The sequence below is a fragment of the Lethenteron reissneri genome, chromosome 19 (genome assembly GCF_015708825.2).
Source record: "Lethenteron reissneri isolate LAM-NWPU_2019-01 chromosome 19, ASM1570882v1, whole genome shotgun sequence".
Classification (NCBI taxonomy): Eukaryota; Metazoa; Chordata; class Hyperoartia; order Petromyzontiformes; family Petromyzontidae; genus Lethenteron; species Lethenteron reissneri.
In genome coordinates this window covers 813,770-1,047,949 of record NC_083797.1, presented here as the reverse complement: position 1 = coordinate 1,047,949, position 234,180 = coordinate 813,770, and the positions used below count along the sequence as shown (strand labels likewise).

Here is a 234,180-nt window from a genome sequence, read left to right as displayed (position 1 = left end):
CCAGTGACACCACCACCACCACACCACCACCACAGTCACCCACCAACCACCACCACAGTCACCCACCACCACCACCACATCACCCCACCACCACATATCAGTCACCCCACCACCACCACACCACCACCACAGTCACCACCACAGTCACCCCACCACCACCACCAGTCACCCCACCACCACTACCACAGTCACACCACCACCAGTGACACCACCACCACCACACCACCACCACAGTCACCCCACCACCACCACCACAGTCACCCCACCACCACCACACCACCACAGTCACACCACCACCACCACAGTCACCACCACCACCACCACCACACCACCACAGTCACACCACCACCACCACCACAGTCACCCCACCACCACCACACCACCACAGTCACACCACCACCACCACAGTCACCCCACCACCACCACACCACCACAGTCACACCACCACCACCACAGTCACCACCACCACCACACCACCACCACAGTCACCCCACCACCACCACCACAGTCACCCCACCACCACCACCACAGTCACCCCACCACCACCACACCACCACAGTCACACCACCACCACCACAGTCACACCACCACCACCACACCACCACAGTCACACCACCACCACCACAGTCACCACCACCACCACAGTCACACCACCACCACCACAGTCACACCACCACCACCCCGACTCAATGACAGGCGGCGGCATCTCAAGCGGCCCCCCGGATTCCCTCGAGACGTCGTGACGCCCCCGCCCCGGAGAGGGGTCCAGGAGGCGCTGCCAGGCAGATGGTTGCCGCATTGAGGCTGTGCGGGGGGGGGCACCCTCGCAGACCCCCACAGTGGACCCCCTTCACACCCCCCTCTAAATATGGGGGGGGGGGCGCCCGAGGAGCGATGTGCAACCTTCGCGCTCGCCCCGAAACATTCCGCTTTCATTCGCCCCACCATTCATCCCCCTACTCCCCCTACCCCCTAGCAGCATCACCCCCCCCACTACCCCCTAGCCCCTACCCCTTCGCCCCCCCCCCCCCCGGGGCTTAACGGGACTTTAAAAACTCGTTGATGAAGTGGAGGCGGCGGCGGCGCGGCCTCGCGGAAGGCGCGCGGACAAAGCGGAGCGAGGGGGGAGTGGGAGGGAGACGGGAATCCATCACAGGTCTAGTCGCGACACCCCCCCCACCCACCCCACCCACCCTTAGCCCCCCACCCACCCCACCCCCACCCCTAGCCCCCCTCAACTCCTTAAATGCCCCCCCCCCCACCTCTTGACACCGACCCTCGTGCGCAGTCGTCTGTGCTGGAGCGGCTCCTGGAGTCGCACTCCAGCTCCGCGTGCGACGAGGTCCGTGCCGGGGTTTCGCTCCCTCCTTCAGCTCGCGTCCAGCTCGGCGCGCAGCTCATTAGAGATTTTAAACAGCGCCATTAAGTCCACCGCCCCTCCCCCCCATCCTCTACCCCCATCCAACTCCCGCCCACACAAAGGCAAATGTCCCCCGTATAGCCTTTAACAGGCTGTTGGGGCAAGTGCCGTTAGCGAGCGCCTATGAAATGCTGTGCGGTGTCGGCCCCGTTCGTTCCGCCAGCAGTGACGAGGGGGGGGGGGGGCACTTGCAGGGGCTGCGCCTCTAACCCCGAAGCGTCTCACCACGAATCTGGACGCGCGTCGTGAATATTAACGAGAGCCAGAGAGCCACGCCGCTGAGTCGCAGGACTCACTGCCAGGAGGGTCCTGTCGCTGCTGCTGCTGCCGCTGCCCCATTGAGGTGTTTGTGTGTAAGATGTTGTCAGACGATTCTACCGACGAGTCGTGATTATTAATCACGTGAGGAGGAGGCAACGCTCTATCCCCTCCCCCCGTACAAATGGAAACAGATGGGGGTTAGTCCGCTTGCGGTACCGCCACCTGCGTGTGGGCCACGCTGCGGGCACGTGACGTGAGCGAGTCGCCCCTTGCGAAGGTCGGCAGGGCGCACGGCGAAGTGGTTTGGCCAACACCACGCCCGGGCCGCCTTTGTCTTCCCAGTGCCGCGGCGCGCGGCACACGGCACGACAGCGTTTGTGCCAGGCTAGGTGCACCCTGAGGCTCGTCGAAGGCTCTCTTGACAGGTCGATTGACTGAGATGACAGGCAGATGCACGCGCTGTGCCCCCCGCTGTGCATACTTGCTGTGTTGCGTACACACTTGCAGAGACAAAGACCCCCGTGTAGCCTCAACAGACTGTTGGGGCAAGCGCTGTGAGCGAGTAGCAGCACCGATGAAGGTGGGCACGGCACACCCCCCGCCGCCTTTGTCTCCCCAGTGCCGACGTGTACACCCAACACCAGGGACCCATTCAAGGCAGATTCGAGCGAGTGGAGGCCCAGGACCGGTTCGCAGACTCGTCGCTGGTGTTGACCCTGAACGGGACTCGACGTCCAGGTTGCCGGGTTCGCAGCGCAGCGCGCTAACCACTTGCGCCACCGCTCTCCACACACACGCGTGCATGCGCGTGTGTGTGTATATGTGTGTGTATGTGTGTGTGTGTATATGTGTGCGTGTGTGTATGTGTGTGTGTATATGTGTGTTTGTACATCGTGAAAAAGTAGGAGGCAGCTGCCGCGGTGGCGACTCCGCACGAGAGTCGCTGTCGCCAAACAGAGGCCCTTTGATGTCGCGCGGATAATTAATTCTGTCAATTTGGCGTAATGAGACGAAAAGCGGCAATGAGGGGGGGGTAGCTGCCCCCCTGATTATCGTTTTCATTTACAGGCGCGACCGGGCGACGGTGCAGGGCGGGGAAGAGACGGGACAGCGAGATTTGGGATTGCGAGAGTTGGGACCGCGAGAGTTGGCACCGCGAGAGTTGGAACCGCGAGAGTTGGGACCGCGAGAGTTGGGACCGCGAGAGACGGGACCGCGAGAGTTGGAACCGCGAGAGTTGGGACCGCGAGAGTTGGAACCGCGAGAGTTGGGACCGCGAGAGACGGGACCGCGAGAGACGGGACCGCGAGAGACGGGACCGCGAGAGTTGGGACCGCGAGAGACGGGACCGCGAGAGACGGGACCGCGAGAGACGGGACCGTGAGAGTTGGAACCGCGAGAGTTGGGACCGCGAGAGTTGGGACCGCGAGAGACGGGACCGTGAGAGTTGGGACCGCGAGAGACGGGACCGCGAGAGACGGGACCGTGAGAGTTGGGACCGCGAGAGTTGGGACCGCGAGAGTTGGGACCGCGAGAGACGGGACCGTGAGAGTTGGGACCGCGAGAGACGGGACCGCGAGAGACGGGACCGTGAGAGTTGGGACCGCGAGAGTTGGGACCGCGAGAGACGGGACCGTGAGAGTTGGGACCGCGAGAGACGGGACCGCGAGAGACGGGACCGTGAGAGTTGGGACCGCGAGAGACGGGACCGCGAGAGACGGGACCGCGAGAGTTGGAACCGCGAGAGTTGGGACCGCGAGAGTTGGGACCGCGAGAGACGGGACCGTGAGAGTTGGGACCGCGAGAGACGGGACCGCGAGAGACGGGACCGCGAGAGTTGGGACACCGCGAGAGTTGGGACCGCGAGAGTTGGGACCGCGAGAGACGGGACCGCGAGAGACGGGACACCGTATTGGTATGCCCCATCCCACCCCCACGTATCTCCCCGCCCCCACTCCCTTCTTGGTTTTTCCCATCTCCCATCTCAGAGGATGTTCCTATGGTGCCCCCACGTGGCAGCCTCATGAACTTCAGACGCGATTTTAATTTAGGTATTTTTTGGACAAGCCGTCTTTAAATGGAAAGCTTTTCAACAAGGTCCTACATAAAATAGTATACAGTGTTAGAAAATAACACATTCCTGCGGAGGGAGCTGGTAGGAACGTTGGGTTGCTCGGTCAATGGCCTGCAGGGTCAATGGCGGCGTGGGGTATTCCGCAAATATGCCCGACTGTGAGGGCGGGCACAAGCCGGCGTGAGTAGGTTAAACGTTGAGTTTTATAAGGGCACCACGGGGTGACCAGCCCCTCCCCACCCAGCCCCACCCCTCCCACTCCCCACCCAGCCCCACCCTCCCCACCCAGCCCTTCCCCACCCTCCCCTCCCCACCCAGCCCCTCCCCACCCTACCTTCTCCACCCAGCCCCACCCCTCCTATTTTTGGATGCACGACAGACGGACGGACACAATAATCCCCGGTGGGCTAGTGTAACCAGGAGGTTCCTACCAGTAAAAGTTTCGCTGGCTGGTCGGCTGTCTGGCAGTGCGCTCGGAAGGAGGCAGCTATCGACAGACGGGCACGATTCCAGCGCCGTGTAGGGGCAGCAGTGAGGGTTGGTGGACCACACACAGATGGGCTGTGAATCTCCCTTCCTTCTCCACAGGTGGGTGTCGAGTAGGATCCCTACCCAGCCGTGCCAGAAGAGGGCGGCAGACAACATCGAAGCCATCCACAATTTACAGGTTTAAAAACGAAACTAATGTCATCATCATTCTAATACAAGCAGTTACGTTGTAGAATTACATTCATGTCGGACTTTGGCGATGTTTAATACCAGCGTCGGTTTGAACGAGGACAGAGAGATGCCAGAGCGGAGATGCCAAGAGACGAAACTTTGGTGGTTACAGACACTTTTGGGCAGCTACAAATAACCAGGCAGACAAATCATCTCAATTGTGTGCGGCAATGGAGCAACGGGCGTGGGGCAGGCATGGAATGCACCCCACCACCCCCCATTGACAACCACCATGAGATCTATTTTCAACAACTTTGTTAAAGAAACGTCAAGTAACGAAACGTCATTTGCCTGGGATATGTACTGCATGAGACGCGCGTCAATTCTCCTGCAAAGAGGTCGCCAGGGAGCTGCTGCTGCTGCGGTGGCTGCGTTGTGCGCAGACGGAGGAGCGCGCCCCTCCAGCGTGCAGTGGCCGAGACGGCGAGCGAGTGACCACGTGGGGTGATGGGGGCGAGGGGACCACGTGGGGTGATGGGGGCGAGTGGACCACGTGGGGTGATGGGGGCGAGTGACCACGTGGGGTGATGGGGGCGAGTGGACCACGTGGGGTGATGGGGGCGAGTGACCACGTGGGGTGATGGGGGCGAGGGGACCACGTGGGGTGATGGGGAGGAGGGGAGCCGCGATGTGGAAGGGCCCCGAGGGTGCGGCCGTGCCGAGAGACACATCTACCACCGGGGCACCCACCTCAACGATTGCCGCACAACCCTGAACTGATCAATAAAACACATTCCTCCTGCGGAGGGAGCTGGTAGGAACGTTGGGTTGCTCGGTCAATGGCCAGGGTCAACGGCGGCGTGGTGTATTCCACAAATATTGCCGACTGTGTTGGCGGGCACAAGACGGCGTGAGTAGGTTAGACGTTGAGTTTTATAAGGGCACCACGGGGTGACCAGCCCCTCCCCACCCAGCCCCATCCCTCCCACCCCCCACCCAGCCCCACCCTCCCCACCCTCCCCTTCCCACCCAGCCCCTCCCTGCACGACGGACACAGTAATCCCCTGTGGGCTGGTGTAACCAGGAGGTTCTTACCAGTATAATGTAGTCTCTACGCTACTGATAATGTAGTTACTACGTCACTGATTATGTAGTTACTACGCCACTGATAATGTAGATACTACACCACTGATGATGTAGTTACTACACCACTGATGATGTAGTTACTACACTGATAATGTAGTCACTACGCCACTGATAATGTAGTTACTACGTCACTGATGATGTAGTTACTACACTGATAATGTAGCTACTACACCACTGATGATGACGTAGTTACTACCCCACTGATGATGACGTAGTTATTACCTGCACTCGTGTGGACGCGTGCGCTCTGGCGTAGTCATAGTCATCGATGGACCAATGAGAGGCGATTGTTGGGCTGCGGCAGGTAAAGTGCTGGGCCTGGGAGCGGACGTTAGGGGGCAGAGCACACCAAGACGAGCGGCAGGAATTGTCCTCCCGCGGGCGGGCGGGCGAGAGGCGAGGAGGTGGCGTGCTCCGGCTTGGCCATGGACGGGCGGCACAGCCAAATGTGTGGACTCTTCTCCAGATAATTCTAGATTTGAAGCTTTCGTGACTGCAAGGATTCGTACTCTCAGTTCTTTCGGTAAAGTCACGTAGGTACATTTTTTTGAAAAAAAATGAAATTAAAATTAATAAAAAATAAAATATTATTTTCTTTTTATTCATTTTAATTTCATTTTTTTTATTAATTTTAATTTCATTTTTTATAAAAAGAAAATAATATTATTTTATTTTGATTAATTTAATTTCATTTTTTTTTCCTACGTGACTTTACCGAAATAACTGAGAGTATCTTCTCCAGCTGCTCCTCCGACTAGGACAGGTTGGGTTACTACGCACGAATGAAGCACAACACGCACACACAAACCTGTGCCATCTGTGTGGGATAGCGCGTTGCTCCCTCGTACACACGTGGGGTTTGTCTTCTTCCTGCGGGTGCTCCTGTGCGTGCTCAGTCGGCACGACGGTGACGCGCGAGCCAGAGGTTGTCGGTTCGATCCCATTACCCGGCGCAGCAGCTGAACAAATGGAGCGAGTTTCCTTGGACCCGTCCACTTATCACTCACATTACCACTCGGATCGATCATTACCGACTCCTCACCTATGTGATCAGTTAATCGATTCGTAAAACGGTTACCGGTTAATAACCCGAGTAACGCGTTCCTCAATAGCGGCAGTGTGACTGGACGTGGCCTTCAAAGGAACGCTATATAATAGGCGACGTTTCGGGCAATGGCCCTTCTGCATAGCACATTCCCACAGCAATCATCGCCCCCCCCCTACTTTACTGGCTCCATGATGAGTCACCACTGAGCTGTATGGGGACAGCTCTTGGGTTTGTCACCAGGCGAGAGGCCCGCTGAGCGACGTAGCTCTCACTCAGAAGCGACCTGGCGAGCACAAATCATAGCCCCACGAAGCGGGCTCATCGTCGCGTGCAGACGACTCTAAACGCGCGTGGCGGCGACGTTGAGTCTGGGTGGGGAGGGCACAAGCGGAGGGCTCGAATACGATTCCACGCTGCCAAGGGGGGAGAGAGACACGCACGCTCCACATGTACAGCAGCAGGCATCGGCAGGGTCGGGATCGAACCCACGACCTCCTGCATACCAGGCGATGTAGTTAAAATCTCCTAGCCACCGTGATGATGATGATGAGAGAGAGAGAGACACGCAGACTCCACATATACAGCAGCAGGCATCGTCAGGGTCGGGATCGAACACACGACCTCCTGCATACCAGGCGATGTAGTTAAAATCTCCTAGCCACCGTGATGATGATGATGAGAGAGAGAGACACGCAGACTCCACATATACAGCAGCAGGCATCGTCAGGGTCGGGATCGAGCTCACGACCTCCTGCATACCAGGCGAGGTAGTTAACATCTCCTAGCCACCATGATGATGATGATGAGAGAGAGAGAGAGACACTGCAGACTCCACATGTACAGCAGCAGGCATCGTCAGGGTCGGGATCGAACTCACGACCTCCTGCATACCAGGCGAGGTAGCTGCCGCTGGGGGTGCCCTAGGGTAGACCACAGAACAGCAATCACCCCCCTCCTCCCCTACTCACGTAATTAAAGCGCGCTCTGCAGGCCAGGCGCTAATCACATTAAGACGCATTGTCAGGAGAGACTGCGTGCTTTGTAAAGGATCGAATCTTTGAAACGGATATCTAAAACAAGTCTAATCGTGCAATCGAAATCACTCATTCACCCACGCAAAGCGCCGAAGAGTCTCGAGTGGCGTCTGCAGGAGGGTCCTGCCACTCGGCTGGGAGGCCTGCACACCGCACCACCAGAGCTCCGCACAGATGGGTTCAGCGATCCGTTGTCCGCTGCGCCGGCACCACGTGGCACTCCGCGGAGGTGGCGACGCGGCCTCGCTGCGTCGAGTCGACACAGCGAGGCCGTGTCGGGTGCCAACTGGTACCACAGGGCTCAGTGGCTGCGCTGGCGGAGTCTCGTTGATGGTTGTGGCGTCGCTCCCGGAGAGACGTCACAGGACGGGGGCAGGGGAGGGAGGGGGGGCAGGGGGGCAGGGGAGGGAGGGGGCAGCGGCGATGGGGGGGGGGCAGGAGGCGTTGCGATGTTTCCAGGGGGTCTCCGTAGGGGTGTCTTTTAGGGTGTCTTCTTTAGGGGTCAGGGGTCGGATCCCGCTCTTTAGGGGTCACGTGTTCCGCCAGGGATCGCTGGTCCGGTGCGGGTGTGCGCGCGTGTTGCGGGGATTGGGGAGCGGTGGCGCAGCGGTTAGCACTGCGCTGCACTACGAACCCGGCCAACACCGGTGATAATTCTCTAAACCGATCCCGGGCTTCCCCTAGGTCGGCTTAGCCTCAAATGAGTACCTGGTGCGGTGTGTTATCATCGCCACTAGGGAGACAAAGGCGGCCGGGCGTGGTGCTGGCCACCACCCCTTCGTGTGCCGTGCCGGCCTCCTTCACAGGTGCTACTCGCTAACAGCACTTGCCCCAAAAGTCTGTTAAGGCTATACCGGGGATCTTCGTCTTTGTACTTGGACACAGTCCCATCAGCGTGCTCCTCCGGCAGGCAAGGCTGCGTTGGCTGGGTCGTGTAGCCCGCGTATCCAGCCACCACAAGCAGCCAATGTTCGACCGGAGGGGCCTGAACGGGCGCGGCACCGGCTAGAGATGAAATGGGCTGATGTGGTACAGAAGGATGTGGAGTTGTACGTGTGTACTGTATGTTGAACTTCTTACACCCTACGTAACCGACCGTGCTAATCGGACTTTCCAATGACCGGTACCAGCGGTGTCAAGATCGGCCTCTGTGGAGGAGGTTCGTGAAGGACACTGCTGCTGCTGGGGAGTTGAAGGCAGTCGCCCTCCAGCAACAGCGGAGGGCAGAGGAGCGATGCTCACAACAACGAGCAGAGCGACGGGCGGATAAAACGCAGAGAGTTTGCACAGTAAGGGCACAGGTAGTGCATCAGCCACTGATCTCAGGCAGTTAGCGCACGGCACCTGCGGTTGTCCCGTGGCCTCCTACCAGCAGCGAGCCTTTGGCACTTTCCGTGGCCTCAAAGTGCACCTAGCCTGGCACAAGCCCCGTGATGACGTCACCGCAGCTTAGCGCTGAACGGCGGTTGTTGTTGTGCGTTGTTTTGTTTGTTGCGTGTGTGTGTGTACACGTGTGTGTGTGTAGACGTGTGTGTGTACACGCGTAAGTGTGTACACGTGTGTGTGTGTACACGCGTGTGTGTGTACACGCGTGTGTGTGTGTACACGTGTGTGTGTGTACACGCGTGTGTGTGTGTACACGTGTGTGTGTGTGTGTACACGCGTGTGTGTGTACACGCGCGTGTGTATACACGCGTGTGTGTGTACGCGTGTGTGTGTGTGTGTACACGGGTGTGTGTGTACACGCGTGTGTGTATGTACACGCGCGTGTGTGTGTGTACATGTGTGTTTGTGTGTACATGTGTGTGTGTTTGTGTACACGTGTGTGTGTGTACGTGTGTGCGCGTGATGCTCCCGATCGTAAAATCATCGCGACTCCACGTGTTCCGACGCCACCGTCTCCTCCTCCTCCTCTCTCTTTATTTCGAGTTCCGTTCCGAACAACGACCGAGTGAACCCGCTCCGCGATCAGCTGATCAGTGCGGCCCCCGCTTGCACGAACACCACACACCAAGACAAAGGTCCCCCGTATAATCTTCTACAGACTGTAGGGGCAAGTGCTGTTTGCGGGTAGCACCGATGAAGGCCGGCACGGCACACGAGGGGGTCGGTGGCCAGCACCACGCCCGGTCGCCTTTGTCTCCACAGTGGCGATGTTTACACACCGCACCAGATACTCATTTGAGGCTGAGTGGACCTAGGGGAGCCCCAGCACCGGTTCTGATAGTTGTCCCTGGTGTTGGTGACCGTGAGCGGGACTCGAACTCGGGTCGAGTTGGGTTCGTAGCGCTAACCGCTCCCCCGAAACACAATCACACAGTTTCAACGCGAACAACAATCGAACAACAATCGATAAATACAGTAACATATTTAATGATACAAATATATGGTTCAGTGCGCGATCACAAATCCATCTGTACGGCGTCAGAAGCATAATCAACAGCAGCAAAATTCGTGGTGTGACGTGTGTGGTGGTGGTTGCACGCGTGTAGTGTGTGGTGGTGGTGGTGCGTGTGTGGTGGTGGTGCGTGTGTGTGGTGGTGGTGGTCCGTGTGTGGTGGTGGTTGCATGCGTGTAGTGTGTGTTGGTGGTGGTGCGTGTGTGGTGGTGGTGCGTGTGTGTGGTGATGGTGGTGTGTGGTAGTGGTGGGCGTGTGTGGTAGTGGTGCGTGTGTGGTAGTGGTGGTGCGTGTGTGGTGGTGGTATGTGGTGGTGGTGGTGTGTGTGGTGGTGGTAGCGGTGCGTCTGGTAGTGGTGGTGCGTGTGGTGGTGGTGGTGCGTGTGGTCCATGTGGTGGTGGTGCGTGCGGTGGTGGTGGTGTGTGGTGGTGGTGAGTGTGTATGGTGGTGGTGCGTGTGTGGTGGTGGTGCGTGTGTGGTGGTGGTGGTGGTGGAGCGTGTGGTGGTGGTGCGTGTGTGGTGGTGGTGTGTGTGGTGGTGGTGCATGTGGTGCATGTGGTGGATGTGGTGGTGCGTGTGGTGGTGGTGCATGTGGTGGTGGTGGTGCGTGTGTGGTGATAGTGGGGCGTGTGGTGGTGGTGGTGCGTGTGGTGGTGGTGGTGGTGCATGTGGTGGTGGTGGTGCGTGTGTGTGGTGGTGGTGGTGCGTGTGGTGGTGGTAGTGCGTGTGGTGGTGGTGGTGCGTGTGGTGGTGATGATGGTGGTGCGTGTGGTGGTGGTGTGTGTGGTGGTTGTGGTGCATGTGGTGGTGGTGGTGGTGGTGCGTGTGGTGCATGTGGTGGTGGTTGCACGCCGCTATTGGCATTCACCGCGTGCCTTAATTGTTTGAATATTAAATCAAGGAGCGCCGTGAACACGAAGAGCAGAACGCTCGCGCGGGTGGGGCGGGGGGGCAGAGGACACAGTACAAAGACAAAGATCTCCCGTATAGCCTTCAACAAACTGCTCGGGGCAAGTGCTGCGAGCGAGGAGCACCTGAAGGCCGGTAAGGCGCGCGACGGCGGAGGTGTGGACGCCACCACGCCCGGCCGCCTTTGTCTCCCCAGTGGCGATGTTGACACCGCACCAGGTAATCATTTGAGGCTGGGTCGACCTAGGGGAGGCCGAGGACCGGTTCAGATAATCGTCACCGGTGCTGGCCGTGAGCGGGAATCGAACTCGGGTGGCCAGGTTCGTAGCGCAGTGTGCTAAGCACTGCACTACACACGCAGAGTAATCAATCACGCATACAGAGTCACACACACACGCTTGCTACCCAGAGATCCCCCGTACACCCTTCACAGACAGTGGTGGCGAGTGGCCGGCACACAGAGACACGCACACAGAGATACAGAGACACAGAGACACACACACAGAGACACAGACACAGAGACACAGACACAGAGACACGCACACAGAGACACAGAGACACGCACACAGAGACACAGAGACACGCACACAGAGACACAGACACACAGACACACGCACACAGAGACACAGGGACACGACACTCAGAGACACAGAGACACGCACACAGAGACACGCACACAGAGACACAGACACAGAGACACGCACACAGACACACGCACACAGAGACACAGGGACACAACACTCAAAGACATAGAGACACACACAGAGACACGCACACAGAGACACAGAGACACGCACACAGAGACACAGACACAGAGACACAGAGACACGAGCACAGAGACACGGACACACAGACACACGCACACAGAGACACAGGGACACAGACACACAGAGACACGCACACAGAGACACAGAGACACGCACACAGAGACGCAAAGACAGAGACACGCACACAGAGACACAGAGACACAGACACACACACAGAGACACAGAGACACACAGAGACACGCACATAGAGACACACAGAGACACAGAGACAGAGAGACACGCACACAGAGACGCAGAGACACAGAGACACGCAGACAGTGACACAGAGACACAGACACACACACACAGACACAGAGACACGCACACAGAGACACGCACACAGAGACACACACACAGAGACACAGAAACACAGAGACACACAGAGACATAGAGACACGCACACAGAGACACAGACACAGAGACACACAGAGACACAGACACACACAGAGACACAGAGACACGCACACAGAGACACAGAGACACACAGACACAGAGACACAGACACACAGAGACACAGACACACGCACACAGAGACACGCACACAGAGACACGCACACAGAGACACGCACACAGAGACACAGAGACACGCACACAGAGACACAGAGACACGCACACAGAGACACAGGGACAAGACACAGACTCACAGAGACACGGGGAGACAAAGGCGCTCACACCAAAGACGACGACTCTAACATTTTAAAAATGAAAATGCTTCCCGTATCGATGCATGACAGATTTCACCGAAATAATATCCGAGTTAAATAATTAAACGCGCATTTAATAATATTATCTATTTATATTTTAATATTATCTATTTATATTTATATATATTTCGAACAAATTGCCACCGTTAAGATGTCAAAAGAATCGCATCAACGGGAGGTGAATTGAAATAAAACGCTCCGCGCTGTCGGCCTCATGCGCAAAAAAATCCCCATCACCGCCCTCCGTCCGCCGCGTGTCCCTCCGCCGTCGCTTTGTGTGCAGGGGGACTACACCGCGGCGGAGCAGAGCGGCCCCATTCAATAACGTGGCGGGCGCGCGCACGGATACAGGCTCGCCAATGCGGCGGTGATCCGGTTAATTTCATCGCCGAGCCCGCGGAGGACGAGGGAACAAAAAAAATGTCCACACACAAAGACAAAGGTCCCCCGTGTAGCCTCCACAGACGGTCGGGGGCAAGTGCTGTTAGCGAGTAGCAGCACCTATGAAGGCCGGCACGGCTCACGGAGGGGTGGGTGTGGCCAGCACCACGCCCGACCGCCTTTGTCTCCCCTACTACACACCGCACCAGGTACTCATTTGAGGCTGAGTCGACCTAGGGGTGGCCCAGACACCGCTTCAGATAATTGTCGCTGGCGTTGGCCGTGAGCGGGAATGGAACTCGGCTCGCCTGCTGGGTTCATAGCGCAGTGCGCTAACCGCTGCGCCACCGCTCCCCACGCGTGAACACGCGCGCGTTAACACCCGGGGGCAGACATCGAATTCCCCGTCTGCGGTTGGCGCGTTCACCCGAGCGCGCTAACACATGAACATAAACTTATATCGATATATATGACTTCATTGAAATATTGATACATATCAATATATATTGATGTTGGGTTATAGTATAGGACTATTTGGTAAATATGATTCCAGTATATAGGATTAAATAGGGTGACAGTACATGTGGTCGCGGTATAGGCTCTCAATTCCACGCCGATTCCCAGGCGCGGCAGGGCGTGGGGGAGTCGCCAAGCACTTGGGAGAAGACGAGTCACGAGAGCGACAACTCCGTTACGTGCCGTCGTGAGCGGAATGGGATTGAAATTACGCAACTCCGACTCGCCCCAATCTCCCCCTCCTCCTCCCTCTCTCTCTGTCTCCCTTTTTTTTTACGAACAGAGGAAACAAGATTATGCTCGGTGTAGTCGGCACTTTGCTTCGTTCATCATTTCGGTTTTGTTTTGTTTTTTAATACTTTGCTTTAAATGAAAGATTTAACCAAAGATTTTCGCTCTGCTCTCCTTACCCCTTCCTTTTCTCTCTACCACTCTCTCTACCCCCCCCCCCCCCCCCTCTCTCTTTTTAAAATCTCTCCTCTCTCTCTCTCTGCACCATCTGCAGCAGGCTGGACATCCCTTTCGACGAGAGCGCATTGACGAGCGGCGTGCGGCCGGGCGAAGCCGGCGACCTCTAAAGGCACGAAGCGGAGGCTGCCAGGCGACAGTCGTGACTGACTGTGGGGCCCTGGCGATGCTGGAGGTCCTCGTGAGAGCACGGCTCAAGCTGCAGCACGCTCACGTCGCTCACACCGGGGGGAGGGGGGGGTCTCCTTAGAGAAATTGGAGGGACGCCCTATGCACAATTGTGAATAACGCACTTCACGACGCGTTCTAAATCCCACTCCCCCGATCTCAGAGGTGATGCCCGGCCATGCGTGATGAACAAGTCGTCGTTGTTGTTGTTGTTGACACTGACGCTTCGTACGAGTCTACTGTCACTGGTTGCTGGCATTGACGCTTCCTCGCTCTCTCCCCCCTCTCTCCCTATCTCTCTCTTCTCCCCGCTCTCTCCATCTCTCTCCCTATCTCTCTCTCTTTTTTATAACTTTGCTTTATGTAAACCCCTATCTCTCTCTCGCTCACGCTCTCGCTCACTCTCTCGCTCTCTCGTTCTGCACGCAGCCCTTCTCGCAGTCCGACGGCCTCCGACGGGTAGCTCATAACTGCATGCAGAGCTCCCCGTCATCTGCCACCGAGCACTCTCTCATTGTGCTGTGTCGCTATCTGATCGGACAAATCGAGTTCACTTTAAAATGTTGCCGCTGCCGCTGCTGCTGTTGTTGTGAAATCTGTTGGGATTTGGCGCGGATGTCATGATTACAGTCACAGTGTTCTCTCCTTTCTCTCTCACAAGCACCCACGCGCCACGGAGAAGGGCCACTAACCCGAAACGTCGCCTATTCTGTAAACAGAAACACTTTCACCCTTTCAAGACCAACAGCAACAATAACCGCCATTCGGCACGAATTGGTGGTCACGTCACCACGGCGCTTGTGCCAGGCTAGGTGCACTTGGAGGCCACGTAAATGCATGTCTTTTGTCATCCATTTAAGACCAAATATAAAGACGAAGATCCCCCGTGTAGCCCTCAACAGACTGCAGGGGCAAGTGCTGTTAGCGAGTAGCACCTGTGAAGGCCGGCACGGCACACGAGGGGTGGGTGGCCAGCAGCACGCCCGGCCGCCTTTGTCTCCCTCGTGGCGATATTTACTACACACTGCACCAGCTACTCATTTGAGGCTGAATCGACCTAGGGGAGGCCCAGGACCGGTTCAGACAATCGTTACCGGAGTTGGTGGCCGTGAGCGGGAATCAAACCCGGCTTGCCGGGTTAAGGAGCGCGGTGCAGCCCGAACCCCAGCGCCACCGCTCCCCATCATCTTCTAACACACTTGGACACACACACACACATATGTATTGTTAGAATATTGTAATGAAAATCGATTGAGTTTATAAAGCGATGGTGGTGTATAGAGGATGTGTGTGTGATGCTGTGCTCGATAACACCACTTGCCCCAACCCTGTCTGGGTGTGTGTAGGGATCGTTCCCTTTGTCCGAGTAGGTGTTTGGAGGAGTGTCAGTGTGTCCGCTATGATCCTTTGAACCGCATTCTCTCATACTAATCTCCAATCAGTACAGTTGGCTAAGTACGGCGTGAAAGAAGTTCAACGTACATACGATTACGGGCCAGATACGGGCCAGGTACGGGCCATATGAGGGCCAGATGCGAGCCAGATGCGGGCCAGATGCGAGCCAGATGCGAGCCAGATGCGGGCCAGATGCGAGCCAGATGCGGGCCAGGGGCGGGCCGAGTACGACATCAACACCACCATCACAGTCAGACATCAACACCACCATCACAGTCAGACATCAACACCACCATCACAGACAGTCATCAACACCACCATCACAGTCAGACATCAACACCACCATCACAGTCAGACATCAACACCACCATCACAGTCAGACATCAACACCACCATCACAGTCAGACATCAACACCACCATCACAGTCAGACATCAACACCACCATCACAGTCAGACATCAACACCACCATCACAGTCAGACATCAACACCACCATCACAGACAGACATCAACACCACCATCACAGACATCAACACCACCATCACAGTCAGTCATCAACACCACCATCACAGTCAAACATCAACACCACCATCACAGACAGTCATCAACACCACCATCACAGACAGACATCAACACCACCATCACAGACAGACATCAACACCACCATCACAGACATCAACACCACCATCACAGACAGTCATCAACACCACCATCACAGACAGACATCAACACCACCATCACAGTCGGACATCAACACCACCATCACAGTCAGACATCAACACCACCATCACAGTTAGACATCAACACCACCATCACAGACATCAACACCACCATCACAGTCAGACATCAACACCACCATAACAGACATCAACACCACCATCACAGTCAGTCATCAACACCACCATCACAGTCAGACATCAACACCACCATCACAGACATCAACACCACCATCACAGACATCAACACCACCATCACAGTAAGACATCAACACTACCATCACAGTCAGACATCAACACCACCATCACAGTCAGACATCAACACCACCATCACAGACATCAACACCTCCAAAACAGTCAGACATCAACACCACCATCACAGTCAGACATCAACACCACCATCACAGACATCAACACCTCCATCACAGTCAGACATCAACACCACCATCACAGTCAGACATCAACACCACCATCACAGACAGACATCAACATCACCATCACAGTCAGACATCAACACCACCATCACAGACATCAACACCACCATCACAGTCAGACATCAACACCACCATCACAGACATCAACACCTCCATCACTATGGGGACCTCATTTGCCAGTAAAAATATGATAATTGGTTCTTTACCCTTCTATCTGGCAACAAAACTGACACCTTTTTGCAAGGAGTCATGTTTGCATAGACCGCAATACCTGCAGTCATAAATACAAACAAAAGACATAACTCTGATAATGTGCACTGTCCTTGAAGTTGATTGGTCCACACCCGAGACAGCTTTCCTTCGAGCTTAGTCTCATATGGGTTGGACCAGATGACGCCAAAAGGCGCTCTCTGTCTAACACCCCTACACTGGCAACAAAACTGACACCTTTTTACAAGGAGCTTGCTCCGAGCTCTCATACTCTGATGGTGCATTGTCTTTGAGTTGTGCGCCTTTTGGCGTCATCTGGTCCAACCCATATGAGACTAAGCTCGAAGGAAAGCTGTCTCGGGTGTGGACCAATCAACTTCAAGGACAGTGCACATTATCAGAGTTATGTCTTTTGTTTGTATTTATGACTGCAGGTATTGCGGTCTATGCAAACATGACTCCTTGCAAAAAGGTGTCAGTTTTGTTGCCAGATAGAAGGGTAAACCTCCATCACAGTCAGACATCAACACCACCATCACAGACATCAACACCACCATCACAGTAAGACATCAACACCACCATCACAGACATCAACACCACCATCACAGTCAGACATCAACACCACCATCACAGACATCAACACCACCATCACAGACAGTCATCAACATCACCATCACAGACAGACATCAACACCACCATCACAGACAGACATCAACACCACCATCACAGACATCAACACCACCATCACAGACAGTCATCAACACCACCATCACAGTCATACATCAACACCACCATCACAGTCCGACATTAACACCACCATCACAGTCAGACATCAACACCACCATCACAGACATCAACACCACCATCACAGTCAGACATCAACACCACCATCACAGACATCAACACCACCATCACAGTCAGACATCAACACCACCATCACAGACATCAACACCACCATCACAGTCAGACATCAACACCACCATCACAGTCAGACATCAACACCACCATCACAGACAGACATCAACACCACCATCACAGTCAGACATCAACACCACCATCACAGACATCAACACCACCATCACAGTGAGACATCAACACCACCATCACAGTCAGACATCAACACCACCATCACAGTCAGACATCAACACCACCATCACAGTCAGACATCAACACCACCATCACAGACATCAACACCACCATCACAGTCAGTCAGACATCAACACCACCATCACAGTCGGACATCAACACCACCATCACAGTCAGACATCAACACCACCATCACAGTCAGACATCAACACCACCATCACAGTCAGACATTAACACCACCATCACAGACATCAACACCACCATCACAGTCAGACATTAACACCACCATCACAGACATGTGTAATGGAGAGCGGTGGCACGGTGGTTAGGGCGCTGCGCTACAAACCCGGCGACCTGAGTTCGCTCGCGGCTAAGAACATCGAGGATTATCCGAATTGGTAGTGGGCCTCCCCTGGGTCGAATCAGCCTTTAATGAGTACCTGGTGCGATGTGTAGTAAACATCGCCAGCACTGGGGAGTCGAAGGGCGCGTTGCTGGCCCCCGACTCCCTCGTGTGCCGTGCCGGCCTTCGTAGGTGCTACTCGCGAACCGCACTTGCCCCGAAAGCATGTTAAGGCTATACGGGGGACCTTTGTCTTTGTGTGCGCGTGTGTGTGCGCTCGTGTGTGCGCTCGTGTGTGTGTGTGTCATTGTGCGTGTGTGCGCTCGTGTGTATGTGTCAGTGTGTGTGTGTACGCTCGTGTGTATGTGTCATTGTGTGTGTGTGTACGCTCGTGTGTCATTGTGTGTGCGTGTGTGCTCGTGTGTGTGTGTCATTGTGTGTGCCATTGTGCGTGCGTGCATGTGTCGTTGTGTGTGCGTGTGTCATTGTGTGTGCGTGTGTCATTGTGTGTGTGTCATTGTGTGTGCCATTGTGCGTGTGTGTGCGTCATTGTGCGTGTGTGCTCCTCCCCGCATCTCCCCGCTGTGTGCGGCTCCCCTGCATGATCGCTCTCAGGGACTCAAATGGGGGAGACGCGGCGCCCATTGGAGGCAGCCCTGCAGATTATGTGACACGCACACACATTGACACACACACACAATGGCACGCACACACATTGACACACACACACATTGACACACACACAATGACACACACACAATGACACACACACAGTGACACACACACAATGACACACACACAGTGACACACACACAATGACACACACACAATGACACACACACAGTGACACACACACAATAACACACACACAATGACACACACACAATGGCACGCATACACAATGACACACACACAGTGACACACACACACTGACACACACACAGTGACACACACACACAATGACACACACACAATGACACACACACAATGACACACACACAATGGCACGCATACACAATGACACACACACAGTGACACACACACACAGTGACACACACACAATGACACACACACAGTGACACACACACAATGACACACACACAATGACACACACACAATGACACACACACACAATGACACACACACACACAATGACACGCACACACATTGACACATATACACATTGACGCACACACACACAATGACACGCACACACATTGACATACACACAATGACACACAATGACACACACAGTGACACACACACAAGGACACACACATACAATGACACATAATGACACACACATACAATAACACACACAAAAATGATACACACACAATAACACTCACCATGACACACAAAGACAAAGATCCCCCATATAGCCTTAACAGACTGTTGGGGCCAGTGCTGTTAGCAAGCACCTATAAAGGCCAGAACGGCACACGAGGGAGTGGGTGGCCAACACCACGCCCTGCCGCCTTTGTCTCCCTCGTGGCGATATTTATACAACGCACCAGGTACTTATGTGAGACTGAGTCGACCTAGGGGAGGCCCAGGAATGGTTCAGATAATCGTCACTGGTGTTGGTCGTGAGCGGGAATCGAACCCGTGTCGCCGGGTTCATAGCGCAGCGTAGCGCTAACCGCTACACAACCGCTCCCCACTCTCTTCACATCTTCAGACACACACACACACGCCTGCACACACACACACGCCTGCACACACACACACACACGCCTGCACTCACACACACGCACACACACGCCTGTACACACACACACGCCTGCACACACACACACGCCTGCACACACACACACGCCTGCACACACACACACGCCTGCACTCACACACACGCCTGCACACACACGCACACACACACGCCTGCACACACACACGCCTGCACTCACATACACGCACACACACGTCTGCACACACACGCACACACACGCCTGCACACACACGCACACACACACACGCCTGAACACACACACACGCCTGCACACACACACGCCTGCACACACACACACGCCTGCACTCACACACACGCAAACACACGCCGGCACACACACGCACACACACGCACACACACACACGCGGGCGCACTAACGCAAGGACGATAATCTTATTTCTATTCTCGCAATCACGGCATCCCCGCTACTAACACAGTTACTCACTCACCAAACTCACCACACTCACTCACTCACCACACTCACTCACCACACTCACTCACACTCACTATACTCACGCTCACCACACTCACTCACCACACTCACCACACTCACCGCGCTTCCTGCACGCACCGCGCTCAATCACCGCACCCATTCCCCCACACCTCCGATTAACGTGGTTTGCTACGTACGGTACGAAAGAAGTCCCTTATTCATACACTCACCGCACTGGCCGCACGCACCGCACCTTCACTCACCGCACTCACCACACCGCAGTCACTCACCACACTCACCACACCGCAGTCACTCACCACACTCACCACACCGCACTCACCACACCGCAGTCACTCACCACACTCACCACACCGCACTCACCACACCGCAGTCACTCACCACACCGCACTCACCACACCGCAGTCACTCACCACACCGCAGTCACTCACCGCACTCACCACACTGCAGTCACTCACCACACCGCAGTCACTCACCACACCGCACTCACCACACTCACCACACTGCAGTCACTCACCACACTCACCACACTGCAGTCACTCACCACACTCACCACACTCACCACACTCACCACACTGCAGTCACTCACCACACCGCACTCACCACACCGCACTCACCACACTGCAGTCACTCACCACACCGCAGTCACTCACCACACTCACCACACTGCAGTCACTCACCACACTCACCACACCGCAGTCACTCACCACACCGCACTCACCACACTCACCACACCGCAGTCACTCACCACACCGCACTCACCACACTCACCACACCGCAGTCACTCACCACACTCACCACACCGCAGTCACTCACCACACCGCAGTCACTCACCACACTCACCACACCGCAGTCACTCACCACACTCACCACACTCACCACACTCACCACACTGCAGTCACTCACCACACTCACCACACCACAGTCACTCCCCACCCGGCACGCACCGCGCGCACTCGCGGTTCGTGAGACAAAGCGGCTGCACAATGGGCGCTGTGACGCGGACGCTGCCACTGCGCCCTCGCACGCACCGAGCGCTTCCAAACCGCTCCCCCTCTCCTCTCGCTCTCCCTCCCATCTCCCCTCGCTCTCCCTCCCATCTCTCTCCCTCTGTCGCTCCGTTTTTCCCCCATTGGTTTGCTTTATGCGCTCCCCCCCCCCTATTTTTAAATGAAAGATTTTCCGTGTTTTCGCATTGTGCAACAACATCAATCTGTGCTACTTTCTTCGTAGACACACAAACATGAACACGAAGAAGCACGCTCTGCTCCTCCTCCTCCTCCTTACCCCTTCCAAATCTCTCTACCCCCCTCTCTCTCTCTATCCCCTCTCTCTCTACCTCTCTATCCCTCTCTCTACCCCCTCTCTCTACCCCTCTCTCTCTCTCTCTCTATCCCCTCTCTCTCTACCCCCTCTCTATCTCTGTACCCCCCTCTGTGTACTCTCTCTCTCTGTTCCCCCTTTTGTAAACTACGACACGTGCTGCATCTGCACCCCGCACTCCGCGCAGTCCTCTGGCCTCCGACGGCAGCTCGTCACGTGTCCACGCAGAGCTCCCGTCGTCTGCCACCGAGTACGCGGCCTCCTCCTGCAGCGCCCACTGCTCCATGCCCCCCTCTCTCGCTCCGTCTCCCTCCCTGCTTCTCTCCCTGCCTCTCTCGCTCCCTGCCTCTCTCCCTGCCTCTCTCGCTCCGTCTCCCTCCCTGCCTCTCTCCCTGCCTCTCTCACACTCGCCCCTGTCGCGCGCTCGGCCCGTCGCAACGAGATGCATCTCTGCGTTATCGTGTCTGCCGATGTCGGTGGTGTTGATAGTGGTGGTGGTGTTGATAGTGGTGGTGGTGTTGATGGCGGTGGTGGTGGTGTTGATAGTGGTGGTGGTGTTGATGGCGGTGGTGATTGTGATGATGATGTTGATGATGTTGGTGGTGGTGGTAGTGAGTGCTCCGATACCGCACGACGCGTCGCGTCTCCTTCCATCCTCGCCTCTCTCTGCGTCTCGCTCTCCGCGGCTCTCCCCTCTCCCTCCCTCTCCCCCCTCCCTCTCCCCTCTCCCCCCTCCATCACCCCCCTCTCTCCCCCCTCTCCCTCCCCCCTCTCTTCCCTCCCGTCACTGCGGCGCTCGCGCATCCCGGACAATGCGCAATCCGCACTGCGCATGCGCCACGTCCGGGATGAAAGGACGAGTGTGGAGGGGGGGTGAGTGGGGGGGTATGAGGAGGGGGTGAGTGGGGAGGGAGGGAGCGAGGGGGTGAGCGTCGAGGGGATGGTGCTGGCCGGGCTGTCGTTCCCTCCATCGGCGATTAAATCCCCGCGCTCGCCGGGATTCGAACTGTGTCCCTGTTGGCCGGACAGGTGCGCAGCCGCCGCCGCTGCTACTGCCGCTGTGCTGCCGTTGTGCTGCTGTTGTGCTGCCGCTGTGCTGCCGTTGTGCTGCTGTTGTGCTGCCGCTGTGCTGCCGTTGTGCTGCCGTTGTGCTGCTGTTGTGCTGCTGTTGTGCTGCCGCTGTGCTGCTGTTGTGCTGCTGTTGTGCTGCTGTTGTGCTGCCGCTGTGCTGCCGCTGTGCTGCTGTTGTGCTGCTGTTGTGCTGCCGTTGTGCTGCTGTTGTGCTGCGCTGTGCTGATGTTGTGCTGCCGCTGTGCTGCCGCTGTGCTGCTGTTGTGCTGCCGTTGTGCTGATGTTGTGCTGCCGCTGTGCTGCCGTTGTGCTGCTGTTGTGCTGCCGTTGTGCTGCTGTTGTGCTGCTGTTGTGCTGCCGCTGTGCTGATGTTGTGCTGCCGCTGTGCTGCCGTTGTGCTGCTGTTGTGCTGCCGCTGTGCTGCCGTTGTGCTGCTGTTGTGCTGCCGTTGTGCTGCCGCTGTGCTGCCGTTGTGCTGCTGTTGTGCTGCTGTTGTGCTGCTGTTGTGCTGCCGTTGTTGTTTCTGGGGAGCGGTGGTGTGTGCGGTGAGCGCTACGCTGCGCTACGAACCCGGCGACCCGAGTTCGATTCCCGCTCACGGCCATCACCGGTGACGATTATCGGAACCGGTCCTGGGCCTCCCCTAGGTCGACTCAGCCTCGCATGAGTACCTGGTGCGGTGTGTAAAAGCATCGCCACTGGGGAGACAAAGGCGGTCGGGCGTGGTGTTGGCCACCTTGCCGGCCTTCATAGGTGCTCGCTAACAGCACTTGCCCCAAGAGTCAGTCAAAGCTATGAGGGGGATCTTTGGCTTTGCCTGGTGCTATGTTCGTCATCGCACAAGCCGAGCTTGAGACATTGGCGACTTTGTGGTGAATTGCATCTGCAAGTAACACTCGCCCGCACCGACCAGCGTGGTGAAGTATGGTCAAACAACCCCCATGACGGACAAGATATCTTGGTGGGGAACGCCTTTATCCAGCGGTTGAATCACACGGAACGAGCACCGTTATAACGCGGAACGTGCTCCGTTATAACGCGGAACGTGCTCCGTTATGACGCGGAACGTGCTCCGTTATAACGCGGAACGTGCTCCGTTATGACGCGGAACGTGCTCCGTTATAACGCGGAACGTGCTCCGTTATGACGCGGAACGTGCTCCGTTATAACGCGGAACGTGCTCCGTTATAACGCGGAACGTGCTCCGTTATGACGCGGAACGTGCTCCGTTATGACGCGAAACGTGCTCCGTTATAACGCGGAACGTGCTCCGTTATGACGCGGAACGTGCTCCGTTATAACGCGGAACGTGCTCCGTTATGACGCGGAACGTGCTCCGTTATAACGCGGAACGTGCTCCGTTATAACGCGATTTCTGAGCGGTCGACGACGAGCGGCAGCTCCTCGGCTGCGCGGCCGAGCGGAGTGATTTGCCCCGCCGCCGTCTCTCGCGACTTCGTCTCTCGGCGGCGAAGTCGCGAGGACTTCCCGTGCAGCCCGAGAGCGCGTTGGGGGGCGAGACCGCTCCAGCCCCCCCCCCCCCCCCCCGGGACCACATCGGCAGCGTCGCCCTGCAGTGATTTACTCTGCAACAATCAACACGCGGCGCTGTCAACAACAACAACACCGCTGTGGGCGCGGGGCCTTGGAAGGGACACATGATAGGCGACGTTTCAGGCAATGTTCCCTCCACAGCCCTTCTTCGTAGCACACGTGCTCTGCAGAAGGGGCATTGTCCGAAACGGCAGTTTGAGGACGTGGGGGTTCATGGTTCATGGATTCAAGGATGATGATGGTGATGATGATGGTGATTATATCAGTGATGATGATGATAGCAGTGATGATGATGGCAGTGATGATGAAGAATGATCAAAGGCGCACAAACATCGACTCAGAATGCGCCACACTCACCCACAATCACTCAAACTCACCACGCTCACACACTCACCCACACTCACCCACACTCACCACGCTCACACACTCACCCACACTCACCCACACTCACCACGCTCACACACACTCTCACCACACTCACCACGCTCACCACACTCACCCACACTCACGCACATGCTCATCACGCTCACCCACACTCACTCAAACTCACCACGCTCACACACACGCTCACCACACTCACCCACACTCACTCAAACTCACCACGCTCACCACACTCACCCACACTCACTCAAACTCACCACGCTCACCCACACTCACTCAAACTCACCACGCTCACACACACGCTCACCACACTCACCCACACTCACTCAAACTCACCACGCTCACCACACTCACCCACAATCACGCAAACTCACCACGCTCACACACTCACCCACAATCACTCAAACTCACCACGCTCACACACTCACCCACACTCACCCACACTCACCACGCTCACACACTCACCCACACTCACCCACACTCACCACGCTCACACACACTCTCACCACACTCACCACGCTCACCACACTCACCCACACTCACGCACATGCTCATCACGCTCACCCACACTCACTCAAACTCACCACGCTCACACACACGCTCACCACACTCACCCACACTCACTCAAACTCACCACGCTCACCACACTCACCCACACTCACTCAAACTCACCACGCTCACCACGCTCACCCACACTCACTCAAACTCACCACGCTCACACACACGCTCACCACACTCACCCACACTCACTCAAACTCACCACGCTCACCACACTCACCCACAATCACTCAAACTCACCACGCTCACACACACGCTCACCACACTGACGCACACTCACTCAAACTCACAACGCTCACCCACGTGGTTGCCTCACCCCTTTAACCCCCCTACATCGGGGATGCAAGCTGGGGGTCAGGGTCTGCGTAGGGGGTGAAGGGGGGGTGCGTGTGAAGGGGACAGGAGGAGGGGGGACGTGGTGTCGTCTCGATGTCGACGCTCCGCTAATCGGGTCTATCGGATTCAAGATCCGCCAGACAATGGGGAGGCGTGGGCGGGCAGGGCCGCCCCCTCCTCTGTCGGGTTCCACGGACAGAGGCGGCCAATTGAGCCCCCGAGATGGCGAATCCCAAGGGACGGATGGTGTTAGGGGATGTGAGGGAGGGAGGGAGGGATGGGAGGGAGGGATGAATGGGTGAGAGGGAGAGAGGGAGGGATGGGAGAGATGGAGGGATGGGAGAGAGGGAGGGATGGGAGGGAGGGATGAATGGGTGAGAGGGATGAGAGGGAGGGGTGGGAGAGATGGAGGGATGGGAGAGAGGGATGGGAGAGAGGGATGAGAGGGAGGGATGGGAGGGAGGGATGGGAGAGAGGGATGAGAGGGAGGGATGGGAGAGATGGAGGGATGGGAGGGATGGAAGAGAGGGATGGGAGGGAGGGATGGGAGAGATGGAGGGATGGGAGGGAGGGATGGGAGGGAGGGATGGGAGAGATGGAGGGATGGTAGGGAGGGATGGGAGAGAGGGAGGGATGAGAGGGAGGGATGGGAGAGATGGAGGGATGGGAGGGATGGGTGAGATGGAGGGATGGGAGGGATGGATGGGAGAGAGGGATGGGAGGGAAGGATGGGAGAGATGGAGGGAGGGAGGGAGGGATGGGAGGGAGGGATGAATGGGTGAGAGGGAGAGAGGGAGGGATGGGAGAGATGGAGGGATGGAAGAGAGGGATGGGAGAGAGGGGGGGACGTCCTCCTCATCCTGCGCTCCCTGGATGGGGTCTTTTCGAATGCCTCCTCATCAAACATGAACTGGCAAATGTGCAACGTGCTCCTGGTTGGAGCGTGGGACATGACCCAGTGTCCGGAAAACGGCAAAAGCCATCAATTAGAGCACAACATCGCTGTTGCACCACCTGGGGGTGTTCCTGGGACCAGAGGAGGAACCACCGCAGAGGGACTGGGTCGAGCTGGAGGAGAAGGTGGAGGAGCTGCTGGGCACCTGGAGTCGCCCGTGCAAGTTCCTCACCTTCAGGACGAAGACGTTGGTGGTGAACCAGCCGGTGACGTCCATGCCGTGGCACCACCCCCCTTCCCCCATGCGCCTCGCCATCGCACTGCAGAAGGGGGTCCTCGAATTATTCTGGTCGGGCGGAGGACACCGGGTCGCGGCTGGGGTCCTGGCCCTGCCACTGGTCGAGGGCGGTCACGGGCTGGTGTGCGTGCGGAGTCAGCTGGCCACCTTCCGACTGCAGGCCGCACACAAGTTCCTGCACGCCACCCCTGCACCGACCTGGAGCGTCACGGCCTCCTTCCTCCTGAAACAGCTGGGGGCTCTGCAGTGCTCCAAACAAACTATTCTACATGGACCTGCAGGGCCTCCCACTGGGACAGCTGCTGCCACCTTTCAACAGGAGCGTCCTGCAGACGTGGAGCTCCCTCGCCGTCAGGAGGCTGAACCAGCGGCGATCGGCCAAGAATTTGGTCTTCGAACCGATCCTCAGGAACCCGCAGACAAAGCTGCCATCCACCACCGCCACCCCCGGCATGGAGAGGCGCCCCGCCACCACGCGGCTCACCAGGATGAGAGATCTGGTGGAGCCCGGAACACGGGGCCGGTGGCTCGAACCGGCCGAGATGATCGCAAAGACAGGGGCTGCAGTCGTTCCGGGTGGCTTCCCGGATCCTGGCCGAACCACGGGGCCTTCTCAGCGGCAGCGGGGAGAACGCCCCCATCGGCATCGGGGATGACGAGGCCCCTCTCGGTCTCCCTCCACCGGAGCTCTCCATTGCGCCACTGCGTCACCACTGCTGACAAGCGAAGGCGGATCACGACCTGTGCCGGCTGGAAGACCTACCGGAGGTGGCCTTCGCAAACGTCAAGAGGAAGGTGCTCTACTCCTACATGGTCCGGTTTCACGAACAGGACACCCTGAGGAGCCACAAGGACCATGCCTGGAGGAAAGCCCTGCCCTGCGTCTCTCCGGAGAGGCATCTCTGGAGGCAACTCTACTCCAGCCCAACGTACAACCGCATCGGCGACCTCAGCTGGAGCATCGCCCACGGCACCGTCACCACCAACGCCTCCCTGGCGCGCTTCACCGACACGTCCCCGGAGTGCCGGTTCTGCGGGAAAGTGGAGACGGTGGCGCACCAATACGTGGAGTGCAAGAGCCTGGACTCGCTGTTCAAGGTTTTTAGAAACATCCTCCTTAGGTTCAGCCTCCATTCCTCTCCGATGGTTCTCATCTTTGGACACTCGAAGGGCGATGGATCCCAACATCTTCAGGGGCCGGTCAACATGCTCGTCGGCTAGGCCAAGCTCGCCGTATACAGGGTGGGGAAGGTGCCCGTTTAAGGGAAACGTCCGGCCAGCAGCCTGGGCATCTTCTGCGCTCTGGTCGGTGCCAGGGTGTGTGGGCTGGAGTTCCGGCGTGCACAGCTGACCCACGCCGTGCCGCCCTTCAAGGAACAGTGGGCGCTGGAGGAGGCCGTGTGCTCCGTAGCAGAAGACGGAGAGCTCTGCGTGCAGATACGAGCTACCGTCGGAGGCCATAGAACTGCGAGGAGTGCTTGGTGCAGATGCAGCACTTGTTGTAGTTTAACATTTTTTTACATAGAAAGCAGGGGGTAGATAGAGAGAGAGTAGGGCGAGGGGGGTAGAGAAAGATGGGGTAGAGAAAGAGGGGGTAGAGAGAGAGGGGGTAGAGAGAGAGGGGGTAGAGGGAGGGGGTAGAGTGGAGGGGGGGGGTAGAGAGAGAGGGAAGAAATAAGTAGGAGGAGCAGAGCGTGCTTCTTCGTGTTCATGTTCGTGTGTCTACGAAGAAAGTAGCACAGATTGATGTTGTTGCACAATGCGAAAACACGCAAGATCTTTCACTTAAAAGGGAAGGAGGAGCACGTAAAGCAAAGCAATGGGAAAAAACTAAATGATGAACGAAGCAAAGGATCGGAGAGAGGGAGGGATGGGGGAGAGGGGGAATGGGAGGAAGGGAGGGATGGGAGGGAGGGAGGAGAGAAAGGCGGAAGGGAAAGAAGGAGTGGGGGATGGATCAGAATCAGAATATTAATTTATACTGGAGGAATCCGATGAGCTATAAAGCGCTTGCAGGGAGGGAGGGATGAATGAGAGGATCGGTGGATGGCAAGAAGGAGGGAGAGAGGAACGAGTGAGAGGGAGGGAGATAGGCGGGGAGATGGAAGAGCGAACAACGAGGATGGGGATGCTGATGGTGGTGGTGATGATGGGTTCACTGGGAGCCACGGGTAGCGATTTACTTGCGACACAGGTGTGGGATTGATTTGGCTTTTAGAGGGGGGACGGTGTGGGGGGCGGGTGTGTGGGGAGGGGGGTGTTGCGGGGGGGGGGAGTACCCTCCCTGATGGCACGGAGGAGAGGAGACGCGGAATGTCTCCGCGGGCCGACACGAGGGAACGCGTTGCACCGTGACGCCCACAGTGCCACAGTAACCACGGCTCCCCCCGCCTCAATCCCTCCCCCCACCTCCCTCCCCTCCCTCCCCTCCCCCCTCCCCTCCCGTGGGGTGTATCGGCACGACGTGGGTAGACGCTCCCTGCAACCCGCCCCAACCCCCACCCCCCAACCCCCACTTCCTCCAGCCCCCACCTTCCATCCCGCTGGACCACCGCGCGCTGATTGCTGCAGCTGCTCACGAGCCGTCGTCATGGAAACCTGTTCCGCTGCCATGGCAACCGCGCTGCCACGGGAGACGGGACGAGGGAGGAGTGGGAGTGGGGGAGGGTGATTTCGAGGGGGGGGGTGTAGATGGGGGGGGTGGATGGGGGGGGTGGATGGGGGGGGGGTGTGGATGGGGGGGTGTGGATGGGGGGGGTGTCAATCCGCGCGAGTTATTAATGAGCGGCGAGCAAATTAAAGAGTCGCGCGATTGGGGAGCGGCCATCTGGCTCCTAGAGCAGGAGGGGGGAGTCGCGGCACCACCACACACAGACAAAGACCGCCCGTATAGCCTCAGCAGACTTTTGGGGCAAGTGCTGTGAGCTGGCAGCACCGTTGAAGGCCGGCACGGCACACCAACGGGGTGGCAGGCACCACGCACGCCCGACCGCCTTGTCTCCCTCGTGGCGATGTGGACCACACACCGCACCGGGTGCTCATTTTAGGCTGAGTCGACCTAGGAGAGGACCCCCCAGGATCGGTTCAGATAATAGTCACAGGTATTGGTGGTGGCCGTGAGCGGGAATCAAACGTTTACAAATACTCTACATACACACACGCACTATCGACACACACATCAAAGATAAAGATCACCCGTATAGCCTTAATAGACTGTAACAGCAAGTGCTGTTACAGTCTATTAAGACACACATCACACACACGCATCACGCACACGCATCACACACATCACACGCACACATCACACACATCACACACACACCACACACACATCACACACACACATCACACACATCACACGCACACATCACACACATCACACACACACCACACACACATCACACACACACACGCATCAACATGCCGGCACACACGCACGCACGCGTGCCGGTAGGTGCCACCACGACAGATGGGAGCAGCAGCAGCAGCACCACGTGGTCGCTAGGCGCGGTGCCAGGCTGCACGCTCGCCCCGGGGTGCGCCGCAGGCGAGCCACGCGTGTTGGAGTCATTAATAAGGACTGTTGTCCGAAACAACGCCGATGAAATATGTTTTCATCTCAAAAGGTGCATGGTCAATGTGTCGGTGTGGTTCATGAACGTTTTCAATCAGTGCGGAATTTATTTAATAAAAAAATATTTAAAAAAAAAAATAAGTCACGCGAGCCTGGCAGGAGTCGAACCTACAATCTTCTGATCCGTAGTCAGACGCGTTATCCATTGCGCCACAGGCCCCACGAAACCCACAGCTCCCAGGGACGAACTTATACCTTCACCTCCCCGCCACCCCCATCATCACCATCACCACTCTCACCATTGTGATCACCACCATTATTGTCGCTATCACCACCATAATCCACATAAAAGGTATCACCACCACCATCATCACGAATGCCAACATCATCTATACCCTAATCATCATCATCATCAAAACTATCATCATCACGACGGATATCACCATCCACACCGTGACCATCATCATGGTGATGGTCGGAGTCACGGGGTGGGTGGCCGAGGTATAAGTTCGTCCCTGGGAGCTGTGTGCCACGTGGGGCCTGTGGCGCAATGGATAACGCGTCTGACTACGGATCAGAAGATTGTAGGTTCGACTCCTGCCAGGCTCGCATATTTTTTTTTATTCTCATAAAATGAATTATCAAATTATAACGTAATAGACATCGATTCGTAGTGACCAATTCACTCACATCCATACGCTGATGAGCATTATTACGTGCGAGAAAGAAGGTCCGTTGCCCGAAACGTTGCCTATTAAATATTACAGTACTCGTTTGTTATAAAGCCGCACGGTATTATTGACAAAATGTGAGGTGTTTTTTTGTTCTTGTTAAATCATACGACAGGGGACTGAGGCAGGTAGGGAGGTAAGGAGGGAGGGAAGGAAGGATGGCAAGAAGGGAGCGACGCTGATCATCTACGCAGGAAATCGTGACACCATTAAACTCGTGCACGGACGGGCAAGTGGCGCGCCCTGCCCACGCAGCAAACACCCCCCCTCGCCCCGCCCCCCTGGCCCCCCCGCCCTCGCCCCCCATCTCCATACTCCACCACCCCCAACCGCTCCCCCCCCTCCTCTCTACCCCTCCTCCCCATCCCCCGCTCATCGCCTCCCCCACCCACGCCTGGGCCCCACGGCCCCTCCCCTCACCGCCGCAATAATTGCCCCCCCCATCCCCCCTCCCCCCTTTCCCCCCTCCCCCATTCGGCCCGTGCTCTGTGATTGCCACTTTGCCCATTTGAGAGGCTGGACATTTTGCGTGGAATTCGTTTTTCTGCGGTCGGATTCGCGGTGTCGTTCTCTGGTCTGGCGCGCGAGTTACATTCTCTCTCGCACTTAAACACAAACACACAAACACGCAAATCTACCCCGGACGTCAACCGCAGAATTACCACTGCCCTCGACTCGACTCGCATACAGACCCAGAGAGTCATAGACTCACAGAGAGGCATATATTCACACAGAGAGCCAAATATTCACATAGAGAACCATAGATTCACATAGAACCAGAGATTCACACAGAGAGCCGTATAATCACACAGAGCCATAGATTCACACAGAGACCCATAGGTTCACACAGAGACCCATAGGTTCACACAGAGATCCATAGGTTCACACAGAGAGCCATAGATTCACATAGAGCCGTATAATCACACAGAGCCATAGATTTACACAGAGACCCCTATATTCACACAGAGCCATAGATTCACACAGAAAGCCATAGGTTCACACAGAGACCCATAGGTTCACACAGAGAGCCATAGGTTCACACAGAGAGCCATAGATTCACATAGAGCCGTATAATCACACAGAGCCATAGATTCACACAGAGACCCCTATATTCACACAGAGCCATAGATTCACACATAGAGCCATAGGTTCACACAGAGACCCATAGGTTCACACAGAGAGCCATAGGTTCACACAGAGAGCCATAGATTCACATAGAGCCGTATAATCACACAGAGCCATAGATTCACACAGAGACCCCTATATTCATACAGAGCCATAGATTCACACAGAGAGCCATAGGTTCACACAGAGACCCATAGGTTCACACAGAGAGCCATAGGTTCACACAGAGAGCCATAGATTCACATAGAGCCGTATAATCACACAGAGCCATAGATTTACACAGAGACCCCTATATTCACACAGAGCCATAGATTCACACAGAGAGCCATAGGTTCACACAGAGACCCATAGGTTCACACAGAGAGCCATAGGTTCACACAGAGAGCCATAGATTCACAGAGAGCCGTATAATCACACAGAGCCACATATTCCTCCTCCTCGTGGTGTATCGCCCTTGATCGGGGTCTATCATCCTCCTCGCTTCCTGCTGCTCACCTTGAGCAGGGCTGACCCTTGACCCTGTACCTATGGCCAGCAGAAGGCTCATTACGGGTTGGGGGGGCGCTCAAGACCACCTCCCTCGCCTCCCGTGATATTTTATGAAAATGTGCTCTAACTGTGTAGAAGTGACGTGTAAAAGCACTCGCTAGATAAGAACAATTTCCCTTTCACCTGGCCGCTCCACACCCCGATCCGAGCTGCCTCCATAGCGTTCTCGCCCCCCCCCTCCCCGCAGAGCTGCTGCATATGAAGGGGGTGGCCGCGTGCTAATGATGATTAATGTCCTGCGAACGATGTCTCCACGTTGAATTTGAAGACTGCAGAGGAAGTGGGGGGGTCTGGGTGAGTGGGGGAGGGAGGCGGGGGGAGGGGTGGTGAGTGGGTGGGTGGGGGAGGGAGGGGTGTGGTAGTGAGTTGGTGGGAGAAGGGGGGAAGGGGTTGTCTGGGTGGTGCTGGGAGCCGGCATCGTGGGTGCTGGGAGCAGGCATCGTGGGTACGTGACGTGGTGTTGTGGCGAGTATCGCTGAGTATCTGGGTTATCACTCTGCCTCTCAAGACAAGAATCTTTGTTTTGGCTCGAGGAATCAAAGGGCTCCAGTACATAACCAGTACATCTCCTGTACATCTCCTGTACATCTCTCCTGTACATCTCTCTTGTACATCTCTCCTGTACATCTCCAGTACATCTCTCCTGTACATCTCTCCTGTACATCTCCTGTACATCTCTCCTGTATATCTTCTGTACATCTCTCCTGTACATCTCTCCTGTACATCTCTCCTGTACATCTCCTGTACATCTCTCCAGTAGATCTCTCCCACGAATGAAGACCCCCTTATCGCTGTGAATACGCGGCCGATGCTTCTACGGCAGTGCTGTTCATGGCCTCTGCAGCTCACGGAGAGAGAATTAAAATCCGAGCGGCCGGAAGGCATGGAGGGGGGAGGGAGGGGGGGAGTGAGGGGCTGGATCATTTTTCGTCTCGCCTATCCTTGACCTCCAGACCTCGCCTCCTCTACCCCCCTCCCCCACTCTCCCCCACCACCTTCACAAAGGTAAAATGCCTCAATACTCAATACCCCTCTCACAACAACCTCCACCTCCCCTCGAGCGCGCCCCTCCCATCATCCCTCCCTCCCACCGCCCCCTGCCCCCCGCTGTTGTTAGTTTTACTGCAGCTTCATGTGGTGGCGAGTGGGCTGCGAGGGGGGGGGGGGCGCTGGTGGGGAGAGCGGGGGAATGAATGCTGATCACGGAGAGATGCCGGCGCCTCGCACGGCCCCGCACTGGCGCACACAAACGCGAGCAACGCAGAGGAGTCGGCAATGATGGCCAACACTGTGCTTATGATGATTACTAAGAAGGGTGAAACCGGTTTGCATGTATTGTATATTTATATATATATCTCATGGAACGTATTCAGCCAGCTCGAGACTCCTGTAAACCACGTGACATCCGTGAGGGTCCGAACCCTTCCCCTCTCCCCCGCCCACTGTGAAAACAGACGCTGCTCCTCCGTGCAACTCCCTGCTGCTCGCTCCTTCCTTCTCCCCCCCCCCCCCCCCCCTCATCATCATCTCCACCACCCTCTCCTCATCCTCGACATCTTGGTCTGGTCATCCCTCCTCCCTCCTCCCCCTCCTCCCCCCTCCTCCTCCTCCCCCTCCTCCCCCCTCCTCCTCCTCCCCCCCTCCTCCTCCCCCCCTCCTCCTCCTCCTCCCCCCTCCTCCTCCCCCCCCCTCCTCCTCCTCCTGTCCCCTCCTCCTCCCCCCTCCTCCTCCCTCCTCCTCCTCCTCCTCCCCCCCCTCCAACTCCTCCTGCCCCCTCCTTCTCTCCCCCTCCTCCCCCTCCTTCTTTCCCCCCTCCTCCTCCCCCCCTCCTTCTCCTCCCCCCTCCTCCTCCCCCCTCCTCCTCCCCCTCCTCCTCCCCCCCTCCTCCTCCTCCCCCTCCCCCTCCTCCTCCCCCCCTCCTCCTCCTCCCCCCCCCTCCTCCTCCTCTTCTCTGTCCGCCTTGGTGGCGACTTCGCCCCAGGTGCTCTCCCCCCTCCCGCTCCTCCCGCGTCTCCCACGCAGCCCCCCCTCCCCCCCTCGACTCTGCTCCCCTCGCTGTGCTGCGTGCCACGGGTAAAAATAAATAAAAGTATTTACAAAGATCAAAATCCCCCGTGTAGCCTCAACAGACTGTTGGGGCAAGTGCCGTTAGCGAGTAGCACCTACGACGGCCGGCACCGTGGCACACGAGGCGGTGGGTGCAGTCCCAATGTCAGGCTGAGTAGACGCGCACAGACCGGGATGCAGTCCACGCGTGTGACGAGGGTGCTTTGGGAGTGGTGGTGGTGGTGGCGGTGGTGGTGGTGGTGGCAGCGACGTGGCTAGAACTTCACTCAGCAATGGGGGTCTCCCCACCTGCCCGTGTTGGTTGACCCATCGCATCAGGTACTCGTTTACGGCTGAGTCCACCTAGGGAAAGAACCATCACTGGTACTTACTACACCACGTGTGAAGTGACGGGGGGGGGGCGGTGGGAGGAGGGGGGCACAGTCGGTGTCGTGGTGGGGATTAATTGAGTATTAATTCGCAGAGAGTTGCCGCCTGTAATCCGTAATCCTGCCGACATGCGGGCTGCTCTATACGGGCAGATCCGCATGCCTCAGTAGCCACACACAAGACAAAGCTCCCCCGTGTAGCCTCCGCGAGACTTTGTCGGGGTCAAGTGTCGATTGCCAAGCACCTCGCCTTACGAAAGGCAGCGCGGCGAACGGGGAGGGCGGTGTGGGCAGACACCACGCCCGGCCACCTTCTTGTCTCCCCAGTGGTGATGCTTGCACGTCCGCAGCAGGCGCCCCTTGCGTGTACAGGCCGAGTCGATGGACCGACTGTTGGGGCGAGTGCTGCTCGCGAGCGCCGACCAAGGCCGGCACGGCGCACGAGGGGAGGGGTGGGGTAGCCCCGAGCGCAGTGCGCTCACCACTGCGCCACCGCTCACCGCAACACAAAGACAAAGACCTCCCGTATAGCCGGAACTGACTGTTGAGGCAAGTGATGTTAGCGAGCACATATGAAGGCCGGCACGGCACACGAGGGGGTGGGTGGCCAGCACCACGCCCGGCCGCCTTTGTGTCCCCACACCGACCACATCGGGTAGAATATTCATGAAGGCTACACGGGGAATCAACAGGCCACAAAGGCTATCTGGAGGCTCTTTGTATGTGTGATTGTGCGTGTGTACTGTATGTTTTATATGTACGGGGAGTGTAGTGGTTAGCGTGATGATCATCTGAACCGATACTCATTATCTGAACCGGTCATGGGCCTCCCCTACGTTGACTCAGCCTCAAATGAGTACCTGGTGCGGTGTGTAAACATCGCCACTGGGGAGACAGCACTTGCCCCAACAGTCTGCTAAAGGCTACGCGGGGGATCTTTGTCTTTGTGTGTAGGATTTGAATCCGCGTGGTTTTTTCTCCCCTAATCCGCGATGTTCTAAACGCAACCACAACGCACGCGGGGGGCGGGGCTAGGGGCGGGGGGGCTAAGGGGGGCGGGGCTAAGGGGGGGGCGAGAGGGGTTCGCACGTTTCCATACAAAGACCCCAGCCCCCCACTGCCAAAAGCGACCACGTCAAATCCCTGCTGCTGCACCCCCTTAAAACAGAGGCCCCGGTGCCCCCCCCCGCCCACCCTGCATGAGTGAAGGTCCCTTCAATAACCACGCCGCCCCCCAAAAAAAATCCCAACCCCCCCCCTCCCATCGCACCCCTAAATTAACCAACCCCAGCCCCGCCCGCCGATTCCCCCCACCCGCATTAATCTTCTACGCAACTAAACCCCAATAGCGAACGCCTCGCTCTAATCTCCGCGCTGTGCCCCCTTCCCCTTTTAAATCCTAATCCCCCCCCACCACTGCACCCCCTACGTGCAAACCAGCCGGGATGTGTCCGGACGATCTCGAGGGGTGATCGAGGGTTGAGCCTGGACAGTGATTGGATGGGCGACCACCGGCCATGCCCTGATGCTATAGGTTCTTAGTTTATGTTTGTATCGAGAGCAGCTGAGGTCAACGACGCTCTCTCTATAACGGAAGTGTGAAAGGCGGTAACAACAATCGAGCGATTTAGATGCCAGTGGGGCAGTGCAAGAGCCGAGGAAGGCGTGGCCGTAACAGAAAGCACGTGGGGTCACGAGGGGAGGGACGGGAAGGAGTGGAGGGGCGACGGGGTGGAAGAGGAAGGGAATGGGCGATGGAGAAGAGGCGAGGCTTTGAGAGAGGAACGGAAGGAGGTTAAGGATGGTGGACTACTTAATTGTACAGGTGCAGTGTTGAGTCTATGGGCAGTGTTGAGTCTATGGGCAGTTCTGAGTCTATGGGCAGTGTTAGTCTATGGGCAGTGTTGAGTCTATGGTCAGTGTTAGTCTATGGGCAGTGTTGAGTCTATGGGCAGTGTTCGTCTATGGGCAGTGTTAGTCTATGGATATTGTTGAGTCTATTGCAGAGAGAGGCCGAGGGACAGCGAGCGAGACAGAGAGAGTGAGGGAGAGAGGGAGGTGAGTAGACATCGTAAGACAGAGGGAGGCAAAGATTGGAGGGAGGGGGCGGGTGAGCAAGAGACTCGGGTGAGCTGTTGAGGTTATCTGGGGAGTGGTGGAGGGTTGGGGAGGGGCGCGTTGCTCCGGATTAGACGCGAGGTGCATGCGTAATGAGAGACGGGGAGACGCTCACGTCAACGGATGGGTGCCGGGGAGAGCGAGCGAGCGAGCGCGCGCGCGTGAGCAGGACAGAGAAAGAGGGAGGCCGTCAGGGAGGGAGAGAGGGAGGGAGGCTTCTGCACGCAAAGATAAGCCCGCTTGCAATCCATCATGCAAGCAGCTTCAACAATGGCCCAACGCTGCGCTAGTTTAACCCGTTGCGTGCGAAACACCTTGCATCGTTCGACTATCAACACCCGCTTCCACAAAAATTAAACAATATTTTTTGTTCGTGAAACTGTGAGCATATCAGTGAGTCTGTGACAAAAAAAATCAAATCTGTGAATTTTTGACAATATCTGAGAATATTGTGAGCCTGTGGCCATATCGAATAATCTGTGACGGTGTCCGAGAACCTGTGACTATGTCCGTGTGTCTGTGGGCGGCATCTGTGAGTCTGTGAGCCTGCGGCCGTATCTGTCGCGCAAGCGTTAATGTGAAGCGCCTATCGATTGCCCCTGAATCGGTGCGCACTCTCTCAGCACTGTAACGCCCTGTCCGCGGCACTGTACGGTGTTAACGATTCCCGCTGAGCAGCGCAGCTTCTGTGACAAACAGCCGATTTGTATTCCGCCTGACGCAGCGAGAGAGAAAGACACATTTATACCCTCAAAACTCGGGTTGTCAAAACTCCAGTACTGGCGCGGATTCCCATCACCACCATCACCACCACCACGCTACTACGTTTTTCCGCTTGTGCCAATTTTACTTCCTCGCATTCAAATACAAAATATATAAAACTCGTTCCACGCTGCACGCGCCCGATGATTGATAAACACGTCCCACGTGACGCGCTCAGCAATTCGATCAAAATACACGCCGTCTGCGTTGATAGAGTCCATGTGAATTAGATTCAGATCTCAATATGCGCATACATTCGCGTGTGTACACACGTGTAATGTAAATTGAGGGACTGCGTGTTGTCTTGTTGTGGTCTAGGGCTGTGTGTTGTCTTGTTGTGGTCTAGGACTGTGTGTTGTCTTGTTGTGGTCTAGGACTGTGTGTTGTCTTGTTGTGGTCTAGGACTGTGTGTTGTCTTGTTGTGGTCTAGGACTGTGTGTTGTCTTGTTGTGGTCTAGGACTGTGTGTTGTCTTGTTGTGGTCTAGGACTGTGTGTTGTCTTGTTGTGTCTAGGACTGTGTGTTGTCTTGTTGTGGTCTAGGACTGTGTGTTGTCTTGTTGTGGTCTAGGACTGTGTGTTGTCTTGTTGTGGTCTAGGTCTGTTATTGTTCTTGTTTTGCTGCCTCGCCCCAGGTTGAATTTGGTGTTGACAGATCGACAGGAATTAATGTACCGTACTTTGTACTGCTCTTCAGAACTTTATTTGTATTTATTTTATCGACTTGCTTACCTTTTCTCGATCTTCAATTCATACTCGTCTTTTGTATCGTTTGCCGATCTAACTCGTTGACCCCCCCACCCCCGTCCCTACTGGACATCTGTCAAAAAGGGCTTTATAGCTCATCGGATTCCTCCTCAGAGCTTCATGAGCTATCAAGCTCGGTTCCACGTGAAGCGGACAACGTTAATCGCTCAGCGCGGAGCGAAGTTTGGGAAACTTTTCCCCGAGCCCAGACATCCGGAACGCGCCCAATGTGATCGGAACTCGGAATCTCGGCAGCCTTTTAAGCCTTTTGATTGGACAGCCGCATGTGGGCTTCGAGGTGGCCAGTAAACGGCAGCACAGTCGTAGATTCTTGAATCCATCTGTGCGGAGCGCGGCGCGTTTTATCCCCTCGTATGTGTGGTAAATGTTTGTTTTTTTGTTTATCTCCGGGTACGCAACACAAGGCAACAACAACAACAACAGATACAACACTCACGCGCGAACCTACATTGGCCGAACGTCCCAACGTAGCAGGAGCCTTCTTGAGAAGGAGTCCTGAGACTCAGTGAATCGTTTCCTGGGTAAAGAGAGAGAGAGAGAGGCAGGGCCATTGCTGGCGTTCTGTTAAAATCTAACGCAGCTGTCGGCAACCAAAATAACAACAAGAGCCATTTTTTTCGAATTCGGAAGAAAACAAAACTCATTATTTCAAGAGGCGCAATGCGCTGTGGTGAATGCGAGATGGCGGTCCTTGATCAATGACGTCACGAAGTAGCAGTCCTTAAAGAGCCGCATTCGGCTCCGGAGCCGCACGTTGCCGACGCCCTGGACTGACGTCCCCCCCTAGGCGGGCGGGGGGGGGGGGGAGGAGGCGGGGGGGCGAGGGGGTCTCCGTGCCACGCGGTGGGCTGGAGACGTTGTGGGTGGAGACTGGGCGAGTTTCAGCACCCGGGGAGCTGTGGACAGCTCCTTGCCCAGCGGCACGGCCCTTCCGCCCTCCCTGTTGGGGGGGGGGGGGGTCGACCGCCTCGGCGTGGTGACGTTGAACGCTCCACGAAACTTCTTCTTCTACTTCTTTATTCGGTAAACACATTAATTGGTGATGCTGCTGCTGCTGCTGGGCTGGTAACGGTGCACAAGCACAATTAACATCAACAACACAAGGAGCTGTAGTGTCTGCTTATTCATTTTGGTTACATACTAGCAGCAACCCGGACCTCCCTTCGGTCATCACTGTTCGTCCGTCCCTCTAGCCAGCCAGCCAGCCAGCAAATATTTTTTAAAAATAATATAGTATGATACACAGGAGACACACAACATATATACATCATCATCATCAGCCATGGTCAATCCACTGCTGGATGAAGGCCTGGCCAAGCCGCTGCAACCTCCCACGATCCATCCAGCCACCCTGCACATGAGATCATTGCATCGCTCCATCGCCTTGCTAGACGTGTGCGCGTTGCATACACACACACATATTGCCATTCAATATGTTCACACAACAACAACAACCGCCATTCGCCACTAAGTGGCGATGACGTCACCACGAGGCTTGTCCCAGGCCATGTGCACCTTGAGGCCACGTGAAGTGTCGAACGCCCACTGACAAGAGGTCACGGGGCAGACCCAGCAGGTGCCATGGGTTGACTGACTGAGACGACTGGCTGATGCACCACCTAAGCCCCCTATTGTGCCAACTTGCTGTGCTTTAGCCACCCGGCGCTCCGCTCGTTGTTGTGAGCGTCGCTCCTCCGCCCTCCGTTGTTGTTGGAGGGCGACTGCCTCCAACTGCCCAGTAGCGTCCTTCACACAATACACATTAACACGCATACATATAATACACACATACACCACACATACATTGATAAATAGACACTCAAAACAAAGACAAAGATCACCCATGTGGTTGTACAGACTTGTCGGGGCAAGTGTTGCTCGCACACGAGGGTGGTTGTGTCGCCAGTAACAAGTCCGGCCGCCTTTGTCTCCCCAGTGTTGATATTTTACACGCCACCCCAAACACTTGTTTAAGGTTGAGTCGACCTAGAGGAGGAAATTGCTTGCCACAGCCGTTAGGTTGGGAATTAAATTGAGGTCGCTGGGTTAGGACGCCACCGCTCACCACGGACTGGCCACGTGGTCGTGTGAACCCGTGGGCAGAAGAATGAGAAGGGAGAGGCCCCACGCGCTCCCGCCTCGTGTCTGGGGGATTAGCTCAGATGGTAGAGCGCTCGCTTAGCATGCGAGAGGTAGCGGGATCGATGCCCGCATCCTCCACGCAGACAATATTTTTTTTATTAAACCACGTTTATAAATTCGCGAGCAGAGAAACCCATTGCGCTCCGTCATCCAATGTTCATGTCGTAATGATAATCACATGTCAAGACAATATGTATTGTGATTAAATTATGTATGTCTTATCGAGGATATAAATATGAATCTCATGAAGGAATCAAATGAGTAGGAGCACAAATGTAAACATCAAATGTACCGCGTCAGTCTTCTGCATTCGCAACTCCCACTTCTTCAATGTCGCTGTATTTCTACAATCATTGTTATAAAATGTCTTCTCAACTCCTTCCCCCACCGCTTCACGGCTGGGGGATTAGCTCAGATGGTAGAGCGCTCGCTTAGCATGCGAGAGGTAGCGGGATCGATGCCCGCATCCTCCACGATGATTTTATTTATTTTATGAAATGTAAGGCGACACGTGTTTCACATTTGGCTGCTGCTGCATGCCGCCTTTGTCTTTTTAGGCGGTTCCTCCTCGGCGCTTGCTGAGAGATGCAATTTGCACGAACGACAAGACGTTATGTATAACGTGACACTCATCGCGATGTTCGTGACACTCCCACTGCTGCCGCCGCTTTGGCTGTGGCGCAGTTCGCAATAAAACACTCAGCCCCGTGCGTCAATGACACCTTGAGCACCGATGTGCTATGAAGCAGGGCCAGTGCCCGAAACGTCAACTTAAATGTTTAGTATGTAAGGCCTCGCTGCTATTGACGAATGTGTCGAGTCGTCGTTGTTGTTTGTTGTCCCTAAACCTGCGAAATGCTCGATCACTCTCCAAACCCTGACCTCAGCTCGACCCGTGACCCTGAACGATGACCTCAGCTCGACCCGTGACCCTGAACGATCACCTCAGCTCGACCCGTGACCCTGAACGATGACCTCAGCTCGACCCGTGACCCTGAACGATGGCTGTCGTCCTCACGCGAGCCGCGAGCCCACGGGGGTCTCCGCATGAGCGCTGCTGGGACCGGGACCCTCGCTCGGGGTGGTCGAGGCGGCGAAGTCGCCACCCTCTCGGCCATTTCACGATCCCGACCCAGGTCGGGCTGCAGGGGCCGGTGCTGCCCTCTGCTGGCCACTGTTAACCGGTAACCGGTATTGTAAGCTTCGGTTAAACCGGTTCAGAATACTGTTCTGTAACGGGACCGCCCCCACGTCCCTACCCCCCGCTTCCAGGTTGTTATAGAGTCGGAAGGAGGTGGGCAGTTACCCACACTTTACCCCACCGGACGAATGACTTTGGGGCCGTCCATAAATGACGTCACGCATCCTAGGGGTGGGGGGGGGGGGTCAGACACTTGTGACGATGTGTGGCGAGGGGAGGGGGTTTGAGAAATGTGACGTCACATCAAAATGCGCAACTTTAAATAAATATAGACAACATGTTCTACTTAATTAAATAGACTTTTTTATGTTTTCTCCTACAACATCAGAGTGCAGCGCCACATTAAATACGACAATCACAATAGTTTAAAGCGATTTGAAGCATGTTTTATTTTAAGTCAAGAAACACGGTTAACTTCGTTATCTTATTACGACCCTGACGATAGTGCTGTTGGTTGCTGGCCGCTTGAGCCACAGCTGTGAGAAATCTGATTGGTGGTTGGAGTAACGGGGAGGTAGCGGTATAAGTTCGTCTCTGGTAGCAGGGAGTCACGTGGGGCCTGTGGCGCAATGGATAACGCGTCTGACTACGGATCAGAAGATTGTAGGTTCGACTCCTGCCAGGCTCGAGATTTTTTTTCATTTTTTTTTGCATTTCAATGAATTCCGCGGCAATTGAAATACCTGACGAAGCACAAATATAAGTCGAGCTGTATTATTGCGTATATAATTTTTGTTTTTAATGTGAAAATGTATCGATTAATGGTTACAACTTTGACTACTCTTGTGGCAGACAGCAGAGGGCAGTGTAGAGTAAGACTTGTTAGACGGTACTATTGTTAGACGGTACTATTGTTAGACGGTACTATTGTTAGACAGTACTATTGTTAGACGGTACTATTGTTAGACAGTACTATTGTTAGACGGTACTATTGTCCCCACGTCGAGGCCGCTGCCAGCTTTCACCAGTCCACACGGCCCAGCGCTGTGGCGCGGCAGGCCTTCATCCAGCAGCGGGTTGACTGCAGGGATGTGCGCAGTTAGAACATATCCGTCACATTTCACGGTTTAAGCTTCTCCAACCAACCCCGTGATATCCCATAAATATCCATTATCTCTCGCCATTGACATATTTAAATTGACCATGCTACGGACAGTATTTATTAATGGGTCTTCATTCATCATCCACGCGGTGAGCCAGTGTCGTCAATAATTACCCACGCTCTGCGGTCTTCTACGTATGAATATTTTCAGCCAATGAGTGGTTCATGCGCGTGGCTTGGGACACCGAAGCACGCGTAGTAAAAGCGACGCGTGCGAGGGGGCAACGCGCTATCCCACACATATTGAGCTGTTGGAGACAATTCCACGTTTTGCTGCAGCGCCGTCTCCTGGCGAGCCAGGGTCTGGCTCCTGCCCGACGCCCACAGCAAGAGAGGAAGACGACATCTCGGTGTGAGCCACACAACCCACTCGTTGCTTCCTCCACTGCGCTGCATTACAGACAACCACGTGCACTGTAGTGAGCCTGGTAAAAATATATATGATTTAGTTTGTAGAATTATGATCGGGGAAAATTATTTTGTGCTAATTTGTAAATGTTTTTTGGGCTAGAAAATGAAATTTTGAGAAAAATGTATTACAACGAGCCATCATAATTACGATGCTGAGGTGCAATTTTTATTTTTTAATTCGATATTCTGGAATGTTGAAATTCCTTCCTCCCATCATCATTGTCTCTTTACCCTCCAAGCAAGCTCTGCCAGTAACAACCACAACAACTTCGCTCAATTCAAGAAACACTGTTAACTCCGTGAACTCTCGTTACGATTCTGACGATAGTGCTGTTGGTTACTAGCCGCTTGTGCCATAGCTGTGAGAAACTGATTTGTGGTTGGAGTAACGGAAAGGTAACGGTATAAGTTCGTCTCTGTGAGTCACGTGGGGCCTGTGGCGCAATGGATAACGCGTCTGACTACGGATCAGAAGATTGTAGGTTCGACTCCTGCCAGGCTCGACATTTTTTTTTTCAACAAATTCCGCGGCAATTGGAAAACCTAATGAACCACAAACATAAGTCGAGCTTTGCTATTACGTCGATATTTTTTGTTTGTTTTAAATGTCAAAATGTATCGATTCATGGTTACAACTTTGTTCACTCTTGTAGCAGACAGCAGAGGGCAGTGCAGAGTAAAGCCCATTGTAAGACTTTTGTTAGACGGTACTTTTGTTAAACGGTACTATTGTGATACGGTACTATTGTTATGCAGTACTATTGTTAGACAGTACTATTGTTAGGCAGTACTATTGTTAGACGGTACTATTGTCCCCACGTCGAGGCCGCTGCCAGCCTTCACCAGTCCACACTGCGCAGCGCTGTGGCGCGGCAGGCCTTCATCCAGCAGCGGGTTGACTGCAGGGATGTGCGCAGTTAGAACATATCCGTCACATTTCACGGTTTAAGCTTCTCCAACCAACCCCATGATAACCCATAAATATCCATTATCTCTCGTCATTGACATATTTAAATTAATCATGCTACGGAGAGTATTTATTAATGGGTCTTCATTCATCATCCACGCGGTGAGCCAGTGTCGTCAATAATTACCCACGCTCTGCGGTCCTCTACGTATGAATATTTTCAGCCAATGAGTGGTTCATGCGTGTGGCTTGGGACACCGAAGCACCCGTAGTAAAAGCGACGCGTGCGAGGGGGCAACGCGCTATCCCACACATATTGAGCCGTTGGTGACAATTCCACGTTTTGCTGCAGCGCCGTCTCCTGGCGAGCCAGGGTCTGGCTCCTGCCCGACGCCCACAGCAAGAGAGGAAGACGACATCTCGGTGTGAGCCATACACCCACTCGTTGCTTCCTCCACTGCGCTGCATTACAGACAACCACGTGCACTGTAGTGAGCCTGGTAAAAATATATATGATTTAGTTTGTAGAATTATGATCGGGGAAAATTATTTTGTGCTAATTTGTAAATATTTTTTGGGGCCAGAAAATGAAATTTTGAGAAAAATGTATTACAACGAGCCATCATAATTACGATGCTGAGGTGCAATTTTTATTTTTTAATTCGATATTCTGGAATGTTGAAATTCCTTCCTCCCATCATCATTGTCTCTTTACCCTCCAAGCAAGCTCTGACAGTAACAACCACAACAACTTCGCTCAATTCAAGAAACACTGTTAACTCCGTGAACTCTCATTACGATTCTGACGATAGTGCTGTTGGTTGCTCGCCGCTTGAGCCACAGCTGTGAGACATCTGATTGGTGGTTGGAGTAACGGGGAGGTAGCGGTATAAGTTCGTCTCTGGTAGCAGGGAGCCACGTGGGGCCTGTGGCGCAATGGATAACGCGTCTGACTACGGATCAGAAGATTGTAGGTTCGACTCCTGCCAGGCTCGATTTTTTTAAATAATATTTTTTTATTTACTGCATTCCGCAGCTGTTGAAAAACTTAACGAATCTCACAATTTTGAAACACACCCAGCTCAGCTTGCAAATTCTGAACAGTTCAATCGAACGTCAGGCAAGCGACATTGACTGTGTAAGCGTGTGCCTCATGACACAGCCGCTTGCTCCAAGGCGAATCCCAAAACCCGGTTGGATAATTGCTGATGAAGGGGGAGAGACCAGGTCGTTTCTGAAAATGAAGCGAACGGCTCAGTGGGCCTTACCTGGTGAGAAAAAACATAGTTTTGTTTTCTATTTATTTTTCTATTTTTTAATTGATTTTTTAAACTTTCATAAACCTTGCACTCCTATCGTGTTCGGAATTGTTTGTTGTTGTAACGTTCTGACCCGATGCCCCCTACTGGACATCTGTGAACAAGATCTTCATAGCTCATCGGATTCCTCCTCCAGCCTCAATCAATATTCTCCAGAAAGATTTTGATTGTGAACTGGGGAGTGTGTAACGCCACCACCAACCAGTTACAAGACCCAGACACAAACACAAATGGACAATGCATTACGGGTGCTTTAATTCTCATCTATCCACACACACAGACATACACACACATTTAAGGCGAGCGAGTTAACGTAAATAAATAATTAAACGCCATAACCTATTTGGCAAAAGGTGACGGTGTCCAAAAGCAGGTGCCGTGAACGCTGTAGCACACACAAGATCAGAGAGATGTAGCACACACACAAGGTGAGAGATGTAGCACACACAAGGTCAGAGAGATGTAGAACACACAAGGTGAGAGACGTAGCACACACACAAGGTGAGAGAGATGTCGTAGACAATGTGGGAGAGATGTAGGACACACAAGGTCAGAGAGAAGTAGGACACACAAGGTCAGAGAGAAGTAGGACACACAAGGTGAGAGACGTAGGACACACAAGGTGAGAGAGATGTCGTAGACAATGTGGGAGAGATGTAGGACACACAAGCGGAAGATTACACCGTAAGTGCGCAGGAGATGCGAAGCACAGAAGATTCCTTTCCTGAGCAGATACAACGCTTGTGCATTCTGTGCGTTTTCAGCAGCATTGGGCATTGTTACGCATTCTCATAACCTACGGCACTCGTACAGCAACAAGGTTGACCATTGTAGTTTTACACAAATGTATATTTGGATTCATATATCTAGTCCGTGGCCGCGCCTCACAAAGCCGTAGGCCCCGGGGGTTGTGCGCGTTAGAGCGAGGACACAGTGACGGACGTGACGTGAAACCTGATTCCAAGTTCACACTTTAAAAACAGAACGCGTTCCGTTGGTGGCTGGGAGGACCGTCACGCCGCACCGCCACCCCCGCACAGAGTCCGATCGGCGATCTCGTGGAGAGGAGATGGCGACGCGGAGAGACAGAGAGCGAGGGGGGGGGGCGACTCGGAGGTGCCAGGAGGAGGAGGAACCACAGACGAGGAGCAGGAAGGCAGCAGCAGCAGCAGCAGCCACGCGGTGACGAGGAGCCGGCGCTACCGATTATTGCCCCCCAAGCTTCGCGGTCCTCTGTGTATGAAGGTGGTATCGGCCAATTAATAGACGTGGGAGGAAACCCACGTTGTGCGAGCGGGACCAGCACTCTATCCCCATACATATGGAAACAGATGGATATTACTCCACACGTTTCTGTACCGCCTTCTCCTAGCGAGCCAGGGTTGGGCACCTCCTCGACTGCCCAGAGGAAGGGAGTTCCACAACATCTGTGCGTGCGGTGATCCACCAACCCTCGCTGATGCTGCCGCCACAGCGCTGCATCGCAGGCCACGCCACGTGCAGCTGCGTCGCCACCCCCACCACCACCAGTGGCACCCACCCGGCTAGATTTATGTCTGGGATTCGAATCCAGGTTCTACCGCTCTCCAGAGGCGGCCGTGGCCCCACCCTCTGCACCAAGTGGGAAGGATTCTTCGAGCCTCTTGGTGGCATGGGCGCGGAATGTCGGACGTCGCGCCGCGCGATTGACAGCACTCCGGCAACGCAGCGGGGGGTCTCGGGCGGGAAAGGAACGGCATCGTCGGTGAGCAACGCAGGGGAACCTCGTTGCACTGGACTCGACCGGACGCCTGCCTCTCCTCTCACGAGTCTCTGATTGACCAGAGCCGGCCCTCGGGTACGGCGAATTGGGGCGGTCACCCGAAGGGTGGCGGCGGCGGTGGCAGTGGTAGCGATGGTGGTGGTGGTGGCAGTGGTGGTGGTAGCGGTGGTGGCGGTGGTGGCAGTGGTAGCGGTGGTGGCGGTGGCAGTGGTAGCGGTGGTGGCGGTGGTGGTGGTGGTGGCGGTGGTGGCGGTGGCAGTGGTAGCAGTGGTGGTGGTAGCGGTGGTGGCGGTGGTGGTGGTGGCGGTGGTGGTGGTGGCAGTGGTGGTGGTAGCAGTGGTGGCTGTGGTGGTGGTAGTGGCGGTGGTAGCGGTGGTAGCCGTGGTGCCAGCGGAGAGGGCGGTTGACATTTTTATTTATATCTCGGCAAAAAATATATCACGTGACGCGCCAGGGGTCAGGCGAACGTTCGGATGCCCGCGCAGTCGGGGGGATGAACCGGGCCGTGACCTCCCACTGGAGGCCGCCGGGCGGGGCGTGCCAGCCGATAGCCGCAGCCCGTAGAGTATACTCGACGTGGTGTGCCGCCCTGGTCGAGATGGAGCCGTGTACCGCGCCGTGCTCGCGATGGCCGGGCCCCCCTCTTCCTGCACCCTGCCCACGACTCCACCGCCCGCCTGCCACCGGGGGCATCACCAGTAGAAGGACCTCGAGAAGAAGCTGACGGCGGAGCTGAGCCAGCCCCCCCCGGCCCCGTGAGACGCCCCCCCCCGCGAGACGGCCTCGCGGGGGGTCGCCTCCCCCTCCTCGTCCTCGTCTTCGGGGAGGTAGTCGGGAAAACCCGGAGCGGAGCCGCCGGCGCCGCCACCGCCCGGACCGGAGCTCAGCGGAGCGAGGATCTGGAATGCGTCAAAGACGGGCAGCAGCGGAACAGCTCAGCAGCCTCCACAGCACCCGCGTGTGTGTGCGCTGTGTGTGTGTGTGGGTGTACGCTGTGCGTGTGTGTGTATGCGTGCGGTTGTTAGAATGGGGTTTTAAGTCTTAGGGGGGCGTGGGGTGGGGAGAGGAGGGGGGCGAGTGATGAGCTGACCGATTGAAGTTCAAAGCGAGTTTGGGCGTGTGGTGAGTGGTGAGTGGGGTGTGGTGAGGATGTGTGGTGAGGATTGTGGTGAGGATGTGTGGTGAGTGGTGTGTGGTGAGTGGTGTGTGGTGAGTGGTGTGTGGTGAGGATGTGTGGTGAGGATATGTGGTGAGGATGTGTGGTGAGTGGTGTGTGGTGAGTGGTGTGTGGTGAGTGGTGTGTGGTGAGGATGTGTGGTGAGGATTGTGGTGAGGATGTGTGGTGAGTGGTGTGTGGTGAGTGGTGTGTGGTGAGTGGTGTGTGGTGAGGATGTGTGGTGAGTGGTGTATGGTGAGGATGTGTGGTGAGGATGTGTGGTGAGTGGTGTGTGGTGAAGATGTGTGGTGAGGATGTGTGGTGAGGATGTGTGGTGAGTGGTGTGTGGTGAGGATGTGTGGTGAGGATGTGTGGTGAGTGGTGTGTGGTGAAGATGTGTGGTGAGGATGTGTGGTGAGGATGTGTGGTGAGTGGTGTGTGGTGAGGATGTGTGGTGAGGATGTGTGGTGAGTGGTGTGTGGTGAAGATGTGTGGTGAGGATGTGTGGTGAGGATGTGTGGTGAGGATGTGTGGTGAGGAAGTGTGGTGAGGATGTGTGGTGAAGATGTGTGGTGAGGAAGTGTGGTGAGGATGTGTGGTGAGGATGTGTGGTGAGGATGTGTGGTGAGGAAGTGTGGTGAAGATGTGTGGTGAGGATGTGTGGTGAGGATATGTGGTGAGGATGTGTGGTGAAGATGTGTGGTGAGGATGTGTGGTGAGGATGTGTGGTGAGGAAGTGTGGTGAAGATGTGTGGTGAGGATGTGTGGTGAGGATGTGTGGTGAGGATGTGTGGTGAGGATTGTGGTGAGGATATGTGGTGAGTGGTGTGGTGAGGTAGTGTGGTGAGTGGTGTGTGGTGAGTGGTGTGTGGTGAGGATGTGTGGTGAAGATGTGTGGTGAGTGGTGTGTGGTGAGGATGTGTGGTGAGGATGTGTGGTAAGGATGTGTGGTGAGGATGTGTGGTGAGTGGTGTGGTGAGGTAGTGTGGTGAGTGGTGTGTGGTGAGGATGTGTGGTGAGGATGTGTGGTGAGGATGTGTGGTGAGGATGTGTGGTGAGTGGTGTGGTGAGGTAGTGTGGTGAGTGGTGTGTGGTGAGTGGTGTGTGGTGAGGATGTGTGGTGAGGATGTGTGGTGAGTGGTGTGTGGTGAGGATGTGTGGTGAGGATGTGTGGTGAGGATGTGTGGTGAGTGGTGTGGTGAGGTAGTGTGGTGAGTGGTGTGTGGTGAGTGGTGTGTGGTGAGGATGTGTGGTGAGGATGTGTGGTGAGGATGTGTGGTGAGTGGTGTGTGGTGAGGATGTTTGGTGAGTGGTGTGATGAGTGGTGTGGTGAGGATGTGTGGTGAGGATGTGTGGTGAGTGGTGTGTGGTGAGTGGTGTGTGGTGAGTGGTGTGTGGTGAGGATGTTTGGTGAGGATATGTGGTGAGTGGTGTGTGGTGAGTGGTGTGTGGTGAGTGGTGTGTGGTGAGGATGTGTGGTGAGGATGTGTGGTGAGGATGTGTGGTGAGTGGTGTGTGGTGAGGATGTGTGGTGAGGATGTGTGGTTAGGATGTGTGGTGAGTGGTGTGTGGTGAGGATGTGTGGTGAGGATGTGTGGTGAGGATGTGTGGTGAGTGGTGTGTGGTGAGGATGTGTGGTGAGGATGTGTGGTGAGTGGTGTGTGGTGAGGATGTGTGGTGAGGATGTGTGGTGAGTGGTGTGTGGTGAGGATGTGTGGTGAGTGGTGTGTGGTGAGGATGTGTGGTGAGGATGTGTGGTGAGTGGTGTGTGGTGAGGATGTGTGGTGAGGATGTGTGGTGAGTGGTGTGTGGTGAGGATGTGTGGTGAGTGGTGTGTGGTGAGGATGTGTGGTGAGTGGTGTGTGATGAGGATGTGTGGTGAGTGGTGTGTGGTGAGGATGTGTGGTGAGTGGTGTGTGGTGAGGATGTGTGGTGAGTGGTGTGTGGTGAGGATGTGTGGTGAGTGGTGTGTGGTGAGGATGTGTGGTGAGTGGTGTGTGGTGAGGATGTGTGGTGAGTGTGTGTGAGATGTGTGAGTGATGTGTGGTGAGATGTGTGGTGAGTGGTGTGTGAGGATGTGTGGTGAGTGGTGTGTGGTGAGGATGTGTGGTCAGTGGTGTGTGGTGAGGATGTGTGGTGAGTGGTGTGTAGTGAGGATGTGTGGTGAGTGGTGTGTGGTGAGGATGTGTGGTGAGTGGTGTGTGGTGAGGATGTGTGGTGAGTGGTGTGTGGTGAGGATGTGTGGTGAGTGGTGTGTGGTGAGGATGTGTGGTGAGGATGGTGAGTGTGACCTCACCTCCTCCCCCGCTTCGTTCTTCACCACCTGCTGCGCCGCCATGAGCTGAGTGGTGGCGATCGCAGTGGCGAGACACTGGGGGGGGGGCACGTGGGGGGCACGGGGCAGGGCCACGTGGGGGGCACGGGGGAGGGCCACGTGGGAGGCACGCGGGGGGGGGGGGCGTGGTGGTGGCACGTGGGGGGCACACAGAGGGTACGGGGCATGTGGGAGTCAAGAGGAGGGGGCGCAGGTTTCGGTATTAACGGAATGATAGGATATAAGACATTTCGGGGGGGGGGGCTGCATGGCTGTGTTGCTGGTGGTACCGTGAGGGAGGGTGGATAGGGAGGGAGGGAGGGAGGGAGGGAGGGGAGGGAAGGAGGGTGGGGAGCGATGCAGGAGGGAGAGGGGGGCCGGGGGGGGTGACCCTGACCTCGGGTTTGAGGTCGGCGCGCATGCGCACGATGCACCTCTGTGCGTGCATCTGGAAGGTGAAGCTGATGACGCCCCGCACGGTGAGGAGAGCCTCCTCGCAGCGCGCTCGGCGCTCCTTGGGGTTGGGGGGGCAGGGGAGGGGGCAGGGAAGGGAGGGGGGGCGTCACGACTCGGCGTGAGTCTCCGCGACCGTGCGAGCGACCGGGGTACGGACGCCTCGCGTGGCTGCGTCAACGACAGGAGGCAAAGTAGAAATAACCAAACAGCAATCGGCGCAAAAACAACTGTGGTGGGGGGGGGGGGGTTGGGCGGCAGAGAGTAGCTGAGGGGCGGGGGGGCGGGGCGAGGGAGTCGTGGGGGGTCCTCACGACGTCGGTGAGCCCGTCGATGTGCAGCGTCACCGTCCTGGCGCGCTTGTTGGTGCTGCCCAGGAAGGGGCGGGCGCGGCGGCGCCTCGCGGCCCCCGGCGCCGCCTCGCCGAGACCCACCGCCCCCTCGGGGGGGGGGCCCGCACCGCCGCCCCCCCCCACCGCGGCCGACGGGGGGGGCGGGCTCGTGGGGGGGGGCTCCTCCTCGGCCCCGTCCCAGCGACTCAGCAGATCGTAGATCTCCGTGGCGAGCGAGCGCGTCTCCGGTGGGAAGTCGGTCCTGTTGGGGGGGGGGGGCGGGGTTTGTGATCGACCATCTCACGTCGTCGTCCTCACCGCCAGTCACCCTCGGAGGGATCCCCTCACTCTGCCAACTCCCCGCTTAACGCGTGGCAGTGTTCACGCAGCACCTCCGATTAGCGCGGGTGGTTACGTACGGTGCAAAAGAAGTGCAACATTTATACACTACACACTAGAACGCGTTTTCGCTATGGCGCGGTTTTTCCATGGGGGGACACTTTTCGCAAAACGCGGAACGTGCAGCCCGTTATAACGCGGAACGTGCAGCCCGGTATAACGCGGAACGTGCAGCCCGTTATAACGCGGAACGTGCAGCCCGTTATAACGCGGAACGCAAGGAGGGGGGAGGCTCGACAACCCGGGATTGACCCGTTGTGTCATTGAGAGATTTCACGGTTAAATTTGGCGCGATTACTACGTGGGCTGACCCCCAGAGATTCACAGGGTGAAGGAGGGTCATAGGGTGAGGGGTCAGGGGTTATAGGATGGGAAGTGAGGGGGTGAGAGGACGGGGGTTAGGGTACGAGGGTGAAGGGGTGAGGGTGAGGGGGTGAGGAGGCGAGGGGTGACGGGGTTAGGGGGTGAGGGGTGAGGGGGCGAGGGGGTGAGGGGGTGAGGGGGTGACGGGGTGACGGGGTGACGGGGTTAGGGGGTGAGGGGGTGAGGGGGTGAGGGGGTGAGGGGGTGAGTGGGTGAGGGGGTGAGTGGGTGAGGGGGTGAGGGGGTGAGTGGGCGAGGGGGTGAGGGGGTGAGGGGGTGAGTGGGCGAGGGGGCGAGGGGGCGAGGGGGTGAGGGGGTGAGGGGGTGAGGGGGTGAGTGGGCGAGGGGGTGAGGGGGTAAGTGGGTGAGGGGGTCAGTGGGTGAGGGGGTGAGTGGGCGAGGGGGTGAGGGGGTGAGGCGGTGAGGGGGTGAGGGGGTGAGTGGGTGAGTGGGTGAGGGGGTGAGGGGGTGAGTGGGTGAGGGGGTCAGTGGGTGAGGGGGTGAGTGGGCGAGGGGGTGAGGGGGTGAGGCGGTGAGGGGGTGAGGGGGTGAGTGGGTGAGTGGGTGAGGGGGTGAGGGGGTGAGGCGGTGAGGGGGTGACGGGGTTAGGGGGTGAGGGGGTGAGGCGGTGAGGGGTGAGGGGGTGAGTGGGTGAAGGGGTGAGGGGTGAGGGGGTGAGGCGGTGAGGGGGTGAGGGGTGAGGGGGTGAGGGGTGAGGGGGTGAGGCGGTGAGGGGGTGACGGGGTTAGGGGGTGAGGGGTGAGGGGTGAGGGGGTGAGGGGGCGAGGCGGTGAAGGGTGAGGGGGTGAGGAGGTGAGGCGGTGAGGGGGTGACGGGGTTAGGGGGTGAGGGGGTGAGGCGGTGAGGGGGTGAGGGGGTGAGTGGGTGAGGGGGTGAGGGGGTGAGGCGGTGAGGGGGTGACGGGGTTAGGGGGTGAGGGGGCGAGGGGGTGAGGGGTGAGGGGGTGAGGCGGTGAGGGGGTGACGGGGTTAGGGGGTGAGGGAGTGAGGGGGTGAGGGTGAGGAGGCGAGGGTGGTGGTGAGGGGGGGTGAGGGCACCTGTCAGCGATGTGCTGCAGGCTGACCATGAGGCCCAGCTCGCTCATCATGCGGCCGCGGCTGTCCACGCACTCGGCCAGGTAGCGCAGCGCCTGCGCACCGCGACAACCACACTCAGCCACCACGGTGGTGCTGTGGTGGTGGTGGTGGTGCTGTGGTGGTGGTGGACGTGGTGGTGGTGGTGGAGGACGTGGTGGTGGTGGTGGACGTGGTGGTGGTGGACGTGGTGGTGGTGGACGTGGTGGTGGTGGTCCCTTGTGACGGTGGTTGCAGCGGTAGTGGTTATGGTTCGTGGTGGTGGGTATGCTGACAATCACGGTGGTGATTTTAGTTGTGCCGGTGGCTGTTTTTCCGGAGGAGGACGTAATAGCGGTGGAGGACGCGGTGGTGGTGGACGTGGTGGTGGTGGACGCGATGGTGGCGGTGGACGTGGTGGTGGTGGACGCGATGGTGGTGGTGGACGTGGTGGTGGACGTGGTGGTGGTGGACGCGATGGTGGCGGTGGACGTGGTGGTGGTGGACACCTGCAGCGCGGTGGTCACCACCTCCGGCCCGGGCTGGTCGAGCAGCATCACGAGGCCCGGCAGGCAGCCGCCGTGCTCGCGCGCGACGGCCGCGCGGAGCCGCGGGTCGGACGCGAGTTCGCGGAGCCGCGCGGCCACCTCGCAGGGGTCAGGGCTGTCCACCATCGTCCACCCGCCGCCTCCTCCTCACCCGCTCGCCCTCACCCGCTCGCGTAGCAAGATTCGTTGGTGTGTCGCGCTAACCGCTGCGCCACCGCTCCCGCCATCGCATGAACACACGGATACACAACAAACGCATCACCACCAATGCGGCACCGGCTAATCGTATTCGCGCTGCGTGTGTAATAGCGAATTACCGTATAAAGACAAACATCACCTGTGTAGGCTCTTGCCCTGGTGGGGCAAGTGCTGTTTAGCGAGCTCCTACGAAGGTGCTCGCATGTATGTTGAACTTCTTTCGCACCGTACGTAGCCGACGGTGCCGTGTGACTAGCACCACCTTTGTCTCCCCCGCAGCTGCCGTGTACACACAGCACAGTAGGTACCCATTTGAGGCTAAGTCGACGTAGAAGATTGCCCAGGACCGATTCAACGGATGTGTTCGCCCTAGCGGCGATTTTTTGACGTCGTAACCACGTACTCATTTGAGGCTGAGCCGACCTAGGGGACGGCCAGAATCCACAAAGGTGTACACACACAGTCCATACGCGCCACCGTGTATCCATGTGTAAGTACAGAAATCAAGGCCCATGCAGCCAGTGCTGGTTATTTAAATACACAGGGCGTGTGTGTTGTGTAATAGCCAATGCCACACACAACAAAGACAAAGATCCCCCGTATAGCCTTACCGGACGGTTTGGGCAAGTGCTGTTAGCGAGTAGCACCTATGAAGGCCGGCACGGCACAGGAGGGGGTGGGTGGACAGCACCACGCCCGGCTGCCTTTGTCTCCCTAGCGGCGATGTTCGCACACCGCAGCAGGCACTCGTGCGAGGCTGAGTCGACACACTCACACTCACTCGCCGCACACACGCGCGGTCACCCGTCTCGCTGTGGGCCGTGAGCACGCGTCGCACCTCGTGTCGCGTCGCGAGAGGCGGTCACGCGCTCTCTCCTCCGCGAACGCGGCGTCGCGAACGGAGCGCGACGCGGGGTGGGAGCGTGGGGCGAGGTTGGGAGCGTGGCCGTGGGGGAGGTCGCAGCATCACCCTCGCGTCTCTCCTCCTCCTCCAGCTCCAGCTCCCGCCTCCCGGAGCGGGACGGGAGAACGAGAAAACAAGAGCGAAAGATAAGGGACGGGGCGCTTACCGCGATGGGTGGGATGGGTGAGTGAGCGTGCGCGTGAGCAAGCGACTGGCTGGACAAATGAATGAATAAATGAATGACCGATTTAGTGAACGAATGAATGAATGACAGTGAGTCGGGTGGTAGGCGGGCAGGGCCGGGATGCCGGCCGTCAGTGCGAAGTCGAACGCGCCACCAATCGGGCGGGCGGCGTCTCTCTGATGCAGAGGTCCCTCTCCGTGCCTGCTCCGCTGAGATGGCCATCGTGTGACGTGGCCCCATTGCGGAGGGAGGAGATCTTTTGTGCTGTCCCTTTGTTATGATTGTCATTGTTATGGTAATTAGGCTCGGGCATTGAGCGCCTGATCGGGGGGGGGGGGGCTTAAAGGGAGGGGGGTGGGGGTATGACACCGGGTGAAGCTGACAAAGGCGGCGCGGCCGCTGAACCCGGAGAGTGAAACTCGGGAGGTTATTTGACCATACTTCACCACGCTGGTCAGTGCTCTCTGCTTGCCGATCGCGTCACCCCACAGCAGCCTGAGGCAACCAGCTTGTGCAGGTTGATATCGGCTGCCATACAGTAGTCGCTGGCGCTCATAGAGATCGCTTATAGGCAAGGGCTGGTTTCGACATGCAGTGTCTCATCAGTGGAGGCAAGGTTGCTTGAACCAATTGCTCATGAACTGCCAGAGAGTTAAACATCCAAGGACCGTTTGCCTCTGGTCTAACACTGGTGAGACAAGGCCACAAATTAGTATGATGTAGCTGTTGTCTACACCAATCAATGTCAAGTACCAAGCATACATTGTCAAAGCGTGTCTCTGTGCATTGTCCTGTTCACCTTCTGGCATTGCTCATATCTGGTGTAGGCCAATTACAGTAATACAAAATAATTGCACAGATTATTACACGTTTGCATATTTTACCACAATGCTTTGTGGTTAATGCAGATGCCTTGAAATAAATGTCTATTCGGTGTTTGACCATCTTCACGCCTACTGTATTCTTGGCGGAAAGGGTAAAGCCCATTGTTACTGCCAAAATGCTGGCGAAAAGGGTACCATCGATATCACTAAAATATATATATTTAAATTTTAATGGCTAATAATACATAGCTAGCAATGAGCGTACACTGAAATATACACGTACGCTCATGCATGATTAAACAGCGGGGCTCTCGCATTACTCCATACACTCCCCACGCCATCGGGGTCACAGTGGTTGTGTGTGCCCGATGTCGGTTAGCCCATGGCACCTTGCACCTCTCCTGTGACTACTACCTGTCAGCGAGCACGTGGTGACCTCAAGGTGCACCTAGCCTGGCACAAGCGCCGTAGTGATGTCGCCGAAGAAGCTAGTTACGTGGCGAATGGCGGGTTGTTGTTGGTCATACTTCACCACGCTGGTCACTGATGACAGCCGTGGATTCGAACTTGCCTCGCCGGAGTCTTAGCGGAGTGCGCTAACCACTGTGCCACTATTCTAACCCCAGTGCGGTGGGTGGTTGGGTGGGTGGGTGAGTGGGTGAGTGGTTGGGTGGGTGGGTGGTTGGGTGGGTGGTTGGGCGAGTGGTTGAGTAAGTGGGTCTGTGAGTGGTTGAGTGTGTGTAGGTGGGTGGGTGTGTGTTGAGCGGGTGAACGATTATTTGATACAAAAAATCGAATCGTGACTTTTTATCGAATCGCGTGCTTGCTGCGAAAGGGCATTCGCCAGAGGATATTTTGGCCTCCAATTCCCACGTTGGCCAGACGTCCCCGAAGAGGTGGAACGTTCCCCACACTTTACCCCACGGCACGAGATTCTTCCGATTGGCGACATGCGGCGGTGCCCATTTCTACTGCGGGGAGTGGGGTGTGGGGTCTAATGTGGGGGGCACGTGGAGCAGGTGGGGGAGGGGTACAATTTAAGGAACCTACCCCATTGGATTAACTGCCGCGCCCGGAGATCGATGTGGATAATTATTGTCCAGTGTTCTAATCATCATTGACCAACCACGTGAGTTGTCCTTGTGGGAGTGTTTGTGTCTGCACTGACTCAACGCGGCCAGTAGGAGGCAGTGAACCCCCAACAAAATTAACATCAACGCGAGAGCTCACAGACAAAGATCCCCCGTCTAGCCTTAACATAATGTTGTGGCAAGTGCTGTTAGCGAGCACCTATGAAGGCCGGTAGGGTACACGAGGGGGGTGGGTGGGCAGCGCCACCCTCCTACACATCGGACCAGCCAACCGACCCACGGGTGGTTGACACTCAACAATCAAAACCTCCACCGCCACGCACACGCACGCACCAAAACCCCACACATTCATCAAATGCGCCCTCCGCTCTCCCAACAATTGTAGTTAGAGTATAAAATAAATAGTCAACGGCAAGTAACAGTATGAGGAGAAGTTGACCACGAACAAAAAAAGATTTGACACTAAAAAATATTCGAGCCTGGCAGGAGTCGAACCTACAATCTTCTGATCCGTAGTCAGACGCGTTATCCATTGCGCCACAGGCCCCGTCCTGACGCACTAACGCTGAGCCCCATTAGTAGCGGAGAGCAGTCATCGGACTCAGGGTGGCAGATTTGATCCGTGGAGTTTGGGGCACCCAAGTTTGTATCCTGACCCCAGCTTGCGTTCAACACGAACGCGTGAATTCGACGTTGAAGATCACGACCGGTAGACAACATCAAAGCATTCCACAATTACATAACTTCTTTAAAATAAAAACTGAACAATAAAAGCGATAACGTCGTAAAATTACATTCACATTAAAACGTGGGTGATTGTAATCGCCTCCACACTTAGCGCTCTCTCTTTCATTGCTTTTAAGGCTTTATTTTGGTGATTTTCGAAAAGTATTTTGGTTTGGCCATGTTTGTTTGTTGTAGTACAGAGTTAGACTGATGGCCTTAATCTAAGTTGTCTTGTGGTTGTTGTTGTTGTTTGACTTGCATCCCACTGGGATTTTTGCACACAGTGTTGGTGTACGGTGCTTTTTCTGCAATATTGTGCTGTCTTTTCTTGGATTTTCTGTTTGCACTTAGTCACTTTAAGATGTTTTCTTGTTCATGTTTTTTGTTTGTTGCAGTTGCACCCGATTCAAGAGCCGAATGGCTCACAGGGCTACACCAAATACGTGAACTCTCTCTTAACAGACACGGAGACAACGTGGCACGAACACAACAGCCGCCATTCGCCACCGGCGCTTGCTGTGCCAGGCTAGGTGCACCCCGAGGCCGCCACGTGAAGTGTGGCAGGCTCCCTGCTGGCAGGAGGTCACGGGGACAGACCCCAGGTGCCCACGAGTCGCCTGGCTTAGGGATGATCGGCAGATGCACCACCTGTGCCCTCTCCTGCGCCAACTCGCTGCGTTTTAGCGGCCTGCCGCTTCCCGCTCGTTGTTGTGAGCGTCGCTCCTCTGCCTTGCGTTGTTGTTGGAGGGCGACTGCCTCCTCCAACTGCCCAGCAGCAGCAGCAGCGGCGGCGTCCTTCACGAGCCTCCACTGTGCGGCTTAAAAGGGAAAAGTGTGATAGGCGACGTTTCGGGCAAGAACCCTTCAGAGCACACAACAACAAAGTAGTAATCTTGACTTACAAGAACACAAAATACGACGAAATAAAGCCTCATTAATATTTATGCTTCGTTAAGTCTTTTTAATAGCTGCACAATTTATTGAATTAAAAAATAGAAAAAAATGAAAAAAATATGCGAGCCTGGCAGGAGTCGAACCTACAATCTTCTGATCCGTAGTCAGACGCGTTATCCATTGCGCCACAGGCCCCACGTGACTCTCACATCCCCGAGGGGAACTTAAACCGCGGCATGGCCGCCACTCCTCCCAGCATCGTCAGCAGGGCAGGGCTCTCAGACTCTGTGTTTTTCGGTAAAGTCACGGAGGTAGAAAATAATAACAGAAACAATAATAAAACAAGTATCAATATTTATATAAATCTTTTTTTATGGAATACTTATATAAATAATAAAGCTAACAGAAATCAACATATTATTTATTTATTTTACCTACGTGCATTTGCCGAAAGAACCTAAGAGTAATAAAAATAATATAAATAGTAATAGGGGGAAAATATTTTTATTTTTAATGTTTAAAAATAAAATAATATTTTTTTTATTACTTGACTTTACTGAATCCTTGCAGTCACGAAAGCTTCAAATCTAGAATTAGGGCTCTCATAGCCAGAGCGGCCAGCAACAAGCAGCACTATCGTCACGGTCGTAGCGGGATGATGGAGTAAGCAGTGTTTGTTGAATTGAGCGTTGCTGTTGTTGTTATCAGGGGTGCACTAGGCCTGGCACAAGCGTCATGGTGACGTCTACGCCACTGAGTTGAGAATGGTGGTTCTTGTTGGGTGAGTGATTGAGTGAGAGTTGAGTGGGTGGGTAAATGGGTGAGATTAAGAGAGAGAGGTACGGGTTCCTTTGATTATTCAAAGGGGGCACCCCGATTAAAGAAAGGCTCCGATGGGTCGGGGACCCTGGTGAGAGAATGCGCCCTGAGGGTGGCCTAGATAAGGGACTCGAGGCGGCATCTCCCACGCCGAGGGGGATTAGCTCAGATGGTAGAGCGCTCGCTTAGCATGCGAGAGGTAGCGGGATCGATGCCCGCATCCTCCACAGGCGAATTTTTTTAAATTAAAATTTTAATGTAACGCCCAGCATTATTGTTCGTGACATTTTCACATTGGTGAACCAGCTTGGAAAAACACTGACCTCTTGTCGCCCTCGATTTTGCTGTTTTTAAGTCCCTGTTAAGACGTTAGAGATGTGACGAGAAACGTTTTGCTGTTCGTGGAGGCGCCGTGACCGACTGTGGGCGATAGGCGGCGCCACCATTGTCAGGATAAAGCAACGACACCGCTGGACATCTGTGATCAAAGAGCTTTATCGCTCATCGGATTCCTCCTCCAGTGCAAAAACAAACTCAGATTGTTGAATCTTCGCTCGTCGTGGCCAGCAGCAGACGTTCACAGCGAGCTCCTGAACACGTGGCGACATTTAATAATGGAACAGGGGCGATGTCGCGTGTATGTTCTGTGACAAAGCGCCTATCACTTGTCATATTGCTGTTCAGGAGACGCGTGAGTGGCATTGACGAATGTGTTGAGTTTGTAGACACCAGGGGAGGTTTTTTTGGAAATTTTCATTCTGTAAATGTTTTCCCTACCCCCTCCCTCTCTCTGCCTCCGCCCCCCTCTGTCTATTTAAGGCCACCCCACAGAGACGATCACCTCTCTCTGTACCTGGGTTGCTCTCTCTATGTATCTTGGTGATATCTGTCTGCTTATATGTCTGTCTATAGTTTTCTGATTATATTCTATGTCGCTATTTCATTATACCTGATGATGATTGCTTGTGTTGCAATCGAAACGTCGTATGCTATTATTTAATTTATTATTTTATTTTTATACGTGACTTTACCGAAAAAACCAAAGAATGGATGATTGCTCTTTGGTTTTTTCGGTAAAGTCACGTAGAAAGAATAGAAAATTATTTAATTTAAATGAAATTATTTAATAGAAATAAAATACAATTATTGTATTTAAATTCAATTATTTAATTTTCTTTCTACGTGACTTTACCAAAAAAACAAAAAAATCCTGCAGTCACGAAAGCTTAAAATCAAGTTTGGATGATTGCTCCTTGAGATGGAACATCTCGTTTTGTAAAGTTCACCAACTCGCCACGTGTCTGTATTATTGTCCACGTGTCTGTATTATTGTCCACGTGTCTGTATTATTGTCCACGTGTCTGTATTATTGTCCACGTGTCTGTATTATTGTCCACGTGTCTGTGGCCGGGGGCTGAGCCCAGGGGTCGGCAAACCGAAACAACAACACGAGACATTTTTTGTTCGAATTCGGTACGAAAAAACCCACCTCAATACTTCAAGAGCCGCAATGCGCTGTGGTGAATGCGAGACGGTGGGTCTGGAATATCGTCACAAGGCAGTCCTGAAAGAGCCGCATGTTACTGACCTTCTTGCCTAACAATAACAACATTGGCTGCGACAACAACCCGTACCACGTGGTAAGTGGCATTCAGTGCGTGGTGAGCAGCTGCCGCAGACGACCCATCGGTAATCGATTTGACGATTGTGTTTTCGATTTGATTTGTCACTCACATTTCACAATATCTCTCGCTCTCTTGCAATGACTACTCAACCGTGTGCTTACACAGTCGTTTAAAATTTCCGCCCCTTGACAATTTGACATCCAACGATAAATTAAGTATTGTAGAACAAGCAATCATAGTTGAAACACGTGCATGCGATGAAATATCAAATACTTTAACATATATAATATATTAATGTGATAAGAAAAATAAAACTATGGAGGATGCGGGCATCGATCCCGCTACCTCTCGCATGCTAAGCGAGCGCTCTACCATCTGAGCTAATCCCCCAGACACGAGAGAGGGACGCGTGGGAGCCTCTGTCTCCTTCTTGACACGCGGTCGCTCTCAGCCAAACCTGTGGAGGGGGAGAGGATGGATGGGGGGAGAGGGATTGTGGAGGAGTTGAGGGATTGGGGAGGAGTGGATGGGGGGGGGGTGGAGGGATTGGGGGTGAGTGGATAGATGGGGGGGTAGTGGAAGGATTGGGGGGAGTGGAGGGATGGAGGAGGAGTTGATTGATGGGGCGGTGGAGGGATTGGGGAGGAGTGGAGGGATGGAGTGGGAGTGGATGGATGGGGGGGTAGTGTAGGGATTGGGGGGGAGTGGAGGGATGGAGGGGGAGTTGATTGATGGGGCGGTGGAGGGATTGTGGAGGAGTAGAGGGATGGGATGGGAGGGGGTAATGGGATTCGTAAAACAATATATATTTGTTTTACGTGAATAGGCAAACATGTGACTTCGGCGAACTGTCTGATTATATATTTATTACCGCTGTTTAACAGGTGGGCTTACAAGTACACACATTTTATTAGTAGCTGAATAAAATCAACCATTATAATACCATTACTACTACAGTATTATTAAAACAAATCTATGCCTCATCTGGTTTGATGGCTGGCTGCTGGCGGGGCTCTTGTCCACCCCGAAGATAACTCTGTTGTTAATAGTCGCTGTGGGTCATTGCCATTGAAATAATCACAATACATATTGCCTTGGCATGTTATTATTGAATAAAACATGTTTTATTACTTTAAGCGCAATGGGTTTTCTTCTCGTGAATGCAAAAACGTGGTTTCATTTTTGAAAAATATTGTCTGTTTGGAGGATGCGGGCATCGATCCCGCTACCTCTCACATGCTAAGCGAGCGCTCTACCATCTGAGCTAATCCCCCAGACATGAGGGAGCGCGTGGGGTCGCTGTCTTCTCCTGCTTCCTGCCACGCGTTCGCACTCAGACAGCCACGTGGTGATCTCGAGGCGAGATCTCAACTCGGGGTTGCAGAGCTCGAAATTCGAGGGAGGGATGCGGGTGGAGGGAAGGAAAGGTATCAGTTGGCAGGGAAGAATGAGTGGAGTTAAGAGATAGAGAAGAGAGTAAGGGATGGCGGGAAGGAGGAATGTGTGAAGGGTGTGATTAATTCATGAAGGGAGATGTGAAGTGAGCGAGGAGTTAAGGATGGAGGGAAGGATGGCAGAATGAATTATAATTAATCATAGAGGGGACGCGAGAGGAGGTTTGGAGTGACCGCGTGGCGCCCTCTGCTGGGCACGGCGCGAGCACCGCGAGGAGTCCATCACGAGCACCGCGAGGAGTCCATCACGAGCACACGGGCAGCAGGGAGCCCGCAGGAGGAATCCACGGCAGATTTCGTGATTCGTCTCCACACCCCTCTGTCTCGTGCCAATATGCTGAAGTAGTGCCGCATATTTGTGGCACCAATCTCTTACGTCGCCGTCAACCCATTCTCTGTTAGGTCTTCCTCTCTTGCTGATTACTTCCATTTTTACGAAAAAAGACCACGTTTAATTATCCTGTTGTCCATCCTACATGTGTGTCCAAATAGTGGCAAACACCTTCAGTCGGAGGCTTAGCGTGATAGTAATGACAACTTCGAACACCGCGCCACTGCACAGTCGTGGCTCGCTCTCGAAGAGAGAGAGAGAGGACGACTCCCAGTACAAGAATAAAACACAGACAAGCGGGAAGGCAGCCAGATCTTTGCAACATGAAGATGTTTTCAGCCGATGATTGTTTATAGAGGTGGGAGGAAATCGCAACACCCGGCAATAGATGGAGTTGACATTGGCTGGCGCGCCCTCTCCTGGCGAGTCAGGGTACGGTGCTTCCTTGACGCCCTCGGGAAAGAAGTTTCACAACATCTGCGTGTGGTCCACCAACCCCCGCTGCTTCCTCAACAGCACTGCGTTACAGACCACGTGTCCAGCCCGCACGGCTCTCCCGAGCGGTGGAGATGAAGGGAGGAGTGGAGGGATGGAGCGAGCGAGGGATGTAGGAGATGGCAGGAAGGAATTGTGGAATGAATGGATGGACAAGTACGGTGGGAGATTTGACCTTAGGAAGCGATGAAAATATTAAGGAAGGGATGGAGGTAAGGAGGAACGTGTGAAAGGAGGGGAGAAGTTATGGAAGGAGGGATGTGTGAAGCAAGGGATGTAGGGAGTGAGTGATGGGTGAAGGAATGGATGGAAGGATGAATGTTTGAATGGAGGAATGAATGATGGAGGGAAGGAGGGAGGCGTCAAAGCGACTCGGTCTGCAGGGACCACGGAGACGTCTCCACGCTCACAGGCGGGCTCACAATCGTGACACTCGTGAACAACAAAATAACGGTGCAATATAAGTGCTTGTCGAGCTTTCGGAACGTGCAAAGTGTGTTTATTCACATTTTGGTCAAATTAAATAAAAAAGGTTGTCTGTGTGGAGGATGCGGGCATCGATCCCGCTACCTCTCGCATGCTAAGCGAGCGCTCTACCATTTGAGCTAATCCCCCAGACACGAAAGAAGAGCTCGTGGGGGCCTCTCCCTTCTCATTCTGCTCACCACGTGTACACAGAACCACGTGTACACAGAACCACGTGTACACAGAACCACGTGTACACAGAACCACGTGTACACAGAACCACGTGTACACAGAACCACGTGTACACAGAACCACGTGTACACAGAACCACGTGTACACAGAACCACGTGTACACAGAACCACGTGGCGAGCCCGGGGCGAGATCTCAACTCGGAGTCGCAGAGCTCTCAATGGGGGGGATGGGGGTGGGGACGAGTTTGGTGGGAGAGAGGAAGGGACTGAACAACTGTGAGCAAAAAGCTGCATAGCTCATCGGATTCCACAGCTTGTGGTTCCAGTCGAAATGAAGGGAAGGGTAGATGGAAGCAGGGTTGGAGGAATTACATTTTTGAAAAAAAAAGTCATTCTAGATTTGAAGCTTTCGTGACTGCAAGGATTCATACTCTTAGGTTTTTTCAGTAAATTTACGTAGGGAAAAATAAATAATAAAAGTAAAAATAATATAACTAATAATAGAAATAAAATTATAAATCACGACGTTTCGGAGGCAACACAAGTCTCCGTCATCAGGTGGGACCGTCACAGCCAGATTTACCGTAATTTTGCGTTGCTGCTACGTATTTCTGGAATCCCCTTTCAGCTCAATTCCCTCCCTTCTCTCCCCCCGCTTGACTGCCACATTTAATCAACAACACAGAGCCTACGTGTACATGCGCCTCACCTTTTGTGGTGCATCTTGCGCTCATTTTATTTGCACTCAATGTTGATCCGCATGTTGCCTTTAAGAACGCTTAAGCACCGCATTTGTGAGCCGTGCAACTTTCTCATAGCTGTCGATCCATAGGGGTTACCCCCAGTGGCGGTTCGTGTCCACTAGGTGGGGCTGTTGTTAGTGACATCTGTGGTGTTCTAATGAAGAAAAACCTCGTCATGTTGGCCTTCCCGTGAAAGTGTAAAAGCCGACTTATCTACCAACGGTAGGCATTTATAAACACTACGAAACATAACAACAAAGCACTCAAATGCTGTCCCCGTGACCCTCAAGTCCACACGACGCAATCCCTTTGACACTGCCGAAAGCCGTGAGCTGCTGCTGCTCGATTTGCCCAGCGCCACCTCGCGTCGTGACATCGCAGACGCCGCCGCCTTGCCCACCGCCCTGAATGGGTGCCTCGCTCTCTATCTCAGAATGGGAATCTTTATTCAGACCGGAGGAATCCGATGAGCTATGAAGCTCTTTTTCACAGACGTCCAGGGCAAAGAACGAGAGGAGTTCAAAATATAGACGTGGTATTAAAGCAAGCCACTGAAAATATATGAATATAAATATAATAAAGTATGTAAGTACAAATTGCATAGGTACATACATGCCATCTTAAAATAGAAACCCAATGCAGCTGCAGGCAGGACTCCCCTGAAAAGAAGCCAGTGGCTCTCGGGGCAATCAGCAACAGCAAGGAGGTTGACCCATTGACCGGCGCGTGTGAATAGAGGGCACGGGAGGGAGGCCCCTTCACGTCTGGGGGATTAGCTCAGATGGTAGAGCGCTCGCTTAGCATGCGAGAGGTAGCGGGATCGATGCCCGCATCCTCCACACAGACAAGATTTTTCCAAAAGGAAACCACGTTTTTACATTCACGAGCAGAAAATCCATTGCGCTTAAAGTAAAAAAAAATTATGCAATGATAACATGCCAAGGCAATATGTATTGTGATTATTTCAATGGCAACGACCCGTAGCGACTACTAACAACAACAAAGTTATCCATCAGCCAGCCATCAAACCAGATGAGGTATAGATTTGTTTTAATAGTACTGTAGTAGTAATGGTATAATGGTTTATTTTATTCAGCTACTCATAAAATGTGTGTGCTTGTAAGCTCACCTGTTAAAAAGCAGGAATAAATACATAATCAGACAGTTCGCCTAATTCACATGTCTGTCCATTCACGAATCCCATTACCCCCACCCCCATCCCTCTACTCCTCCACAATCACTCCACAATCCCTCCACCGCCCCATCAATCAACCCCCCCCCCCAATCCCTCCACTCCCCCCCTCATCCCTCCACTCCCCCCCAAACCCTCCACTCCCCCCCAATCACCCCCCTCCCCCCCATTCATCCACTCCCCCTCCATCCCTCCACATCCCTCCAATCCTCCCCCCAATCCCTCCACTCCCCTCCAATCCCCCCCCCATCCACTCCCCCTCCACTACCCCCAATCCCCCCCCATCCAGCCTCTCCCCCTCCACAGGTTTGGCTGAGAGCGACCGCGTGTCAAGAAGAAGGAGACAGAGGCCCCACGCGCCCCTCTCTCGTGTCTGGGGGATTAGCTCAGATGGTAGAGCGCTCGCTTAGCATGCGAGAGGTAGCGGGATCGATGCCCGCATCCTCCACAGGCGAATTTTTTTTTACATTCAAATAGAAAACGTTACGCACAAATGGTTGTTCTCGTTACATTTTCACATTTGGTGAGTTCATTAGGCAATGCACTCACCTCTTGTCGCCCGCGTTTTTTTATTGGGATTCCTGTTTTTTTTTAAATAAGTATTTTTGATTGAAATTTGCCGCTGGAGTGGCTTGCTGTGCGTGAAAGCGCCCGGCTCTGGGCGATAGGCGGCGCTCGAGTGAACGCGAGAGGGGTGGGAGCTGAGATCTCGCCCCGAGCCTCGCCACGTGGTTCTGTGAACGAGCGGCGAGCAGAAGGAGAAGGCGCCACGCGCACATCGCTTCACGTGCGGGGGATTAGCTCAGATGGTAGAGCGCTCGCTTAGCATGCGAGAGGTAGCGGGATCGATGCCCGCATCCTCCACATTGTGTTTTTTATTCTGTACTCGATATAAAAATATAGGGACAATTTATTTTCACACATTTTGAAAGCTCGACAAATACGCGTGTTGCATTATGAGCAGAATGTAGCCTGAAAAAAAGCAATTCCGAAGTTGATTTTCCAAGTAAAGACCATTGGGGTAAGAATATTTTTTAAAAGTCTCCTGTTTAACTAATGTGTGATTTGAAGAACGTCCATTGGCCCTAAATGTCGCCTATGACGTCATTCCTTGTAAGGCCACAGCGTTATTATTGTTGACTCGGAATGTGTTGAATTGTTTAGTGATTGTCTGTGTTTATGCACCATTGTCCATGGAGGCACACTCACAGCGATTGGTATACTGGACGTTGTGTGCCGCGTGCGTGAGTGTTTCCCCCATCACCGACTCTGACAAAACTCGGCTGAAATGAGGCCGTGACCATAACCCTCGTACGGTCCATGAGAACTGTTTACAAACAACTTGATATCGACGTGAACTCCCGTCGAGACAGAGAGACAGAGAGGGGTGACGACTTGGAAGCGCCAGGAGGAACCACAGACGAGGAGTGGGAAGGCAGCAGCAGCAGCCACGCGGTGATGACACCAACAATTGTCCCCCAAGCTCTGCGATCCTCGATATACGAAGGCGTTATCGGTCAAATGATGAGAGTTTACACGTGTGGGAGGGAGCCAGAGCACCCGGAGAGAAAACCCACGTGCGCGAGCGAGGGGGCAACGCTCTATCCCCCACGTACAGATGGAACAGATGGATATTAGTCCACACTTCGCTGTGCCGCCTTCTGCTGGCGAGCCAGGGTGCGGCTCCTTCTCCTCTATGCCCACCCACGTGGTAGGAAGGGAGTTCCACAGCGACATCTGTGTGGAGGCATATTCTTAGGTTTTTTCGGTAAAGTCACGTAGGTAAAACATCAAAATTAATGAAAATAAAACAAAAAATCACGACGTTTCGGAGGCAACACAAGTCTCCGTCATCAGGTGGGACCGTCACAGCCGAATTAGCTGCATCCCACCTGATGACGGAGACTTGTGTTGCCTCCGAAACGTCGTGATTTTTTGTTTTATTTTTTCATTAATTTTGATGTTTTACCTACGTGACTTTACCGGAAAAAAACCTAAGAATATGATTCCTTGCAGTCACGAAAGCTTCAAATCTAGAATCTGTGTGGAGGCAGCCACTCGCAGCAGCAGCAGCAGCGTAGCCACCATAGAAAGCCACAGATCCCGCCTGTAGCCCGAACAGACTGCTGGGGCAAGTGCGGTTAGCGAGTAGCACCGATGAAGGCCGGAACGGCACACGAAGGGATGGATGGCCATCACCATGGGTGGTGATGGTGATGGGAGTGGCAGGGAGGAGGAGGCGGTTTAAGTTGGTCCCTGGGAGCGTTGAGAGTCACGTGGGGCCTGTGGCGCAATGGATAACGCGTCTGACTACGGATCAGAAGATTGTAGGTTCGACTCCTGCCAGGCTCGCATATTTTTTATATACATTTTTTAAATATACACTGTGTTTCATTAAAAAAAAACTTAATGAAGCACTCATTTAAATTAAGCCTGATTTTGTCCTAGTTTTTTTCCCTATCTAGATGTATGATTAACGCGTTGTTGTCATACGCTCTGAAAATGGTTCTTTCCCGAAACGTCGCCGATTATATTTTTCCATTTCAAGCCGTACAGCGTGATTGACGAATGTGTTAACTTTGTTGTACAGTACTGTCAGTACAGTAGTGTAATTTAAACGTGCGTGGTACGGCCCCGAGAGGAGACGGAGCTGAGTGGAGCTGTCTGGACCAGCGGTGTCGAGGTCGGCCTCTGTGGAGGAGGAGGCTCGTCAAGGAGGCTACAGGGCAGTGCCAGGCTAGGTTCACTGCGAGGCTACTGGGCAGTTGGAGGCAGTCGCCCTCCAACAACAACGGAGGGCGGAGGAGCGACGCTCACAACAACGAGCGGATCGCCGGTGGCTAAAGCATAGCAAGTTGGCACAGTAGGGGGCACAGGTGGTGCATCAGCCAGTCATCTCGGTCATCTCGGTCAGTCGACCCGTGGCACCTGCTGGGTCTGCCCCGTGACCTGCCAGCGGGCCATCGACACTTCACGTGGCCTCAAGGTGCACCTAGCCTGGCACAAGCGTCGTGGTGACGTCGTGGCGAATGGCGGTTGTTGCATCAGCTCAGTCGGTCCACCCATGGGCAACCTGGACCTGTTCTGTAACCTCCTGTCAACACGTCACGTCACCCCAACGCGCACCTAGCCTGGCACAAGCGCCGCGGTGACGTCACCGCCACGTGGTGGTGAACGGCGCCTGTAGTGGTGTTGTAGTTGTTGTGGTTGCTGTGTGGTTGGGGTTGTGGTAGTTGTAGTGGTTGTTGTAGTTGTGGTTGTAGTTGTTGTGGTTGCTGTGAGGTTGGGGTTGTGGTTGTTGTGGTTGTTGTTGTGGTTGTTGTGGTTGTGGCTGTGAGGTTGGGGTCGTGGTTGACGTTACAAGCGCTGGTGCGGCAGCGACTCCCGGCGCCTTCGATAGCTCAGTTGGTAGAGCGGAGGACTGTAGAGGAGACGCCGCCACCTGCAGCATGCTGCTGCTGCTGCCGCTGTGAGCGCAGCGCGCGGTCATCCTTAGGTCGCTGGTTCGACTCCGGCTCGAAGGACGATTTTTTTTTTGTTACATCGCGAAAACATATACACGTGTCGTTAAACCCGCCACCACCCGACACAGCCAATTAGTAAGGTTCGTCACGTAAACAGAACGTGGCCAGTTCGTTACTATCACATCACACAACCGCTTGTGTGTTGGAGAGCAAATCCACAAACACGACCCGTCCCGTAGCCGCACGCCACGGGTGGCGATGCCCTCTTCTGTAATGCCCCACGAAGCCCCGCAGTGTCTCAATGTAGAACAGCGCGTTGTGCTGCTACGAATGTTGTTGCCGTTGTTGCTGTTGTTATGTAACCACCACCACCGCCTGCGCCACTCGCTGACACTGGGGCCCCGTCAATGCCGGCGGCCTCTGGTTTGAGTGAAGACAGCGCCACCTCGCGGAGAGCCCCTCGCACCGCTCCGAGCGAGGCCACCGCCTCCCCACCCCCCACACCCCCCACATTCCCCCTCTCCATCCTGCACAGCCTGCCCCTCCTGCCTCTTCCTCCTCCTCCTGCTGCTGCTGCCTCTTCCCTGTGTGCTGCCTGCCTCCTGCGTGCGTTTGTAACGGCAGTCGCATCGCCATCTCCCCAACCATCAACCATTACCACAGCCATCACCACCATCATCATCATCACCATCATCGTCGTCGTCGTCGTCTCTACCAGCCGTCAGCGGTGACATCGCAGCCTTCGCTCGAAGCTTCGGGTCGGCAAGGACAAGCGACGTATCTGTGAGTACAGCGGTGTGTGTGGGGTGTGTGTGTGGGGTGTGTGTGTGGGGTGTGTGTGGGGTGTGTGTGGGGTGTGTGTGGGGTGTGTGTGGGGTGTGTGTGGGGTGTGTGTGGGGTGTGTGTGGGGTGTGTGTGGGGTGTGGGGTGTGTGTGGGGTGTGTTGTGTGTGGTGTGTGTGGTGTGTGTGGGGTGTGTGTGTGGGGTGTGTGTGGGGTGTGTGTGTGGGGTGTGTGTGGGGTGTGTTGTGTGGGGTGTGTGTGTTGTGTGTGTGATGTGTGTTGTGTGGGTGTGTGTGATGTGTGTTGTGTGGGGTGTGTGTGTTGTGTGTGATGTGTGTGTGTGGGGTGTGTGTGTGATGTGTGTGTGTTGTGTGTGTGTTGTGTGGGATGTGTGTGTTGTGTGTGATGTGGTGCACACACATGCACACGTGCGTGTGCATGTGTGTGCATGTGTGTGGCACGATGACACACACACGTGTACTGCCACACACACACGTGTGTACTGACACACACGTGTACTAACACACATACACGTGTATTGATACACACGTGTACTGACACACACACACGTGTACTGACACACACGTAGATTGCATGTGAGATGCATGCAGGGTTTTTGTGGATTGACCAGTCACTCAGCCACGCATGCACAAAGGAATACATTAGTGCTGGCGATGATTGTTGTGGCGGATTGTTGGGGATGGGTGGGGTGATGGCGACCCGCCCATCACACACGTACACACGTACACACACACGTACACACGCACACACGCACTCACATCGCATGTTACATGTTACGTGACACTGCGTGATGCATCACCCATCTCGCACCGTGCCGTCACATCGCCTGTTACCGCACGACTAACACCATCTACCACTCCACCACCACACCATCTACCACTCCACCACCACACCATCCACCACTACCACACCATACACCACACCACCACACCATACACCACACCATCCATCACACCATCCATCACACCACCACCACACCATCCACCACCACCACACCACCACATCATACACCACCACCACCACACCATCACACCACCACCACACCATCACACCACCACCACCACCACACCACCACACCATCCACCACCACACCATCCACCACACACCACTCACCACATATCACTCACCACATCCACTCACCACACACCACACATCACCAACTACATCACCAACCTCCCATCATCCACCCACGTGATGACCACTACGCCAACGCAATCCACGTCGCCTGATGCGTCTCGTCCACTCACGCGCCCCCCTTGCCCCCCCCCATCCCAAATTACTGGGGTCATTTGAGCCCCCCTCGCTCGTGAGGCATCTCCATCAGGGGCCTCACCCCCTCCCCCCTTCATCCCCTCGCCCCCCGCGCGGGTCCCCGTGTCCCTGTTTAGCGGTGTGGATCCAAATAGCCCGAGACGCGCCGCCGCCTCCTCCTCCTGCAGCAGCAGCAGTAGTAGCAGCAGCTCCATCCTGGAGATCAGATGGCGAGTGCGGGGGAGGGGATGGGGGAGGCGAAGGGGGCCTGGGAGCGTGGCCAGGGGTCTGGGTGGGACGCTGAGGGGGTTGCTGAACTGTTGGGGGGGGGGGCAGTCCCCTTTAGCTGCACTGTGTAGATGGGGTTGCGTGTGTGTGTGTCAGGGGGTCTCTGTGTGTGTCAGGGGGGTCTCTGTGTGTGTCAGGGGGGTCTCTGTGTGTGTCAGGGGGTCTCTGTGTGTGTGTGTGTCAGGGGGTGTCTGTGTGTGTGTCAGGGGGTGTCTGTGTGTGTGTCAGGGGTCTCTGTGTGTGTCAGGGGGTCTCTGTGTGTGTGTGTGTGTCAGGGGGTGTCTGTGTGTGTGTCAGGGGTCTATGTGTGTGTGTCAGGGGTGTCTCTGTGTGTGTCAAGGGTCTGTGTGTGTGTGGGAGGGGGTCTTTGTGTCTCTGTGAGAGGGGTCTCTGTGTGTGTGTCAGGGGGTGTCTCTGTGTGTGTCAGGGGGTCTCTGTGAGGGGGGTCTGTGAGGGGTCTGTGTGTGTGTGTCAGGGGGGTCTCTGTGTGTGTCAGGGGGGGTCTCTGTGTGTGCGAGGGGGTCTCTGTGTGTGTGAGGGGGTCTCTGTGAGGGGGGTCTGTAAGGGGTCTCTGTGTGTGTGTCAGGGGGGTCTCTGTGTGTGTCAGGGGGGGTCTCTGTGTGTGTGGGAGGGGGTCTCTGTGTGTGTCAGGGGTGTCTCTGTGTGTGTGAGAGGGTCTCTGTGAGAGGGGTCTGTGTGTGTGTGAGGGGTCTCTGTGTGTCAGGGGGGGTCTCTGTGTGTGTGGGAGGGGGTCTCTGTGTGTGTGTCAGCGGGTGTCTGTGTGTGTGTCAGGGGGGGTCTCTGTGTGTGCGAGGGGGTCTCTGTGAGGGGGGTCTATGAGGGGGTCTCTGTGTGTGTGTCAGGGGGTGTCTCTGTGTGTGTGTCCGGGGGTCTCTGTGAGGGGTCTCTGAGGTACAGGGGACATCATCTCGGTGCCCACAGCGTGACGTTGTTAGCGCGACAGCCCAACTCTGACCTCTGACCTCTTCATCGTCTTCCACGATGGTGGGGGTCCCATCTCACGTGATTTCACGACCATTATTATTGTTATTATTATTACTGCTACGATTGTTCCGCTTGTTTATCCAGACAAATCATCACCCATTCTCAAGACTCATCCTCAGGAGGGTCCCGCCGAGTTTTCGCAGCGACAGGGAGGGCTGGCGTGCGAGATGAGTCCCTGTCCACCATCCCCACTTGAGGTCATTCGCCGTGTAACTGTTCACGTGTGGACCCGGCACACGATGGCACTGCTCTTGCGAGTGTCGTCATGGGGATCTTCAGCGAAGGTCCCAACTGTGAGGCAGACGGAACGAGGCAGTGGTCGTGATACCTCCGTCGTGGCTGTGTTCTGCCGTGCGTGAGCAATGCCCCATTTGTCTCCCCGCGCGGTCTGCACGCACAATGCCTGCGAGTGACTCCGACTCCTCTCCTCCCTCGCCTCATGGCGTCTCTCCAGCCTCACGCCACCGTTAGTCAATCTCACCCGGGGGTGATTGATGGGACGCGTTATAAGAAAATTACTTTTAGATGTTTTCTTTTTACGTGGAGGGGCATGTGTAGGAAGGAGACGTGGTCTGATTTGTTTTCCTCTTACGTTCTGCACAGCGACATCAATGGTTATTTTGTGTTACGTTTCGTATAATTTTGCCTTGCACCAGGACCCGTAACTAACAGAGGGGGCCCTTGCATGGCAAACAGTCTGGCAGTCCCACCAGCATTGGCTCAAGCAAGCGTGCCACTGCTGATGAGTCACTGACTGTTGAAACCGTGATGAAGAACCAATGCTGCTGGCAATCATTCCACTCCCAGAAAGGAAGGCCGCGTGGCTGATGGGATGTGTGAAAAAAAAGTTTATTTTTACAACGTGGAGCGATCTACACTCATGGGAAATGCTTACAGTCAGCCCTCGTTTCACGAGGTAGAAAGTGCGGCATTAAGCGAAAACAATTAACCCCATAAATAATATAATGATAGAGCTTGGCGAGATGCGATGCACCACTACGCACGCCACTCGGTGAGATGGCGGGGCAAACCACTGAGGCTACGCCGCCGCATTACTGTATCATTCCATGTACTGTATCACTGCACTGCTCAGCCACGCAGCCCAAGAAAGTAGTTCGTCGTCGCCCGCTCAGCAACCGCGTTATGACGGTGCTCGTTCCGCGTTGTAACGGGAGAACCGCCTTATAGCGAAATGGAAGAACTGCGCTGTAGCCGAAAAAGCGTTGTAGTGTGTTACACGAGGACTTAACCACGCTTGTATATTTTACCACCAGCCGTGCACCTTGACAGCTCCCGTGGCTATAAATACGGCGGCCAGCGGAACCCAAGCGCCGCGTCACCACGGCGGCTAACTCCCACGCAGGGCCTCTCCCGTTTTAAACCCTGACCCCTGGGGGTCACGGGCCCGCAGCGTCTCCGCTGGAGCGCCGCTGCCCGGATGTTTTTGGCTAAGTGTTGAATTCGTTTGCCACAGTGGCGAGATGTTAACTGCCTCGCCAGGTATGCAGGAGATCGTAGGGTTCGATCCCAACCCTGACGCCTGCTGTGTATTTGGAGTTTGTATGTATCTCTCTCTTCCCGTGGTCGCATGGATTTTTCTCCAGGTCCTCCGGGTTTTCCATCCGCAAACACGCATTTAGAGTATTTGGCTGCTATACTATTTCCACGTGATGATCTACGTTGTTGAGCTATCATTTGTGGCCAGCTCACTTCTGAAAAAGAGCTATACAGCTCAGTGGACCTTACCTGGTATAAAAAAAAGTTTTTTACTTTTTAGTTTGAGCGAGGCGCACCGGTACGATCCAGGCCTCTCGTCTGTCGCGAGTGAAGCAAAACGTACCTAGTATTTTTTGTTTACGGTCAATAAACACCGCTCAATTAACGAGGGCGGCCGCGTGGATTTTAACTGCGAACCTCTTCAGAAAATGGCAAATGAACGTACCCCGGCTTGGCCCTGTGACTGCCCCCCTCCGACAGGGTCGTGGTGAAGCATCGCGCTTGTCCCCTGATCCTCCCTTCCTGTAGGGAATCGAGTGTTGCCCCCTCGCATGCGTGGGTTTTCTCCGGTGCACCCCGGTTTTACTCTCTTTATTAATCGGCTGAAAATATCTCTAAATATAGAGGACGGCAGAGTTTGGGCCAATGTTTGGAGTGCCGGCTCCTCACCGCCTGGCTGCTGCTGTTACCTTCCCGCTAGTGCCTGGGGATCCTCGGCGATTGCGAGTGATGCTTTGTGCACGAACGGCGAAGCTATAGATTCAACTGAACATTATTATGGAGATCCATAGATGCCCATAGAGACTCAGAGATCCGTAGGTACTAATAAAGACCCATAGAGACTTATAGAGATCCATGGAGACCCATAGAGATTGAGAGTTCCATAGAGACTAATATAGACCCATAGAAACGTATATAGGTCTATAGAGACTCATAGAGACCAATAAAGACTTGTAGAGACCCATAAAGACGTATGGAGACCCATAGAGACGTATAGAGACCCATAAAGACTTATAGAGATCCATGGAGCCCCAGAGATTCATCGAGACGCTTAAAGCTATTATATAACCTAACAGAGCAGTGTCATCATTCCCCTTGATTTTTTTTTCATATGAAACAAAAACCACTCTCCTCCGTAAACCAAGAGAAGATTCGCTGCAGTGCGGCGTCCCCTGGCAGGCGCTGCCGTCGGTTCGGGGAGATTGCTCGGCGCGACGGCGGCCGGGGTGGATTCCCCCCCTCGTCGATCGCCCGAGAGCCGCGGTCGGTGCAAGCCGGCTGCCCCCTGCCCACGGGGCCGATTCCGTGCTCCCTCCTTTGGCCGTCGGTCCTGTCCACGGCGCACTCGCATTTACCCGGTCGCTGTGACGTTCTCGAACTTGAAGAAGGGCTATTGCCCGAGACGTCGCCTGGTACTGTACATCCCCTGCTCCCCATAGATATGGGCACGCGTTTAGCGGTTGGCTAGCACGGTTGGCTACGCACATGAAGGACTTACCATACAATAATTATAATTACATTGAGGGCAAAATTCTATCCTTGGCAAGGAAGCAACACTCGACACGTTCCATGCCAATAACCACACCGAGTGTGTGAGTGCGTGTGTGCTGCCTTACCAGGGACAACATATATTCTTGTACTGTTTAATAATTATCACTTAGAGGGATTTGTCAACCCACTGCTGGGTTAAAATGTCTCGTCACGCAGTATATCAGTCGGGTGGGGTGTGGTGGCTGAATGACCATACTTCACCATGCTGGTCAGTGGGCATCAAGTGCTAGGGGCCATGCGACCAACCACTGCCGCCCTCACTCGCCACTGATGTGCGTGTGTGCTGCACGTTGAACTTCCTTCGCACCGTGCCACCGATACCTTAACTTGGGCCAACGGGGCGTCGTGCTTGCGGTGGACGTTTGGGTGCCGTCCCGCCTCAAACTGGCTCAACACCGCCACCACCAGCGCCTCCTCCCCCTGCCCTCTGTCCTGCCCTCTTCTAGAAGCCCCCCCCCTCCGCAGGTCCGTCCCGACCCTGCCCCCCCATAGAACTTGAAAGTCAAATGATGCAACCGCGAGAGAGTGGCGGAGGCTTGAGAAACATCCGGCTCGGTTTTGGTGAAACTGGAGGAGGCCGTGCAGTTCAAAGGTCAGAGCCGGCACTGCTGCTGCTTAAACTATAAGCTTAACTATTTTTATTTTATCAGGTAAGACCCACTGAGCTATAGAACTTTTTTTCAGAAGCGAGCTGGCTATCGCAAATGATAGCTCAACTGAGTGGCTTATCACGTGGACATTTATAGCAGCCAAATAATGGAAAGTCAATTCTAAATGCAGACGGGAAAACCGGAGGACCCGGAGAAAAATCCACGCTACCACGGGGAGAGAGACACGCAAACTCCAAATATACATTCGGCGTCAGAGTCGGGATCAACCCCACGGCCTCCTGCATACCAGGCGAGATGGGTAACATCTCCTAGCCACCGTGGCACCCCCAATGCTGCTGAGGTCCTGCGGGGCTCCAGTCTGGGTTTTAGCCGCTGCCTGGCGTTGAACCGGCTTCCCAAGTGTAGGGAGTTCATGGTCCCAGCCTGGTCACCATAGACTCACCCAGAGACCCGTAGACTCGTACAGAGACCCGTAGACTCGCACAGAGGCCCGTAGACTCGTACAGAGATCCATATACACTCATAGACTCACTTAGACGAGTCTGTGATGAGACCGGCTTCTAGAGTGTCACAGTGAGCTTGATGGTCTCACGCGGAGGAGGCTCTTGCCCAGTCTCCGCGACTGTAATTGCCCGGGAACGCGCACCCCCTGACCTGTCAGGAGACCCGGCAGGAGGCAGGGTAGTGGCCTTGGGCTGGCTGGCCTAGGGCTGTCAGTGACTGGTGGCTTTGTGGTTGAAGGCGCCTGGGTGAGTTTAAATGGACGGGGACCGAGGCTGAATGGCCCCAGTGGTAGTGCTGATGGCTGACACTAACGGGCAGTGGTAGTGCTGATGGGTGACACTAACGGGCTGTGGTAGTGATGAAACAAATATACGATGGGTGACGTTTCGGGGCAATGGCTCGTGTTCACATTTATGTGCTATGAAGAAGGGCCATTGCCTGAAACGTCGCCTATTTTATAATGTTTTCATATTAAGGCCACACCTTGGGTTGTCACTGACAGTCGGCGTCGCCGTAGTTGGCTCTGCTTGTGCTCCAATACAGAAGCAGAAGCTGCAGCCGCAACATTCGCAGCAGCAGCGGCAGCAGCGTCACCACATCGTTTCTTCATCAGCGCTGGACCGCGCGGTCCGGAAGTGGAAATATCCATAATAGAGGTGTGTCGTGAAAGCCGCCACGACCCGACACAGCCAACTAGTAAGGGTTGTCACGTGAACAGAACGTGCCAATTCGTCACTAGTACAGCACTAACCGGTTGTGTGTTGGAGAAGATCACGCCGACGTGGTGTTAAACTTGGTGGCAGTGTATTTCCCATTTTCTCTGATACCGCTTTGAGTTGTTTTTATTTTCTATAAGTAAATCAGTGAGATCTAAATTATAGATCAAAAATATATCATGTAAATCAGTGAGATCTAGATTATAAATCAGTAATATCTATTATGTAAATCAGTGAGATCTAGAATATAAATAAGTAATATATATGTCAATTAGTGAGATCTATAATATAAATCAGTGAGTTCTGTCATGTAAAGTAGTAATATATATAATGTAAACCAGTGAGATCTATAATATAGATAAGTATCGGCCGTTACAATTCGCTACCATTGCTCTTCGTGGCAAAAAAACATCCCCAGGCTCTCGTTAAAAACAACGACGAACGGGGGGGGGGGGGGGGGGGGGGGCACGGAATTATCCCAATGACTTGGGGACAGGACCTGTCGGTGACGTCCAGGGCCAGGGCTGGGTGGGGCACGGATGCAATCGGCGGTGTGCCGATAAGATAGTGGCAGGAGGATAGTGGCATGATAGTGGCTGACAAAGGACGTTTCATTCGCATGGCATGAACAGTTTTCTCGCTGGCGTGAGTTTGGGGTTGTGTGTGTGTGTGTGTATCTGTAAGTTGCCATGGGAGCCGACTGCCAGTAACCATCCCGGGTTTACACTCTCTTCCGGCCGTGGCTGCGTGCGTGTGTCTCCATGTGTGTCTGGGTCGACTCAGCCTCAAATGAGTAGCTGGTGCGGTGTGTAAACATCGCCACTGGGGAGACAAAGGGGGCCGGGTGTGGTGCTGGCCACCCAACTCCTCGTGTGCCGTACCGGCCTTCATAGGTGCTCACTAACAGCACTTGCCCCAACAGTCTCTTGAGGCTATACGGGGGATCTTTGTCTCTGTGTGCGTGGCATCTTGCATCCAACAGTGTAGGGGGCACGTTGACAGCGCGAGGCTGCAGGCATTGTGGGACGGGTACAGGCCTCGGCACGTTGCGCGATGAGTGAGCACCAACCGTCGTGCTCACTCATCCACCAAGTGGCCATAACCTGCCTGGGAGAATCGCACCGGTGGCGGTGGCGGTGACTTCTACGCTGCTGCACGTGGTTGTCAGTTACCCAGCGCAGTGTGGATGGCAGCAGCAGCAGCGAGGGTTAGTGGATCACCGCACAGACGGGCTGTGGAACTCCCTTCCACGTGGGTGGGGGTCGAGGAGGAGCTGTACCCTGGCACTGCCAGGAGAAGCGAGTATGGCACGAAATAAAGTCTCCACCTGTTCAGTCTGTATGTGATACAGTGTTGCCCCCTCGCATGCGTGGAATTTCTGGGGGTGCTCCAGTTGCCTCACACACCGATAAGCACTCATTGTGAATTGGCCGATAACACCTTCATATATAGAGGACCGCAAAGCTTGGGGGGGGGGGGACAATTGTTGGTGTCCTCACAGGCGTAGCTGCTGCTGCTGCCTTCCCACTCCTCGTCTGTGGCTCCTCTTCCTGGCACCTCTGAGTCGTCCTCCGTCTCTCTACGAGAGGCTCGCTGAGTCTCGCGGCTCTTCTTCAGGAGGGTCCTGCTCCAAGGGGCGTGTGGACGAGTCGGGGCAGTGGGTCGCACGTGGTGGGGAAGGCGAGGACTGGGAGGAAAAACCGACCACACACCCCAGGAGGGTCCTTCTCGAAAGCCTCGCACAGATGAATTCAATAATCCATTGCTGTACTGCCACCACTTATCCAATTCGTATCTGTGCATGTATGTGTCTCTATCTGTGTGTCTATGTGTGTGTGTGTATCTTGCCAGTTAACTCAAGTCAGTCAACCCATAGCACCCGGGACTTTCCCGTGTCCTGCCAGCACCAGCATACAATTTGTTTAAAATCTATTTAAATATTTGCTTTCCAATGGCTGTCCAGGGAGTCGAATGGCACAGAGCAAACGACACCGCAGTGACACGCAGTGACATCTACAACAACATGCAGTGGTGGGACCCGGAGGGGAGGGGTGGGTTGGGGCTACTCTGTGTGGATGCCTCTGCCCCAATTAGCGCCGCGTGGGGCTGAGTGGTCGTGGGTCAGCCTCTCCCGGCCCACGTCTCCCTCCTCGTCAGCGGCTCGTGACCGCGTGCTGCAAATTGAATTGCGGGAGAAATCTGAGATCCGCAATCGGAAATGAGCGACGACGATGCCGACGACAATTACGGCAGCCAGTGTGTGCTGCCGAATGACCACATCGCCCAGAAGAACAATGATACTTAGAACTAATTGAGCGCATGTGGTACTGGCGCTGTGGTTTGTGCAGCAACAGGGCGACCAGCACGCAGCAAGGCGCGCTGCCGCTGTGTCTCGCAGTCTGCAGTAGCTTCACAACAGGGGTACGATGTTATTGCTGCTGCTGTTGTTGCTGCTGTTGTTGCTGCTGCTGTTGTTGCTGCTACTGCTGTTGTTACTGCTGCTGCTACTGTTGCTGCTGCTTCTGGTGTTGTTGTTACTGCTGCTGATGTTGCTGCTGCTACTAGACCGGGAGTATTGCATCTGACACCGTGACATCGAAGCGCCCCCCCCCCCCAAAGCACGGGGCCCGGGGCAGTCGCCTGATTCGCTGTACCCCAAGGTTGCAGTGGCCTACTCTTGCGAACCACGTCCCGGGATCTCTAACGTCCACTGCGAGTGAAAGCAGGCGACCCTTGGTAGTAGGAGTATGTTATACAGTTAGTACACACACACCACACGATTATAAACTAGAAAAAAATATATTTTACTAAGTAAGCCCCACTGAGCTATGCAGTTCTTTATCGGAAGCGACTTGGCTATCACAAATGATAGTTCAACGAAGTGGCTTATCACGTGGACATTTATAGCAGCCAACTCTAAACGCGTGATGTTGTTGACTGTAAATGTGGAGGGAAAACCCGAAGAGCCTCGAAAAAAAATCTACTCGATCACGGGGGGAGAGAGAGAGAGACACGAAAACTTCAAATATATACACAGCAGGTGTCAGGGTCGGGATCAAACCCACGACCTCCTGTATACCAGGCGAGGTAGTTAACATCTCCTAGCCACCGTGGCGCCCCACTAACCGGGGCTGCCTGCCGGATTTACACCTCGAACGGTTCCAGCGAGCACGGGACGCGCGGGTGTGTCCGCCCCAGCGCGCTCGCAAGCTCAGCAGGTCTGAGCCTGGACAGCGCCTGGCACACGCGCGGCTGGGGCGGAGAGGTGGGGCAGCGGTTAGCGCAGCGCGGCGCACACAACCTGCACCAGCGCGGCGGGGAAGCCTGGTCAGTGCAGCGAGGCCTTCGTCATCCAGCAGTGGATTGGCAAGGGACTTCAAATTAATATCCATGTACTGTATATATGTACTGTATATGTTCACGTTTGATGTATACGGTGCTGTCTATCATTCATGTCCATCTGTAGGGGCAAGTGCTCATTAACACAAAGACAAAGACCCCGCCGTGTAGCCTTAACAGACTGTTGGGGCAAGTGCTCATTAACACAAAGACAAAGACCCCCCGTATAGCCTTAACAGACTGTTGGGGCAAGTGCTGTTAGCGAGCACCTATGTAGGCCGGTACAGCACACGAGGGGGTGGGTAGCCAGCACCACGCCCGGCCGCCTTTGTCTCCCCAATGGCGATGTTTACACACCGCACCAGTTACTCATTTGAGGCTGAGTCGAACTTGGAGAGTCCCAGGACTGGTTCACACGCACACAAAGAGAGACGCTTTGTTAGTGCACAATGCCGCCGTGTTCGGAACAGACACAAGGCAGGCAGAGGCAACCCCCCAACCCTCCACCCCAGCCCCCCTCAACCCCCCACCCCTCCCCCCCAGCCCCCCTCAACCCCCCACCCCTCCCCCCAAGCACCCCCCCCCCTGCCCCCCCTGCTGTGATGACTGCGTGAGACGGGGCGCTGCAAACACTGGCAGCAGCTGTGTCCCACACCCGACACTGCACCCTGTTACAGCCACAGACCCGCTGATGAGCTGTGTGTTGTTGAAGCCGGGCAGTGCGATGGCGGGCTCACTGATGAGCTGTGTGTATTGGAAGCCGGGCAGTGTGATGGTGGGTTTGCCGATGAGCCGTGTGCATTGGAAGCCGTTGGTCCGCGCCGTCCCGATGCTGGAATTTGGTTCCACAGCTTCGAGTCCGCGGCTCTTAGCCGCAGGAAACTGGGTCGGGCTGGGAAGGGAGGTCCACATCTGGGCTGCGTGCGATCCCAGGGGGGTGTGGGGGGGAGGGGCTCACGGGAAGGGGGGGTCACGGGAAGGGGGGTCACGGGGGAGGTCAACCGCACCCTGTGATGCCCGCGTCGTTCACGAGCCGCTGCAAAAACTACGCGCGCTGCTCGTGCGTGCAGAGATGCACTGCCCCCCCCGCTCCTCGCCCCATTGCCAGCCCCCCCCTTCCTCCCCTCCCACTCGCGCTGAGTGCCGGGGGCGCTGTGGCATTGGGCGGAGAGACGGGGGGTGCGGGGTGGGGCTCACGACACCAGAGTGCTTCTCGTATAGGGGCCATCCATTTAGTGCGCACGCATGGAGGGGGAGGGGGGGTTCACCCAAATGTGTTCGCTTGCGTATGGGGGGGGGGGGGGTCTGCTGACAATGTACGTCGCATAGGAAACGGTGGGGGGCGGGGGGTGAAGCATCGATAATAATTCGTCTACTTTGGCCTTCAAATGAGTTAGATAGACGGCGGTGGACTATCTGTTTGGTCGTTTCTGCGTTGATTAAATATCGGCCGTTCTATAGGATTCGGGGGAGGGGGGGGGGCGCCAGGCGTCCGTACGCAGGTGGGGGGGGGGGGGGCTAAAAAGTCCGCGTGCGTACAGGGACGGGGGGGAGGGGTCAGGTTTTGACAGATTTTTGAGTACCTACTCAATGGATGGCCACTTAGCTGGGTTGCGCTCTATTGGATTTGGGGGTTTTCAGTCTGGGTTTTGATTTTTGTAGCCTGGGATCTGGGTGTTTGAGGGTCGAGGATTTAGGGTCTGGGTTTTGGAGTCAGGGTTCTGGGATCTGGGGGTCTAGGTTCTGAAAGTTCGGGGGTGGATATCGGGTTCTGTGGGCCGGGGTGTTGGGACCGGGCCGAGTCGGGGGTGGCAGCAGCAGCAGCAGGAGCAGTAGCAGCAGAAGCAGCAGGAGCAACAGCAGCAGGAGCAGCAGCAGTAGTAGCAGCAGCAGGAGCAGCAGCAGCAGGAGCAGCAGTATTAGTAGTAGTAGCAGGAGCAGCAGCAGGAGCAGCAGGAGCAGCAGGAGCAGCAGCAGTAGTAGCAGCAGCAGGAGCAGCAGCAGCAGCAGTATTAGTAGTAGTAGCAGCAGCAGTAGTAGCAGCAGCAGGAGCAGCAGGAGCAGCAGCAGTAGTAGCAGGAGCAGGAGCAGCAGCAGCAGGAGCAGCAGTATTAGTAGCAGTAGTAGTAGCAGGAGCAGCAGCAGGAGGAGCAGCAGCAGTAGTAGCAGCAGCAGTAGTAGCAGCAGCAGGAGCAGCAGCAGCAGGAGCAGCAGTATTAGTAGTAGTAGCAGCAGCAGTAGTAGCAGAAGCAGCAGGAGCAGCAGCAGGAGCAGCAGGAGCAGCAGGAGCAGCAGGAGCAGCAGCAGTAGTAGCAGCAACAGCAGGAGCAGCAGCAGCAGGAGCAGCAGTATTAGTAGTAGTAGCAGCAGCAGGAGCAGCAGGAGCAGCAGCAGTATTAGTAGCAGTAGTAGTAGCAGCAGTAGTAGTAGCAGCAGCAGGAGCAGCTTCCTGTCCGCGTGTTCCTCCCCGCGGGGTGTGCGGCAAAGCGCATCGACGCTGTGCCACACACAAAGACAAAGGTCCCCCGTGTAGCCTTGACCAGATCGACGGGGGCAAGTGCTGTTAGCGCGACGGGGTGGTGTACTCCTAAACTGAATCTACCTCGGGCAGGCTCGGGACCGGTGAAGACAATCGTCGCTGATGTTGGTCGTGAGCGGGAATTGAACTCGGGTCACCGGTTTCATATCGCAGCGCGCTGTCCACACACGGACACACACACACGCACACACAATGACACACACACGCGGATAAAGATAAATATCCCCCGTATAGCCTTAACAGACTGTAGGGGCAAGTGCTGTTAGCGAGCACCTATGAAGGCCGGAACGGTACACGAGGGGGTGGGTGGCCAGCACCACGCCCGACCGCCTTTGTCTCCCCAATGTTTACACACCGCACCAGGTACTCATTTAAGGCTGAGTCGACACACGGACACACACACGGACACACACACAATGACACACACAATGACACGCACAATGACACACACACAATGACACACACAATGACACACGGACACACACACACAATGACACACGGACACACACACACAATGACACACGGACACACACACACAATGACACACGGACACACACACAATGACACACGGACACTGGGCACGGCTGGATGAGAGAGGAACCCGGGGTGGTTGCTGGCAGACGGTTTCCATGGTAACCCCCTCCCCCACATCCACGAGCCCCCACCCCTCAGGGCAGCTCGGGGCTCATTTGGGGTGCTGCTGCTCGCGACCCCAAGGGACTCCCCCTGAGACATCTGCACCCCCCCCCTCTCACCCCCCTTCGCACTCACTCACCCCCACACACCCCCCCCCCCTCACACTCACCCCCACACTCACCCCCATACTCACTCACCCCCACCCCCACACTCACCCCCACATTCACCCCCACACTCACACTCACCCCCACACACCCCCCCCTCACACTCACCCCCACACTCACCCCCATACTTACTCACCCCCACATTCACCCCCACACTCACACTCACCCCCACACTCACCTTCATACTCACCTCGCTGCGGTTATTTGTCCTCAATGAGCAAATCTCGAAGTGCTACTCAGCAACGCATTCTCATAGACCAGTCACAGTCGTAGCTATTTGGTTGTCTGTTCCGGACAGCCAGCTCCTGCCGCTACGTTGGGTTTTTATCTTACCATGTTTGCAGCCGATGATGAGTCGTGTTTATCATTCACGTGGGGAGGAAGCGTGAGCAATAACCACGGCAACCACCACAGTAATCACCATGGTAATCACCACGGCAACCACCACAGTAATCACCATGGTAATCACCATGGTAATCACCACCACTACGCGGTGCGTGGTGGCAGGCGGTGCGTGTCAGGCGAGGAGGAGGAGGAGGGTCGCGATGGCGGTGAACGTGTACATCACGCCCGTCACCATGGACACGCTGAGCCGGCACGACATGCTGGCCTGGATCAACGACTCGCTGCACCTCAACTACACCAAGATCGAGCAGCTGTGCTCCGGCGAGTCGCACACCACACACGCGCACACGCGCACACGCGCACACGCGCACACAGACACGCGCGCACACACAGACACGCGCACACAGACACGCGCGCACACAGACACAAGCGCGCACACACAGACACGCACACACAGACACGCGCGCACACAGACACGCGCGCACACATAGACACGCGCACACAGACACGCGCGCACACAGACACAAGCGCGCACACACAGACACAAGCGCGCACACAGACACGCGCGCACACAGACACGCGCGCACACACAGACACGCACGCACACACAGACACGCGGGCACACAGACGCGCGCACACAGACACAAGCGCGCGCACACAGACAAGCGCGCGCACACAGACACGCGCGCACACAGACACGCACGCACACAGACACGCGCGCACGCAGACACGCGCACAGACAGACACGCACGCACAGACAGACACGCACGCACATACCACACGTGCACACAAAGACAAATATCCCCCATATAGCCTGAACAGACTGTTGGTGCTGTTAGAGAGCAGCACCTCTGAAGGCCAGAACACACTGCACTAGGTACTGCGCACCAGGTACTCATTTCAGGCTGAGTCGACATAGGGGAGGCCCAGGACCGGTTCACATAATCGTCACTGGTGTTGGCCTTGAGCAGGAATCGAACTCGGGCCCCCGGCCTCGTAGTGCAGCGCGCTAACCGCTCAGACAGACACGCGTACACACGAGTAACAGTTGACGATGTGATGCCCTTCTGGAACGAGTGGGATTGTCACGTGATTCACTCTCCTTGGCCATATAAATGATTAATTTGGTGTAACTAAAGCTCTGCTATCTGAGAGTGGTGCCGATTGTGCCCTCTCCAGAGCTATCCCTGGGGTACGGAAAATCGGGGAGTGTCTGAAAAGCAGCAATATAGCTCGGTGGCCCTGACTTGGTAGAGTAAACAAGAGTTCATCGTTTAAAATAGAGTCTGTTCTCCTATAACGCGGTAGTTGCCTTTCTGAAGAACACTGCGGTATGGAAACATCGCGTTATAATAAATAATACGTAATATCGGGAACGGCACAGTCCGCAACGAGCACGTGAGATGCATACGCAGGCCGAACAAAGACTGAGGCACGCGGGGAGCATCTAGAAGCATCCGGCGGCATCCCGGTGCCTTGCGCGACGCTCCGCACAGGGAGCCGCACGACCGCTCATTCCTGCTCGCGCGACGTAGTTCCGTTCACTCGATCGCGCTACTGTATATCCAATTCGCATCCGCGTCATAAAAATACGCGTTCCCGAATACATTCGTCGCACTATATTCATTTCGCGTCACGATACCACGCAGCGTTAGGGGAGAACAGGCTGCAGCTTCGTTCATTTACCCCCGGGCCCCGCACTCAGCCTATGGACGTCCCTGGCCCTCTGTGTGACCCCGTGACCTGTGGTGGTCCTGGCCCTCTTTGTGACCCCGTGACCTGTGGTGGTCCTCTGTGTGATCCCGTGACCTGTGGTGGTCCTGGCCCTCTGTGTGACCCCTGTGACCTGTGGTGGTCCTGGCCCTCTGTGTGACCCCGTGACCTGTGGTGGTCCTGGCCCTCTGTGTGACCCCGTGGCCTGTGGTGGTCTCCCCCACGCACACACAGGCGCCACCTACTGCCAGTTCATGGACATGCTGTTCCCGGGCTGCATCTCCCTCAAGAAGGTGAAGTTCCAGGCCAAGCTGGAGCACGAGTACATCCACAACTACAAGCTGCTGCAGGCCTCCTTCAAGCGCATGAGCGTTGACAAGGTGCGGGAGAGAGTTGGGGGGGGAGAGTGGGGGGAGTGTGGGGAGAGTGGGGGGGGGGAGAGTGGGCGGGGGGAGTGTGGGGAGTGTGGGGAGGTGGAGGAGGGGATCGTGGACGAGAGCTGCTATGAGTACGCGTGGCCAGGTCGCTTCTGACAGGGAGCTACACAGCTCAGGGCGGCCTTACCTGGTGAAATGAAAATAGTTTGTTCGCGATCGTTGACACGTCGGACGTGTCGCCCCTACCCCCCACCCCCAGATCATCCCGGTGGACTAAGCTGGTGAAGGGCAAGTTCCAGGACAACTTCGAGTTCCTGCAGTGGTTCAAGAAGTTCTTTGAGGCGAACTACGACGGGCGGGAGTACGACCCCGTGGTGGCGCGTCACGGCGTGCACGCCACGCCGCCGCCCAACCACGGCGAGCAGATCTTCAACAAGCCCAAGCGGCACAGCACCCCGCCCGGTACGGGCACGCGGGCGTGTGTGTGTGCCACCCTCTACACATAGTTGCCAAGAACCGTGCTGGCCTTCATAGGTGCTCGCTTACAGCACTTGACCCAAAAGTCTGTTGAGGCTATCAGGGAGGTCTTTGTGTGTATCTAGTGAGGAGCGGTGGCAGATTGGTGTGTTTAGTTTGTAGTCCTTCCCCCGCACCTCTGATTAGCACGTACGGTGTGAAAGAAGTTGAACGTACACATGTACACGTATTGCGCTACAGATCCGGCCACTAGAAAAGATTCCCGTTCATGAGCAACAAACAGTGGCGAAGATCAGAACGAATCCCGGCCCCCCCTAAGTCAACTAAGCCAGGCGGAGTGCTGGCCTTCGTAGGTGCTCGCCACCGCGAACATCACTTGCCCCAAACACTTTTTGAATGCTACCCGGGGGACCTTTGTCTTTGTGTGTACGTGCAGCGGCCGCCCCGAAGGCCACGTCTGTGTCTCCGGCCCCGCGGCCTACCAGCACCCCCGCCCGCTCCTCCCCACACAGCAGCAGCGGGGGGGGCGGCACCCCCCAAGGCAAGCCCAAGGCTGGAGACGACGCCCAGATGACGGAGCTCAACCAGCAGGTTCCTCTTCCTGTCCCTCTCCCCGCGTGATCGCATCTCACCCACCCACTCACTCACCCTGTCGCCCACTCACTTGACGAACAACTTAACGGACCCTCCCCGTGGCACTGACCCCACGGACCCTCCCCGTGACACTGACCCCACGCACCCTCCCCATGGCACTGACCCCACGGACCCTCCCCGTGACACTGACCCCACGGACCCTCCCCATGGCACTGACCCCACGGACCCTCCCCGTGACACTGACCTCACGGACCCTCCCCGTGACACTGACCCCACGGACCCTCCCCGTGACACTGACCCCACGGACCCTCCCCGTGACACTGACCCCACGCACCCTCCCCATGGCACTGACCCCACGGACCCTCCCAGTGACACTGACCCCACGTGCGTGCAGATGCTGGAGATGAAGGTGAGCGTGGAGGCGCTGGAGAAGGAGCGGAACTTCTACTTCGGCAAGCTGCGCGACATCGAGACCATCTGCCAGGACTTTGACGCGGAGACCAACCCCATGGTGACGCGCGTGCTGGACGTGCTCTACGCCACCGAGGTGAGAGCCAGGGGGGTGGGGGGGGCGCCCCGGGGTCTCCCGCCGCCGGGAGTCGAAGGCGGCACTGCCGCCACCCTCGGACAAACGCTCCCGCGGCCGGCTCCGTACCAACCACCTGCCCCCCACTCCTGCCCCCCACTCCTGCCCCCCTCCACCCTCGCGTTGAACGGTGCTAATCAGAGGTGCGGGGGGGAGGACAACAAACTAAAGACAAGAAGCAGTTGGAGAGAAATAAAGAAATTAGTTCGAGGGAATCAGCAGAAAGAGACGTGAGGCGAGCTGCGGTGTGGTGAGTGGACGAGTTAGTAAGGTGGACGAGTGGGTGGGTGAGGTCATGGTTGTGCGGGTGAGTGAGAGTGATGGCTATTGTGAGCTGCAGTGTCATTGCGGTTGAACGCAGCATGATGGATGAGACGGAACAGTTCAGTGTCTAGTAGCCCGAGCCCTCAACACTGGTGGAGGAGGAATCAATGAGAGAACAGTAACCAAGGTAGACGTAGTAGCGATAGAAGAGTGATAAGGGAGGGACCGCTATCGAGCGAGTGAGCGGAGTGACTCGTTGCTACATCGTCAATCACCCCGACTGCCACTTCGCTCTGAGGTCCTCCTGAGTGCAGCAGTGAGGGAAGAACTCTAGGAACAAACAAAGATCCCCCGTATAGCCTTAAACAGACTTGTGTGGCAAGTGCTGTTAGCAAGCACCTTAGACGGTCAACAGGGCACACGAGGGGGTGGGTGGCCAACACCGTGCCTGGCCACCTTTGTCTCCCTCGTGGCGATGTTTACACACCGCACCAGGCACTCGCTTGAGGCTGAGTCGACCTACGGGTGGCCCAGGATCAACGCGAAATCGAGTTGCCAGGTTCGAGTTGCCAGGTTCGTAGCGCAGCCCTTTGACCGCTAGCCCGGACACACCGTGACGCCGGCGGCTCACGGCGCTGCGTCCGCGGCGATCCGCCGTGCGTCTCCCTCCCTCTCTGCCCCAGGAGGGCTTCGCCGTCCCAGAGGAGGAGGAGGCGGGGGAGCACGCCGACTCCGGGGAGCAGGAGATCTACTGAGGAGCGCCGCTGAGCGCCGTGGTGGCGGTGACGGCGTCTCCAGAAGGCGCCGTCAGCGGGGAGAGGCGAACACACGGCACGCGTGGCCTGCTGCTGCTGCTGCTGCGCTCGCTTGCATGGAGAGACACGCGGACCCCCCCGCCTCCATCCCCTCCCCCCCCACCTGCAGAGACACCCCCCCCCCACCCACCCCCTACTGTGTACCGTACCCGTCAGGGCTGCATTAATCTTAGCCAAGTAATGTCCCCGTAGCGGGCACACCACATCCAGTATAGCTCTCTCACGACGGTTGTGGCGGCTGCCTGGCCGCGCGTGCCACCTCCCGGAATCCGTGCGTCGACAACGACCCGGAAACCATTCGGCAACAGGAGCTCTGGCCCCGCTAGCGCCGCTGCCCAGTCCCCTCCTCACCTCCTCCTGCACCACCTCGTCATCCACCTCTACATCCACCTCCTCCTCTTGCACCACCTCCTCATCCATCTCCTCATCCACCATCTCCTCATCCGTACCCGAGAGGAGGAGGAGGAGGAGGGGCCGGTGGCTCCGCGTGGCTGGCGCCGCGGGGGGCCCACGGCGCCAGGACGCAGCCAGCAACGAGCGGAGGTGGCGCGAGGGGGCGGGCCTGGGGCCGCCAGCGAGGGCCCCAGGGAGGCGGCGGTGGCCCTCGAGGTCCCGGCGGGCGTGGAGCGGTCGCTCGTCGCGACCGTCGCCCTCCGTGTACATCTTGTCTTTGTTTTCTGCGTCGCGGCAACGGCCGCGGAGTCAATCGGCAAACAGGCAATTTTACACAAACGGGGTTTGTGAACGTAAGAGTGCGTGTGTACGTGTGTATGTGGTCAGGAACAGCACTTGCCCCAACAGTCTGATAAGGCTATAGGGGGGACCTTTGTCTTTGTCTCGTCTCTGGTCAGTAGTCACCCCCAAGGCCCCACCCTGTCATTCGTCCCTTAGGCTCCCGTCGCCTCAGCAAATGGCGACGACTATTACGTCCAATGATATTAACGATTCTAACGATGCAAAGGATGGTAACGATGATGACGACGACGACGGTAATATTAATGTGTATAGTGACACGTTCAGGGTATGATGCCACAGATGGCTTGCGGTGGGGAGCGGAGTTGGTGGTGGTTGAGCGGATTCCATCGCTCGGGCGACGTCTGACGCAGAGCCTCCGTAACCAACCACACCGCCTCGTCCACCCCTCGTCCCCCGCGCCTATGGCTGTGGCGTTGTTTTTGTAAACATTCGCTCCCTGATGTTGCCTTCCCCTCTCCTTTCTTACCCTGCCTGGTGGTAACCCCCCCCCCCCCCCCCCCAGGCCGCCCCCCCCCCCTCACCTCACCTCCTCGCTTGTAAAATACCTCCGGCAGGCAGCGTCGTGCGGGAAGGGGGCGCGCGTGTACGCGGGGCCGCTCGCCACGACCCCTCGGCGCGTCGGTTCGCTTGGGCAGTCGCCGCCGGCGGCCCCTGCTTGACCTGCGGCACCGCTTTGCGTTGAAAGTGAAAAATCGCCCCCCCCCCCCCCCGTCCCAGATTTTGGACAAATTGATCGAATCGCGGGCGGTCTTCACGTGGCCACCCCAGGTTGTCCGCTTTGTAGGTGAGCCATTGCCCATTTTAAACACGTGCAGTTTAACAAACCGTGTTATAACAAACCATATTTGGTGGCCAGGCAGAATGCCCTCTGCCAATTGCCACTGATTTCCTTAAAACCGCTTTTTGTGTTTAGTTCGTTGTCCTTCCCCCGCACCTCCGACTAGCGCGGTTTGGTACGTACGCTGCAAAAGAAGTTCAACACACATACACGCATCACCATCGGGGCGGTGACACGGCCTAGCCCACGGATCGGAAACCTGCGGCTCCGGAACCGCGTACGGCTCTGCAAGAACTGCATCGTGACGGGATTGAGGACCAACCGTCACGCATTCACGTTGCATTGGCGGCGCCTGAAATATCGAGGTGGTTTATTTTATTTTGTATGCCGACCCTGCCCAGGGTGGTCACGCTGCATCCGCCGCTCGTTGCTGCAGAGGTTCGCGTTTCGAACGCAGCGGCCGCCTTGGTTAATACTGCCGTGTGGCATCAACCGTTACAATACCGCCGTCTGATTTCGCTCGCAGTCGACGTTAAGAGACCCCCCCCCCTCCCCCAGCGGGTCCCGGCGTCGCGGTCCACTTTTTTGCCGACGTTCAAAAGAAACGGCGCAAGTCACAAACACACGTGGCAGTAATCATTACCCCTCCCCCCGTCCCCTCCTCCAGGTCCCTCCAGAAAATGTAGCCATTCATGAGACTCGGTGAAAGCTTCGGCTCGCGTTATCTTCCCAGCTGAACGTGATTTAAACAATAAAAAAGTGTCGCGGTTCCAAGTTGGCGGGCAGTAGTTGCTCCTCGTCGCCGGTGACGATTGCCCTGAACCCGCGTGTCCTGACCCCACATGTCCTGACCCCACGTGTCCTAGCCCCACGTGTCCTGGCGCGCCACCGCCTTGACAAGGGGGCACTTCAATGCGAAGTGAGTACAGAAAGTAGGCTGGGCCGTCGAGTTATTTATTGATTCCCCTGGTCGTCGTGCGCGTGTGTGTATATACATGGAGGCTCGTACTTGCTGCGCCACAGTTTAGTTTGTCCCACCGTTTTTTTTATTTTAAAGGGTTAAACGTTATCGGTACGTCGGGAGTTCGCATTTCTTACACAGTTAACGAGACGGATGCTCCCTCGGTGGCGGCCGTGTTTTGTAATCACCTGGACGTTAACCCTCGCTCTCTCTCTCTCTGCCGTCTCGTCCGATGTCATTCACACGTAACGATAAAAGTTGTACTGTATATATTATAAATATTAAAACAAACACAAAAAAACCGCTGCTGTTTATGCCACTCGTTTCATTCTTCGTCGCAGAGGGTAGTCCCGAGTCTCCACCACCACCCAACACCAAACTCCATTCACTCAAGGACGTTGATCGCCCCCTCCCCCCAGCCCCCACCTACTGGCAGCGGACTGATGCCCGCTCGCAGCCCAGACAGGGACAGCTGCCACTGGGGGTGCCCCTTTTCAAATGTCCTCTGAGATGTGTAATGCGATGGAAGCCACAGGTTGCATCGAAGGCGCTCTTGAGATGCGCCGGGCTAAACGTGATGGTGCTACGCTTGGTCCTACACGCCAGGTTGGTGTTCTGTGAACTCTAGAATCTAGATAGTTGACCTGTGACCTCAGGCTCTGGATCACTCGTGCCGTCTCCTCAACAGACGGCAACATCAGCCAGCCACTCGCTCCCGAGGGGTGGCGACTTCCTCCAATGTTTGAGGCACAGCAGTCCCAGCGTGGTCAACCCGCACCTCCGATTAGCATGGTTGGCTACGTACGGTGCGAAAGAAGTTCAACATAAGTACAACCCCACCTGCCCCATGATGTTGTCTGAGCTGAGAGGTTTCTGCGCCCCCCAAGACCTCAGAGAATTGGTCAGCAAATCTGCAAACCAGTTCTTTGGGGATCGGAGATTGGATAACCGCTCTTTCCCTTAAGGGTGTTAGTATAGATACGGCACTGCAAGTTACTATTTTGATGGAATTAAAGAGTGTCGTGTGATCGCGAGCTGCTAAGGCAGTTTTCATCTCATCAGCAACCTGCAACCACCACTCCTACTATTTGTACCTTCGTATGTATGTTGAACTTTATAAAATCCTTTATATTAAGTTCACTTGCTTGCTTGCTTGCGCGCTTACGACCGTGCAAATCTTTCGGTCGTTTTTAACCCACTCCCCGTGATCCAATCGAGCTGACATTTTGCACACAGACTCGTTGTGCGTGACAATTTATTTTCGTGAAAAAAAAATTCTAAAATTTTTTCACACCACACGGAGCCAATCGTGCTGATGGGAGGTGCGGGGGGAGGGCCTTCTCTCGCAGGGAGAGAATATGGCTCGAGAGGCGCCAGGGGGAATCGTAGACACGTGGCGAAGGCAGTCACGACACGAGATCGGCGCCAACGGTCGCCCACGCTCTGCAGTCCTCTGTACGTTAAGGTGTTATCGGCCAACTAATGATCCTGTGGAAACCAGAGCACCCAGAGAAAACCCACGCGTCGTGTGAGGGGACAACGCTCGATCCCATACAGACGGAGCAGGTGGAGTCCACTTTGTTTGCTTTGCCACCTTCTGGCAAGCCCAGGGCATGGCTCCTCCCCGACGCCTGCGGTCACCAACCCTCGATACTCCACCATGCTGGGTTACGGGCGTCCACAGCCAACACCTCCTGGGCTAAAGATGGCATTGTCTCTGCGAGTCTATTGGTCTCTATGCGAGTCTATGAGTCTCAATGTGAGTGCATGCATCTCTCTGTAATTCTTTACTGATTTTTAGAAGCGGGGTGGGTTGGGGTGAGGTGGGGCGGGGGCTACTCTCACCGACAAGACGCCGTCAGTGTGAGCAAGGCCGCCACACATTGTAAACCATTGGGGGGTTGACAGCAGCACGACGACGATGGGAGGTGTCCTCACTCGCTGTGGACTGTCGGGGCCGCACTGAAGGCCACCAGGGGCCGCCCGTAGCCCGCAGGGCCCTGCAGTGAAGCACGCGGGGCGCGCCCGGAACCCCAATCCTGGCCACGCCGCGCTCTGTCCACCAGAGGGCACCACCACCACAAGCACCACCATCACTATCAGTACCACCAGCACCACCACCACCATCACCAGCACTACCATCACCATCATCACCACCATTACCAGCACCACCATCATCACCACCATCACCATTACCAGCACCACCATCACTATCAGCACCACCAGCACCACCACCACCATCACCAGCACTACCATCACCACCAGCACCACCATCACCAGCACTACCATCACCACCATCACCAGTACCACCACTACCATCACCACCATCACTATCAGCACCACCAGCACCACCATCACCACCAGCATTACCATCAACACCAGCACCATCAACATCACCACCAGTACCATCACCACCATCACCACCACCACCATAAGCCCGCTGCATTCTCGGTCTGCACGGAGGATGTGGCTCCACCGCGCGTCGAGGGAGCCACGCAGTCAGCTCGCGTGGCTCGAAGCGTTTGTGGTGAGAGCCAGAGGCAGCATCCGCAGCAGTGAGCGCTGGTGACGATACCGTGCTGATGAGTCCTCGTGTTGATGAAACCCGTCCGTCACAGATTGTCTGCTGCATACCTGTCAACCCCTTCTCAGTGCCCTATCTTATTACATACCAATTCAGACATTCTTGGTCACCCCGTGCCCTTTGTAATCTCAGCCTTCATCCTACAAAGTCCCATCCAGGGTTGCGATTTCCGCATGGAAAATGCGGAAGGAGGGTTCAAATTTTCCCGCATTTTTGCTAAAGTCAACCGCAAACGGTGGAAAGACTACTCCTATGACCGCGCGCTTTTAACAACACGTTAATGCGTTCTATTGGAAAGGATACATGCAAGGCCCAGCATCACGTAGGGCTTTGAGTTACTGATTGGAATGAATATATGATTTCCGCATTTCCGCACAAAAACCACATACTTTATTCAAATGCGGAGCCGTGATTACGAGCACATGTACATGATGTATCCTTTCCAATAGAACGCATTAACGTGTTGTTAAAAGCGCGCGGTCATAGGAGTAGTCTTTCCACCGTTTGCGGTTGACTTTAGCAAAAATGCGGGAAAATTTGAACCCTCCTTCCGCATTTTCCATGCGGAAATCGCAACCCTGGTCCCATCACAAGGGAGAAACACAAACGAATGGACACATTTTTTTGCACGTACTGAAACGGCTGTACGCCGTATGGACCTGAAAACTAAATTTCCCTGGACAAGAAGACGGGGTAAGCCACGTGGGTTGACAGTCATGCTCCCTGCTGCTCAGTAGGGCTCACATTTCTCTCGTTTGCTCAAGGCCACTTTGATGGACCACAGCGCGGTTCTACAGGAACTGCTGGTAGGTTTTAAGTTTGTATTTATACACGTTCGTGCCTAGTCTGAAGCATGCATGTTCTGTGAAGGGCCATCGCCCGAAACGTCGCACATTATGTTAAATTTTAAGGCCACACATAGCGTTGTTGTTATTGACGAATGTGCCGGGTTGCCGACACAGCAGCAGCAGCATCATCACCACCACTGCCCAGGCGTCTTCACTGTTACTCTGGAAGCCACCGTCAGGACCCGGAGGGGACCTGCCACTCTGGAGCCGACGGGCGGCTCCTTGGCTGTGCCACCGAAGCGGGCAGTCGGATATATTTATATATTTATAAACTTAAATCTTAAACGCAATTTAACGTAAAGGTTATTTGTTTATGAAATTTGGCAGGTAATGTTACGGGTCACGATGTCTTGGTCGCAATAAAATGTACAACGGGCAAATTGTGTTGTGAAAGAATAAGGGGGGTGGGGCACTAAATAGACCCAGTTTATTCCACTGATATTCATGGTTCTTTCGGGAAAGTCACGTAAATAGAAAATAAAAATCAAATTGATTTTTTACATTTTATTTAATTTTTTAAATTTTATTTTATAGATAGAAAATAAAAATTAAAGTTTAATTTTTAAAATTGTCTTTTCTATCTACGTGACTTTCCTGAAAGAACCAAGAATATGAGAATTCCTGCAGTCACGAAAGTTTCAAGTCAAAATTTATTCCACTTATTTTGTTTATTTAAGTTATAAACAAGTGTATCCGCCGTGCACCTGCTGCTATGCTTGTGTAGCTCCGCGTGTGATGCGGCTCTACAACTATTTTGGCTGAAGGCAGATCCTAAATAAAACTAAATGTCTCTTCTTCATCGAAAAGTTGCGGATGGTCGCGTGGCAACCAGTTTCAGTTTCATGTATTTGGTGTAGCCCTGTGAGCCATTCGGCTCTTGAATTGGGTGCAACCGCAACAAACAACAACTAAAACATGAACAATAAAACATCTCAAAGTGACTATGTGACTAAGTGCAAACAGAAAATCCAAGAAAAGACAGGAAAATATGTAGACGGATGTTGGCATGGCAACCCCCGCAGGGAGGGGCAGGGCGCTGGGGGTGACCTCATCAGCAGCGAGAGAGCAGAGCGAGGCTCACCCCCCCCCCCGTGACCCCTGACCACTGACCCCCCCCCACTCCCCCAGTGGTGAATCCCGGAAGTCGCGCGCCACCCAGAAACACGCGGTGGCGTCACTTCCTGTGAGGCGCCACCCTGCGCGCGGCGCGAGACGGGCAGGAGAGAGACGAGCGGAGAGACGTGGTGAGACAAGCAGAGAGACGTGGTGAGAGACAAGCGGAGAGAGACAAGCGGAGAGACGTGGTGAGACAAGCAGAGAGACGTGGTGAGAGACGCGGAGAGAGACGGGGAGAGAGACAGGGGGAGAGACAGGGAGAGAGACGGGGATAGACAAACAGAGACAGGCGGAGAGACGTGGTGAGACGTGGAGAGACAAGTAGAGACGTGGACAGACAAGTAGAGACGTGGTGAGAGACACGCGGAGAGACGTGGTGAGACAAGCAGAGAGACGGGCAGGAGAGAGACAAGCAGAGACGTGGAGAGACACGCGGAGAGACACGCGGAAAGACGTGGAGAGAGACGTGGTGAGACGTGGAGAGAGACAAGCAGAGAGACGCGGTGAGAGACGAGGTGAGAGACACGCAGAGAGACGTGGAGAGACAAGCAGAGAGACGTGGGGAGACAAACAGAGAGACGCGGAGAGAGACGAGCGGAGAGACGGGGAGAGAAACGGGGAGGGAGACGCGGAGAGAGACGAGGTGAGACGTGGTGAGAGACGTGGAGAGAGACGTGGTGAGCGACGTGGTGAGAGACACGCGGAGAGACGTGGAGAGGCGTGGAGAGACAAGGAGAGACACAGGTGAGACAAGCAGAGAGACGTGGAGAGACAAGCAGAGAGAAGTGGAGAGACGTGGAGAGACAGAGAGACAAGGGGAGAGACAGAGAGACAAGGGGAGAGACAAGGGGAGAGTGGAGACGGGAGATGAGGGAGGCACGAGGGAGGCACGAGGGAGAGTGGAGGAGAGAGAGAGAGAGGCCGGGCAGGGTGGATACACGTCCTAAAAGGTGGCAGCTCACTGCTTCGTGCAGCAGGAATTCCAACAGGAGCGTGTTGATGTCCAGAACTCCGTTGTTAATTTACAACGGTGAAGTGCCCCATAGACTCCGAGTTAAAGGGCGGTGCAGTGTTTAGCGCATGGAGCTGTGAGCCCTGGTTACCCAAGTTGGATTATTGGCATTGTGGTGAAGTATGGCCAACCAACGCACGTGACCAACACGGCGTGGGGGAGGCCCTCTGTGTAAGTGAGGGCCTGTGGCGTTGCCTTGGTGTGGTTACAGGCTGTTTTAGCTCATCGGATCATCCGGGATAAATACAGATTATGTATGACTCAGTGGGGTGACACAAAGGCTCTTGTTATCTTGTACAACGGTGTTACGCACTTCGGCGTTTTGTCGTATGATGAGTTTTGCCATTGACGTGAGCGCTGTGTTTGGATACAGAGGCTTGCGGCGTGTGGGCTGCAGCAGCAGTGGCAGCAGCAGCAGCAGCAGCGGCAGCAGCGGGCGATGGGCAAGCAGAACAGCAAGCTGCGGCCGGAGGTGCTGCAGGACCTGCGTGAGAACACCGAGTTCTCGGAGCAGGAGCTGCAGGAGTGGTACAAGGGCTTCCTCAAGGACTGCCCCAGCGGGCACCTCACGGTGGACGAGTTCAAGAAGATCTACTCCAACTTCTTCCCGTACGGCGACGCCTCCAAGTTCGCCGAGCACGTGTTCCGCACCTTCGACGCCAACGGCGACGGCACCATCGACTTTCGCGAGTTCATCATCGCGCTGAGCGTGACGTCGCGTGGCAAGCTCGAGCAGAAGCTCAAGTGGGCCTTCAGCATGTACGACCTGGACGGCAACGGCTACATCAGCCGGGCCGAGATGCTGGAGATCGTGCGGGTGAGAGCGACGGGATGAGAGAAGCTCGTGGCTGTGTCTGTGTACGTGCATCGCGCTGCGGAGTTGGAAGCAGTCGCCCTCCGCCAACAACGGAGGGCAGAGGAGCGACGCTCACAACGACGAACGGAGCGCCGGGCGGTTAAAACGCAGAAAGTTGGCGCAGTGGGGAACACATTTGTTGCATCTGCCATCTCAGTCAACCAACCCATGGCACCTGGGTCTGTTCTGTGACCTCCTGCCAGCGGGCCTTCGACACTTCACGTGGCTTCATAGTGCGCCGAGCGTGGCACAAGCGTCGTGGTGATGGCACCGCCACTTTGTGGCGAACGGCTGTTGTTGTTACTGCATTGCCGGCGTCACCAGGGGCTTGTCCCGTTTCAATCGGAGAGTGACTGCGTGACACCGCCTACGAGTGAGATCGATCGTAGGGGCAGCTAGCCGGAGGTTGTGTTTGGGATTGCGGGATGTGTAGGACTTGTGTGTGTGCAGTGTGGGGGAGTGATAGTGTGCCGGTTAGCGCGCTGCGCTATGGATACGGGGACCTGAGTTCGATTCCCGCACACGGCCACCAACTCCAGTAGACATTATCTGAACCGGTCCTGGGTATGCCCGCCCCCCACCGCTAGATCGACTCAGCCTCAAATGAGTACCTGGTGCAGTGTGCGTGGAGTCAACATCGCCACTCGGTAGACAAAGGCGGCAGGGAGTGGTGCCTGGCCACCCACCCCCTCGTGCACTTTGCCTGCCTTCATGGGTGCTCGCTAACCGCGCTTGCTCTGAATAGCCTGTGTACAGGGCTATAGGGGGGACCTTTGCGCCCGTGTGGAAGGACTTCTGAATCGTCGCTGGCATGGTTCTAAGCCATTCTCAAAAATGTACATGAGCACGGATTGACGACTTTGTGCGTCACCTCTCTCCATATTTTGTTACAAATTTTAAAGGTGGTGGACCCAAATAAGGAGACGTACTGTCTGCTCACTTGTTTTTTGGAAACCCGAAAGAAAGCGTTTGTGATACTCTGCCAAATGTGCCGAGGTTTTCAGTTGGGTATACACGTCCGCTTTCCACGCTGCTCGCAGGTCTTATTCTAAAACAATTTTTATTTTACCAGGTGAGGCCCACTGAGCTCTTTAGCTCTTTGACAGAAGCGACCTGGCCACAAATGATAGATCAACAAAGCGGCTTATCATCGTGTGGAAATTTACATCAGGAAAACACTCTAAACGCACGTTTGACTGTGACACCATTCTAACGATGGCACCGCAGTGCGTCCCTGAGCACGGTTATGGGCACGGCGCGTTTCCTGTACGCTCATCGGCCACCCCTGCGCAACTCTACGCCACTCTGTGTAACTCTATGGATCTCCGTGTAATTCTGTGTAATAATCTCTATATAATGCTGCACATAGATCTCGATGTAATTTACGGACATACGGTAACCAGCGAGCGTACAGGAAACGCGCCATGACAGTTGACCGTGACGGTGCATCTCTGTAAGCTCCGTCTCGCGTGTTTGTGCATGTAGGCCATCTATAAGATGGTGGCTTCCGTGATGAAACTTCCCGAAGATGAGTCCACGCCAGAGAAGCGAACGGAGAAGATTTTCCAGCAGATGGACACAAACAAGGATGGTAAATGCGCACGTCTGCACGCTATGGTTACTATCACGCTTTTCTCGCCCGAGACAAGCGGTGAGGCTTTCAGGAGGGTCCTGCTTAGTTTTCGGAGTAAAGGGGTGATGTGTGATCCCAATTGAGTAATTTGCGGGTAATTTTTTTTAAAACCGTTGGCATGTTAGACCCATTCCAGCAGAGCCGTTCCCATGTTTCTGTGAATCAGGGCAATTGCCCTGGGCCCCACACTTTGGGGGGCCCCACGCTTCAACGTCACGGTGTCAGATGAATGAATCATTCCTACTGCTGATTTAACCCTGAATTCTGTCATCTACAGTGCCACGATGTGTGTTAATCTAAAAAAACTTGTTGGCCTTGGAAGCTCCAATCAAATGTGTTACATCGAGACCAATGCAGAACTGCATTACACTCAGACTTTATTATCTCAGCTAGTAATACCTGTTCGCAGGGTTAGGTGCCGGGCCACCTTGTGCCGGGCAGAGTCAGCTGCCACTGGGGGTGCCCCCCTTTCAATTGCGTTGAGAGGCGGTGTGACGATGCCGGTCACTTATCGTGTGGAAGGCGCTCTCTGAATAAAGGAGGGCGGCTCTTCGTCACCGTTGTCATGGTGGCGTGAGGTTCAACACAGTGACTCCGTTCTTCTCATTGCAGGGAAGCTGTCGGTAGAGGAGTTCATACGCGGGGCCAAGAGTGACCCTTCTATTGTCCGGCTCCTGCAGTGCGACCCTTCCAGTGCCACGCAGTTCTGAGGGCTGTGCCGCCCGTCCCACGCCTGCGCTCACAACTCCACGTCCGTCAACACAAACGAGCATGCCGGATGCCTCTCGCACACAAACATTTATGTTTTTTACACATCCTATCAGTCTTTTGGGGGTGCATCATTTCATCAGCATCGGCTCAACACGAGCAACACCTCTGGACCGGTTTCGACATGCAATGTCTCATCAGCGGAGTGGGTCGGGCTCGCTTGAAACGACGCTGGCGAAATGCCAGATGTTTGTAGCCAAGGGCCCTGTCCGTTCGACATGGGTCCCAGTTATTTCGTGCGAATGTCTGCGACCATTATCTCACGCCACCAAGCCCACTCACCACAACAGCCATCCACCACGCATCACCACAGGTATCACAGCGCGTCCCACTGTGCCATCCGTCCCAAAGAGGTATGCTGCCTGTGTATCTGCTGCCTTTTGTTGCTGTACGGCTGTCATGCCTATTGAAGTTGTTTTCAGCAGACTGCTTCGTGTGATATGCATAGTATTGAACCTTCGATATTGTTTACGATGCGGTTGTTGCCGGTGTGTTTAACTTAACTTATTTCAGGGGTAAGAAAAAAACACGTGCTTATATTGTGCCTGCGACCGCACGCTCCGCGTGTGAGACTTAGGAGTTGGCATGCGACGGCATTTCTACGCGTTTCACCTTCCTGGTAAGCGTCAAGGCGCTACGGTGGCGAGATGCTAACCACCTCGCCTGGTCTACAGGAGGTCGTCGTGCGTTCGATCCCGACCCTGATGCCCACTGTATATTTGGAGTTTGCATAATCTCTCTGTGGTCGCGTGGATTTTTTTCCGGGTCCTCTGGTTTTTCCCTCCACATTTAGAATCAACATGTTGCTATAAATGTCCACAAGATGATAAGCCGCTTCGTTGAGCTATCATTTGTAGTCAGGTCACTTTGGAAAAAAGAGCTACGTAGCTCAGTGGGCCTTACCTGGTAAAATATAAAATAGTCAACCACCGATGTCAGACTCGGACTTTATTGTTTCAGCTGGTGAGGCCCGATGTCGCTGATCAGCTCTGTTGCAAGGATGACCGCAGCCCAAGACCGTCCGTCCGCAGTGGTGGCAGTTAAATAAAATTTCAGGGTGGAGGAGAAAAAACTAAAATTAATGACGTGAAACCCATGCCAGAACTTACTGAAAGAATGGATAAATATTCGCCTTTGTGGCAGAGTTCAATCTTGGAGCATCGCCTTAAGGGAAATGTGGAATATTAAGAGTAGAGATGAATACATTCCAAAGTGCTGGTGCTGCCAGGAGAAGGCCCTGGGACCAGTCTTGAGTTCTCGATCTCGGAAACGGTCGACGTCAAAATACTCGTGCAATGTTCCGCGGCGCGCTGCGTTTTCGACGCCGTTCGTGTGAAGGGCGCCGGCTTCCTCCCCGAGCTGGCGTGGGGGGCGGAAGCAGGGGGCGCGTCCCATGCTCAATCGGAGCCGGCGGTCGCTGCGGTGGTGGGAGCGATGCGCACGTGGCGGTGTACGTAGCTGGTTACCCGGAGGCGTCGACAGCGTCGTTCGGGTGGCGACGTTTCAACTGGAAATTACGCGAAACTGTAACGGACGAATAGCTTTGGGTTGCTGCAGTTTATTGTCAAGACGAGCATGTCTGCATAATTTGATTGTTTTGGGGCATAAATTTGAACACAGGTGTTAGACCACTGGGACGAGAGGCAAGTAGAGCACAATAAACGAGTTAGATCGCTGGGTGGTGGTCGCTACGAACGTGGCCTGTAATTCAGCATTGGTGAAGGCAGCAAGGGTTGGTGGATCATCGCAGGATTGTTGCGACACTCCCTTCCTATGGGTGTCGAGGAGGAGCCACACCCTGGCTCGCCAGGAGAAGGCGGTGCACCAAAGTACGGACTAACCTCCATCCGTCTCTTCTGTACGGGGATCGAGCGTTGCCCCCTCACACACATAGGTTTTGCCTGGGTGCTCCAGCTTCCTCCCACTCGTATAAACACGAATTAATTGGCTTAAAACATCTTAATTTATGGACGCCTCTGTGTGTTGTGGATTGCGGTTGCATAAAAGATGATATATAAAAACTTATATTATTAACTAAATTTATTTATTATTTTGCTTGTTTACCGAGGAAAACCTCACAGTCTCAACACTTTTTCAGAAGGGTCCTGTCAGGTTTTTAAAGTGAGGGGGGGTGGTGATGCTACTGCTGTGTAGAATCCCAATGGAGTGATTTGCAGGTGATTTTTCAGCATTGGGATGTTTTTTTGGGCAATACCACTTATATTGTGTGGTGTTTTTTCAGCTGTGGTGGAAAATCAGAGAACCCGGATGAAATCCCATGCAGAACAGGGGGAGAACGTACTTACTCCACACACAGAGAGGCGCCTCAATTGGAAATCCAATCCAGGTCCTTCCTGCTGTGAGGCATGAGCATTGCCACTGCGCTACGGAGCTTGCTACTTGCAGCTGCCACCTTTGGCATGCGTTGGAAGGGCAGGGCGCTGTGCCCTGGCGCTAGCAGGCAGAAGTTCGCCCTCATTGAGAGGTGTTAGGAGGAGGAGAGTTATTTTTGTTTTAAACTGGCGGAGATTATTGATGTAACTGCTAAAGCCGAGCTATTGATGGTTTGATATTTGCAAAGCTTCTGTGCTGTTCCCCTGTTGCCGTCGTTCTCTGGTCTAACACCGGGGGAGGCAAGGCCATGAAGGCCAATCGGTTTGAAGAATATTGCATGCTTTATTACAGCATGTTTGTTTTGCATATTTTACCACAAGCATGTGTGGTTAATGCAGACTTGATGCCTTGCAATATATGTCTATTTGATGTTTGAACATTTTAACACCGCCTGTATTATTACCGGAAAGGGTAAAGCCTATTCTTTTTTCCTATCAAACTTGTACTTTGTTAGCTGCTAGATGACCGAAGCAAGAGAAACGCATGCGGAATGAAGGAACCAATGTGGATGCCCGATGCATTGGCGGTGAATGTTGCCGAACGTCCAGCGAGGTGGCTCCTCGCACCGTTAGCTGCTGCCACGATGCGCTCTGGGCTTGCTCACCGGTTGTTCAGTAGCAAAGCACTCTGGAACCACACTCAGGGCATTGAATGTGCCCTTCCTGGCTCTCTAGCTAAACACTTTGCAAGTTTTAAAGAAGGATTTGTGTTTTGGTCAGGGTTAGAGTGAGTTTGTTTAGACCAGCATTATGTACAGTATAATTTAAATTGGGTGCCGATGTGATTAACACAGGAAGTGTCATGTATTACACATTGTAAAGCACTCAAATGGTTTTGGACGTTATATTTAAATGCAATGTCTATGGTATATTTATTGGCACAAATGTTTACGTTTGAGTGCCGTTTTGTATATTTATTTAAAATGTACATTTCAGTTACAGATATAGTACAGTGGTGGTAAGGGGCCGAGTGGCGTCAAGAGCCTCTTAGTCCTGGTGATCACACGTGGTCCGTCCACTGCACTGCAGTATCCAGCAGGATGGCGCCAATCTGCCCCTCAACCTGATCATCGCTGGTGACATTTCAGTCAGCACCAGGATCACAAAGGCATTTTACACCACCTTGGGCCCCTTACCCCACCCTACTCTTACAACAGATGCATGCGATTTGAACCAACCGTTGACAAACCGTGATTCTGATTATATCTAGGGTTTTTATCTCGCATTTTGACTGTCTGTACGTTTTTCATACACCTGGCACGAATGTATTTTCATCAGTGAATACATCATTGCAAAAGTCAGATTTTAACTTATGAAACTACTTTATTCTGGCAGTGACAGATCCAAAGAGGGGCAGAGATGAGGGGGCGATTGCACCCCCCTCCCTTGAGAACCGAAAATTGGTATTTTTATTGATATTTACTAGATAAAACGTATTGAATGGTGTTGTTTATTTAAGTAGGGTCAGTAGGGCCCCATTAAAAAAAACTTGACATTTCGTGCCCCCTTCCCTGGGAAGTTTATTGATCTGCCTCTGGAATCTGTAGGATTTCATTTAATCAGTGTGCTATTCGTTTCAACTAATGGCAGTAAATAATTAGCAGGAAGATGTTGGGTGCAAAGCAGAAGGAACTGTTTCTAACTTTTTGTGAACTTAATATGGGGGGCGTCGTCGAGATGCACAGTGGCCTATACTGTGTTCGTGAGTCGTACCACTAGGAGGAGGGCGCGCGTGATGTGCCCTTACATGTGTTCGTCAACGCGTTACTGGTTTGTTTGGGAATGAATTAGAACCCATGGGTGCGGTGCCGTAGGTGGCATGTGTCACTTCGCTTCACGTGGCGAACGGTGGTAGAATTTAATTGATTTTGTCTGCCTTCGTTCTTCAGTTGCCAGTAACCGTTCGTGTTCTAAATCGGGCCCTGCCGGTGCAAGTGAGCGGTGAGCGTGGCTGCCAGCTGGCCCAGCGGTGGAGCGAGTTGCAGGCGAAAGGTCGCGAGTTCACCTCCATGCTGGGATCGATAAAATGAGTACCACTTTGTGGGGAAGTCAACAGTGTGGTTGTCCTCAGGATAGGCTCGCACCCGCCATAGGAACGTGGAATTTCCAACACTGGCACTGCAGGGTTGTAAACGTGAGGAGCACCAATGGGCACACTGCTCAGCCGCAGGAAAATCACTTTTTTTGACAGTTCCAAGTAATAATATCAAATGATTTTTACTGGAGGGGTTTCAGCCGACTCGGCACAATTTCTGTTGTGATGAATTATTTCTGACGTGGAAAGCTGATCGTGAAACTATATCGATATTGTGTGTCCTTTACTTATAACCACGTGAGTGCACGCGTCCCAAGGGATGCCTGGGATTACACAAGCAGGGCAAAACAAGAGAGGGAAAAAATCCATTGTGTTCACAAAATGCTGACAGCATCCTTTGACAAATCTGCAACAATAAATATTAACCAATAAACATTAAATATTAACGTTAAAAACATAATGACTGCCTCCAATGTTATTTCCCTCCCCGTGTCCTGCTCCCTGATATGTCTAAAACCTTTGCACTCCTGGATTCAAGACAAACTCGGGTGGATGGCAGTCGTGGTGGTGGCTACGCTGCACGTGGCAGCCTGTCACCCAGCAGTGTGGAGACGTCAGCGGGGGTTGGTGGGTCACTGCACAGATGCTGCGAGACTCCCTGACACGTGGGCATCAAGGAGGAGCCGTGCCTCTGGCTCGCCATGATTAGGCGCTGCAGCACCTTTCCGGCAATAAACAGGTGGTGTTGAGATGATTTTATTTATTTACCTCACCTGCAGTGGTATAGAGTGTTACTCCCCATCGCACACGTGGGTTTTCTCCGGTGTCAAACTCATTATTTGACCGAGAACACCGTGATATATAGAGGACCGCAGAGCTTGGGGGTGAGGGATTTGGCGTCGGCTCCTCGCCGCGTGGCTGCTGCTGCTTCCGTGCTGCTCAGCTGTGGTCCCTCCTCCGCCTGGTGCCTCTGAGTCGTCCCCTCTGTCTGAGCGGAGCGCTACAAGTTGGCATTCTGACTTGAAGAGATGGAGACTGCACTTGACACCATGGGGCCTGCTGAGTGCTGATTAGGACATTTAAAAACAACACATTTCACGATGAACACTTCAAGCGTCCTTATCGTGTTCTCTCTACTTCTCTCTACTGTTACATCGAAATGGCTGTAGCCCAATGTGCTTAGAAATCTGCTTGCCATATAATCTGTCAAGCGGCCAGCAACAAGCAGCACGACCAGAGCTGCAATCGGTAAAAGACTTGGAGGAGGGAATTCCGGAGTGGAGCAGAGCGAGGGAAGAAGCAGCACGAGAAGTGAGGTGACCTGCAGTGTGGTGAGTGGTGAGTGGGTGAGTGTCCGAGTGAAAGGGTGAGTGAGCAGTTGGGCGAAGGAGGGAGTGTGGTGAGTGACAGAGTGGTTGGGTGGATGAGTGGTTGGGTGGAGGGCGTGGGTGACAGGGTGAGCGAGTGATTGTGCCCTTGAGATGTGGTGAGTGGATGAGTGCGTGAGTGGGGTGGATGAGTGAGTGAGTGAGTGGGGTGGACGAGTGGATGAGTGGGGTGGGTGAGTGGGCGAGTGGATGAGTGGGGTGGGTGAGTGGGTGAGTGCGTGAGTGGGGTTGGTGAGTGCGTGAGTGGGGTGGGTGAGTGAGTGGGGTGAGTGGGGTGGGTGAGTGAGTGGGGTGAGTGGGGTGAGTGAGTGGGTGAGTGGGTGAGTGAGTGGGGTGGGTGAGTGGGTGAGTGAGTGGGGTGGGTGAGTGGGGTGGGTGAGTGGGTGAGTGGGGTGGGTGAGTGAGTGAGTGGGTGAGTGAGTGGGGTGGGTGAGTGAGTGGGTGAGTGCGTGAGTGGGGTTGGTGAGTGCGTGAGTGGGGTTGGTGAGTGCGTGAGTGGGGTGGGTGAGTGAGTGAGTGGGGTGGGTGAGTGGGGTGAGTGGGTGAGTGGGGTGGGTGAGTGGGTGAGTGGGGTGGGGTGGGGTGAGTGGGTGAGTGAGTGAGTGAGTGGGGTGGGTGAGTGGGTGAGTGAGTGATTGAACACAGTCTGGTTGACCCGAGTCCGCAACATGGGTGTGGGTGGAGGAATCAACGAGTGAAGGAATCTACGAGTTGAGTCTGTCGCCGTGGCAACGGCAGCTGTCGCTGTGGCAACGGCAGCTGTCGCCGTGGCAACGGCAGCTGTCGCCGTGGCAACGGCAGCTGTTGCCGTGGCAACGGCAGCTGTCGCCGTGGCAACGTGCGGGCAGCGCGTGGGACGGAGCGCGCGCGAGTGCTTCTCACGCGACTCCGCCTTCACGTCGCCAGCGCGCCGCCTCTCTCTGTCTGTGCGCGTGTCAGGCTCCGTGCAGGTATGGAGACAAAGGCGGCCGGACGTGGGTGCTGGCCAGCCAATAACATGACTCGTTCCTCCAGTCCGTTTTTGTTGAGGTTCGAGGTTCGTCTCGGTGGCAATGTCGATGTCTGCCAGCCGCGACGAGAGGGCTTCACGAGAGAGTTGGCGTCGTCTTGCCGCTCCCCCCCTCTGTTGAAAGAGCGCAGACCAGAGTGGTTTGGGTTGCACGGCCACAATCGCCAGAGGGTTTGTGTCACGGGGATTGTGCAGAGTTGCGTCTTTATTCACTTCATCGCGGCCTGCGCAAGGTTATGAGTGGAGGAGGAGGAGGCTGCCGACGAGCCTAGGCCTCGTTACCATGGGGACCGCCCCACGCCGCCGCAGCCGCGGCCTTAGTGCGACATCGGCGCGAGAAGCGAGTGGGAGAGAGTGAGTGGTTGACAGGGTGAGTGGGAGGGTGAGTGGGAGGGTGAGTGAGTGGGTGAGTGAGAGAGAGTGTGAGTGGGTGAGTGAGTGAGAGGGTGAGTGAGTGGGTGAGTGAGAGGGTGAGTGGGAGGGTGAGTGAGCTGGTGAGTGAGTGAGTGGGAGGGTGAGTGAGAGGGTGAGTGAGTGGGTGGGAAGGTGAGTGAGTGAGAGCGTGAGTGGGTGAGTGAGCGGGTGAGTGAGTGGGAGGGTGAGTGAGTGAGAGGGTGAATGGGAGGGTGAGTGAGCGGGTGAGTGAGTGGGAGGGTTAGTGAGTGAGAGGGTGAGTGAGAGGGTGAGTGAGTGGGTGAGTAAGTGAGTGGGAGGGTGAATGAGGGGGTGAGTGAGTAGGAGGGTGAGTGAGAGGGTGAGTGAGAGAGGGTGAGCGAGAGAGTGAGTGGGAGGGTGAGTGAGAGAGTGAATGGGAGGGTGAGTGAGAGGGTGAGTGAGAGGGTGAATGGGAGGGTGAGTGAGAGAGTGAGTGGGAGGGTGAGTGAGAGGGTGAGTGAGTGGGTAAGTGAGTAGGAGGGCGAGTGAGAGGGTGGGTGAGAGAGTGAGTGAGAGGGAGGATGAGTGAGAGGGTGAATGGGAGGGTGAGTGAGAGGGTGAGTGAGAGGGTGAATGGGAGGGTGAGTGAGCGGGTGAGTGAGCGGGTGAGTGAGTGAGTGGGAGGGGTAGTGAGTGAGTGGGTGAGTGAGAGGGTGAGTGGGTGAGTGAGTGAGGGGGTGAGTGAGGAGTGGGAGGGGTAGTGAGTGAGAGGGTGAGTGAGTGGGTGAGTGAGTGAGGGAGTGAGTGAGTAGGAGGGTGAGTGAGAGGGTGAGTGAGAGAGTGAGTGGGAGGGTGAGTGAGAGGGTGAGTGGGTAAGTGAGTAGGAGGGTGAGTGAGAGTGTGTGTACATATGCGTGTGTGCAATATGAGCGCTTCAAATGCGTGCAGGGTGTGTTGTGTAAACATCGGCACTGGGGAGACAAAGGCGGCCAGGCGTGGTACTGGCCTCCCGCTCCCTCGTGTGCCGTGCCGGCCTTCATAGGTGGCTGCTCGCTAACAGCACTTGCCCCAACAGTCGGTGAAGGCTACACGGGGGACCTTTGTCTTTATGTGTTGCAGCTAGTGCTGTGTTGGTTGCTCTGCTGTGCCATTGCAGGATGAGTGCCGATGCTTTCGCCTGCCTTGCGAATGGACCTCGCAGCAAGAACCCGGTTCCCGTCGAGCACCTGGACTATGCCTACATCGACAAGTGCGATAATGCCAAAGAAGTTGAACGCATTCTCAGAGTGCTAAGGTACAAACTTGATTTGGCGCTTTCGTGACTGCAGGAATTACTCTTTGGTTCTTTCGGTAAAGTCACGTAGAAAGAGAAATCTCTTAAATTTAGCAATCTTTGGAAGAATGTAATCAACCAGGTAGGGTGTTGACTGTTATGTTGGCCGACTATATGTGTTGTATTGCATTATATTTCTAAGTTTACTAGGTTTGTTTTCTCTTTCTTTTGTACCTGATGACGATTGCTTGTGTTGCAATCGAAACGTCGTATGCTATTATTTAATTTATTATTTCCCCTTTCTACGTGCTAAAGTACAACACATGCACATGTGAGATGTCATCATTTTGGAATAATTTATTATGTCACAACATATACACTGTATAGACAAAGATCCCCCTTATAGCCTTTGCAGACTTTTGGGGCAAGTGCTGTTAGCGAGCACCTCTGAAGGCTGGCGCCGCACACGAGGCGGTAGGTGGCCAGCACTACGCCTGACCGCCTTTGTCTCCCCAGTGGCGATGCTTACACATTGCACCAGGTACTCATTTGAGACCGAGTCGACCTAGGGGAGGACCAGGTAACTTAATCGCCACTGTTGTTGGCCCTCTCTGTTAAATATGGGTCTTAGTTCAACAGAACATGATATCACACAACACAAAACAATCATTTGCATTGTCGTGTAGAACGTCACAATAGATAGGCAGACAATATGCCTGCTTCACTTATCTGCCTCTCCGCGCAAAATAATCACGTGTTTTTTACATAACCTATCCATAACAATATCAGAATCTTACGGGAGTATATTTAAAACACGATGATGTATAATACTGCATAACACAGGAGTCACCAAATAGTAATGACATTTTGTTTTATATCGCATCGTTCATGAAAATCGCATTTCACGATCGCTGAGGAACCACAGACAAGTTGGAGGGTCGTCACCAGGCAGAGTCGCCGCTACCAACTACATGTATATTGCCTTCGCTCTGCAGTCCTTTATTTCAACCAATGAATGAGCGTTGTTGATACATGTGGGAGGAAACTGGAGCACCTGGAGAACACCCACAAATGCGAGGGGGCCAACACTCTATTCGGTACAGAAGAGACTGATATCAGCGCGCACTTTGCCGTACCACCTTCTCCTCGCTGGCCAGGGCTACGGCACCTCCTCGACACCCAAACAACGTCGCCAAAGGAGAAAGGAGCAGCGCTCGCCGCGGCTATCCCAAAAGAGCGGCGTTTGAGAGCATTTCTTATTCATCGAGCCGTGAAAACGTACATCAGTACAAAACATATTCAGCATGAACTGAAAAAAAGCACGGATACCAACATCTCGGGAGATAACCTTGAGACGGGCAGGACCCCGGACCCAGTTCGATATTTGTGTTCCTGTGGACGCGTGCGCAGGAGCGGCGAGGAGGGCTGCTTCCCGCACCTCACCGAGTTCTGCGAGCGGCGCTTGGTGGCGCTGGCCCCGCAGAGCCGTGCCCTCTGGGTGGACAGGCCGGCGCCCACGGCGGCCAGCCTGCCGCCCGAGGAGCGCGCCCAACTCCTGGACGCGCTGCAGGTACGTCACCCGGCGCCGCCGCCGCTGCACCGCCGCCGCTGTGCTCGTGTAGGACTAGGACTAGTGTAGGACTAGGGCTTGCCCTAGTCCTACACTAGGGCTTGCCCTAGTCCTACACAAGCACAAACGGCCAACCGATTACAGAATTGTTACTGGTTTCCGAAAGTCAGGAACCGCTCACCGTATCCGGTGGGATGTTTAGTAACAAATGCACTGGTTGGCACACGCGAATCGAACGTCCAAACGACGTGGCTGATTATGTTGTGTTCTGTATTATATTGTGTTGTGTGGAAACCAAGGGTCCATATATAACAGCAAGGGTTCTTGCCCATAGGCACTGGCAGTTCAATTGTATTTCTGCAAGCAAGCCCGACACTACTGATGAGACACTGAGTATCGAACGGGTCCAGAGCTTTGCTGATTTTGAACCAATGCTGCTGACATTATGCACTGCCAGAGAGCCATGTGGCTGATGGGCTGTGATAAAAAAAAGTATTTTTTGTATGTGGAGGGACACATACAGCTTTATTGTGTGCTTATTTATTTCTGTTACAGTATAGCGGCTCATTCGGTATTAACAGACACTTAAAATAATCCTACCTCTGTACAAATATGATATTTGGTATATTTCAGGAGTGGAGTGATGAGATGCGAAAGAGAGAAGAAGCGATCAAGAGCACGCGTCCCGCTGAGGCAGACGCCTTCATGGGGGCACTTTTACCTCCTGTCAGAAACGTTCATGACAAGATTTCCGTTGAGGTGAGACTGTGGTGGGTGTGTTGTAGGAATACACCTTTCTAATGTTCTCCATTGACTATTCGGTTGAGTCCATGTGTGTGTGTGTAGGTGCAAATGTGTTTCTGGCTATCGCCTGATGAGGCTGGTTGTAATCACCAGCGACACGTCGTACTCCAATTGTAAATGTTGTGGGTTTGCTCTCCAACACACCGACGTGCTGAACTAGTAACTCATTGGCACGATCTGTTTACGTGACAAACCTTACTGATTGGCTGTGTCGGTGGTGGCAGGTTTAATGACACATTTTAATTTACGCAATCTAGCTCAAAAAGACAATGATTATGGATCTTATGATCCACTTTCTGTTTAGGCCACAGTGTTATTGACAAATGTGTTTTTTGTGTCATTTGGGTTGCTTGTTCATTTAAAAATAGAAAATTGTGTGTGTTTGGCTTAATGCAATGCTCTTGCTTTTCATCAGAAATCTGTTAAGAAAGACATTCATGGTGCCGCAGAGAGAAGGATTCGCTCTGTGGATTACAAGGCCTGGGACAGGTGAGTGAAAGGTGGAATAGAATTCAAATGCAAGTGAGTGTGTGCTTGTGACGTGAAGGAGGAATGCTGCTCATGTGCAGGCTGGCACAGAGGTAACATCCGTGCTCACAGCAAGAAGTCCCTGGGTTCGATCCCCGATCCAAGCGCCTTTCTGCACGGAGTTTGTAAGTTCTCTATATATTCTGCAGAGAGTGAGTGAGAATGTTGAGTGAGTGGAGTTTTATGTTCTTCACCTGTTCTGCAGAGAATGAGGGAGAGTGTTGAGTGGAGTTTGTACTTTCTCCCCCTGTTCTGCAGAGTGAAAGAAAGTGTTGAGTGAGTGAGTGGAGTTTGTATGCTCTTCATCTGTTTTGCAGAGAGTGAGAGAGAGTGTTGAGTGAGTGAGTGGAGTTTGTATGTTCTCCATCTGCTCTGCAGAGAATGAGTGTTGAGTGAGCGAGTGTACATTGCATGTTCCTCCTCTGTTCTGCATTGGCTTCTTCCCATAGCAAATATATATATATACACAATATATCTGGTATTGGCCAAAATATCCCAATGCTGAAATATTACATTGCAAATTACTCAATTGGGATTACACACACAAAAAGCATCGCCCCCTACTACTACTCTGAAAGCTTGGCAGGTCCCTCCTGAAAGAGAGTATTGAGACATTGATGGCTAAGCAAGCGTAGTAGTAGTAATACACACCGTGTGCTCATCATGCAATACCGCATCATCACTCTACTTCACTGCTAAAGCAGTTTATATCGCCTCCAGATGTTCTGTGTCCAGGTGTATGTGTAATAAAAGGACTCGAACACTTCTTTCTGTCTTCGTGTCTTTATTCAGGTTCACGTCTTTACCCACACGGCACTCTGTTATAACTCCTGTATTCGTAGCCCCCGGCTATTCACTGCTATTATAGCTTCCTCTCCCCTCTGACTCTCTGCTTCATCTACTGTAACCTCCTCCCTGCAGACTCGCTGCTACCCCTATGCAGACTCCCGCTGCTACCCCTATGTGCAGACCCTCTGGCTGTCACTGTATGCAGACCCGCTGCCCACTCTCTCTGTGCAGCCCCGCTGCTGACTGCAGCCTCCTCGCTGCTTCGGGTCGGTCACCGCTGGCCAACGGTGCCGATCCTCGCTCCCCCCGTGTTCGTGGCGATCTCGCCACACCCTGCTTCGCCCTTCGTGGCCTTCCTCTGTTCCTGGTTCCCCGTCACCCCTCTTGCTCTTCCGGTTCCCCTCCTTCTATACTCAACCCCTCTGACCCCCACGTGACCTAACTCCTCCCCCCCTGACGGCACCTCAGAAGGGCCGTTTACAACCGCATTACATCACCCTCCCCCCTAAAGAAAATCCAGCCGACCTCGGCTGAATTGCAACCTGAAAAGCAATGCGGGTGTAAAGGGCCAACACGCAAAAAGACACGAAGCATTGAAGACATTATAACAATAACACAACACAACACAATCTAACGAAACGTGAGGGATTTCGAGCGAGTACGGGTAGCCGGGCCGTCCCGGACGGTCGGCGGCCCACCCGCCGAGCGGGAACGTGGAAGGGTTTTAGGGGCGACGGGCGCAAGTTCTTCCGTCGCCATTGGAGGCCCGCCACTGTCCCGCTCGCGTCCAGAAACATCCCGTACTCGCGTCCGCGGAGGGATAGGAAGAGCTGCAGGTCCCGTGGGTTCTGCGGCTCCGGTCGGCGTCCCACAAGCGGAAGGTCCTCCTCCCTGCGGTGTCACGGCCGGCTTGTCTGTGCCGGAGGGTCTTTCTTTGGGGCGTCCGCAATCGAGGCCTCCTGCTGGGGTGGCCCCGGAACCCGGGCCCAGCAGTCCCTGGCATAGTGGCCCCGACGGCCGCAGCGGAAACAGTCGACGTCGGGTCGGCGCGCAGCAGGCCCCCCGTCCCGACGTGGCCGCGCCGGCGGCGGAGCCCGCGGCCCCGGCCCGCTTCGAGCCGGCCACGGAGTGGAGGCGGCCGACAGCTCCTTTGGGCCGGTCGCATCCGGCACGTACACGGCCTTTGTAGGGTCCCACCCTACGGCCCCCCCATCGACGACAGGACCGCCCGTCCACGCCGTGACTTGTTTCCAGCGGCGGAGATTGAACTGGGCGTCCAAACACTTGGCCACGGTCCGGGACGTGAGTTTCTCGTGACCGCACGCCGGCATAGGAATGCCCAGATCCCGGGATAACTCCAACATCTTCCCCAAGATGAGAGGTTCCAGCAGGTCAGGCTCCGTGTCCGGGTAAGCGGCCATCGCGAGTTCCAGCACGGCGCCCCTGTACGCTACAGGCGACTCCTCCGGTGCGCGTTGCCGCTGCACGAAGCGGCGATGGGCGTCATCCGGTGGCTCGTACGCGTCCGCCATTTCGTCGAACACTCCACGCAATGTTTTCTTCTTCGCAGCTTTTATAGAGCGAAAAAAACGAACAGACTCATCGTCAAGGAGAGTCGGAAGCACCTCCAGCGCCTCGGCGTCCGTCCACCTTGCCGTTCGTACCGCCGCCAAAAATCGACAAGCGAACGCACTCCAATCGCCCCCGATGGAGAACTCCTTAACAGTTGTAAGGTGACGACTGCGGCTCCTTGGCCTGCTTCCGTCCGTCACCGACTCTTCCGGCGGCAAGTTCAGCAAGGCGTCGCAACGCGGTGTCGCCAAGATGGCGGACGATCCTCGTGGCGGCCCCAAAATGGCGGCTTCCCGCCTTCCGTGGTGCGCCACGCCCAAGATGGCGTCTTCACGCCGCGTGGCCGATGGCGGCGCCATCGAAGACGACCCGGGCTCCTGCCGATCACCACCATCACCTTCCAACGCCGCCCTTGGCGTGACAAGGTCACACAACTCCGTGATGACGGTTTTTAGGGTCGCCAGTTGCTCCGCCATCCGGGTCCATCTTAAATCTTCGTCCTTCAACGCAGATGGGTCAGACGCAGCGGCAACCTCCTCCACACCCGGGCCCTCACGGATCTCTCCCTCCGCCGAAGTGAAGCCGACCTCAGGAGGAAGATCGTCGTCGTCCGATGATGAAGCCGACGCCGGAGATGGGATATTCTTCTTCCTCAGTTGTTTCGCCATGCCGTTTCACTTCTGACTCCAGTGTAATAAAAGGACTCGAACACTTCTTTCTGTCTTCGTGTCTTTATTCAGGTTCACGTCTTTACCCACACGGCACTCTGTTATAACTCCTGTATTCGTAGCCCCCGGCTATTCACTGCTATTATAGCTTCCTCTCCCCTCTGACTCTCTGCTTCATCTACTGTAACCTCCTCCCTGCAGACTCGCTGCTACCCCTATGCAGACTCCCGCTGCTACCCCTATGTGCAGACCCTCTGGCTGTCACTGTATGCAGACCCGCTGCCCACTCTCTCTGTGCAGCCCCGCTGCTGACTGCAGCCTCCTCGCTGCTTCGGGTCGGTCACCGCTGGCCAACGGTGCCGATCCTCGCTCCCCCCGTGTTCGTGGCGATCTCGCCACACCCTGCTTCGCCCTTCGTGGCCTTCCTCTGTTCCTGGTTCCCCGTCACCCCTCTTGCTCTTCCGGTTCCCCTCCTTCTATACTCAACCCCTCTGACCCCCACGTGACCTAACTCCTCCCCCCCTGACGGCACCTCAGAAGGGCCGTTTACAACCGCATTACATATGTACCACAAGGCAGTAAACGCCATTGGCAGGTGTGCCAAACGATGATATCCTCACATAGACTCTGTTGGTTTATGATATGAAAATAAACTTTGGTCACTGCTGGTTGAAATGAGGGTTGTCTCTCTATGTTTGATCCCGTTAGGATTTAGCCCAGAGCATCATCGCCTGTTGGCGACTCGGGCTACCAGACTCACTGTTTCGCCTCCTCCACACTCTGCTTCTTCCCTCGCACTGCTCCACTTTAGAATTCCCTCCCATCATCATCGTCATCTCTTTTTCCCCAAGCTGTTATAATAATTACCTCGCTGAACGCAAGAAACATGTTACACTATTATATAGAATATCTTTGATAGTGCTGATAGTGCTGTTTGTCGCTGGCCGCTGGACGTGCTACAACTTTTAGCCCTCACTTGATACAGTGAATTTAGCTGTGACGGTCCCATCTGATGACAGAGACTTGTGTTGCCTCAGAAACGTCGTGATTTATTATTTTATTTCTATTATTATTAATAAAACTTTTATTATTTATTTTTTACATACGTGACTTTACCGAAAAAACCTAAGAGAATGAATCCTTGCAGTCACGAAAGCTTCAAATCTAGAATTTTAGCCTGTGCTTTGCGACTGTAATTCAACCAAAAACAACAACATAAACCAGGCGCCCTGGTTATGGGCGTGTGTGGCTGGCTCCCTGTAACGGTGGGTCAATGGTAAGACGTCCCAAAAGTGATGATGGGATTTACTGGGAACGCGTGTTCCAGGTATGACGTCGAAGGGGAGTGTGCCCGTCTGGATGCCGCAGACGGGGAAGGTGGTGACCCACGGCCTCCTGCCGGTGACGAGCCGACGAGGAACCCGCCGGACCTTGCGCTGGCCTTGAACACAGTGGGTGGGTCACCTGCACGCTTTTCGTATTGATTTATATCGCCTGGAAAATCCCCTTGGCAATGTAAGTGTACTTTAATGTTCACATTTCACACAGGTGACAATAATATGAATGATTTTTTTTATAAAAATGAGCTTGATAACTCTCCTATGAAAAATATTAGCGTTACTTCCTGCACCAATGAGCATCGAGGCACTGGTGCTCATCTCTTCCTGCACCCCTGCAGAGCCAGTGGTGCAACGTGCACATTCATATGGCGGGGGAAAGTTATAGTAGATGCCAAGCGAGACACCGTATAAAAGACGTGGCTTTCTACGGTGTGACCGGTGGTTCCACCACGTGCGGCGGTGCAAATGTTGTCGCAGGGATGTCTGCTGCCGAGCTGGCGGTGAGGGCAGAGAAAGAGAAGGAGAAGGGCAACGATGCGTTCCGAGCCGGAGACTTTGCAGAAGCGCTGGCTTACTACACCAGGTAGCGTGTGGACGTGTGGACCAGGTAGTGTGTGGGACGTGTGGACGTGTTTTTGTTGCCACGAGTTCAGTGGTTGTTACTCTCCAGCAGGGCTGTTAAACGCCAACTGGTAAAAAAAAAACCACACTGACTGGTTTCAGAATCGGTCAACGGTTTTCCGATGGCCAGGAGTTGGTAATCGTCGTCTCCTGTGGAATGTCGAGCAGCGAACGCGACGATTGGCATGCGTGAGGGTCGTGCACACCGCACGGCAGGCTGAGTCACGGCGTGGTTCTTGTTTGCCATAATTCCTTCATCAAAAGGGAGAGGTGCTACCCTACCAATTTGCTTGCTGGCTCACATCACTACTGGTGGAAGAGCCTCCACTAGAGAGCTAGACTGGCCTTTGGTCTACTCTTCCACACTAACCGGACATTCGTGTTGCGATGTAACGTATTCACTTTAAAGTAAGTCGGCTGCTTTAACAACAATATTACCATCAGTTAACCTTCTCAAAGCGATGTCATGGCAATTGTGCTTCGTGTTAGCGTCATGTATGTGATTAGCCTGCTTGGCTATGTACATTGCGAAAGAGGTTTAATGTACATCGTACATACAACGCTGTACCTGTCGGAATCGTATGAAACGAGCGACGCTCCCGCGGCACCCACTGTCGCCGGCACAACAGGAGCATTGCCGCGCTGCCGACTGCCGCCTGCTACAACAACCGAGCGCTGGCTCACATCAAGCGAGCGGCGTGGGACGACGCACTGCGCGACTGCAACACGGTCCTCGGGCTCGAACCAAACAACATCAAAGGTTCCGTGTTTCACGCACCGCTCGCGCTTTACTTGAGCCACCGTCGTCGGCGTCACCTTTCGATCTTCACGACGTTATGGTAACAATGATAATGTCAATTGGTAAAGCGCCACGCGGTATTTGCTCACTCTCGACGAGGGGGAACGACCCTCGTCCGCACTGTGTTCAATCACCACACCGCAGGTCACAGCAACTCACTCGCTCAACCACCCACTCACTCACTCAGTCACCCACATACACACTCACCTGCCGACCCACTCACCCTGGTCAAAACACTTCCGCTTCTTCCCTTGCACTGCTGCATGTTCTTACAACGATGTACTTGCTCAATTCAAGGAGCCCATAAGCCGCTGGTGTCTATTACGACTTTGACAGCAGTGCCGGCTGTTGCTGGCCGATGGATGTTTCGAGGTCTACGAGCTCGGGGCACAGCGACGGTGTTCACGTGCAGCACTACCCCAAGCGTGTGAAAAACAGCTTTGTGTGTGTTACTTTGTTGTCCTTCCCCCACACCTCCAATGAGCATGGCTGGCTATGTGCGGTGCGAAAGAAGTTCAACATGTTGTGCCGTTGCAGCTCTGTTGCGCAGGGCGCTGGTGCACAGGGAACGGGGCCGAGACGCCTCTGCCCGGAGCGACTTGCTCACAGTCCTGGAGCTGGACCAACACAACACTCAGGCTCAGGTCGTTGCACAACTCCTCACGCAGGGCTGGCCGCAAGGGCGGAGGGGGGGGGCGGGGGGCCCTGCACCACCCCAAGTTCCTTAGGCCCAAGCCAAGGTCACTCTCCTCCTTTAGCGGTGTAATCACTGTCGTGGTGGTCCCCCCACCCCACTCGACAGCTCTGCTTAGCCTCAACTTCGGAGAGGAGCTGGAGCCGGGCCTTGTTCCCAAGGCCAGCCGGGCTGAGCTCGATGTGTTGTGGGAGATGGCGTTGGCTAGTGCATGTGAACTTGATGTGTGCGGGTTGCAAGATTGGGTGCTCTAGTTATGAGCGAAAATCACGAGCGTTGGCGTGTCGGGGAGATTGTTATTAACAAGATGAATAAGCAGACAACACGCCTCCCTCTTCGCGTAGCTATTCCCTTCAAGTAGAAAAAGAATAACAACGTACATTTTTACACATCCCATCAGCCACGCGGCCTTCTGGGAATGCGTAATTTCAGCAGCAGTTGGCTCAATAAGACGATACATTGGACTGGTTTTTCGTCATTCACAGTTTCTCATCAGCAGCAGTCAGGCTTGCTTGAACCAATGCTGGGGAAGGAACTGTAATATGTGTATGGGCAAGGACCCTCTTCGATTAGATATGAGTCCTAGTTCGACACCGGCATTGGCTCAACCAAGCCTGATGAAGCTGATGAGACAATTATTGTCTAGAGTGGTACACTCGTGTTTGCACCAGTGCTGTTGAAATGCTGCTGTTCGAGGTGGGGGTGTGTGTGTGGGGCTCGTGGGGAGCAGTAGTACAGCAGTTGGCGCCCTGCACGACGAACCCGGCGACCCGATTGTCAATCCTGCTCACTGCCAACACCATTGACAATTATCTGACCCCCAGTCCTCAAATGAGTACCTGGTGCAGTGTGTAAACATCGCTACTGGGAAGACAAAGGCGGTCGGGCATGGTGTTGGCCACCCACCCCCTCGTGTGCTGTACCGGCTTTCATAGGTACCGCATGCTCACAGCAGTCTGTTGCAGGCTATACGGGGGATCTTTGTCTTTGGCGCTATGTTTAGCTTTGTGGGGATTTTGCGAAGGATGTTTATTTCCCCGTGTGGAACAGACCTTGCTGCGTAAGCTCACGCTCAGCGTGGAGGGTGGCGACGACGGAGGGTGCCGCGTTGCCGGCGTGCTGGCGGCAGGGCAGCGCGGGACGGCTCCGACACCCACCCTGGGCCCAGAGGGTCTGTGACGGACGTACGAAGGGTCGATATGAGGGCCAGTGAAGAGTTTTTATTTATTTATATCAGTTCGGTGCAAAACTGGCCAAGACTAATTCGAGAATCTATCGAAATTGAGAGAAATAAAAATAATTGTAACCATTCGGATAGCAACAGGCATTGTGCTACTTGGAAGTGAATCATCAAATCATACATGCCTATACAGGTCACCATACATCAATCGGGATTACCTGTACGCAGACAATAGCAGGTACAGTGCTGGTATATTGCATGAAAACGGCAGGAGGCTACAGTCTACATTATAGACTGCCAGTAGGCTCACTCAGTTTAATAACCATTGCTACAGTCTACATTATAGACTGCCAGTAGGCTCACTCAGTTTAATAACCATTGCTACAGTCTACATTATAGACTGCCAGTAGGCTCATTCAGTTTAATAACCATTGCTACAGTCTACATTATAGACTGCCAGTACACTCACTCAGTTTAATAACCATTGCTATAGTCTACATTATAGACTGCCAGTAGGCTCACTCAGTTTAATAACCATTGCTACAGTCTACATTATAGACTGCCAGTAGGCTCACTCAGTTTAATAACCATTGCTACAGTCTACATTATAGACTGCCAGTAGGTTCACTCAGTTTAATAACCATTGCTACAGTCTACATTATAGACTGCCAGTACACTCACTCAGTTTAATAACCATTGCTATAGTCTACATTATAGACTGCCAATACTCTCACCAGCTTAAAACCAGGCTACAGTCTAGATTATAGACTGCCAGTACACTCACCAAACTAAATAACCAGACTGCAGTCCACTTTATAGATTGCCAGTACATTCACTCCGATTAAGAACCAGGCTACAGTCTACATTAGTGGTTTGTATAATTTTAATTCACTTTATTTTTAATTATAATTTTCTACGTGACTTTACTGAAAGAACCAAAGAAAGCGACAGGAGGTACAAGCACAATGTGCGTTGATTGCCATGTGAATAACCCAACGGGCAATGTGTACCCATTGTAATTTATGTGAATTCAATAACCCCCCCTTCGCACGTGATGGGCTCACAAGTGACGTCATCATTATAGATTTTAAGTTTGTGTGACTGCAGGGATCCATACTCTTTGGTTCTTTCGGCAAAGTCACGTGGGTATGAAATATTTTGATTTATAAAATCCGAGACGTGCCGTGAGCAAGGCGAGTCCGGCTCCAGTGACGGCGTGCGTGTTTGTGTGTGTTGCTCTACTCTTGGTGGCTGTGTGTGCGTACAGGTGAACGTCCAATTCTCGCCTCGCATCCAGAATCCTCTTCCCTCGGTAAGAAGAGGGTAACCCTTCAAATAGAGATGGAGGTACGTTCCACGGTGTTGTTATTAATTCTCGGGACAGGGGCCCGAACACGGAACGACTTATGTAATTCTAACAAATCGCATAAGCTGAGACTTATACGTATGTATGTTGAGCTTCTCTCACACTGTGCGTAGCGAGCCGTGCTAATCGGAGGTGCGGGGTAAGGACAACTTAACACACATGGCAGCTCAGTTTGTTGTCCTTCACCCGCACCTCCAATTAGCACGGCACGCTACGTACGAGACTTGGCCTAGCGCTGAGTTCCGTACGGGGATTACTCGTAATCAGTTGTGTAAGTTAGGAGAGAACTTATGGGTGATTGGAACCACTTTTACGTCAGCTGTCAAAAGAAAAAAATTAATCTAGTAATAAAATAACAAAGATATTAACATGAAATGCACATTATGTTTCAATGTCAACCCCGACAACCGGGAGGTGAACTCTGGGCTTTCCGATTGCGAGCCGCCCGCTCGACCGCTGGGCCACCCGGCTGGATCACACTGGCAACGCACAGCTTCACCGCCCACCGCAACGAGCCGTTAAACCATTGCTGTCCCTCGAGACAATTGGCGACGTCCGTTCTTACAAATATTTTGCAGGACGATGAAGGAGATGAAGACCTCGCAGGAGCGCAACCGTGGCCCAGCGCCGCGCCGAGTGTCACGCAGCACGCGGACGCCGTCACCCCCACGGCCGCTTCGTCCCAGAGCAACGAGGATTCCTCAAAATGTGCCGCCACCATCGCCACCACCACCACTACCACCGTCACCACCGCCACCATCGCCACCGCCGCCACCGCCGCCACCACCGCCACCGCCACAGCCGCCACCGTCACCACCACCACCGCCACCAACGCTGTCACTGCCGCCACCGTCGCCGCCACCACCACCACCGTCACCGCCGCCACCGTCACCACCACCGCCACCAACACCGCCACCGCTGTCACTGCCACCACCGCCGCCGCTGCAACCGTCACCGCGTTCGGCCGGAGGAGCGGCGCCGACCGGCGAACGTCCGGCGAGGCCGTGCCCCTGAGCGCGTACGAGTTTGGGCAGCGGTGGAGTCGGCTGGGGGCGGACCCCAACGCCGGCGCGGTGCGCGCGGCGGCCGACCTGTTGAGTTCGGTCGGGCCGGACCGGCTGCCGCTCGTTTCGAGCAACCTCCTGGAGGGCGCCGACGTGGCGCTGGTGGCGCGGGCCGTCGAGCGGCACGTGCTGCCCGGCGAGCCCGGCACGGCGTTCCGCTACCTGCAGCGCTTGACCAGGGCGCCGCGATTCCAGGTGAGGCCGTGGTGGGCCCTGGCGCGTGAGATCTCCCGCTGCTCCAGGGAGCGTTCCGAGGCATCACCGGTGCTTACCTCCTCGTTACGCCAATCGCGTAACCTGTCAATTGCGTATCTATGGCACCTCGATGCCAGTATGATGGCCAAATCAGTTTGAAAGACAATGCATGTGTTGATTATCAGAGGATGTTTGCGCGTTTTTTCCACAAGTACGTGTGGTTAATGCAGACTTTGTTGCCTTGCAAAAGGCATCTATTTGGTGTTTGAACATCTTAACACCTCCTGTTTTATTGCCAAAAAGGGTAAAACCTGTTCTTATCTCTTCATCACTGTCAATCACAGCCAATCAACCAGCAATCCATCAACTCTGTAATCGTTAAACCGACTTCACACTGCCCGGCTGTGCTGTTGACGTCATGGCACCCACGCGAGGACCAGGGCGGGAAACTCTTCCACGCGAGGGGAGTGCCGTGCGCTTTTCAGCGCCATTCCATGTTGGTCGTGATTTCCAGCGAAAACCTCCTGGAAGGATTGTCAGATTTCGCGTGGCCTTTTCAACATTCATCCGTTGAAAAGGCCATGCCGATGAACCAAATCAGTTGGCATCTTTGCCCACGTGACTACTTGATTTGATTGGCTCCGTCAGGTGGTGGATTATAGTCGGCTGTGAGCGGACCCCATGATCTAACCCAACAGAAAAATTAATTACGAATCATAGCAGAGGGCGTGGAAGCCTACGTATACAAACTAAAAATTGTCAACAGTACCCTCAAACATTGTCTTTGAGTACAGCAAGAACAATGTGCAGCAATGAAGCAAATATAAATCAGAGGAAATCTAAGACGCGTGCATAGCAGCAGCATGGTTGGCTACTTATGGTGTGAAATAGGTTCAACATACAGAGATAAAGATCCCCCGTATAGCCTTAACAGACTGTAGGGGCAAATGCTGTTAGCGAGCACCTATGAAGGCCGGAACGGTACACGAGGGGGTGGGTGGCCAGCACCACGCCCGACCGCCTTTGTCTCCCCATTGGCGATGTTTACACACCGCACCAGGTACCCATTTCAGGCTGAGTCGACCTAGGAAAAACCCAGAACGGGTTCAGATAATCATCACTGGTGTTGGCCGTGAGCGGGAATCGAACTCGGGTCGCCAGGTTCATAGCGCAGCACGCGCACCGCCACACTACATTCATACGGCAGCACCAGGAGTAGCGACAGCGGACGAGAGCATCATCAGCAGCAGTAGCAGGGAAGATGACGCCATGTCTGTGTGCGTGAAATGCGTCTTGCAGGTGGCCTGCTCGTTCCTGACAAGTTCCGAAAAAGAGGCGATCAGGAACGCGATGAAGCAGCTGAGACGCCTGTCAAGCGGAACCTACTCCCAGGGGGATGTCCACATTCTTGAAGAGCAGTATGGGATTTAGTAGCTCCTCATAAACTCGGGGCTGGATCATAACCTCCAATGTTCTGATATCGTATTTTGCTTATTGCCCTAAGCCACTGCGTCCTCACACACACAGGAGGCGCTCGCTCAGTGCAGTGAGCACACGACGTGACACCTGGGGCCGTCCATGAATGACGTCACGCGATTTTGGACGATTTTTTTACCCCCCCCCCCCCTTCGTCACAAGACGTCACAAAAAGTCCGACCCCCCCTGCAAATATGACGTCACAAAGCTCTGCCCCCCCCCCCCCCAAAATAAAACATGCTTCAAATCGCTTTAAACTATTGTCATTGTATTGAATGTGGCGCTGCACTCTGATTTTGCAGGACAAAACATTTATTAAAAAGTCTATTTAATTAAGTAGAACGTGTTGTCTTCTTGGTTCTTTCGGTAAAGTCACGTAGAATGGAAATAATAAAAATAAAATATAATACTCTCGACGTTTCGGCCACAACGCAAGCAGCCGTCCTCAGGTGGAGAACAGGTCTGTCGAGAAGACAGAGTCTGAATGATTTCTCGACAGACCTGTTATCCACCTGAGGACGGCTGTTTGCGTTGTAGCCAAAACGTCGTGAGAATTATTTTATTGTTTTATTTTTATTATTCCCATTCTACGTGACTTTACCGAAAGAACCAAGAAGATGAATACCTGCAGTCACGAAAGCTTGAAATCGAAATAGAACGTGTTTATATTTATTCAAAGTTGCGCATTTTGATGTGACGCCACATTTCTCAAACCCCCCCTCGTCACAAATGTCTGACCACCCCCCCCCTCTAGGTGCGTGACGTCATTTATGGTCGGCCCCCTGGCTGTGTGATGATGTCGCTGTGGAATAATTTGTAAAACTTATACTGGATGTAAAATGCTCTGGGGCTTGAACCTGCATCACCAGAATCAGCTGCGATATCCACGACCTTGGGAGGGATTGGTGGATATTGCAAATGTTCTGGTTATGAAATCGTTTATTGTTGTAGTATGTTTATGAATAAAAAAATGAAAGATACAAAACACGTTCACCTGGACTGTTGTTGATCTGCATGCTACGAAATGTTGTGAAATTAATTTAGAAGGCTGTCGGGCGGCAAATGGTCACAGCTCCAACACCGACGTCATAACTACACAATCGGACCCAACAGTAACCAATTATGAATCATATCGGCCTTGAGATCCTACGTGCAAGAACGAATTTGAGGCTTCCCCGTTATCACGGTGGCAAGATGTTAAAGCCCTCACCTGGTATACAGGTCGTGGGTTCAATCCCGATGCCTGTATATTTGGAGTTTGCGGTGTCTCTCTTCCCGTGGTCGTGGATTTTTCTCTGGGTCCTGCGGTCTTCCCTTCCACAGAAAGAACCAACATGGGTTTAATTGGCTGCTATAGATTTCCACGTGATAAACCACTTCGTCGAGTTCTCCTGTGGCCAGGTCGCTTCTGAAAAACAGCCATATATAGCTTGGTAGGCCTTACCTCTTACCTGGTAAAATAAAACTTTCAATCTTCTTTGACAGACCCGCGAACAAATTGGACGTTGAATGAGCAAGAGATAAGCATACTCGTGTACGTGACTTGACTTTATTGTGGGGGCGGGGGAAGTTTTCACACAAAATTCCTCCACAACTGTGCTAACGTTGCCACGACACCTGGGGCAAGGGGGGGTCAAAAGTGACCTCGTCATAACGGGAGTGGGGGGCAGCACGTGACGATGGCATCGTTTAAAAATAAAGCCACCCGCTTGTTACACGGACGGAGAGTGTCGCAATCCGACAACTACGGCTACGGTGGTCGGGTGGAAAAACAAAGCACGCACGGAATTTACAAAATACTATGGATTTGAAGCTCTCCTCCGCAGGTTCAGAGCGGTGTTATAACCACCCACGGCATCTCATCTGATGGCGGCTGAAACGCACACTTGCCGCTTGACTTCAATTTCAAATTATTTTGCTTTGCTGTACGGAATAACTAAAAGACAACACCGTGATGGAGGCAAGCGAGGAAGGCCTACACGACAATTCACAACGCTTAATTTAAAAGGGCTTTGGTCGAAAAAACGACGTGTAAAAAAGTTTAACCGTGCCTGCACCAGACAAAACACTCAGCCGATTTTGTCGTTTTACATTTTAATGCTGGGTAGGGTTTGGACAGGGAGGAGGGGATTGTAAAAAAAGATCTTTAGCGGTTAACTTCCTTCGGAGCTCGTTCCGGAGCTGCTGCTCTGGCACGGGCGAGCTCCGCTCCTCACCGTTCTGCGCCGACGTACCAGACATCTTTGCGGACGCGGGACAAGCAGAGCCACGTTTGTCCGCACCATTCCGGTTTCGCTACGGCCGCTAGCCAGCCAACGCTGCCATTTCTACGCTTCTGGTCATGAACTCTTGTTGTTGTTGTCGTCGTTGTAATGAGTGGCACTTGAATATAAATCCTGGGGAGGTGGGAGTGGTGGTGGTGGGCGGGGAGGCAGTGGTGGTTATCATCGACTGGTAAGGGACCCTTCCTCTTAAGGGCACCGGGGTGGCACGCACACGGGCAACACCGCACGGCACCCGCCGCCTTTGCTCCCCCCCCCGACGCTCCTCCTCCCTCAGGTGCTCGGTTTAGACTCCTCCAGCTTGGGCCTGGCAGGCAGAGGAGACACAGCGGTTTTCATCAGAACCACGATGGCATCATCATCGCCGCCACATCGCACGCAGGGCCCAGAGCGACAAGTGGGCGAGCAATAAACAGCACCATCAGAGTTGTTGTAGATGAGTTGACACGTTTGTTGAATCGAGCAAGGTTATTATTATTGTTACGATGAGAACTTGTGAAAGATAGGCGATGATGGGAGGGAATTCCACCGTGCGAAAGGAAGCAGAAAGAGACGTATGTATGAGACGTGGCGTGACCTGCGGTGTGGTGGTTTGAGCAGGTTAGCGAGTGGGTGGTTTGGTGAGAGTGTTGTTGACCTGCAGTGTGGGTGGTGGTGGTTGAACACAGCGAGGATGAGACGAAGGAGTCAGTGGGTGGAAAGTTTACAGGAGCAGTAACCTTGGTCTTGGTGGTAGCAGCGATAGAAGAGCAATAAGGAGGCGACTGACTGAACGCCCGCCGGTGAAAGGGCGCGACCCTCCGTACTACCATACCACCGTACCACTCACCCTTTAGCTTCGCCCGTCTCCGCACTGGGTTCTCTGGTCTGCTCGTCTTCTTTGGGCTCTGCAAAGGAAACCACCCCATGACACACGGACGCTGAGCGCGCAGCCACAACGTACCCGGGGACAAGCATCGCAACACGGCCATAGACACCACACGCGCGCGACGACAACCTGAGCAGGTTGTTGTCCTCTGCAATTAAAAATCCCTCGACCCATCCCGCGGACCATGACCGACACACGCACCGCGCGTGACCTTATAATTCCCCCATGCACGCCCCCCCCCCCTCACCTGGCTTCCTCTCATCCGCGACGGGGGCACTGGGCACCTCAGCCTTCTTCTCCTCCTCCACTTTGGGCCGCTTGATCTTCTTGTAGTTGGCGGCGTTCCTCCGGCCGCCCTCGCCCTCGTCCTCCGAGTCGGAGAACTCCTCGTCGCACGCGATGCGTTTGTCCGACGCGCGGACTTGCGTTGTTCCGACGAAAAGAGAAGAGCGTAAATTAAAACGACCTTGCCTGAGCCAGCCCATGAAGAGAGCCTCCCCCTCGCGCTGTGCTGCGATCCCAGCGGTGCCAGCTCGATACTCTCCAACCAGAGCCACCAGGCACAGCCCAGATCAAGGGCACTACTGCTGCGTGGCGATAGGAAGTGGCCGCGCGCGTGTGTGCGCACGTGTGCTTGTGTGCGTGTGTGTGCGCACGTGTGTGTGCGTGTGTGTGCGTGTGTGTTGGGAGCGTTTGTGCAGCGTTATAAACCCGGTGACCGGAGTTCGATTCCCGCTCATGCCCAACAAGTGACGGATTATCTGAACCGGTCCTGGTTCTCCCCTAGGTCAACTCAGCCTCAAATGAGTACCTGGTGCAGTGTGTAAACATCGCGACTGGGGAGACAAAAGTGGCCGGGCGTGGCGCCAGCCACCCACCCCCTTGTGCACCGTGCCGGCCTTCATAGGTGCTACTCGCGAACAGCGCTTGCCCCAACAGTCCATAAATCCGACAGGGGGGATATTTGTCTTTGTGCGAGTGTGAGACGCACTGGAGATTCGCTTGTTGGGGTCCTCCTCCTCCTCGCCGCTGTCCTCGGGTACCGCGTCCTCCGGGATGGCCTGCATCTGCACGCCGGGCGCGTGCGGGAGCATGCGCAGGTTCTCAAACAGCCGCTGCCTGCGGGCGGGAGAGGAACACAAGCTGAGCGGGGCTGGTGGGGGGCTGGTGGGAGGCTGGTGGGAGGCTGGTGGGGGTGGTGGTGGTGGGGGGTCCGCACTCGTCACAATGGGGGGGGGGGCAGTGGCCGCGGGACTCACTTGATCTTCTCCAGGTACTCGGGGGTGTTCTGGTTGGTCATGTTCGAGGGGCTGATGTGCAGCTTGAAGTCCGGCCCAAAGTACTCAAAGTAGTCGTTGTAGGGCAGCTCTGATGGGGGAGGAGGGTGTGGGGGGAACACGGGGGGGGGGGGGGGGGGGGGGATTCACCGCGCTGTCCACAATGCGCGCGCTGCTTTGATGACGACTGCCGAGCGTCGTGGCCGGGTCGTTCACAGCGAGGTTTTTGGTTTGCTTGCGTCGCAGGTAAAAGAGGAAATGCGATTGCAGCCCTTACTAATTGGCTGTGAGGTGGTGGCAGGTTTAATGACACATTTATATATTTACGCAATCAAACAAAAAATATATATCATGGATAATGGTCGCGAAAGCCTACATATTAAACTGCCACCCTTGCTGTTGTATTAATAAACGCTGCCACTGTAAGATGCCATACACAGGTTCCTCTCACTCGTCATGCACGGTGTAAATGTGGATTGCTCGCTAGATTTCTATTGTACATAGGACTGGTCGTCTATAATTGTACTTATTTTTCATGTTTATATTTCCCAGCTTTTATTCTCAACCTCTGCAACCTCCGTAAGCTCTCTCACTTCCCGTGTTACGTGCTCCCTACCTTCGCATCAGCCACTTTGGCCGCGTCGCCATTCAAAGAGAGCTCAATGGGCCATGCCACAAATAAACCGACTGACTTGACGGAAATGGTTTTGCCGCACGAACAGAAATGCTTACAGCGGTAGTACACATTGCAACGTTAAGCGTTTTGAGAAGTGAAGGGAGCTGCACACAGTGGTGTGACGGATCGCAGTGCAATAGACTCGCCATGCAGAAGTCGCAAGTTCGATTCTATCTCCTGGTGGCGGTTGTTGAAATGGTGCAAGATTTTTAACATGCCCTCCCTCTGCCTGTGTCCACCCAAACAGAATGGGATCACCAGTTAGTCGAACGATTCCTGCTCACGGCCAACACCAGTGACGATTATCTGAACCAGTAATGGCCTTCTCCTGGGTCGTCCACCTCAAACGAATACCCGTGCGATGTGTAAACATCACCAATTGAGAGACAAAGGCACGTTGGGCATGGTGCTGGACACCCACCCCTTTTCGTGTGTCGTGCCAGCTACTCGCTAACAGCACTCGCCCCCCAACAGTCTGTTAAGGCTGCACGGGGTGGGGGAGGGGGCTGTTGGAGGGGGTGGGGGGGGCACCGTTGGCGATGTCGCTGTCGAGAGCCACGGCCGTCTCGAAGGTCCAGCAGCGCGCCACGTTGCGGATGGTGTAGCCACCGCCGCCCAGCATCAGCAGCGGCAAGTTGAAGCTCTTCATGAAGTTGACGCACTTGGCGTGGCCTGCAGGGACGAGCGACGGACAAGAGGATGCGTTCTTTCGTGTTGAATTCATCAGAAGAAGAGTTCATCAGTGGAGTTGCCGAGCATAGGCACAAGGGCTCTGGAACCCCGAGCAGCCAGAATCAACATAGCGCTGGCAAAGTTGTAATGTCTAAGAGATTTTTACACGTTTCTTGAATCGAGTTACCAGCTGGTGAAACCAACTTTTGGCAGAGGACCTATTCGCACGATCTGTTCCTCTCCGGTGCTGCCGTTCGCCGGGAGGTTAAACCTGGGCACATCCCGCCCGCCCGCTCACCCTTGATGGTGAGGTTGAAGCAGCCGAGTCGGTCGCCGGTGAGCGAGTCGGCTCCACACTGCAGCACCACGGCGCTGGGCTGGTACATCTCCATCACCTTGGAGATCACCTGCGTGGCGAGGGGAGGGCGCGCACACCGCGTCCGAGTGAAGCTCACAGGAGCTGCGGTTTTTCCCGAGGCCGTTAAACGACAACCAGCATAAAATTATGACGATTTGGAACCGGTAATACGAAAGTCAGGAACCGCTCGCCGGGGGGCATGGGCCGATTTCACCACAAAAGCGAAAACCGATTGACCGGCGTCACCGCGTGAGGATGCGGAAAAAGGGCCACCCCCCAGCAGGCGGCGGACGGCTCACCGGCTTGAAGATGGCCTCGTAAGACTCGTCATCGATGCCGTCGCGCAGCGGGAAGTTCACCGCGTAATACTTGCCCTTCCCGGCGCCAATATCCTGTTGCGGGGTTGTGGTGGGGGTCACAGGTGCACGCAAGGTTAGCGAGAGCTGGCACGCGTTGTTAAAAACAGCAGTGGCTGAGCACAGGCCCAAAGGCTACAGTCTCACAAAGACACAAGATTTCCTCCCCACCCCACCCGTGTAGCCTTAACAGACTGTTGAGGTAAGTGCTGTTAGAGAGTAGCACAAACTATGAAGGCCGGAGCAGCAGACGAGGGAGTGGGTGGCCAGCACCACGCCCTGTCACTTTTGTCTCCCGAGTGGCGATGCTTACTACACACCGCATCAGGTACTCATTTGTGGCCGAGTCGACCTAGAGGGGAGGCCCAGGACCAAATCTTGACTTAAGGCTTTCGTGACTGCAGGAATTCATATTCTTTGGGTCTTTCGGTAAAGTCACGTAGATAGGTTCAAATAAAATAACAGGAAGAGCCTGATGACTAATGCTTGTATTGCGATCGAAACATCGTAGTTTTTTGTTATTTTCTTTGAACCTATCTACGCGACTTTACCGAAAGACCCAAAGAATAGGCCCAGCACCAGTTCAGATAATCGTCACTGCTGTTGGCCACGAGTGGGAATCCAACTCGGGTCGCATGGCTCGTAGTGCGGTGCGCTAACCGTCGTGCCACCGCTCCCACTAGCACAGAGAAGACGGGCAGGTGTGCGTGCGCATGCGTGCGATGGAAGGTCAGGTCGCCTCACCCGCAGATCTCCCGTGCCGGGGAAGTACTCCCCGTACTTGTGGAAGGACACGGTCATGACGCGGTCCGTGGTGTAGAACGCCTCTTCCACGCCATCCCCGTGGTGAATGTCGATGTCCACGTACAGCACGCGCTGGTGGTACCTGCACGCAAGCAGAGAGGCAAAGGTGCCCCACGTAGCGTTAAAAGACCGTTGAGGTAAGTGCTGTTAGTGAGTAGCACCTATGAAGGCCGGCATTGTGGCACACGAGGGGGTGGATGGCCAGCACCAAGCCCGGCTGACTTTGTCTCCCCATTGGTGGTGTTTACACTTCACACCAGGTACTCATTTGAGGCCGAGTCGACCTAGGGGAGGCCAAAGACCGGTTCATATAATTGGTACTATTATTGGTCATGAGAAGGAATCTAACTTGGGTTGCCAGGCTTCGTAGCGCAGCGCGCTAACCATTGCGCCGCCGTTACCCACATCGCAAACACATCGTGACACGCGTACAAACTAATTACATCTTACACAGCGTGCAATTAAACTATGAATATCACACGCAGTCACACCGGCAAATAATGACAAGGTGCGCACCCGCCGGCTCGTACAGACCGTACCCTCGCCGTTGCAGCTGCAGAAGTTGCGCGAAAAAAGTTCCGGCAGCAAAATCAACGTTGTGTTTTTTTTTACATGCTCAAGAGCTTGACTGTCCAACTCGCCTAACGATGTTAACGACAGAGAAGATGACGTGCGGGTCGGTCATCGGTGACTGGGCCGAGGACCTTCAAAACTCGCCACTTGACTTATGAACCTGGTTGAAACCCAGACTCAAACCAGAGTGTCGGGACCACCCGCCCCGCTGCCTCAACTATTCGTGTGAACCGTACGGCGTTGGCTGCCTGCACCCCCCCCCCCCCTCACTTGAGCAGCTCCAGGATGGCCAGCACGATGTCGTTGACGTAGCAGAAGCCCGAGGCCTCGGACTTCTTGGCGTGGTGCAGCCCGCCGCCCCAGTTGACGGCAATGTCCGTCTGCTGCTTGTTCAGCTTCACGGCGCCGGCTGGGACGGAGCAACGATCGCGCACGCACAATGTCCGGGCTCAACGCAAACATTTTCTTTGGTTCTTTCGGTAAAGTCACGTAGATAGAAAAATATAGATATAAAAAACCAAAAACTCACGACGTTTCTATCGCAACACAAGCGGTCGTCATCAGGCGGAGAGAAAATGGGGGTAAGCCTCTAACTTCAACTGTTTATAAAGGTTTAACATGGGGACAGCCCAAGTGTCAGAAGCAGTGGGGGCCAAGAGCCACGGAGCAGCATGAATGGACGAGCTAAAGTTGTGAGTGGGCGGGGCAAGAGGCGTGGAGCTCGTGCCGAGCGGTGTAGTCCAAGTGTGTCAGCAGCACGGGCGGGGCAGCTAATGTTAATGAGGGAGAAGACAAAGGGGGAGAGAGAGGGGGGAGATATAGGGGGAGAGAGAGGAGGAGAGAAGGGGGGTAGAGATAGGGAGAGAGAGGGGGGGTAGAGATAGGGAGCATTGCACCTCGCTCCACACACCCACACTGATGACGGTGGAGGTTGACAAGAAATCACAAATCAAGTCATGACCCAAAGTGGTTGAAGACATCTTTCCAATGATTGCTGAGTTTATAACCGTCTTCACGGTTGATATTGTGCCTGTGTCTATATATGTGGATGGCTTCACGAACAAATCTTTGTTGATAGCCAGTAGGCTTGCAAAGTACCATCGTTTTAGAGAAATCAATTTTGCGTGAGCCAGCCGCATTAAAATAATGATCAGCTACAGCAGAAGTATTGGTCCTACCGTGTATCAAATCCACCTTATGTTCACGAACACGGTCCGAGACATGTCGCTAAGTCTCCCCAATGTAACTGCTGCCGCAGAAAAAGCTTAGTTTGTAGACAAACTATTTATTTTTATTTTCAATCTACGTGACTTTATCGAAAGAACCAAAGAATGTGAATTCCTGCAGTCACGAAAGTTTTAAGTCAAAACGGAAACATTGTTTGTGTGTTTTAATAAACTGTTTGTGCTCGCCCTCACGGAGGAGATACAAAATGCATCCCAGTTGGTTACTGCATGCGGATTAAAATGTGTTCATGTGTGTGCACTGCTGTGTACTACAGCTGGTGCACAGACCAGTCAACTCATGGGCACCTGGGTCGGTCCTGTGACCTCCTACCAGCGGGCCTTCCGACACTTCACGTGGCCTCAAAAGTGCATCTAGCGTGGTGCAAGTGCCGTGATTAACGGCGGTTGACGTTGTACTGCTGTGAAGCTCACCCACAGAGCCGCCAGTGGACAGCTGGCAAAACTCGTAAAGGCCGTCAAACACCGGGCAATCTTCTCCCACATTAACTGCCACACACACAAAACAAATCGCAATGTTATGGACCGGTACAAATAATTATTTTGATACAGCATCATGCATGCAGATTGCATCGTTACCAACACTGGAGCAGACTCCGTATCACGCACCGATTTTACACGGAGGCAGGGGAAACAACAGGCAAGCACCAACAATTTCCCAAGCTTTGTGGTCCTATATTTGGATATTTTACCAACTTCATGACTGGGTTTTTATACATGAATTGATTTCGTAATATTTTAAACTTATTTTTTCTTTGTTTAATCATTTCATGAATCTAGTGCCATCGTAAAATGTGTGCAAAGATATGGGTGTGAGGATATGCACATAGCCAACACCAGTGACGATTATCTTAATGAGTTCTGGGCCTCCCCGAGGTCGACTCAGCCTCAAATGAGTACCTGGTGCAGTGTGTAAACATCGCATCAGGCCGGGCGAGGTGCTGGCCACCCACTCCCTCGTGTGAGTGCCGGCCTTCATAGGTGCTCCCTAACAGCACTTGCTATAGGGGGAATCTTTGTCTTTATGTGTGTGGCGTGCGTGTGCTGCGATGCTCACAGCGCTGCATCTGCTTGCTGTATTCGGACATGTTGTCCGGGCGGATGGAGCGCAGAAACTTGATGTAGTCGTCGCTGTGGTACTTGGTCATTTCCTCACTCGTGGCCTTGTGCGGCCTCTGCGAGAGGCCGAGCGACGACAGCATCGTCAGACACACGTGATGACGAGCGCGGGCACCACACGCGTACACACACAGAGCAAGCCACCACCACAACGGGCCCAGAACAGGCTCCGGGCGACAGCATGTCACATGCGACAATCACCCAAAATACATTTTGATGTTTTTCCACTAAGTTTACAACGAATGTTTCTTTTCCCTAAGTTTGTCCAAGTCAACCTTCATTCGAGTAAATGTATTGTATTTCATACTGTTTAAATGCACAAGCAGTCCCCGAGATATGAACGTCTGACTTGCGAACATCTGTAACTTGCAAACGAACCGCCATAAGATGTTATTGTTTTTAACCATCCGACTTGCGAATGTTCGATCGTACCTACGAACCGCGGAGGTATCTACTTATGAATGGGTCTCAGGGACTATCTGTACCGTCGGCTATGTTTTACATGTTCTGTTTAAGGCGACAGTGTTATTGATTAATGTTTTGAGCTTTTTGTTGTCAACATGAATGTTATGAGACCGCCGTGAAAGTTTGGCGACGGCTTGGCAAGACCTTCATCCAGCAGTGGAAAGATCAGGCCAGTTACGAATGGAGATCACCGCTACATTTACTGGCATACATTTATAAACAGAACGAAAGCCGCGACAATGCTGGAACGATGCGACAGTGTGGCCGTGACAAGCAGTGGCCAGCGCGGTATCTCCCAAAGATCGTTTATTGTTCCCGGTGTCCCACAAGCCCTGCACCCACTCACGTAGATTTCCATCTTGCGGTAGAGGCCATAGTTGAGCAGCAGGTTGTGGGTCATGCGAATGCGGTGTGGCTTCATGGGGTGACCTTGTCCATAGTAGTAGTTTCCGATGTCACCTGCACAGTGAGGGCGCGACGATTGCAACGCAAAAGAGGGCACCCATTAAGGTCTTTAAAACGGTAAAAGACAGGTTATCGGTTTGTCACACGGATAGTGATATCTCGAAAAAAGCATCACAGTTTTACATTTTTAACAGAGAAACAGAAAGGGAGCAACACACCGACTTCTTTGAAAGAACTGTATAATGTAATTTAATTTATAGATCAATAACAAATATAATAGGCAACGTTTTGGGCAATAGCCCATCTGCCTATGGATTGACTTTGCCACCCCCCCACTCCTGTTATGAAGACTGGCCATTGCCCTAAATGTTATCCAGCAGATAGTGTGTACCCTGGCTCACCAAGGAAAAGCTAGTACAGCAAGTGGACGAATGGCCATTTGTTCCTATTTGTGGGGGGACAGAGTACTCCCCCACGCAATGCGTGGGGTTTTCTCCGGGTGCTACGGTTTCCTCCTACTTGTCTTAACTCATTGGCAGCTTAAAATAAAAAGCCAATGAAGGATCCTCCTGACGAGTCCTACGCCTCTGAATGGCTTTTCTGGACAAACAAGTAAAATATTAGAGGTCGCGAAGTCATATCCTGGTTAGGGGTCGACTCAGCCCATCATCCCTTCCTCAGGGGTCGATAAAATATCAAGCACCTTGTGGGGCAATGAAGGGTGGTTGTTTTACGAATGGGCTTGCCTCTGCCATAGAAATGTGGATTTATTTTTCCCACCACTAGCCGTGCAGGGCTGTAAAAGGGGAGATTTGGAACACCGATGTCTGAAAGCTCATTCGAGCTGGAGGCAATCACCGGGCAGGAGGCAATCGTTGTGCTTTGTCTGGAAGACTTTGCTGTTTTTTTCTGGATTTTTCTGTTGCGCGTATTCACTTTAAGATGTTTTCTTATTCATGTTTTTGTTTGTTGCGGTTGCACCCGATTCAAGAGCCGCATGGCTCACGGTGCTATACCAAATAAATGAACTTAAAAAAAAATCACTGGGCAGGAGGAAATCACTCGAGGTCTTTTCATGAGCCGAGCACGGCTGCTGGCGAGAAGAATCGACTCTTGAGCCCCCCATTTTGAAACCAGGAAGCACAAAGGCCAGCCAATTAGCGCCGTGTTTATTATAACTTCCAACCCGCCGCCAGGGGGCACAGTTGATCCAGACAAAGACAAAACGATCGCTTAACGTATAATTATATATATACTTGTAAATATCTGTACGTTGCCTGAATATTTGGTTCGCATTTAAAAGACTCATCGATGTCGAAGATAATCAAACTATTCACGATACGTAACGCACATTGCAGATGGCGGCCGAACAAAGCAATGGAAATTCCACATTCTCTTGACGGGGGCTCGTCCATCCTTAGAATTTTTACTTCCTTCAAGAGTGTACATATAGTTGTTTAAAATCTTCACTTCCATAAAAATACCCACAGAAGAGTGACGAGACGCTGGGAGTGAGTCCTTATCGAGGGGATTCATCGTCGCGGACTTAACAAAGAGCTTCAATGGCTCTCAGCCTCTCTCTCACCTCGCATCCACCTCGCACACAAACTCAACCACCCCAAGCCGGCCGGGCCACTTATCCTGCCGCCCGCGAGCGGCTCCGCGAGTCGGAACGCGCCCACGGCCGCGTCGGACCTCGAAGCATCGCTCCGGGGGCGAGGCCGCGAGAGAGCGTGCTCGCGGCCTAGCCCAGCACTCGACGGCACCACCGGCCTCGGCTAGATTCCCCGCCGGGCTGGGTGCGAGGAGCGCGGCGGAGGCACCAGCGCCAATACGGGTCGCGGCTCGGTCTCGTATATTTTCGTTTCCCCTCGCCGCCGCCCACATCACCCACCCACCCGGCGCCCCATAAACTCGCGGGTGTGCGAGCGTGCGAGTGAGTTCACGGAGTGCGCGGAGGGGCGCGTCGCCATCGTTTTACCGTCGTAGTAGTAGCACACTTTTCTCTTCGCGCCGATGTGAGGGAACGCCATGTTGGTCCTGGGCAGAGTGACGTCACGGGACTAAGTCAGGGGTGGGGGGGGCTGCGGGGGGTAGGGGCGGGGCCAATGTTGGGGGGGGGCGGAGCGAGACGTCTCCCCCAATGTCTCATTATTGACTTAAAGCTTTCGTGACTACAGGAATTCATATTCTTGGGTCTTTCGGTAAAGCCACGTAGATAGGTTTGTTATCTTCTTTGAACCTATCTACGTGACTTTACCGAAAGACCCAAGAATATGTCTCAGTATTCACAATTTAGGTTTTTTTGGGGTTAGATCTCGTAAATATATGTGTCGCTGAAACCCGCCACCACCCGACACAGCCAATTAGTAATGTTTGTCACTTACAGAACGTGCCAATTCGTTACTAATACAGCACACCGGTGTTGGAGAGTATAAACCCACTGCAACTTTTACAATCTGATTATCGTGACGTTACTTATTTCTCGATGTAAAGCTTTCGTGACTGCAGGGATTCATATTCTTGGTTCTTTTGGTAAAGTCACGTAGAAGGGAAATAATGAAATAATAAAATAAAACAATTAAATTATCACGACGTTTCGATTGCAACACAAGCAATCATCATCAGGTGTGGAAACCACAAGAAAATTAGAAAAAAGTGGCGGTTTTTCAAATTTTCTTGCTGTGGTTTTCACACCTGATGATTGCTTGTGTTGCAATCGACATGTCGTGATAATTTTATTGTTTTATTATTTCCCTTCTACGTGACTTTACCGAAAGAACCAATAATGTTACTTATTTCGTTAAAGATTTCAAATTAACTAAAGCAGAAAACTCAAATCCCTCCCCCTTATCTGCCCCGCCTCATAATAAACAAACGGTATTAATTTGTTTCACACATCCCATCAGCCACGCGGCCTTCTGGCAGTGCGGACTTCATCAGCGGCGTTTTTTCCTGGTGCGGGACGGGCAGAAACCCTGGACCAGTTTCGACATTCAGAGTCTCATCAGCAGCAGCCGCGCTTGCTGAAACCAATCACGACTGCATTATTTGGTGATGCTGCTGCTGCGTTGGCAGTCGTGCACGAGCACAACTCACAACATTCATCAGAAACACTGAGGCCTTAAATGGGAGAAACTAAAACATTATCTAATTGTATAACTCGCTCGAATTGCAGTCAGGGTGACCGATACCCCAGCACTCACCGATTCAGTCGTCACTCGCTCACCAGTCGCCTCCCTGTCACTCTTCTGTCGCTACGACAAGGTCACTTGCTCCCATGATCACTAGTCTCGTCCACACCGCAGGTCACAACAACTCACCCACTCACTCATCCACTCACCCAATCACCCACCTACTCACCCCACCGCAGGTCACAACAACACACTCACCCACTCACTCATCCACTCACCCAATCACCCACCTACTCACCCACTCACCACACTGCAGGTCACAACACACTCACCCCCTCACCCACTACTCACACACTCACCACACTGCAGGTCACAACACACTCGCCCACTCACTCATCCATCATTGCCCTACTCACCCACCCACCCACTCACCACACTGCAGGTCACAACACACTCGCCCACTCACTCATCCATCATTGCCCTACTCACCCATTCACCCACCCATGCACTCACTCACCCACTCACCACACTGCAGGTCACAACACGTCTCTCTCCACGTGTTCCCTCGCTCCGCTCTGGAATCCCCTTCTCCTATCGCTCAACCCAGGACGCGCGTCACCTCCCGTTGTATGACACCTTCAGCCGTGCCGTTTGCTGCTGGCCGCTTGGCGTTGTGAGCGCTCGTGCAGGTGAGAGGGGAATCATTGTGGAGTCAGCGGACCGGGAGGGCTTGCGATGACGTTGATGGGGGTGGGGGTCTACATCCAGCAGTGGATTGACCATGGCTACTGCTGCTGATTAACAACCAACGCAGGCGACTTAACACCAAACAGGGTTTATTAACAAGTGTGCCTCTTCCTTTCGTTACGCAGCAATCGTCTGATAATATCTATCGTTACGCAACAGTTACAGGTAAAAGATTATTACATTTAGATATTAGTCTAAATCCCAATAGCCATGAATGAATGTTTTTTATTTTTTTGTTTAATCCACCTCCCCTTGTTCACAGGCCGACAATTATCAAAACGCACAACGAGATCCTCGCTCGCAGCAGCAGCAGCCTTCTTCATCAATGGACTCAGACTGCGGCTGTCATTTTTCCCCACTGCAGACCAAACCCACGCCATATTTCTCAAGTCAGTACGACTAAGTCTATTATCAAACCTGTGCAGTATCCTGTGATACAGCTCAGTGTACTGTGATTGAGTGGGTGGGTGAATGAGAAATTGAATGAGCGGGTGGGTGAATCGGTAAGTGAATGAGTGGGTGGGTGAATCGGTAAGTGAATGAACAGATGGGTGGGTAGGTGAGTGGTAGGGTCACCACCTTTCCCACTGCAGGCCAAATCCAGGACGTCACAAACTGTGCGGTGTCCTCTCGGGGTAGAGTTCTACAGAACACCGGCACCACCAGATCTCGGTGCTCATCAACGCCCTACCCACCCACCAGAACGCAGCCCGGGAATTGGCATCTGCTGTTGGTGGCGGGAGTTTTTATTTGGCTAGCTAAGGCCCACTAAGCTATGTAGCTCTTTTTCAGAAGCGACCTGGCCACAAATGAGAGCCCAACAATTTGGCTTATCATCGTGTGTAAATGCACAGCAGCCAAATACACACACACAAATACTAAACGCTGTTGATTCTAAATGTGGAGGGAAAAACCGGAGGACACGGAGAAAAATGTACGCGACCACGGGGAGAACATGAAAACTCCAAAAATACAACAGGCGTCAGGGTTGGGATCAAACCCACGACCTCCTGTTTGCCAGGCGAGGTAGTTAACATCTCGCCACCGTGGCGATTGATGAGTACCGAGATCTGGTGGTACCGGTGTTGGCGTGTTGAACTTTACCGCAGGCCGGCGGAGTTTGCGATAATCGATCTCGTGCCGAGTGAGCGACTTATCCGGGTTGCCGTCGATAGCGGAAATGGTGGAAATCCTGGGTGCTCGTCAAATTGTCGATGTAAAACGCTTCATTCGTGGGGGAGGGGAGCCTGGAATCGCCTAAATTAAGTGGTGAAAATAAAACAAAGTTAGAGATGCAAATCACCGGCGACCGGGCTGAGTTACCGTCGACTAGCTCGACTCGAGAAGCCGGTTCCAGTCTCGGATGGGTCCCGAGGCTGGGCGGCTGAAACGCCACTTGAAGAACCTTCGCCGTTCCCAGTTCTGCGTCTCGAACGCGACCATTCCCAAACCCTCGCCTCCTCCCCTCCGCTCCTCCCTCGCCCCCTTCCCCTGCGCGTCACCCGGCCACCCCCCAACCCACGGGTCGAGTTGAACGAAGACAGACGGAGAAGATCCCACGCCCACCACGCCGAGCGGGAGCAGCGCGAGGCAGCGGAGACGGGGTCAGGTGATGTCTTTGTGCCGCGGGGGCCGGTGGAGATTCCTCACCACGCACTTCACCATCCACTCGATCCCCTCGTTCACGCCGTCCCTGTGAAGGCAAAGACCGCCCCCCCCCAGCCCCCATGTAGCCTTAACGGACTGTATGGGGCAAGTGCTGCTAGCAAGTAACAGCGCCGATCAAGGCCGGCACGCGACGGGGTGAGTTGGCCAGCACCACGCCCGGCCACCTTTATATCCAGGTACTCATTTTAGGCTGAGTCGACCTAGGGGAGGCCCATGACGGGTTCAGATAATCGTCACTGGCGTTGGCCGTGAGCGGGTATCGAACTCGGGTGGCCGGGGTTTTTAGCGTGGCGCGCTAACTGCTATGCCACCGCTCCCTCCCTGCGCACACGTACGCACACGCACGCACATGCACATGCCTGCACACACACAAAGAGACAAAGGTTCCCAGTGTAGCTCACACAGGATGTCGGTGCAAGAGCAGCATTTGTTAAGGCCGTGATGGGGCGCGGTGGTGTGGCTAACACCACGCCCGGCCGCCGTTGTCTCCCCAGTGCTGGTGTTTACAGGGGTGGCGAGGAGGCAGGCGTCATGCTCACCCGGTGAGCGCCGAGCTGGGCTGCACCAGGCAGTCCCTCTTTCCGATCTTGGTGGCGGAGTCGCTGAACGCCGTCTTGATGTCGGGCACCGTGAGGCAGCCCTGCAGCCGCAGCAGCCACAACAACCACAAGAACAACAACAATCACCACAACAATCACAACAACCACGACAATAACCACAGCAATCACAACAACCACGACAATAACCACAGCAATCACAACAACAATCACAACAACCACACCAACCCGGAGGAAACCCATGCGGAGAACAGAGGGAGAGAATTTACAAACTCCCCACATTTCCTCGCAAAGACAAAGATCCCCTGTATAGCCTTAGCAGACTTTTGGGGCAAGTGCTGTTAGCGAGAAGCCCCTATAATGGCCACACATACTCTGGCAAACATAGTCACTCACTCATACTCTCGCCGATACACATTCACACACACACACTCACTGTGCACAATAGGGGAACACACAAAACTCCACGCAAAAAGTCACCCGTGGTCGGGAATTGAACCCAGGTGCTTCTGGCTGCGAGGCTGGAGCATTGCCACAGGCAGGGGAGGCCACCTACCTCCATGTCCTGCTTGTTGGCCAGCACCAACAGGGGCACCCCCTCCAGCGCCTCGCTGCTAACCATCTTGTCTGCACGCCACACACCGTTACCACCACCGGCATCACGCACAGCCTTTACCCACGCAGGCCGGCACGGCGCACGATTGGCTGGGTGGCCAAAGCCACGCCCGGCCGCCTCGGTCTCCCCAGTGCTCATCGTGTTGAACGCACACCGCACTGCGTACTCATTTCAAGTCGAGTCGACCTCGGGGAGGAAAATAGAAAAGGTTCAAATATTCACTGCCACCGTTGTTGGTCACTGCCACCGTAATTGGGCGTGAGCGGGAGTGGAACCCCGGGTTGCCGGGTTCATAGCGCGGTGAGCCAACCACTCAGCTGTACAGCTCTTTTTCAGACGCGACCTAACCCCAAATGATAGCTTCAAGTGGCGTATCATATCAAAATATATAGCAGCCACATATGGAGGGAGAAATGGGAAGACCCAGAGAAAAATCCACGCCAACATGAGAGAGAGACGCAAACTCCAAATATACAGCAGCAGGCGTCAGGATCGGGATGGAACCCATGACCTCCTGCATACCAGGCGAGGTAGTTAACATCTCGCCATCGTGGCGCCCCTCAGACAAACACACACAGGCGCACAGACACACATACGCACACACAGACGCACAGATACACAGAAGCACAGACACACACACGCACACACAGACACACACACAGAAGCACACACAGACACACACACACACACACAGAAGCACAGACACACACACGCACACACAGACACACACACAGAAGCACAGACACACACACGCACACACAGACACACACACAGAAGCACAGACACACACACGCACACACAGACACACACACAGAAGCACACACAGACACACACACGCACACACAGAAGCACAGACACACACACAGAACCACAGACACATACACACAGAAGCACAGACAGACACACGCACACACAGAAGCACAGACACACACACGCACAAAGATATCCCCCGAGTAGCCTTCAACAGAATGTTGAGGCGGGTTGCGCTAATGGGCCCTCCGTTGATTTTAGGCGATTAAACATGAAAGCGAAGAATGGAACGCGTGCGGCAGGCAGCCTACGGCTCCGGCGGCGCAGCAGGGCCGGGATGCCCAAGTCCCGGTGCGTGGGCCGCCGCCAGCGCCGGGGCGAGCGTGGTCGGGGACAGACCGAAAGCGTCCGTCTCTCTCTCTCGAGGCAGCGGCGCGCCGCGGGCGCTCGTACCGAACGCGTCCCTCGACTCCACGAGGCGCCCTTCGTCCACGGAGTCGATCAGGTAGATGACGCCGTGGCACTCGGCAAAATACTGCATGCGCACGGACGCACGCATGCATGCGCATGGACAAACGGACGCAGATTCGCATATACAGCCTCCATGAGTGAGGATATTTGTGTGTGTGGTGAGTGCGTGTGGTGAGTGCGTGTGGTGAGTGCGTGTGGTGAGTGCGTGTGGTGAGTGCGTGTGGTGAGTGTGTGTGGTGAGTGCGTGTGGTGAGTGTGTGTGGCGAGTACGTGTGGTGAGTGCGTGTGGTGAGTGCGTGTGGTGAGTGCGTGTGGCGAGTGCGTGTGGTGAGTGTGTGTGGCGAGTACGTGTGGTGAGTGCGTGTGGTGAGTGCGTGTGGTGAGTGCGTGTGGTGAGTGCGTGTGGCGAGTGCGTGTGGTGAGTGTGTGTGGCGAGTACGTGTGGTGAGTGCGTGTGGTGAGTGCGTGTGGTGAGTGCGTGTGGTGAGTGCGTGTGGTGAGTGTGTGTGGCGAGTACGTGTGGTGAGTGCGTGTGGTGAGTGCGTGTGGTGAGTGCGTGTGGCGAGTGCGTGTGGCGAGTGCGTGTGGCGAGTGCGTGTGGTGAGTGTGTGGTGAGACGCGTGGTGAGTGTGTGTGGTGAGTCTGTGGTGAGTGCGTGTGGTGTGTGGTGAGTGCCTGTGGTGAGTGCGTGGTGAGTGTGTGGTGAGTGTGTGGTGAGTGCGTGGTGTGTGTGGTGAGTGTGTGGTGAGTGCGTGTGGTGAGTGTGTGGTGAGTGCGTGTGGTGAGTGCGTGTGGTCAGTCTGTGGTGAGTGCGTGTGGTGTGTGTGGTGAGTGTGTGGTGAGTGCGTGTGGTGAGTGCGTGTGGTGAGTGTGTGGTGAGTGCGTGTGGTGAGTGCGGAGTGCGTGTGGTCAGTCTGTGGTGAGTGCGTGTGATCAGTCTGTGGTGAGTGCATGTGGTGTGTGTGGTGAGTGTGTGGTGTGTGTGTGTGGTGAGTGCGTGTGGTGAGTGCGTGTGGTGAGTGTGTGGTGAGTGCGTGCGGTGAGTGCGGAGTGCGTGTGGTCAGTCTGTGGTGAGTGCGTGTGGTGAGTGCGTGTGGTGTGTGTGGTGAGTGTGTGGTGAGTGTGTGTGGTGAGTGCGTGTGGTCAGTCTGTGGTGAGTGTGTGTGGTGAGTGTGTGGTGAGTGCGTGTGGTCAGTCTGTGGTGAGTGCGTGTGGTGAGTGCGTGTGGTGAGTGTGTGGTGAGTGTGTGGTGAGTGTGTGTGGTGAGTGCGTGTGGTCAGTCTGTGGTGAGTGTGTGTGGTGAGTGTGTGGTGAGTGCGTGTGGTCAGTCTGTGGTGAGTGCGTGTGGTGAGTGCGTGTGGTGAGTGCGTGTGGTGAGTGTGTGTGGTGAGTGTGTGGTGAGTGCGTGTGGTCAGTCTGTGGTGAGTGCGTGTGGTGAGTGCGTGTGGTGAGTGCGTGTGGTGAGTGTGTGTGGTGAGTGTGTGTGGTGAGTGTGTGGTGAGTGCGTGTGGTCAGTCTGTGGTGAGTGTGTGTGGTGAGTGTGTGTGGTGAGTGTGTGGTGAGTGCGTGTGGTGAGTGCGTGGTGTGTGTGGTGAGTGTGTGTGGTGAGTGTGTGGTGAGTGTGTGGTGAGTGTGTGGTGAGTGCGTGTGGTGAGTGTGTGGCGAGTGTGTGTGGTGAGTGTGTGGTGAGTGCGTGTGGTGAGTGCGTGGTGTGTGTGGTGAGTGTGTGTGGTGAGTGTGTGGTGAGTGTGTGGTGAGTGCGTGTGGTGAGTGCGTGTGGTGTGTGGTGAGTGTGTGTGGTGAGTGCGTGGTGAGACGCGTGGTGAGTGCGTGTGGTGAGTGTGTGGTGAGTGTGTGTGGTGAGTGTGTGGTGAGTGTGTGGTGAGTGTGTGTGGTGAGTGCGTGTGGTGTGTGTGGTGAGTGTGTGGTGAGTGCGTGTGGTGAGTGGTGTGGTGAGTGCGTGTGGTGAGTGTGTGTGGTGAGTGCGTGTGGTGTGTGTGGTGAGTGTGTGGTGAGTGTGTGGTGAGTGTGTGGTGAGTGCGTGTGGTCAGTCTGTGGTGAGTGTGTGTGGTGAGTGTGTGGTGAGTGCGTGTGGTGAGTGCGTGGTGTGTGTGGTGAGTGTGTGTGGTGAGTGTGTGGTGAGTGTGTGGTGAGTGTGTGGTGAGTGCGTGTGGTGAGTGTGTGGCGAGTGTGTGTGGTGAGTGTGTGGTGAGTGCGTGTGGTGAGTGCGTGGTGTGTGTGGTGAGTGTGTGTGGTGAGTGTGTGGTGAGTGTGTGGTGAGTGCGTGTGGTGAGTGCGTGTGGTGTGTGGTGAGTGTGTGTGGTGAGTGCGTGGTGAGACGCGTGGTGAGTGCGTGTGGTGAGTGTGTGGTGAGTGTGTGTGGTGAGTGTGTGGTGAGTGTGTGGTGAGTGTGTGTGGTGAGTGCGTGTGGTGTGTGTGGTGAGTGTGTGGTGAGTGCGTGTGGTGAGTGTGTGGTGAGTGTGTGTGGTGAGTGCGTGTGGTGTGTGTGGTGAGTGCGTGTGGTGTGTGTGGTGAGTGTGTGGTGAGTGTGTGGTGAGTGCGTGTGGTGAGTGCGTGTGGTGAGCACCGTGCTGACCTCACCTTGTCCCACAGTGACTGGAGCTCCTCCTGACCGCCCAGGTCCCAGAACATGAGACGCACGGAGCCCACGTCGATCGTCCCGACTGCGCACACCAAAGATCCCCCGTATAGCCTTAACAGACTGTTGGGGCAAGTGCTGTTAGCGAGCACCTATTAAGGCCGGCACGGCACACGAGGGGGTGGGCGACCAGCACCACGCCCGGCCGCCTTTGTCTCCCCAGCGGTGATGTTTACTACACACTGCACCAGGTACTCATTTTAGACCGAGTGGAACTAGAGGCGGCCCAAAACTGGTTCAAATAATTGTCACCGGTGTTGGTCGCCGTGAGTGGGAATGGAACTGGGGTCGCCGGGTTCGTAGCGCACCCTACATTTAAAACCCTTTCCGTCAGAACCGCTTGTCGTTGTGTTCAGTTTGTCCTTCCTCCGCACCCCCGATTAGCGCGGTCGGCTACGTACGGCGCGAAAGAAGTTCAACACACGTACGGTGTAAGTTTATGTGGTGTGTGGTGAGTGGCATGGGGCAAGTGGAGTGTGGTGAGTGGTGAGCGGTGAGCGTGGTGAGTGGTGAGTGGTGAGGGGGAGTTACTGTTGAGTCCCACGGTGGTGGTGATCTTGGACAGGTTCATGGCTTTGTAGTTCTTGCTGAATCGAGTCTTGGTCTGCTCCAGGAACGTCTGCCAACAAACACAGAGGAGCCCCTCGATCCACACCCGCTCAAGACTCCCGTGAACCACGTGACTCCCGTGTGACCACCCCCACTCTGAGCCCCTCCCCTCTCCCCGCCCACTGTGAAAACAGACGCCGCTCCTCCTCCTCCACGCAGCTCCCTGCTGCTCGCTCCTCCCTTCTCACCTCTCCCTACCTCCCCCCTCTCACCACCACCACCAGCAACCCTCTCTTCATCGCCGTTCATCTTGGCCGGGTCATCCCTCCTCCCCTTCCTCCTCCTCCTGGAGACTTTTTTTTAGAACGCATCTACCGCATAAAGCCAGGGGATAACCTCTCGTGCATTAGTCACAATCCACTGGAAGCCGGGCCTTTGTCATAACCGCATGTGACATTACGTGTTGTGACCCAAGCACCATTGCCCGAAACGTCGCCCATGATATTTGTTTTTTATTTTAAGACAGAGATACCCCAAACGGCCTTAACAGACTGTTAAGGGGCAAGTGCTGTTAGCCAGTAGCAGCACCGGTGAAGGCCGGCACTGTGGCACACGAGGGAGTGGATGGGTGGCCGCCGGTGTCGCCCGAGCGGCGATGTTTACCACACGCCGCAGCGGGCACTCCGTTGAGGCCGAGTCGACCTAGGGGAGGCCCAGGGACGGTGTTGGCCGCGAGCGACAATCGAACTGGGGTCGCTGCTGGGTTCGTCGCTAACCGCTGCGCCACCGCTCCCCCAGGGTTGTTCCTGACGGCACTCACGGTCTTGCCCGCGTTGTCCAGGCCCAGGATGAGCACGCAGTACTCGTCCTTCTTGAACATGTACTTCCACAAGCCCGACAGCAGCGTGTACATCTCGGGGCTGCTGCTGCTCCTGCTGCTGCTCCTGCTGCTGCTCCTGCTGCTGCTGTTCCTCCTGCTGCTGTAGCTCCTGCTGCTGCTCCTGCTGCTGCTCCTGCTGCTGCTGTTCCTCCTGCTGCTGTAGCTCCTGCTGCTGCTCCTGCTGCTGCTCCTGCTGCTGCTGTTCCTCCTGCTGCTGTAGCTCCTGCTGCTGCTCCTGCTGCTGCTCCTGCTGCTGCACCGCCACGCGCACAAAGACAAAGATCCCCCGTGTAGCCTGCAGGCGAGTAGCACGGCGCGCGAACAGAATGCCCGGCCGCCTTTGTCTCCCCAGCGTTAATGTTTGCGTTAAGTGCCTGTCGTCGTTTCCGCGCCCCTCCGCTGAGCACGGTTGGCTACGTACGGTGCGCAAGAAGTTCAACGCACAGTGGCTACGCGCACACAGCGCAAGGTGAGGGTTTAAAGCTGAGTCGACCTAGGGGAGGGCCAGGGCCAGCTTAGATCGAGGTCACCGGTGTCGGCCGTGAGTGGGGATCGAACTCGGGTGGCCGGATTAGAAGTGCGGCGCGCTAACCACTGCACCACCGCTCCCACCCACACATACAAAGATCCCCCGTATAGCCTCGACAGACTTTTGGGGCAAGTGCCGTTAGCGAGTGACACCTATGAAGGCCGGCCCGGTACACGAGGGGGTGGGGGGTGGCCAGCCCCACGCCCGACCGCCTTTGTCTCCCCGGTGGCGATGTTTTACACACCGCACCAAGCACTCATTCGAGGCCAAGCCGACCTACACGCGCGCACACAAAACAAACGCACATTTCACTTGGTCAAGGCCGCTCTTCCTCCTCAGACGTGGCGTCCCATCCCTCACATCACCGTGACCAGCGCCGCCGCCGTCACCATCAGCTGACTCGCCACCACCAGCACCACCAGCACCACCACCAGCACCACCAGCAGCACCACCAGCACCACCAGCACCACCACCAGCACCACCACCAGCAGCAGCAGCTCGAGACGTGGTGGTGGTGGTGGTTGTTGTGAGCGCTCCACGTGGAAGCGCTTCCAGGTCGTGAGCCGCGTCCGGTGACGCGACCCAGCGGGGGAGTTGGCGCGCCCCCTGCAGGCGCCGTCACGAACACTCAACAACAACAACAACCGCCATTCGCCACCAAGTGGCGGTGACGTCACCACGACGCTTGTGCCAGGCCATGTGCACCTTGAGGCCACGTGAAGTGTCGAACGCCCGCTGGCAGGAGGTCACGGGGCAGACCCAGGTGCCACGGGTCGATTGACTGACATGACTGAGATGACTGGCTGATGCACCACCTGTGCCCCCGAATGTGCCAACTTGTTGTGCTTTAGCCACCCGGCGTTCCGCTCGTTGTTGTGAGTGTCGCTCCTGCGCCCTCCGTTGTTGCTGGAGGGCGACTGCCTCCAACTGCCCAGTAGCGTCCTTCACGAGCCTCCTCCACAGAGGCCGATCTTGACACCGCTGGTACCAGTCATCGGCAAGTCGACTCAGCTCCACGTCCTCCTGTACCACATCACTCCATCTCTTATCCAGCCCGTGCCGCGCCAATTTAGCCCCCTCGATCCGGCCGAACAAAAGCTGTTTGGGCATGCAGTGGCTGGGCATGCGGGCTACATGACCCAGCCAACGCAGCCTTGCCTGCCGGAGGAGCTCACCGATGGGACTTTACCCAGATCTTTCAAGGATTTGTGAGCTCCTCACACAATCCAGCCTCGTTAAACCCAGAATGGATCGTAGGCAGGCCAGCCTAAATGTTTCCAACCGGCGAAGATGATCCATTAGGGGGGTCCACGTTTCGCAAACGTAGAGAATGGAGAGAATGACTGTGGCCAAGAAGACTTGAAGCTTCGTGCAGAGCGACAGACCAGGTAGCTTCCACACAGCGTTACGCAACCGATGAAAAGATATTGTCGCTCGACTGATTCGGAGTGAGACCTCTGATGTTAAACTGGAGCCGGTCATAAGCACACTGCCCAGGTATGGGAAACTCTACACTCTCTCCACTACTGCCCCATCACCGATGGGGAGTTGTGGGGGTGGAGTGTCCGATGGTACAAAATACCAAGGCAGGTGTTTAGTTTTGGTGGGGCTGATGGTAAGGCCCCACCTCTTAGTGGCACGGTCCAGTCTCAGCAGCAGCGTCTCCAACTCCTCCTCTGAATGAGCAGCTATTACCAAATCATCGGCATACACAACGTGGTTGACCAATAGGGAGCCATCCCTTGATCGCACCCGGGCATCGATCAGCCTCCCATTATATCTGTAGCAAATGGAGATTCCCCCGGTACAGCTATTGAAGGCTTCACGAATTACGTGGTCAAAATAGATGTTAAATAATGTGGGAGCCAGAGGACATCCCTGTCGCACCCCAAGGTGTATAGGGAAAGGCTCTGACTCCGGGCCACGTAGTTTAACCCGGGCCCGCCCACCATCATGAAGGTCCTCAATGATCGTGAGCAGAGGGTCAGGGACTCCGAAAGCACGAAGAACAACCCAGAGCCCTTGCCTACAGAGGCTATCATAGGCCTTGACCAGGTCAATAATGCAGAGATGTAGGTCTTGTTGAAATTCCCTACACCTCTGCTGTAGCAGACTAACTGAAAATATGGCATCTGTGCAGGACCGCCCTTTCCTGAAAGCGCATTGGGGCTCCGCAAGCCTCTCCTCAGCGTGCCTAGCAAGGCGATGTTGAATAATCCTTGCCAGGACCTTTCCCGGCACACTGAGGAGTGAGATGCCCCTGTAGTTGTTACAGTCTGTACCATGGCATCCTTCCAATCCAGCGGAACCCGTCCAGCGGTCCAGACTCTTGTTATGATGTCATATAGGGCAGTATGTGCACAAACGCCACCCTCCGTCAGCATTTCGCTTGGAAGATCATCTCTGCCCGGTGCCTTTCCTGGTCTCAGATCGCCTTCAGTACTTCCTCAACAGATGGCACCTCAGCCAGCCACTCACAGGGGGTGACCTCTTCCAATATTTTAGGCACCGCAGCCTCAGCAGGGTTATCCCCACTTTCTGCCATGATGTTTTCCTGGCTGAGGGATTTCCCCTCCCCCAGGACCTCACAGAAATGCTCAGCAAATCTGCAAATCTGTTCCTGGGGGTCGGAGATTGGATCACCGTTTTTCCCCCTAATGATGGTAAGAGTTGTGGCGCTGCAGGTTACTTTTTTGATGGAGTTAAATAATGATTTGTGATCGCGGGCCACTGAGGCAGACTCCATCTCCTCAGCAACCTGCGACCACCACCCATCCTTGCAGCGCCTTACGGCTCTCCGAACCTCCGAGCGAAGGCTGCGGTAAGCCTCTTCATTCTCTGACGTGGGATGCTGTAGGCGATGAGAGTGGGCCTGTCGCTTTTCTCAACTATCCTGAACACTTCCTCTGTCAGCCAGAGTCTCTGGGGAGGTCTGGACTGCGTACCCAAAGCAGCCATTGCAGCTGCATGAGTCACAGTCCTAAACCTCGCCCATTTACCCTCGACTTCAGGAGGAGTGGGGGACGATGCCAATCCCAGCTGCAAGCGATCATGAAATTCTCGCTTGCAACTTTCATCAACAATGTAACAATGTAACTGTGTAATAAAGTAACAATGTAATTATGTAACGATGTAATAATGCAATTATGTAATTATGTAACTTGGAGTAAGTGGGAGATGGTGTAACACAACACTGTGTCTACTCGGGGTGACACAACGTGAAGGATCTTCACCATCAAGATTCCAACAGTCGGAATCATCGTCGTCATCATCATCACGGTCACCAGCAACAGCACCACACTGCAAACACCACCATTATGTTGTTATTGACAGTCATTGCACATCATACGATTCTGGTTACATAAATAGTAACCAGCATTGCATAAATTAGTCGCAGTAGACACACTAAAATTAATACACATCCTGTTATCGTTTTACATAAACTATAATAATCGTCTATTACATCACCATCGTGGATAATTACGTGGTGATGCTGCTTTTGCGTTGGCAATGGTGTACAAGCACCATGAACGTCGATAAACAAACACGTCAATATACAAACACGTCAATATACACTCGTGTGTAACACCACTGTGAGCGTGTGTGTGCGTGGCCTTCAACGGAAAACATATAATACTTGACGTTTCGGGCAATTACTCTTCTAATGTTGTGCTGTGAAGAAGGGCCATTTCCCGAAACATCATCATCATCATTGCAAATATCGTCCTTATTATCATCAGCATCAATAAGCTAATTCATCATTATCAATACATTACATTATCATCCCCAAAACATGAAAATCACCACCAACATGGATTTTATTTTTGCAATGAGTCAAAATTCATAATAAATTAATAATCTGCCTACAATTACTTATCCTTCATATATGGTTATCGATTAATTATTAAAGAGTGAACAGGACATACCGACCTACATAACACATGGTCACACAAAGACAAATATCACCCGTATAGCCTTCAACAGTTTGTCGGGGCAAGTGCTGTTAGCGAGCACCAATGAAGGTCGGCACAGCACACGAGGGGGGTGGGTGGCCAGCACCCCGCCCGACCGCCTTTGTCTCCCCGGTGCCGATGCTTAATACGCGCCGCGCCAGGTACTCGCTTGAGGTTGAGTCAACTCGCTGGAAGGCACAGGACCGGTTTCAATGTCCGTCACCGATGTTGGCCGCGAGCGGGAATCGAACTCGGGTGGCCAGGTTCGTGGTGCAATGCGTTGACCACTGCGCCACCACTCACCCTACATCACACACGCACCAACATCACACACGCACGTGTGTGGTTTAGGGGGAGCGGTGGCGCAGTGGTCAGCGCACTGCGTCACGAACCCGGCCACTCGAGTTCGTTACATTCAAATGACGAAATCAATTATTCATTCATCGATGCACGAAACGCTCGCCCGCTCGCCACGTGGACTGTGCGTGCCAGAACCTGCGCTTGCTCGGGACATCAGCGCCGCGCCCACCCACGACGGCGCGATTGTGGTGGACATGCAACCCAGACGAGTGGGCCCGCCTAGTAGACCCACGGACGCACACAGAGACACATAGAGACCAACAGAGACTCATAGAGATACACAGAGACACATAGAGACCAACATAGACTCATAGAGATACAGAGACACATAGAGACACACACAGACTCATAGAGATTAACAGAGACACATAGAGACACACAGAGACTCATAGAGATACACAGAGACACATAGAGCCCAACAAAGACACATATAGACTAACAGAGACACATATAGACACACAGAGACTCATAGAGACACGTAGACATGCTAATAGACTCTTAGAGACACACAGAGATAAATAACGACCTATGGAGGTGCACACAGATCCATGCAACCCAAACGACTGATCATACCGTGAACCCATAGAGATACACAAAGACCTGCACAGATACAGAGATGCCCGGAGAGAGCCTGCAGTGAAACCAACGCAGGAGAACGGCAAAGGGCCACGAACTCTCTCTCTCTCTCTGTCTGTCTGTCTCTGCTGAAGCCCTCTCGCCGTGCCCACCAGGAGCAGCAGACCTTCACGGGGGCGTCGACCTCCTGAGCCAGACTGCTGCCATGCGCAATAAAAGCCCCAGCAGGTTGTTTGGGGCAAGGGCTCTTAGCGCGTAGCACCTGTGGGGGCCGGCACGGCACACGAGGTGGCGCGGTGGACAAGAACCACGCCCGACCGCCTTTGTCTCCCCAGTGCTGATGTTTAATACACAACGCACCGGGTACCGCCCAGGACAGGTTCAATGTCACTGGCCGTGAGCGTCAATCCAACTCGAGTCGCCGGGGTTCGTAGAGCAGTGGCGCTCAAGCGCCGCAGCGAGAGCTGCATGACGAGACGGACACACACAGGCGCAGTGTTGACACACGATACAAAGGCGTTCGTGCTCTGACACGCGCGTGTGTGTGTACACACGTGTGTGTGTGTACACACGTGTGTGTGTGTGTGTGTCAGTGGCCAGTGGTACGCGCTGGTTGCGCAAGGGCCAGTGTTTGATGTGCAAAATTCGGACATCTGTGGAGCGGAGCGGGGTCTCTTAATTAGGCCGCACAAAAAAAATCGACACTTGTTAAAGAAGAGAGAGACATGAAAGGATTTAGATTCGTGCTGCATGCGCCACGCGTGCACAGCGCGGGCGCGTTTTCGCTGAGTTGTATAATTGTCCCGGCGTTAGTGGTGGTTGTTGTCGCCGCTGAGGCTGTTGTCGCTGCTGTTGTTGTTATAGGAAGATTCTTTATTACATTTCACAACGATATTTAAGACCAACCAGAGGTGGCTCAGAGGTTACAAACGCACCGAGACCGACCGCCTGCATGGGTTCGAATCTGGGGTTCGGCTGCCTGGGAATAAACCGAGAGAGAGATTATGTTGGCGATGACACTGCTGCTGCTGCGTTAGCAGTGATGCACACGCACAATTGACAATAACAATAACAACATCAACAACTCAACACACTCGTCAATAACAACAATGTGGCCTTAACAGAAAACAATATGTAAAATACGTTTGGGACAATACTCCTTCTTCATAGCGCATCACGAGATTATTAGTAAATAAACAACGATGGTGGCATGGCGACATAAAGACACCGACTCGTCCCACGGGGCTCTTTGAGTACACGGCCCAAAGGTCCAGCAAGTCAAACGGCCAGCGACAAACAGCACCGTTATCACAGATGTCACAGAGCAGAGGTTAGTTCGCGTTCCTTGAATTGAACGAGGCGATTATTGTTGTCAGATTTTGGTGGTAGGGGGATACGATGGTGATGGTGGGGGGGGGGGGGGGGGGGTAGATACGATGGTGGTTGTGGTTAGAGGAGGAGGGAAATTCAAAGTGGAGCAGTGCGAGCAAAGAAGCAGGTGACCTGCGGTGTGGTGAGTGGGTGAGTGGGTGAGTGGGTGAGTGGGTGAGTGGGTGGATGAGTGGGTGGATGAGTGAGTGGATGAGTGGGTGGGTGTTTGAATGGATGAGCAAGTGGGTGAGTAAGGGGATGAGTGGGTGGGTGAGTGAATGGATGAGCAAGTGGGTGAGTAAGGGGATGAGTGAGGGGATGAGTGAGTGGATGAGCAAGTGGGTGAGTGAGTGAGGGAGTGGTGGTGGCTGAGCACAGCGTGCTGCTGGCGGAGGAGACGGAACAGTCAGAGTGTGGGAGCTCGAGTTCTTGGTGTTGGTGGAAGAGTCTCAAGGTAACATCCCCCCCCACCTCGATCCGCAAGACGTCTCATCAGCAGGCGGTCTCTTAGCAACCAGAGCGGCTCCTGTGAAGAAAAGCGCGTCTCTCGTGAGCGCGCGCGAGCACCACGCGGGGGCGAGCACTCTGCGCGTGTGTGTATGTGTGTGTGTATGCGTATGTGTGTGTGTGTATGTGTGTGTGTACGTGTGTGTGTGTGTGTATGTGTGTATGTAGCTGGTGCGGTGTGTAGTAAACATCGCCACTCGGGCTGACAAAGGCGGCCGGGGGTGGTGCCGGCCACCCACCCACCCCCTCGTGTGCCACCGTGCCGGCCTTCACAGGTGCTACTCGCTAACAGCACTTGCCCCAACAGTCTGTTAAGGCTACACGGGGCATCTTTGTCTTTGTTGGTACGTGCGTGTGTATTGAGTGGGGGGGGGGGTGCAGCGGTAAGTGCGCTGCGCTACGAACCGTGCGACTCGAGTTCGATTTCAGCTCACGGCCACCACCAGTCAAGGCCGTGATTATACAATATATTGGGGGACACTCATCCCCCCCAATAGTCAAATGTGATCAAAATGTCCCCCCCCCCACAAATATATTGCTATTATTTAGATTTCTGTCCAGATGATTGTGGTTATGGTTGCACTTTATAAATCCCTAATCTCTGCCATTACATACAATGAAACAAGAAAAGGTAAAAAAGAAGAAACATAGCAATGTAATACAATACACTACTGTATTATACATTATTGTAAAAAAGAAATAAAAAATAAATCCCATGCGTTAGTGATTTTTTTTTATATTTTAGGCAGGAAATTAGTTTTCAAATTTAGATTTTTTTTTCTGGGGGGGGGGGGACCCCCAGACCCCCGAGAAGATTTGCCCCCCCCCCCCCCAATGTTGACTTCATGGCTACGGCCTTGCCACCAGTGACAATTATCAGAACTGGTGCTGGGTCTCCCCTAGCTCGACTCAGCCTCAAACGAGTACCTGGTGCGGTGTGTAAAACATCAGCCCTGGGGAGACAAAGGCGGCCGAGCGTGGTGTTGGCCACCCACCCCCTCGTGTGCCGTGCCGGCCTTCACAGGTGCTGCTCCTCGTCCCAACACTCTGTGGACAAGCAGCAACACGGGGATCACAAATCTAGCTACTGTCTGATGATGCTGGTTGTGTCTCCCAGCGAAACGTCGGACTACCCCATTGTTAAACGCGTGTGGATCGTAGTTCAACGTCACACCGGTGGTGCTGCTCAAGTAGAGACCACTTCATTAATTTGCTCTGTCGAGTGGCGGAGGGTGCACGACACGCATTTATTTTCGCGAATTTAAATAACTAAAAAACATCTTCCATAAGCACAGGTGTTTTTGGGGTTAGATCGCGTAAATATATAAACGTGTCGTTAAACCGCCAATTGGTCAAGTTTGTCACGTGAACAGAACATGTCATGGTCGTCCCCCTTCCTAAGTAGGAGGAGGAGGAGTGGGGCCGCACTGATTGCCACAACCACCGGGCAGCTTCCTGCTCGGCGCGCAGGGAGAGCTCCTGGCAAGCACTGCACGGTGAGAAGAGACCTCCAGAGATGCAGCGTCGCTTTGCACGCCTGGTATCGATGACATGGGCCCACGTTGGCTGCTCCGGCAACACAGAGTCGGGCAGATGTTCTTGTTTGGAGCCGGCGTCGTGTGGATGCGCCGATGCCGGAACAGCGTGTCCACGAAGTCTCGCACAGAAGTCTAACAGCTTCCTCCAGTTGTTGTTGATCCGATCTAGCCCATGCCTTCCAATCACTCTGGCCCCAACAGGATGCCTCTATCCCGAGGGGCCACTTTAGCTAACACTTGGGACAGGAGGTTACGGGAGGCATCTGACTCATCGGCCTTGCCTGCATCCCTCCACTGATGTTCATCTTCGGTGGGGGCGTAAAGGACACAAACTCACACAGAGCCGCATGCACGTTCACCAGAACACACAAAGACGCCCCCTATAGCCTCCCCAGATTGTGGGGAAAGTGCTGTGAGCGAGTAACACCGACGAAGAACGGCACGGTACACGAGGGGTGGGTGGTCGGCACCACGCCTGGTCACCTTTGTCTCCCTCAGTGGCGCTGTCGCACCGGGTCCTGATCTACAACTGGGGTGACTTCTTGGGGGCCCGGGATTGATTCAGAAAATCGTCACTGGCTGCTGGGGCCGTGAGCGGGATTCGAGCTCCGGTGGCCGGGTTCGTAGCGCAACGCAGCGCGCTACTCCACCGCTCCCCACACACACACGCACGCACGCACACGTACACACACGTACACACACACACGCACCCACACACGCACCCACACACACGCTACACCGTCCAACCAGTGTCCCTACTCTCTTGGAACAGCAGCAGCAGCAGCCTCGCACAGAGCGCGCGACACGGAGCCACGCGGTCTGCTTTGAGCGCGGGGCAGGAGGAGGAGGCGCAGGAGGAGGAAGGTGGTGATGGCAGGAGGAGGAGGAGGAGCAGGAGGAGGAAGGTGGTGATGGCAGGAGGAGGAGGAGGAGCAGGGACTCGTACTCGACGAGAGCCGTGAGTCCGCGAGGCTGCGCGGGGCACAGAGAGAGAGACGGAGAGAGAGAGAGACGGAGAGAGGGGGGGGGGCTCTGCTCGTGGTGTCAGCGGGGCGACGCTGATCTCGCCGGCCAGGGCAGCTGCCTCTGCCTCCTCCTGCAGGTGTGGTGTGTGTGTGTGGTGTGTGTGGTGTGGTGTGTGTGGTGTGTGTGTGGTGTGTGTGGTGTGTGTGGTGTGTGTGTGTGTGTGGTGTGTGTGGTGTGTGTGGTGTGTGTGTGGTGTGTGTGGTGTGTGTGTGTGGTGTGTGTGTGGTGTGTGTGTGGTGTGTGTGTGGGGTGTGTGGTGTGTGTGTGGTGTGTGTGGTGTGTGTGGTGTGTGTGTGGTGTGTGTGTGTGGTGTGTGTGTGTGTGGTGTGTGTGTGTGTGTGTGGTGTGTGTGGTGTGTGTGGTGTGGTGTGGTGTGTGTGTGTGTGGTGTGTGTGTGGTGTGTGTGGTGTGTGTGTGGTGTGGGTGTGTGTGGTGTGTGTGTGGTGTGTGTGTGTGGTGTGTGTGTGGTGTGTGTGGTGGTGTGTGGTGTGTGTGTGGTGTGTGTGGTGTGTGTGTGTGGTGTGTGTGGTGTGGTGTGTGTGGTGTGTGTGTGTGGTGTGGTGTGGTGTGTGTGGTGTGTGTGTGTGGTGTGTGTGGTGTGTGTGGTGTGTGTGTGGGGTGTGTGTGTGTGTGTGTGGTGTGTGTATGTGGTGTGTGTGTGTGGGTGTGGGGTGTGGTGTGTGTGTGTGTGTGGGGGTGTGGTGTGTGTGGTGTGTGGTGTGTGTGGTGTGTGTGTGGTGTGTGGTGTGTGTGGTGTGTGTGTGTGTGTGTGTGTGTGGTGTGTGTGGTGTGTGTGTGGTGTGTGTGGTGTGTGGTGGGTGTGGGGGTGTGTGTGTGTGTGTGTGGTGTGTGTGTGGTGTGTGTGGTGTGTGTGTGGTGTGTGTGTGGTGTGTGTGTGTGGTGTGGGGGGTGTGTGTGGTGTGTGTGTGTGGTGTGTGTGTGTGGTGTGTGTGTGTGGTGTGGGGTGTGTGTGTGTGGTGTGTGGGGTGTGTGTATGGTGTGTGTGGTGTGTGTGTGGTGTGTGTGTGTGGTGTGGGGGGGTGTGTGTGAGTGGTGTGAGTGGAGTGTGTGTGGTGTGTGTGTGGGGTGTGTGTGTCTATGATGTGTGTGGTGTGTCTGTGGGGTGTGCGTGTGGTGTGTGTATGTGTGGTGTGCGGTGTGTGTGGGGGGTGTGGGGTGTGTGGTGTGAGTGGCGTGTGTGTGTGGTGTGTGTGGGGGGTGTGTGTTTCTATGGTGTGTGTGTGGGGTATGTGGTGTGTATGGTGTGTGGCGTGTGTGTGGTGTGTGTGGTGTGTGTGTGTGTGGTTTCTGTGTAGTGTGTGTGTATGGTGTGTGTGTATGGTGTGTGTGTATGGTGTGTGTGGTGTGTATGGTGTGTGGGGTGTGTGTGGTGTGTGTGTGGTGTGTGTGTGGGGTATGTGTGGGGTGTGTGGTGTGTGTGGTGTGTGTGTATGGTGTGAGTGGTGTGTGTGTGGTGTGTGTGTGGGGTGTGTGTGGTGTGTGTATGGTGTGTTGTGTGTGTGTGGGGTGTGTGTGTGGTGTGTGTGGAGTGTGTTTGTGTGGTGTGTGTGTGGGGTGTGGTGTGTGTGGTGTACGTGGTGTGTGTGGTGTGTGGGGTGTGTGTGTGGTGTGTGTGTGGTGTGTGTGTGTGGGTGTGTGTGTGATGTGTGTGGTGTGTGTGTGGTGTGTATGGTGTGTGTGGTGTGTGTGTGGGGTGTGTGTGGGGTATGTGTGTGTGGGGTGTGTGTGGTGTGTGTGTGGGGTATGTGTGGTGTGTGTGTGGTGTGTGTGTATGGTGTGTGTGGTGTGTGTGTGTGGTGTGTGTAGTGTGTTTGGGTGTGTGGGGTGTGTGTGGGGTGTGTGTGGGGTGTGTGTGTGCGGGGAGTGTTTGTGAAGTGTGTGTGTTGTGTGAAGTGTGTGAGTGTCGAGTGTGTGTGTGTCTAGTGTGTCTGCTGTGTGTTTCTTGTTTGTGTACACTGTGTGTCTACTGTGCGTGTGAGTGTAGTTTGTCTAGTGTGTGTGTATCGAGTGCGTGCGAAGTGTCGTGTAAAACACACGTGCATGCGTACATGCACCCTACATGCACGGGAACATGCAACTAAACACACATTTGCAGAGGCCACACACAATGAAGACTCCAACAGGCTGTAGGGGCAAGTGCTGTTCGCGAGGAGCAGCACCTATGCAGGCCGGGACGGCACACGAGGGGCGCGTGACCAACGCCACCATGCCCGGCCGTCTTTGTCTCCCCAGTGCTGACGAATCGACTCTAGGCAAGGATCCAGGACTGGTTCGGATATTCGACGCTGGTGTTGGTTGTGTGCGGCAATCAAACTCGGGGGGTCGGGTCCGGAGCGCAGTGGTTGTTACCCACCACTCACACCCGCCACACACACAAAGGCAAAGATCCCCGTGTAGCTTTAACATACTTTTAGGGCAAGTGCTGTTAGCGAGCAGCTGTGATGGCCGGCACGGGGTGGGTGGCCAGCACCACGCCGGGCCGCCTTTGTCTCCGCAGTGGCGATGTTTACAAATTGCGCTCGGTACTCATTTGAGGCCGAGTCGATCTAAGGCAGGCCCAGGACTTGTTCAGATAAAGGTCACCGGTGTTGATGTTGGCCGTGAGCGGGCATCAAACTCGGGTCGCCGGGTTCGTAGCGCGCACGGCGCGCTAACCACTGCACCACCGCTCTCCCGCACACAGATTCACGATGTCCTCTCTTGCCGTGCGCGCGTGATCACCGTCACTGCATCACCGTGGCCACTGCCACCTGTTATGGTGCTACATAGAGATGGACGCATTCCCGAGTAACAGCGCGTGTGTGGCCTTCAGATAAATTCTTTTTATAATAGGCGACGTTTCGGGCAGTGGCCCTTATTCATATGACGGTGAATAGTTCACAAAAATCAATAAATAGTGACGTTGACGGTGACAGTAACCGTAGCAGTGGTAGCGATAGAAGAGAGATGAGTAGGCGACTGAACGCCGGTGAGCGAACGAGTGAGCGGAGTGACGCGGTGAATGAGCGAGTTTGACTTTGGGGAATTCACAAATCTCTGCATGATCCACCAACCCCCGCCTCCAAGCTACAGGCGCGCACAGCCACCACGTGCCAGCGAATAAAGTTAACCCCTCGCCATGGGAATGTCGAATTTCCCCTGTTGGCTCTCGAGCAGCGAAGGGAGCTGCCCATCTGGGCGGGGAGAGGCTCCATGTGACTGGAGCGTGAATAAAGCTCTGCCGTGGTGGCTAGGAGATGTTAACCACCTTGCCTGGTGTACAGGAGGTCTGTGTCTCTCTCTCTCATCATCATCATCATCACAGTGGCTAGGAGATGTTAACTACCTCGCCTGGTGTACAGGAGGTCTGTGTCTCTCTCTCTCATCATCATCATCACGGTGGCTAGGAGATGTTAACCACCTCGCCTGGTGTACAGGAGGTCTGTGTCTCTCTCTCTCTCATCATCATCATCACGGTGGCTAGGAGATGTTAACCACCTCGCCTGGTGTACAGGAGGTCTGTGTCTCTCTCTCTCATCATCATCATCACGGTGGCTAGGAGATGTTAACCACCTCGCCTGGTGTACAGGAGGTCTGTGTCTCTCATCACCACGCGTTTAGAGCATTTGGCTGCGATACATTCAATGTGATAAGCCACTTCGTTGAGCTATCAATAATGATAGCCAGGTCGCTTCTGCAAAAGAGCTACATAGTTCAGTGAACCTTATCCCGCGTGCCCCGTCTCCCCGCACCCTCGCTCCCGTCATAGGAACGTGGAATTTCCATTCCTTACTCAGGGATATGAATAAGAGTACAGCTTCACAGACAATTTGAGCAGGAATCGCCGGCCTTAGTAGGTGCTCGCTAACAGCACGTGCCCCAACAGTTTTTACGTTACTAGCCCATCCAACCACCCACCCACTCACCCACCAACCAAATCCACCACCCACCCACCCACTCACCCACTAACCCAATCCACCACCCACCCACTCACCACCAACCCAATCCACCACCCACCCACCCACTCACCCACTAACCCAATCCACCACCCACCCACTCACCCACCAACCCAATCCACCACCCACCCACCCACTCACCCACCAACCCAATCCACCACCCACCCACCCACTCACCACCAACCCAATCCACCACCCACCCACTCACCCACCAACCCAATCCACCACCCACCCACCCACTCACCCACCAACCCAATCCACCACCCACTCACCACCAACCCAATCCACCACCCACCCGCTCACCCACCAACCCAATCCACCACCCACCCACTCACCACCAACCCAATCCATCACCCACTCACTCACCCACTAACCCAATCCACCACCCACCCACTCACCCACCAACCCAATCCACCACCCACCCACCCACTCACCCACTAACCAAATCCACCACCCACCTACTCACCACCAACCCAATCCATCACCCACTCACTCACCACCAACCCAATCCATCACCCACTCACTCACCACCAACCCAATCCACCACCCACCCACTCACCCACCAACCCAATCCACCACCCACCCACTCACCACCAACCCAATCCATCACCCACCCACTCACCACCAACCCAATCCACCACCCACCCACTCACCACCAACACCACCCACCCACTCACCACCAACCCAATCCATCACCCACCCACTCACCACCAACCCAATCCACCACCCACCCACTCACCACCAACCCAATCCACCACCCACCCACTCACCACCAACCCAATCCATCACCCACCCACTCACCACCAACCCAATCCACCACCCACCCACTCACCACCAACCCAATCCATCACCCACCCACTCACCACCAACCCAATCCACCACCCACCCACTCACCACCAACCCAATCCATCACCCACCCACTCACCACCAACCCAATCCATCACCCACCCACTCACCACCAACCCAATCCACCACCCACCCACTCACCCACCAACCAATCCACCACCCACCCACTCACCCACCAACCCAATCCATCACCCACCCACTCACCACCAACCCAATCCACCACCCACCCACTAACCACCAACCCAATCCACCACCCACCCACTCACCCACCAACCAATCCACCACCCACCCACTCACCCACCAACCAATCCACCACCCACCCACTCACCCACCAACCCAATCCACCACCCACCCACTCACCCACTAACCCAATCCATCACCCACTCACTCACCACCAACCCAATCCACCACCCACCCACTCACCCACCAACCAATCCACCACCCACCCACTCACCCACCAACCCAATCCACCACCCACCCACTCACCCACTAACCCAATCCACCACCCACCCACTCACCACCAACACCACCCACCCACTCACCACCAACACCACCCACCCACTCACCACCAACACCACCCACCCACTCACCACCAACACCACCCATCCACTCACCACCAACCCAATCCACCACCCACCCACTCACCACCAACACCACCCACCCACTCACCACCAACCCAATCCACCACCCACCCACTCATCACTAACCCAATCCACCACCCATCCACTCACCCACCAACCCAATCCACCACCCACCCACTCACCACCAACCCAATCCATCACCCACTCACTCACCCACTAACCCAATCCACCACCCACCCACTCACCACCAACCCAATCCACCAGCCACCCACTCACCCACCAACCCAATCCACCACCCACCCACTCACCCACCAACCAATCCACCACCCAGCTAACCACCCCCTCCTTTCCCACCAGAACGCAGGCGGCCACGTGAGTTGCGTGGCCGGAGACGGAGCAGGCGAGCGAGCAAGAGAGGCGTGGGAGGGAGAGGGGTGGATCATGATCGCCACGGGGGGAGTCCTGCGCGGCATCGTCGCTACGCGCCACAGGCAGGAGGCGGCGAGCGGCGGGAGCCTCCGCTTGACTCTGCACCCGCAGAGCTCGTCCGAGCGCCGCGACTCGCAGCGCCGGCGCGCCAGGAGACAGCGGCGGGCGAGGCGCCTGGCCCGCCGGAGGCGGCCGGCGGACGCCGTGGTGGTGCGGGGCAAGGTGCAGATGTGCTCCCTCTCCGGCGTCGTGGTGTGCCTGGGCCTCCTGGTGCTGCTCGTGGGCATCACCATGACGGTCATGGGATACTGGCCTCGCAGGAGGACTCCGGGGGCCGCCTTCGAACCTCCTGGAGAAGGGAACGGCTCCGCCTTCCAACAGCAGCAGCAGCTGTGGTGGCAGCAGCAGCAGCATCATCAGCAGCAGGAAGACCAGCAGCAGAATCAGCAGCAGCAGGAAGACCAGCAGCAGAATCAGCAGCAGCAGTTGAGGCTTCCGGCCCGTGGCTCCGTGGTCGCGTTCGTGGTGAGGCATCTTCTGCACTCGGAGCGCATGAAGCTGCTGGGGCCGCTGCTCATGGGCGTGGGAATCTTCGTGTTCATCTGCGCCAACGCGGTGCTGCACGAGAACCGCGACCGCGAGACGCGCATCATCCACCTGCGGGACATCTACTCCACCGTCATCGACGTGAGCGTCATGCACGCCAAGCAGGCGAGCGACGCGCTCTCGGGCTACGAGCCCTGGCAAGGGCAAGGGCCCGGGCAGCCACAGGAGGAGCAGCAGCAGCAGGAGGAGGAGAGGCAGAGCGACGGGCAGGGAGCAGGAGGAGGAGGATTCGTCGTGCGGCGTGGTGGCTCGGGACAGGCCCTGGCTGGAGGTGTCGATCTGAGCGCGCAACCACCGGGCAGCCGAAGCGAGGCGGCGGCGACGACGCCACGTGGGGGCCACGCGACGGCGCCACGTGGGGGCCACGCGACGGCGCCACGTGGGGGCCACGCGACGGCGCCGAGGCCGTTCGCCCAAAGCCTGGCGACCGCCTCCTTCCAGAGCTCCGTGGAGGCCGGGCTCTGGGCAGCACGCGGAGGGCGCGTGGAGGGGAGGGGGGCGATCAGGCGAGGCGAGTGCGGAGCGCGCTCCATCGTCTCGCCGTCGGTGAGCGCCTTCACGCTGCCCATCATCAAGCTCAACAACTGCGTCATCGACGAGGGGGAGGCGGCCGAGCGCGCCGCCGCCGCTGCCGCCGGGGCTCCCCCGTCGCGGTCGTCGCCCTCGCTGGTGGAGCTGTCGATGGTGCGCGCGTCCGCGGGCGCCTTCCTCCCCTCCCGCCCCGAGCGCCTCCTGCGCGGCCACCGCGGCGACGACGGCGGCAAGGGTGGCCACGGCGGCGAAGTCGAGCAGGAGGAGGAGGAGGAAGAGGAGGAGGAGATGGGCTCGCAGGACAACCCCGAGGACGAGCTGCTCCACAGCCGCGCCGAGCAGAGGAGAGCGGCTCCCCCCTCTTCCACCTCCTCCTCCTCCGCGGAGTCGAGGGCGTCGCTCTCCCCAGCCGTCGCGTTCCTCGGGAAGCTGCTGTCGCCTGCCCTGGCCAGGAGGCGTCCCCCCCATCCTCCTCCTCCTGCTGCTGCTGCCCTTGCTGCTGCTGCCCCTCATGGCTTCTCGGACGCAGTGCGGTGCTCACGACGCAGAAGTTCGAGCGACAGAGACACGGGCAGCGGCAACAACGCGGCGAGCTCGGTGGTGTCCGGGCAGTCCAAGTCTCTGGACCTGTGCGAGCGAGACGCCTTCCACATTTGCTCGGGCCAACCTCAAGAGCCCCACCATCACCACCAGCAGCAGCAGAAGGTGAAGCACCCAAGCTGGCCACGCTTGCAAGAACGCGCTGCGTCTTGTGGTGGAGCGGCAGCAGAGGGAGGAGGAGGTGGACAAGGTGGTGGTAGCGGAGGAGGAGGTGGTGGTGGTGGTAGACGTGGTGGTGGTGGTGGTGGTAAGGCATCGTCGGGGTACGTGAAGCTGCAAGGGGGCGACGCGTGGGCCGAGGACGACGCCGAGGACGACGCCGAGGCGGCTGGGTGGCGGGGCGCGTGCGAGCGCGGCCGCGGCAGCGGCGCGGCGGCGGCGATGAGTCGCTCGCACAGCAACTTCAGCTTCGAGCTCGAGGAGACGGCGGCGCCGGGGAGGAGGGGAGGGGAGCGCGGCGACACCCCGGAGTCCACCTTCTGACGCGGAGCGGACTCGAAGCGACCCTCCACTCGCTCGCTCGCTCGCTCCGCGTGCGCGTTCACTCATCCCGAATTCTCGCGGGTGATCCTTCCACCCCAGAGGTTTATCCAGAGAGAGGGAGAGAGGTGACTGTGGGCTGCTGCGACGAATTTGTAAATCCCCGCACGATTAACCGGAAGCGTATTTGGCACTGATCACAGCCCGTGGAGCTAAGGAGCTCTTGGTTGACCCCGAGCCCAACGCACGGCGACCCCCCCCACGTGCGCGGCCGACATCCCTCCGCTCAGATACAAGTCAAGTGTCAACGCGCTGCACGCGCACGATGATTGGTGAACACGTTTTTTAAAAACAGCGCCCCCATTCAAACATTGAAATGGTATTGCGTGTGTGTGTACGTGTGTGTGTATACGTGGCCTCAAGGTGCACATGGCCTGGCACAAGCGTCGTGGTGACGTCACCGCCACTTAGTGGCGAATGTCGGTTGTTGTTGTGTACGCGCGTGTGTGTACGCGCGTGTGTGTACGTGTGTGTGTGTGTACGTGTGTGTGGGGAGCGGTAGTGTCGCGGTTAGTGCTACGCTGCGCTACGAACCCGGCAACGCGAGTTCGATTCCCGCTAGGTCGACTCAGCCTCAAATGAGTACCTGGTAAAGTGTGTAGACATCGCCACTGGGGAGACAAAGGCGGCCGGAGTTGGTGCTGGCCACCCACCCCTCGTGTGCAGTGGCGGCCTTCATAGGTGCTCGCTAACAGCACTTGCCCCAACAGTATGTTAAGGCTGTACGGGGTATCTTTGTGTCAGTATGGACGATTTGCTCCTTAATTGTAATTTAAGCCGAGAGCTCTCTGCGTCTTCACACGGAGACGATGTTTACCAATCATCGGGCGTGCGCAGTGTGTACACCGCTCGCTTTTAGAGCCGTGCGCGGTTTGACCAATACACAGCGATCGGGGTCAGAGCCTTGAGGGGCGAGGCGTCTTGGCTCACGCGCGTCGAGATGCCTCGTATCGCCAGCGAGTCACCCCGAGTCACCCCGAATCACTCGGTCGGAGTGATCCACTCCGGCCGAGTGATCCACTTTGGCCCCGTGGATCAAACCCAAATCAGAGGACATCATATTTGCCTGTCGAGGAAAGTGAGGACGTAAAACTTAAGCGCGCTGCTGCTACATTGAGGTTTTTATTTATTTGTAAGATGCCAGCCAATTACCGACGAGTCGTGTTTAAAGTTCACGTGGGTGGAGAGGAAACCGGAGCACCCGGAGACAACCCACGCCTTGCGCGAGGGGGCAACACTCTATCCCCGAACAGATGGAGACTCGTCCACTTGCTGTACCGCCTTCTCCTGGCGAGCCAGGGTACGGCTCCTCCTCTACGCCCACCCACGTGGTAGGAAGGGAGTTCCACAGCGACGTCTGTGCGGTGATCCACCAACCCTCGTGCAGCAGCAGTCGCAGCGTAGCCACCACCGGCGCAGATGATGATCGACGGACGAGGCTGGGGACGGAATGACAGGCGAAGGAGGGGAAAGATTTTCGGAAGAACGACCCCTGTGGAAGAATGGAGCAACCGAATTCGCTCGTGTAGCGAGTGAGACGAATTGTGCCATCGCAGATCGCGAGGGGTGGCGAGAGGATGGGCCCCGACTCATGATGATGATGATGATAGTGGTGGTGGTGGTGTGTCTGTATGTATATGTTCGTATGTGTGTATAACGGAGGACCTGTGGCGCAGCGGTTAGCGCACTGCGTTACGAAGCCGGCGACCCGAGTTCGATTTTCTGCTCACGGCCAACATCGGAAACGAATATCGGAATCAGTCCTGGGCCGCCCCGAGATCGACTCAGCCTTAAACGGGTACCTGGTGTGTACAGCATTTGCACTGGGGAGACAAATGCGGCCGGGCGTGTTGCTGCTAGCCACCCACCCTCTCGTGCGCCGTTCCGGCCTTAAGAGGCGCTCGCTCACAGCACTTGTCCCAGCCAGTCAGACGAAGGCCAGGACCTTGTCTTTGTATGCGTGCGTGTGTAGTCCACGTGCGTAGAGTCTACGTGGGCCTACGTGTGTAGAGTCTATGTGCGTAGTCTACGTGTGTAGAATCTACGTGTGTAGAGTCTATGTGTGTAGAGTCTACGTGTGCAGACTCTACGTGCGTGGTCGCTCTGGAGCGGTGGTATTGGGGCATTGCAGGACCGGGAGGGAGGAGGCGGCCTTCATCCAGCAGTGGATGATGGGCCATGTGGATGATGGGCCATGAGTCGTGATACTGCTGCTGACAATGACGGGGAGGCATTCATCCAGCAGCAGATATACCATAGACGAGGATGGCGATGTTGAACAAACTATGACAAATTGCGTCCTTAAAGTTCATATAGAATGTATTAATCTTCGTAACAATGTTGATGATCATGATGATGGAGATGCTGATGATGCTGATGCTCGTGATGTTGATGGTAGTTTATGATGCTAATGATGACGATAATGATGCTAATGATGACGATAATGATGCTAATGATGACGATAATGATGCTAATGATGACGATAATGATGCTAATGATGACGATATTTGATGCTAATGATGACGATATTTGATGCTAATGATGACGATAATGATGCTAATGATGACGATAATGATGCTAATGATGACGATAATGATGCTAATGATGACGATAATGATGCTGAGGATGGTGATAATGACGATGTTGTTGATGTTGTCGATGTTGATGGTGTTGATGTTGGTGATGTTGATGATGATGATGTGCATTGCAGTGTTAAGCAAAACAATTATCGCCCTAACCCTTTGTGCCTGTTGTGCGCACAATAGGCGACGTTTCGGGCAATGAACCTTTCCTTCTGCGATGGGCCATATGATGCACTGTGAAGAAGGGCCGTTACCCGAACCGTCACCTATTTCATGTTTCCCTTTTAAGGCCAGTGTTATTGAATGACGTGTTTCGTTGTTTTTATATGAGTACAATCTATATTGGGTACAGTAATTTGAACAATAAAAACCAAACCATGCCAGGTGCAAACGGTCGTGTCCCCCAGCCCCCGATACCCATTGCTCGATCATCGTCACCAAGGCGGATGTCGATGACAATCTTAACGCGACTGATCCTAGCGGGTGATAGACATTGCGCTGCGCTGCACAGGGCTGCACGCCTCCCCCTCCTCCCTACTGGCAGACTTAATGCCCGCTGACAAGCCAGGTGCCGAGTCAAGCCTTGTGCCGAACAGGGGCAGCTGCCACTCGGGGTGCCCCCTTGCCAAGCGCTCTGAGACGGCCCCGAGTAACAGGAGGTGGGTTACTATAGCGACGATTGTACCCGTGGCTACACCACCACAACCAGCACGGGGAGTAGAGCCAAGGGTGGAGGAATGTGGGGGGGGGGGGGGGGAGCAAGGAGAGGGAGAGAGTGGGGGGGGTCAGCGGAAGAGCAGAGAAACGGAAGCACCGAGGGGTCCAGGAGAGACGATGAGAGGGAGCAGGGAGAGGCTGCGCCAGGGCCTCGACGCTGCTGCTGCTGCTGCACAGAGCGGCGTCTGTTCTCACAGTGGGCGTGGGGAGGAGAGGGAGGGGTTCAGCGTGGGGGTGGGCCACCCGTGAGTAAGCCGGGCTCCCACGAGTCCGAGATGTTTCACTCACAGATCAACGTGCAGCTTCACTTCATTTGCTCTTGGGAGAGTCGTTGCATCGCGGGACTCGTGAGGGATGGAGAGAAGAGGATGAGGAGGAGGTGGAGGATGGGAGTCGGACGGGAGGAGCAGGAAGAGGGGAGGAGGAGTGATAGGACGAGGGGAGCAGGAAGGCGGAAAGAGTAGAAGGAGAGGAGGGGGTGAATGTTGTATTTGACGCTGAAGCGAGCTGACAAGGACTGCCATGCCCGGCTGTGTTGCTGGCACGCGCGGGGATTGTTTATGGAGGTGGATTGTGAGACGTGAGCTCCGCGTGGACCGCGGGACAATTGGCCCGGAGATATTTTTTGTATTTTTATTTACTACCAAAAAAACAATGCCGGGTTTTTTGTTTGATTCGTGACCGCGGCTTCTGGTGAATTATTGAGCCTCGTTCGGGGTGACGCTCGCCCCGCGGTCAAGGCACCCTTCTGCTGGTCCATGCCACGTGGCATTTCACGAAAAAAGACAAAGGTTCCCCGTATAGCCTACAGCAGACTATTGGGGCAAGTGCTGTTAGCGAGTGATACCTATGAAGGCCGGCACAACGCACAAAGTGCTGGGGAGGTCAGCACCACGCCCGGCCGCCTTTGTCTCCCCACTGCTGGTGCTTCATAGACATGGCGCCTCAGGGTCATTTACACCTGAGGCCACCTCAGGGGAGGTCCAGGAAATCGTCACTGGTGTATCCTCCACGCACTCTCCTACCTCTCCCCGCTCACCATCATCATCACCATCATCACCAACCAATCACCATCATCACCAACCGATCACCATCATCACCATCATCACCATCATCACCAACCAATCACCATCATCACCAACCGATCACCATCATCACCAACCGATCACCATCATCACCATCACCACCATCCAATCACCATCATCACCAACCGATCACCATCCAATCACCATCACCACCATCCAATCACCATCACCACCAACCGATCACCATCCAATCACCATCATCACCATCATCACCAACCAATCACTATCATCACCAACCAATCACCATCATCACCATCATCACCATCATCACCAACCGATCACCATCATCACCAACCGATCACCATCATCACCAACCGATCACCATCATCACCAACCAATCACCATCATCACCATCGTCACCAACCGATCACCATCATCACCAACCGATCACCATCATCACCATCATCACCAACCAATCACCATCATCACCAACCAATCACCATCATCACCATCATCACCAACCAATCACCATCATCACCAACCGATCACCATCATCACCAACCGATCACCATCATCACCAACCGATCACCATCATCACCATCACCACCATCCAATCACCATCACCACCAACCGATCACCATCCAATCACCATCACCACCATCCAATCACCATCACCACCAACCGATCACCATCCAATCACCATCATCACCAACCGATCACCATCATCACCATCCAGGGGTCGGCGGCTTGCGGCTCCGGAGCTCTTCAAGGACGGCTCCGAGACGTCCATTTATTTATTTATTTATCAAGGACCACCGTCCCGCATTCACCAGCATTGCGGTTTTTGAAACATCGAGTTTATTACAGAATTAGAATAAAACGGCTCTTCGAGTTATTTCGGGTTGCTACCCCTGTAATTAACCAATAATCATCAGCAACCAACCAGCCATCAGCTGACCTTAACCTTAACGATGTGCACCACGACCACGTGACGTCAGCGCAGGTGATGCCTCTGCTCCGAGTGGAACAGGTGAGCGCCGAGGCGAGGAGGGGGTCCAACGGGGACCAATGCTGCCCCCCCCCGCCCGCACCCCTCCCCCTACCTCGACACCGGTACCCCTCAATTACAGCGGTCGCCATGGCAACGTGGTTTCTGTGACAACCAGGGAGATGGGTTAAAGTGGCTCTGTGTCCATAGCAACGGTTGCCATGGGAAACGAAATCGCCGCCGATACGCCGCCGTCTCTTGACTGCGAGAGAGAGAGAGCGAGAGTAAGACGCGCGAGAGAGAGAGAGAACATGCAGTTATGAGCTTCCCGTCGGAGGCCGTTGGACTGCGAGAAGGGCTGCGTGCAGAACGAGAGAGCGAGAGAGTGAGCGAGAGGGGGGGGGGGGTTACATAAAGCAAAGTAAAAAAAAATTATGAAATGATGAACGAAGCAAAGTGCCGACTACACCGAGCATCTTCTTGTTTCCACTGATCGTAAAAAAGAGAGAGAGAGAGCATGGAGAGAGAGAGGGCATGGAGAGAGAGAAAACATGGAGAGAGACAAAGAGAGAGTGCACAGAGACGGCCATATCACAAGTCTCTGCAAGAGAGACCTGGGTTGGTTTTTTTCGGTAAAGTCACGAAAAAAACCCCCAAAGAGTATGTGGATCCTTACAGTCACGAAAACTTCAAATCTAGAATTGAGATCTGGGTTGTTGCTGTGGCAGCCAGCTGTGTGGGGGGCCTGCCCGGATCAATAACCACATCATCAAAAACGTCACGGCGATAGCCAGCCTTGAGCGAGTGGCGGAAATTCCACATTCCTATGGCGAGGGCCGAGTCAATGTGTAGAACAACCACGCTTGACTTTCTCACGAAGGTGGCACTTATTTGCATCGATCCCGGTGGGAGGGAGATGATGGGCCGACTCAGCATTTATTCAAGTAAAGGCTGACTGCTGATGAGACGCTGAATGTCAAAACCGGTCCAGAGTGTTCACGCGTCATCTCGTGTTGTGCCCGGGACCCCCCCCCCTCCTCGTGGTGACCTCCTCCTCGTGGTGACCTCCTCCTCGTGGTGACCTCCTCCTCGTGGTGACCTCCTCCTCGTGGTGACCTCCTCCTCCTGGTAACCTCCTCGTGGTGACCTCCTCCTCGTGGTGTCCTCCTCCTCCTGGTAACCTCCTCCTCCTGGTAACCTCCTCGTGGTGACCTCCTCCTCGTGGTGACCTCCTCCTCCTGGTAACCTCCTCCTCCTGGTAACCTCCTCGTGGTGACCTCCTCCTCGTGGTGACCTCCTCCTCCTGGTGACCTCCTCGTGGTGACCTCCTCCTCCTGGTAACCTCCTCGTGGTGACCTCCTCCTCGTGGTGACCTCCTCCTCGTGGTGACCTCCTCCTCCTGGTAACCTCCTCGTGGTGACCTCCTCCTCGTGGTGTCCTCCTCCTCCTGGTAACCTCCTCCTCCTGGTAACCTCCTCGTGGTGACCTCCTCCTCGTGGTGACCTCCTCCTCCTGGTAACCTCCTCCTCCTGGTGTCCTCCTCGTGGTGACCTCCTCCTCGTGGTGACCTCCTCCTCCTGGTGACCTCCTCCTGGTGACCTCCTCGTAGTGACCTCGTGCTCGTTCGCCGCAAAGTGGCGGGGAGCGCCCCGGGGCCACTGGCAGCGAGCGCCGCCTGGTGGCGCAGAGCGGCACTGCGGGCTGACAAAGGCAAAGGCCCCCCTTGTAGCCTTCAGCAGACCTTTGGGGCAAGTGCTGTTAGCGAGTAGCACCTCGTGAAGGCCGGCACCGTGGCACACGAGGGGGTAGCCAGCAAACCACGCCCGGCCACCTTTGTCTCCCCAGCGGGGCTGCTGTTGATGCGCCGTACCACAGGTTCAGCGCCCGCTTCAGGTATTCGTCACTGCTCTGTCGGCCGTGAGCGCCCTGGCCCCATCGAGCGCACCCCCCACGTGAAGCACTTTGTGGCTTGAAATGTTAACTTACATTTGTCTGAAACAAACGAGACGCACAGGGGACGCGGCGCGATGCCGACACCAAGGGAGAGGTGCATGATGACACAATGCACGCGTGACAAAGCAGCAGCCACACAGACACACGCAGACACACACACAGACACACGAGACACGCAGACACACACACAGACACACACACAGACACACAGACAGACGCACACACACAGACACACGCAGACACACACACGAGACACACACGAGACACGGCGCTCTCGAACCTTGGCACGGGAGCGGCGCCCTGGAGTCGTCAACAATCACCGAATCGTGGGACGAGGAATTGTTCCTGCGGCTGGGAAAACGACAAGCGGTGTGAACCGGTAACCGTTTTAACATTCGGTTATAGGTCCTGAAAGTCAGGAACCTCCGGTAACCGATTCCAGTCGCATTTTAGCAACGAATGCTCGCGCCGACACGTGGCTCCGTTCCCCAGTTCAAAGGTTAAATGCGTTGTGTTTACATCTCGAGAAATGTCGACGTGTGCGGCTATGATACTCAACTAAACTATATCTTTTTGACCAGATAAGGCCCACCGACCTATGCAGTACTTTGTCAGAGGCGACCTGGCTATCATAGCTCCACGAAGTGGCTTATCGCGTGAGCGAACTTATAGCGGCCAAATACTCGAAACGCGCGTTTCGAAATGCGGAGGGAAAACCCGGAGGACCCGAAGAAAAATCCACGCGAACACGTAGAGAGAGACACGCAAATTACACAGCAGGCATCGTCAGGGTCTGGATCAAACCCACGACCTCCTGTATACCAGGCGAGGTAGTTGACATCGCCTAGCCACCGCAGCGCAGACAGATTACAACTTGCAAGGCGCCGCTGCTGCACGCTGCTGCTGCACGGTGCACGCTGCTGCTGCACGGTGCACGCTGCTGCTGCACAGTGCACGCTGCTGCACGGTGCACGCTGCTGCTGCACGGTGTTGCTGCTGCACGCTGCTGCTGCACGGTGCACGGTGTTGGCTCCCTCTTGTCGAGAGAGAGAGAGGTCGACTCGAAGGCTCGCGGAACCACAGACGAGCGGCATGGCAGCAGCCGTGTGGTGAGCCGACGCCAACAATTGCCCAAGCTCTGCGGTCCTCGATATATATCAGTATCTTTATCGTCAGAGTCTGTACTTATACTGGAGGACTCCGATGAGCTTTACGGCTCTTTTCTTTTTGTTTACAGATGTCCCAGTCAGTCAACCTCATGACACCTGGGTCTGCTCCGTGACCTCCTCTGCCAGGCGGCCTTCGACACTTCACGTGGCCTCAAGGGGCACCGAGCGTGGCACAGGCGCCGTGGTGACGTCCCCGCCACTTGGTGGTGAAATGTCGCGCACGCGGAAAACAACAAAAAGCCCCACGCGTGGGAAAGTCCGTCGACACCGCCTCCCCCCACACAGCTGACATCTCCTGGCGAGCCCGGGTACGGATTCTCGACGCCCACACGAGGGTAGGAAGCTTCACAATAGTCGCGTGCGGCGATCAATCAGCCCTCGCTGCTGCTGCTGCCTCCACAGCGCTGGGCGTGCGGCGTAGCCACCAGCAGAGCCGTCTCCTCCTCGTGGTGACCTCATCCTGGTGAGACTGCCCCGGGCCCCTCGCTTTACAGGGGGGGGGGGGGGGGTGATCGCTCCGACGTAACGGTGTAAGATGTAATACTTATGGTTTAGTTTGAAGGCGTCGTGAGTTGGAGGGCCACGCAGTGTGATTTGCCCCGGGCCCCGCACCCCCATCACGGACGGCCCTGGCCACCGACGGCTGAGCCCTCCCGGGGGGTTTCCCCCGTCACCTTGCCGGCGATGCAACACACAACACCCCCCCCCCCCCCCCCCCCGAGTCGTTAGGCGTCGATACGCCGCCAGCACGCACGGGCGCCACGCGCCAGGTAAAGCGACATTGGAAATTACTGTCGTCGGTAGAAACTTTATTTTGAAATTCCTAACCCAACTCTTCAGCGAGCAAATAATATGGCAGGCAACCAGCCACTTCCAGTCTGTTTGCGCGGGGGGGTAGTTACAGCGAGTGACTCACCACGGACTCGCGTCGTGGCTTCACCGTCGGTTTAAAAAGAGAACGCGCCGCACATTATCGCGGGGCACGCCTACGCCAGTCCGATTTTCCACCGACTCAGAGTTCAGACTCGAGATATGAATGTTTTACTTGTTAGGTAACAGCAGAGGTGGCATTACTTCTGCGGTTTTCAATTTCACTGTGGCCAATAACAGTGAGCGATATCAATTTGAAATGAGCAGAGGACAACGCATTTAGTCTTATTGGCCATGCAAATAAATCGGTACGGCTAAAGCTTTGCGACACCTTTGATGGTACCAAGTTGTGCGTGGCTCACGGACGCTCCAGTCCTCGTGTTCCACCGCCATCATCACCACTGCCGGCCTCGGCTACGCTCACAGATTAGTCCAGAGCAGAAGTTGGTATGAAGGTGGAAACACTCTCGTAAACTCTGATAGTTACAATGTAGTTGCATGGTTAATAGGGGCGAAATGTATGACAGCCTGCTCAAACGACGATCACATACATGAGCAACTGTTATTGGCTGTACCATCTCACGTGGTACCAACAAAGTGAAATATCTGGTCTGGGCTCATGGCCTACATCTTTCTTTTTCAACTTCGTGCGAGCCACCCTCTCCTCCCTCCAGTGGCCGGCTCCAGGCCACGTGCACATCAGCCACCACCGCGACACGCCGCACGAGCCTGGTGATTGGCAAAGACATCGCGTGTGACGTCGGTGGTACACCGGTTGAAATAAACGATCTGCACGTAGCGTCACATTCGGGAGGAGACACGCGTGGACAAACACACGCACACGATATCTTGACTCAACACGCAGTTATTCGCAGTCGATGTTACGATGCATAATTGTTTTTATGTGTTACGCCACCTAACGATCTGTGCCAGTTATTCTTCAACTCACCGGTGAAGATGAAACGACAATAATTCTGTGCGCGTTAAAATGACGTTTGTATGTATGGTGAACGTCTCTCGCACTGTACGTAGTCACCCGTGCTAATCGGAGGTAAGCAGCCAAGCGTGCGAGCATTTGTACACCGCGTGATAATTTAATTTCGTTTGGCCACGTATGGTGGTGGAGGCTCTCACAACGGAAATATGGCCAGATCAATATGGGGGCCAAACACAGAAGAGTAACGAATCGGGACATCTGGAGTTGAATCAGCGGTCATGTGGGGCACGTACACACGTCTTAAACTCATTTAGATTATTGGGTTCGGCAACAAATGGTCTGAACAACTTTCGGTCGGAAGACCCTCGATCACCCGGCGCAGCCATGCAGGTTCAATTGTCACGTGCACAATCACGGTGTATCGCCCACCGCGGTAAGGTTCAGGATAATTGTCACGTGTACTATCACGGTGTATCGCCCACCGGTGTAAGCTGAAGGACAATAGTCACGTGTACAATCACAGTTTCTCGCCCACCGCGGCAAGGTTCAGGACGACTGTCACGTGTACAATCACGGTGTATCGCCCACCGCAATAAGGTTCAGGACGACTGTCACACGAGCATGAGATAGCGGACGTAGTGCAGAAAATTTACTGCAAAAAATATTCAATATCGCACGACATTGTTGTTTCAGAGAGGACATATGTAGACTTTGAAATTGGAAATGTTACCATGGGAATAAAACCAAAATAAAAATCAAGAAATACAAGACAGATTAACTTGTGGAGGCCCAGAAACAGCTCAAATATTCGCTGTTACTGGTCGGGAGCAGGAACTCAACCCGCGTCGCCGGGTTTGTAGCGCAGTGCGCTAATCACTGCGCCTCTGCTCCCCACCACAGCTCCCCACCACACTTACACACAAACATGCTGAAACACACATGCGCAGTGCAATTCACACGGATACACTCTACATTCACAGAATGGCACACAGTGGGTTTAACTGAGATGAATCCATATTCTTGGTTCTTTCGGTAAAGTCACGCAGAAGGGACTATACCGGAAGAACCAAGAAAATGAATCCCTGCAGTCACGAAAGCTTTGAGATGAATCCATTTAGCATTGCGTGTCTATCATAGCGTTGGCTGCGAAAATCTACGTGGCTATGTCAACAAAGGTCTCCGTGAACGCGTATTGGCGCGTTTACCTATCATGCTGGGCTGGTCCCGAGGGCTGGAGTCTGGGGGAACACGTTTTATAATCACATCGCGACACGCACGGACCCACAGATGGGGAGAGGGGGGGCTAGCAGCACCAGGCTTAGCGTGTCAGCCCCCCCCCCGCCCCTTGTGCAAGCACGGCGACAACACACACGCGCGCGGTATGTTGGACACACCTACTGCCGGCTACTGATAGTCGTAATGCGCTGAAGGAAGCAAAATCAAATGTGGCACGCGGAGTTTCAGTTCGGTGGATTATTTTTAAAAGTAAAAACGACGCCGACACTGCTCCACAAGTGTGAGAAGGTGGCAGCAGCGATGGCTCAAAACCATGAGCAAAAACGTGTGCTTGAAATTATAATCAAGGCGCGTAGAGATCATTTAACATTTGAACGAGTATCACCGAGTCTCAAGACCCCTTTTTTCAGTTCCGCCGATTGGCCAGTTCCGCCGACTAGCATGGGACATTACGGGCGCGATGATTATTCCATAAACATAGACTCTTTAAATCTCACGAAACTCTCTGCAATGAATCGGCGCGCGATTAAGACGTGCCTGTGGATTCGTACGTGTTGTATGTCATGGCTTCACACGGCTTCCCCAGCTGCCAGAGCCAGATACCTTCAACATGAGACGTGAAGGTGTCGCGCACGCGGAACAGGGGAAACATTTATATTGTTGACCGATATCGTTAAAAGAAAAAACCCAAGTCAACGAACTGCTCTTATGCCAAGACCTGTTCTGTCCAACACGAGTTTAAAGTTGAATTTATTACACGCTTTACCCCAATTATTATTACTTGTGCTATAATTATCATGATACAGCCATCTTTATTCAAAACTATACAGCTAGTCAGGGAGCAGCATCGGAAGCAGATGCAAGAGAACTACTCCTGAAGTCACAGACCCACACTCCGGGCACTCGTTGTATATGCCTCGCACACAGTGCTTGACGCAGGTCGATCAGACGAATATTTTTAAATCAGAGCGAGGAATCAGTGACATTAACCGATAACGGGATTGTTTTTCGTGCATCCATCCCTTTGTAACAAGGTTGAGACCATGGATTGGTGGACACTCCAGAACCCAGTGTAACGACGGGCAGCTGAATCTGGATGAGAACCCCGGAGATGAGTGGCGCTGCCTTGGCACCTTAAAACCCAGAGCACCCTCGCTCCTTCCGACTTTGTGTCCATTAGAAGAGTGAACTGGCGGCCAAGGCGCTCCGTCCGTCAGAGCGATGCAGTCGCATCAGCAATGCGACGCGACTGGATCGCCACGCAGACGCGTAACTTTGCAAGCTCATTTCACTCGTTTTGATGAAATAAAGAATTCAAACTCGTGCGTTGGCAAGCGCAGGATAACACAGCCTTGGGGATACGTGCCTACGAGACTAAAGATTTTCGATTTTAAATGACTTGCCCCTCCACCCTTGACGAGGCGATACACGATTAAAAAAATTAAAAGATACGCTCACTTCAAACAGCACCACAACCCCGCGCCATTGGGGCGCACTCCATGCAAGACGGCTCGCAGAGCGGCCCACGGGGGGCAAAGGATGGCTGCGATGCGTCGAGAAGAAAACGAGACAAACGTCGGATCCGATCCTTGCGTCGCAGTGCACGCGTCCCACGAGTCGTCGCGGTGCGGCGCTGTGCTTTAAAATTGTCCACACGTCGTCGTGTGTGCCTTGAGTTGTATCCACCGCAGGATGGCCTTCCGACATGGTCATCTTGTAAGTCCCACGACGCCACAGTCCTTATCGCTCGTGTGGGTGAGTCGATGTCATCGCAAGGTGAACACAAGTACGATGCCACACACTGCAACTAAGATGTAAGTTGAAGGCCTTTCTAAAAACGTATTTGCTTTTCCTTTAGTGGTTTGTGGTTATATTTTTGTTGAACCATGATCTCCCTCCGTTTACAAAGTCTGCCTTCGTAAATGGGCGGGAGACCTCGCCAAGAAAAGCACGGAGGATAATTTCACACGGGAGGAATTACGTCTGCAAATTTGACCATTAGAAATACCCAACTCGCAAGCTCGGGTAAAGTCTGGCCAGCCTGTTAATGCGGAGCAAAACATCTCCAACCGCTGATGTGGATCCATGATGTTTCCCAAACCTTGAATCGACCACAGACCTGCCCTGTCGATCTGTACACTTTTCCTCATTAAGTTTTACTTAGCAGGGTCCTGCTACATTGTTTTATTTTATTTTAAGATGTGTTGAGCAAATCACTGTAACGATGATTGTTTATACAATTTGGAGGAAACCGGAGCACCCAGAGAAACCCCACGCGGCACGAGGGGGGCAACACGTCCCCCGGAGAGATGGACAAACAGAGGCCGATGAGTCGGCTTGCTGTACTGCCTTCTCTTGAAACAAACCCGGGTGAAGAAGACCCTGCACTCTCCCCTCCTCCACGGCGCTGGATTCAGGCCACGTGCATGCCCACCGTCGCCAGGCGTTGGTGGCCATGCACACACTGCACACGGGACGGGTCTGATGAGTTTGTCGGGCGTAGTGTGGGGGCAGTAGGGCTGCTGTGGGGGACCCATCGTCAGAGGGACTCTCGCACCGCTCATGAGAGTCAACTCGGCTTGGGCCGAAGGGACAGTTCGTGGTGCGGGGACCGTCTCAGCACCTCCACACCGCTATCGGCGACCCCGGCGCGCAGCGCGGTGCGTTCAGGGTAACGAAGGCGGCGGGGGAGGGGGGCCCATGTGAGGTTCGAAAGCGACTACAACGGCACTCCACTTAAGAGCAAAGGAATCGCAAAATGTCCCCAACACCCACAACGGCGCGCTCAACGAATATCTCGCGAGCGAGCCCAGCCGCCACACTGCATGCCATCGGTCTCCTACAGAAACAATCAGCGCTTCGCCGGATCCGCGCAAACCACGAGGATGCGGCTCGCCAACGCACAGCAGAATCAATCACAGACTCTCCTCTCTCTAACGTGTGACTACGAACTCCAAGCTCTGGCCAATTCGTCGCACTGCCCAATACGTGCAAGGGAAGGTGGCGGGGTGAATGTGTGTGTCTGCAATGCACCAACTTTCAAACACGGCAATTAAATGGCCAAATCACAACTAAGCATCGAACTGTTGCTCTTCAAAGGCCATACGACAGCAGCGGCAGCGAACCACCGACGCGAGGGAAAGAAAGCGCCGTTCGGGACCGTCCGCTCTTCCTCCTCCTGCTCGTCCATCCTCCGCCTCCTCCGCCGCCGCCGCTTTATCTGCTGAGCCAGGTGCTCACCACGGCGGGGTCGGGCGCGCCGCCCGACAGCGCCGAGTCTCCGCACAGGGCGAGGAAGCAGCTGCCCCAGCAGCTGTAGCAGAGCAGGAAGAGCGCCACCAGGAACACGAGGGCGCAGATCGTGCACGGCTTGCGCTCCAGGAAGAAGCTCAACAGGTAGAAGCCCATGAACATCGAGTGGCTGAACCACAGCGCCGGGTTCAGGGGCCTGGGGATGAGCAGCACGGGCAGCAGCCACTGCAGGCAATACATTGTCGCCTGGAGTCCCGCGGCGGGGGAGGAGGCCCTGCGAGGGGCCGGCTCGAGCTTGCGGGAATAGCGGCCACTCGGCCCGGCTGCGTTTCCAGGCAACGCCGAGGCTTCGGGTCGGTGTTAGGCCGCAGCTAGAGTCGGCGGCCCTGGCGCACGGGAGGGTGAGGGGCGGCGCGAGGGGGGCGGGGAGTTAGGCGGTGGTGGCCGGGCGGGCGTCCGACGCGAGAACGGGGCCGAGCGAGCGGGAAGACGGCGCCGAGTGGAATCGGCGGAGTCACTCACCTGAGCGCGGTGCACAACTTGGCGAGGCAAGCTTGGCGGCCCGAGATGACGTGACGTCACGCCCGCGAGGTGGTGACGTCACGTCGGCGGGATGATGACGTCACGATAACCGTTGGAGGGGAAGGGATGATGTCATCACAAGACGTGGCGGCACGCGGAAGGGGGGGGGGCTACGGCGGGCCGCGGGGGACAAAACGCGAACGCGAAAATGCAACAGGAGCCGGAAAAAGTGTCCAGTGTCGGCCAAAGACAAAGATGCCCCGTGTAGCCTGGCAGGACCGTTGGGGGTGGGTGGCCAACAACACGCCCGGCCGCCTTTGTCTCCCCAGTGGCGATGTTTACGCACCGCACCAGCTACTCATTTGAGACTCAGTCGACCTAGGGGGAGGCCCAGGGGGCCGTCCATAAATGACGTCACGCGATTTTGGACGATTTTTGACCCCCCCCCTCGTCACACGGCGTCACAAAAAGTCAGACCCCCCCTCAAATATGACGTCACAAAGCTCTGCCCCCCCCCCCCCCAAATAAAACATGCTTCAAATCGCTTTAAACTATTGTCATTGTAGTGCGTATTTAATGTGGCGCTGCACTCTGATGTTGTAGGAGAAAACATTAAAAAGTCTATTTAATTAGGTAGAACGTGGTGTCTATATTTATTTAAAAGTTGCGCATTTTGATGTGACGTCACATTTCTCACCCCCCCCCCCCTCGTCACACATCGTCACAAATGTCTGACGACCGAAAGAACCAAAGAATATAAATTCCTGCAGTCACAAAACTTTGAAGTCTAAATTAACAAAACGCGTTGCGAGTCTGACGCGGCTTGGTTCGTGCGACGCCCCGTAGCTCCGCGAGCGTCACGCTGGGTGCGTGGTCGCTGTTGCCTTAGCGGGATCGATCGCGGTGCTGGGCCTCTCCTAGGTCGACTCAGCCTCAAATGAATACGTGGTGAGGTGCGTAAACATTGACACTAAGAGAGACAAAGGCGGCCGGGATTGGTGCTCGCCACCGACGACCCTTCGTGTGCCGTGCCGGCCTTCATAGGTGCCGCTCGCTTCCACGCACGTGCGCATGTTGAACTCTTTCGCGCCGTACGTAGGTGCATCTTTGTGAGTGTCACCCCGTGCACACACGAGAATGAGGCAACTCAAATACAATACGCGTCCACACATCTGTGCCTACACGTAGAAGCATTCGCTTTTACACATCCCATCAGCAGCTCGTCGCGGAGTGCGGCATTGCATCGGCACTTGTTCAACAGAACAGCAACACTCTCGAGCGGTGTTGATGTTAAACGTCTCATCAGCAGTCAGGCTGTCTTGTACTAATGTTTGTGAATCGCCAGGTGTGTGTAGTCTGGTTTTGACATCCGGCGTCTCATCAGCAGAGTCGGGCTTGCCGGGCTTGCTGGAACTAATGCTGATCAATCAACAGATGTTTATGGGCAAGGATATTTCCTCTCTTACAAAAAATGCTCCTAGATTGACACAATAATATCTGACAAAGACTGGTGTTGAGATCTGATCGAGACTGTTATTATAGAGGTTGATGTTCATCAAGGCTGATATTCATTGATCGAGGCTGCTATTGATGGATCGAGGCCGCTATTGATTGATGGATCGAGGCCGCTATTGACCGAGTCGGTTGTGTTTGGTCGGGCCAGGTAACGGGGGAGCGCTGCGCCGTCTCGTTGCGGGGGTCGCCGCGATGCCGGAGCCGTGCGAGGCTGAGCTGGAGGACATTGAGGACATCCTGGGGGAGGGCGACGAGGTGGGGGGGCGCCCCCCACGGCCCCACCTCGTCCCCCGCGCCCGCCGCCGGGGGGCTCACGCGACCCAGCGGGAGGAAGTGCTCGCTGACAGGTGAGCTCGCCCTGCTCACCCGCTCCCCCCTCCCCGCTCCCCCCTGCCCCGCTCCCCCCTGCCCTGCTTCCCCCGCTCCCCCCCCTCGCTCCCCCCTCCCTCGCTCCCCCCCCTCCCCCGCTCCCTCCTCCCCCGCTCCCCCCTCCCCTGCTTCCCCCGCTCCCTCGTTCCCCCCTCCCTCGCTCCCCCCTTCCCCGCTCCCCCCTCCCTCGCTCCCCGCTCCCCCGCTCCCCCCCTACCCCCTCCCTCGCTCCCCCCTCCCTCGCTCCCCCCTTCCCCGCTCCCCCCTCCCTCGCTCCCCCCTCCCTCGCTCCCCCCCCCCTCGCTCCCCGCTCCCCCCTCCCTCGCTCCCCCCCCCTCCCTCGCTCCCCCCTTCCCCGCTCCCCCCTTCCTCGCTCCCTCGCTCCCCCCTCCCCCCTCCCCCGCTCCCCCCTGCCCCGCTCCCCCCTCCCCTGCTTCCCCCGCTCCCCCGCAATCCCAATCCGCAATCCCAATCAGCGCGAGCATTACACCACTGGCGACAGACAGATTTGTCAGGCTGTCGCCTGATGAAGTCGTAATTATTGGTGAAACGTCGCTGAGTGAGTTTGCTGTGCGTGTTGCTGTGCATGCTGCTGCTGCGCGTGTCGGTGTGCAGCGTGATCCCCGGCACGCACTCCGTGTACGTGCGCACGTGGGGCTGCTCGCACAACAGCTCCGACGCGGAGTACATGGCGGGGCAGCTCGCCGCCTACGGCTACCGCATCACAGGTGTGGTGCACGGCACCACCCAGCTACCCACTCAGCTACTCACTCAGCTACCCACTCAGCTACTCACTCAGCTACTCACTCAGCTACCCACCCAGCTACCCACTCAGGTCCCCACCAGTTACTCACTCAGCTACTCACTCAGCTACCCACCAGTTACCCGCTCAGCTACTCACCCAGCTATCCACCAGTTACCCACTCAGCTACCCACCAGTTACCCACTCAGCTACCCACCCAGCTACCCACCCAGCTATTCACCCATGCACCCAGCCACTCTTCTACCCAACTATCCACTCAATGACCCACCCACCTAGCTACCCACTCACCAAACAATAGACTCACCCACCCAAATACTCAATAACCTCATGACCCACTCGACCACCCAGCCAGCTACCCACTCAACTACCCACCAAGCTCCTCACTCACCAACTCAGTTACCTGCCTACTCAACACCCACCCAGCTATCCACTCAATTACCCACTCAAAAAAGCTGCAAACCAACCTGGCTACCCATCCACCAAGCCACTTAATCACCCACCCACTCTACTACCCACCTACTCAACTACCCTCCCAACAACCCAACTACCCACCTACCCAACTACGAACTCACCCACCCAACTCCACACCCACCTATTCACTCACCTCCAACCCAATCAGCCACGCGCCCATGTGTGCGTGTATGCGTGCGTGTGCGCGTGTGTGCGCGTGTACTGCAGACGACCCGAGTGAGGCCGACCTCTGGCTGCTCAACAGCTGCACAGTGAAGGGCCCAGCCGAGGACCACTTCCGCAACGCCGTGCAGTGAGCGTCGTCAGCATCGTCACCATCGTCAGCATCGTCAGCATCACCAGCATCATCAGTGTTATCAGTGTTATCGGCATCCGTAACAGCATCCTCATCATCAGCAGCAGCTCCATCATCTTCCTTGTCGTAATCTTCATTGTGATCATCAACATCATTGTAATGGACATCTTCAGCAACATCACTTTCAGCATCAGTGGTGGCTGTGCTGGCTGTAGTAATGTGAGTGATCGTGGTGCCTGTTGTTGTGGTTGTGTGATTGACGGTGGCGGTTGTGGTTGTGATTGACGGTGGTGGTGGCGGTTGTGGTTGTGCCACACAGGAAGGCCTTGGCTGATGGCCACAAGGTGGTGGTGTCAGGCTGCGTCCCACAGGCCCAGCCTCGCCTAGGCTACATAAAAGGCCTCAGCGTTGTTGGGGTAATGACGACCACTGACCCCACGCACCGCTGCTCCCCCCTGCCCCCCCACGGCCCCTCCGTGCCTCCCCCCCACCCCTTGCCCCCCCCCACCGCATCTTATACTCCTCTCACCGCGTAACCTTTTCCGTGCCGCGCTTACTCGACGTTTCTCTAATTAATTTCACGACGAGTGGGTTTTGTCAGCCGTTTTGTCCCAGCCAACTTGCGTTACGGGACATTTACATCGTGATTATTGATTCTCGTTTGTGCACCGTTGGCAATTTATTTTGTAATGCGGTCGCTTTTGCTCCGATTTCTAAACTACTCGTCGTTTCTCGTGTCATGTCGGCGACCGAGGAACGACACTGTCCTGGTCTCTTGAGTTCTCACCTGGTTCAAACTAAATAACCCTAAAGCTTGAAACCACTCGGGCTACCCGTCGGGAAGAAAGTTTTCAATCTGTGGACGTCACCTCCAGGAATGGTGTTGAGCTGCGTGCGTGTGCGCTGCGACCGTGCAGGTGCAGCAGATCGACCGCGTCGTGGAGGTGGTTGAGGAGACCCTGAAAGGTGAGGCCCTGACGGCCGCCCCCCGCCACCCCCCCCACATCCCCCGTAATCACGACGCATCCGATTGGTCGAGGCGACACGCTTGGGAAAGCAAGCTCGCAGTTTATGATTTTGCACAACCCTTGCAACCCTCCCCCCATTCCCCACACAGGTCACACGGTGCGTCTGTTCGGGCAGAAGAAGGAGAATGGGAAGCGTTTAGGGGGCGCCCCCCTGGACCTCCCCAAGATCCGCAAGAACCCGCTCATAGAGATCATCTCCATCAACACGGGGTGAGGGTCTACGCATGGCCCCCCGGGCCCTCGAATCTCACAGGCCCCCCCCCAAACCCCCCGGTACCCCCGCCCCCCCCTGCACCCTCCCGGCCTCACGTGCGGGCACCGTAGTGGGACCGCGGCTTGCCGTCACGGGGGACGTCAGGGGCCCCGTGACATCATCGATGCCAGCAGGCCACCGTGTGCAGGCAAAGACAAAGGTGGCCGGGGCGTGGTGCCGGCCACATCGACCCTTGGTAGGCGCGCTGTGCCGCCCTTCATAGGGGGTTCGCTAACAGCACTTGGCCCAGCAGGCCGGTGTGGGCTACACGGGAGGGTTTTTAGCAATATTATTCAGCTGTGTTTTGATAAAATCCACCCATTGCGTCACTGTGCAATCTTGCCGCCTTTTAAAATGCACCCCACCTCTCCCCTCCACCGCCATCCCCCCCTCGACTGCGACCCCCCCACTGCGCCTCACCGCGCTCACTCTCTCCCTGACGTTAAATCAGCCTAATTAGACAGCCGGTGCTGTTATCTGGACATCGCAGTGCCGCCCACCCCTCCCCCAGAGACACCTAGAGTGGTCATAGGTCGATACTGGGGGGTTAAAGGTCACGCGCGGGATCACAGGGACCGGATCGATCAATTGAAATCTCGCAGAGAAGGGACGGCGGGGTGGAGAACGCACGACTGGGGGGGAGGCGAGGGGAGGGAGGGTGGGGGGCAGGGGAGGGGGGGTGGGGGGCAGGCGAGGGGAGGGGGGGTAGGGAGCGTGGCCCGCAGAGCGGCCCCGCTGACCACAGCTGAAGGGGACCGCGAGCGCAGAGCCGTCCCTGGGGTGACGACGAATCGGGGCGACTGCCCCGGACGCTGCACTTTGGGGGGCCCGCGGTGTGAGTCGCCTCGGGCCCCGCACCCCCCCATGGACGGGCCCTTACCCGTGGCCCTTACAGTGGTCCGGGCTGAGTTGTCCAATCCCGGGCCTTCCCCTAGGTCGACTCGGCACGAAATTCGCACTTGGCCCGAGGTGTGTACTGCACACGTGAGCGCTGGGGAGACAAAGACGGCCGGGCGTGGCGCTGCTGACCAGACAGCCTGCCTCGTGCGCCGTGCCGCCTGCGTAGGTGCTGCTCGCTAACAGCACTTGGCTCCATAGCCTGTAAACGGCTACATTGGGGATCTTTGTCTTCATATATACGTGCGTGTGTGCACCCGCGCTAATTGGTATGATCAGTACATGCGGAGTGCGCGGTGCGACGCGTGTTTGCCGAGTGCGGTGACTGTGGGTGACTGTGGGTGTGAAGACGCGGTGAGGATATGGTGAGGATATGGTGAGCGGCGATGATGTCACGAGGATGCCAGCGCGCGTTCTGTGCCGGCAGGTGCCTCAACGCGTGCACCTACTGCAAGACGAAGCACGCCCGCGGAGAGCTCGCCAGCTACCCCGTGGAGCAGCTGGTGGAGAGGGCACAGCAGTCCTTCCAAGGTGAGTGGGTGGGTGAGTAATCGCGTGGGTGTGTGAGTGCAGCGAGTGATATATTTGTAATGTGGGTGCGTTGCTGAGTGAATGAGTTGGCTGTGTGAATGGGCGAGTGCGTGTGTACATTTTGGCTTAAAACTTTCGTGACTGCAGGAATTAATATTCTTTGGTTCTTTCGGTAAAGTCGCTGAGATAGAGCTACGTGACTTTACCGAAAGATCCAAACAATATGAGCGCATGTGTGTGTGCATCTGTGCGTGCGTGTGCACTGGGGGAGTGATAGTGCAGTGGTTAGCGCAGTGCGCCAACCGAGTTCGATTCCTGCTCATGGCCAACGCCAGTGACAAATATTTGAATTGGTCCAGGGCCTCCGCTAGGTCGACTCAGCCTCAAATGAGTACCTGGTGTGACGTATAACAAACATCGCCACTCGGGATACCAAGGCGACAGGACGCGGTGCCGGTTACCCATTCCCCTCGTGTGCCGCGCCGGCCTTCACAGCTGCTACTCACTGACAGCACTTGTCCCAACAGCCCGTCAAGGCTACACGGGGGATCTCCGTCTGTGTGTGCCACCGCGTGTTCACGTGACGGGCGCGTGCGTGCGTGCGGCACAGAGGGCGTGCGCGAGCTGTGGCTCACGAGCGAGGACACGGGCGCCTATGGGCGCGACCTGGGCACCGACCTGCCGACGCTGCTGTGGCGCCTCGTGGACACGGTGCCGGAGGGGGCCATGATGCGGCTGGGCATGACCAACCCACCCTACATCCTCGAGCACCTGGAGGTGATGGGGCACGTGGGGCACGGGCGTGGAGCGGGGGGGGTGTGAGTACAAGGCAGAGTGGGGGGGGTGAGGCGCTCGCTCTCAGCACTTGCCCCATTGTGGGCTATATACAGGGTACCTCTGTTGCGTGTGTTTTGTCAACGCAATGGGGAGCGGTGGGGCAGCGGTTAGCGTGCTGCGCTACGAACCCGGCTACGAGTTCAATTCCTGCTCAGGGTTAATAACAGTGGCGAGTATTTGAACCGGTCCTGGGCCTCCATGAGGTTGATTCGGCCTCAAATGAATACCTGGGGAGACAAAGGCGGCCGGGCGTGGTGCTGGTGACCCACGCGTATTGGCCTTCATAGCTGCTACTTGCTAAAAGCACCTACCCCAACAGTCGGTTCAGGCTACACGGGGATCTCCGCACTGCGGTGTGCTGCGAGCAATGCCATTGGCCGACGTTGTTTATCCTCACGGCGCTGCACGGGCACGAGGTGCCGGTGACCCCTCCACCTGAGGAGAGAACCCCGGAGACGACGCACTGAGCTCGTGCCGGAGACCCCGAGGGGGGGGACGGCCGCCCCTGGCGTCTGCTTGCCAAACCCTGTCTGGCGTAGCTCGGACACTGAACCCACTCCACCCCACAAACCTGCACCTGGTCATGTGGAATGTCGGAACGCTCGCCGGGGAGGAGAGAGGCTGCCAATCGGGAGTTGGACCGCGACCGCCTGGACTTTTGTGTGCTACACGTGGTCCGGTGGACTAGTTTTGGCTCCAGTCACCACGAGGGGGGGACAGTCCTTCACTCAGTCCTCCGCTCACTCCTCTACACGGAGCAGGAAACTGTGAAACCCGGAGTGGCTTTTATTAAAAAACACGCACACGTCTACACATGCACGCATTTGCATGTGTATGTATACGCACGCGTGCTTGCGTGTTCACACGTGCGTGTTTATACGTGTGTGCGTGTTCACGCGTGTGTGCGTGTCCACACGTGTGTGCGTGTTTACGCGTGCGTGTGTGCGTGTTTACGCGTGTGTGCGTGTCCACACGTGCGTGCGTATTCACACGTGCGTGTGTGCGTGTTTACGCATGCGTGCGTGTCCACGTGTGCGTGCGTGCGAGCAGGAGATGGCGCGCGTGCTGAGCCACCCGCGCGTCTACGCCTTCCTGCACGTGCCGGTGCAGTCAGGCTCCGACGCCGTGCTGTCCGCCATGCGGCGCGAGTACAGCGCCGACGACTTCCGCCACGTCGTGCGCTTCCTGCGGGAGAGGCAAGGGACGCACGCGCACACGCGAACACGCGAAGACGCGTGCACATGCACACACACAAAAGACAAAGATCCACCGTATAGCCTAAACAGACTGTTGGGGCAAGTGCTGTTAGCGAGCACCTATGAAGGCCGGCACGGCACACGGTGACCCCCCCCTCCGACCTCCTACGCCCCCCTTTCCCACCCCAGGGTCCCTGGCATCACCGTCGCCACGGACATCATCTGCGGCTTCCCCGGCGAGACGGAGGAGGACTTTGCGGAGACCGTGCGGCTGGTGGAGGAGTTCCGCTTCCCCAGCCTCTTCATCAACCAGTTCTACCCACGGCCTGGCACGCCCGCGGCGCGCATGCCACCCGTGCCCGCCTACGAGGTCGCGACCCTCCGCCACCACCCTGAACGAACGGGCGGACGCACAGAGAGACAGGCGGAGACGCGGACACGCAGAGACCCAGACACTGAGACACGCGTAGACGCGGACACGCAGTGGCAGACACGCAGAGAGATACGGAGCCATGGAGACGCAGGCTGACATGGGGAGACACGCAGACATGGAGAGGCACGGAGACTCAGATAGACACAGGAAGATGCCGATAGATCCAGAGAGACACGGAGAGACAGTGAGATGTGGAGAGACACTGAGACAGGCACAAGCGTGTCAACATAGTGTTTTTCTTGTTTTTTGTGCACACGTGTGCGTGCCCGTGTGTGTGCGTGCTTCCGTGTGTGTGTGTACTCACTAACAGCACTTGCCCCTACAGTCTGTTAAGGCTATACGGGGGGTATTTGTGTGTGCGATTGTGTGTTTATATGTGTTCCCGTGTGTGTGTGTGTTTGTGTCCTGTGTGCATTTATGTGTCTGTGTGTGTGTGCGTATGTGCACTTCCGCGTGTGTGTGTGTGCAGAAAAAGCAGAGAACAAAGGAGCTGTCCCAGCTGTTCCGTTCCTACAACACGTATGGGCACAAGGTGAGCGCGGAACGGCGCACAAAGATCCCCCGTGTAGCCTGTAACAGACTGTTGGGGCAAGTGCTGTTAGCGAGTAGCACCTATGAAGGCCGGCACAGCACACGAGGGGGTGGGTGGCCAGCACCACTCCCGGCCACCTTGGTATCTCGAGGGGCAATGTTTGCACATCGCACCAGGTACTAATTTTAGGCTGGATCGATCTAGGGGAAGCCCAGTACTGGTTCAGATAATAGTCACTGGTGTTGGCTGTGAGTAGGAATTGAACTCGGGTCGCCACTAACCACTACTCTACCGCTCCCCGCACTCGCACACACAACAAAAACGCATACACGAATGTGATGCACCCACAGAGATACAGACAGACAAATAGACACAGAGATGCAGAGAGATACAGTTAGACGTGGAGGGACACGGAGGCACAAAACAAGACGAGAGAAGTGGAGAGACGCGGGGAGTTTTGCCGTCTGGAGGCCCGCAGCAGAGGGGGGTGCCTGTATCTGGGGCAGAACTAATGCGGATGAGACACTCTCCTGCTACAGCTACGCGCACGCACGCATGCACACAGGCGGTGTGTGTGTGCGTGCAGTGGGGGGAGCGGTGGCTCAGTGGCTAGCCGCGCTGCGCTACTAACCTAGCGAATTGAGTTGGGTTCCTGCTCACGGCCAACACCAGCGGTGATTGTCTGAACCAGTCCTGGGCCTCTCTCTTAGATCGACTCAGAATTCAGCACCTGGTGCGATGCGTAATCATCGCCGCTGGGGAGACAAAGGTGGCCAGGCTCTGTACTAGCCACCCACCCCCTCGTGTACCGTACCGGCCTTCGTAGCTGCTGCTTCTCGCTTAACACTTGCCCCACAGGCTGCACGGGGGATCTTTGTGTTTGTTGTGTGTGCGTGCGTGCACGTTAGACTTGGGGGTTGGGGGGCAAGGCGCGTCGACACGGATAATCCATTCCGAGCGTTCGCATCGCGATCGGGAGAGGGGGTGCGGCGGGAAGGGGGCGCATTGGGGATTTGTTCTCCCGTGCGTGCGTTATCCTTCATGGCGGCTGAACCGTGGTCAAACAGCGGGGGGCACGCCCCGAGGGGGGGGGGCAGCGCTGACGGTGAGTGGGGACAGCTGCGGGAGGGGAGGGGGGTAGAGGGGGCCTGTTGAAGCCGTTAAATGTTTTATTTTGTGAGAGCCTCGATGTGTTGTGAGCGGAGAGCACTTGGAATATCTTTACGCTCCGGCTGTCGCCGCAGTAGTGTTGGAAATCCGCGGAGCGTTCCACCCGTGCCCTCTCCCCTCCAACGTGACCCCCCCCCCCCCCCCCACATGACTCCCCCCCATGATCTGCGACCGATGATGTATCCGGGGGCTTGCAGGTCGGGGAGCGGCAGCTGGTGCTGGTGACGGAGGAGTCGTTTGACGGGCAGTTCTACGTGGCACACAACAAGTGTTACGATCAGGTGTGTGTGTGTGTGTGCCTGGTGCGTTGTGCTAAATCATCGCCACTGGGGAGACAAAGGCGGTCGGGCGTGGTGCTGGCCACCAACCCTCTCGTGTACCGTGCCGGCCTCCAAAGGTCTGGTAAAGACTCCACGGGGGATCTTGTTTGGGTGGGTTTGACTGTGCGGTGGTGGTTGTGGTGGTGATGACCGCGTGGTGGTTGTGGTGGTGGTGACCGCGTGGTGGTTGTGGTGGTGATGACCGCGTGGTGGTTGTGGTGGTGGTGACCGCGTGGTGGTTGTGGTGGTGATGACCGCGTGGTGGTTGTGGTGGTGGTGACCGCGTGGTGGTTGTGGTGGTGATGACCGCGTGGTGGTTGTGGTGGTGATGACCGCGTGGTGGTTGTGGTGGTGGTGACCGCGTGGTGGTTGTGGTGGTGATGACCGCGTGGTGGTTGTGGTGGTGATGACCGCGTGGTGGTTGTGGTGGTGGTTGTGGTGGTGATGACCGCGTGGTGGTTGCGGTTGTGGCGGTGGCCCAGGTGCTCGTTCCCCGTGACCCCGCGCTCATGGGCCGCATGGTGGAGGTGGACATCGTGGAGGCCGGGAAGCACTTCCTGAAGGGGCGCCCCGTTGAGCCGACCACCACCACCACCACCACCACGCCGCCGCCGCCCCTCGCTCGCCCGCTCCCCCGTGGCGCTGTGTCGGGCCTCCTGCTCCAGGTGAGACGCGGCGGAGCCGCGCTGGGGGGACGGGTGCGGGAGTTCGTGTTTTTTTATCACGGTTGCTGAGAGCCTGAGACTCAAATGTAAACAATAATGAACATTTGTAAGGCGCATTCCATCTGTAGAGCCCATGGTCAACACAACCACCAAAACCACCGCCAAAACATGAAGCGGCCAGTAACAAAATGCATCGTTGTGAACGTCGTGATCGTAGAGGAGCGGGACACAGTTCTTGAAGCCTGCGAGAGACGGTGGGCGGTGGATCTACGTGTTCCACCAACCCCTGCCCCCCCCCCCCCCGACCCTTGCCGACCCCCCCGCGTGTCGCCCCCACCCAGCGGGAACCGGCGTCGTGCCAGGCTGGCGGCTGCTGCGGGGGCGGTGAACGTGCCGGGGGGGGGTGCCCGGGGCCCCCCACCGCGGGGGCCTCCCTACGGGCCCGCGTGGCCCCCGCGGTGCGTGCGGCGGGGCTGGCGCTGGCCCTGGCCGTGGGGGCGGCGGCGGCGCTGGTGGAGATCGCTCGCGCGGCCTCCTGGGCGCTCGCACCCTCCCCGCACGGGGACTCCGTGGGGTGACTTCACGGGGTGACTTCTCAGCCGGGTGACTCCGTGGGGTGACTCGCACAGTCAGCAGGGTGACTCAGCAAGGCCTTCACCTCCACGAGGGTGACTCAACTGGTCGCTCATGTGAATGAGACTGTCGTGGTCTCTTGAGTTCTCGCCTGGTGAAACTCGTGACACTTGAACTCACCTGCCTCCTCGCTGACTCCTTCACTCAGCCACTCACCCACCTGGCCAGCCAGGCAGCCACTCACTCATCTAGGTCACCCTTCCCATCGAGACGCTTGTCCGGGCCTCTTGAGTCCTCGCCCGGTTAAACAAAGTCAACTCCACCAAACCTCGCCGGAGCCCAACGCTGGTTTAGATCACACGCGCTCCCATTTGCAGTCAAAAAACAAAAACCCCACAACACCGTCCATGCATGAAACAACAACCCTCCTGCTCGTGTGTGCATAGGGCGGTAGTCGTGTGTGCGTACCGCTGTGTGTGTGTGTGCGCGTGTGTGCTGTGTGTATATGGCAGCGTGCCGTGTGTACGGCTGTTCTGCTGCTGTGTGGAGCTGGCAAAATAAAGTGCCATTATTTTCCGCTTAAACACAATCATGATTACGTGTGTTTATTGGCAGGGTGACTCACCGTCGGCAGGGTGACTTGCCTCACCGAAGTCTCGAGACGTTGTTTTGTTCAGGAAGGTCGAGCCGAGTCGAGGCAGTAGGGGGCGATGCTGGTGTCCGAGATGGCGCTCGAGCGGCCTTGCTGCCCGGGACTTGTGTCGCGTAGGGACCAGGCCTCACCTCCTGGCCTAACCTCCTGGCCTAACCTCCTGGCCTAACCTCCTGGCCTAACCTCCTGGCCTAACCTCCTGGCCTAACCTCCTGGCCTAACCCCGAGGCCTGGGAGATGCACGCGGCCCCAGGGTTGTCTGTGGCGAGTGTCTCTGTGCGGGGGAGCGGCGGTGTAGCGGTTGGCGCGCTGCGCTACGAACCCGGTGCCCCAAGTTCGATTCCTGCTCACGGCCACTGGGGAGACAAAGGCGGCCGGGCGTGGTGTTGGCCACCCACCCCCTCGTGTGCTGTGCCGGCCTTCATAGGTGCTCGCTAACAGCACTTGCCCCAACAGTCTGATACGCCTATATGGGGGATCTTTTCCTTTTTGTGCGTGTCTGTTCAACCCAAATTTAAAGCTTCAATGATAAAGTAAAATTTACAGATACACACAAGTGCATCATTGTAATGATAATAATCATTTCAACTCGGAGCACTGCGTTCAGCACCGCACGGTCTCCGCTCCTCGCTCCCGTAGGGAGAGAGGGGGGGACCACAGACGAGGAGCGGGAAGGCAGCAGCAGCAGCAGCCGCCACGCGGTGATGAGCCGGCAACAAGTTTCCCCCAAGCTCTTCAATCCTCTATATATGAAGGTGTTATCGGCCATATAATGAGCGTTTACACGTGTGGGAGCCGGAGCAGCTGGAAAAAAAACCCACGTGCGTGAGCCAAGGGGCAACACTCTACCCCCCACGTATAGATGGAACAGATGGACATTAGTCCACACTTGGCTGTACCCGCCTTTTCCTGGGCGAGCCAGGGTATGAAGCAGCAGCAGCAGCCGCGTGTAGCAGCAGCAGCAGCCGCGTGTAGCAGCAGCAGCAGCAGCCGCGTGTAGCAGCAGCAGCGTAGCTGCCACCACCACCACCAGTCGCATCACTCGCAGGCCCTTTGGCGCAACAAGAAACGGGAGTGGGAGCGGCGTTGGCCAAACATCCTCAAAGTGCGGCACAAATCCCTCGCTTGGGATCGCTGCACGGCAGCAGCGGCAGCAGCATCGCCCCTCGACTGTGGACGCCTGGCAGCAGGACTGGTGGAGGGGGAGTTGAGACTCCAGCGAGGCTTTCCTTGGGTGAACGAGCACAAATAAATGAATCCGGCAGTGTTCAGCAACTGTGTTTGACGTTTCGGGCAATGAGACCTTTTCAGTGGCCACGATATCTCGCCCGTGCCTCTCTCCCACGGTTTTACCCCCCCCCCCCCCGCCGCCAACCCATAACAGCAATGCACTTTGTTTGTCCGGGAAAGCTTCACTGAGTATCAACATTAACAAGCGGGCAATTCACATCCTTCCCACGTTAAAACAAAGTTAGTTTTTAATCATCAACCACTCGGCCGCCTCCTCCTCCTGGGAGTGGCATTAGTGTCGGCATCATCGGTTCGACGCAAGCAAACATCTCCGGACCGGTTTCGACGTTTGATGTCCTCATCAGCACCACCAGAGTCGGGCTCGCTTGAGCTCACCCGCGGGTGAACGCATCACACCACAGTGAACTCATCACACCGCAGTGAACTCATCACACCGCGGTGAACGCATCACACCGCAGTGAACGCATAACACCGCAGTGAACGCATCGCCCCGCAGTGAACACATCAAGTCTGTGTGTGTGTCTCTGTGTGTGTGTCTGTGTGTGTCTGTGTGTGTGTCTCTGTGTCTGTGTGTGTCTCTGTGTGTCTCTGTGTGTGTGGTGGTGCAGGCTGCCCGGGGGGGGGGGGGAGCCTTCGGCGTGCGCGTCTTGTCCTTTGCTTAACCCCCCTCCCTGCCCTCCCTCCCTCCGGCGCGGCTGCGATTGGCTGGGAGGTTTCGTGCGGTGGAGGTTGGGGGAGGGGTGGGGCGGTTGGAGGGAGGGAGCGTCACGCGGGGGGGGGGGGGGTTTAGAGGGAGGGGGGCAATGGGAAGTCGTTGGGTGGGAGGGAGTGAGAGGGGGGGCGGTAGGGGGGTGAGAGGGGGGCGGTAGGGGGGGTGAGAGGGGGGGCGGTAGGGGGGTGAGAGGGGGGGCGGTAGGGGGGGGTAGGGCGAGGGAGAGAGGGAGGGGGTAGCGGGAGTGGATTGGGGGAGGAGGGCAATGGAAGGGGGGGGGGATGCTCGATGGGTGGGGAGCGGTGGCGCAGCAGTTAACGAACTGCGCTACGAACCCGGCACAGGCCAAGTTCGATTCCCGCTCACGGCCAGTACCAGTGACGAATAACTGAACCGGTCCTCGGCCTCCCCTCGGTCGACTCAGCCTCGAATGAGTACCTGGTGCGGCGTGTAGTAAACATCGCCACTGGGGAGACAAAGGCGGCCAGGCGTGGTGCTGTGCCGGCCTTCAGAGGCGCTGTGTCGGGTGGTGGCGGGTTTAACGACACATATTTACGCGATTTAACCCAATAACCCCCCCATATTATGAATAACTTCAGTAACGCGCGCACATTGAACTTCTGAAAGGAAGGTTCAGAGGCGCGTGAGAATTTGAGTGACGTCTTGAGACGCCGAACGACTCCAGAGGAGCGGCGTCCACTCCGTCTGGTTGACGTCTCTCAGCCTCTTGAGCCACGTGAGGCCCTCCTGTGACATCACCAACATGCGGTGGCCACGTGGGTAGCACGCGGTGGCTGACAGTCATGAAGTCCCAGGTTCAAATCCGCTCTTTTATTAATTTTTGTTAAAATATGTTTTTCTAACTTGAATCGAAAAAAAACAAATGTAAACCGTAACATCGATGTTTTTTTGACAATGCAATATTTTATTATTACAAAAAAACATCGAAATGAATGTGAAAAACGACGATGGTTTAATAACCAAGAACATTTACAACATCTGCTACTACCTCGTGGGCTAGAGGAGAATGTGGTTTGCTTTTGCAGCCGGCGATCCAGGTTCAATTCCCACACTTGTTTACGAATTTTTGTTTACGTGATGACATCATCACGCAATTAAAAATTTGCGTGATGACGTCACTATGCAATCTAACAACTGCCACCGCTGCACGCAGTGCAATCACGACACCGTGCGGAGCCCCGCTTGCGTCTGTGAGGACGCGGTGGCTTCAAGCGATGAGAGACAACCCTGCAGTCTGGAGGTGCAAGGTTCGAATCTCAGCCGAGGACAATAATTCTCGGGACGTGGAACAAGCAAGACTTTCAAACGGTGAGTGCCAATGTGATCGTAATAACGTGTGTGTCGCCATGTATATCCCCAAGGCATTGTAGGAGATGTCTGAAGACTTGTCTGTGTGTCTCTCTGTGGTGTCTAATTGGCAGGTGCCTGGGACGAGATGGAGCCTCTGTGTGGGGGGTGGTGGCGATCCTGGACCAGATGTGAAGGAGACCTGGAGGACAGAGACAGATATTCTTTTTTTTACCAGTGGAGACCCACCACTAGGGGGCGCTGTTTCACCACCAGGGGGCGCTGTTTCACCACCAGGGGGCGCTGTTTCACCACTAGGGGGCGCTGTTTCATTGAAATTCCCATAGAAAGTGTCATTTGCCCCCAAACAAACGCATTTAATCCAATTTTCAGCGTAATTGAAGCGGTAAAGCCACGGTTTTATGCAACATCGCGGTGAAATCTGCGATTGAAATTCAAAAAGTGACGTGACGGTAAAAATCGTAATTTTCAAAAACAAACGGAGCGCCGCTAATAGTGCCACCTTCACGACCGATGGACAACAAGAGCGTGACGACGAAAACGTTGCGACCAAACACAAGGAGACTTGGAGAAAAACAAATCCTGTAAAATAACAATCCCACTCAAACCTAACCGTGTCAAATCGCTAACACCCATGAACACAGTGAAGTATGGTGAAGTAACCCCTCATGGACCCGCGCAGAAGCGGGAAGGGCTCCCATCCAGCAGTGGAGTGGACCAAAATCACTGCAGGTGTGCGATGGGCAGCCCAGTGAGAGGAGGCCGAAGGCCCAGCACCTGAATCATAGAGACCCTTCACATGAAAGTGGTGGATTGTGATTGGATGATTCACGTGTGGTGAGATGATTCACGTGTGGTGAGATGATTCACGTGTGGTGAGATGATTCACGTGTGGTGAGATGATTCACGTGTGGTGAGATGATTCACGTGTGGTGAGATGAGGCACTGCGATTGGCTATCAGCGTGTCTGGGTCGCCTCTGGAAAAGGTCGCGTCGGGTGGTGGCGGGTTTAACGGCACATTCATATTTACGCGATCTAACCCAAAACAACGTCTGATGGATATTGGTCGCGAAAGTCTCCGTGTTAAACCAGCTACGAACAGCTCAGTGGGCTGAACCTGGCAAATAAAGTCACGTGTTTAGTGTCAGGGGGTCTCTGAATCATGTTGTGTATAGTGTGTGGGAGGGGGAACGAATTATGTGTGCGTTACAAACTCTAAACTATTATCAATTATAATGACCCAGGCGATTAGGCAGAGCAGCCCTGCTGCCCACCCCACGGCACAGACTAAACATCGACATCCGCGTCTTTCCACTGCCACGCAGGCGCGTTCCCAATCATCGCGGCAACACCCAGCGCCACTGCTGTGCGTGTCAGTGGTGTGCGTGACAGTTCTGTGTGCCAGTGCCGTGTCAATTGCATGCATGTTGAACTTCGTTCGCGCCGTACGTAGCCGACAGTGCGACTCGGAGGTGTTCTGTGTTTGCTAATGAGGATGGAAGAGTTCCACTAAGCCAGCGGCTCTTCGCCTGGAGGTGCGAGACACGGACAGATTGTTCTAGAAGGTAAATTATCGAAAACACAAGTGGATCTTGGGCACGTAAGTACAATGACTGCTTCATCAAAGCCTCTGTATATATTAAACATTGTACTGTATATTTTTTCCGATTGAGAACTAAAGGGGTGCAGGCTGCAGTGAGGGCTACAAGCCACTGCACGAAGCTATCCATGAAGAAGGCTGCAACGTTGCGTGGGGAGCGGTGGGTGGCACAGTGGTTAGCGCACTGCACTACAGACCCGGCCACCAACATCCCGAGACGAGGTGTTCACGTAGTGGCAACACTCGTGACTCACAGCGACGTGCCTGGGTTTGATTCTCGAGTGGGGTGCTCTGCAGAGTCTGAGTTAGTGGTAAGTGTGTCAGTGGTTGTTGTAGGTTTTCCCCCAAATTCTGCACGCGTTTCCTCCCACAGCTAAAAACAAACCACGCTCGCACAATGTGTTTGGTATTTGCCAAACATCCCAATGCTGAAACACCGCACTGCAAATTACTCAACTGGGATTCAGAAGCAGCGGCAGCAGCAACATCGCCCCTCCTCCCTCCTGTGAACTACGCTTGGCAGGGCCCTCATGGTGAAGAGCTTTGAGGCCGAGTGAGGCGGTCCTGGGTAAACAAGCGGAGTGAATGGTCATGCTCGCAATACTAACACAGGACAGCGAGGGGTGAAGAGTTGAACTCCGTGAAGTATTAACGATCACTCCCATACTCACCCCACGCTCACCCCACGCTCACCCTACGCTCACACCACGCTCACCCCACACTCACTCCGCTTACACCACGCTCACCCCACGCTCACACCACACTCACCCCACGCTCATCCGACACGCATCCCACACTCACCCACGCTTACTCCACACTCAACCCACTCACCCCACGCTTACTCCACACTCACCCCACTCACTCCACACTCAACCCACTCACCCCACGCTTACTCCACCCACCCCACGCTTACCTCCTGCTCACCCCACACTCCCCCCCCCCCCGCTCACCCCACACTCCCCCCCCCCCGCTCACCCCACACGCACCCCACGCTCACCTCCCGCTCACCCCCACATCTCCCCATCCGGCCTTGCTCTGCCGGTTGGCGTGTGTTATGTAACCCAGCACCAATTTCATCAGCAGCAGCAGCAGCAATGGTCTATCCGCTGCTGGATGAAAGCCACGTGTTGTCATTGCTGTGATGCAGGCAGTGCGTGCCACAACCACGAACATTCGTTCAACCAATCATCTGGTGACGCTGATGCTGCGATGGCTGTGGTGCAAAGGCACAACCAACAGAAACATAGCCGACACATTCGTCAACAACAACAACACTGTGGCCTTAAAGGGCCGGCGCATGTGAGAGGGAAGCAGAGCGCCGGGAGAAACCCCACAGCTGACACCAGCTCTGTGGTTCTATCATCATTGGGACGTTGGGCCAATTCCAGTAATTGATAGTAAAACGTACAACGATATTGTCATTATATAATATATTTATATATTTGTTTTACGTGGAGGGGACATGAATGCCGAGTGATTCCGGCGGGGCAGCAGGGAGACGTCCACCCATGCAGCCACGAGAGGCGCCACCATCACCAGCACGGACACGAAGACAAACAGTGGCGCACAAGCACAATCACATACTGCATACACATGCATATGAGAACGAGGTTTTGCTGACTGGCTGGCTGGCTGGCTGCCTGGACGGACGGTCCCGAAGCCGTGCGGGCTGCTAGTGTAAGCAACACAAGAGTAACAAGCAGACGATATCGAAGAGAGAGAGAGGCTTTGCTATCTCGAGTGTTATTATGATCGCTCAACAAGGGGAGCCTCGCTGCATGGTGATAGCTGCCGAGTGCATTCACGCGGATTGCCGCTCGTTAAATATTGAGGCTTCTTTACCGAATTCTAAGAACATGGCTCTTCTTGTTATTTAGTTTCCCGACTCTTGCTCGAGACGATCACTGTGGGGATTGAGTGGGGGGGGGGGGGGGCAGACTGCCCAGCCCCCCCCCCTCCACACCCCCACGCACCCCCCTCCCTCTTCCCACACTCCAAACCCTTCAGGCTCAGAATGTCAGCGGATCGGAACGACGCAGCGAGCGGGAGGGGAGGTCTGCAGGGTCACAGGCCGCCTTCCGGGGGGGGGGGGGGGGCTTTGCGGGGAGCAGAGGCTCTGTGGGGGAGGGGGGTGATGGAGCGGGGGAGGGTGAGTAGGAGGAGGGTGAGGAGGAGGGGGAGGGTGAGGAGGGTGAGAAGGAGGGGGAGGAGGGTGAGGAGGAGGGGGAGGGTGAGGAGGGTGAGGAGGGGGAGGGTGAGGAGGGGGAGGGTGAGGAGGGTGAGAAGGAGGGGGAGGAGGGTGAGGAGGAGGGGGAGGGTGAGGAGGGTGAGAAGGAGGGGGAGGAGGGTGAGGAGGAGGGGGAGGGTGAGGAGGAGGGGGAGGGTGAGGAGGGTGAGGAGGGGGAGGGTGAGTAGGGGGAGGGTGAGGAGGGTGAGAAGGAGGGGGAGGAGGGTGAGGAGGAGGGTGAGGAGGGTGAGGAGGGGGAGGGTGAGTAGGAGGAGGGTGAGCGATGGAGCGATATCGAGACGAGGCGCGCGAGAGGGAGAGAGAGAGAGGCACTCGGAGGCACTTTCACGTGGGTCACCCTGAGCGGGCTCTTCCTCTCTCGCACGGCGGCCGATGTCCGTCGCAGGAGCTTGAGGAGCAGAGGTCGCAACCGGGTACCCGATACCCGTACCCTACCCGATACCCGGCTACCCGTACCCGGCCGGGTACGGGTAGCCCTGGTGCGGCCGGGTACGGGTAAGGAATCAAAACCCGTTTGCGACCTCTGTTGAGGAGGACAGGAGGAGCCGGGGACAACACCGGCCAACTACGCGTAGCTCCGCACGGATAGATTCAAGAATCGATGTCTCTGCACTACCATCCCTTCCGCTTACCCGCAACGCCCCCCGATGGCCAAGTCGTGAACCGCGGCCGGTGCCATGCGGGGTGGCGGGGCAGGCCCACGCCTGCTTAGCTTGTGAGATCAGACGCGATGGGGCGCACACAACGAACCTCATGACATACACAATCACCACGACCCCCCTGCTGCTGCTAGCGAGCGCCCTGAAGGCCGACACGGCAGACGATGGTGGCCAGCACCGCTGCCGACCGCCTTTGTCTCCCCAGTGGCGATGTTCGCTGCACACCGCGCCAGGTAATCGGCGTCGCCACCTTCTCGGCTGGCACGGAAGTCGCCCTCGCCACTGCGGGATCCTCACAAGCGCCGCCGTCATCGCCTCCACTCCACCACCCCCCGCTCGGCCCCAAATGGACCGGTCCACGACCGCGTCTCGTGGCAGCCGCAGCAGCTCGGGTTGGGAGGAGCCATGTGGCTCTGTCGGGGCGGGGGGGGGGGTGGCTGAGTCATTTGCAAATCGATTCAAGAATCGACTCTGTCGAAAACTCAACGCGTTCGGCATTACGAGCACTGTGTGGGCCTTGAGAGGAAATATATATGACAAAGCGACGTTTCAGGCAATGGTCCTTACCTAGCACAGCACCACGCCCGGACGCCTTTGCCTCCCAAGTGGCGAGGGTTACACACCGCACCGGGTCGCCATTTGAGGCTAAGTCGACCTAGGGGAGGCCCAGGACCGGTTCAGATACTCGTCACCGGTGTTGGCAGTGAGCGGGATCCCAACTCATGTCGCCGGATTGGAAGTGCCGCAGCGCGCTAACCGCTGCACCACCGCTCCCCCCGCACACACAAAGACAAAGATCCCCTGTGTAGACATAACGGCCTGTTGGAGCAAGTGTTGTTCGCGAGCACCTATGACGGCCGACACGGCACAAGGGGGGGGGGGGGGTTGTGTGGCCAGCACCATGTCCGACCGCCTTTGTCTCCCCAGTGACGACGTTGACCGCTCACCCCACACACAGACAGCGGCCCCGTTCACCACCAAGTGACGGTGACGTCACCACGGCGCTTGTGCCAGGTTAGGTGCACTTTGAGACCACGTGAAGTGTCGAAGGCCCGCGGGCAGGTCATGGAACAGACTCGCGTGCCCATGGGTTGACCGACTGAGAAGACTGGCTGATGCGCCAACTCGCTGCGCTTTAGCCACCCGGCGCTCCGCTCGTTGTTGTGAGCAGCAGCAGCGTCATTCTCGAACCTCCTCCACAGAGGCCGATCTTGACACTTCCGATACGGGTCGTCGGCAAGTCCCCTGAGCTCCATGGACATCCCTCTGCACCATAATCAGTCCATCTCTCTCCTCCAGCCCGTGCCCGTTTAGCCCCCTCGACTGTATCCGGCCAAACACACCGCACGGTGAAGAGTGGAGACCCCCTCCCCCCGCCGCCGCACAAAGAGACACACACGCGCACGCAGAGTCGGCCTCTTTAAAGTCGTTTTTATATCAACAACATCCACTGTGTGACAGGTGCACATCCATCACTGCTTGCTTTATGTTTCGTGTTTGTTGTCCTTCCCCCGCACCTCCGATTAGCGCGGTTGGCTACGTACGGCGCGAAAGAAGTTCAGCGCACGTGCTGCATCACCATCGTCTCGCCAAGCACTGCAGCAGGCAGCCCCCGCCGCCTCCTCTCGCTGGGGCTGTCCGTCACCACGCGTGGCTGGTCAGCACAGCAGCCCCAACACCACATTCGCCACCTTCCCAGATCTGTCCCTCCGTATAATAAACGTTCAAACGTGTTGTTTTTGACACATCCCATCAGCCCCACGGCCTCTTCCTCCCGGTAAGTGGGTGCAACACTTTCAGCAGCATTAGTTCAAGGCGAGTACGAATGAAACCAACTCGACCTGTTTCGCCATTCAGTATCTCATCAGCAATCACACTCTTGAACCAATGCTGGTGAATGATGGATGTTTACAGGCAAGGATGGGTTTCGCCATTCAGTATCTCATCAGCAATCAGACTCTCTTGAACCAATGCTGGTGAATGATGGGTGTTTACAGGCAAGGATGGGTTCTCGCCATTCAGGGTCATCATCAGCAGTCACACTCTCTTGAACCAATGCTGGTGAATGATGGGCGTTTACAGGCAAGGATGGGTTTCGCCATTCAGGGTCATCATCATCACCAGCAGCCAGGCTCGCCTGAACCAACGCTTGAGAACACCCAGACGTTCGTAGGCGAGGTCCCTTATCTGCTAGATACGAGTATGTATTTGTTTTACAGATAGCAACATAAATAAACAGACTATCCGAGGGAGACTCCTTGCCTATAGACGTCTGGCAGTTCCACAGTGTTGGTTGAAGCGAGCCTGACTGCTGCTGATGAGACGCCGAAAGTCGAACCCCGTTCTGTGTATGGGGGTTTTTGTTGCGGCTGCTCCATGACCCTCGTGAGACTTCTCACGCGGAGTCGACGCTGCCGCACGTCTGCACTCGCAGCAAGACGACGACGACGATGAGGACCCGTGCGGCTGATGGGACGTGTCAAGCGAACGTGTTTGTGTATTTACTTTATTGTCGAGGTGGAGGGGACAGACGCGTGACGGGGCAGACTCGTGCGCGTGCCTTCCCAGCGGCTGCCCACCGCGGTGCACGAGGGCCACGTCACAAACACGTCGCCAGCCACCGCGACATCATCGATCGTGACACAGCGAGTCGCACGTTCGATGCGTGGCTCCCGTGAGCGGGATAATCGATAATGAATTGTTGAGCCGTTACACCACCTATCTCTCAGTGCAGGGGGGGGGGGGGTTGTCTGGCTGTGTTGGGTGGTGGAGGGTCTTAACGACACACATTTGGTCAGATCATTAACGTGACCTCACCCCAATAAATCAATTCACAATTTACACAATGGGCTGTTTATTCCCACGTCGTCTCGGTGACGAAGTCACAGCGGCGAGTTCCTGGCTGGACGCCTACCGGGCGATAGCCATCGACCCGCCGGGACGGAGATTCCATCAAATCGATCCTCTTCGATCGTGGAACAGCGGTGAATGACAGCGCCTGCTGTAGTGGCGAACCCCGATAATCGACGCTATTAATCGATGCGCCGTGAAGCCCTTTTCGTGGTGGGGGGAGGGGGGGCACACGGGGGACGGCTGACGATTTAAGGCAGAAGGGACCGCACTCGTCTGCCCGCAGCGCGGCAGCAGCGAACCCGTCCGGGCCACGTGGGGCTCCCACGGCGCCTCCCGGGCTCACCGCGTTGGCAGCGCTGCACAATGAAGCCACGAGTAGCAACGACACCAACCCGGCACATTCATCACAACAACACACACGGTGTGTGGCCTTAACATAAATACATTAACATTATAGGCGACGTTTCGGGAAATGGCCCTTCTTGACCAGGCCGCTTTTGAATAAAAAGATCCGTATAGCTCAGCGGGCCTGACCTGGTAAAACAAATATAGTTTGTAGTTTCTTCATAGCGCATGACGTTTTCATTAAAGAAGACCAATTACCCAAACGTCGCCTATTACATCCCTGAAGGCCACACGCAGTGTGAAGTGACGAATGTGGAGAGAGATATTGTTATTAAATCAAATAAAATCGCACCACGTGCGCGAACAACGCTGGCTTAAAAAAACATTCTTACGACGTTTTGGGCAATGGCCCTTATTGAGAACAGGATGCTTGCGTAAACACGCAAGCTTATTTACACATCATAATCATCGGATGACAATAATGAATGCCCCCTTCATTTATTCATCCTGGAAAAACTCGCAGTCTCATTTTCAAGAGGGTCCTTGCTTTGGAATGTTTAGCCAATTCCATTAAAAACCAAATGCGTACAACATCGCACGTATCATGATGATAATCACGAGGTTTGTTCGTCTCGGAGAGCGATACGGAGCCGTGTGCTCTTAGCCACGGCTCAGTTCAGGATCGGATCTGCCTCAGGGGAGCAAGCCATGGCTCAACTTGAGCCGGCTCCGAGCGACGGTCGCAGCCCAGGCTCAGGAGTTCCGTGAGCCGAGCCACGGCTGAGCCGTTCGCCTAACGCGGTCTTTGAGCGCAACTGCACGGCTCAAAGTCTGAGCTGAGCCGAGCCAGAGCCGGGCCAGAGCCATGACGGTGATGAATACGGAGCCGCGTCTCCAGCCTCGTTGCCAGTGGGGTCCGTGCCGCTGCTGCTACGTTGAGGTGTTGAGCCGGTTCATGGCGATTTGCGTTTATGATTCACGTGGAAGTGTGCCGTGGGCATCTGCTGCAACAGCGATTGCTACCACTCCCCCTCGACACGTAGGCTCTGTGAAGTCAGACGAGGCCGAACCAAATACAAAGATCTCCTCGTATAGCCTCAACACACCGACGGGGGCAAGTGCTGGTAACGAGTAGCACCTACGAAAGCCGGAACGGCACACGAAGGGGCCGGGTGGCCAGTGCCACGCCCGGCCGCCTTCGTCTCCCCAATTATGTTGGCTGCGAGCGGGAATCGAACTCGGGTCGTCGGGTTCGTAGCGCAGCGTGCCGACCCCTGTGCCACCGCTCGCCTCCGAGTCTTGACGAGGCCGAGCCGCCGCTCACGGCCACGCAGCTCCGCGTGACTTCACACGAGAATGGGTCGCTGGTGTGGTGAATCGTGACGAGATATTACACACCATCGGAATGATGTCATAACGACGACACTGCCCCCCCCTCCCCCTACTGGTGTGGAGCAGGCGATGTCTCATCCTCCTCGTGTCTCCACCGTCTGCTCATGCCGACACTGATATTCTCCACGACGACACGAGGGACTGTGTCGGCTTGCGAGTCACTCTACCGAGACTCAACGGGCCCCAAGGGGGTAAGAGAAGCGGGTCCCTTGCCTCCGTGGCCAGCGGTTCCACCAGTGTCGCTTCAAGTCGAGCCCGACATCTGCCGATGAGACACCTAATGTCAAAACTGGTCCTCGGTTTTGGCTTTCGGTGTTAAACCAATACTGCCAGGTGCAGAAGGCAGCTGTGCGGCTGATGAGATGTGTAAAGACACGCGTGTTCAAGTGGAGGGCCAGGTGTGTGGAGGTGTTGTTGGTATTTTCGCCCGCTTGCGAAGCTACCGACATCGGCTGCGGTCTCGTGGCATCTGCATCGGCACTCCCTCCACAAGTCGCGCGGATATTCTCGCAATCATCAGGCTTGTGCAGCGTGTAACCACTAGAATTTGGTATAGGAACAGACGGTACGATTGATACGGATTTAATAATAAAAAAGGAATACACGATCCAGAGGACCGGAGTCAGAGCATCCCTCCACGGCTCTCGCCGTCCGATGCCCCCAGCTCGTGCGGGGATGCTCTGCACCCCCCCCCCCCAATCGCCACCGAGGGACTCGCTGGATTAGAAAAGGATCATGCGAAAAGAAAATCACCGCAACGAAATGTCAACTTAGGACAAGTTTTTTAAGTTTATAAAAAAACCCGACAAAGATGAGCCAGAGGTGCGTCTCGTCCTCTCCCTGGTTGGTTTGTGAGATTTTTCGTTTGTTATTTTCTCGTTTTAAGTATTCACCATGAGGCAGTGCGAAGTGTATATTACTTTTTTTTTTAACAACAGTGAAATTTGTTATAGACCTGAGCAGATAATTAATTTTGCTGGTACACAGTGACTTATATCCAGCACCTGGAAGGCAGCAAATGCCCTTCGTTTTTGTCTTATATCAGTGGGGACAACAACAACAACAATAAACTACAACATACAACCCCTGAGCCGCGGCAACAGAAAAACAACAACTGCTTTGTCCCACATCTGGGCGAGTACTTGCGCAAGTTACAGATTACAGGATCGCGAGCGAGAGAGAGCCGAGAGATGAGAGAGCGATCGCGGGCAGACGCTGATCGACACCAACGCCCCGCAGAGCGCGCGTCTCTGCCCCCGCTCTCTCGACCCCGACCCCCTTCACGAATAAAGTGTGCAGCAGCAGCAGCATCACCACCACCACCATCACTGGGGGGACGCAGCCACATTGGAATGCTCGTGTTGTGGATGGGACCCCCCCCCGTGTCCCTCGATACGTGGGACCCCCGCCCCCACCGCGTCTATACCGGAAGCGTTTAGAAACTCGCCCCCCCCTCTCCTCCCTCCCTGCCCCCGGGAGACTACGGGATGTACACATCCACCACGCTCCATCTCTCGCTCGTCTCACTCTCCCCGCGGTCTCTCCCGACTCGCTCTCTGCACCCCCGACCGTCCGCGTCCCCTTCTCTCCATTCCTACTCTCACTCTACCCTTACTTACTCTCTCCCTCTCTCGCTCTCCCCACACTCTCTTCAGATTTCGCTACTCTCCCATTGTACTCTTCCTGCCCCCTTGCCGCTCCCCCGATGCAGACTCTCCCCCCACAGCCTTCTCCCCTCTCTCGCGGCCAGGTGGCGCTGTGCGCTCCGCAAGTCGAACGCGAATCTCGGCGATGAGGCGGCGACGGTGGAGGGAGAGCTTCTCGTGGCAGTGGTGAGACTGTTGCTGCTGCTGATGGTTGATCGGCGAGATCAAAGCTGGTGCTAGTGGCTGGCTGGTTAGATCATAGCTAGTGGCTGGCAAGGTCATCGTTCTAGTGGCTGATTGGTTGGCAAGGTCAGAGTGCTATTGGCTGTTTTGTCAACTCGCGGCTCGTACTGGTGGCGAGCTCCGTTGGCTCGGGCTCGTGCGTGGCCGGCTAAGGCAGCACCCCCCCCCCCCTCCTCCGCGTGGCCACTCATCGGCTCTTGAGCGTCCCGGGACTTTCCGCTTCGTGGGGCTCCTCGCTCGCTCGCTCCCTCGCTCCCTCCCACGGGGCATCTCCCACACACCCGCCCAGCCCCTGCCCCCCCCTCCTCTACCACGAGGCGCCTCTGCTCTGGGTCCGTCTCTCGCTCCCTCCGCCGCCTCCCGCACCGCTTGGCCCTGCTGGGCTCAGCCGAGGGACATCGCGCTCCAGACGGCGCATGGCACGCGGCCCGACTGCTGGGACAGAGGGCGTCGCGGGAGGCACGCGGAGAGGACTCTTCGTCTTCCACAAGCTGCGCGCGACCCCCCCCCCCCCCCCAGCAGCGTCTCCACGCGAAGGAGCCCCCCACCCGCCCCCCAAGGAGCCCTTCTGAAGGCCCCTCAGGACCCCCCCCCCATTGTGACGTGGAGCGCTGTAGTGGGACACGTGACGCTGCTGCTTGCTACTGCTGGAGACAACCAACCACAGTCTTTAAAGTCACCCGTTTCTACAAACGCGATCTCCAGCAACGTCAACGTCACCTACAGCGCCTTGTACGAATCGCAGTCTAGAGTCTATTATTATTTCGTTTATTTTGTAACGCGATTGCTTTTGCTCCGATGTCTGTTTGATTTCTCGTTGTACTCAACGTTGTATGGGGTTTTGTTTGTTGCCATATCGGCGAGCCACGTCTCACCCGCTCACCATTGCAAATCAGAGTACTCATCCTGGCCGAGTACTCGTTGAGTTAAAACAAAATGAAAAACAACTCGATACTTGGAGCAGACCGCATCTTCCAGAGCGAGTTGTGTTCCAGTCTCGAGGATTCTGGGAAGCCAAGCAGGCCCAAAGCCCGGTTTGTACTTAGGATGGACCACCACCACCAGGGGGGCTTGCCAGGTGTTGCAGGTGTGGGCAATGCTGGAAGCGTGGCCACGAGCTGGGTGCCTCCCCGGTGCCCCTCCACACAGAGGCAGCCACTCGCCTACAACGCAACGCGCCCAATTGTCACCATCCACGTGGCAGCACCACTCCCGAATAAAAAAAACCCCGAAAACACCGCACACACAAAGTCTGGAGACGCAGCCAGGCGTTTCTCCCTGGGCGACACGTGGGCCTCGCGAAACGACTGCGTTCTACAAACGACAACAACGACAAAAATGATATCATATCTTAATTTAGATTTGTTTTTCCAGGCAGCAACGCGTATTGCTGTTGTTGTCGTCGTCGTTTCACGAGAGCGCCCAGCAGGGTTAGCCTGGGCCCCCCGAGAACGTGACGATGAAACGCGAGGCGTGTGCAGGCCACGGGGACGACCGAGTGGTGGGGGGCGGTGGGGGGCGCTGGGGGGGGGGGCAGTAGTGCGGCACACACCGGGAGCAGCACGCACGAGGGTCGAGCTGCAGAGTAGAAACTCACCAACCCGGCGATTACAAAACCGTGGGGGAAGATAACCCACACGCGGAGGGGGGTGGGGCGTGGGGAGTGGTGGTGGGGGGGCTATCCAGCACGCTCAGTAGGTGAAGACGAGCTTGACGCTCAGTAGGTGAAGACGAGGTTGGAGACGGTGGAGGTGGCGTCGCCGACGTCGCCCGATATGAGTTCGCTCACCTCCGGGGTGCAGTAGTCGGGAAAGTCAAAGTGTGAGCAGCGGCTGCTGCCCGTGCTCTGCGAGTCCCACGACTGCCCCCCCCCGCTGCCCCCCCCGTCCCGCTCCCCGCACCGAGCGCCCCCCCAGGGAGAGGAGGCGCCCTGCAGCAGCAGCCCCCCTCCTCCCTGGGCCTCCCAGCTGTCTGCCCCCCCCTGCCCTGCACCGTACACCTCCGCACCCCAGGAGGACGCCCCCACGGCACCCCCAACCCCTCCACCTCCGCGCTCCCCCAAGCCCCCATCATCTTCGACGTCATCGTCGTCGTCAATATCATCGTCGGCGTCGTCGTCAGAACAGGCGAAGGATGAATACATGGACGAGGTGGACAGAGACGAAGGGGAGGAGCAGGACGACGAGGTGGACGCCGGGCGGGAGACGAGGGCCGCCGCTCCGGCCCCTTTGCCGCCCGACAGCGCGGGCGGCCTGCTGCCGGCGGTGGCCGCGGCGGCGGCGGCGCCGTCGGCGTCGATGGCGGCGGCGCCTGCCCCGTCGCGAGCGGGCGCCGCCACCCTGCGCCGCTTGGCGCCGGGCGAGTGGCGCCGCGCCGCCTCCACCGCGGGCCTCGTGCCGCCGGCCACGCTCTTCCTCTTGCGCTTCTTCTTCTTGGCCGCGTCGCGGTCGGCGCCATCGCCGCCAAGATTCGCGGAGCAGTCGCTCTCCGCCGCCTCCGGCGCTGGCGGCGCCTTCTCACCGAGCTCGCCGCCCACGACGCCGCTGACGCCGCCGCCGCCGTTGGCGTTGTTGTTGTTGTTGTTGACGTGGGCCTTCTTGCGCGGCCGGTACTTGTAGTCGGGGTAGTCGGCCATGTGCTTGAGGCGCAGGCGCTCGGCCTCCCGCAGGAAGGGCACCTTCTCGCCGTCCTTGAGCTGCTTCCAGCGGCGGCCCAGCCGCTTGGAGATCTCCGCGTTGTGCACGTCCGGAGACTCCTCCATGATCTTGCGCCGCTCGATCTGCGACCACACCATGAAGGCGTTCATGGGCCTCTTGATGTGCCCGCTGGCCGTGCGGCACCAGGCCGCGTCCCCGGCGCCCGCCGCCGCCGGGGACGCGGCCCCCCCGGGGTCCGCGGCGCCGTGGGTCCCCGCGTCCGAGACGCCGGTGCGGTGCACCATGGCGGCGGTGGTGCCGGCGGTGGTGCCGAGCTCTGTGCGCGGAGCGAGAGGTGGGGGGGGGGTCAGACAGCAGCAGTGTCAGCAGCAGAATAAGCAGCAGCAGCATCATAGTCATCATCAGCAGCAGCAACATTAAGGTCATCATCAACAGCAGCATCGTAGACATCATCAACAGCAGCAGAATCAGTCATCATCAGCAGCAGCAACATTAAGCTCATCATCAACAGCAAAATCAGTCATCAGCAGCAGCATCAGCAACATTATGGTCATCATCATCAACAGCATCATAGCCATAAGCAGCAACAGGAGAGCCATAGTCGTCGTCATCATCAGCAGAAGCATTAGCAGCAGCATCGTCAGCACAACTTGCAACATCAGTAACCATCAGCAGCATCAGCTGTCGTCATCAGCAAAAGCATTGTGCCGTCGTTAGATATCATCATCGGCATGCTGGCCATCATCATTACCATTATAAAAGCAGCAGCATCGTCAGCAGCATCATCATCATCAGCAGTATTATGCCATTGTAGCGATTCGACATGCGGATATTTATCAGCACCGCCACCATGGTCATTATAGCCATCATTAGTATCAGCAGCATCATCAGTCACGAGTCGGCATCATACTAAGCAGTCTCAGTCATCATCAGCAGTATCAACAGTAGCAGTGTCAAAGTCATCATCAGAGTTATCAGCAAAAGTATCATCAGCAGTTTCAGTAATACGTTGTCACGATCATGAGCAGCAGCAGCAGAACCAGTAGCGTCATCATCCTCATCAGCAATAGAATCGTCATGAGCAGCATCATCATCCTCATCATCATCAGCAGCAATATCATAGTCATCGTCTATTGAGTCGATGGGCCTGCAGCGCGTTTGTCTCTGAGCCATGCGGCAGTACACACAGGCGCCGTGTCCTGGTCTCGAACTCGAGCTCGTCGGCGTCACTGTCCGAGGCGGTTCTGCTCGCGGCTGCCACAGGCGGCGTGTGGCTGGCGAGGGTTTGCGAGGGAGTCGCGGCCCCCATCACGACACCAGTAAGTGGGTCAAATCAACACGGCGGAGAAGAGAGACAAAGATCCCCCGTGCAGCATCAACGGCCTGTTGGGGCAAGTGCTGTTAGCGAGTAGCACCGATGAAGAAGACTCGCATGCATGCATACATCATGCGTACACACGCAGTCCCACGGACTCGTACGCAGTCCCACGGACTCGCACGGAGACCCACGGACTCGCACGGAGACCCACGGACTCGCACGGAGACCCACGGACTCGCATGCATACATACATCATGCGTACACACGCAGTCCCACGGACTCGCACGCAGTCCCACGGACTCGCACGGAGACCCACGGACTCGCACGGAGACCCACGGACTCGCATGCATACATACATCATGCGTACACACGCATTCCCACGGACTCGCACGGAGACCCACGGACTCGCATGCATACATACATCATGCGTACACACGCAGTCCCACGGACTCGCACGCAGTCCCACGGACTCGCACGGAGACCCACGGACTCGCATAGGCAGCGCGACTTAAAACTCTCTCGAGCTCAGCGCGGTCCGCAGCCCACATCACAACACGAGTAAGTAGGTCGAATGACACAGCAAGAATACTGACACACATAGACCCATACACGTGCATACAGACCCAGAGATTTACGCAGAAACCCACATACTCACACAGATCCATAGACCAAGAGACTCAGACTCACACAGCGACTCGTAGACTCGCGCAGATACCCATAGACTCGCACGGAGACCAATACACACACGGACACCCATAGACTCACACAGAGACCCATAAACTCACACATAGACCCATAGACTCGGGTATCCGCAGACTCACACGGTGACCTGATCTCAGCGCCAAGCGATTCACAGCCCACACCACAACACGAGTAAGTAGGTCAAATGACGGTACAGTAGTCACACAATCTCTCTCCCTCACAGGCTCACACAGAGACCAATCGACTCTCACAGATACCCGTAGAGTCACACAGAGACCCACAGACTCTCACAGAGACCCACAGACGCTCACAGAGACCCACAGACTCACAAAGAGACCCACAGAGACCCACAGACTCTCACGGAGACCCACAGACTCACACAGAGACCCACAGACTCTCACAGAGACCCACAGACTCTCACAGAGACTCACAGACTCTCACAGAGACCCGTAGACTCTCAGAGACCCACAGACTCTCACCGAGACCAACATACTCACACCGAGACTCAGAGACCCACCGACTCTCACAGAGCCCGCAGACTCACACCTAGACTCACAGAGACCCACCGACTCTCACAGAGCCCGCAGACTCACACAGGGACCCACAAACTCTCACAGGGACCCACAGACTCTCACAGAGACACACAGACTCTCACAGGGACCCACATACCCTCACAGAGACGCGTAGACTCACACAGAGACCCACAGACACTCACAGAGACCCACATACCCTCACAGAGACCCGTAGACTCACACAGAGTCCCACAGACTCACACAGAGACCCATAAACTCACAGAGAGACCCGTAGACTCACACAGAGACCCGTAGACTCACACAGAGACCCACAGACTCACACAGAGACCCACAGACTCACACAGAGACCCACAGACTCCTACAGAGACCACAGACTCACACGAAGCCCCACAGACTCCTACAGAGACCCATAGACTGTCACAGAGACCCACAGACTCTCACAGAGACCCACAGACTCACACAGAGACCCGTAGACTCTCACAGAGACCCACAGACTCACACAGAGACCCATAGACTCACACAGAGACCCACAGAATCGCACAGAGGGCCATAGATCCACAAAGAGGCCCACACATGCCCAGTAAAGTGTTTGTATGCACAGGGCACTTGCCTCAATGCACAATTCAATGCAATTGCCCTGCAACCAGTTTAGCCTAGGGGACCCCCCAGTGGAAGCCATCCACACGTACTACGAGATGGAGCCAGAGGCGACCTGCAGAGGGGCATCGGTGTGCCAGCAGGGGGCGGGTCGTTAACACGGCACACACACAAGATAAAGATCCCCTGTATAGCCTCGCAGCAGGCTGCTGGGGCAAGTGCCGTTAGAGTGGCGTTGGGGGAGGGGGTTGTGGACGGAATGCAGACAGACGTTTTACACCGAGCCGATTTAGGGGAGGCCCAGAACGAGTTATGGCCTTCACGCGCCACTGATGTTAGCCGTGCGGCCGGGGTTTATGGAACGTTGGGAGCTTGGAGGGGCGGGGGCGGTGGGGGGGGGGGGGTCGTAGCGCAGTGCGCCAACCGCTGCACCACCGCTCCCCCACACACGTACACACACGTGCACACACACTGTATAGACAAAGACACACACATTCTAGTAGACGGAAACAGACATACAAAGATAAAGCTCTCCCTATAGCCTTAACAGACTGTTGGGGCACGTGCTGTTAGCGAGCACCTATGAAGGCCGGCACGGCACACGAGGGGGTGGGGTGGCCAACACTACGCCCGTCCGCCTTTGTCTCCCCAGTGCTGCTATTTTATGCACAACGCAGCAGGTAGTCATTTAAGGCTGAGTGGACCCTAGGGGAGGCCCATGACCGGTTCAAATATTCGCCGGAATCGAACTTAGATGCTTCCCAGTTCCGTAACCCAGCGCGCTAACCACTGAAGCCACCGCTCTCTCTCCAACTACACACACAGGCGTAGAGTGCAATGCAGTAGACATCGAGTACTTGCTTGTGATGATGGAGCCTTACGGCCAACGAAGCGCCGGTTCAGAATCCTTCATCCAACCTTCCACCACCACCACCACCTCCTCCCTCCTCCTCCCTCCCGCACGCCTCGCGCCAAGCAAGCCCCGCTCCAGCCCGCGCGGCCGCACCGCTGCCCTTTAAGAGAGGCTCCGCAGCCAATGGGCGCAGAGAGTTCCTCTCCCATCCCCCCCCCCACCGCCTCTCCCTCTCTCGCCTCCACCTCCCCCCATCCACCTCCCACCCCCCTTCCCTCCCTCATCATCCCCTCCCCGATACAACTCATCCGCAACAGACCGCCCGCACGCCCTGCCTCCCTCCCCGACTCGCTCGCTCACATCTCCCTTCCCCCACCTCCTGCGGCTCCCATCCCCCACCTCCTCCTGCTCCCACCACTGCCCCCTCCCCCCTCTACCCGCCCCCTCTACATCCTCTACCCATCCCCCAGCACCCCCCGCCGTTGAACATACCACGCCTACGGCCTCATCAACATTCAGAGGCATCTGACCTATTTTAGACGCGCGGCTTCTATTTACATATGGACCGTGGTGGCGGTTCCGCGCGCATTGAGAGAGAGATGGGAGCCCGGGCTCGTGGCGAGAAGGAAGAGGAGGAGGATGAGGAGGAGGTGGAGGTTATGACGATGCTTTAGATGCAGATGGGAGCCTATTGGTGGTCAAGAGAAGTAATGGAGAGAGCAGTCGGGAAGAACGGGACGGGTCTTTGACGCGGGTGCCTTCCCCGGCACGGAAATGGAGCGGAGATGATGATGATGATGGCGGTTGATGGTGATGACGACGACACCATCATCACCATCACCATCATCTCGCGGGCTGCATGCCGGATGGATCGTTGTTCCATCGCAGACTTGTGCGATGTGGCGGCGGCTTTGGAGAGGCGTTCATCCAGCAGTGGATTGATGAGGTTGACGCATCATTTATTATTCCGGGCGCGATCCCAGAGAAGGCACGGGGAAAACGGAAGGCGATGAGTTGTGGGAGACGGGGTGGATTGCAAGGTCGCTGTTGTGTGTCCTGGGCCTCCCCTAGGTCGACTCAGCCTCACATAAGTATACAGTGGCGATGTGTAGGACCTTTGTCTTTGTATGGAGAGAGGGGGTGGATTAGAGGGTGCCTGCGTGCATGCGTGTCCTCAGAAACAGCCGCGAGGCATCATCTTTCCATCGGCTGCGTAACGCTGCCGTGTGGAAGCTACCTGGCCTGCCACGGTCATACCCTCCCTTCTCTATGCTTGAGAAACGTGGACCCCTCTCATGAAACATCTGCGCCGGTTTGAAACACTCAGTCTGGCCTGCCGAAGATCCACCCTGGGTTTAAACACAGTCCCAGTGGTGAGCTCCTCTGGCAGGCAAAGCTGCGTCGGCTGGGTCATGTAGCCCGCATGCCCAGACAGCTTGGCCGGATCGAGGGGGGGGGGGGGCTACACAAAAGATGGGCTGATGTGGTACAGAAGGATGTGGAGCTGATTGGACTTGCCTGAGACTGCTAGCAGCGGTGTCAAGGGGAGGCTCGTAAAGGACGCTACAGGGGCAGTTGGAGGCAGTCGCCCTCCAGCAACAGCGGACACTTCGACGAGCGGAGGGCCGTGCGGATGAAATACAGCAAGTTGGCACAGAGGGGAGTACAGATTGTGCATCGGTCATCTCGCTCGGCCAACCCATGCCACCCGGGTCTGCTTCGTAATCCTTCGGCACTTCACGTGGCCTCAAAGGGCACCTATCCTGGCACGGGCGCCGGGGCGACGTCACCGCCACTGAGTGGCGAGTGGCGCCTGCTGCTGCTGCGTGCGTTGGACCATCTGCAGCAGATGCCATCACCTCTGTGACAGTGTGCGTGTCGCTCTCGTTGGGTACAGAGGAAGCCACACACGCAGACACACACGCAGACACGTGCAGAGGTACAGAGACACACGTAGACACACGTGCACAGAGACACAGCCACACGTAGACACACGTGCACAGAGACACAGACACGTGCACACGTGCACAAAGAGAGACAGACACACGTGTACAGAGAACACAGACACATGTAGACACACGTGTACAGAGAACACAGACACATGTAGACACACGTGCACAGAGACACAGAGACACACGTAGACACACGTGTACAGAGACACAGACACGTTCACACGTGCACAAAGAGAGACACGTGCATAGAGACACAGACACACGTAGACACACGTGCACAGTGCGCTAACCACTGCACCACCGCTCCCCACAACTACTATTACTGCGGCCACGGGATTTCACGATTGGAAGAGGATGGGGGTGAGGGGAGGGGGAGTGAGGGGAGGGGGGTGGAGGGAGGGAGGGGGGTGAGGGGAGGGGGGTGGAGGGAGGGAGGGGGGTGAGGGGAGGGGGGGAAGCTGCACCCCGCTTGCGGAGGAGGGGGAGCGTGGTTGGTGTAGCGGGGTCGAGTTAAGAGGGGAGCGGTGGCGCAGTGGTTAGCGCTACGCTGCGTTACGAACCCGACCACCCGAGTTCGATTCCCGCTCATGGCCACCAACGCCGGTGAATATTATCTGCACCGGTCCTGGGGCTCCCGTAGGTCGACTCAGCCTCAAACGAGTACGGTACCTCGTGCGATGTGTTATCATCGCCGCTCGGGAGACAAAGGCGGCCGGGCGTGACGTTGGCCGGCCACCACCACGTGTGCCGTGTCGGGCTTGATAGGTGCCCGCAAACAGCACTTGCCCCATGAGTCTGCTAAGGCTACACGGGGGATCTTTGTCTTTGTTTTGGTAAGACGGGAAGAGAGAGGGCGAGGTTGGAAGGAAAACGAGAATGGGGGGCGGGACTGGGAGCGGGGGGTGGGGGGGGGTGTAAGGATGGGGGGGGGGTCACGTTTCACAGTCTGTGACGTCACCTCGTGGCAAGTGAACACGGCTTGTTTATTCAGCGCTGTACGTGTCGATGTGTGTCTCTCTGTGTCTCGTTGTGTCTCTCTGTGTCTCTCTGTGTCTCTCTGTGTCTCAGTGTGTCTCTCTGTGTCTCTCTGTGTCTCAGTGTGTCTCTCTGTGTCTCTCTGTGTCTCAGTGTGTCTCTCTGTGTCTCTCTGTGTCTCAGTGTGTCTCTCTGTGTCTCTCTGTGTCTCAGTGTGTCTCAGTGTGTCTCTCTGTGTCTCTCTGTGTCTCAGTGTGTCTCCATGTGTCTCTCTGTGTCTCAGTGTGTCTCTCTGTGTCTCTCTGTGTCTCAGTGTGTCTCTCTGTGTCTCTCTGTGTCTCAGTGTGTCTCTCTGTGTCTCTCTGTGTCTCAGTGTGTCTCTCTGTGTCTCAGTGTGTCTCTCTGTGTCTCTCTGTGTCTCAGTGTGTCTCTCTGTGTCTCTCTGTGTCTCTCTGTGTCTCAGTGTGTCTCTCTGTGTCTCTCTGTGTCTCAGTGTGTCTCTCTGTGTCTCTGTGTGTCTCTCTGTGTCTCAGTGTGTGCATCTGTGTCTCAGTGTGTCTCAGTGTGTCTCTCTGTGTTTCTCTGTGTCTCTCTGTGTCTCAGTGTGTCTCTCTGTGTCTCTCTGTGTCTCAGTGTGTCTCTCTGTGTCTCTCTGTGTCTCTCTGTCTCAGTGTGTCTCTCTGTGTCTCAGTGTGTCTCTCTGTGTCTCTCTGTGTCTCAGTGTGTGCCTCGGTGTCTCAGTGCGTCTCTCTGTGTCTCAGTGTGTCTCTCTGTGTCTCAGTGTGTGCCTCGGTGTCTCAGTGCGTCTTTCTGTGTCTCAGTGTGTCTCTCTGTGTCTCTCTGTGTCTCTCTGTGTCTCAGTGTGTGTCTTAGTGCGTCTCTATGTGTCTCAGTGCGTCTCTCTGTGTCTCTCTGTGTCTCAATGTGTCTCTATGTGTCTCAGTCTGTCTCTCTGTGTCTCAGTGTGTCTCTCTGTGTCTCAGTGCGTCTCTCTGTGTCTCAGTGCGTCTCTCTGTGTCTCAGTGCGTCTCTCTGTGTCTCAGTGCGTCTCTCTGTGTCTCAGTGCGTCTCTCTGTATCTCAGTGTGTCTCTCTGTGTCTCAGTGCGTCTCTCTGTGTCTCAGTGCGTCTCTCTGTGTCTCAGTGTGTGCCTCGGTGTCTCAGTGCGTCTCTCTGTGTCTCTCTGTGTCTCTCTGTGTCTCACTGCGTGTCTCCCTTGTGTCTCAGTGTGTCTCTCTGTGTCTCAGTGCGTCTCTCTGTGTCTCAGTGCGTCTCTCTGTGTCTCAGTGCGTCTCTCTGTGTCTCAGTGCGTCTCTCTGTGTCTCAGTGTGTCTCTCTGTGTCTCAGTGCGTCTCTCTGTGTCTCAGTTCGTCTATCTGTGTCTCAGTGTGTGCATCGGTGTCTCAGTGCGTCTCTCTGTGTCTCTCTGTGTCTCTCTGCGTCTCTCTGTGTCTCCCGTGTGTCTCAGTGTGTCTCTCTGTGTCTCAGTGCGTCTCTCTGTATCTCAGTGCGTCTCTCTGTGTCTCAGTGCGTGCCTCGGTGTCTCACTGCGTGTCTCCCTTGTGTCTCCGTGTCTCAGTGAGAGTCTCCGTGTCTCAGTGCGTGTCTCCGTGTGTCTCCGTGTGTGTCAGTGCGTGTCTCCGTGTGTCTCCGTGTGTCAGTGAGAGGCTCCGTGTGTCTCCGTGTGTGTCAGTGTGTGTCAGTGAGAGTCTCCGTGTGTCTCCGTGTGTGTCAGTGTGTGTCAGTGAGAGTCTCCGTGTGTCAGTGCGTGTCTCCGTGTGTGTCAGTGTGTGTCAGTGAGAGTCTCCGTGCGTGATTGACTCGAGGTCAGACCGACAACCGGTGGCGATTGGGGAGAGCGGTTGGTGGGGACGGGAGAGGGGTCGCGGGGGGGCGGGGCCCGCGGGGGGGGGGGGCTCGCGGTGGGGGGGGGGGGGTCCTCCCACAGCCCACGCAGCGACCCCTTCAGTGTTAACCATCGGCAACAAATAAATAAATAAAGAAATCTGCCAATCACCTGCCGGTAACGCGCAGCGCGCGCGCCTCACAGGGCGACCCGCGCGCGTGCACGCATGGGAGGGAGCCGGGGGAGGGAGCCGGGGGAGGGAGCCGGGGGAGGGAGCCGGGGGAGGAGGGAGAGATGGCCAGGGGAGGGAGGGGACCAGTTTGATTGCCACTCTCTTGGTCGACCCGGTCCACAGCACGAGTGGAGGAGGCATCACTGAGTGACGTTCACGGGGAACAGGAACCGTGGCGGCAGCAGCAGAAGAGTGACAAGGAGGCGGCTGGCCACCGCCAGGTGAGCGGACGGGCGGGCGAGTGCCCGGAGTGACTGAGCGAGTGCTGGGTCATCATCATCATCATCCTCCATCGCCCCGACTGCTGTGAACCTCCGAGTCCTACCGGGTCCCGGACGCAGCGACGAGGTAGGAACTCTGGGGACCCCACCCGAGATGCGGCACGAGCAGGAGTCCAACTCGCGCGAGACGTGCAGAGCGCAGGGACCCCCTCCTTCCCGCACGTGGTGAGGGGAGGCGCCCTTAGTGACGGGGGCTCGGCCATGTGGCTTCAATTAGCGTGGCACCCCCTCCCTCCTCCATCCCCTGCACCCTCGCGTACCCCTCTCATCACCCCCCCCCCCCACACACACAGCACCCCCCCCACACAGCCCCCCCACACAGCCCCCCCCACACACAGCCCCCCCCACACACAGCCCCCCCCACATACAGCCCCCCCCACACACAGCCCCCCCCCCACAAGCCCCCCCCACACAGCCCCCCCACACACACAGCCCCCCCCCACACACAGCCCCCCCCCACATACAGCCCCCCCACACACAGCCCCCCACACACAGCCTCCCCACACAGCCCCCCCACACAGCCCCCCCACACAGCCCCCCACACAGCCCCCCACAAGCCCCCCCCCACACAGCCCCCCGCCACACACAGCCCTCCGCCACACACAGCCCCCCCCCCACACACCCCCCCCCACACACAGCCCCCCCCCACACAGCCCCCCCACACAGCCCCCCCACACACAGCCCCCCCCTACACACACCGATGAATGGCCACTACAACTAAGTACACACAGCATGCTGCCTCCCCCTGTCTGTCCCACCACTCGCACACGAGAGTCGAATGGGGCCTTTGCGACGCATCCCATCAGCCAGACGACCTCCCTTCTGGGCATGGCATCATTCCAGCAACTTTGTCTCAATGCAGGCAAAACTCTGCACCGGTTTCGACATGCAGTGTCTCATCAGCAGAGGCAGGCCCGCTTGAACAGACGCTGGTGACCTGCCAGATGTTCTAGGCAAGGATTCCCTCTGCTAGATATGGGTCCTGGCACGAGAGGAAAACGATTTGATGTGGAGAATGAATTTGGCGATGCTGCTGCTGCGTTAGCAGTGGGTGCACAAGCACAAACAACAACAACAACAACACAGCACACGCGTCAATAACAACAACGACACTGAGTGGCCTTAAAAGGAACATTATATGATTGGCGACGTTTCGAGCAACGCGCCTTTTTCAATAACACGCTATAATATATTATTTATTTAAAAGGGGGGGGGGATAATACATCTGGCGACGATTTAGGCAATAGCTTTTATTCCCGGCACAGGCAAAGAGCCCGAAACGTCACAAATCACACATACACAAGATCACACAGGGCGTCTATTGACCAATGTGTTGAATGGGTAAATACACGTTATACACATAGCAAGACAAAGATCCCCCTTATTGCCTTAACAGACTGTTGGGTCAAGTTCTGTTAGCGAGCACCTATAAAGACACACGAGGGGTGGGTGGCCAACACTACGCCCGACCACCTTTGTCTCCCCAGAGGCGATGTTTGCACACCTCACCAGGTACTCACTTTTGAGGCTGAGCCGACGTAGGGGATGCCCAGGTCCGGCTCAGTGATGGCCGTGAGCGGGAATCGAACTCGGGTCGCCGGGTTCGTAGCGCAGCGCGCTAACCGCTACACTACCGCTTCCCACACAGTAACACACACACTGACACACACCGACACACACACTGACACACACCGACACACACACTGACACACGCCGACACACACACTGACACACACCGACACACACACTGACACACGCCGACACACACACTGACACACACCGACACACACACTGACACACACAGTGACACACACACTGACACACACCGACACACACACTGACACACACCGACACACACACCGACACACGCCAATATATAGGCCACCGACGAAGCGTGATCGACCTCAAGAAGGAAACAGCGGCCACCCCTTCTGCACTCCCAGCGGGGACCTTCCGGGTTCGCAGCTCGAGGCGGGCGACGATGCCGAGGAGGGAGGAGGGCTGCCGAGACGCGCCACGGCACCGCGCCCAGGCTGGTCGCCTCTCTCGGTCCGTGGGGCACCGCGAGCCCCGGGCGACGATGGCCCTTCGTCGACATTATCAGCCCAGCGGGGAATTGACGACGGCCACGAGTTGCCGGCGAGACTTGGACGATTAAAAAACAAAAGGCTGACAGAGATATAAGATATTTGGCGCTCGGGTTGATGTATTTAGCAACACGGAGTAAGTAGACCGCTGAGTGTTCCGTGGAGCCAGCGAGTAGCCAACGATGATGCAGACAGCGACGAGAAGGAAACTGCAACTATTTGGACGCATGGGTAGGATGGACAAGAACAGGAATATTAAAAGTGTTGTTGTCGTTGTTGTTCGGAAGAGAGAGAGAGGAAGAGCTGATAGAGAACGGCGTGACGACGAGGACACGAGAGGGTTGGTGCCAGAAACACGTGGCCACTGCATGATGGGGCGCATTGGACCGAGACAGAGAGGAGAGTGGAAACAAATGACGACATTTGCAGCAGACACCTACCACGGGCTACCTGCCCATGGGTCGTGATGATGACGATGACGACGACTTGCCAAGAGCGAAGAGGCTTTACCCTTCCCCTCAGATGTGCAAATACCAAATAGACACATATTGCAAGGCGCCATTAAGTCTGCATTCGCCACGCATCATGCTCGTGGGGAAAAAAGCACATGCACACAGACGTGCTTTGATAATAATGATGTTCGCATCAGCTCTGACACTGATTGGCCAGAGAGAGCCTCCTTCATGGCCCTGTCTCGCCACCAGCGTCAGGGCAGAGAACTACGCCAAGAGGCGAGCAGCACAAACACAACCGTTGTCTATTCTGTGTTTGAACATCTTATAACACCTCCTGTATTCTTGCCGGGAAGGGTAAAGCACATTCGTTTTGCAACATTTCAGTAACGACTGCTAAGTCCATGTTTTCTTCTTGAGCGCGCTGATGGCAGCAGCAGCAGCACGCGTCGAAGAGCCCGATGTCAGTGTGGAGGTTCCGCCGCTGCTGCTGCTGCCAGGACGAGAGGGTCTTCCGCAAAGAGAGAGAGAGACGGAGAGAGTTCGTGTCGCGTCGCTCTTTCTCCTCCGTTGGAGGAGCGCAGACTACAGTCGTGTTTACTCTGCGATCCGTAGCTTGTGTTGCACGGCCACAATCGCACTCGTGTGGCTTGCATTTAATGTATCTACATGTATCGCTATGGGTGTCTATGTATCTATATGGGTCTCTAGGTATCTTTACGGGTCTCTATGTATATCTGATGTATGTTGAACTTCTTTCGCACCGTACCTAGCAAACCGTGCTAATGGGAGGTGCGAAGTGAGCGGTGTTTGGTGAAGTGACGGATGTTTGTTTTTCGGCACCAGTTTTCACATTTAGTGTCTCATCAGTGGGGGCCCTGCTACGGTCCGTGGCGAATGCATCCGGGGATTGTGCCCCTCACTTGGGGATGCGTGGAGCCGCTGGACGAAGCCCCCCCCCCAAGTTGTCGCCCTGCCTCATTGATCCTGCGATGGAATGATCCATCGCGAGTCCATCCGATCACGGTGGGAGACGCACTTGCTCGCAACGTGGGGGGAGGGCTGGACGACCTGATGATGAGAAACAAAAATTTTCAATTTATTTTTTACAAAAACATTTCTGATAGTCTACTGTTTTGTTTGAATAGGTGATGGAAGACTTCGGACTGAGCTATTCGTAGAGAGGGCTGCAACGTTGTGTGTGTGGAGAGCGGTGGCGCAGTGGTGAGCGCATTGCACTTACGAACCCGGCGACCCGAGTTTGATTCCCGTTCACCGCCACTGCTCACCAGCGACGATTATCGGAACCGGTCCTCCCCTAGGTCGGCTCGCCGGAACAAAAAAAGCGAGTACCTTGCGTGGTGTGCGTGTAAACATGACCACGAGGGAGACAAAGGCGGCCGGGCGTCGTGTTTTCCACACCACCACCTCGCGTGCCGTGCCGGTCTTCATATCTGCTTCTCGCCAACAGCAGCGCTTGCCCCCCACACGACGCTCTATTAAAGTGGGGGGGGGGGGGGGGGCTTTGTCGGTGTGCGAGGGACGGAAGTGGATCGGGTCCCTTTAAATAGCCCGTCCGCTCCGTCCGCTCCGTCCGCTCCGTCCGCTCCGGGTAATTTCGCATGAATGGAATTCGTGGAATTTCGTCTCTTTCCTGGAAAGGGGAAGCGACGGATGGAAATTTCAAACCGCGATGAGTGGCGGCGGCGGCGGCTCCAAATCAGTTTTCAAATGTGCTTAATTATTTAATTTCGATCTCTCTCTATGCATTTTTGTCTCCGCCTCGTTTCGTGATTTGTTTGAATGTGAACATGTAACGACGCTTACAGTGAAATACAGATCGCATTGTGATGCTGCTGCTGCTGCATTGGCAGCGGCGCGCGAGTCCTGTGAAGAACGTCACTCATCATCACTCACCGTGCCCGCTCCGTGACGACGCCGTGTCTGTGTGTGGTTGACCCAAGAAGAAAAAAATAAAAATATCAAAAGCAACTTTTCTGGATGTGTTATGCAGAAGGGCCATTACCCGAAACGTCGACAACTATATACAATTTATTTTAAGGCTATACATTGTTGCTAGCGAATCTCTGTCCGCAGCACACTTCCATGTGCAATTTTAATTAATCAATAGGCATGCATACATCATCACACACACAGATGCCCCATGTCGCCTCAACAGGCGAAGGCGATCATCAGAGTGGCACGTCACGCGTGAGGGGATGCGGTCAGCAGCGCGAGTGTGTCGTCACTGGTCATTAAAGGCTGAGTCGACCTGTACACACACACCTGTACACACACACCTGTACACACACACCTGTGCACTCACAACTGTACACACACACCTTTACACACACACCTGTACACACACCTGTGCACACACACCTGTGCACTCACACCTGTACACTCACACCTGTACACACACACCTTAACACACACACCTGTACACACACACCTGTACACACACACTTTTACACACACCTGTACACACACCTGTGCACTCACACCTGTACACACACAGCTGTACACACACACCTGTGCACTCACACCTGTACACTCACACCTGTACACACCCTGTGCACACACACCTGTACACACACACCGATCCCCCGTATAGCCTTAACAGAGTGCTGTTAGCGAGCACCTATGAAGGTCGGAACGGTACACGACGGGGTGGGTGGCCAGCACCACGCCCGACCGCCTTTGTCTCCCCAGTGGCGATGTTTACTCACCGCACCAGGTACTCATTTCAGGCTGAGTCCACCTAGGGGAGGCCCAGCACCGGTTCAGATAATCGTCACTGGTGTTGGCCGTGAGCGGGACTCGAGCCCGGGTCGCCAGTTTCATAGCGTAGCGTGCTAACCGCTACACTACCGCACCCCACCTGTACACACACACCTGTACACACACACACCTGTACACACACACACCTGTACACACACACATCTGTACACACACACACCTGTACACACACCTGTACACACACACACCTGTACACACATACCTAGGCCGACTAAGCCTCATATGAGTACCTGGTTGTGACGTGTAAACATCGCCACTGGGGAGACAAAGGCGGCCGGGCATGTGGTATTGACCACCCCTACCTCCCTGGTGTGCCGTGCCGGCTCTGGCAGGGGCTGCTACTCGCTGCCCAGCACTTGCCCCGACAGGCCGCGAGGGCTACAGGGGCAAGGGGTATTATTTATTAATTTATGTATTTACCGCTTAATTTATTCATGACGCAGCCAATCCCAGTCCCCCCCAACTCAGACTCTGCCCAGCAACACCCCCCCAGCCCCCGCGACTCCTCAATGGCCCCCCCCACACCCCCCTGCACCCCTCCCCGTCAGGGGTGGGGGCTGCTCCCCGCTGTGTCTGCCCGCCCGAGAGGCGCGGCTTGGCCCGGGCAGGCGGAGCAGGAGGAGGAGAGTCCGGACCGTGAGACTGAGACGCACTCCAATAAACCCGTGCGCCCGATGGTCCGATAATTTAATGCGATGCTGATTTGATCACACGCGCACACACAGATCCCCCGTACAGCCTTAGCAGACTGCTGGGGCAAGTGCTGCTGGCGAGTCGCAGCGTGTGTGAAGGGCGGGCTGGGTGACCGCCTCGCACCGCTCCCCCTCCTCCAGTCGTCGCCTCCTGTGGGTAGAGTGACGAGCGGGGGGCAGGCAGGGGGGGGGGCCTTGCCCCCCTCCTAGTGGCTGAAGCTACGAGTTGGGGTCCCCTTGACAACCACACGAGTGACGTCATCACACCGACCCCTCTATTCAAGGAACGAATCAGGAGGATTCATCCGCAAATCTGGATGCCGCCTGATGATGCCCGTTGTAATTACTGGCGAAACGTCGTACTCTGTAAATAAAATGTTGTGGATTTTCTCTCCAACACACAATCAGTTAGTGCTGTACTAGTACACTACACTATACACTACACTACTATACACTACACTATACACTACACTATACACTACTATACACTACACTATACACTACACTATACACTACACTACTATACACTACACTACTATACACGACACTATACACTACTATACACTACACTATACACTACACTACTATGCACTACACTATACACTACACTACACACTACACTACTATACACTACACTATACACTACACTATACACTACACTACTATACACTACACTATACACTACACTATACACTACTATACACTACACTATACACTACACTACTATACACTACACTACTATACACGACACTATACACTACACTATACACTACTATACACTACACTATACACTACACTACTATGCACTACACTATACACTACACTACACACTACACTACTATACACTACACTATACACTACACTATACACTATACACTACACTACTACACTACACTACACTACACTACTATACACTACACTATACACTACACTACTATACACTACACTATACACTACACTATACACTACACTACTATATACTACACTATACACTACACTACTATACACGACACTATACACTACACTATACACTACTATACACTACACTATACACTACACTACTATACACTACACTATACACTACACTATACACTACACTATACACTACTATACACTACACTATACACTACACTATACACTACACTACTATACACTACACTATACACTACACTACACACTACACTACTATACACTACACTATACACTACACTACTATACACTACACTAGTGCTGTACTAGTAACGAACTGGCCACGTTCTATTAAGCGACAGCCCTTACTAGTTGGCTGTGTCGGGTGGTGGTGGGTTTAACGACACATTTATATATTTACGCGATCTAACCCCAACAAAAAACTCTATTAAGGATGATAATGGTCGCGACAGCCTACTACGTGTTAAACTGACCACCATGAGATCTGTTTTCAACAACAGTGTATAGAGAACAACAACAACAGTGTATAAAGAACAACAACAACAACAACGTATAAAGAACAACAACAACAACGTATAAAGAACAACAACAACAGTGTATGAGCCACAACAACAACAGTGTATGAAGAACAACACCAACAACAGTGTATAGCACTTATTTAAAACGCGTCTTTTAGGAAAACGCTTTCATTTATGTTCCAAGTTTAATTTTAATTCAACGAGAGCAGTGACCTATGGCGACCAGTCCGAGACAAATCAAATATTGGGGGGGGGGGGGGGGGGGGGGTTGTGGGGGGGGGGGGTTGTGGGGGGGGGGGGGAGATTCGCCGCATTCGCACGAAGATCCACAAACTAGAAGCGTCGCCGCACTGAGCGCGTGGCTTGCGCTCAGGTCGCACAATCTCAACAAACACACGCCGTCTATATTAGGCGACGTTTCGTGCCAATGGCCTTCTTCAGTGGCCATTCATACGTTAGGAAGGGCCACTGTGGACTACGCTTTTCGAATGACATCGCGGGGATCTTTAACGTCCCCTGTGAGTGAGCAGACCGCGCGCGGTGAGAGTATTTGACAGGTGTCGCGATACACGCTGCACTACTTCACCGGGGCGGCGTGTCGGATTCGAACCGCCAACCTCTGCACAATCAAGCTGCGAATGCGCTGCCGCTGGGCCACGGCGCATAGAGGTTCGTCTCGCTCTATGCGGCGGTAGTTGTAGTTGTAGATGCGCTGCTAGAAAAGGGCGCACAAAGCGAAACTGCACGAGGAGACAGCTGCTTGCCGAGTAGAGCACACACACAGTACAGACGCACAGTACACACACACACCACACACGCACTCCGTGTACATACAGCACACAAACACAATGTTGTCCCACGTCCGAGCGCATAGCTGCATGTACAGTGAAATAAAACCGCACATAGCGAATTTTGGGTAGACACAGGTGAGCCGCATGCAGGCGAAATCGCACAAACCTTTAACCCGCATAGAGCGAGGGAAGCCTGTACGTGCTAACCAGGCGACGGTCGCTGTTTGAGACTTAAACCCGCGGGGATGAGGAGTGAACTCTCAGGCTACATCAGCAGCAGCAGCGGCAGTGCCAACTCGTAAGCGAGAGTTGTGAGCGTGCCAGCCGCGCTGCGTGCCAAGTGTGCCAGTAGCGCGGTGGCTGAGCCGACACGGAGCGGCCGAGGCAGCCGCGTTGGCAAAGCAGCCACACAAGCTAGGGACGTCCATTGACCCAATTGCCGCCGCCAGGAATCTGTGCGGGCAAAACTGGAGGCGGGCCAAGTTGTGTGCCGGCGAGATTGAGTGAGTCGGTCGACTCAGCCTTAAATGAGTTCCTGATGCGGCGTGTAAACATTAGCCAGGGTCGATGTGACGGCGGTAGCGGTGGTGGTTGTGGCTACGCTGCTGCACGTGACTGCCTGTGATCCAGCGCTGTGCGGGAGCAGCCAGGATTGGTGGATCACCGCACAGACGGCTGTGGAACTCTCTTCCTACCACGTGGGTGAGCGTGGAGGAGGAGCCGTATACTGACTCGCCAGGAGAAGGCGGGTACAGCAAAGTGTGGACTAATCCTCATCTGTGTCCATCTGTACGTGGGGTATAGAGCGTTGCCCCCTCGCGCAAGGCGTGGGTTGTCTCCGGGTGCTCCGGTGTCCTCCTCCTCCTCACGTGACAAATCAATACGACTCGTCGTTCATCTTAAAATAAAATATAAACTTCAATGTGGCAACGGTGGCAGGACCCTCTTGACAAAGAGCCATACGACTCAGTAGTGTGGCTCTCCTGGATACATCAGCAACATTAGTAAAGCAAAATCATCACTGGGGAGATACAAAGGCGGCCGGGCGTGGTGTTGGCCACCCACTCCTCGTGTGCCGTGTCGGCCTTCACAGGTGCTACTCGCTAACAGCACTTGCCCCAACAGTCCGTCAAGGCTACACGGGGCATGTGCTCTATCTTTGCGAGTGGGCGATTTCCTCGCTGAGCAGTCGGGCACTGCTGTGCACGGTGTCACCAAGTACTCAAGTGGGGGGTTCTGGGTAAGGGGTTCAACATCTCAGCTTCCGTACTGTACGGTTCGAGGCCAATGGCCGACCTGGTAAATACCGCCGTGCGGTATTATTGCAGTGGTATTAGCAATAATATAGCGCGTCGTCTGCTTCACAGTGGAAGTTAAAAATACCGTGACGCTGTTCGTAAGAAAAGGCCATTGTGTGCGAGCATCACCGTACAAATTTTGCCTAATTAGAAAATTACATCGGAAATTATTCACTTAGGCTCACACAGCAGCAGCAGCTGCGATCACCGCCCCCTACTACCGGCAGCAGGCCGATGTCCAGCTCACTCCTGGCGAGTGAAACTCTGCCCTGGTCACTTGGCTTCTCGCCTGCTGACACGGGATACACGCCTTGACGTACTCAACTGCAATCGCCACGTACAAATCTAATTTATTCCACTCTCTTGCCCTTTTTTGGCCTTCTAATCATGTTAACCAGTACATAGATATATTTTAAATGCTCAAAATCTGAATCAGTTTCGACACTGTGTGGCTCATCAGCTGTCCCTCCACATACGGCCTCCTTCTGGGGGTGCATATTGTCAGCAGCGTTGGTGCAACACAAGCAAAACTCTCGACGGGTTTCAACATTTCAGTCTCATCAGCACGGTGCAGACTTGCGTTAACCAACGCTGGTGGACTGCCAGATGTTTATTAGACGAGGAAGCCTCTCTGTTGGAAGGGGGTCCTTGTCAGACATTGGTGAAGCCATCAACTCATTACACTCGAGGGCATTAGGCCACTCGGCTACGTGGGGCACGAGTGCACGAGGCGCGTTATGAAACTCCACACGGCCGATGTCATCCATTTGGCGCGGGGTCACGGTTAGAGGAGAGGCGGGGAGGGGTGTGGGTGAGAGTTGGGGGGGGTACGGTGGGGGTCAGGGTTATGGAAGAGGAGGCGGGGTGGGAGGAGGTCAGAGGAGGGGAGGGAGGAGTGGATGGGGTGGGGGCTCTCATGGAGATGTCTGGGGGAGGTGGAGGTCCCCCGGAGCGACTCGCCTCCCTGCCAGGGTTTAATCACAGGAGATTCTCTGAAAGGTTAACTGGGAGCTCACCCCTCCCCCACCTCCACCATCACCACCCACCCTGCCCTGTGCCTCCACTCCTCCCACGTGACCCCTCACCAACCCCCCCACCCCTCCACCCCCCTTCCCGCAACCACGCTCCGATCAACCCCCGCGACACAATGGGGACCCTAAGCCCCCGTCAGCCCCGTCACCCCACTCCCCATCCACGTGCTGGGGGAACCGGTTAATTGTGTAGCGATTCGATTAAAATAATTAATCGATCACTGTGTCGGTTGCTGTGAAAATAGCGGCCTCTAGCGGCTGGAGGGTTAATCGAAACCGATGAACATACAGCGTGGAATGTACGTCCAGCCATGCCAATCTACGGTGGAACATTGCCCATAAGTTTCGATTTAAAGCTTTCGTGACTGCAGGGATTCATCTTCTTGGTTTTTTCGGTAAAGTCACGTAGAAGGGAAATAATAAAATAATAAAAATAAAACGTAATAAAATAATTCTCACGACGTTTCGGCCACAACGCAAGCAGCCGTCCTCAGATTCTGTTTTCTCGACAGACCTGTTCTTCACCTGAGGACGGCTGCTTGCGTTGTGGCCGAAACGTCGTGATAATTATTGTATTATGTTTTATTTTTATTATTTTATTATTTCCATTCTACGTGACTTTACCGAAAGAACCAAGAACATTGCCCATAAGCTTGCGGTAGTTCAACGGTATTGGTTCAAGGGAGCCTCACTCTGCCGACGAGACACCGGGCTATTGCTTGCGTCGAACCAAGGCAAGTTTGCACTCCCCAGAAGGAGGAGGCTGACGGGATGCGTCAAAGCATGTTTTTGTTTTAAGTCGAGCTGTCTCACCATCGCAAATGGCCTCACAGCCGCAGTGGGTGAACATCTGGACGGGTTTCGGCTTCGCTGTGTCTCATCAGTAGGGTGTGGCCCGTTACACAATTGCCGCTGGGTTTGCCGGTCGGTGTTCGAGGCGAGCACTCGGCGTAGCTCCCAGGGCGCGGGGAGGGATTAGAGCAATACCAGTAAATATCACAAAGCGAAATGAATTCCCTTTTTGAAATTTTAAATATTCCACTGTCACAAGCGAGCGATTTAAGCGCGCGCTCCATGCATAGCAATGACCACGTGCCTCGTTGTCTACGTGTGCATGCGGGGGGGGGGGGCTCGGGGTAGCGCACCAGCAGCCGAGACGTCCACACCTCGAGGAGGAGGAGGGCAGCTGCGGGTGCACGTGCGTCGCTCCTTCCTATAGACCTCTGTACGAGTCTGTGGGTCTGCACGTGAGTGTTTAAGGGTTCTCTGTGAATCCATAGATCTTTGTCTTTTGTATGGCTCTGTATGCGAATCAATAAATCTTTGTGCGAGTCGATCAGTCTCTCCGCGAGTCTATGGGTGTCAGTGGGAATCTATAGCTGCGTGAGTCTATCAGTCTCTACGTGAGTCTATGGGTCTCCATGTGAGTCTATCAGTCTCTACGTGAGTCTATGCGTCTCAATGTGAGTCTATGGGTCTCAATATGAGTCTATGCGTCTCCATGTGAGTCTATGGGTCTCATGTGAGTCTATCAGTCTCCATGTGAGTCTATGGGTCTCCATGTGAGTCTATGGGTCTCATGTGAGTCTGTCAGTATCCACGTGAGTCTATGGGTCTCAATGTGAGTCCATGCGTCTCAATGTGAGTCTATGGGTCTCCATGTGAGTCTATCAGTCTCTACGTGAGTCTATGGGTCTCCATGTGAGTCTATGGGTCTCGATGTGAGTTTATGGGTCTCAATGTGAGTCTATGGGTCTCAATGTGAGTCTATGGGTCTCAATGTGAGTCTATGGGTCTCGATATGAGTCTATGGTCGCAATGTGAGTCTATGGGTCTCTATGTGAGTCCATGGGTCTCTATGTGAGTCTATGAGTCTCGATATGAGTCTATGGGTCTCAATGCGAGTCTATGGGTCTCTATGTGAGTTTATGGGTCTCTATGTGAGTCTATGGGTCTCGATATGAGTCTATGGGTCTCAATGCGAGTCTATGGGTCTCTATGTGAGTTTATGGGTCTCTATGTGAGTCTATGGGTCTCTATGTGAGTTTATGGGTCTCTATGTGAGTCTATGGGTCTCGATATGAGACTATGGGTCAGATGATTGCGTCGCCGCCGAGTCGTAGGCCGTTCAATGGGCCAGTTCTGGGTGGCCAGTCTGCACAGCACTGCCACAGAGCATGCCTCTGTTACCTGTGGGCACTGATGCGATCACGTCCCGTCGATTTGTGATGCATTCCTTATCCAAAAGGCACGGCCCACATTTCATGAACATTAACAACAATAATGCTACTGATTTACAGAAGCCTTGTTCATCCACTGCCGGATAAAGGCCTCTCCATGAGCCCCGTCTCCCGTGTTAGCGATAGTGTTCGTGAGAGGGCTCGAGGCGGCGGGGAGAGGGAGGTTGTGGAGAGTGTGGGGAGGAGAGGGAGAGTGTGGGGAGGAGAGGGGGGAGTGTGGGGAGGCGAGGGGAGAGTGTGGGGAGGAGAGGGGGGAGTGTGGGGAGGAGAGGGGAGAGTGTGGGGAGGAGAGGGGGGAGTGTGGGGAGGCGAGGGGAGAGTGTGGGGAGGAGAGGGGGGAGTGTGGGGAGGAGAGGGGAGAGTGTGGGGAGGAGAGGGGGGAGTGTGGGGAGGCGAGGGGAGAGTGTGGGGAGGAGAGGGGGGAGTGTGGGGAGGAGAGGGGAGAGTGTGGGGAGGAGAGGGGGGAGTGTGGGGAGGCGAGGGGAGAGTGTGGGGAGGAGAGGGGGGAGTGTGGGGAGGAGAGGGGGGAGTGTGGGGAGGAGAGGGGGGAGTGTGGGGAGGAGAGGGGGGAGTGTGGGAGGAGAGGGAGAGTGTGGGGAGGAGAGGGGGGAGTGTGGGGAGGAGAGGGGGGAGTGTGGGGAGGAGAGGGAGAGTGTGGGGAGGAGAGGGGAGAGTGTGGGGAGGAGAGGGGGTAGTGTGGGGAGGAGAGGGGAGAGGTGTGGGGAGGAGAGGGGGGAGTGTGGGGAGGAGAGGGGAGAGTGTGGGGAGGAGATGGGGGGAGTGTGGGGAGGCGAGGGGGGAGTGTGGGGAGAGAGGAGTGGGGGGAGGGGTGAGTGGGGGAGGAGAGGGGGGAAGTGTGGGGAGGAGAGGGGGGAGTGTGGGGAGGAGAGGGGAGGAGTGTGGGGCAGGAGAGGGTGGGAGTGTGGGGAGGCGAGGGGGGGAGTGTGGGGAGGAGAGGGGGGAGTGTGGGGAGGAGAGGGGGAGAGTGTGGGGAGGAGAGGGATGAGTGTGGGGAGGAGAGGGGGAGTGTGGGGAGGAGGGGGGGGAGTGTGGGGAGGAGAGGGGGGATGGGGGAGTGTGGGGAGGAGAGGGTAGAGTGTGGGGAGGATGAGGGAGAGTGTGGGGAGGAGGGGGGGAAGTGTGGGAGGAGAGGGGGGAGTGTGGGGGAGGGGGGGGGGCGTGTGTGGGAGGAGAGGGGAGAGTGTGGGGAGGAGAGGGGGGAGTGTGGGGAGGAGAGGGGGGAGTGTGGGGAGGAGAGGGGGGAGGGTGGGGAGGAGAGGGGGGAGTGTGGGGAGGAGAGGGAGAGTGTGGGGAGGAGAGGGGGGAGTGTGGGGAGGAGAGGGGGGGAGTGTGGGAGGAGAGGGGAGAGATGTGGGGAGGAGAGGGGGGAGAGTGTGGGGAGGAGAGGGGGGAGTGTGGGGAGGAGAGGGGGGAGTGTGGGGAGGAGAGGGGGAGAGTGTGGGGAGGAGAGGGGGGGAGTGTGGGGAGGAGAGGGGAGAGTGTGGGGAGGAGAGGGGGGAGTGTGGGGAGGAGAGGGGAGAGTGTGGGGAGGAGAGGGGGAGTGTGGGGAGGAGAGGGGGGGAGTGTGGGGAGGAGAGGGGGGAGTGTGGGAGGAGAGGGGGAGAGTGTGGGGAGGAGAGGGGGGGAGTGTGGGGAGGAGAGGGAGAGTGTGGGGAGGGAGGGGAGTGTGGGAGGAGAGGGGGAGTGTGTGGAGGAGAGGGGGGAGTGTGGGGAGGAGAGGGGAGAGTGTGGGGAGGAGAGGGGGGAGTGTGGGGAGGAGAGGGGGAGTGTGGGGAGGAGAGGGGGGAGTGTGGGGAGGAGAGGGGAGAGTGTGGGAGGAGAGGGG

General features: G+C 55.4%; 11 protein-coding genes, 3 long non-coding RNA genes and 18 other non-coding genes across 44 annotated transcripts; 18 read left to right on the top strand and 14 right to left on the bottom strand.

The window, feature by feature from the left end:
* Positions 1–9,424: 9,424 nt before the first annotated feature.
* On the bottom strand, positions 9,425–15,896 carry LOC133344122 (histidine-rich glycoprotein-like). The gene is made up of 2 exons (XM_061554109.1): positions 15,088–15,896; positions 9,425–11,193 (listed from the first exon to the last, which is right to left on the bottom strand). Exon 2 carries the CDS (start codon positions 10,903–10,905, stop codon positions 9,841–9,843), a length of 1,065 nt encoding a protein of 354 aa, XP_061410093.1. The 5' UTR covers positions 10,906–11,193; positions 15,088–15,896; the 3' UTR covers positions 9,425–9,840.
* Positions 15,897–30,494: 14,598 nt separating this feature from the next.
* TRNAR-ACG (transfer RNA arginine (anticodon ACG)) lies at positions 30,495–30,567 on the bottom strand. The gene has a single exon. It is a non-coding gene; the product is annotated as a tRNA-Arg (tRNA).
* A 316-nt stretch (positions 30,568–30,883) lies between these two features.
* TRNAR-ACG (transfer RNA arginine (anticodon ACG)) lies at positions 30,884–30,956 on the top strand. The gene has a single exon. It is a non-coding gene; the product is annotated as a tRNA-Arg (tRNA).
* A 10,024-nt stretch (positions 30,957–40,980) lies between these two features.
* On the top strand, positions 40,981–41,053 carry TRNAA-AGC (transfer RNA alanine (anticodon AGC)). The gene has a single exon. It is a non-coding gene; the product is annotated as a tRNA-Ala (tRNA).
* A 322-nt stretch (positions 41,054–41,375) lies between these two features.
* Positions 41,376–41,448, top strand: TRNAA-AGC (transfer RNA alanine (anticodon AGC)). Its single transcript has one exon. It is a non-coding gene; the product is annotated as a tRNA-Ala (tRNA).
* A 1,283-nt stretch (positions 41,449–42,731) lies between these two features.
* Positions 42,732–42,804, top strand: TRNAR-ACG (transfer RNA arginine (anticodon ACG)). The gene has a single exon. It is a non-coding gene; the product is annotated as a tRNA-Arg (tRNA).
* A 1,315-nt stretch (positions 42,805–44,119) lies between these two features.
* TRNAR-ACG (transfer RNA arginine (anticodon ACG)) lies at positions 44,120–44,192 on the top strand. Its single transcript has one exon. It is a non-coding gene; the product is annotated as a tRNA-Arg (tRNA).
* A 1,326-nt stretch (positions 44,193–45,518) lies between these two features.
* TRNAR-ACG (transfer RNA arginine (anticodon ACG)) lies at positions 45,519–45,591 on the top strand. The gene has a single exon. It is a non-coding gene; the product is annotated as a tRNA-Arg (tRNA).
* A 557-nt stretch (positions 45,592–46,148) lies between these two features.
* LOC133344128 (armadillo repeat-containing protein 1-like) lies at positions 46,149–55,912 on the bottom strand. 4 transcript variants are annotated; one of them, XM_061554116.1, is made up of 7 exons: positions 55,125–55,912; positions 54,277–54,521; positions 53,753–53,844; positions 51,915–52,194; positions 51,545–51,661; positions 51,130–51,204; positions 46,149–48,576 (listed from the first exon to the last, which is right to left on the bottom strand). In XM_061554116.1, the coding sequence occupies exons 2-7, from the start codon at positions 54,439–54,441 to the stop codon at positions 48,370–48,372; spliced, it is 936 nt and encodes a 311-aa protein (XP_061410100.1). In that variant the 5' UTR covers positions 54,442–54,521; positions 55,125–55,912; the 3' UTR covers positions 46,149–48,369. The 4 variants fall into 4 exon arrangements, with proteins under 4 accessions (XP_061410100.1, XP_061410101.1, XP_061410099.1 ...); XM_061554117.1 differs by having other exon boundaries at positions 55,352–55,912; XM_061554115.1 differs by having other exon boundaries at positions 54,277–55,912.
* A 2,078-nt stretch (positions 55,913–57,990) lies between these two features.
* TRNAR-ACG (transfer RNA arginine (anticodon ACG)) lies at positions 57,991–58,063 on the bottom strand. Its single transcript has one exon. It is a non-coding gene; the product is annotated as a tRNA-Arg (tRNA).
* Positions 58,064–59,258: 1,195 nt separating this feature from the next.
* Positions 59,259–59,331, bottom strand: TRNAR-ACG (transfer RNA arginine (anticodon ACG)). Its single transcript has one exon. It is a non-coding gene; the product is annotated as a tRNA-Arg (tRNA).
* Positions 59,332–60,109: 778 nt separating this feature from the next.
* On the top strand, positions 60,110–60,182 carry TRNAA-AGC (transfer RNA alanine (anticodon AGC)). The gene has a single exon. It is a non-coding gene; the product is annotated as a tRNA-Ala (tRNA).
* Positions 60,183–61,897: 1,715 nt separating this feature from the next.
* Positions 61,898–61,970, bottom strand: TRNAA-AGC (transfer RNA alanine (anticodon AGC)). Its single transcript has one exon. It is a non-coding gene; the product is annotated as a tRNA-Ala (tRNA).
* Positions 61,971–62,781: 811 nt separating this feature from the next.
* On the bottom strand, positions 62,782–62,854 carry TRNAA-AGC (transfer RNA alanine (anticodon AGC)). Its single transcript has one exon. It is a non-coding gene; the product is annotated as a tRNA-Ala (tRNA).
* A 1,548-nt stretch (positions 62,855–64,402) lies between these two features.
* TRNAA-AGC (transfer RNA alanine (anticodon AGC)) lies at positions 64,403–64,475 on the bottom strand. The gene has a single exon. It is a non-coding gene; the product is annotated as a tRNA-Ala (tRNA).
* A 1,551-nt stretch (positions 64,476–66,026) lies between these two features.
* Positions 66,027–66,099, top strand: TRNAA-AGC (transfer RNA alanine (anticodon AGC)). Its single transcript has one exon. It is a non-coding gene; the product is annotated as a tRNA-Ala (tRNA).
* A 728-nt stretch (positions 66,100–66,827) lies between these two features.
* TRNAA-AGC (transfer RNA alanine (anticodon AGC)) lies at positions 66,828–66,900 on the top strand. Its single transcript has one exon. It is a non-coding gene; the product is annotated as a tRNA-Ala (tRNA).
* Positions 66,901–67,243: 343 nt separating this feature from the next.
* Positions 67,244–67,316, top strand: TRNAA-AGC (transfer RNA alanine (anticodon AGC)). Its single transcript has one exon. It is a non-coding gene; the product is annotated as a tRNA-Ala (tRNA).
* Positions 67,317–68,731: 1,415 nt separating this feature from the next.
* TRNAR-ACG (transfer RNA arginine (anticodon ACG)) lies at positions 68,732–68,804 on the top strand. The gene has a single exon. It is a non-coding gene; the product is annotated as a tRNA-Arg (tRNA).
* A 150-nt stretch (positions 68,805–68,954) lies between these two features.
* Positions 68,955–92,779, top strand: LOC133344130 (microtubule-associated protein RP/EB family member 3-like). Its single transcript, XM_061554120.1, is given in 8 exon segments — positions 68,955–70,699; positions 85,328–85,486; positions 87,113–87,258; positions 87,515–87,529; positions 87,531–87,717; positions 88,169–88,323; positions 88,721–88,873; positions 89,860–92,779. Coding segments are annotated over 7 exon segments (849 nt in total). The 5' UTR covers positions 68,955–70,699; positions 85,328–85,365; the 3' UTR covers positions 89,932–92,779.
* Positions 69,843–69,976, top strand: TRNAY-GUA (transfer RNA tyrosine (anticodon GUA)). Its single transcript has 2 exons — positions 69,843–69,879; positions 69,941–69,976. It is a non-coding gene; the product is annotated as a tRNA-Tyr (tRNA).
* Positions 92,780–97,084: 4,305 nt separating the features above from the next.
* Positions 97,085–105,194, top strand: LOC133344136 (hippocalcin-like protein 1). 4 transcript variants are annotated; one of them, XM_061554132.1, is made up of 4 exons: positions 97,085–97,244; positions 98,420–98,863; positions 100,388–100,493; positions 101,148–105,194. In XM_061554132.1, the coding sequence occupies exons 2-4, from the start codon at positions 98,486–98,488 to the stop codon at positions 101,243–101,245; spliced, it is 582 nt and encodes a 193-aa protein (XP_061410116.1). In that variant the 5' UTR covers positions 97,085–97,244; positions 98,420–98,485; the 3' UTR covers positions 101,246–105,194. The 4 variants fall into 4 exon arrangements, with proteins under 4 accessions (XP_061410116.1, XP_061410118.1, XP_061410119.1 ...); XM_061554134.1 differs by having other exon boundaries at positions 97,088–97,222; XM_061554135.1 differs by having other exon boundaries at positions 97,095–97,184.
* A 2,699-nt stretch (positions 105,195–107,893) lies between these two features.
* On the top strand, positions 107,894–124,848 carry SPAG1 (sperm associated antigen 1). The gene is made up of 13 exons (XM_061554078.1): positions 107,894–108,069; positions 109,660–109,797; positions 111,187–111,346; positions 111,980–112,105; positions 112,566–112,639; positions 117,035–117,162; positions 117,525–117,630; positions 118,298–118,428; positions 119,005–119,111; positions 120,212–120,332; positions 121,609–121,688; positions 122,286–122,966; positions 124,266–124,848. Exons 2-13 carry the CDS (start codon positions 109,661–109,663, stop codon positions 124,395–124,397), a joined length of 1,983 nt encoding a protein of 660 aa, XP_061410062.1. The 5' UTR covers positions 107,894–108,069; position 109,660; the 3' UTR covers positions 124,398–124,848.
* Positions 124,849–125,977: 1,129 nt separating this feature from the next.
* On the bottom strand, positions 125,978–137,623 carry LOC133344113 (histone deacetylase 1). The gene is made up of 14 exons (XM_061554092.1): positions 137,523–137,623; positions 135,483–135,595; positions 134,610–134,727; positions 133,967–134,041; positions 132,579–132,717; positions 131,676–131,817; positions 130,875–130,967; positions 130,516–130,624; positions 130,077–130,217; positions 128,852–128,960; positions 128,584–128,711; positions 127,840–128,013; positions 127,554–127,611; positions 125,978–127,031 (listed from the first exon to the last, which is right to left on the bottom strand). Exons 1-14 carry the CDS (start codon positions 137,572–137,574, stop codon positions 126,998–127,000), a joined length of 1,485 nt encoding a protein of 494 aa, XP_061410076.1. The 5' UTR covers positions 137,575–137,623; the 3' UTR covers positions 125,978–126,997.
* Positions 137,624–139,494: 1,871 nt separating this feature from the next.
* On the bottom strand, positions 139,495–149,117 carry ARFRP1 (ADP ribosylation factor related protein 1). 5 transcript variants are annotated; one of them, XM_061554123.1, is made up of 8 exons: positions 148,407–149,102; positions 147,513–147,825; positions 146,675–146,762; positions 146,086–146,168; positions 143,467–143,548; positions 142,204–142,274; positions 141,630–141,730; positions 139,495–141,115 (listed from the first exon to the last, which is right to left on the bottom strand). In XM_061554123.1, exons 2-8 carry the CDS (start codon positions 147,603–147,605, stop codon positions 141,028–141,030), a joined length of 606 nt encoding a protein of 201 aa, XP_061410107.1. In that variant the 5' UTR covers positions 147,606–147,825; positions 148,407–149,102; the 3' UTR covers positions 139,495–141,027. The 5 variants fall into 5 exon arrangements, with proteins under 5 accessions (XP_061410107.1, XP_061410108.1, XP_061410109.1 ...); XM_061554124.1 differs by having other exon boundaries at positions 147,513–147,822; XM_061554125.1 differs by having other exon boundaries at positions 147,513–147,813.
* Positions 149,118–151,416: 2,299 nt separating this feature from the next.
* On the bottom strand, positions 151,417–157,425 carry LOC133344145 (uncharacterized). 2 transcript variants are annotated; one of them, XR_009755318.1, is made up of 5 exons: positions 156,890–157,425; positions 155,796–155,915; positions 154,833–154,887; positions 152,550–152,633; positions 151,417–152,358 (listed from the first exon to the last, which is right to left on the bottom strand). It is a non-coding gene; the product is annotated as an uncharacterized LOC133344145 (long non-coding RNA). The 2 variants fall into 2 exon arrangements; XR_009755317.1 differs by lacking the exons at positions 151,417–152,358; positions 152,550–152,633 and having other exon boundaries at positions 153,480–154,887.
* Positions 157,313–168,466, top strand: LOC133344103 (transmembrane protein 200A-like). Its single transcript, XM_061554076.1, has 2 exons — positions 157,313–157,508; positions 163,173–168,466. The coding sequence occupies exon 2, from the start codon at positions 163,257–163,259 to the stop codon at positions 165,462–165,464; it is 2,208 nt and encodes a 735-aa protein (XP_061410060.1). The 5' UTR covers positions 157,313–157,508; positions 163,173–163,256; the 3' UTR covers positions 165,465–168,466.
* A 6,281-nt stretch (positions 168,467–174,747) lies between these two features.
* Positions 174,748–180,862, bottom strand: BLCAP (BLCAP apoptosis inducing factor). The gene is made up of 2 exons (XM_061554142.1): positions 180,773–180,862; positions 174,748–180,636 (listed from the first exon to the last, which is right to left on the bottom strand). The coding sequence occupies exon 2, from the start codon at positions 180,488–180,490 to the stop codon at positions 180,215–180,217; it is 276 nt and encodes a 91-aa protein (XP_061410126.1). The 5' UTR covers positions 180,491–180,636; positions 180,773–180,862; the 3' UTR covers positions 174,748–180,214.
* Positions 180,863–181,503: 641 nt separating this feature from the next.
* CDKAL1 (CDK5 regulatory subunit associated protein 1 like 1) lies at positions 181,504–193,209 on the top strand. Of its 2 annotated transcripts, none has more exons than XM_061554080.1 (15): positions 181,504–181,720; positions 182,436–182,634; positions 183,272–183,384; positions 184,098–184,182; positions 184,505–184,601; positions 185,103–185,151; positions 185,303–185,423; positions 186,791–186,894; positions 187,505–187,671; positions 188,782–188,927; positions 189,117–189,297; positions 189,830–189,892; positions 191,260–191,343; positions 191,865–192,047; positions 192,389–193,209. In XM_061554080.1, exons 2-15 carry the CDS (start codon positions 182,480–182,482, stop codon positions 192,623–192,625), a joined length of 1,785 nt encoding a protein of 594 aa, XP_061410064.1. In that variant the 5' UTR covers positions 181,504–181,720; positions 182,436–182,479; the 3' UTR covers positions 192,626–193,209. The 2 variants fall into 2 exon arrangements, with proteins under 2 accessions (XP_061410064.1, XP_061410063.1); XM_061554079.1 differs by having other exon boundaries at positions 181,505–181,725.
* Positions 193,210–196,179: 2,970 nt separating this feature from the next.
* Positions 196,180–201,392, bottom strand: LOC133344146 (uncharacterized). The gene is made up of 3 exons (XR_009755319.1): positions 201,046–201,392; positions 198,623–198,729; positions 196,180–196,745 (listed from the first exon to the last, which is right to left on the bottom strand). It is a non-coding gene; the product is annotated as an uncharacterized LOC133344146 (long non-coding RNA).
* Positions 201,393–208,093: 6,701 nt separating this feature from the next.
* On the bottom strand, positions 208,094–214,342 carry LOC133344031 (transcription factor SOX-12-like). Its single transcript, XM_061553983.1, has 2 exons — positions 214,220–214,342; positions 208,094–210,524 (listed from the first exon to the last, which is right to left on the bottom strand). The coding sequence occupies exon 2, from the start codon at positions 210,490–210,492 to the stop codon at positions 209,269–209,271; it is 1,224 nt and encodes a 407-aa protein (XP_061409967.1). The 5' UTR covers positions 210,493–210,524; positions 214,220–214,342; the 3' UTR covers positions 208,094–209,268.
* Positions 214,343–217,120: 2,778 nt separating this feature from the next.
* On the top strand, positions 217,121–224,120 carry LOC133344148 (uncharacterized). The gene is made up of 3 exons (XR_009755321.1): positions 217,121–217,158; positions 219,339–219,563; positions 221,145–224,120. It is a non-coding gene; the product is annotated as an uncharacterized LOC133344148 (long non-coding RNA).
* Positions 224,121–234,180: the final 10,060 nt, after the last annotated feature.

What these genes read in the sequence shown, in the direction of transcription:
- SPAG1 (XM_061554078.1), top strand. Translation starts at nt 109,661, where the DNA reads ATGAGTGCCGATGCTTTCGCCTGCCTTGCGAATGGACCTCGCAGCAAG. An exon ending in GCTGGCCTTGAACACAGTGG is followed by an intron (nt 117,163 to 117,524) that starts GTGGGTCACCTG and finishes ATGTTGTCGCAG; the next exon opens with GGATGTCTGCTGCCGAGCTG. An exon ending in ACCCACCCTGGGCCCAGAGG is followed by an intron (nt 120,333 to 121,608) that starts GTCTGTGACGGA and finishes GTGTGCGTACAG; the next exon opens with GTGAACGTCCAATTCTCGCC.
- CDKAL1 (XM_061554080.1), top strand. Translation starts at nt 182,480, where the DNA reads ATGCCGGAGCCGTGCGAGGCTGAGCTGGAGGACATTGAGGACATCCTG. An exon ending in ACAACACGTATGGGCACAAG is followed by an intron (nt 189,893 to 191,259) that starts GTGAGCGCGGAA and finishes GGGGGCTTGCAG; the next exon opens with GTCGGGGAGCGGCAGCTGGT. An exon ending in ACAACAAGTGTTACGATCAG is followed by an intron (nt 191,344 to 191,864) that starts GTGTGTGTGTGT and finishes GCGGTGGCCCAG; the next exon opens with GTGCTCGTTCCCCGTGACCC.
- LOC133344031 (XM_061553983.1), bottom strand. Translation starts at nt 210,492, where the DNA reads ATGGTGCACCGCACCGGCGTCTCGGACGCGGGGACCCACGGCGCCGCG.
- LOC133344128 (XM_061554115.1), bottom strand. Translation starts at nt 54,441, where the DNA reads ATGGTGGACAGCCCTGACCCCTGCGAGGTGGCCGCGCGGCTCCGCGAA. An exon ending in TCGACGGGCTCACCGACGTC is followed by an intron (nt 51,662 to 51,914) that starts GTGAGGACCCCC and finishes CCCAACCCCAAG; the next exon opens with GAGCGCCGAGCGCGCTGCGA. An exon ending in AGAACGAAGCGGGGGAGGAG is followed by an intron (nt 48,577 to 51,129) that starts GTGAGGTCACAC and finishes GACGCATTCCAG; the next exon opens with ATCCTCGCTCCGCTGAGCTC.
- BLCAP (XM_061554142.1), bottom strand. Translation starts at nt 180,490, where the DNA reads ATGTATTGCCTGCAGTGGCTGCTGCCCGTGCTGCTCATCCCCAGGCCC.
- ARFRP1 (XM_061554123.1), bottom strand. Translation starts at nt 147,605, where the DNA reads ATGTACACGCTGCTGTCGGGCTTGTGGAAGTACATGTTCAAGAAGGAC. An exon ending in TCCAGTCACTGTGGGACAAG is followed by an intron (nt 143,549 to 146,085) that starts GTGAGGTCAGCA and finishes GTGCGCATGCAG; the next exon opens with TATTTTGCCGAGTGCCACGG. An exon ending in GGAGTCGAGGGACGCGTTCG is followed by an intron (nt 142,275 to 143,466) that starts GTACGAGCGCCC and finishes TGTGGCGTGCAG; the next exon opens with ACAAGATGGTTAGCAGCGAG.
- LOC133344136 (XM_061554132.1), top strand. Translation starts at nt 98,486, where the DNA reads ATGGGCAAGCAGAACAGCAAGCTGCGGCCGGAGGTGCTGCAGGACCTG. An exon ending in AGATGCTGGAGATCGTGCGG is followed by an intron (nt 98,864 to 100,387) that starts GTGAGAGCGACG and finishes TTGTGCATGTAG; the next exon opens with GCCATCTATAAGATGGTGGC. An exon ending in GATGGACACAAACAAGGATG is followed by an intron (nt 100,494 to 101,147) that starts GTAAATGCGCAC and finishes TTCTCATTGCAG; the next exon opens with GGAAGCTGTCGGTAGAGGAG.
- LOC133344103 (XM_061554076.1), top strand. Translation starts at nt 163,257, where the DNA reads ATGATCGCCACGGGGGGAGTCCTGCGCGGCATCGTCGCTACGCGCCAC.
- LOC133344113 (XM_061554092.1), bottom strand. Translation starts at nt 137,574, where the DNA reads ATGGCGTTCCCTCACATCGGCGCGAAGAGAAAAGTGTGCTACTACTAC. An exon ending in AGTGTGCTACTACTACGACG is followed by an intron (nt 135,596 to 137,522) that starts GTAAAACGATGG and finishes CTCACTGTGCAG; the next exon opens with GTGACATCGGAAACTACTAC. An exon ending in GTCCACTGGCGGCTCTGTGG is followed by an intron (nt 132,718 to 133,966) that starts GTGAGCTTCACA and finishes GCTCCGTCCCAG; the next exon opens with CCGGCGCCGTGAAGCTGAAC.
- LOC133344122 (XM_061554109.1), bottom strand. Translation starts at nt 10,905, where the DNA reads ATGCCAATAGCGGCGTGCAACCACCACCACATGCACCACACGCACCAC.